The sequence below is a fragment of the Phyllobates terribilis genome, unplaced genomic scaffold (genome assembly GCF_046119375.1).
Source record: "Phyllobates terribilis strain yellow unplaced genomic scaffold, ASM4611937v1 Scaffold_12__6_contigs__length_324123572, whole genome shotgun sequence".
Taxonomy (NCBI): Eukaryota; Metazoa; Chordata; class Amphibia; order Anura; family Dendrobatidae; genus Phyllobates; species Phyllobates terribilis.
This window is the reverse complement of record NW_027362772.1, coordinates 138199528-138487885: the sequence shown is the minus strand read 5'-3', so window position 1 is coordinate 138487885 and position 288358 is coordinate 138199528. Positions and strand designations below refer to the sequence as shown.

General features: G+C 46.0%; 4 protein-coding genes across 7 annotated transcripts; 2 read left to right on the top strand and 2 right to left on the bottom strand.

The window, feature by feature from the left end:
* Positions 1 to 12655: 12655 nt before the first annotated feature.
* On the top strand, positions 12656 to 28066 carry KDELR1 (KDEL endoplasmic reticulum protein retention receptor 1). Its single transcript, XM_073656308.1, has 5 exons — positions 12656 to 12846; positions 21172 to 21272; positions 22395 to 22553; positions 23380 to 23632; positions 25079 to 28066. Exons 1-5 carry the CDS (start codon positions 12756 to 12758, stop codon positions 25111 to 25113), a joined length of 639 nt encoding a protein of 212 aa, XP_073512409.1. The 5' UTR covers positions 12656 to 12755; the 3' UTR covers positions 25114 to 28066.
* Positions 27568 to 79542, bottom strand: SYNGR4 (synaptogyrin 4). Of its 2 annotated transcripts, none has more exons than XM_073656307.1 (6): positions 79444 to 79542; positions 68494 to 68614; positions 47359 to 47596; positions 41196 to 41335; positions 33749 to 33959; positions 27568 to 28025 (listed from the first exon to the last, which is right to left on the bottom strand). In XM_073656307.1, exons 2-5 carry the CDS (start codon positions 68599 to 68601, stop codon positions 33783 to 33785), a joined length of 663 nt encoding a protein of 220 aa, XP_073512408.1. In that variant the 5' UTR covers positions 68602 to 68614; positions 79444 to 79542; the 3' UTR covers positions 27568 to 28025; positions 33749 to 33782. The 2 variants fall into 2 exon arrangements, with proteins under 2 accessions (XP_073512408.1, XP_073512406.1); XM_073656305.1 differs by lacking the exon at positions 79444 to 79542 and adding an exon at positions 71878 to 71976.
* Positions 79504 to 112079, top strand: TMEM143 (transmembrane protein 143). 2 transcript variants are annotated; one of them, XR_012252450.1, is made up of 9 exons: positions 79504 to 79612; positions 88917 to 89137; positions 90892 to 90999; positions 94493 to 94690; positions 97836 to 97972; positions 98192 to 98471; positions 99704 to 99893; positions 103400 to 103663; positions 111907 to 112079. XR_012252450.1 is itself a non-coding variant. In XM_073656304.1 (8 exons), the coding sequence occupies exons 2-8, from the start codon at positions 88937 to 88939 to the stop codon at positions 103570 to 103572; spliced, it is 1287 nt and encodes a 428-aa protein (XP_073512405.1). In that variant the 5' UTR covers positions 79504 to 79612; positions 88917 to 88936; the 3' UTR covers positions 103573 to 107582. The 2 variants fall into 2 exon arrangements, 1 of the variants encoding a protein (XP_073512405.1); XM_073656304.1 differs by lacking the exon at positions 111907 to 112079 and having other exon boundaries at positions 103400 to 107582.
* A 32405-nt stretch (positions 112080 to 144484) lies between these two features.
* EMP3 (epithelial membrane protein 3 (MAM blood group)) lies at positions 144485 to 272768 on the bottom strand. Of its 2 annotated transcripts, none has more exons than XM_073656303.1 (5): positions 272684 to 272768; positions 160450 to 160549; positions 157975 to 158077; positions 155709 to 155849; positions 144485 to 149048 (listed from the first exon to the last, which is right to left on the bottom strand). In XM_073656303.1, the coding sequence occupies exons 2-5, from the start codon at positions 160525 to 160527 to the stop codon at positions 148879 to 148881; spliced, it is 492 nt and encodes a 163-aa protein (XP_073512404.1). In that variant the 5' UTR covers positions 160528 to 160549; positions 272684 to 272768; the 3' UTR covers positions 144485 to 148878. The 2 variants fall into 2 exon arrangements, with proteins under 2 accessions (XP_073512404.1, XP_073512403.1); XM_073656302.1 differs by lacking the exon at positions 272684 to 272768 and adding an exon at positions 198239 to 198391.
* Between the last annotated feature and the right edge of the window lie 15590 nt (positions 272769 to 288358).

Genomic DNA, 288358 nt, shown 5'->3' with positions numbered 1-288358 from the left:
GTGTTCAAGGAATCAAGCGCAATGGCTACCCCTAAATCTGGCTATTACTGTAATAGCATGCCAAACGGATATCCTAAATAGAGATGAAAAAGGACCTCAGACACTACTGTATTCGCCATAGAGAAAAAAAGGGGTAAGGATTTAAATAAATACAATCAGTAGTTCCCCTTATACGCAGACAGATAGACAGATTTATGCAAGATTTATAAAAAAAAATTATAATATCCATCAAAAGCATATACAGTATATTTATGTATCTAGCTAATAGTTCATGCTGTCTGTCATTATCTTGTATTACACTCACAGTGCATGTATAGAGTGCACATGAAAAATGGGCTAGGTAACTGTCTATCTGTATATAGTAGTCAGCCAAAAAAGGAGTGGAATAAATAGATCCGTGCCCCTCCCCCCTTATTTTAATAATAAACCAATTTGAGAAACTTTATGTTACCTGATGCAGACAGGGCCCAGAAAGTATCAGGTGGCATGTCCACTCACCACGACGCACGTTTATGGGGGCGTGTCAGGGTGAGGAGTGGTTGTATAAATCCACCGATGAGAAAAAAGGATGTGGTAATCGTCCGTGAAGCGAATAACGCCATGGTGCATGACGCATCTTTGAGCCCCATCACAGTGAGCAAAGCACTTCCTGGATATGCGCGATGACACACAAGTGTGGGACACATGCGGTCAGTTTGCATTCCAGGAAGTTCATGAGATCAGAAAGCAGCGCGTGCGCACTATCATTCGGGGTGGACATATTTCACATCAGATGCCAGATTTAAAGTGCTAGTGCAAAAAAACAGCGCATACATATTATTCCGTAAAGATTTATAAGGTGCCAGTGCTGCAGCCAGAAGACAACAATAGCATGTCTCCAGACATATACTAAAGTTTAGATTCTACATTCATAACCTAAAATTTTTATTATAAACCTATTCAGGATGAGATTACACCGCACAATAAATATATTATATAGATTGAATAATAATAATATGGGACTAAAAGAAAGGGTACGGCTTTTATTTCCTGAAGTTGGTTACACTTGCTATTTTACATCATCTTTGTCGTTTGACATGTCTTCATCAGCCGGCAGAGCGGATACAGACCACAAACTCTCCATTTTGTATAAGGTACCATCTTATTCAGCTTCCTATGGCCTGCATTCCCATATAGACGGCTTAGGAGGGTTGAATCTGTCAGATTCCCTTTAATAACTTTCTTCAGGATAAAGTGGAACAAGGAGTCCTGGAAGTGATGATATGTCACCCACAGAGCCCCGATCTCATCATCAATGAGACCGTCTGAAATTATATGAGGAGACAGAAGGATTTGCACAAGCGACTTCCACAGAAGATCTGTGCTTGGTTCTCCAAGATGTTTGGGACAATGCTTTGCTGCTTTGAAGGCAAAGGGCGGTCACCAAATATTGAGACCAATTTCTCTTTTGTTCATTCACTTTGTTAATTGATAAACAAAAATTATTAACGAAGTTGTCCACTACTTTTACATTGATGCCCTATCCATAGGATAGGTCATCAATGTATGATCGACCGGGGTCCCGCACGCGGCACCTCTGCCGATCAGCTGTTATCGGTGCCGGCAGTCGGAAGTGCTTACCTGCGGGGCTCCGCCGTCAAGTGGTAGTGGCCACCGCGGTGTGCTGCACATCCGCCTCCTATTCAACAGTACACCGCGGCGGCCACTACCACTTGACGGCGGAGCCAAGCAGGTGAGCACTTCCAGCCGCCGGTACCGATAACAGCTGATCGGCGGAGATGCCGCATGCGGGACACCGGCCGATCATACATTGATGCCCCATCCTACGGATAGGGCATCAATGTAAACGTAGTGGACAACCCCTTTAAAACTTCTATTTTGGAAGCTTCTTACTATGCTGCATTTTCCACACCTGCCTATAACTTTTGTAAAGTACTGTATGGGTGTACTATTTAATGATATGGTTTCATCCTTCATGTCATTAGCAGAGCGATCCCTTTTATTTATGTACAGTTATATGAAAAAGTTTGGGCACCCCTATTAATCTTAAGCTTAATGTTTTATAAAAATTGGTGTTTTTGCAACAGCTATTTCAGTTTGATATATGTAATAACTGTTGGACACAGTAATGTTTCTGCCTTGAAATGAGGTTTATTGTACTAACAGAAAATGTGCAATCTGCATTCAAACAAAATTTGACAGGTGCATAAGTATGGGCACCTCACCAGAAAAGTGACATTAATATTTAGTAGATCCTCCTTTTGCAAAAATAACAGCCTCTAGTCGCTTCCTGTAGCTTTTAATGAGTTCCTGGATCCTGGATGAAGGTATTTTTGACCATTACTCTTTACAAAACAATTCCAGTTCAGTTAAGTTTGATGGTTGCCGAGCATGGACAGCCTTCTTCAAATGATCCCACAGATGTTCAATGATATTCAGGTCTGGGGACTGGGATGGCCATTCCAGAACATTGTAATTGTTCCTCTGCATGAATGCCTGAGTAGATTTGGAGCGGTGTTTTGGATCATTGTCTTGCTGAAAGATCCATCCCCTGCGTAACTTCAACTTTATCACTGATTCTTGAACATTATTGTCAAGAATCTGCTGATACTGAGTGGAATCCATGCGTCCCTCAACTTTAACAAGATTCCCGGTGCCGGCATTGGCCACACAGCCCCAAAGCATGATGGAACCTCCACCAAATTTTACTGTGGGTAGCAAGTGTTTTTCTTGGAATGCTGTGTTTTTTTGCCGCCATGCATAACACCTTTTTGTATGACCAAACAACTCAATATTGGTTTCATCAGTCCACAGGTCCTTCTTCCAAAAAGAAATTGGCTTCCCCAAATGTGCTTTTGCATACCTTTTGTGGCGTGCTTGCAGAAACGGCTTCTTTCGCATCACTCTCCCATACAGCTTCTCCTTGTGCAAAGTGCGTTGTATAGTTGACCGATGCACAGTGACACCATCTGCAGCAAGTTGATGCTGCAGCTCTCTGGAGGTGGTCTGAGGATTGTCCTTGACTGATCTCACCATTCTTCTTCTCTGCCTTTCTGATGTTTTTCTTGGCCTGCCACTTCTGGCCTTAACAAGAACTGTCCCTGTGTTCTTCCATTTCCTTACTATGTTCCTCTCAGTGGAAACTGACAGGTTAAATCTCTGAGACAGCTTTTTGTATCGTTCCCCTGAACAACTATGTTGAATAATCTTTGTTTTCAGATCATTTGACAGTTGTTTTGAGGAGCCCATGATGCCACTCTTCAAAGGAGATTCAAACAGGAGAACAACTTGCAAGTGGCCACTTGAAGTAGCTTTTCTCATGATTGCATACACCTGGCTATGAAGTTCAAAGCTCAATGAGGTTACAAAACCAAAAAAAGTGCTTTAGTAAGTCAGTAAAAAGTAGGTAGGAGTATTTAAAACAAGAAAATGATAAGGGTGCCCATACTTATGCACCTGTCAAATTTTGTTTGAATGCAGATTGCACATTTTCTGTTAGTACAATAAACCTCATTTCAAGGCAGAAACATTACTGTGTCCAACAGTTATTACATATATCAAACTGAAATAGCTGTTGCAAAAACACCAATTTTTATAAAACATTAAGCTTAAGATTAATAGGGGTGCCCAAACTTTTTCATATAACTGTATTTTAACACATGAAGCATAACCTGGGAGAGACACTGCTGGAATGTATTATATGTGTGTGTAATAACATTAAAAAGATTAAAAGATATTTGGTTTATTGTTCTAATTGGTGGTAATATTATTATAATTAAATTATGTCCTTGGTACCTCCAAAAATTTGTATTGATTGATAAGGATATGGGTCTTCATATACAATTTTTTATACTAACTGTTGGAATGGTGCAGGCACCAAAAGGTGAGTATAAGCGTTATTATTTTACATGGGGGGGGGACATAGGGATTGTCCGAGTAGTGGAAACCCCTTTAATATCATGACATAAGGCTACATTCCCACAATGAGCTTTTGACGCTGCCGAAGTTCTGCACCTAATATTTCAATTTGGTAACTTGCGGGGTTTTTCAATTTGGTAACTTGTGGGGTTTTTTTTACACGAGTTTTTGATGCTGAGGTTTTTGTCTCTTTTTGCTGTGCCGTGCTTTAAATAATCTGCTTTGTTTTTGATACTTCCCGATATTTGGCTTTGACAAAACTTTATTGATATACTTAGGAGCAGAAACACACAAACGTATGTGGAGGTTTTACCTGCCGATTTTCTGCATCTAATGCAAATCTATGAGAAAAATCTGCACATAAAACTCTGTACCCGCAAGAGAGATTGACATGTTGTGGCTATGAAACGCACCACAGGTCAGTTTACACCGAGTAAGGGTATGTGCACACATTAAGTATTTGGCAGCAAAACTGCAGCCGGTGCATTTTTTATTCATTTTTGAAGATTTTTCCCCACTCATTAGTATGTGTGAAATCTGCAGCAAAAACACTGAAAGAACTAACATGCATGCTGCAGCATTAACACTGCACCAAATCTGCAATCTGCATAGGCGGATTATAATGAGGGCAATCTGGGCTACAGCCCGGGGCTCCGGGGGGGGTCCATGGCCAGATTGCCCTCATTATAATATGTGCGGCGCCGCGGCACATACCGGCAGACAGTGGCGGGGGGGCCACTTCTTCGGCCGGGCCAGCACTGCACCTGTTAACTTCCCTGTTTGCTGGCCCGGCCGCGTCACAGCCAGGAGTCACGGCCCTGTGCGCGGCCGTGTCTGCTAGTGTGACGTCACGCAGTGTGCGTCCATCCTGCACTGCTGCACCGGAGAGAAACTGGACGACTGGCGGCGAGCCGCGGGATGGTGTGTGTGTGTGTGTGAGAGTGTGTGATTGAGTGAGTGTGGGTGTGTGCAGATATCATTGTGCGATGTCTGTTTAGATGTATTTTTGTGTTTCAAATGTGTTTATGCGTGTATGTACATGTCTGTATATGTTTGTGTGTGTGCGTGATCGCGTGCTGCCTCCCACTGTCTCTGGGGATGGCGCCGTGCGGCCTCCCGCTGTGTATAGATGGCGCCGTGTGGCCTCCAGCTGTGTATAGATGGCTACGTGCGGCCTCTTGCTGTGTATAGATGGCTACGTGCGGCCTCTTGCTGTGTATAGATGGCTACGTGCGGCCTCCCGCTGTGTATAGATGGCTACGTGCGGCCTCCCGCTGTGTATAGATGGCTACGTGCGGCCTCCCGCTGTGTATAGATGGCACCGTGCGGCCTCCTGCTGTGTATAGATGGCACCGTGCGGCCTCCTGCTGTGTACAGATGGCACCGTGCGGCCTCCTGCTGTGTATAGATGGCACCGTGCGGCCTCCTGCTGTGTATAGATGGCTACGTGCGGCCTCCCGCTGTGTATAGATGGCACCGTGCGACCTCCGGCTGTGTATAGATGGCACCGTGCGGCCTCCCGCTGTGTATAGATGGCACCGTGAGGCCTCCTGCTGTGTATAGATGGCACCGTGCGGCCTCCCGCTGTGTATAGATGGCACCGTGCGGCCTCCCGCTGTGTATAGATGGCACCGTGCGGCCTCCCGCTGTGTATAGATGGCGCCGTGCGGCCTCCCGCTGTGTATAGATGGCGCCGTGCGGCCTCCCGCTGTGTATAGATGGCGCCGTGCGGCCTCTCGCTGTGTATAGATGGCGCCGTGCGGCCTCCCGCTGTGTATAGATGGCGCCGTGCGGCCTCCTGCTGTGTATAGATGGCGCCGTGCGGCCTCCTGCTATGTATAGATGGCTACGTGCGGCCTCCCGCTGTGTATATGTGGCGCCCCTGAGGGTTCGGTCGCCACAGGGGTACTGCATCTCTTTAATGAGGTGTGGTGTCTCTCCTTCGAGGCAAGGATGGTGCAGCTGTCAGGACCTCACCTCTGCATTCAACACTACACCTCTCCTACCTGAGGGGGGCTCATATGCACCAGGGTGCTGCCCCAGTCGGGATAAGAGGGGATCGAGGGGAACCAAAAGTTAGGGGGAACCCTGTAGTGGGTGAGGGTGGAGGACGCACATTTAGGTTACACTTAATAATTCATATTTAATAAACAGCCATCTTGGGCTTAAGGTCTTTGATTGTGATCTTCATCACTGAACGTGGCTTTCTGTGTGAACCTGCAGTTGATGGGGACACGGTCCTCGTACTCTGGCCTTGAGTCTAGGAGCGGGCAAGAGTTAACGGCTTTCTCTACCCGGTCAAGGTCCCTACCTAAGAAGGCCTGGAGGGGAGCAGAGGAGACAAGCTCCACAGGCAAAAGGATCCCAGGGGGATGCAGACGGAGCGGCATACACCACCTGTCCTCACTATTCTGGCCTAGTCAGAGGGATTCCTGCTGCAAGAGGGGTACCGGCCCCCGATATCTGACTTTGTCACTTCGAGTCTTAGTCGGAGAAGCCCGGAGGCTCAGTGGATCCCCATTGGGTAACGGAGTGGAGTTGCCACCTGTACCCTTGTTCTGTGCATAGTCCAGAGGGAGACCCGGCCTTAGTACACGCACCACATACGGACAGGAGAGGACCTAGTGGGAACGTCTAGGAACACTCTGGTGCGGGGTCCTGGCCGAAGCACTTGAACTACCTGGAGGTTGTCGGACCCCCGGTTCTGGTGGCCGCAGCGCGCCGTAAGGAGCAGGGAGAAGCTTTGCAGCTGTGCATTCTACCGTGAGTAAAGCTTGGAAGACTACCCCTATGGCCTCCAGTTTCTTATTGCAACGCTGCACCGCACGACACCGCACCACGTCCCCCACTACAGTTCCCATCCTCCTGTTCTCTCTGCCCTGAGGCCCTGCTAAGCCTGTGGGGAGTGGTATCATCTCCTGCTGCCACTACATCCCGCCTCAGAGGACTGAACGCAGCGCTGGTGGGCGAATCACCAGACTCCACAGGTGGCGTAGTCAATATAACCACTCGATTAACACCAAAACCTGAAAGCCCATTACACCCTTTTAATGTGACGGCCCTGGGCACGGAACATCTGACCCGACTCCGAGTATCCCCCACTTCCCAGGGAGAGGGCTGTGAGCGTCACAACCTGGCGTAGTCGGCAGGATTGCGTGCCCGCAGCAACGGAGGGAGATTGCCCATTGCTACCGAGTGTTGTGCGCCTTTTACCTTAGACTGTCGTTTTCCACTTAAAATGGCGCCCGCCCAAGAAGAACGGACGCAATGATGTGCAGAAAGGACAGCTTCCTAGCACCTCCTATCGTGGGCCTGGCTCCCCCATGGCGCCAAAAGAGCAGACCGCCTATTCCATTAGAGACTGTCCGCGGAGGAGTTGGCTTGGGACAACCAGGGGGGGGACCTGATGGGCTTCCCCCAGGAGACCCGGGCTGAAGCGCAGAGGAGGAGCGAACTGTGTAGGCAGCAAATCCTCCAGCTTCACAAGGGAGCAACGGCAGAGGGAGATTCGCTGCGAGCACCTGGAGGTGCGCACCAAGGCCGCAAAATCCAGGGCCCGCCAGGAGGAGGCTGCCTGTCCAAGCCCCCGTGAGGAAGGGCAAGTTGTCCGCTTCCACCACGAGGTGGGATGGGGCTTCATTAGGAGTCCCCAGTTCGAGCAAGACGTCTTCGTCAGCCGGCGGGACGTCGAGCCACGACTCAAGAAGGGACACCCAGGCCGGAACCTCTTCCCGGGTGACCTTGTGTCGTACACCCGCCACCACGGGTGCGGGGGTGGTACGCCCTGGAGGTTCATAAAGTGTCCAAGAGTGACGCCCGCTCGCGCTCGACAGTGGAGGACCGACCAGCCTCCGTTGGGAGGAATGAACCTTTTCCCCTGTGGGGACATATGGAGTAAGTGGCCCCGGCGGCTGTAACCTTTTTGCAGTTTACTTGTTATTGTTTTATGTTAACCCCATGTTTTCCTCCCGGATTATAGAGACATTTGTCCCTGCGGACTAGCAGTAGACAGACTCTTCCATTGTATATAGTTATGCATCTATTTAGGTGCTCCCTATTGGTTTTATGTAAAACCACTCTATTACTACCTCAGACCTCAGAAGAAAAACCTGTCAGGCGTGGCTCTCCTGGAGGTCCAACTTGGGATCTTTATGCCCTGCAGCCACCCCAGGGCCTAGGTTGAGGGTTTGGGACAGGTCCCTCTTGCTTCGGAACTGACTCTTTTCTACTGCACTTTAATCGGTCTGTCTATATGCATAATGTCTCTGTGATGTTTTTATACTTTTATACTATTTAAAGTTTGTAACGTTTAAGAAAAAGTGCCTCCCATAATGGGAAGATTGTTATATTGTTATGCAAAAATTTCAAAAGTCTGTACCATGTTTTGCTCTCTTTGCAGCCCGCGGACGTGCAGTGTTTCACCAGGGGGGAATGTGGCGCCCCTGAGGGTTTGGTCGCCACAGGGGTACTGCATCTCTTTAATGACGTGTGGTGTCTCTCCTTCGAGGTAAGGATGGTGCACCTGCCAGGACCTCACCTCTGCATTCAACACTACACCTCTCCCACCTGCAGCTGTGCATTCTACCATGAGTAAAGCTTGGAAAACTACCCCTATGGCCTCCGGTTTCTTATTGCAACGCGGCACCGCACCAAATCCCACACTACAGTTCCCATCCTCCTGTTCTCTCTGCCCTGAGGCCCTGCTCTGCCTGTGGGGAGTAGTATCATCTCCTGCTGCCACTACATCCCGCCTCAGAGGACTGAACGCAGCGCTGGTGGGTGAATCACCAGACTCCACAGGTGGCATAGTCAATATAACCACTCGATTAACACCAAAACCTGAAAGCCCATTACACCCTTTTAATTTGACGGCCCTGGGCACGGAACAGGTCCAGGCCACGGCTACAACCCCCAACATCTGACCCGGCTCCGAGTACCCCCCACTTTCCAGGGTGAGGGCTGTGAGCGTCAAATATAGATGGCTTCGTGCTGCCTCCCACTGTATCTGGGGGGCGCTGTGCGGCCTCCCGCTGTGTATAGTTGGCTACGTGATGCCACTCGCACGGCCGCTGCTTCTTCTTTGGCCGGGCCAGCACTGCACCTGTTAACTTCCCTGTTTGCTGGCCCGGCCGCGTCACAGCTAGGAGACACGGTCCTGTGTGCGGCAGTGTCTACTAGTGTGACGTCACGCAGAAGCTGGACGACTGGAGCCGAGCCCAGGGATGGTGAGTGTGTGTGTGTGAATGAGTGAGTGTGTGTGTGCAGATATCATTGTGTGATGTCTGTTTAGATGTATTTTTGTGTTTCAAATGTGTTTATGCGTGCATGTATATGTCTGTATGTTTGTGTGACCGCGTGCGGCCTCCCACTGTCTCTGGGGGGGGCGCCGTGCGGCCTCCCGCTGTGTATAGATGGCGCCGTGCGGCCTCCCGCTGTGTATAGATGGCGCCGTGCGGCCTTTAGCTGTGTACTTTTGCTGTGTATAGATGGCTACGTGCGGCCTCCTGCTGTCTATAGATGGCACCGTGCGGCCTTCTGCTGTGTATAGATGGCTACGTGCGGCCTCCTGCTGTGTAGAGATGGCTACGTGCGGCCTCCTGCTGTGTAGAGATGGCACCGTGCGGCCCCCTGCTGTGTAGAGACCGCACCGTGCGGCCTCCTGCTGTGTACAAATGGCACCGTGCGGCCTCCCGCTGTGTACAGGTGGCACCGTGCGGCCTCCCGCTGTGTACAGGTGGCACCGTGCGGCCTCCCGCTGTGTACAGGTGGCACCGTGCGGCCTCCCGCTGTGTACAGATGGCACCGTGCGGCCTCCCGCTGTGTACAGATGGTACCGTGCAGCCTCCCGCTGTGTATACATGGCGCCGTGCGGCCTCCCGCTGTGTATACATGGCGCCGTGCGGCCTCCCGCTGTGTATACATGGCGCCGTGCGGCCTCCCGCTGTGTATACATGGCGCCGTGCAGCCTCCCGCTGTGTATACATGGCGCCGTGCGGCCTCCCGCTGTGTATAGATGGCACCGTGCGGCCTCCCGCTGTGTATAGATGGCACCGTGCGGCCTCCTGCTGTGTATAGATGGCACCGTGTGGCCTCCTGCTGTGTATAGATGGCACGTGCGGCCTCCTGCTGTGTATAAATAGCACCGTGCGGCCCCCTGCTGTGTATAGATGGCACCGTGCGGCCTCCTGCTGTGTAAAGATGGCTACGTTCGGCCTCCCGCTGTGTATAGATGGCTACGTGCGCTCAATATTAAGCCATACAATTAATGTAAGGCTATGTGCCCACGATGCGGAAATGCTCCGGATTTTTTTTGAGCGTTTCTGTTCTCCCTGGCAGAAAAAACGCATGCGGGTTGTCAAGCGCTTTCCAAGCGATTTTAGCATCACTTGGAAAGTGGTTGACAACTTGGTCACACTATATAAATCCATGCAACCAGCATGGATTTATATAGTGTGACCGTAAAAGAATGGTAAAAAAAATAAATATATACTTACCTTCTGATGGCCTGCCGAGGTCAGCAGTCGCGTGACCCGTCACGTGATTAAATGACGTCACCACAGGTCCTTTAGTCTACCGCGAGCTGCCGGCAAGCCAGGACGCATCGGATAAAGACACCGGGGGCCATCAGAAGGTGAGTATAATATTTTTTTTTAATTTTCTTTTTTTTTACAGGTTCTATGGTACACCGGTCTGGAGGAAAGTCTCCTCTTCTCCAGACCCGGGTACCATCCGCACATTGAAACGCATGGAATCCGCATGTGCACATGTAGTGATGCGGATTCCATGCGTTCCAATGCAAGTCAATGGCGGCGAAAACGCAGCGCTTCCGCAAAATAATTGGTAGTGCTGCATATTTTTCGGCATGTGCTGTGTACATGCTGCGGAAATTTCCGCTGCGGATTATCATTGGTAGACATGGCAGACCTTCTACCAAGCGTTTTTTAAGCGTTTGTGCAGCGGAATTGCCGCTGCGGAAACGCTTAAAAAAAAGCATAGTGGGCACACAGCCTAAAAATAATTATTATAATTAATATTGTGCCAAATTAATTTCACGAGAACTATCACATGATCTATCACAGGGGATCATGTGACATGTGATACATCAGGTGTGTGTGTGTGTGTTTGGAGGGGGGGGCACGCCTTCTAAACTGCCCGGGGCCCTTGCTACTCTTGATCCACCCCTGCGCACGCCACTAGGTTCAGATAGGGGCGAGACGAGTTACATGAATTCTTTGGAATCCTGGGGGAACCGTTACTCAGGGCGACCATAGACCATGTGCTGCAGCTTCTCACAGGCACACAGGGGTATTGACCCTCAGGCACAGACATGTAGGTTGTTTTACTTGCTGACCAGACACACTTGACAAGAGTCCTCATAAATGGTAGAACAGTAGTATTTAATAAGAAGCTGCACAGCCAGTGCAAGTTAATTCTTATGAGCAACAGGCTCCAGTGACAAACAGTACAGCTTCCTTAGCAGCACAGCAGTTCACAGTCTTCCCAGTAGTACAGGACAGCACAGTTCTAATGCAAAGACACATTAATGAACACAGCATTCTTTACAGCACAGTGAGATGGAGGAGGGGGGGGGGTGCTGATACCTGTGACACCATTTCTTACAGTCCTTATCTTTCTGCCTGACAATACTCTGCACTCTAGTGCAGGAACGTTACCTGACCTGTACTTAGCTTCACTACTGACTTGAATCCTTTTTACTTGCAGGTGCGCTTCTGTGAGATACAGAACACACACACCACCTTTCTCTTCAGCTCCTGCCAGACAGTAAACAACTTCCCCACAATCCCCCTGGGGCTCTGCTAAAACACTCCCCTTCTCCTGTGACTGTGTTAACCCCTCTAGTTGCTGGATACTTCTGGAGCAACAACACTTGCTGTCTTGTGCTTGTGTTACTTCTAATAGTTGCTGAATGCTTTTGAAGCAACAGCACTACTTCCGCATGTCACACTCCGCAACAGCACTACTTCTGCATGTCACACTCCGCAACAGCACTACTTCTGCATGTCACACTCCGCAACAGCACTACTTCTGCATGTCACACTCCGCAACAGCACTACTTCTGCATGTCACACTCCGCAACAGCACTAATTCTGCATGTCACACTCCGCAACAGCACTAATTCTACATGTCACACTCCGCAACAGCACTAATTCTACATGTCACACTCCGCAACAGCACTAATTCTGCATGTCACACTCCGCAACAGCACTAATTCTGCATGTCACACTCCGCAACAGCACTACTTCTGCATGTCACACTCCGCAACAGCACTACTTCTGCATGTTACACTCCGCAACAGCACTAATTCTGCATGTCACATGAGACAAAAAGAAGCGCAGTGGGCAGGAGATCTCTATAAATCCATCCACTTTGCTGGAAATGTAAGACGCTGCGTTTTTGACAAGGTAGAAATACACAGATTAAAAAATGCAGCAAAAGCTCAAGGTGGGAACGTAGGCTAAGGGGTCCGGCTATGTGCCCACACCAGCAGCAGCTACTGTACTCCAGGGTCCATGGCCGCCTCACTGTCACGTCCAGGATGTTAGTAGCAGGAACATCACAAGGAATAACGGGATTAGCGCTGGGACGTGTGTGTGTGTGTGTGTGTGTAGTGTGTGTAGTGTGTGTGTAGTGTGTGTAGTGTGTGTGTGTGTAGTGTGTGCACCGTGTCCGCGCTGTCCCCGGCCCCCGCACACAGTGACACACAGCGCACAGTTCCTGGCTCCCGCCTCCTCCTCCCTCCGGAATCCCGGCCTCCTCCCACTCCAGGCCTAGCACACACAGCCTCCTGCGGCCTCCAGTGCGCGGCCCCGGTCAGCATGAACATCTTCAGGTTCCTGGGGGACATCTCCCACCTGTCCGCCATCATCATCCTGCTGCTGAAGATCTGGAAGTCCCGCTCCTGTGCCGGTAAGAGCGCACACAGCCGGTGCCGGTACTGTGCAGTATGCACCAGATCACAGGACGGCGGGCTGGTGACGTGGAAGCTCCGCTACTGTATGGAGGCAGCGGGCACTGCACATCCCCCGGAGCGGCAATCACACCGCTGCACATCCCCCGGAGCGGCAATCACACCGCTGCACATCCCCCGGAGCGGCAATCACACCGCTGCACATCCCTGATGGCTGGCCTGATGATGGAGGGTGTATCTTTGTCAGGGAATGCTGGGAGTTGTAGTCTCAGTTGGAAATTGCTCATCTCTGGAATCAGTGTACAGTACTCTCTGCGTCCGGTGATGTGCCTTGTTATAGTGGGTGGGCACAGCCCTCCCCGATCTCACCCGCATCCCCCAGATATCTGTACACACAATTGTCTGACCTGGGTGTGGGGTCCATTCAGCTCCGCCATGGCCTCTGTTATAGTGTGGCCAGCTCCTCGGGGGGCGTCCATACGGCACGGGAACGGTGCGGATTACATTACCAGCCGCGTGGCGAAAATCTGCACAATTCTCCGTGTGCTGCCGAATTTTTCTGCACAGAAATTGACCTGCGTTTCAGATCTTTGACTGGACAGCGTGTCAGCTTCACCACTTCCTCGGGGCCAGGAGCACAGGCTGCGGTCAATCTCGCTGCACAGGCTGCTGCCGATCCCTCTGTCCTCCGCAGATGGCACATTTTTGGTGCCTATCAGAGATTAAAGGGGTTTCAGAAAAGTTGTGTTCCCAGGTGTATCGTATGTTGTAGAAAATCCAAACAAACTGTGCTGTACTCACCCTCCCTGGGTCTAGAGCAGAGTTTTCTCGCTGCTCCCAGTCTCTGTTGTTTGTCTGCAGCATTGAAGTCATGTAGTTAGCACTGCAAATCAGTGAGTTCATCAGCTTTGCCACCTCTGTGCTCAGTGATTGGCTCTAGCTTTGTCAAAGACCCCAGTGACCGGTGCATTGGCAGAGATGCAGTCCTTTACCAGGCAAGGGTGAGTAAAGCCCATTTTTTTTTGTTTTGACAAACTGCAGCCAGAGGACAGGGGATTTCTGAACTCCCCTTTTAGGGTATTCTGGTCCACAGAAATTATCACCTATCCACTGACTAGAAGATTGATTGGTGTGGGCCTGACCTTTGAGAACCCCGACTGATTGGCAGAATGGTGGCTAGTATTCCCCCCTGGCCTCGAGACCATGGCCTGACAGAGCACACACTCTCCCGCTCCTGTCTACGCCAATGGCGCTGGCATTGATAGCCGGGAGACTCGGAAGTGCTGCGCCCTTCCCACACCTCTGTACGGCTCTGTTCACACCCTGCGTCCTGAAGTTGAAATATTCGCCAATAATTCCGAGAGCCCCTTTAACTTTTAATGAGGTCAGACAAGGTTTACTTCGTCATAAGGAAAGACTAGTGCTGTAATGTCCCGGCCATCACAAGTGACTGAGACAGGACAACCGCGACGTGTGTGCAGACGGCCCAAGCAGGATTGTAGTCCTTTACCAGGGCATTTACACCCCTGATCTTACTGAGTTAAATGACTGCCGATCTGACAGCTTCTGATGTGCACCGAGCAATCGATTGGTAGTAGATCATCCGGCGCCATTCTTCTCGACAGTACAGGTCCTGTTTACACAAGACAGCGTGCAGCACAACGATCATTTCACCTGACGAACAAGAGTTTTCATTTGTCTGGTGAGCCGCTGCCTGTTTATACTGCACGATTAGCATTAAAACTGAGCACCACAGACGACTCATCTGATGTGCAGCCTGAGCTGGACTGGACCTGGCTTTTCCCATCACAAATGGTTTTAATTTATCATTTGGACGTTTCACAATTGTCCCTACAGTTCCAGAGCGCCGTCCCATAGAATACAGTGGGCAGCGACTGCCTGTGGGCCATGTCTTCTCCTGCCCCATAGAATACAATGGGCAGTGACTGCCTGTGTGCCATGTCTTCTGCTGCCTCATAGAACACTATGAGCAGTGACTGCCTGTGGGTCATGACTTCTCCTGCCCCATAGAACACAATGGGCAGTGACTGCCTGTGGGCCATGTCTTCTCCTGCCCCATAGAACACAATGGGCAGTGACTGCCCGTGGGCCATGTCTTCTCCTGCCCCATAGAACACAATGGGCAGTGACTGCCTGTGGGCCATGCCTTCTCCTGCCCCATAGAACACAATGGGCAGTGACTGCCTGTGGGCCATGTCTTCTCCTGCCCCATAGAACACAATGGGCAGTGACTGCCTGTGGGCCATGCCTTCTCCTGCCCCATAGAACACAATGGGCAGTGACTGCCTGTGGGCCATGCCTTCTCCTGCCCCATAGAACACAATGGGCAGTGACTGCCTGTGGGCCATGCCTTCTCCTGCCCCATAGAACACAATGGGCAGTGACTGCCTGTGGGCCATGTCTTCTCCTGCCCCATAGAATACAATGGGCAGTGACTGCCTGTGGGCCATATCTTCTCCTGCCCCATAGAATACAATGGCCAGTGACTGCCTGTGGGCCATATCTTCTCCTGCCCCATAGAATACAATGGCCAGTGACTGCCTGTGGGCCATATCTTCTCCTGCCCCATAGAATACAATGGGCAGCGACTGCCTGTGGGCCATGTCTTCTTCTGCCCCATAGAACACAATGGGCAGCGACTGCCTGTGGGCCAGGTCTTCTCCTGCCCCATAGAACACAATGGGCAGTGACTGCCCCTGGGCCATGCCTTCTCCTGCCCCCCCAGTACAGGAGCTAACGCCGCCCCCCGGATGATAAATATGTCAGTAGACATCCCCTTCAATAACGGCCCTTGTTGCTGTTGTGCCGTCAGCTGACAAATACTGGTAAGGAGCCGGAATGTAGAAATTAATGATTTCACACTTGATACGTTTTTTTTACAAGAAACAAACAAGTAAATTAATCCGGATAATTGTATTTCTTTGTAAGAAAACCAATTACTGAAACATTGAGTCCTGGAGTAATTAAAAGAGACGCGAGCACAATACTTGTCCGAGAGCCGGGAGGGAAACTCTGCAGTTTGGTGCCGGTGACGTCTGATTGTCACTGGCATTATACTCCTGAAACACCAAAAATCAGCCTATCTATGCTTTCCTCCTCCTCCCTGGGTCCAGCACTGAGTCTACACCGCTGCTCCTTGTGTGGCTGGATTCAGACAGGCGGACTGCAATGCCCAGACTGATCGCGGGTCTCCCAACCCTACAAGATCATTAGTGTCTATAAAGCAGTAACTTCAGATCAGTCTGGGCATCGCCGTCTGTTTGCACCCGTCTGGACCCGGCCTGTCTGTCATCGTCTGTAGCACCAACGTCATGTTGACAATGTTGCAGGCAATCAGTGAGCTCGAGTAGACCGAATGAGACACGGTTACTGAGGTTTACTGATTAGCTGCAGCGCTGTCAACTATCACTGCAGGCGATAACACAACAGCAGTGGCAGCATAGACACAGTGCTGGACCAGTGAAGGGTTAATAAGACACACTTTTTCTGAAGAAGTAAAACCCCTTTAATATGTTGAGCCAGCCCCGCAATCGTACACTCCAAATTTTAGAGCATAGAAAAGAACAAAAAAGTATTTCCAAAAAATGGCGAGCCGTCCCCAGCCAGCTTTTCCTAGTGCTGCTATAGGTGATTGATGGATGTCTCGCTATGGGAAAGTTTCAAAGAAAAACATACCTGGCTGCCAGCATGCCGTGGTTTGAGCAGTGTGAATTGAGGCACAGGTTCCCTTTAAGAGTCCTCTATAATCTGAAGTGAGTCACCTGATTGTGCCCTTTAGCATTTTTTTTACCATGAGTAGTCTATGCTGCAGATGTTGGGGGAGGAAAATCTTGCAGTAATTGCATTTTGGAAGAGATTTTAGGACATTTAACCCACACACTGTGTGGAAAATCACCAGTGTAATTGACCGCTGCTGCACTCCTGACTCCTGCAGCTCGTTCTCTTTATGAAATGTACAACATTTCCTTCTTTTTTTTTTACATTTGCATCTGTGGATAGGTCCTGTAGGAAAATACCTTTAAGGATCTGCTATAAAAGTTATGTCTTAAAGGGAATGTCACCAGGTGTTTCCTACCCCATCTGAAAGCAGCATGATGTAGAGGTTGATACCCTGATTCCAGTGATGTGTCACTTACTGAGCTGCTTGCTGTAGTTTTGATAAAATCACAGTTTTCTCTGCTGCAGATCTAGCAGTTCTCTAAATGCTGAGCTTCTGGCTGTGCACAGTGTACACAGAAAACAGCCAATCAGTTATGTGGGCGGGGTTATACAGAGCTCAGCATTCAGAGAACTGCTATATCTGCAGCAGGGAAAACAAAGATTGTATCAAAACTACAGCAAGCTGCCCAGTAAGTGACACATCACTGGAATCAGGATCTCTGCCTCTATGCTATGCAGCTTTCAGATTAGTTGGCGAAAACTTGTTGCCTAATACACTGTGAGCTCCTGGCCGCGCACTACCGGGACAGTGCGGCAGAGCCGGTTTCCTGGCAGTCCTGCCCTGTTAGTGAGGTGTGTACCTGTCCTCTAATGCTGCTTTGTGTTCCTCTGCAGCGTCTGTCTCTTAGAGATGCAATGTGGTGTAATATCCTACCAGCGCACAGCACTCACTGAAGGGGCTGTACTCTGCTGCTGTGAATCTTATGAGATTCCTCCCAGAAATGTTTCCTCTGGTGTCGTCTGCGCTAAGTCTTGAAGTCCTGTAATGTGACATTACTCACAGATGAAAGGCTTTAGTGGTGGCAGCTGATTGTATCGCTCTGATTTATAAACATAAGAACGGTAGGACGCGGACTCTTAGACCACACGTGATGTGTAATGTATTCTGTACCGGCTGCATTGTTCTCCAGCGAGTCCACAGGACCAGCAACTTGTTATTTTCCTTCAACCCATGACTGAGGTGTCATCACCCAGCTTTCCTCTGACCCTGAACGATCTATAATCCTTCATTGTAGAAGCATAGTAATAACATAGATAATGAATATAATAAACATTAGCATAGAGGTGCATGTGTATACCTTTCTGCAGTCGCCATCTATGCACTTGCCTGCTGCAGACAATCAAGGACCTCAGCAGGGATGCATTGCATATGGGACAGGAGACAGCTGAGGCCTGTGATTCCTGCAGCGGTCACTTACTTATCTGGCACATTAACGCAGCAGGGAAGCAGCCGCGCAGAAGCTTCAGGTGATTCATTTTTTTTATGCACTTAGCCAATTTTTTTTCCGATTTACGACATCCCCTTTAAATCCTTCCTGTAAAAGTTTTGAAAAGTCGCAAAATTTAAGCGCAACTTGGATTTGTGACTTTTGACGTTTACACGCCAGCTTCTCCCAGCTTTGCCAAAATGTGCGGAGCTGGCAGGGGCATGACGCCACAGCTGGTCTAATTCATGACCAACTGAATGAGCGAGTCAGGATTTCTGGCATCGCGCTCGGAGGTGCACGCTCCTCATTAGACGCTACAGATTTATGTGCGCACCTCTTCATGAATCAGGAGCGTCTGACTCCACCACTCCCCTTCATCAAGACCGGCGTTAGATCGCAGAGAAGTTGCGCAGATGGTTTTGGTTATGTCACCTGAGAATTGATGTACGAGAAATGTCGCAGTGTAGCTCCATGGTGACAGATTCTCCTTGAAGTACCACTCCAGCTGTGTTTTTTCTTAATTTCTCCACCTGTTAGCTACCAGTGACCTATGTCCAGTGTGTGCATTTCCTGCCGTTTCCAACGCTGCTCCGGTCCTCTCCTGCATCAAGTGACCTCCAGCTCACAAGGGGGTTTCTGTGTGGACCAGAAGTCACTTTGTCGATGTAAGTCTATGAGACTCAAAAAAAAAAAAAAAAAAAAAAAAAGCTGGAATCAACAGAACATTAAGAAAGGAACTAAAGGTGTGAGCTGGCAGAAAGAGCTGCAGGAGAGGACTGGAGCCGTGCTGAAAACGGCAGAAGACAGCACCCGGTAAATAATTTAATTCATTACTGAAAGCCAGCGGATGGGGAAATAAAGAAACAACAATGCTGGACTGGTACTTTTAAGGGCTAACTAAGCCTAGTGTAAAGGGTTAAAGAGCATCTGATGTATGAACTAATGTGGATTTTGCTGTACTGTAATGAATATTCAGTCAGTTTATTATCCCGCTGGTTTTTCTGCTCTGCAGACCTCAGCAGGTGATGCTATTACCCCTCTTTTTGTACTTGTTACACTATATTGATCACACCGATAAGCATTTACTAACATACATCCCGTCACACCCGGCTACACATGAAAGTTATGACATGCACGGAATAATGATATATACTCCAGGAGTCATTAACTGTGCAAGTCGTATTCAAGAGGTAGCGGTAAAGGAGGCTCCGGGGATATTAACACTAAAGCTGCTTTGATAAAGAGGATCAGGCCATCCCCAGCCGCACTGTAGAACCTATTCTCAAGAAGTCTTAATTGAAATTTATATTGACGAACAGGTTGTTGCATTTTATTTCCGATATTAAAGAAATGTTCCAGAACATGAAAGCGTCAGGAGCTTTTAATTTTTTTTTCCTTTTCCTTGAAAAACCACAAAGCAAAGAGAAATGTTATCCTGATAACATAGACTGCATAGGGCGAACAGACTAATGTGAGATCTGCGAGCAAGGGGGGAGGTTGTAGGACTAGCAGAGTCATATAGGAGGACAGGGAGACCCCATACACATGAGAGATCTGCGAGCAAGGAGGGAGGTTGTAGGACTAGCAGAGTCATATAGGAGGACAGGGAGACCCCATACACATGAGAGATCTGCAAAGAAGGGGGGAGGTTGAAAGCATCAGGAGCTTTTAATTTTGTTTTTTCCTTTTCCTTGAAAAACCACAAAGCAAAGAGAAATGTCATCCTGATCATAGACTGCATGGGGCGAACAGACTAATGTGAGATCTGCGAGCAAGGGGGGAGGTTGTAGGACTAGCAGAGCTGTATAGGAGGACAGGAAGACCCCATACACATGAGAGATCTGCGAGCAAGGAGGGAGGTTGTAGGACTAGCAGAGCTGTATAGGAGGACAGGAAGACCCCATACACATGAGAGATCTGCGAGCAAGGAGGGAGGTTGTAGGACTAGCAGAGCCATATAGGAGGACAGGAAGACCCCATACACATGAGAGATCTGCTAGCAAGGAGGGAGGTTGTAGAACTAGCAGAGCCGTATAGGATGACAGGGAGACCCCATACACATGAGAGATCTGCGACCAAGGGGGGAGGTTGTAGGACTAGCACAGCCGAGTAGGAGGACAGGGAGACCCCATACACATGAGAGATCTGCGAGCAAGGGGGGGGGATGTAGGACTAGCACAGCCGTATAGGAGGACAGGGAGATCCCATACACATAAGACATCTGCAAGCAAGGGGGAGGTTGTAGGACTAGCAGAGCCTTATAGGAGGATAAGGAAACCCCATACACATGAGAGATCTGCGAGCAAGGGGGGAGGTTGTAGGACTAGCAGAATCATATAGGAGGACAGGAAGACCCCATACACATGAGAGATCTGCGAGCAAGGAGGGAGGTTGTAGGACTAGCAGAGCCGTATAGGAGGACAGGGAGACCCCTTTCACATGAGAGATCTGCAAGCAAGGGGGAGGTTGTAGGACTAGCGAAGCCGTATAGGAGGATAAGGAAACCCCATACACATGAAAGATCTCAGAGGTAGGGGGGAGGTTGTAGGACTAGCAGAGCTGAGGAGGAGGACGGAGAGCCCATACACATGAGAGATCTGCGAGCAAGGGGGGAGGTTGTAGGACTAGCAGAGTCATATAGGAGGACAGGGAGACCCCATACACATGAGAGATCTGCGAGCAAGGAGGGAGGTTGTAGGACTAGCAGAGTCATATAGGAGGACAGGGAGACCCCATACACATGAGAGATCTGCAAAGAAGGGGGGAGGTTGAAAGCGTCAGGAGCTTTTAATTTTGTTTTTTCCTTTTCCTTGAAAAACCACAAAGCAAAGAGAAATGTCATCCTGATCATAGACTGCATGGGGCGAACAGACTAATGTGAGATCTGCGAGCAAGGAGGGAGGTTGTAGGACTAGCAGAGCTGTATAGGAGGACAGGAAGACCCCATACACATGAGAGATCTGCGAGCAAGGAGGGAGGTTGTAGGAGTAGCAGAGCCGTATAGGAGGACAGGGAGACCCCATACACATGAGAGATCTGCGAGCAAGGGGGGAGGTTGTAGGACTAGCAGAGCCATATAGGAGGACAGGGAGACCCCATTCACATGAAGACGGATGTGTTGTATAATTTTTATTATTCTTCGTTTCTCTATTTTAGGCATCTCTGGGAAGAGCCAGATCCTCTTTGCGATTGTATTCACCACTCGATACTTAGACCTGTTCACTAATTTTATCTCCCTCTACAACACCTCTATGAAGGTAATTCTTCACCACAATTTCTTATCTGTCTTGTGCATATCTACTAAATTCCCCAAAATGGATTCATAAAAGATATAAATTCATTTTCCCGTACATAAGCGTCAGGCTGTGTTAATAGATCTGAAGCAAAGGTTATTAACTTATCTAGGTAAGAAAGATAGAAACTCAAGGGTGAAGAATTTGAGACTGGGAAAAGTTTAACAATATGTGACTTTATTTAGACTTTGTGCTAGTGACTAAAACGTGCTAGTGCTATCGCTGCAAGATTATCAGATTATCACATCTTCCAAGTGGCAGTATAATGGGGTGGGTAACTTTTGCTGTGTATTACACGCGTCGTTTTACAATACCAGCAGATTCAATGACATTTCCCACGTTCCTACGCATTGTGAGCATTACTGCGCAGCAAGTCAATTCTTTCAGCGTTTTTCCAGCGCTTTTTTCCAAGTCATGCAAAAAGGTAAAAACAAGTAAAATGCTGCAAAAAAAGAAGCAGCAAATAACACGCAGGAGCAGGTAAAAGGAGCTGGGGGCATTACCTAGTTGGGTATTAGGCTATGTGCCCACGATGCAGAAATGCTCCGCATTTTTCCTGAGCGTTTCTGCATCTCCCTGACAGGAAAAAACGCATGCGGATTGTACATGCGGATTGTACATGCGTTTTCCTGCCAGGGACATGCGGATGTGAAGCGTTCCTCACTTGCATTTCCGCATGCGGGTTGTCAAGCACTTTCCAAGCGATTTTAACATCACTTGGAAAGTGCTTTTCAACTTGGTCACACTATATAAATCCATGCAACCAGCATGGATATAAATGCAACCAGCATGGATTTATATAGTGTGACCCGAGAGAATGTCAAAAAATAAAAAAATAAATCTAATACTTACCTTCCGATGGCCCGCGCTGTCTTGCTTCCCTCCGTCCTGGCTGCGTTTTCGACGCTGTGGAAATGCTTAAAAAAAACGCATCGTGGGCACACAGCCTTATGGTTCCATAGTTTTCACTTCGATGACCTAGTCCTAAGATAAGTTATGATATAAGGCACCTTCTTTATGGAAACCGAGGCTTTATCTTTACCTACCTCATATTTTATGTTCTAATAATAACATTTTTATTCCCAGCTTGTTTATGTCGGGAGCTCGTATGCCACAGTGTGGATGATCTACAACAAATTCAAAGCTACCTATGATGGAAACCATGACACCTTCCGCGTGGAGTTCCTTATTGTTCCCACAGCTATATTGGCTTTCCTTGTTAATCACGATTTCACTCCTCTAGAGGTAAAGACAAATGAGATAGATATTCCTTCATCATTTTAGCTGTTTAGTGGCATTTAGCACCATCTCGTCCTAGTGATAGTTTCCTTTTACCTTTAACTATTTTATACTACCATTTACTGATGTGATGTTCAATGTTATAAGAACTAGTCAAATTTAACCCTGCTTAAGGCCCCACTTACTTCTTCTCAATACAACAGTATCATATTAAAGCCCTATTAATACTCCTTTGCAATGAGGCATAAAGGTAGCCAATGATGAGATATGTCCTGGCTAATGCCTGGATCACAGCTAGAGCTGAAATCTAGGTCTTGTTTTAAAGCTCTGCTCTCAGCTTTATAACAAGACTAGGATCGCAGGTCTAGCTACAGTACAATCTAACTTGAGAAATCCTGGGTGAGAATATATAAGTTGCACGTGTGTCGGCCGCTCTCACTTCAGATATGGCTTTTGAGGGTGCTACCTCAGCCTAGATCTCCGCTAAAGCATGGACTCTTGGCTTTAAAATTAGTAAAGAGATTTTTCAATCCAGCAAAGTGAATGAAAAGCTAAAGTACTTAATTGTGACTTCATTAAAATAGTAGCATGGGCGCGTTTCGAGTCTAGCCGACTCGCACTGCTGAGAAGCATGGCGCCCTATACGCACTGAGCGATCTAACACAGAATGCTCAGTGAGCGCAGTTTACTGAGGTCTACCTGTGTTATCAGGTTATTAAACCATCGCCAGTCGATAAATGTTTATGGGTCTATGGTCGGAGCCTTAGAAACACAATGTAACCATTAAATCTTATCATTTATGTAAACTAAATATGTGTCATCTATTTCACAGATTTTGTGGACATTTTCCATCTACCTGGAGTCTGTTGCCATTCTGCCCCAACTGTTTATGGTCAGCAAGACTGGGGAAGCGGAGACCATTACCAGTCATTATCTCTTCGCTTTGGGAGTTTATCGCACCCTCTATCTTTTTAATTGGATTTGGCGTTATCAGTTTGAGGGATTCTTTGATCTGATTGCAATAGTTGCAGGAATTGTACAGACCATCTTGTATTGTGACTTCTTCTATCTATACATTACCAAAGGTGAGGTAGAATTGTGCGGAATACCTGAGAAGCGGCGTTCAGTGTCTCTGATGGCTGTTATAACCAGCAGGTGTACTCAGCATTGTGTCATATCCACAGGTTATGCTCTAAATGTATAGTACATGCGGATCCTACAAATGGACCCACATATATCTCGAGAAAGGGACACCGATGCCAGTGAATAGGTGGTGGGAATCCACATTCATTATTATCTGGTCAGATCTACTATACATTTATGGCATATCCCATGGATGCATCATAAATTTATGAGGTGGGAATACCCCTTTTAAAATAATGCTAAATCGAAAAATTAATTATCATAAACAGAAGAAAAACTTGACCTCCCTGTTAGTTTTGTGAATTATTTTTTTTTAAAGCAAATGTAATTTTTTTTTTCTTAATCCTTCTGCATTTTTTGCAGACAAAAGGCTAGAGATGGTGGGTTTATACAAAGGGGAAAGGCTTAAAGGGGTTGTCTACTTTGATAAAAATGTAAAAATTAATTAAACTGTGCAGCTGTGCTGTGAAAAGCATAATAAGTAGCTGTATCTCACCCCGCGCCATGCCAATACAAGACCCCGGCTGCCCATCTTTGTGCCGCGTTGCGATCTCCGTGACCATAAAATAAAGATGGCAGCACTTTTTAATACATTCCTTTTCATCATTTATACGTTTTCGCTAAATGTTTTCATACCTGTACTACATTTCCCCCCCTAGAGTGTTTTTATGTACACAATTACTTTTTTGGTCTTTTTTTTTTTTTAGATATTTTGTGCTAAAAAGTAAAAGGCAAAAATAAAGACCATTTTTTGACTAAGTGCAAAATTCATGAATCGGCGCTCCACTTTTAATAGTTTGGACCCCCCCCCCAAAAACTGCAACAAATATCACAAAGCAAAAAAGAAAAGTGATTAAATAAAAAAAAAATCCACAAATTATGAATCGGGCCCTTAGTCTTCATTTCTAAATTACGTTAAAGGGAATCTGTCACCAGGTTTTATCAATATAAAGCGGTGTGCGCAATGTGAGAATTTACAACATATACTGACTGCAGACTCGAGCCCCAAGCCTGTACAGCCCCTTTAATTAAAGGGAACCTGTCACCAGCTTTTTCCAATATAAAGTATGGCCACAACCTTTAAGGCCCCTTTTACTGCATTCTAGTCAGCTGTCTGTAAGTCCGTAATCCCCTCTACATAGCACAAAAAAATAGCTTTTATTATACCCCTGTATCATGGGGTCCGATGGATGTCGCTGGTCTTTATCCAGCGGCTCCTCTCACCACAGTCGCTGCCATCCTGCCCTGCTTCATGTGGATGACGCGTCTTACGTCATCATCACATGTCGGGCCAGTTTATCATCTATCATCGGAGGATTTTTATTGCTTTTGGGATGATTGTGGACAGCAGAATTAAAGCTCATCTTTTTTTTCCCTTCTGATTCTAGTCCTAAAGGGAAAGAAGCTCAGCTTACCAGCATAAGAAGATGAAGCATGCACTGTCCTCCCCAGAATCCGCTGTGAGGAGAGGAATTACTAAGGGAAAAAGATGTGTATCACTTCAAGTAGAAACTCCAGGGCGGAATGACACAAAACTGAACAGGAGCTGCTTTTCATTTCCACTACTCCTCAAGAAATACTAAAGAAAGGGTTCTTGAAGAAGAAAATGACTGTAAAGCTGACTTATACTTACACAAGAGACTGGACTTCAGGGTGTCAGCTATTTTGTAGTACCGGCCTTAAGAATCTTTCACATTAGAATCCCCTTTTTTTTTGTCCTTTTTCTAATTGTCTTTCATTTCCTATTTCACATCCCCGTCTTTTTGCTGGAGATGTAAGGATTTAGGGAAAAAAAAACAAAATGTTCCCAAAAGTTTTCTTTTTTTAAATGTTGATTAAAGCTTTGTTATCCAGTATTGCCGGGGACTTCTCTTTCTTCGAATCAAAAGAAAAGTTTTTTGCCTTTTCGCAAACTATAGGTGTTCAAATATAACAAAAAAATGGGTAAATTAAGTTTAAACTGTTATTCATTGGTCAGATATTGTGTATTTATCTTGGCGAGAACAACACCGAGAATGACTTTTTGACATATTTGACTGCAGTCTTTCTATGCAATGTTTTATATTCATTAAATGATGTTGAATTTCACTGCCCCTCTTTACTTTGTGCCGCTAGGTTAGATGGGACTTTACTTACAGCTTCAGGAATCCACCCATTTCTGATTTCTATAAAATATTCGAGTGTTTTACTTTTTGTTACAAAAAAAAATTCTTTAAAAAGTGATCGCATTTTTAGACAAAAAAACCTTGTAAAATAAAATGAAAGTTTAGTTTGCACTCGACAGTTTTACTTTGGATACGTAAACTTTTTTGAAGTCTTTATTTATTTTTTCCCTTGACCTCTACCTTTTAGGAAGGCTCCCGAGGAAGTTTTAAAATTAGAGCTCATCAACTTTCTAGGTCCGAAATCTTCACTTTCTCAATGCTAAGGATTTTCCTCAGATTTCTGAAAAACCACCTGAGTAATGTGAATGAAGGCCTGTCGACCCTACTGTAGCAGATTTCTGAGGGAAAAAGGCCACCACCATTGTCGCCCTCTTGACAATACATGTACATGCAGGTACACAGGGGGAAAATGCTAAAACCTGAGACAGAAACAAAGTGAACATATACCCTGCTGTAAGTAAAAGCAATAGTGCATATAAATACACTTAGGGTACTTGGTAAACACTATTTTTGATCAAAAAAAGCGTAAAAGCCACCCCACCAGCGACAAGGTGTACCACAATTCAGGATGGTACTAACATCTAGTTTTAAAACCTTACCATGCGTCATAGTGACTATACGTTAGTGACAAGATGTTAGTAAATGGGAAGCTATATAAATGTTATGTCCAGCTTAAAGAAAGGGCGGCTGCACCCTTACCTTCACTGAATGCAGAAACCTGAAGCTAAACCGAAAGAAATGAACTGGACTATGCGTTCCAAATAGGAGCCTGCTCACACTGGCCATTAAACAGACAAAACCTAAGACAGAAGCTTCCCATTTGCTGCGTGTCCATGTTTGGGACCCGGTCCTGTTCGGGTCACTTTGATACTAGAGGTTAGGACTATCCCGATTTGGGTACACCTTGACGCTGGTGGGATGGCTTTTACGCTTTTTTTTTTTTAATCAAAAACGGTGTTTATTAAGTGCCCTATTTATTTATATGCACTATTACTTTTACTTACAGCAGGGTATATGGTTATTTTGTTTCTGTCTTCGGTTCTGTCTGTTTAATGGCCAGTGTGAACATGCTCCTATTTTGCATGCATACCAACTTATACCCCAGTTAGTTTTTTCCGGTTTAGTTTCAGAGAGAAAAAGCTGTCCGATGATAAACTGTCTCTTTAAATGAACCTGTCACTTTTCCTGAATTGTGGAGCACTATTCTTTTAATTCTGCTCTGTGCCATTCCACTGTTATTCCTCCTAGAGGATTAAGGAATGAATTGACACCTGGGTGTTACCGGTTGGGGGCGTATCTGTACGGTCTGACGCTGTCCAATCACTGTTGACTGTGTAGGGACACAATCCTTTAACGAGGGATGGTAACATCCAATTGTCAAGTTATTCATACACTTCTAGGAGGAATAACAAAGGAGCTGCACAAGCTCAAGTTATAGAAAAAATAGCAGAAATCTTCCAAGAATTGACAAAAAAAAACACATGGGCGAAAAGACGCCTATTCGGTGCTGGAAAAAGCAACATGTCAATTTATGTAGTGCTTCTGCTTGCAAACAAAGCTCCAAATTTGGTCACTGATTTGGACGAATAAAATATTACACTGGATATAAAAAATGCATTGAAATTCGAGTAAGAAAAGAATCAAATAACACTTCAGGTTTATTCAGTATATTTGTTTCCATCTCAGGGAATCCTTTAAATACCATTAACTGCAATGAAATGATTTTGTAACACACCATAAAAACGTATAATCACAAGATAATTGAGACAAAACCCACAGGAGAAATGAAGCTAGAACAAATATGAAAGTTTTATAACTAAGCTGGTTTTTATAATACTGGAAGATGTTATACTTTCTTTATTATCTGATGCTCATATTCACCCTTTAGTTGAATTGTACTTGCTCTTTTATGAGACCCGGCAGCAGTTAAATACAGAGCACAGATTAGCGGAGGATACCTGACAGCTGCTTTATCTATGGCCTCCTCCATCATCCAAAGAGTGGTGCAAATGTAACATGAACCCAAGAGAAAAGCCCATACGAGCTCTCCATGTTCTTACCCAACTGTAACATTAAATGAGATAAAAATAACAAAAGTCTTATGAACGTCACAAATTAAAACAAGCGATGCCTCTTCTGAACGTTGGCCTTATGTTTATTGTGACTCAACCTGTAAAGAGAGAAAATAAAATCAGGGGAAGTGCTTCTTCATTCTGTAATATTATTTTGCCTCACATGTGCTTACATCTCGTGATAAAATGGACAAATTAAACAGTCATAATGTAAAGCAAGGGAAGCCATGTCTTTTAATCCTTTAGTTTTTTTATTATCCAAATATCCTATGTGCTTATTCACAGTGTACTCTCCTGCATATATAGCACTGGGGTTACTGTGTATGAATCCATAGCACGACTTATGTGTTACTCTAATGAGTTACTACCCTGCAATGTGGATCCTTCAGAAACCCAACCTCCCTAACATGAGGCAGATGCCAGTTTTCCTAATTTCAGAGAAAAAGACTGATTTGCTCCTGTAATCAGTGATCTGGGCCAGCGACCAGCACTTATGAGCCGAGTTCTCGCTGTTCTTTCCGAATTTTTTTTTTCCATATCAATGTAAAATGATAATGGTGAAACCTACTTTATATACTGAATAGACGATTCTATATATCTAGCTCCATTTAACCCCCTCATGATATGGTGATTCTCCATTTTTTCCTCCCCTTCTTCCAAGAAGCATAACATCTTTATTTTTCTTTTATAATAACCATATGAAGGCTTGTCTTTTTGCGGGACAAGTTGTACTTTTGAATGGCATGATTCATTTTACCATATAGTTTTCTGGAAAGTGGGAAAAAAAATCCAAGTGCATGGATATTGACAAAAAGTGCAATCCCACAATTGTTTTTGTTTTTATTTACCATATTCACTGTGAGGTAAAACTGACCTGCAATTATGATTCTCCCTATCAGTAAAAGTTTGCAGATAAAAAAAAAACAAAAAAAACCTGTTCATATTTGGTAAGTGAAAAAAAAATTGTAAATTTAAAAAAAAAAAAATAATAAGTTTGCTTTTGTTGCCATTTTCCGAGACCCTTAGCGTTTTAATTTTTTGTGATCTGTGCCTGGTTGAGGGCTTATTTTTTGCGCACCTGGATGGTGTTTTTATTGATACCCTTTTGGGGTAGATATGATGTTTTGATCGCCTCTTATTACATTTTACTGCAATGTTGCAGCGGCAAAAAAACTATTTTGACATTTAGATTTTTTTCTCATTACGCTGTTTACCGATCGGATTAATTTATTTTAGATTTTGATAGATCGGACATTTCTGAGCCCAGCGATACCAAATATGTGTATTTTTTTTTATTGTTTTATGTTCAATGGGCCAAAAGAAGGGGGGGGGGTGATTTGAACTTTTCTGTTTTTTTTTATTAAACCTTTTACTGTACTTAATAGTCCCCTTAGGGGACTTCAAGCTGCACTGTTATGTATAGCTAAACTCATGATCTCCTATGGATGGCAGCTAAAGGCTGGCTTTCACAGGAGTATCGTAATGACAGTGATCAGCAGACCCCCAGCTATCATGACAACCGATTGGCACCCTGCGATTAAGTCACAGCTGTGCTGATGGGCAAGTGACGTGCCTCACCTTCCTATCAACGCATGTTAAATGTCACTGTCAGACATTGACAGCAGCATTTAACAGGTTGACAGCCATAGGCTGTTAAAGGCACATGATGGCTGAATAAATCAACCATCATCTGCCAGGAAAGATGTGGGCTCGGTGTGTGAGCTCACATGAAAGGCAGGGACGAGGCATATGACATGACATATGCCTTCATTTCCATGCACAGATTGGCTATAACAACCGGCTTGAGGGCCATTGCTAAGAAAAACTGAACAGCAGGACTCCAGTGGTGTGAAAACTGGATGACTGAGCAATGGAAAAAATATAGATTTCTGTGCACATTGCTGATGAAAGGATCAGACTTTGGAGTAAGAAGCATAAATCTCCTGTCAAATCTCAACAGTCCAGGCATCTGTGTTTCGTCCTCCAAATACTGGCTGCGATGAACGGAACGGCTGCGAGTCTCCTGAACCAAATTCAACAGCTGATGAGTGGTGCTGGGGGGGCTCAGGTCAGGAGACCTGTGGCTGGACCATATCAGACTTTCTTGGATGTGGAGAATAAAAAAGCAAGTTTCTCCACCTTCGCCATTCAGTCTGGCCGTGAAAATTGGACTGCACTTGGATATGAGTGAGGTCCGATTTTTTCAACGGACTCATAGACTTGCATGGCCCATATCAGATGCAACTTGTGCATGCTGCAATTTTTTTCCTGTGGTCCGATGAAAAAATAAAGTATATGAAGAACTTGGCGCTCAAGTACAATGCAAAGAAGTAATTTTAATTTCAATCAACAATAAAATATATATGACGTTTCGGTGTATTATAGACCTTCTTCAGACAAACAGATTGCCCATAGATTAGGTGACACAAAAAGATGCTGAGAACTTGTAAGAAGTGCAGCGCGAGGTGATAGTGGAATCCCACTGCACTACGGGCAATCTGTCTGAAGAAGGTTTACGGGTTGGGCCCCTACTGGTGCACCTTCAATCAGAAGTACATTGTTCTACTATACAGGAGGAAAAAAATCACACATGTGCATGGTCACATCGAATAACCTGGGGGCGAGTGATGTCTGTCAAAAGAACGGTTAGAACTCATCCGATTTTTACAATCATCTCACTCAGAAAGCAGCTATGCTTTTAGAATAGTAATTAAAAATCTCATACTTGTTATATTTAGAGAAGGTACCCCTTTACTGCAAGTAGCTGACTTTTATGACCTGTTGATTTACTGCATAGCTTATACATAGAGAAAGAAGTATAGCTATAATTGTTTATTTTCCATAAATCAGCAGTCTGTATAGTAAATCTATTTCTGAAATCCTGAGTCTCATTATGGTCTGTCTTTTCATCTAGGACTGTATGTCTTGAAATGGAGGCTGACAAACATTACAAACATTGTCAGGGAAACTCTACTGCTTATAGCGTGACCCTGGTCAGTTTCTCGTGCACATCGATGCATATTGCAAGGAAACGTCTGTCTCAGAAAGAGCGCAGCAGGTAAGAGCAGAGCTCTATGAAAATATCATAGTTTAGCTTTTTACACCATGCTCGTTGCTACTTATAGAAGAGGAAAAGAGAAAAATATCATTGTATTTGCACGGTGAAAGGTTTTCCGTATGCCCTTAGGAAGCAGGACATTTTGAGCCTTGACCTTTTTGCCTTGGTTTTTAGTATCACCTTCCATGAGGTCTTCGTTTTGCCAAATAGATCCTGCCAAAAGCAGGGTCTAATAGTCTACTTATCAGTCAAACACTGGATAATGCACTGTATTACTTGTAAAAAAAGAACTAAATCCCAGTTTTAGTAATAAAAAATGGTTTGAGAAAAACCAAATCCCATCAAAAATGGCAAATATTTGGTATTGACCTGGTCTATAAAACTATAGTATTATTTATTCCGCATGGTGAATAGCGTTAAAAAGAAAATCTGAAAAACTATACCGCCAAGGCTGTTTTTGTTCTTCTTGCCCCCCAAAAACATTGATCAACAAGTCTTACGTATTCCAAAATGGTACAAATAAAAACTAGAGCTTATCATTCAAAAAGCAAGCCCTCACATAGCTCTGTATACAGAAAAATGGAAATGTTATGGCTCTGAGAATATAACGACCGAAAAAAAAAAGTTGTTTTTGTGCAAAAGAAGCAAATCATAGAAAAAAAATAAACTGGGTATCACCAAAATCGCATCAACCTGCAGTGTAACGTTAACATGTCAGTTATGAACTGCTCCGTCTTCTAGGCTAGATGCCAGGTAAACACTGGCAGATTAGATAATGCATAGTACTGCACAAGTAGTACAGTGCAATAATAACGTGATATGGGCCTTTTTATTTAGTGCTAATTTTTATGTTCTTTTACAAGGGGGTAATAAAGCAGAGTATAAGCTTAAATGGGTTTTCCCACAAACAAAAGTTTATTTTAATCAATAGATCTTGGAATAATAATAATAATAACTTTCACAATTGGATGTGTTTAAATAAAATGTTCCTGTGCTGAGATAATCTTATAAATGTGCCCCTGCTGTGTACTGTGTAATGGCTGTGTCTGACCGTACAGGAGCATGGTCTGATCATACCACATTACAGACATTACAGCACGGGATGGCAAATAATTCTTTCTTTGAGGTAAAAAAAAAATTAAAAACAGGCAGGGAAATGTTTTATCTCACAAAAAGAATCAGCTGTGGTCCCATACTGTAATGCCTGTATACATTTATAAGATTATCTCAGCACAGGAATATTTTTTTTTAAATACATCCAATTGTGGAAGTTATTATTCCAAGATCTATTGATCAAAAGGACTTTTCTTCATGGAAAACCCCTTTAAAGACACACCCAGAGAATACTGTAACGGCTTCTTGGTACAGACCATAAAAATTAGCAAGAGTACACTGACAGCATCCCTTAAATCATCCTGTAGTCAGGCGCAGCAGCTGACAGCTATACAGAGAGTATTTTTTTTCACTGTCCAGCAACAGGTTAACGAAGCCTTCCCATGTAATTTTTTTTCATTATATCTGTGTATATTTACATGTAGTAGAGTGTGAGTGTATTAATATGCTCACCTACCGCTGCCTTCTCGGGGCTCATCTTCTCAGTATCGTCACTGCTCTTCAGAGTAGCTGGCTCACTTTATGCGTCAGTCAGAAGTCTCTTTTACAATGTACTCCTATGCAGTCTTGTTGTGACTGGTAAAAGCCACTTCTGGGTCTGGCAGAGTACAGTGTTACTCGGAGAGTCTGAAGAGTGATGACGTCACTGAGAAGATGAGCAGAACGGTGCTGGATCCTTGTATATTAATACACTCACACTACACTACATATACATTGCAGCAAAGCCAGGTAGTCTAGGGTTAAATCCTAGCTTTACAGGCTCTGATTAGGTGCACCTGGCTAGCTCTGCATATTATTACCAGGCTAGATGTTCACCTTAGTCAGTCTGCTGGGGGAAGCTGAGCAGACTGGACTGTGTTGGAGATGAACAGAGAGACAAGCCAGAGTCTGTCTGAGAAGAGACTGCACAGGCCGTGTGCCCCAAACTGCAAGCATCACTGGCTGCTATGGATACCTGTTTTGTGGGACCGAACTGGGACTAGCTCAGGGGTGTCTGAAGTAGCCAGGATCTATATTGTTTAGTTAGCGCCTGGACAAGGCTAGGGATTAATGTTTATGGTTTTGCTTTTGGTGCTGTGCAACTAGTGCAAGAATCCGATGCCTGTATTTATTCTAATGCCTACCCGAGAGCGTGAATCCCTACAATATATACACAGATTTAATGAAAGAAACCCTCATGGGAGTGATTCTTTAAGGTGGATTTCTGAATACAGTACAGAAAAGTACCAATATTTTTGCTCACTAAATGATGCCACCATATGTCAGAAGTAAATATTTGTCTGTGCAGGATTGTTTTGATGCTACTAGGGCTTGCGGTGGATAGGATTACCAATGTAAAGGATTACAGTTTATATGAATCTCTCACATACATTGGCCCTATTTACAGATGCCTGTAAGTAGAGCCAATGTCTGTTAAAGCAGAGGTGAATGGAGCATTAGAGACAGTAATTAAAAAAGAGGCGTATGATTTGTTACCTCTGGTATTTCAGGGAGGGAAATAGTGGAGAATACATGTTCAGAGTACATGTCACACAAGCAGGATGTAACTCTTCTACGTCATTATTACTATAAGTGCTGTAAATAGTGAGTGCGTTTTGGATTTAATGATTAAATAATATATCTACTCTGATTTACCACATTGTAACTTACTTTTACGTCAATTTTGGAATAAACGGTTCATTTCCTAAGTGGGTGTCTCATAACGAGAAACAGTGCTACTGTTCTGTAACGGGTCACCCTGGCTGACGCTTAATAACGACAGGCTCCTAAAGACGGGAACAGCATCTTCCTTCAGAGAATGTTTATAATCTTCGGCAGGAGAAGAGCTAAAGCGTATAAATGCCAAGTATGACAACACCACCTAGTAAAAAAGAATGAGATATACAATTAAAATCGGCGCGGTTATCTTTACGGTAATTGCTTACTACGCCAGAACAATACTAGGTTTTAATATTATGTCTGTGACCAATGAGATTCAGTGAAGGTGATATCACATACAGAACAGACTAAAAGTTTGGACACACCATCTCATTTAAAGATTTTTCTGTATTTTCATGACTATGAAAATTGTACATTAACACTGAAGGCATCAAAACTATGAATTAACACATGTGGAATTATATACTTAACAAAAAAGTGTGAAACAACTGAAAATATGTCTCATATTCTAGGTTCTTCAAAGTAGCCACCTTTTGCTTTGATGACTGCTTTGCACACTCTTGGCATTCTCTTGATGAGCTTCAAGAGGTAGTCACCGGAAATGGTCTTCCAAAAATCTTGAAGGAGTTCCCAGAGATGCTTAGCACTTGTTGGCCCTTTTGCCTTCACTCTGCGGTCCAGCTCACCCCAAACCATCTCGATTGGGTTCAGGTCTGGTGACTGTGGAGGCCAGGTCATCTGGCGTAGCACCCCATCACTCTCCTTCTTGGTCAAATAGCCCTTACACAGCCTGGAGGTGTGTTTGGGGTCATTGTCCTGTTGAAAAATAAATGATGGTGCAACTAAACACAAACCGGATGGAATAGCATGCCGCTACAAGATGCTGTGGTAGCCATGCTGGTTCATTATGCCTTCAATTTTGAATAAATCCCCAACAGTGTCACCAGCAAAGCACCCCACACCATCACACCTCCTCCTCCATGCTTCACGGTGGGAACCAGGCATGTAGAGTCCATCCGTTCACCTTTTCTGCGTCGCACAAAGACAAGGTGGTTGGAACCAAAGATCTCAAATTTGGACTCATCAGACCAAAGCACAGATTTTCACTGGTCTAATGTCCATTCCTTGTGTTCTTTAGCCCAAACAAGTCTCTTCTGCTTGTTGCCTGTCCTTAGCAGTGGTTTCCTAGCAGCTATTTTACCATGAAGGCCTGCTGCACAAAGTCTCCTCTTAACAGTTGTTGTAGAGATGTGTCTGTGTTATGATCTGCTACAAGCACTAAGGAAAGACAGGAGATCTGTCCCTACAATAGAAATAAGCTAGATCCCTACAACGTAACGGGGAACCTGACCCTGCGATCAGACCTGCTAAAGTCCTCAGCTAGTCTGAAAGAAGACCTATAGATGTGAGGAAGGGATCCCTACAAGAACTAGGGACTGGGAGAAAGATGGACACCTCCTAGCAGAAATTGTAGCAGTAAAAAGACAAACAAACAACATAGAACATGGAGGTCAAAAGACCTAGCTAAACTGACTGAGTAAGGTAACAAAGCACCTGGCTAGCTTAAGAGTAGAAATTACAATGAAGTCCAGCAAGGCCAGAAGGGCGGAGCAGGATTAAATAGGCAAAAAAGGTCATGTGACCAGCAAAATAGAAAAAAACTAACAGGAGATTTCTAACAGTACCCCCTCTTCTATGAGGATCCTTTGGATCCCCTAGGCCCAGGCTTATCAGGAAACCTCTTGTGAAACGCTCTGACAAGTCTGGAAGCAGAAACATCATCTGCCCTCACCCATGAGTTATCCTCGGGACCGAAACCCTTCCAAGCGACGAGATACTGCAAACTCCCTCTATACAGTCTAGAATTAAGGATGCGGGAAATTTCATATTCCCCGTCCTCCACCACCGGAGGAACAGTGGCAGTGGCGTCTCTATCTGATACATAAGCTTTTTTTCAATAGAGAAACATGAAACACCGGATTAATCTTCCAGGAGGTAGGAACCTCCAACCTAACAGCAGATTGGTTAACTACCTGAAGCACCTTAAAGGGCCCTACAAACTTGGGACCCAATTTTTTAGAAGGAATCCTCAAACGCAGATTCTTAGAGGACAACCAAACCATGTCACCAACCGTAAACAAAACCTCTTGACGTTTCCTGTCAAAGTACCGCTTAGATTTTTTGTTAGCCTCCTGAAGATTACCACGCACATCCGTCCAAACTCTTTCCAAATCACCGGAAAAACTCTCCTTCTCAGGCACAGCCGATACCAATTTGGAGAATGACCCAAAAGACGGATGTCTCCCAGAACAACAAAAAAAAGGCGAACACCCAGCAGAAGAGGATGTATGGTTGTTAAGAGCAAATTCAGCAAGCGGCAGAAACTCAGACCACCCCTCTTGATTGTCTGCCACAAAACAACGCAAGAACTGCTCAACATCCTGGTTCTTCCTTTCTGTCTGGCCATTAGACTCGGGATTATATCCAGATGAAAATGACAAATGAACTCCCAACCTGTCACAAAAGGCACGCCAAAAACGAGCCACGAACTGAGGTCCCCTATCAGAAACAATGTCAGTAGGAACACCATGGAGTCTGACAATTTCCTTGACAAAGGCCTTAGCGAGTGTCTTAGCGCAGGGCAGTTTGATGAAGGGAACCAAGTGACACATCTTGCTAAAACAGTCCACGACCACCCAGATGACCGTGAAACCCTCAGAGGGGGGAAGGTTAGTAATAAAGTCCATAGCCAGATGTGTCCAAGGTGCACTAGGAACCTCCAGAGGGCAAAGCAACCCCGCAGCAGGAGTATGTGAAGACTTAGATCTAGCACACACAGTACATTGACGCACCCACTTAATGACTTCCTTCTGCCATCCAGGCCACCAAAAACTGCGACCCACAAGTCTCTTGGTCTCAGAAATTCCAGGATGACCTGCCAACCGAGACTCATGACACTCAACAAACAAATCTCTCCTAAAGGTCCTAGGCACAAACAACCTCCCATGGGGAGTGTTAGATGGGGCATTCTCCTGTGCTTTAAGAATCTCATCTTCCAAAACGGAGTCCAATGCAGCAATCACAACACCTTCTTGTAAAATGCTCTCCTCTTCCTCAGCACTGACCATGGGAGAAAAGCTGCGAGACAACGCATCAGCTTTAACATTCTTGGTACCCGGGATGTAAGTAACGGAAAAATTAAACCGCGAAAAAAAAAGTGCCCACCTAGCCTGACGGGCATTCAAGCGCTTGGCAGCATCAAGATAGATCAGATTTTTATGATCAGTGAAAACCTGAATGGGAAATTCAGCACCTTCTAAGAGATGACGCCAGTGTTCAAATGCGAGTTTAATAGCCAGCAATTCCCGATTACCAACATCGTAATTAAGTTCAGTCTCAGAAATTTTTTTTTTAAAAAAAGGCACAGGGATGTACTCCATCCTTGTTTTCCTGAGACAACACCGCACCGACCCCCACAGAAGAAGCATCAACCTCAACCAAAAATGGCTTAGTCACATCAGGCTGCATAAGGATGGGGGCAGAGCTGAACCTCTCCTTTAGAAACACAAAAGCTTCAATGGCCTCAGTAGTCCACTGAACCGTATTAGAACCTTTCCTGGTGAGATCGGTCAGTGGTTTAACAATAATAGAAACATTTTTAATGAATTTTCTGTAATAATTGGCGAAACCCAAAAACCTCTGTATCGATTTCAAACCAATAGGCCTAGGCCATTCCTGCACAGCTTGAACTTTCACCGGGTCCATCTCAAAGCCCTCGCTGGAGATAATGTAGCCCAAAAAACTAATTCTCTGCACAGCGAACTCACATTTCTCCAGCTTAGCAAAAAGCGAATTGTCAATCAATAACTGCAATACCTCACTTAGGCTCCGCCAATGAGACTCCAGGTCAGGCGAATAAATCAAAATGTCATCTAAATACACAACCACATTTTTGCCGATCAAAGGTCTAAGGATGTCATTAATAAGATTCTGAAAAAATGCTGGTGCATTGGTAAGACCAAAAGGCATAATCAAATTCTCAAATTGACCCACAGGAGTGTTAAAAGCAGTCTTCCATTCATCACCCTTCTTCATGCGCTACAAATTGTATGCCCCCCGGAGATCAATTTTAGAGAACCACTTGGCCCCCACTAACTGGTTAAACAAATCAGGAATCAATGGCAGTGGGTAGGGATTGCGTACAGTAATGTTATTAATCTCGCGAAAGTCCAAACAAGGACGTAAACCGCCTTTTTTTTTAACAAAAAAAAATCCAACAGCCACAGGTGACTTAGAGGGTCTGATATGACCGGCGGCCAAGCTCGTCTGTATGTATTCCTCCAAAGCCTTTCTCTCAGGAATAGTAAGATTAAATAGACGACTTTTAAGAAGAGTCGCTCCAGGGACAAATTCAATGGTACAATCGTAGTCTCTATGGGGTGGCAAAATTTGCGACTCCTCCTCAGAAAAAACTTTCCAAAAATCCTGAATAGGTACAGGTAATTCCCCTTTATCCACAGCAGCAATGCGCCCGTTACAACACTTGTCATAACACTTAGGGCTCCAGGACTTAATTTCATTGGTAGACCAATCCAGTACAGGATTGTGCAATTTTAACCAGGGTAACCCCAATATTACTGGAGAAGGCAAATTATTTAATACCACCAAATCCAAATTTTCTTGGTGAATACCATTAATAGTGAGGGGAAATTCATAAACCTTGTGAGTAACACATTTCAAGGGAGAGCCATCGACAGAAACCACGGCAATAGGGGATGACAAAGGTTTGGGTTTTAAATTAAGTTTTTCCAAGAATCCCCCATCAATCACATTCAGAGTAGAACCACAATCCACAAATACCCGAAATTCAATTAATTCTTCCTGAGCTGTGGTAGTAGCAGAAAGAAATACACCCTTAGTGTTTAAACAGGCTATATGGGCGTAACTGACCTTTTTTTTTTCTTTGTTCATACGAAGCACACAGTTCTTAATGAAATGGTCAGATTTTCCGCAATAAAAGCACAAACCTTCAGAAAACCTGCGGTCTTTTTCCTGAGAGCGGGGTGACATCGCCCCAATCTCCATCGGCTCTCCAGTGTCAGTACAGACCCTCTCAAGACTCGGAGCTGACATGGCAGAGGATTTACTCTCATTAACCCTTGCACGCAGTCTCCTGTCCACCCGTATAGCTAATTGCATTGCCTCCTGCAAGTTTCCAGGTGTAGGATAAGCAATCAGCAGATCCTTAACCCTTTCACCTAGCCCAGCAAGAAACAAACTTTTCAGAGCTGAATCGTTCCACCCCACCTGAGCAGACCACCGACGGAAGTGAGTACAATAATTTTCCACATTACCTAATCCCTGCCTCAAATGTCTTAATTCCGTCTCAGCTGATGAGACACGATCAGGATCATCATACAACAACCCCAAAGCAGAAAAAAACTATCCACTGATCTAAAGCACGGATCACTAGGTTGGAGAGAAAAGGCCCATCCCTGAGGTTCTTTGCGCAAAAGTGACATTATGAACCCTATGCGCTGTGATTCATCACCAGAGGATCTGGGTCTCAAACGAAAATACAATAAACAAGCATTTTTAAAGGAAAAAAAATCTTGTTGTTCACCAAAAAATAAAACAGGCAATCGTACCTTTGGCTCCACAAAATGCGCTCCAGAACAGCTACTCACGTGTTGTTGGAGATCGGCCACCTCCAGAGAGAGTCCCTGCAGGCGTTGAGCCAAATCCTGAACCGACACCATGATGGAAACTGGAGGTCTTTCCTTAGAGAAATTTTTTTTTGGGCTGGACTTACTGTTATGATCTGCTACAAGCACTAAGGAAAGACAGGAGATCTGTCCCTACAATAGAACTAAGCTAGATCCCTACGATGTAACGGGGAACCTGACCCTGCGATCAGACCCGCTAAAGTCCTCAGCTAGTCTGAAAGAAGACCTATAGATGTGAGGAAGGGATCCCTACAAGAACTAGGGACTGGGAGAAAGATGGACACCTCCTAGCAGAAATTGTAGCAGTAAAAAGACAAACAAACAACATAGAACATAGAGGTCAAAAGACCTAGCTAAACTGACTGAGTAAGGTAACAAAGCACCTGGCTAGCTTAAAAGTAAAAATTACAATGAAGTCCAGCAAGGCCAGAAGGGCGGAGCAGGATTAAATAGGCAAAACAGGTCATGTGACCAGCAAAATAGTTTTTTTCTAACAGGAGAGTTCTAACAGTCTGCTGCTAGAACTCTGTGTGGCATTGACCTGGTCTCTAATCTGAGCTGCTGTTAACCTGCGATTTCTGAGGCTGGTGACTCAGATAAACTTATCCTCAGGAGCAGAGGTGACTCTTGGTCTTCCTTTCCTGGGGCGGTCCTCATGTGAGCCAGTTTCTTTGTAGCGCTTGATTGGTTTTGCACCTGCACTTGGGGACACATTCAAAGTTTGCCCAATTTTTCGGACTGACTGACCTTCATTTTTTAAAGTAATGATGGCCACTCGTTTTTCTTTACTTAGTTGCTTTTTTCTTGCCATAATACAAATTCTAACAGTCTATTCAGTAGGACTATCAGCTGTGTATCCACCTGACTTCTGCACAACACAACTGATGGTCCCAACCCCATTTATAAGGCAAGAAATCCCACTTATTAAACCTGACAGGGCACACCAGTGAAGTGAAAACCATTTCCGGAGACTACCTCTTGAAGCTCATCAAGAGAATGCCAAGAGTGTGCAAAGCAGTCATCAAAGCAAAAGGTGGCTACTTTGAAGAACCTAGAATATAAGACATATTTTCAGTTGTTTCACACTTTTTTGTTAAGTATATAATTCCACATGTGTTAATTCATAGTTTTGATGCCTTCACTGTGAATGTACAATTTTCATAGTCATGAAAATACAGAAAAATCTTGAAATGAGAAGGTGCGTCCAAACTTTTGGTCTGTACTGTATGTTCAGTTCTATTGTACCCGGATGACAAAGCATTATCAGTGACAGCCAACTGGTCAATCACTGCTAAAATGCTGTTAAAATATGTGCACACATACTGGTGAAGATGTATCAATACTGTCTAATTCATAGACAGTGAAAACTTAGACTAGACTGTCTTAAAATGTAGCAGATTTATCACAGTGGTTCATGTTTTTTGATGAATCTGGCCTAATTTAAAACTGTCTAACTAAAGGTGAATTAATATTGATAACTTGGCTGTCTAAAGAGTTTGCAAAGCATTCACTAGCCAGGTAAAAAGATCTTTTGTGCTGCACAAAAGATCATCGTTCTCGGCAAAACATCGTCCTGTATAAACATAACTCGCACTGTCGAGAACAATGTCAGCCTGTGCGCACTGAGCGATGATAGTACTGATTTAGATACACTGAATATTGGCGTTTAATGGTAAGAAATTAGGACATGGCAACATGTAAAAGTAACTTACCCAGCAAGGAATAGAAAAAAAGGAGAAGACAATAGCAGTTTGGCCGCTGCCAGCTCCCAATGGATAGACATCAGGTATCGACATAGCCCACTGATGTGCCAGGAAGCAGAATAGAATAAACCAAAGGGCGGCACCGAGAACTAGTGATAGACGAATTACATTAACAATATAATATTTACACTTTACACAATATTCAAACAACATTTTTGGAATAATATAAAATGCAACCAAAGATTTATTTTTTTCTGCAAATATAGTTTGTATTTGCAGAATGAAAATTAAAAAATAGTTCATCTTCAGCAGTTTTTTTTTATATGTTGTAGGTACCATAATTTTCTGCAACATATAATAAAAAAAACAGCTTTGGCCACGTGCACATGTTGAGTATTTGGTGAGTTTTCTACATAAGTATTTGTAAGCCAAAACCAGGAGTGGGTGATAAATACAGAAGTGGTGATGTGTTTCTGTTATACTTTTCCTCTGATTGTCCCACTCACCAAATACTGAACGTGTGCACATGGCCTTAGGGTTTAGTTACTCTTTAGACAATTTTCCAAAACACTATGGCCTCAATTTATGAAGACCAGTGATTTTCACGCCAGTCTTGATGAGGGGGTATGCTGGAGTCAGATGAGTAGTGAACACCTCAGTGTGCGCCTCGCCATGAATCCTACTCCGGTCCCTGGTGAATTAAGATTTGAGGCCGCCGTTCATCATGCCTACACCCACTTTGTCGGCGTTGAGCAAAAATGGTGTGATAATACTAAAGTCGCAACATTTTAGCATAGTCTTAAGTTGCAACACAATTTTGTGACTTTCCAACGCTTTTTAAGCCGGAACACGACAACTAATTAATGAATCAGACACAGGCGTCATCATTTCAGCCAGGTTTGTTGTAATATGAAAAACTTGCGTGCTACAGTGAAAACATAACTAGAAGGGCTGGTCAGGAACTAAGCATCTAAGATGACTAGTCCAAGTCGTAGCCATGGCAGTTTTTCTCCACATATGTGCACATAGGGAGACACCTGTCAGTAAAGGGAGCGGAGAATCTACAGAGACACCTGTCAGTAAAGGGAGCGGGGAGCGGAAAAGCTACAGAGACACCTGTCAGTACAGGGAGCGGGGAGCGGAGAAGCTACAGAGACACCTGTCAGTAAAGGGAGCGGGGAGAGGAAAAGCTACAGAGACACATGTAAGTACAGGGAGCGGGGAGTGGAGAAGCTACAGAGACACCAGTCAGTAAAGGGAGCGAGGAGGGGAGGCGCTACAGAGACACCTGTCAGTAAAGGGAGCGAGGAGCGGAGAAGCTACAGAGACACCTGTCAGTAAAGGGAGAGGAGAAGCTACAGAGACACATGTAAGTACAGGGAGCGGGGAGCGGAGAAGCTACAGAGACACCTGTCAGTAAAGGGAGCGAAGAGGGGAGGCGCTACAGAGACACTTGTCAGTAAAGGGAGCGATGAGCGGAGAAGCTACAGAGACACCTGTCAGTAAAGGGAGAGGAGAAGCTACAGAGACACCTGTCAGTAAAGGGAGCAGGGAGGGGATAAGCTACAGAGACACCTGTTTGTTGTAATATGAAAAGCTGGCGTGCTACAGTGAAAACATAACTAGAAGGGCTGGTCAGGAACTAAGCATCTGAGATGACTAGTCCAAGTCGTAGCCATGGCAGTTTTTCCCCACATATGTGCGCATAGGGAGACACCTGTCAGTAAAGGGAGCGGAGAATCTACAGAGACACCTGTCAGTAAAGGGAGCGGGGAGCGGAAAAGCTACAGAGACACCTGTCAGTACAGGGAGCGAAGAGAGGAGAAGCTACAGAGACACCTGTCAGTAAAGGGAGCGAGGAGGGGAGTCGCTACAGAGACACCTGTCAATAAAGGAAGCGGAGAAGCTACAGAGACACCTGTCAGTAAAGGGAGCGGAGAAGCTGCAGAGACACCTGTCAGTAAAGGGAGTGAGGAGGGGAGAAGCTACAGAGACACCTGTCAGTAAAGGGAGCGAGGAGGGGAGAAGCTACAGAGACACCTGTCAGTAAAGGGAGCGAGGAGGAGAGGCGCTACAGAGACACCTGTCAGTAAAGAGAGCGCGGAGCGGAGAAGCTACAGAGACACCTGTCAGTAAAGGGAGCGGAGAAGCTACAGAGACACCTGTCAGTAAAGGGAGCGAGGAGGGGAGGCGCTACAGAGACACCTGTCAGTAAAGGGAGCGAGGAGCGGAGAAGCTACAGAGACACCTGTCAGTAAAGGGAGAGGAGAAGCTACAGAGACACATGTAAGTACAGGGAGCGGGGAGCGGAGAAGCTACAGAGACACCTGTCAGTAAAGGGAGCGAAGAGGGGAGGCGCTACAGAGACACTTGTCAGTAAAGGGAGCGATGAGCGGAGAAGCTACAGAGACACCTGTCAGTAAAGGGAGAGGAGAAGCTACAGAGACACCTGTCAGTAAAGGGAGCAGGGAGGGGATAAGCTACAGAGACACCTGTTTGTTGTAATATGAAAAGCTGGCGTGCTACAGTGAAAACATAACTAGAAGGGCTGGTCAGGAACTAAGCATCTGAGATGACTAGTCCAAGTCGTAGCCATGGCAGTTTTTCCCCACATATGTGCGCATAGGGAGACACCTGTCAGTAAAGGGAGCGGAGAATCTACAGAGACACCTGTCAGTAAAGGGAGCGGGGAGCGGAAAAGCTACAGAGACACCTGTCAGTACAGGGAGAGAAGAGAGGAGAAGCTACAGAGACACCTGTCAGTAAAGGGAGCGAGGAGGGGAGTCGCTACAGAGACACCTGTCAATAAAGGAAGCGGAGAAGCTACAGAGACACCTGTCAGTAAAGGGAGCGGAGAAGCTGCAGAGACACCTGTCAGTAAAGGGAGTGAGGAGGGGAGAAGCTACAGAGACACCTGTCAGTAAAGGGAGCGAGGAGGGGAGAAGCTACAGAGACACCTGTCAGTAAAGAGAGCGCGGAGCGGAGAAGCTACAGAGACACCTGTCAGTAAAGGGAGCGGAGAAGCTACAGAGACACCTGTCAGTAAAGGGAGCGGGGAGCAGAAAAGCTACAGAGACACCTGTCAGTACAGGGAGCGAAGAGCGGAGAAGCTACAGAGACACCTGTCAGTAAAGGGAGCGAGGAGGGGAGGCGCTACAGAGACACCTGTCAGTAAAGAGAGCGCGGAGCGGAGAAGCTACAGAGACACCTGTCAGTAAAGGGAGCGGAGAAGCTACAGAGACACCTGTCAGTAAAGGGAGCGGGGAGCAGAAAAGCTACAGAGACACCTGTCAGTACAGGGAGCGAAGAGCGGAGAAGCTACAGAGACACCTGTCAGTAAAGGGAGCGAGGAGGGGAGGCGCTACAGAGACACCTGTCAGTAAAGGGAGCGAGGAGGGGAGACGTTAAAGAGACACCTGTCAGTAAAGGGAGCGAGGAGGGGAGAAGCTACAGAGACACCTGTCAGTAAAGGGAGCAGGGAGGGGCGAAGCTACAGAGACACCTGTTTGTTGTAATATGAAAAGCTGGCGTGCTACAGTGAAAACATAACTAGAAGGGATGGTCAGGAACTAAGCATCTGAGATGACTAGTCCAAGTCGTAGCCATGGCAGTTTTTCTCCACATATGTGCACATAGGGAGACACCTGTCAGTAAAGGGAGCGGAGAATCTACAGAGACACCCGTCAGTAAAGGGAGCGGGGAGCGGAAAAGCTACAGAGACACCTGTCAGTACAGGGAGCGGGGAGCGGAGAAGCTACAGAGACACCTGTCAGTAAAGGGAGCGAGGAGGGGAGGCGCTACAGAGACACCTGTCAGCAAAGGGAGCGGGGAGCGGAGAAGCTAGAGACACCTGTCAGTAAAGGGAGCGGAGAAGCTACAGAGACACCTGTCAGTAAAGGGAGCGAGGAGGGGAGAAGCTACAGAGACACCTGTCAGTAAAGGGAGCGAGGAGGGGAGAAGCTACAGAGACACCTGTCAGTAAAGGGAGCGGGGAGGGGAGAAGCTACAGAGACACCTGTGAGTAAAGGGAGCGGGGAAGGGAGAAGCTACAGAGACACCTGTCAGTAAAGGGAGTGGGGAGCGGAGAAGCTACAGAGACACCTGTCAGTAAAGGGAGCGGAGAAGCTACAGAGACACCTGTCAGTAAAGGGAGCGAGGAGGGGAGAAGCTACAGAGACACCTGTCAGTAAAGGGAGCGAGGAGGGGAGAAGCTACAGAGACACCTCTCAGTAAAGGGAGCGGGGAGGGGAGAAGCTACAGAGACACCTGTCAGTAAAGGGAGCGGGGAAGGGAGAAGCTACAGAGACACCTGTCAGTAAAGGGAGTGGGGAGCGGAGAAGCTACAGAGACACCTGTCAGTAAAGGGAGCGAGGAGGGGAGAAGCTAGAGACACCTGTCAGTAAAGGGAGCGAGGAGGGGAGAAGCTACAGAGACACCTGTCAGTAAAGGGAGTGGGGAGCGGAGAAGCTACAGAGACACCTGTCAGTAAAGGGAGCGAGGAGGGGAGGCGCTACAGAGACACCTGTCAGTAAAGGGAGCGAGGAGGGGAGAAGTTAAAGAGACACCTGTCAGTAAAGGGAGTGAGGAGGGGAGAAGCTACAGAGACACCTGTCAGTAAAGGGAGCGAGGAGGGGAGAAGCTACAGAGACACCTGTCAGTAAAGGGAGCAGGGAGGGGAGAAGCTACAGAGACACCTGTTTGTTGTAATATGAAAAGCTGGCGTGCTACAGTGAAAACATAACTAGAAGGGCTGGTCAGGAACTAAGCATCGGAGATGACTAGTCCAAGTCCTAGCCATGGCCGTTTTTCTCCACATATGTGCACATAGGGAGACACCTGTCAGTAAAGGGAGCGGAGAATCTACAGAGACACCTGTCAGTAAAGGGAGCGGGGAGCGGAATAGCTACAGAGACACCTGTCAGTACAGGGAGCGGGGAGCGGAGAAGCTACAGAGACACCTGTCAGTAAAGGGAGCGAGGAGGGGAGGCGCTACAGAGACACCTGTCAGTAAAGGGAGCGGGGAGCGGAGAAGCTACAGAGACACCTGTCAGTAAAGGGAGCGGAGAAGCTACAGAGACACCTGTCAGTAAAGGGAGCGAGGAGGGGAGAAGCTACAGAGACACCTGTCAGTAAAGGGAGCGAGGAGGGGAGAAGCTACAGAGACACCTGTCAGTAAAGGGAGCGGGGAGGGGAGAAGCTACAGAGACACCTGTCAGTAAAGGGAGCGGGGAAGGGAGAAGCTACAGAGACACCTGTCAGTAAAGGGAGCGAGGAGGGGAGAAGTTAAAGAGACACCTGTCAGTAAAGGGAGCAAGGAGGGGAGAAGTTACAGAGACACCTGTCAATCAACCATTTTTTTCTGAAATGATGAGTGTTTCAGAGTAAAAGATACATGGCTGCAATAACTGTGCCAGTGTCTGATTCATGCTTTGAATGATAGAAAACATAAAAGGATTATAAATGACCTCACTGAATTTAAGAAAAAGAAGGTATACCTTTTTTTTTTTCAGAAGAAAGTCTCCCTTTCATATACGTATCCTCATCAGACTCCATACATTGTCTATAGGAACACCGGCAACAGCCAAGCAAAGTGCTCGGCTACTTCCGCCTGTCCTATGGACAGGAATCACATATGTCTAGGTGATAACTTGCTTTCTTAGTACAAACTTTTTAACTGTATTACTCCTGTGCTTAGCAGCAGGAAAGGGAAACTATAGGCTGAAGAAGGCAAGGAATTTGCCACTTCCCTAACAAAATATATAACAAAAGTTTAATATATTTACCTGTCTTACTGATTTATTCAATATAAATTAATAAGAATAAGTACAATTAATGATTTTAGATGACATGCATAATAATTTTATCCAAATTACCTTTGCTCACGCCGGGTCAAAAGAGGCTAGTTTTTGGTTTTATTTTACTCCCGCTGCTTCCCTGAGAATTCCATTTATTATGTTTCTTGGTAAGAACTATAAAAACTAGCACCAAATAATAAAGGCCCATATCTCTGGAACCATAGGGTAGATTTGAAAAAACAAACAAACAAACAAGTAAGACATAAAAAGAAACACAGGAAAGCAGCAAGAATAAAATAAGAGAAAAAACTGTCCACTTCTGGACAGGCAGAGGGTCCTCTTTATATAGAGAGAACAATTGAGTAACAGACACTTACCAGAGAAGACGAAGTCAGCAATGCAGATCATTTTATGTAACAAGGGACTGTAGATGTATGGACCAAAGCAATCAAGTAGCAAAAATAATAAACATAACAGTCCTGCTATAATGCCCAGACCAACTGCATATCCACAAGCTGCAGGGTTTTCATTAAAAATACAGTTTAGTTCAGAGGAGATGGGCACATTTTGGAATCCTCCTGATATAATGGATCCACAGACAATAAAAGAAAATATCTACAAAACACAAAATACAGCCATGGTTTAATGACAGCCGAATATAAAATTTCAAATAAAAAAGGTGTGGTTTTTTTTGCTTACAAAAAAGGGCACATTAATCACAAATCCACAGGATATCTCACATCTGGGACCCTCCTCTACTAGAAGAGGGGTCCTGTGATCCCCTCAACCCCAGCTTACTCCCCCAACGGTGGCTGTCTGGACATCCAGGTTAGGAATGGAGATGGCTATGACCGTGGCATTTGGGTGTATATGTTTCTGCAAACAATCCATCTTGAACAGAGGTGTTACCTGCACCTTTTTGACACTGATTGCAAATTTTATGAATATGACATAATTGTCTATAGTAGGAAAATGTTTACGCCTTTTTGGGAAATCTGCACCTTTTGGCGCAAAAAAAGTCTCAAAAACAGTTCAAGACTAGAAAAAAGACTATTTTTGACTTTGTGCCAAATTCACGAAGCATATGCGCCATTTTGAAGAATTTGGCGCCAAAAACAGCAGCTAATAACACAAGAGAAAAAAGGAAAAAAAAACTAAAAAATGATGAATCAGGGCCTTGGTTTCCAGGTCCTGATATTTTATTTTACGTTTGGCTATTTTATTACTTTCCACAGATGAGTGTTACTTATTCTACATCCATCCGATCCCCTTATTATGGACCCCCCCTAATTAGAATATACTGTATTATCCTGTATCACACCTTTCTCTGTTCAATTGTGCAGAATGTTTTGAAAAACAATGATTAACATCACAGACTTCTAAATACGCAACCTTTGTATGGGGCAAGCCAAACCTATGGTCTCTGTGCACATATTTCTTTTATCTCTTACCTTTATCAATCCCTTTTTAAATTGTCACTTATTCTAAATACCTTTATTGAGTCTGTACCCATCTTTCTATGGCATCCTGACCCCTCTCTGAGCACATGCTCACCCCAGAGCTGCGCTCCTGTCTCCTGAGTAGTGTTGAGCCACCCCCGTAGTGTTCGAGTTCGGTTCGGTTCGTCGAACACCCGTGTGTTCGCCGAACTGTTCGTCGAACACCTTCGAACACCGTTAAAACCAATGGCAGGCAAACAAAAACACATAGAAACACATAGAAAACACCTTCAAAGGTGTCCAAAAGCTGACAAACTGCTCTGAAGACACAACTAACACATGGAAAAGTGACAAGTACATATAGTCATGCGAAAAGAAAAGAGGTGGAGGAGTAAAAGGAGGGGGAGACACAGATATAGGCATGTCATGCCCTTCTAAAATCCAAAAAGTGAGAAGCCGACACGTTCAGTCCGCTCCTGCCCGTGCCACCTCCGTGTCGCCGGGTTTGTGCCAGAGCCGCGGTGAACCCTGACGGCCAGCCCCCCTCTCCCAATACTGGTGCCTGTCCGCTGGTGGGTCGAGCGAGCCCCCCTGTGGTGGAGGCAGATCTAAGCTTTTTAATTTAAATTGTCTCTCTAATTTGAATGAATACACTTTAAATCCATTTACAAGGATCTATTGAAGGGCAAGTCTCATGCCAGCAGCCGCGTAATTCCAGCTCCAGTAGCGTCCACTAAAGCTGCTGCAGTTAAAAAGCTTTTATAAGGATCGAGCTCGGCTGTCCACCGCAAGGCATCCTACTGCCAGTCCCAGCCCCTATGCCTTGGGGTGCCTCCTGATGCTCTTCACTGAGTATCCCGTGGTCCCGAAGCATTTCCTTTGAAAAAATTAAGTGTCAAAACTACAGGTGGTGTAGCTTGCTTAACAGCCGGGATAATCCGCTGACTAGCAGACACTGCTACTAGGCACAAAGTATTTCCTGGGCTAGATGCAGTTAAAAATTTGTAATTAGATACTCTCGTTGGATGCTGAGAAAGCATTCCATAGAGTCTCCTGGCACGCCATATATGATTCTCTTAAAAAGCTTGGGGTAGGGGTCTAGGGGACCCTTTTATAGCCAAAATCACGGCCCTGTATCGCAATACGTCACCTAGGCTGAAGATAAATGGAACTGTATTACCCTGAGGGCTCGGTTGCTACAGAGGTATTGCACCTCACCCAGAGGTGTGATATCTCACTCTCAGGTAAGGATGGAGTGTGGATCACGACCCGACACCTGCATGCATTACACCACATTGCCGTGGGGCAGGGCGACCAATATGCCCCTGAGATGGGCACGACAGTCCTTGTCCCTGGCTGGAGTGGGGGGAGGGAACACTGAGGAAGGGGAACCCTGTAGTGTAGGAGCAGGGAGGAAGCAGTTCCTGGGTGCATTGAGAAGGGAGTATAAAAGGTGGGCACCATCTTAGTTCAGTGCAGAGAAGTCTGAGCAGAAGTGGCAGGGAGCAGGGGCTCTGCATGAGCTCTGCTCCGGAGGCGGGCCTAGTAACAGAGGCCCAGGCCTGGAAGAGGGAGAAGGAAGGAAGAGGAGCGGAGAAGGCTCCAGGAACGAGGAATGAAGGGATCCCAGGGGTGCGGACGGGCGAGTCGCCACCGCACGCCCGAATCCACCTGCGTGGAGGGGTCAGGCCAAAGGGGGAGACCGGTCCCCGAAACTAGTGGAGGCAGGAAACGACCCTCAGCTAGAAACCGGAGGCTGTGACATTTTATGTGGCGCAGCCCCTCGCTACACCCGCTAGGAAGGCACCACATAGGGTCAGGGAAACTGGCGCCAAGTTTACCAAGAGGAGGCCCGAGGCAGCCGGACAGAAGGGTTGGTAAGAAAGACCAGACAAAGGACACACAAAGGGGGTCCTGTGAAGCGCTCCAAAGTTATCTGGGAGTTGTCTGAGCCCCTCAACTGGTGAGCACAGTACGACGTGGGCAGCCGTTACCTGCAGACGTGGTCTGGATAATAAGAACTGTGAGTAAAGGCCCTGGACTGCATCACTGACTCCGTGTCGTTACTGCTGCTGCCCTGCACCATCACCCCCATCCTCCGCATACACTGCCCTGAGGCTATACTCCTCCCGTGGGGAGTTATGCTACGCTCTGCTGCACCCACAACACCAGCCTCAGCGGTCTGCCCTGGAGCGGCGGTTCACTCAGACCGCAATCCACGGGTGGCGTAGTTGGACATTTAAACATCAAAACCACATAAATAGTTCCGCCACTGGTTTGACCGCCCTGAGCCACGGAACCGGGTCGCCGCCACGGAGACTACAACCACCAGCATCCACCAAAAAGGGTCCGGTTCAGGGTGTCCCAAGGCCCAGGGGGCGCGTCAGAACATTTTCATCACCTTTCACAATCACCAATGGGACAAGGCAGGGATGTTCTCTGTCCCCTCTCTTATACATCCTAGTGACGGAGCACCTGCTCTCATCAATTCGCCATAACCCCAATATTAGGTGGATTGAGGTGGGAGGCACCGAGTACAAGTGCTCTCTATTTGCTGATGATGTCCTAGTATATATCACTCAATCACATATATCCATCCATGCTGTTATGGCTGAAATAGATCACTTTGTTACATGGTCAAATTTTAAAATCAATGCAGCGAAGTCTGAGGCCCTCGATGTCTCCCTCCCCAAATCCATATAGGATTCCATCCAGTCCAACTTTCCCTTTGCCTGGCCCTCACAGGGTATCAAATACTTAGGAATTCCTATTCATAGAGACCTCTCCCATCTATGTTATCTTAATTTTGGGCCCTTTATTGAACAACTCTATACAGACCACGGTTGGCAAGTTAGAACTGTAAGATTCACTATGTGAACCACTGGTGTTTTGTGGAAAAGCACATGTACACTGTGTTCCAAATTATTATGCAAAAAGTGTTTAGGAGTGATAAGGGAAGAATTTGTTTGTTTGTCAGTTAAACTCATTGATGGTGATGTGTGTCAGGGCTCTTTATATCACTGTAAGCAATTGCAGACACCTGTGCTAATTAGTTTGGCAGGTGTGTCCAATGAAAGGCAAGACTACTTAAGAAGGTTCTCTCACATTATTAAGCAGCCTACATTTTCTGCCAAAATGGGAAAGAAAAAGGATGTGTCGGCTGCTGAGAAGCAACAAATTGTGGAGTGTTTAGGTCAAGGCATGACTACAATCAACATTGTGCGATGATCAGGATGAAGTGTCTTGGCAATCAAGAAGTATGTAGCTGATTCACAGTACACACGTGTGCGTGCTGATAAGGGCAAATTGAGGACTCTTTCCTACAAGCAATTACGTCAGGTTAAAAGAGCAGCGGCAAAAAAGCCTTGTCATAGCAGCAGACAAGTTTTTGAAGCTGCTGGTGCCTCCAACGTCCCGCGAACAACAAGATGCAGGGTCCTTCAGAGGTTTGCAGCTGTGTATACGCCATCCTGTCGACCTCCTCTATCCACTTCACACAAGCAGAAACGGCTCCAGTGGGCCAAACATTACATGAAGACTGATTTCAAAACTGTTTTGTTCACGGATGAGTTCCGTGCAGCGCTCGATGGTCCAGATGGATGGAGTGGAGGATGGCTGGTTGATGGACACCCCACGCAAACACGGCTACAGCGCCAACAAGGAGGAGGTGGAGTAATGTTTTGGGCTGGAATCATGGGGAGAGAGAGAGAGATTGTCGGCCCCTTTAGGATCCCTGAAGGCGCTAAAGATGAACTCCATAATGTATGTGGATTTTCTCAAACAGCACTTCCTGCCATGGTTCAAGAAGAACAACCGTGTATTTCACAGCAAGATCATTTTTTTGCATGATAATGCACCATCTCATGCTGCACATAAAACATCTGCATCTCTGGCTGATATGGGCATAAAAGGGGACAAACTTATGGTGTGACCCCCATGCTCCCCTGACCTCTACCCCATTCAGAACCTCTGGAGCATCATCAAAAGGAGTGTCTATGATGGCGGGAGGCAGTTCACATCTAAGCAACAGCTCTGGGAGGGTATTCTGTCCTCATGCAAAACAATTAAAGCAGAAACCATCCAAAACCTAACAAATTCAATGGACGAGAGAGTTCAGAAGCTCCTTTCGACCAAGGGGTCCTATGTGCAAATGTAACATCACCTAAAATAAAGTTTTGAGTTGAAAACTGTTTGATTTCAGTTTGTAATAACCAGCTAATGCTTATAATTTTAAAAATGACAATTTTTTTGTTCTTTATTAAAATGAAAAGGTTGAAAACTCTGCTGTGCATAATAATTTGGAACATGCATTTTGAGTGCAGTTTGAGTTTTTTATTTTTTAAAAAATATACTGTTATCATAGGCAGTTTGTACAAAAACCTTTCAATTGTACTCTAATAGTTATTTGACTGGAAAATTACAATGACTGCAATTCATATAGGTAATTTGGGAAAATCTGAGAAAATATTATTTGCATAATCATTTGGAACACAGTGTATATACAAATTGGCATTGTGAAATTAGTGTAACGTTCATAAACATTGATAACAACCTAATCTTATGACCTTTTTCTTGTACGATGCCTGTAAGAAATAAACAATTAACATAATTAATACAAATCAGCATCTCTTAAGATGGAGCTTTTCATACGTCTTCAACCAGCGCTCTCACTCTATGCTTTAACAGTTCTTTGTTTCTACAAAGTCATTTAAGGAAAATCAAAGCATGAAAATAAGTCTTTCCACCAGGCAACATCTTCCATACTGCCTCTCGGTGGTGAATACCACTCAAGTGGGCTTACCTGGTCCACAGGCAGAGATACCTGTTTCCAGCCGACAGTCCTTGGCACTTGACTCTGTTCACGAAGTGTCTCATACGTCAGTATCACAGGCCTCTTCACTTCTCGAGTCGACATCCTCCTGGTTGGTTGTTCCTCAAAGACCACGGGTTCTTCGGTCACAGAAGTTTCTTCTGCCGCACTCATTTCCCGTGCTTCCTCAGATGCTCTTGGAGCTGCCTCTAAGTTCCCGTACTTCTCCTGACTCGCTTGTTGCCGCACGGTCTGGTAATTCCGCTCCTCCTGAGTGCCGATCGGTCTCTTCAGGGGCCAGTGTTCGATCATCAGATCTGAATTGGACTTCATCTGTACTCCTTGGTATGAACTCTGGAGCCTCAGGACTTAGCTCACTCTCCTGAGAATGGTATATCCCTCTCCTTGCCGGTCTGAGAAATACAACGGTGTGTTCTTCTCTATCGGAACTTTCAAGGTCACTATCCACCTCTGGAGCTTCAGTCTGTGGTGGTCCCTTAGTCAATCTCGGACGATGTCGGTCTACTTCTGGGAAATCTTGTTGTGGTGGGAGATAATCACAGGGTAGCAGTAAATTCTGATGGACCATTCTGGTTTTCTTAGATCCCGTTTCCAAACGGATTTCATACACTGGGCTGTCATCAGCTTTCCTCCTTACGACCACATACACCTTGTCTTCCCAGTACGAACAAACTTTTCCTGGATCGCCTTTCTCACGTACGTTCTTGACTAGCACCCGGCTTCCCGGTGCCAATTCTGCTGAATAACATTTTCGATCATAGTACTCCTTACTCTTGCTCTGTCCTTGCGTAACCACTTTAGACGCTATGTTGTATGCCTCTGCCATTCATTCCTTCCATTTCCGAACGTACTCCGGATACAGTCTGTAAGTCTCTGACACCGGAGTATCGAACATGATGTCGATTGGCAGTCTTGGCGATAGTCCATACAATAGGAAAAAGTGTGCGTAACCCATTGCATCGCTCTCTGTACAGTTATAGGCATGTACCACCTTTGACAGAGAACATTACCAGTCTTTCTTATCATCAGCTGTTAAAGTGCGCAACATCGACAATAATGTCCGGTTAAAACGTTCCACTTGTCCATTACCCTCTGGGTGATAGGGTGTTGTGTGGGATCTCTGAATTCTACAGTACTTTCCTAGCTTGGCAAAGAGCTCTTCCTCGGTCGTGGTGTAACCTCGTAGGGAACCCAAACCTCAAAGCAAAGTCATTGAAGATCTTTTCTGCTGCTGTTCGACCGGATTTATTGATGGTGGCATATGCTTGAGCAAATCGAGTTAAATGGTCCATCACCACCAAGATGTGCAGTGGGGAAAAAAGTATTTAGTCAGCCACCAATTGTGCAAGTTCTTCCACTTAAAAAGATGAGACAGGCCTGTAATTGACATCATAGGTAGACCTCAACTATGAGAGACAAAATGAGAACAAATCCTGAAAATCACATTGTCTGATTTGGAAAGAATTGTTTTTCAAATTTTGGTTGCAAATAAGTATTTGGTCAATTACAAAGAAGCAAGATTTCTGGCTCTCACAGACCAGTAACTTCTTCTTTAAGTGGCTCCACTGTCCTCAACTCATTACCTGTAGTACTGGCACCTGTTTGAACTTGTTATCAGTATAAAAAGACACCTGTCCGCAATCTCCAACAGTCACACTTCAAACTCCACTATGGTGAAGACCAAAGAGCTGTCGAAGGACACCAGAAACAAAATTGTAGCCCTGCACCAGGCTGGAAAGACTGAATCTGCAATAGGCAAGCAGCTTGGTGTGAAGAAACCAACTGTGGGAGCAATAATTAGAAAATGGAAGACATACAAGACCACTGATAATCTCCCTCGATCTGGGGCTCCACACAAGATCTCACCCCGTGGGGTCAAAATGATCTCAAGAACGGTGAGCAAAAATCCCAGAACGACACGGGGGGACCTAGTGAATGACCTGCAGAGAGCTGGGACCAACGTTACACAGGCTACCATCAGTAACACACTACGCCGCCAGGGACTCAAATCGTGCAGTGCCAGACGTGTCCCCCTGTTTAAGCCATTACATGTCCGGGCCTGTCTGAAGTTTGCAAGAGAGCATTTGGATGATCCAGAAGAGTATTGGGAGAATGTCATATGGTCAGATGAAACCAAAGTAGTACTGTTTGGTAGAAACAAAACTCGCTGTATTTGGAGGAGAAAGAATGCTGAGTTGCATCCAAAGAACACCATACCCACTGTGAAGCATGGGGGTGGCAACATCATGGTTTGGGGCTGTTTCTCTACCAAGGGACCAGGACGACTGATCTGCGTACATGAAAGAATGAATGGGGCCATGTATCGTGGGATTTTGATTGCAAACCTCCTTCCATCAGCAAAGGCATTGAAGATGAAACGTGGCTGGGTCTTTCAGCATGATAATGATCCCAAGCACAGCACACCGCCAGTTCAACGAAGGAGTGGCTTCGTAAGAAGCAATTCAAGGTCCTGGAGTGGCCTAGCCAGTCTCCAGATCTAAACGCTATAGAAAACCTTTGGAGGGAGTTGAAAGTCCGCATTGCCCAGCAACAACCCCAAAACATCACTGCTCTAGAGGAGCAACAGAGCAACATACCAGCAACAGTGTGTGCCAACCTTGTGAAGACTTACAGAAAATGTTTGACCTCTGTCACTGCAAACAAAGGAAGTATAACAACGTATTGAGATGAACTTTTGTAATTGACCAAATACTTATTTTCCACAAAATTTGAAAAAAAATTCTTTTCAAATCAGACTGTGATTTTCAGGATTTGTTTTCTCATTTTGTCTCTCATAGTTGAGGTCTACCTATGATGTCAATTACAGGCCTCTCTCATCTTTTAAAGTGGGAGAACTTGAACAATTGATGGCTGACTAAATACTTTTTTTCCCCACTGTATTCGTAACCACCCTTGCATGTCTTGAGATGTAGAAAGTCTATTGAGACCATCTCAAATGGATACGTAGTTTAGATGTTGCCCATAGATGCCCGGGTTAATGTGTTGGGACGTTTATCTTTTAGACACCCACACTTCCTGGTCAAGTAACTCTCAATATCTCTCTGCATGTATGGCCAAATTTGTTGTCCTTTCCACTCCCAGGTGTCCCATGTTTTCATGGAGTTCTTTGAAGACCAACATACGGAATACTCAGGGTAGTACCAACTACTGGTTTTGTCCTCCTTTACGATACAGGATACCGTCTTCACTGAGGTAGAGCTTCGTTCATTCTTTAATTAAAACAGATACTGCTGGTGACTCATTGTCTCTCTACCGTTTACTTGTAAACCGATTTTGGTCCACATAAAGTAGTATTCTACCAATTATGTGATCTTCCCGTTGTGCTCTACGGATTTTCCCTTTTGGTAGTTGTTGAATAGACCGGGGGTGATCTGGTTCTCTCGCTTTTATGGTGGTTTCCACCGTCAATGGCCACCACAATTGTGTGTCTTCCTCTTGATAAGCTTATACTGCTTAGGTAGTGCTCTCAATTGCTTCCAGACTGACTTCCTCCGAGCATTCTTGCATGAACTCCTCAGGCTCTAGTGGCATTCTTGACAATCTGTCAGCATCCGCATTGCATTTTCCTGGCCTGTACTTGATGCTGAAATTGAAGTCAGCTAGTTCAGCGACCCATTTCTGACCCGTTGCATTCAGTTTGGCTGTAGTAAGGACATAGGTCAAAGGGTTGTTCTGAGTGTATACCTCAAACTCTTCGCTGTAGTAGGGATAATCTCTAAATCGTTCACAGATAGCCCATTTCAATGCCAGGAACTCCAATTTTCCGGAATGTGGATGGTAATTCTTCTTAGTGTCTGTCAACGTTCTAGAACCGTAATCGATGACTCTCATTTTTCCATCTTGATGCTGATACAGGTCAGCTCCCAGTCCAACTTGAGAAGAGTCACAATGAAGAACAAATGGTGAATTGAAATCAGGATATCCCAAGATGGGTGGTTTTACCAGGTAGTCTACTAGTTCTTCCAATACCTCCTGGTGGTCTGCGGTCCAGAGAATGGGCTGTTGGGACGAAACGGCGTTGTTTCTTTTAAGCCTGGTCCTACCCGCGTTTTTCTTTTTCTCCTTGGGTGTTGTTGCCTCTGTCGTCCCCCCTAGGAGGAGGTATAGTGGGGCGGCAATCCTGGAGAAGTTCCGAATGCAAGTATGATAGTAGGAGAGGAATCCTAATATCTGGCTCAATTCCCCGACGGTAGAGGGCCACTTGTCTTTTAAGGCCAGTACTGGAGCGATTTTGGGGCCAACTTAACTCTGTGTTGTTGTTACCATTGTAATACGGCCCTCACGTATTCAACATGCTCCCATAAGGTTTTGCTGTGTACCACATTGTCATCCAAGTACAGCTGGCAGATATCGTCCCTCAATCCTTCTAAACATGTCTCCATGCTCCTCTGGAATTCTGCTAGAGCTGAACTGAGTCCAAACGGTATGCAGATCCACTCATATAATCCCCACAGTGTGATGAATGCTGTCAAGGGTCTACTGGACTCTTCGACAAACCCTTGATGGTATGCCTTACCCTGATCGAGGACAGAGAACCAGGTGCTTCCTGATAGGCTATCCAACATATCTTGGATCTTTGGTATCGGATGTCGATCAGGTACTGACTTTTGGTTTGGTTCCCGGTAATCACAACAGAATCTCAACGTACCGTCCTTCTTCCTAACACAGACACTAGAAGAGGAATAAGACGACTTCGACTTTTGGACCCAACCTCTGTTGATGAGATCTTGTAAATATTTTTTCACTTCACGATGTAATGGTTTTGGCACAGACATGTAACTTCTGGTTACTGGGGTTGTGTCTTTCAAATTGATTTTCAAATGCAACGATGGGATACAGTCTATATCAGAGTCATCTTTGGAGAACGCATGACACTCTTCTCTCAGCATCTGTTTTACTACCGCTCGATCTTCATCACGCAAGTGTTCCAGGGGTACTGGGGGATCCCAGGACCCCGAGGTGGGTTGCGCAATTTCCTCCCCTGGGCAACTCCTGTTCCTTGGTGGGGAGACTGAATTCACTGTATACCCCTGGGCTGGTCTCACGCTGGCTGGATATACCGTTGTAACGGTTTCAATGTGACCTAACAGTCTTTGGATCCAGTCTAATTTCGTAGTATTCATCACCGGTACTGTCACTCGAGCAAACCCAACAGTAGGAATCGTAGCAAACCCACCAGTAGGCCTTCCGGAAGTTCTGAGGAGTCTTTTGGCACGAACAGTCTTTTCTGGACTTTTCTTCCCAGTTCTACCTGGACTCCACACCTCACCCCCACCATTTGGTTTGCAGGGATGATGGTTGGGCGCAAGCCTACCTGACTTCTTTTAGGTCCATTGTATTCTGTGCTTTCTTTACTCTATGAATCACGTTTTCCTCCACGGCATTGGGTATGGCGAATGATGTGGCGATTGCATCCACCACCAATGCCCCTGTCTTGTGTTTCGTGATGACCTCACTGATTACATTATAACCCAGGATACGATCCTCTGCCACGTTCTGATCACGAGAAAAGGTAACAAAAGCTTGATGGTGTTGCTGTTCTGTGTGACCCTGAGTTGGAAAGTCACTTCCACCCAGCCTATGAAAGGGATTTTGGTCTGGTTGACTGCTTTGGCGTGGAGTTCCACTGGTCCCAAGAGTTCTTTTAGTGACCGAAGGCAAGTGTGTGGCAAGTAGCGCCTTCTCTATTCTTCATTTAAAAGGCTCGCTTGGGCTCTTGTGTCCCACAGTGCTTTTACTAGGAGTCCATCTAGCTGGCACTGTATAAAGCACCTTTCACCGATTAGGCTGATGAGGCTATCTTTACTGACCGAGGAATCCTCCTCCCAGGAGTACATCATTTGGCCTGAGCACTGGGCATTAAATAACTGATGCCCCTGTCTCCCTTGCAGCTGTTGTAGATGGGAACACATTTGGGGATAGTACTGACACAGCCATTTTACCTCATGCGCCGTTCTGGGGTTTAGTGAGATTTGGATTTGCTTCTGGGGCCTACTCCGTGTCTCGGTTAACAGTCACCCCGCACTGGTAACCTCCTGTCTTTTAACCCAAACGACCGTGACCATTGCCATTCCTTGGCACAATGTCCTTTCTCACCACATCTTAGACAGTGGACACACACCGTACTCTGATTTGATGAACAGCAAGCTTCACAAGCTGGGTATCTTCTGTTTTGGAACCCAGTCCTGGGTCTGAGGGATACCAGTTCTGGCCTGGAACAAATCAACTTTTTCACCTCAATCAACTCAGATCGCAGTTCTCCTATTACTTCCTCCCAGTCAGTGCTGGCAGGCCTCTCTTTTGTTGGTGATTTAAGGTTCCCTCTCAGAGGTGGCACAGGAGGGTCTCTATGATGATCTTCGGACTGGTCACCGAGAGTCTCCAACTTCAGCTGACTTCTTTTGGTGATTTTAGGAGCAGAGCCTTTCTTTAACTTCTGTTCGCTCTCTGACTCCAAACTAGCGGCCTCATTCATTTTTTCAATTAGGACTTCGCCCAAAATGCCAGGATCTTCTAGGTACTGTTTCAGCTGCAACTTGATATCTTTGCTGATTAATCCCATTCCCAATGATCTCAAGAACTTCTTCTGAACTAGTCCAGCATCAAACTTCTCTTCCGCTTCTACATCTCTAGATGCAAACAACAGTCTATCCTTCAGTTCAATTGCTCTAAACAAGAAATTTTGGGGTGATTCATTATTTTTCTGTGAGAGGTTAATGAGTCGGTGGAACAATTCTGAAGTACTCTCTTCTTTATAGTGCCCTTTTAAAATCATCTTCAGCTGTTGCAAGGTCAGTTGATTCTTCATTTCTAGCATACTACAGAGTTTCAGTCCAGGGCTGATCGTTTCCAACACCCCCTCAACGATCTCATCTGTCTGGTAGCCTTTCTGTAAGCCTTCATCGATCTGGTGCAACAAGTTCCTATAAGACAGTCTCTCTTTCTGTTCACACTCTCCAATCTGTCCCAGGATCTTGAATTCTTTCCTTATGGTGATTTGTGGTGTTAGAGAGGTCTGTCTCCCTGATTTATCTAACCCGAGCAGGTTAAAGGTCCTGTCTGAGTCTATCACCCGTTCAGAGGTTTTGGTCGATTCCTGCAGGGCTGTTGTTAGGGCTTTGAATTGTTATTTCAATTCCTGTAGTTCAGTCTGTGGACGGAGATTCCCGCTTTTGGTAATTGGTGCCGCCCCTCCATCCTCCAACTTCAACCTGGTTAGAAACTGTGTTAGTTCTTGGAGGAATGTCCCCATGACGTCTTCAGCTTCTTTCTCCCCCAGCTCATCAATTTTTGCATTAATGGCAGCTAACAGTTGCCTGCGGTTGTGTGCTTTGGAAATCTGTTCTACTGACATCTTTATATGTTCTGCTACTGTTCTCAATTCTTCAGATGTTAACTGAAGAAGCAGCTCACTAATTCTGTCCATTTCTCTCCACATCCGTTGAAGGCTGGTCCCCTTTAACTGGTGTAGCAGAGTTGAGTTGAGGTGCTGTGCTGCTGTGTTTTTCCAGACACTTTCCTCTTCTCCCCCTACATGCTAATTCCCGCTCAGGATTCCCGCCACCAATATTACATGTACGCCGCTAAGTTCAGATAGGGGCGAGACACGTTACATGAATTGTTTGGAATCCTGGGGGAACCGTTACTCAGGGCAACCATAGACCATGTGCTGCAGTTTCTCTCAGGCACACAGGGGTATTGACCCTCAGGTACAGACACGTAGGTTGTTCAGGAACTCTACCTGACCTGTGCTTAGCTTCACTCCTGACTTGAATCCTTTTCACTTGCAGGGACGCTTCTGTGAGATACAGAACACACACACCACCTTTCTCTTGGCTCGAGCCAGACAGTAGACAACTTCCCCACAAACTTCCTGGGGCTCTGCTAAAACACTCCCCTTCTTCTGTGACTGTGTTAACCCCTCTAGTTGTTGGATGCTTCTGGAGCACAACACTTCCTGTCTCATGTGCTTGTGTTACTTCTAATAGTTTCTGAATGCCTTTAAAGCAACAGCACTACTTCTGCATGTCACAGTAAGTATAAATATAGCAGTAACATACTCACCGGTCACCGTCTTCTCCCAGTTTCAGCGACATCACCTGACTTCAATTGTGACCAGCCAAATTCATTTGTGACCTTTTTGAATTTTCCCAATACAACAAGTCTGTAAAACTCAGAATAAGGCTAGAGAGCCCCAATTTGCATCTCATAGGTTTACATTGACAAAGCAACCGCTTCTCCACACAGGGAGCTGGCAGCTTATAAATGTGTTGATGTGATGCCGGAACGGACCGGAGTACTGCTAAAACCAGGAAAAGACGATGACCAGATTACTGTAATCATTACACTTAAACACATGATACTTAAATGGTCATAGGAATCTGCCCCCTGCGCTCACACAGCATTGACATCTGGGTGAGATCGTTCTGCTTCATATGTGCGTGGTCAGAGCTGTGTGAGGGTGATTGCCGACAGACTTTTCCCGCGCTCATACAGCTCTGTCCGCATACATATGAAGCAGAACGATTGCCAATTATTTTTTTTAATTTTGCCATTGTTTTTTGCTTTTACAGTATTTATTGTGCTGTGATGTAAAATGTAAAATGACCTTAACATATGATTCTCCAGGTCAGTACAATTAACAAACGTTTATATATAATTTTTTACTATTATGTTAGAGGCTTAACTGCATCAGGATTGCCCAACAACGTACAACATCAGGGGTCCCACATATAACTCTGCAATGATGCTTTAAAACATCACTGCAGAATCAGCAGCTGCAGGGACATTGTGCAGGAGAGGAGAGCCGCTGTCAGAGATGGTGAGACGCCTTATAGAGACAGCAGACATGGTCTGTTACCATCTCTGCCTTACTAATCACTGTAAATACAGTGCTGAAAAAGAGATGTGTATACAGATTAGGAAGCACTGGCAGCATTGCCTCCTTTGGTCCCTACCATCATGTCAGGAAGGGAGCAGGAGCTGCTGGTTCCTGACAGACCCAGATCAAGCTCTGCAGTGCAGCCAAGAGGCTACATCGCCCTGTGTGGAGCGAGTTCTCCATCACCTGCTCCAGGCTGGATAGATATCACATGAAGCAAGGAGGGCAAAATGATAACACTATGACTAAAAGCTCTTATGTCCTGGAATGGAGCCAGTATGGTGGTGTACTAAGCATTACAGATTCCATGTACTGCAATGTAGTCTTGACTCCATGTGTATGCAGGCATAATACTCCCTGTAGAAACTAATAAGGCAGAGTCTATTGGAATGTACCACCATTTTTTTCTGATTCATACAGAATAGAAAAGAAGAAATCTATGTATAAAACGAGCATAGGATTATAATAGACAGCTCATACACTGCTATGCAAACCCTATCATGGCACCACACAATACCTACAGTTTTCTTTGTTAGCTGCATCCTTGCTATTAAATTCAGTTAATAATAATAATAATCATTTTATTTATATAGCGCCGACAAATTCCGCAGCACTTTACAATGAACCTGGGACAGGTACAGACAATAAAGACATTACAGAGTGACACATACAGTTATGGCTGAGAGTGTTGGCACCCTTGAAATTGTTCCAGAAAATGAAGTATTTCTCCCAGACAATTATTGCAATTAAACATGTTTTGTTATACACGTTTATTTCCTTTGTGTGTATGGGAACAACACAAAGAAACAGAGGAAAAAAAGGTAAATTAGACATAATTTCTCACTTAACCCCAAAAATGGGCCGGACAAAATTGTTGGCATCTTTCCAAAATTGTGGGTAAACAACTTTGTTTCAAACATGTGATGCTCATTCAAACTCACCTGTGACAAGTAACAAGTAAAGGTGTGGGCAATATGAAAATCACACCTGAAACCAGATAAAAAGGGGAGAAGTTGACTCAATCTTTGCATTGTGTCTGTGTGTGCCACACTAAGCATGGAGAACAGAAAGAGGAGAAGAGAACTGTCTGAGGACTTGAAAAACAAAATTGCTGAAAATATCAACAATCTGAATTACAAGTCCATCTCCAGAGATCTTGATGTTCGTTTGTCCACGATGTTTCAAACAATCAAAAAGTTTACAGCCCATCTCCCTGGATGTGGGCGGCAGAGAAAAATTGATGAAAGGTTGCAACGCAGGATGATCTGGATGATGGATAAACAGCCCCAATCAGGTTCCAAATAAATTCAAGCGGTCCTGCAGGCTCAGGGTGTATCAGTGTCAGCGAGAACTATTCGTCCACATTTAAATGAAATGAAACGCTATGGCAGGAAACCCAGGAGGACAACACTGATGACACAGACATAAAATAGCTAGATTTTAGTTTGCCAAAATGTACGCGAGTAAGCAAAAATCCTTCTGGGAAAGCATTTTGTGGCTAGATGAGACTTTTTGGTAAAGCACATCATTCTACTGTTTACCAAAAACATAATGAGGCTTACAAAAAACAACACAATACCTAAAGTTAAATATGGTGGAGGTTCAAAGATATTTAGGGGTTGTTTCGCTGCCTCTGGAACTGAGTGCCTTGACTGTGTACAAGGCATCAGGAAATCTTAAGATTACCAAAGGATTTTGGGTTGCAATGTAGTGCCCAGTGTCAGAAGGCTGGGTTTGTGTCCTAGGTCATGGGTCTTCCAGCAAGACAATGACCCCAAACACACTTCAAGAAGTACCCAGACATGGATAGAAACAAAGCACTGGGGATTTCTGAAGTGACCGGCAATTAATCTGGATCTAAATCCCATTGAATACCTGTGTACAGAGCATAAAATTGCTGTTGGGAGAAGGCGCCTTAAAATATGAGAGACATGGAGCAGTTTTCAACAGAAGAGTGGTCCAAAATTCCAGTAGAGAAGTGTAAGAAGCTTATTCCAAAGGGTGTGCAACCAAATATTAAGTGGAGGGTGCCAACAATTTTGTCCAGCCCATTATTGGGGTATTGTGTGAAATGATGTCCAATTTGCCTTTTTTTCTCTTTTTTTTATGTTGTTCCAAACACACAAAGGAAATAAACATGTGTATATGCAAAAATTTTCTGAGAGAAATACTTAATTTTCTGGAACAATTTCAAGGGTGCCAACACTCTCAGCCATGACTGTAGTTCAACAGTTACAGGAGGAGTGAGGATCCTATTCACAAGCTGTAATACAGTGGGAAAAATAAGTATTTCATAATCTGATGATTTTGCAAGTTTTCCCACCTACAAAGAATAGAGAGGTCTGTAATTTTTATTGTAGGTACATTTCAACTATGAGAGACAGAATCTAAAAAAAAATCCAGAAAATCACATTGTATGATTTTTACATAATTAAATAGCATTTTATTGCATGAAATAAGTATTTGATACAATAGAAAAACAGAACTTAATATTTGGAACAGAAACCTTTGTTTGCAATTACAGAGGTCAGATGTTTCCTGTAGTTCTTGTAGTTTGCACACACTGCAGGAGGGATTTTGGCCCACTCCTCCATACAGATCTTCTCCAGAACTATCAGGTTTCAGGGCTGTCGCTGGGCAACATTGATTTAAATCTAAAGATTTTCTATTGGGTTCAGGTCTGGAGACTGGCTAGGCCACTCCAGGACCGTGAAATGCTTCCTACGGAGCCACTCCTTAGCTGCCCTGGCTGTGTGGGTCATTGTCATGCTGGAAGCCATACCCCATCTTCAATGCTCTTACTGAGGGAAGGAGGTTGTTGGCCAAAATCTCACGATACATGACCCCATCCATCCTCCCTTCAATACGGTGCAGTTGTCCTGTCCCCTTTGCAGAAAAGCACCCCCAAAGTATGATGTTTCCTCCACCATGCTTCACAGTTGGGACGGTGTTCTTGGGGTTGTACTCATCCTTTTTCTTCCTCCAAACACGGCGAGTGGAGATGATACCAAAAAGTTCTATTTTAGTCTTATCTGACCACATGACCTTCTCCCATGCCTTCTCTGGATCATCCAGATGGTCATTGCATGCCCTGCAAGATTTTAATCCATGACGGCATAGTGTGTTACTAAGGGTAATGTTTGAGACTGTGGTCCCAGCTCTCTTCAGGTCATTGACCAGGTCCTCCTGTGTAGGTCTGGGCTGATTCCTGACTTTTCTCAGAATCCGCCTTACCCCACAAGGCGAGATATTGCATGGAGCCCCAGACAGATGAAGACTGACAGTCATCTTGTGTTTCTTCCATTTTCTAATAATTGTACCAACAGTTGTTGCCTTCTCAACAAGCTGCTTGCCTATGGTCCTGTAGCCCATCCCAGCTTTGTGCAAGTCTACAATTTTGTCCCTGGTGTCCTTAGACAGCTCTTTGGTCTTGGTCATGGTGGAGAGGTTGGAGTGTGATTGAGTGTGTGGACAGGTGTCTTTTATACAGATAATGAGTTCAAACAGATGCAATTAATACAGGTAATGAGTGCAGAGTAGGAGGGCTTCTTAAAGAAAAACTAACAGGTCTGCGAAAGGTAGAATTCTTGCTGGTTGGTAAATGATCAAATACTTATTTCATGCAATAAAATGCAATTTCATTATGTAAAAATCATACAATGTGACTTTCTGTTTTTTGGTTTTTTTAGATTCTGTCTCTCACAGGTGAAGTGTATCTACGATAAAAATTACAGACCTCTCCATTCTTTGTTGGCGGGAAAACTTGCAAAATTGGCAGTGTATAAAATACTTATTTTCCCCATTGTATATAAGTAACTAGGGGAACACAATAGGTAGAAAGTGGTTGTTATGTATGGTCCAGCCATCATTATAATAAATAAGGGTTTTCATATAAAGTTGCATTATTCAGTCATCAGCCAGTATCTGCCTAAGTGCAGTTACCATGTGCTATTGGGTGCATTGAGGATGTGGAGACAGATGAATAAGAGTGACCAGATTCTGAGGAAAATTTAGAAAGAGGGAACAGGGAAAAGTTAGATTAGTGAAGTGAGTTGATAGGCCTGTCTAAAGAGATTTGTTTTTAAAGTGTGCCTAAAATGTGGGGGCTTGGTACTCGTTGGATCTTCTGGGGTAGTGCATTCCAGAAAACTGGTGCAGCACAAGAGAAATCTTGAAGACGGAGGTGCAAGACTTGGATTATGGAGGATGTTAGTCTTAGATCAGTTGAAGAATGGAGAGTATGGATACAGTAAAAGCCAGAGATGAAGGAGTAGATATAGGATGGTGCAGAACTGTGGAGAGCTTTGTGGGTGAGAGAGATAAGTTTGTATTGTATTCTGTAGCAAATGGGTAACCAGTGCTGGACAGAAATTTAACCCTGGTTGCCACATTCAGGACGAACTGGAGAGGACAAAGTTTGGTAAGAGGGAAACCGATCAGTAGAGAGTTGCAGTAGTCCAGACGAGAATGAATCAATCAGAGTGACAATAACAGTTTTTCCTGATTCAAGGTGAGAAAAGGTTGGATTCTGGAGACATTTTTAAGATGCAAGTAACATGAGCGAGTGAGCGATTGCATATAGAGAATAAAGGAAGTTTTGACCTCTTCTTCTGCAATATGTTATATCTGGACTCCATTTGTCAAGTACCTGTAATGACTAGGACTACACAAGTTGGCAAGACATTGCCCTATATGTCCATCTGAAGGTGGTTTTCTTTACGATCATATAATTTCTGTCCTTATGCTTTAAAAATAAATGTTTAGTAAAATTCTGATTGTCCGTATAGTATTCTACTTTTTGGTATGCTGCTGCTGTACATCCCTTCCTTCTTTATATCTTTTTCACTTTGTGAATAGTACCCCTTAAAGTTCTGCCCATGTGCTTACATGCATAAGTACACAAAGATAATACACTAAGGAAGATACACTAATATGACAGATCACAAGAACCCATTTTGTTTAAGAGGGCACAAATATTTAAAGGGTATGATAAACATTTTAATTGAAAATAACATTTGAAATGTGTACACTAGACACAAGAAACGCTGGGTTACTATCTGGAAATAAAGTTGTATGGTTGGAGTCTTGTACTATGAGCCTCTTTGGACTTTTCACCTTGCCTCTGTCTAGACACACAGTTCATTTACTGGAGGAAAGTGTGAAGAGGAAGACTCGCCATGCACAGCGATACTCCTCACTGAGCACATCACTCGGCAAGTTACAAAATGGCTTAATCTGAGCTGCAGCTGTTGTGTCCTTAACAATTCCCTTCCTTTGTACTAGGGTCTAACAAATTCGAGCAAATCAGTTGTGGCATAGTTTTTGTATATATGTCTATATACTGGCTGCCGCATACATGCACTTATTTATGAATTTAATACTATAGGAGTGCTCACTTGTCCTAGATTTTTAGCATTGTGCATTGTGAGTTGCGGCCGCCCTCAGGGCCGTGTGCCCTTGTCCACCATCTTTCCCAGTCACCTTTTAATTCGAGCTAAGCTGGATCCTATATCTTTCCCAGTTCATTTAATGACTGGTGGAGCACATAGAGGGGTGAGTTTATATAGCTAGTGTCCATCCAGTAAGGTCACCCTGTCACTGGCAGATGGCTAATACACTTTTGATCAAAAATGTTATCTAACTTTGTCATATTTTTTTACGTGTGTAGTAGTAGTGGCATTCATGTATTCGTTAAAGGGATGTTCTCAAGTTTGAAACATATCCCCTATCCTCAGGACCCGGCTGTCTTGGCCCCAAGCAATCCTAAGATCTGGGGTTCTGAAGAGCCTTGTGCGAATAAAGCAATGGTCGATAAGTGTCGCTACATCCTCTCTTAATGGGAGCACTGGAGATTGCAGAGCACTGCGCTCCCCTGGTCTTCAAGCACTGCGCTCCCCTGGTCTTCAAGCACTGCGCTCCCCTGGTCTTCAAGCACTGCGCTCCCCTGGTCGTCGGCACTCCCATTGGAATGAATGGAGCGGCCGTGCACTTGATCGGCCACTGCACCACTCACAATGGCCTACTCAGTGCGCCGGTTCTCAGGATCGCTGGGGAGGACCAAGGCGGTTGGACCCACCAATGATTGGAAAGTTATCCACCATCGAATGTAGCTGGACTCATACTTGGTACTGAATAAATAGAGATGTTTTGAAAATGTTTTTTCCATCATTTGCATGTCATTAACATGTCTAGCCAACCTGTGATTTTCATAATTCCATGACTTTCCTACTTGGTGTAACAATTTCTATTTAGAGGAGTGTAAAATATAAATAAGCTTTCAATTAGAAGAAAGAAATTAGTTCTAGGGCATGAAAGTATATATAAAATCTAAATGTCTTACCCCACTGGCCATCCTTGCAATGGTCTGAGCACTAAACATAAACCTTATTAATGGTTTGTTCATGAACTGTCTAAGGTAACTGCGAACCTGCGTTATCGTTGCATCCATCTGGTACTAAATTCTGTAAAAATAAACAAATAAATTAATGAAATGTCTTAAGGAACAAATAATAAGGTGGTCCTTTACAATCCCCTATCCTATGCTACCTCAGATATAAGACCTGTCAGATCTGCTTTAAACTCTTAGGGTATTTTCACATTTCGCTTTTCTCCACGTTCATGGATCCCGTCATGATTGTGTTCGAATCCCCCTGCAAAACGGGATTTGGACGATTACACCATCGGGGCAGTCTACTACGTCTGTGTGTCCGTCTCCAATAGGCGTATACGCCCAAAAATGATGCACAACAGAGTGCACGTTCATTCTTCCGGCACCATTATAGTCTAAGGTCCCGTCGGCGCATAAGTCCGAATACAGTTTTGCGGCTGGGTTTCTACCCAAGCCCCAACAGGACCCACAAATGTGGAGACAAGCACAATGTGAAAGCGCCCTTAGCACAATATTCGCACAATTCTCAGTTCTCCTGACTAGTCTGTTACAAAACACTTTCTTGTGATTAAAGAGGTTGTCCACTACTTTAGCATTGATGACTTTTCAGTAGGACAGGTCATCAACGTCTGATCAGCCGGGGTCTGACACCCGACACCCCCGCTGATCAACTATTATCAGTACTGGCGGACGCCGGCTGGAAGAACTCCCATGCGGAGCTGCTCCGTCTTCTGTTAGTGGCCACTGCAGGGTACTACACATCCGCCTCCTATTCAAATCAATAGCAGGCAGATGTGTAGTACCTTGTGGCGGTCACTATCAGTAGGTGGCCAGCTCGGCAAGTGTATCTGACTCGCCCCCTGGGCCGTGGGGCACGCGGATCCGGGTGATAGGGAAACGATGGGGGTAGTAGTGGCGGCCCGGTCCCGCGGCTCAGGGTGGTCAGACCAATGGTAGTCTGCTAAGTGCTTCAGATAATGTCCGACTACGCCACCCGTGGATTGCGGTTATTAGGAACCGCCGCTGCAAGGCAGTCCGCTGGGGCTGATGATGAGTGCAGCTGAGGTGATGTGACTCCCCACGGGAAGAGTGCAGCCCCAGGGCAGTGTAGTGGATGGTGGGAGTGATGGTAGTGCGAGTCCCGGTGCTAATAGTGCTGGAGGCGCGAAGGAGCACACAGACAACAAGTTACAGTCCAGGGTCTTTACTCACAGTTCGTTTGTTCCAGGTCACTTCGGCCAGCAGTGACCGCCCGAGCCGTGCTGCGTCCACCAGGTGAGGGGCTCGGTCAACTCCCAGGCAGTTCAGGAGCATGGCACAGGACCCCCTTTTATCCTTTCTCTGGCCTGCCTCACCAGTGACCCACTTTTGTCCAGCTGCCGCGGACCTGTGCGGTTAAACGTGGGCCCCGTCCTCCGCTGTCCTATATGGTGCCTTCCTAGCAGGTTTGATGAGGTGTCGCACCAATATATGATCACGACGACCGGTCTTTGGCTGAGGGTTATTTCTCCTCCACCAACTTGGGATCCGGTACCCTTAATCTGCCTGACCCTGCACCCTGGATTCTCGTGGGTTCTTAGGGTCCCTTCCACCTTCTTGTTCCTGAGCCCTTCTGTTTCTCTGTCTCTCCTTCTTTGCAGTTCCTTTCTGTTTCTGTTCCTTTCTCTTGGAGCTGAGATGAGCCAAAATCTCAGCTCCCCCTTCACCTCCTCCTCGGCCTCTTCTCCAGGCCCACTTCTCCTTCTCCTCTCAGGCCCCGGCCTCTTCCCTAGGCCTGCCTCTGGAGCAGCACTCAGCCTGAGCTGCTGCTCCCTGTCTTCTCCTCTCCACAGAACGAACGAACCCAGATCTAAGATGGTGCCCACCTTTTATACCTCCCTCTAGCCATGAGCCCAAGTGACCAGCAACCAATGGGCTCCTTCCTACGCTCAGGAACCGCCCCCTATCTGCCCCTACAGCACTGGGTGTTCCACCCCTCCCTCCCCACTCCAGCAGGGACATGGTCGGTCGTGCCTGCACTTCTGTCTAGTGGGAGCACTGATGAGCTGTCCCTCGGAAATGGGGTGTGTGTGCTGCATGCAGCTAACTGAGCCCTGGTCCACACTCCATCCTTACCTGGGAGTGGAATATCACACCTCTGGTCTGAGGTACAATACCCCTGTAGCGGCCGAACCCTCGGGGCGCTACATATCCTTGCCAGGAGTCGGACCCCTACCAATCAGACATTAATGACCTATCCTAAGGAAAGGTCACGACAGGGCTACCTCTTTAAATACTAGGGGCTCCCAGGACTATTTGGATTATGTACCCTACTCCCCCTGTTCACACTTGATCCATTTGTTTGTTTATTTTGATGGAATATTCTTTTTTGGGTATGGTGTTTTTGATGATAACTAATAAACTTGATATTTTCAGGGGAAATTATTTTTAAACCTGAGCCTAATAACTGTAATGAAATCTATTGATCTGATAATTCTTCAGTATATCAGTATTATTTACTTGTGAGCCAGTATCATAGTAAAGTTTGCCTCTGTATGTGGTTACACAAAGCATTAACCACATTGTGATCAAAGAAAAAAGTCAGTGGCTTATTACTCAGTCCCCGGCAGCTCTTCTAGTGTACGTCTGAAGTCTGTGTGGTGCTGTTTGTGCCTTGTATTGCATAAATATCACTGAATTATTACATAACAAAATTATTTAGTTTAGACACAAACATTTAAAGTGCATTTTATACACTGCACATACAGATATAGCATTTCTTAAAAGGTGAGTCCAATACTTCTATATTTGGAACCTAAGATAGATCACTAATATAAGATGAAGGTCTGACTCTGACATTCCCACAAATCAGCAGCTATCACCCCCGGTAGTGGCCGGATGTAATAGATGTAACAGCTGCCAGGTACTGAATATCAGCTCCTATCGCAAAGAACAGAAGCTGATAAGCAATGCCCGGTGGCAGCCACCCTGCCTACATGCGTGTATAGGCAAAGACCTGTCAATCCAGTTCACCGGGGAAGGAGAAGCCACCCCAGATCCACATGTCCGACTAGTCTTGGTCCCTGGCTGCATGATTTCTCTGAAACACCGCAGCATTTCAAACTCAAACATACCTGAGTTGATACAACCAGGGCCTGATATATGCTGCCCATGGATTGGGAAGCAGGTATCAGCTGTCAGGTTCCCTTTAAGATAATACTCTGCTCTACTCAAGTACATAGCTGCAAAGTTATCAGCTATAATATTAAGAGAATCTATCACTAGGTTTATGTTCCCCAATCTGAGAACAGCAAAACGTAGGGGTAGAGACCCTGATTCTAACGCTGTGTCACTTACCAGGCCTCCTGGCTGCACTTTTGTCTGCTGCAACTCTGCTAGTAATCTTAGTGATGAAAGCAACAAATCTAAACCGGGCAAACGGGAAAGATTAGAACAGTAAAGAAAATAAGCAGAGGTTCAAGATTAAAATTACATGAAAATAATATATATACAGGGTGGGCCATTTATATGGATACACCTAAATTAAATGGGAATGGTCGGTGATATCAACTTCCTGTTTGTGGCACATTTGTATATGGCAGGGGGGAAACTTTTCATGTGACACATCAATCTTATTGAGAATTTCATAAGAAAAACAATGGTGTGCTTGGTTTTAATGTAACTTTATTCTTTCATGAGTTTTTTAGATGGTGCACCACCACATTATGGGTGTCAGGTCCAAGCATTCCTACATGAACAGTTTCCTGGAAAGTGGATTGGTCGTCGTGGGCCAGTTGAATGGCCACCAAGGTCTTCTGATCTAACCCCCTTAGACTTTTATCTTTGGGGTCATCTGAAGGCAATTGTCTATGCTGTGAAGATACGAGATGTGCAGCATCTGAAACAACGGATACTGGAAGCCTGTGCTAGCATTTCTTCTGCGGTGTTGCTATCAGTTTGTCAAGAGTGGAAGAAGAGGGTTGCATTGACAATCCAGCACAATGGGCAGCACTTTGAACACATTTTATAAGTGGTCATAAACCTGTAAAAAACTCATGAAAGAATAAAGATACACTAAAACCAAGCACACCATTGTTTTTCTTATGAAATTCTCAATAAGTTTGATGTGTCACATGACCCTCTTCCCATTGAAAAAAATAAAGTTGGATCCAAAATGACCGACTTCAAAATGACCGCCATGGTCACCACCCATCTGGAAAAGTTTTCCCCCTCCCATATACTAATGTGCCACAACAGGAAGTTAATATCACCAACCATTCCCATTTAATTTAGGTGTATCCATATAAATGGCCCACCCTGTATATAAAACACAAGTGTAAAGTCCCAATAATAATCTCAATGATGAACTCCTGCCATGTAGACCTCCATATTCATGATCTCTATATAACCCTGCCCCACCACTGATTGGCAGCTTTCTGCCTATGCACAGTGTACACAGAAAGCTGTTAATCAGTGGTGTGGGCGCAGCTATACAGAGCTCAGCTTTGCAGGACTACCATCTCTTTTGCATATAGAACAGTGATTTTATCAAAACTACAACAGGGAGTCCAAAAAGTGACACAGTCTATGTCCTTATTACATGCTGCCCTCAAATTGGGAAGCAGAAATCTGGTGACAACTTCCCTTTAAGGCCACTGAGAGTTAATAACATTGATTTTCTCATGACAACAGCACCTGTTGTGGGCTGGGATATTAGCAGCAGGTAAATAGTCGCTATTGACGTTAAAGGGGTTGTCCAACCCTAAAAAAATTGCACAGTTTGGCTTTTTACAGGCTCTTTGTTTCCTTCACATTTAACTTTGATGTGATCTGAGATCATAATTCAGTTGAGAAGAAGGTCAGTAAGATAGATAAACGAGTTAGAAACTTTATGTCAGACCATTATAGAGAGCTCACTGATGTATTCTCTGTTAACTCATTCTACAGGTAGCAATGGACTGGGCTACAGAGAGGCGATGAGCGAACGTGCTTGGATAATGTGTTATCCGAGTATTTTGGGTGTGCTCTGATAATTTGTTTGAGTTCCTGAATTTGTATGATTTACGGCTGTTAAACAGCCGCAACACATGTGGGGATTGCCTAACAAACAGGAAATCCTCGCATGTGTTGCAGCTGTCTAACAGCTGTAAACCATGCAGCCGTGGGGACTCGAACAAATTATCCGAGCACACCCAAGATGCTTGGATAACACGTTATCCAAGCACGTTCGCTCATCACTATACATAAGACAAACACTGCAATTTTTTTTTTAATAAAACCGTATTAGAAAAATTATTTTTAGCCCCCATTACATTCATTTAAGTAAAAATAAAGTTTCCCCCCAAAGGTTGGACAACCTATTTACTATGTTGGAACAACCAGAAAAATGGACATGTGTCAAAGCATAAAAAAAACTACCGGTTGTTTAGAGCAGTGGTCCCCAACCTTTTTTGCACCAGGGACTGGCTTGAAGCAAGATCATTTTTCCATGGCCCAGCAAGGAGGGGGTGGGGTGGGCGGGGCTTTGGTCATATGGGGGCGGGGTAATGGAGGGATTTGGAGTTTAGTGCATACTTATCATATAGTGTAGACCAGGTCCCCGCCAGGAGCTATGCCAGGAGCCCCACATAATGTGCTGTGCCAGGAGCCGCATCACTGAGGCCCCATCACGCCCTGCAGCAGGATAGGGCAGCTGTCCTGACAGCTGCTGTTCAGCTGCATTTACTTCATCCCAGGGGCGGACACAGACTGTAGTGGGCCCCTGTGCAAGAAATTTTTGGGGGCCCCCCCCGCCCTTCATAAGGCAACAAAGTTATGTAAACATAACCCCCCCATGTGCATCTCTCACCCCCCCATGTGCAGCTCACCACCGTGCATCTCTCATCCCCCTCCGTGCATCTCTCATCCCCCTCCGTGCATCTCTCATCCCCCTCCGTGCATCTCTCATCCACCCCCCGTGCATCTCTCATCCCCTCCGTGCATCTCTCATCCCCCCCGTGCATCTCTCACCCCCCCGTGCATCTCTCATCCACCCCCCGTGCATCTCTCATCCCCCCCGTGCATCTCTCATCCCCCCCCGTGCATCTCTCATCCCCCCGTGCATCTCTCATCCCCCCGTGCATCTCTCACCCCCCCGTGCATCTCTCATCCACCCCCCGTGCATCTCTCATCCCCCCCGTGCATCTCTCACCCCCCCGTGCATCTCTCATCCACCCCCCGTGCATCTTTCATCCCCCCCGTGCATCTCTCACCCCCCCGTGCATCTCTCATCTCTCCCCTCCCTCCCATGTGCATCTCTCATCTCTCCCCTCCCCCCATGTGCATCTCTCATCTCTCCCCTCCCCCCATGTGGATCTCTCATCTCTCCCCTCCCCCCCATGTGGATCTCTCATCTCTCCCCTCCCCCCCATGTGGATCTCTCATCTCTCCCCTCCCCCATGTGCATCTCTCATCTCTCCCCTCCCCCCATGTGCATCTCCCATTCCCCCCACTCCTAGTTAATTGTATTTAAAAAAAAATAAAACTTGTTATACTTACCCCCATGCGATCCCTGCAGAATCCTGGCGCTCGTCCAAATCGCTGACACCAGGTTCTCCTGACTTCCGGCCATGTGACGGCGCCGTCACATGACCGGAAGTCAGGGGAATCATGAAGGTGCTGCCGCAGCAGCGCAGCGCTAAGATGTCCCGGACCCGGCGCTTAGCATGCGGCCGGGGGCCCCATGAGGAGAGAGACGCACAAGAGGGGGGCTCCGAGGGGGCTCCTACCGGCCGGGCCCCATACTGGAGTCAGGGCAGTCATGCCCTGATGGCGGCCCTGCTGGAGGCTGGAGGGGCCCCCTCTCCCCGCGGACCGGCTGAAAAACCCCAACGGCCCGGTCCTGGTCCGCGGACCGGCGGTTGGGGACCTCTGGTTTAGAGTGTTCCCACATTGAACCTGTGTTCCAAGAAAGTTGAATAAAATGAAGATATCTTGATAAAAGCAATCCGATGTCTTATTCCAGAGACATCCACCATTTTTCTTAATATGTAAATGAGCTGTTAAGGTCTATGGGCCGGACATAGATCTCCCTGAGAATCAACCTTCAGAGCTTATATTAAATGAAAGGGGAAGATACCAGTGTGAGACATGTAATGGATGACAGTCTGTTCGCCTGATCTCACTGCAGAGCTGTGTGTGATTATAACTAACACAGTACAGTAGAGCCGAACTATGCCTCATTACAAACACATTTGCAGCAGCAATTGTCCTATAACTTCATTTAAAATAAGCTCTGAAGGTAGATTATCATGGAGATCTATGTCCGGCCCATTTACATATAAGTAAAACGTGGATTTCTTTGGAATAAGAAATCGGATCGCAGATATTAAGGTATCATCTTATTCAACTTTATGACCTGCATGCCCATATAGACGGCTTAGAAGCGGTGATGCTGCTTACAGATTATATTTAAATGTGCTGGGGTACCTGACAAATTACTTGTAACAACTACAAAAAGTGGTCCAAGGAAGGAGAACAGATGAACCTCCAAAAAGGTTGTGGGAGCCCTAAGTTTAAAGGGAATTGGTCACCTGATTCATGCTGCCCAGACTGCACAAATGCAGCCAGGTATATTTTCCTCTGAAACGCTGTGACAGAGAAAATATACTTTAAAGGAAACCTGTCAGGTCCCCTATGCCCTCCATCCCAGCAGCACTCACCTATGTATGAGTAAACTCCCTGTCTAACCAACCCTGTATAATGTAATTCAGTTAAATAAATGCTTTAAAAAGCATTTATAATGTCCTCGCTTCCTAAGCTAATGAGGGCTTTGACTAGTCCATGGGGCATTAGTTGCCCAGACTAGTCAGCCCTCCTTCCATGTTATCACGCCCTTGTAGACATAACATAATTTGCACGAGCTGGCCTCATTGCCAGCTCATGCAAACTTCTCGCACATGCGCGCCACTCATTTTTCTTTGAAAAGAGGGCTTAGTAGTTTGGGGCAACTAACGCCCAATCGACTAGTCAAAGATCTCATTAGCATAGCAATGTTGACAGGGCAGGACTGTGGACCTCATGCTGATTGACAGCCGGCTCCATGCTGCCTAACTGGGGGAGTCGGCTGTCAATCAGCATGACGTCGGCAGTGACGCCCCGTCAACAGAGCAGCCCAGAAGAGGAAGAGCTGCTCTGTTAACAAGAAGCAGCTGAATAGCCAGTAGGAGGAGTGAACTGTGACCTCTCTGTGCCAACAAGGAACGGTATCGAGCACAACTACCTGCATCTTATTGCTTCGGCTTATTATTATTATTTTTTTTTTACAAAGTCCCAGATATCCCCTTTAAAGATCCGGCCGGTAACCATAGTCAGAAATAAGATTTCTTTCCTTCTCCCAGCGCTAAAGCATTTCAGAGAAAGATATACCTGGCGGTGAGATGATTAGTCCGGGCAAAACAAGGACCCCAAGACTAGTCATCCGCTAAATAGTATATCACTAGCCCTGTATTAAAATTGACTTTATGGTGATTCAAAAATCTAGAAGGAATGAAAAAGGGCTTGTTAGGAAGTAGATAAAAGGCATCACTTTCTGTATTGTTATTCACATGTAGTGTACACTAATAGGTTCTGTAAAATGTATAATATTAGAGGGGTTGTCCGGCCTCAGGCTACAAGTCTGCAGTCACTCTATGAGTCTCTCTATGTGACTGCAGACTTGTGAATCCTCACATTGCACACATTCTCCTGTGCCAGAAATGGCAGGCGTGTGACTGAAAGTTTGAGATTTGCAGTCACATGTCGACTAGACGGGAGCTGCGTCACTCATGCAAGTGTATTGAGCGAGGCCGGACATGTCTAGTCAAACAGTGGCCGAAAATTTGCACAGCACATACTTGTGATCACCAGGCCGTCCGATCCTGACGGCAGCATCGGAGAATCCTCCCAGCATGCAGTGTGAGGATCCACAAGTCTGCAGTCACATAGAGAGACTGCCGACTTGTAGACTGAGGCCAGACAACTCCTTTAATATATAACTTTTATTATTACCATTAAACGGCCCCAGTTCCTAAATAATGGTATCACAATTTGGGAAGGGGGAAATTGGGATACCATTGGTCAGCAATAGGGACAGTTTAACATGTTAATGGTAATAATAAAAGTGATATATTAATATTATATCTTCACTTTCCTCTCCCCTTTATTAGTGTTAGGAAGTACTGTACATAAAGAGTACAATACAGACATGGTGGTGGTTTGGGGGCTGTGCAGTACAGCCATGGTGGCAGTTTGCGGGGGCTGTACAGTAACAGTAAAGCCATGGTGGCGGTTTGGGGGCTGTGTAATACAGACATGGTGACGGTTTGAGGGCCGTACAATACAGACATGGTGACGGTTTGGGGGCCGTACAATACACACATGGTAGTGGTTTGGGGGCCGTACAGTACAGACATGGTGGCGGTTTGGGGGCCATACACTACAGGCATGGTGGTGGTTTGGGGGCCGTACACTACAGGCATGGTGGCGGTTTGGGGGCCGTACACTACAGGCATGGTGGCGGTTTGGGGGCAGTACAGTACAGACATGGTGGCGGTTTGGGGGCCGTACAGTTCAGACATGGTGGCGGTTTGGGGGCCGTACAGTACAGACATGGTGGTGGTTTGGGGGCCGTACACTACAGGCATTATGGCGGTTTAGGGGCCGTACAGTACAGACATGGTGGCGGTTTGGGGGCCGTACAGTACAGACATGGTGGCTTTTTGGGGGCCGTACACTACAGGCATGGTAGCGGTTTGGGGGCCATACACTACAGGCATGGTGGCGGTTTGGGGGCCGTACAGTACAGACATGGTGGCGGTTTGGGAGCCATACACTACAGGCATGGTGGCGGTTTGGGGGCCGTACACTGCAGACATGGTGGCGGTTTGGGGGCCGTACACTACAGACATGGTGGCGGTTTGGGGGCCGTACACTACAGACATGGTGGCCCTACACTACAGGCATGGTGGCGGTTTGGGGGCCATACAGTACAGACATGGTGGCGGTTTGGGGGCCGTACAGTACAAACATGGTGGCAGTTTGGGGGCCGTACACTACAGGCATGGTGGCGGTTTGGGGGCCATACAGTAGAGACATGGTGGCGGTTTGGGGGCCGTACACTACAGACATGGTGGCGGTTTGGGGGCCGTACACTACAGACATGGTGGCGGTTTGGTGGCCCTACACTACAGGCATGGTGGCGGTTTGAGGGCCTGAAGAAGCTGACAGGTCCCTTTAGCTGTGACATGATGATATAGTGATAATACTCTGTACAAGTTTCACCAGCTTCAATAAACCCAGGACACATCACATTTTTTTACGGACCAGGGAATAAAGAGCCCTATTTTTACAAACCGTCCAGAAATGTCAGGACACTGGACACCCTGCTGCCTTCTCTGGGACGTCAGCAGAGGAACACATCATTGTGCATGACTGGCAGCAGCAGTGAAGCGTCTGTCACCTCTACCTGCACTGATTGGCTGCAGCGGTCATACACCATCTTAGAAGGGCAAGAGGTGATGGCAGATGAATGCGCCGCAGCAGGTGATTATATATACTCTTCATGTTAGACCATACTGGGGGATGAGACCACCCCATTTCCCAGCCCTCCTGCTCGGCCTTCGGGGGACACTGGGGACATTGCCTCCATTTTCATCCTCAGTTATCAAACATGTCTACAAGAAAGTCTTTGTTGCCCATAGCAACCAGAGCAGATACCAAAACTAGCGCAGTGATTGGTTGCTATGGGCAATGGTTTCAATAAACCACCAGCCACAGAGCTTATGTATTTTATTGTCCCGGTTTCAGCTCTCAGGCAGCAGTCCCTGAATCTCACACAAACACCTTTAATAACCGTTTCCAGCATACACATTCCTGTCACTGGACTGCCGCCATTATTATGCTCACCACAGAGATAAACAAACAGCGTCTTCGACTGAATAAGCGCGGGAAAGTCTGGGCATGCGCAGTTCTCTCCTTCGTACGTCGTGACGTCGAGGTTGGAAATGAGGCGGAAGTGTGAGAGGCGGTCACTGCGCATGTCCGGGATCTCAATGTCAGCTCTGCTCGCACAGAGGTTAGCGGCGCTCTTAGTATAACGCAGGCGGGGAGGGGGGCGGACGTCTCCATGACAACAGATAGCCGCCGCTAGAATGCCGGCTGTGTGTGTACGGGGAGCGCAGAGAGCGGGGCAGGGCCGGGCCCACCGCGGCTGGTACCTGTGCCATTAACGCTGCCGGGTCTCAGCAGTCTGCCAGCACTGGCCGAGAGTCCTAATAAACGCAGGAGCTGCTGCTGTGTCCAGGGGCCATGCCTCATAAAGGGAATGATCAGTGGAACTAGGTGACAGCTATGACTGTAATGTTCTAATAATGGAGGTGCGGCGCCCACCCTCCCGGGTGTCGTGGAGGAGCGGTGCCCACCCTCCCGAGTGTAGTGGAGGTACGGTGCCCACCCTCCCGAGTGTAGTGGAGGTGCGGTGCCCACCCTCCCGAGTGTAGTGGAGGTGCGCCCCCCCCCTCCCCGAGTGTAGTGGAGGTGCGGCCCCCCCCCCCGGGTGTCGTGGAGGAGCGGTGCCCACCCTCCCAGGTGTCGTGGAGGTGCGGTGCCCACCCTCCCGAGTGTAGTGGAGGTGCGGCCCCCCCCCCCCGGGTGTCGTGGAGGAGCGGTGCCCACCCTCCCAGGTGTCGTGGAGGTGCGGTGCCCACCCTCCCGAGTGTAGTGGAGGTGCGGCCCCCCCCCCCCCCCCGAGTGTAGTGGAGGTGCGGCCCCCCCCCCCCCCGAGTGTAGTGGAGGTGCGGCCCCCCCCCCCGGGTGTCGTGGAGGAGCGGTGCCCACCCTCCCAGGTGTCGTGGAGGTGCGGTGCCCACCCTCCCGAGTGTAGTGGAGGTGCGGCCCCCCCCCCCGAGTGTAGTGGAGGTGCGGCCCCCCCCCCCCGGGTGTCGTGGAGGAGCGGTGCCCACCCTCCCAGGTGTCGTGGAGGTGCGGTGCCCACCCTCCCGAGTGTAGTGGAGGTGCGGCCCCCCCCCCTTCCCCGAGTGTAGTGGAGGTGCGGCCCCCCCCCCCCGGGTGTCGTGGAGGAGCGGTGCCCACCCTCCCAGGTGTCGTGGAGGTGCGGTGCCCACCCTCCCGAGTGTAGTGGAGGTGCGGCCCCCCCCCCCCCCGAGTGTAGTGGAGGTGCGGCCCCCCCCCCCCCGGGTGTCGTGGAGGAGCGGTGCCCACCCTCCCAGGTGTCGTGGAGGTGCGGTGCCCACCCTCCCGAGTGTAGTGGAGGTGCGGCCCCCCCCCCCTCCCCGAGTGTAGTGGAGGTGCGGCCCCCCCCCCGGGTGTCGTGGAGGAGCGGTGCCCACCCTCCCAGGTGTCGTGGAGGTGCGGTGCCCACCCTCCCGAGTGTAGTGGAGGTGCGGCCCCCCCCCCCCCCGAGTGTATTGGAGGTGCGGCCCCCCCCCGGGTGTCGTGGAGGAGCGGTGCCCACCCTCCCAGGTGTCGTGGAGGTGCGGTGCCCACCCTCCCGAGTGTAGTGGAGGTGCGCCCCCCCCCCCCCCCCCGAGTGTAGTGGAGGTGCGGCCCCCCCCCCCCGGGTGTCGTGGAGGAGCGGTGCCCACCCTCCCAGGTGTCGTGGAGGTGCGGTGCCCACCCTCCCGAGTGTAGTGGAGGTGCGCCCCCCCCCCCCCGAGTGTATTGGAGGTGCGGCCCCCCCCCCGGGTGTCGTGGAGGTGCGGCCCCCCCCCCCGGGTGTCGTGGAGGAGCGGTGCCCACCCTCCCGAGTGTAGTGGAGGTGCGGTGCCCACCCTCCCGAGTGTAGTGGAGGTGCGGTGCCCACCCTCCCGAGTGTAGTGGAGGTGCGCCCCCCCCCTCCCCGAGTGTAGTGGAGGTGCGGCCCCCCCCCCGGGTGTCGTGGAGGAGCGGTGCCCACCCTCCCGAGTATAGTGGAGGTGCGGCCCCCCCCCCAGGTGTCGTGGAGGAGCGGTGCCCACCCTCCCGAGTGTAGTGGTGGTGCGGTGCGCCCCCCCCCGAGTGTAGTGGAGGTGTGGCCCCCCCCCCGAGTGTAGTGGAGGTGCGGCCCCCCCCCCCGGGTGTCGTGGAGGAGCGGTGCGGCACCCACCCTCCCGGGTGTAGTGGAGATGCAGTGCCCATCCCTCGGGGTGTAGTGGAGGTGCTGCGCCCACCCCTCGGGGTGTAGTGGAGGTGCGGTGCCCACCCCTCGGGGTGTAGTGGAGATGCAGTACCCACCCCTCGGGGTGTAGTGGAGGAGAGCGCCCACCACTCGGGGTGTAGTGGAGGTGCGGCGCCCACCCCCCCCGGGTGTAGTGGAGGTGCTGCGCCCACCCTCCTGGGTGTAGTTGAGGTGTGGCGCCCACCCCTCGGGGTGTAGTGGAGGTGCTGCGCCCACCCTCCCGAGTGTAGTGGAGGTGCTGCGCCCACCCTCCCGAGTGTAGTGGAGGTGCGGCACCCACCCTCCCGGGTGTAGTGGAGATGCAGTGCCCATCCCTCTGGGTGTAGTGGAGGTGCAGTGCCCACCTCCCGGGTGTAGTGGAGGTGCGGTGCCCACCTCCCGGGTGTAGTGGAGGTGCGGTGCCCACCTCCCGGGTGTAGTGGAGGTGCGGTGCCCACCCCTCGGGGTGTAGTGAAGATGCAGTGCCCACCCCTCGAGGTGTAGTGGAGGAGAGCGCTGTCTATATGCCGGATATTATTGAGTTGTTAATGGTTGTTCTGGTGATACACTAGCAGGTTGTATCTCTCTTCTCCTGGGGGCCGGGGGGCACCATAATATAGTATCACTGAGCTGGCTGTGATACACAGGGATAATTATGGGATTTCTGCCAGTAATTACGCTTTTTCACATTCTTCCATCCCTTGTGTTGTGCAGCTGATGTCCTCTGTTTTTGGAGGGGTCTTGTAAAGAAATGGGGTACTGTAAAGACAAAGTCATGTGACTCCTTTTATAAATATATCACATTAGTCACAGTCCTGTCATGAATAACCCCATCAATTAGAATATACAAATTAATTGTAAAGTTGCAAATACTTTTTAAGGGCTCGTTCAGACGAGCGTCAGTGTTGAAGGGGTTGTCCACTACTCCAATAATTTTCAATTACTGTAGTCTAAATAATAACAGTCGGTACTGCTCTCCTGGTAAATCGCTGGAACGATGGGGGGCTTGTCGTTTCTCCACGTGACCCCTGCAGCCAATCAGCGACCTTTTTTTCTCACTTCCTTCGGACGAAACTGATATCCAAGTGACTGCCTCCAGGTGTCCGCAGGAAGTGAGAGTTCAGCGGACGATGATTGGCTGCAGGGGTCACACGGCGTAACGGTGTCACTGGAGACCCAAGGTCGCTGGAACAGTACCAGACGTAAGTATGGGCTGTATTTATTTTACTTTGGGGAATATGGTAATTGAGAAGAGGTTTTCTGACTTGTGGACAACCCCTTTAAGCCCCCATACATGCCATGCACAATTACATATGTACAAAACCAAAGTACGGATGAAAATAGTTTTCTTAACCCCTTAGTGACGGAGCCAATTATGTCCTTAATGACCAGGCCAAATTTTACAATTCTGACCACTGTCACTTTATGAGGTAATTACTCTGGAACGCTTCAACGGATCCCCCTGATTCTGTTTTTTCGTGACATATTGTACTTCATGATTGTGGTAAAATTTCTTCGTTATGACTTGTGTTTATTTGTGAAAAAATTGTAAATTGCGAAAATTTTGCAATTTTCAAACTTTTATTTCTTATGTCCTTAAACCAGAGAGATATGTCACACAAAATAGATAATAAATAACATTTACCACATGTCTACTTCACATCAGCACAATTTTGGAAACATGATTTCTTTTATCAGGAAGCTATAAGGGTTAAAAGTTGACCAGCTATGTCTCATTTTTCCAACAAAATTGACAAAAACATTTTTTTAGGGACCATATCACATTTGAGGGGTCTTTATGACAGAAAATGCCCAAAAGTGACACCATTCTAAAAACTGCACCCCTCAAGGTGCTCAAAACCACATTAAGAAGTTTATTAACCCTTCAGGTGCTTCACAGGAACTAAAGCAACGTGGAAGGAAAAAATTAACATTCTACTTTTTTCACAAAAATTTTTCTTTAGCCCCAAATTTTTTATTTTCACAAGGGTAACAGGAGAAAATAAACCTCAAAAGTTGTGCAATTTCTCCTGAGCATACCGATACCCCACAGGTGGGGTAAGACTGCGTGCACACGATGCGTTTTTCATGCGCTTATGCTGCCTAATTTCTGCAGCGGAAGCGCATCAAAAACGCATGGTAATCCGCACCCCATGGTCCCCAATGGCATTCCGCAATGTCAATGCACATGCTGCGGATTTTTCCGCAGCGTTTCTGCGGTGCTCATAAATCCGCAGCATGTTCATTAATTTTGTGGAAGTGACGCGCCCCTGGGCCTGTGTCGCGCTGCGTTGCGCACGCGGGAGCTTACCCGGAGCCGGATCTCTTGAGGGTTGTAGTCTCGTGGCGGTGACCCGGTCCGTGCCCAGGGAGTCAAACTGAGCGGCAATGTAACAGCGGTAGATGCAGGACGACTGCGCCACCCGTTGAATGCAGCTATGGAGCTGCCGCTGCAGGACAGTCCGCTGAGGCCGGTGGATGGATGGTGCAGCGTAGATGGTATAACCCCCAACGGGAGGGGTATGGCCTCAGGGCAGCAGATGTGGATGATGGGGGTAGCAGGAACCACTCAGAGACGGTGCGGTGTAATTCAGGGTCTTTACTGGTAACAACGATAGACCCTCCCGGAGTACTTGCTAGTGAACGGGGCCTGGTCAGTCCTTGAGCAGATGGGATCTCCCCTGGCCAGGCGGAGTTGTAGGCCTCCCAAACTGACTGTACTCTTCTGGCTACCTTGCTAGAAGCGGATATAAGTAGCCCACGTCCCTGAGTGTACCGTGTGGTGCTCACCCGTATGGCCGGTGACTCGGGGCCTTCTAATGGCTTCCGCTCCACGATGGCGGTGCTGGTCCCACGCGTGTGACCGTGCCTTCGGGTTTCTGGGCCTGAGGACCTGAAATCCCCTGCCGGTCGGCTTCTGCTGCTGGGTAAGAGTTAGTCCCCACAGCCTCGGACGCCGGGTCCGGTAAGAAAGCTTCTCAGTCAGGGCGAGCTCTGCAGCTGCCAGCCCCTGACTCGTAGTAATATTGCTCCCACTGAGCTTCTGCTGTTTCTTCCTATGCTGCTTCTCTGTCTCTACTCTCCTTGACTGACTAACCCTGCCTCAGCCCAGGGTTTTTACAGGGGAAGTTCTTCCCCTCCCAAGACTGGGCAGGAGGTGTGGCATGCACAGGATCCCTGACCAAAGGACCTCCCACCTGCTCTCAGACATAACATTACATTACTGTGGAAAACCAGACCCCTGGGGTGCCACAGAAGCGCAGCGGAAGCGCCGCCATTGACTTGCATTGAGACGCATAGAATCCGTGTCTGTACATTTGTACAAGCGGATTTTATGCGTCTCTATGTGCGGATGGTACCCAGTTCTGGAGGAGAGGAGACTCTCATCCAGACCTGGGTACCATTGTATCTGTAAAAAAGAGAATAAAATAATAAATAAAGTTTATATTCACCTGTCCGGCGGCCCCTGCAGCGCTTCTCCTTCCAGGACCTGAGATGACGTCGCGGTCATGTGACCGCAGGCTGTCTCGCGATGTGCTGGCAACCCGGAAGAAGCCAGGACGAGCGCGACAGCACACGCGGCGGAGGATCGGGGGTAAGTATAGCTTTATTTTTTTATTTTTACGGTCACACTGTATAAATCCATGCCTTTTGCATGGATTTATATAGTGTGACCTAGTTCTCAAGCACTTTCCAAGTGATGCTATCGCCTGGAAAGTGCTTGTCAGTCCACATGTGGAAACACATGCGTTAACGCATGTGGGTACGCATGTGAATACGCATGTATTCCGCATGTATTCTGCAGGAAAAACGCATGCACAATCTGCATGCTTTTTTTCTGCCAGGGAGATGCAGAAATTTTCTGCTTCATTTCTGCATCGTGGGCACATAGCCTAAAACTACTGCTTGGGCGCACGACAGGGCTCGGAATGGAAGGAGCGCCTTTTGACTTGTTGAATGCAAAAATGGCTGGAATCGAGAGCGAATGCCATGTCACCTTTGGAGAGCCCCTGATGTGCCTAAACTGTGGAAACCCCCAACCTGTGATACCATTTTGGAAACTAGACCCCTTAACGAATGTATCTAGTTGTGTGGTCAGCACCTTGAACCCCCCCGGTGCTTCACAGAACATACAGCTTTGGGGAAAATACAGTGTTTGGGCGCACGGTAGAGCTCAGTAGGGAAGGAGCACTGTGTGACTTTTTGAACGCAAAATTGTCTGTAATCGAGAGTGGACGCCATGTCATGTTTGCAGAGCCCCTGATGAACCTACACAGTGGAAACCCCCCACAAGTGACCCCTTTTTGGAAACTAGACCCCTCAAGGATTTTATCAAGGGGTATAGTGAACATTTGAACCCAGAGGTACAACACAGAATTTGATGACATTAGGTCATTTGATGACATTGATAACATTAGGTCATCATATTGAATAAGTTGTCATTAGTCTTGAGCACAAGTGCTCGCTACTTGAGTTTGCATCAGGTACTCAGGTATGCACCAAGTATCGCAGGTGCTCGAGTGACATGCTCGAGTCCCCGCCTGCATGTTTCACAGCTGTTAGACACCCCCAAAAAAATGCGGGATCGCTCGTTAATGGCAGGCAATCCCTGATGTTTTTGTTGTTGTTGTTGTTGCTGTATAACAGCCGCAAAACATTTGGGGCAGGGACTCGAGCATGTCACTCCAGCACCCGCGATACTCAGTGCATACCTGAGCACCCGATGTAAACTTAAGTAGCGAGCACTTGCACTCAACACTAGTCCTCATATCGTCATCATTTTTTTTCTTTACTTTTGATAAAAATCCTAACCCCAACCCTTATACAACCCCAACCCTAGCACAACCCTAATCCTAAAGCTATGTTCATACTAGGCGTTTTTTCAGTGGTTTTTTTCTGCAGCAAAACCTAATCTCTTGCCAGGAAGGTTTGTTCAGGATTTTGCTGCGTTTTTTTTGCTTGTTTTTTTGCTGCGGTACCCTTGGTAGCTGAGACCCCGGAGAATTTCTAACTCTTGGGAGCGCTATAGCTTTTTTCCCCATCGCCGTTTTTAAACTACAATAAGGGAATAAGACCCCTTAACGGCCATCGCTTTAATGCTTATCAGCAGTCGTTAAGTGGATGATTTTGCATACGTTCGTTTGAAGCCGGCCTGCGGCTACTTTCACGTGAGACTATTAGGGTATGTGCCCACGATGCGCAAATGAAGTGGAAATTTGCGCTTCATTTCCGCATGTCCTTTTCCCGGAAAAATGCATGCGGAATTTGACATGCGTTTTTTTGCGCGGAATTTGTGCTTTTTGCACATGCGGAATTGCCTTGCGTTTTCTACTGCATTGTAGATGGCAATTCCGCATGCGTAAACACACAAAGAATTGACATGCTGCGGAATTTTCCGCACATCAAAAACGCTGCGGAAAATTCCGCAGCATGGGCATTACAATTGCGGAATGCCATAGGGGACCATGGGGGAAGGTTAACATGCGTATATCATGCGTTTACGCTGCGGAAATTTCCGCACAAAATACGCATGAATTACGCATCGTGGGCACATACCCTTATGGCTGCATTTTTGTCCTTATATAAGGGTTGAGTGTTCTGGCCTGAACATGAGTTTAAGGGTATTGTTCACACTGATGGCCTGATTCATGATTTTGAATTTTTTTATTTTAAGTTACCGTACTTTTCTTTCTTTTTTTGTGTTGGAGTACTTGTTAACATTTTTTGTGCCGGATTCTTCAAAATAGGGAACATTTTTCCTTATTTTTGTCTTTTTTTTGCAACTTCCTTTTAACTCACAAAGTCACATTTTCTGCTAAAGTTTTGAGAAACTTGCACAGAAATGTTAGAAGTATATTAAATCCCTCTGCGGTTGGGGGACTTGAGTAGATTTGTGAAAAAATGAGCAACTTTTTAAAAAGTAAAAAAAATGAAAAACAACACTGAAAACTAGACAAAAAAGCACAAGTTGCAACAGCGAATAATGCCCAGATTTTTACATGGATTTTGAAGCTATTTTGCTTAAAAAGCTACATAAAAAGCATCTTAATATACTGTTTGGTGTGGTTTTTGGAGCAGAGCTGCTGAAGAATTAAAAAAAAGAGTTAAAAAAAACTGTGTGTGTGAACCTAATCTTAGGGTATGTGCACACGTCGCCTTTAAACACAGGCATAGCAGGTCTGCCGTCTTATTGCAGCTTCACCACCAGTGTCTCCTACTCAACTTATGTGATGTATTGGGAAGTGGGGAAAAATTCCAAGTGCCGCTAAACGGAAAGAGCAATTCCACAATTTTTTTTTTTTTTTAGTTTTTTTTATATACTGTATTCATTATACAGTAAAAATGACCTGACAATATGATTCTCCAGGTCAGTACGATTACAGAGATATCAAATGTGCATCGTCTTTATTTTATTTAAGTGGTGAAAAACAATTTTTTTTTGCTTGTGTAACCATTTTCCGAGAGCGGTAACGTTTTAATTTTTGGGATATGGACCTGATTTTTGCACCCAGCATAGATGTTTTTATTGATATCACTTTTGGGTAGATACAATGTTTTGATCGTCTCATTATATTTTTTTTGTGTTGTTGCGGCAACCGAAAAAACACAATTCTAGCATTTAGATTTTTTTTTATCCTGTTACACCATTTACCGATCAGATCAATTTATTGTATATTTTGATAGATCGGACTTATCTGAAGGTGGAGATACAAAATGTGTTTTTTTTTTTTTTTTGTTGTTTTTTTTTTTAGTTTTTATTGGGGGAAAACTGATTTTTTTTTTTACTTTTAACTGTATATATTAGACCCCGTAGGAGACTTGAACCTGCGATCATCTGAGATGTATATAGCAGAAATCATGGTCTCCAATGAATGCCGGCCTTGGGCTGGTTTCATAGCTGTACAGCCATGACAGGCACAGGGCTAAACACCTTGGTTGGTTGGGGAGTGTCTGTATGAAAAATAAAATTGGGCCCAGGAATTGTTTTTGGCATCTGGGGTATTCTCTATTGTGTCAATGTGCACCTGAGATTGGAGCCAAGTGGGTTCAGGTCAGCGAGTTGTATCACTGTGTCTGATGAATGGTTAGGACTGATTCTCCTGAACGTTTGGATGGTGCTTTCCCCGACCTGTTACAGCCATTGCTATCATATATATTGCTTTCTATAGCTAGGATACCACGTGACCTTCACTAATCATCAGGACCTTCTTTCTTTCTTGTCTAGGGACACTTTTGGCCTGCAGCATGATGCATATAGCCTGGGGGGCTCTCCGAACGGGGATTGGGGTGAGGAATTCAGTAACCCGTACAATGGGCTCACTGACTGCTAAAATGGCAGAATACCGAAAAATGTGGAAACCAAGTGAACCCAAGGACTGGACTGTACAGTATCAAGAGAGATGTATCCCGCTCTCTACAGGTCAGCTGGTGAAGCATTTATCAGAGGTCAGTAAGTCAGTTGGAGCAGGCGTTCTGCTGTCTGCACCGATTCCTCATATCTGCTTAGTATAGTGACCGTTCCCCTGGCTATCGGGGAGTGGGGGGTGAAGTCTTACGCAAAAAAGGAAGCATTTTACAACAGAATTGTGTAGGACAGGGATGTCAGACACAAATACACAGAGGGCCAAAATTAAAAACTTTCACAAAGTTGCAGGTAAACTTTGATATTTATTTAAAAAAAATGTCTACAATTGAGGAAGTTTTTCCTTATCAAATATAGTGATGAACCTTTTCATATGGAAACAAACTTAAAGGAGTTGTCCCACAAACAAAGTACATTTTAAATTAATAAGTAATACAAATAATAAAGTATTATACCAACAAAAGTGCCCCCAAACACAGTATGATACCCCCAGAGTGAATTCCCCCCAACCCCCACAGCAAAGTATGGTGACCCCAACACAGTATGATGCCCCAACTGTGATCCCCACATAGTCCTCCATACAGTATATGGCCTCACATAGTCCTCCATACAGTATATGGCCCCACATAGTCCTCCATATTGTATAATGGCCCCCACATAGTCCTCCATATAGTATAATGGGCCCCACATAGTGCTCCATACAGTATAATGGCCCCCACATAGTCCTCCATACAGTATAATGGCCCCACATAGTCCTCCATACAGTATATGGCCCCCACATAGTCCTCCATACAGTATATGGCCCCACATAGTCCTCCATACAGTATATGACCCCACATAATCCTCCATATAGTATATGGCCCCACATAGTCCTCCATACAGTATAATGGGCCCCACATAGTCCTCCATACAGTATAATGGGCCCCACATAGTCCTCCATACAGTATAATGGCCCCCACATAGTCCTCCATACAGTATATGGCCCCACATAGTCCTCCATACAGTATATGGCCCCACATAGTCCTCCATACAGTATAATGGCCCCACATAGTCCTCCATACAGTATAATGGCCCCACATAGTCCTCCATACAGTATAATGGCCCCCACATAGTCCTCCATACAGTATAATGGGCCCCACATAGTCCTCCATATAGTATAATGGGCCCCACATAGTCCCCCATACAGTATAATATAAATATTATGACCCCAAAGGATCAGGGAGGCAAAAAATTATATAGTCAGCATGGCCTGCTGAGCTCAGCGATTAGCTGCAGCGCTGTCATTAAGATATCACTGCTGCAGCCTGTACAGAATCACTGGGGCAGCAGAAAGAGGCAGAGCGGGATCGGGAGAGGGTGACTAAAAGCTCAGCTTGTTTTGTTGCTTCTTCTCTCCAAGCCTCTGGAGTGATAATCTTTGAAAGTAGACAGCCCCTTTAAGTTTTTACCATGCAGTAAAAGCTGTTAAGGTTTATGCTAGGGCTGATTAAAAAGTGGTAAATTGTTATGTATCAGGATTTAGGTTGGGAATAAATTGAAGAATTTTATGAAGCCTGCAGGAAAGGGAGCCGAAAAAACCATTGTCAAAGGGCCAGCTCTGGATGTGAGATGTAATTTATCATCGGAGCGATCACTCATGTAACCCCACCGCCGTTCTCTTATGTAACCCCACCCCTGTTCTCTTATGTAACCCCACCGCCGTTCTCTTATGTAACCCCACCGCCATTCTCTTATGTAACCCCACCGCCGTTCTCTTATGTAACCCCACCACCGTTCTCTTATGTAACCCCACCGCCGTTCTCTTATGTAACCCCACCGCTGTTCTCTTACCTTCCAGGAGTTCCACTCATCAAATCAGATTGAGAAGCAGGACTTCCTTACTTTTGTAAAACACCTGGAAGTCTCCCTTCTTCAGCCTTACCACTCCGTCCTGCAGGAGCTTCAAGTGAGTGGTCTCCTCATACCTCCCAAAATGTAACCCACATCATCGTCCTCTGTTCTGTGGCCCGTGGGAGTTAGTAATGTGAGAAGACTATGTGTTAATTCCACACCAGGTGAACTGTTTATGAAAACTTTTTTCATGGGTAGATAACCCATTTGAAGGACTCATTATTGAACAGAGAGGACCCAAGTGGTGGGACATGCACCAATCGGAAGAGAAGCACTTGTATCCTTGATCAATGCAGTAGCAGTGCGCATGCTTTACCTATCAGACACGTATTTCGGGGTGTTGCCCTTCCTAAGTGCAAAGCTTGAAATCTGATTTGAGTTCAAGTCCTCTTCCTCTCTGCATGTTTAATTTCCCAGAGGAGCATGCATGGCCTATAAGTCTCCATACCCTGGCATGTCACTTTCCACAAGGAGAAACGTTTCCCCCTAGGCTATGTGCACAAATGGCCAGGATTTTGGGCTAAAGAAAGGACCCTGGTCCAGAATGAGAAAAACTCCCAAAGCATTTGAAACAATGGAATAGGAGCATAAATATCCTAAAGGTGATCTGAAATAAGTCAAATAACCTGTTTATCAAAAAATATAGGTCTAAGGGGTAGCATTTCTCCTTATGGAGAGTGACACACCAGCTCTGGCACGTCAAGGTAAGGAGGCTTATAGGTGGCGCTATAGAGTACAAGTCCTCTTTTTCTCTGAAGAGGCAATTTGCATATCAAAAAATATAGAAATTTTATTTGGGAAAATCTATAAAAGCAGGTTTATATAACAGCAATTCACAGAGTAAACAAATGGTGAACAACCAGGCTAGTGATGGTACAGCTGTGAAGACATCAGCACAGGGCATAATAGAATATAAATATAAGGTCAACTATTATCTATATACAGTGGGGGGAAATAAGTATTTGATCCCTTGCTGTTTTTGTAAGTTTGCCCACTGAAAAAGACATGAACAGTCTATAATTTTAAGGGTAGGTTAATTTTAACATTGAGAGATAAAATATCCCCAAAAAATCAAGAAAATCACATTGTATAAATTAGATAGATTTATTTGCATTTTGCAGTGAGAAATAAGTATTTAATCCCCTACAAACCATTATGAGTTCTGGCTCCTACAGACCAGTTATACGCTCCTAATCAACTCGTTACTTGCATTAAAGACAGCTGTCTTACATAGTCACCTGTATAAAAGACTCCTGTCCACAGACTCAATTAATCAGTCAGACTTTAACCTCTACAACATGGGCAAGACCAAAGTACTTTCTATGGATGTCAGGGACAAGATCATAGACCTGCACAAAGCTGGAATGGGCTACAAAACCATAAGTAAGACGCTGGGTGAGAAGGAGACAACTGTTGGTGCAATAGTAAGAAAAGGGAAGAGATACAAAATGACTGTCAATTGACATTGATCTGGAGCGCCATGCAAAATCTCACCTCGTGGGGTATCCTTGATCATGAGGAAGGGGAGAGATCAGCCTAAAACTACATGGGGGGAACTTGTTCATGATCTCAAGGCAGCTGGGACCACAGTCACCAAGAAAACCATTGGTAACACATTCCGCCTTAAAGGTTTAAAATTCTGCAGTGCCCGCAAGGTCCCCCTGCTCAAGAAGGCACATGTGCAGGCCCGTCTGAAGTTTGCTAATGAACACCTGGATGATTCTGTGAGTTATTGGGAGAAGGTGCTGTGGTCAGATGAGACAAAAATTGAGCTCTTTGGCATTAACTCTACTCGCCATGTTTGGAGGAAGAAGAAGGATGAGTACAACCGCAAGAAAAAACACTATACTTTGGGGGTGCTTTTCTGCAAAGGCACCATGACTACTGCACCGTACTGAAGTGAAGATGGCTGGGGTCATGTATCGTGAGATTTTGGCCAACAACTTCCTTCCCTCAGTAAGAGCTTTGAAGAGGGGTCATGGCTGGGTCTTCCAGCAAGACAATGACCAAAAACATACAGCCAAGGCAACAAAGGAGCGTCTTAAAAAGAAGCACAGTAAGGTCATGGAGTCTCCAGACCTTAATCCCATAGAAAATTTATGGAGGGAGTTGAAGCTCCGAGTTGCCAAGCGACAGCCTCAAAATCTTAACGATTTAGAGATGATCTGCAAAGAGGAGTGGACCAAAATTCCTCCTGACATGTGCGCAACCCTCATCATCCACTACAAAAAACGTCTGACTGTTGTGCTTGCCAACAAGGGTTTTGCCATCAAGTATTAAGTGTTGTTTGCCAGAGGGATCAAATACTTACTTCTCACTGTAAAATGCAAAACACTTTATCTAATTTATACAATGTGACTTTCTTGATTTTTTTTTTTTTTTTTGGATATTCTATCTTTCAATGTTAAAATGAACCTACCCTTAAAATTATAGACTGTTCATGTCTTTTTCAGTGGGCAAACTTACAAAAACAGCAAGGGATCAAATAATTATTCCACTGTGTATATATATGTATGTATGTGCATTATCATATTAAACGTGATGATCAATAGTTATGAACATGCCCAGGGAAAAGACACAGCATAAGGGTAAGGAACTAATAAAGAAAGTTAAAGCCGGTGATATTGAGAAGCACGACTAATGTGCAAGAATTGAAAAACAATAAATCCACATGAATCAGGGTTGGTAGGTATACCACACTGCGTGCCACCTGGACTCCATGGTAAATGAAAGGAGCACTGGTTAATATTATGATTTAAGAGAGAAGAAATGAAGCTGTTTCTTACCCATAAAGTGCAGGAGTGCCTGTGCGTGTCTAGCTAAAGCCCCAATGCGCATTTTGCTTTGGCTTCCTTGGGAGCTCCTAAGCTATGTGCCCACGATCAGGAAGAGCAGCACTTTGGACGCAGCGTCCAAAACGCTGCATTCTACGTTACAAGCACAGTGGATGGTATTTATAGAAATCCCATGCCCACTGTGCTTCTATTTAAGACTACATAAACTCACCCGCGGCGCAGGTTTACGAACCATAGCATGTCAATTTGCGGATTTTGACCAATTGAATGTCATTACATGCGGTGGATCCGCATGTACTGACAAACAAGTGCAGCAATTTGGACGCAGAGAAACACTGCGTCCAATGCGCTGCTATTCCTGATCGAGGGGACTTAGCCTTAGACCCCAGTCTAAGGCCTCTCATGCAGCCAAACCAGATCTCATGCTTTGCACTGAGGAGAGGCAGCAACCAGAAACACGTGTCTGCAAATTCAAATTTCAGATTCTGGTTTGGCTTTTATCCTAAGTCATGTGGCAAGGCTCGTTAAAGGGTCAATAATTATTTTAGGATTGCCACTTCCAGTAGGTGGCACTAGAGATCTAGTTCTCTTCCCCTCTGAAGAGGCAATTTGCATATACTTTCTGATCATGTTAACTAGTTTTCCTTTTCAATATGTAGATACAAATACTTAAAAGCAGACATAAAAGCTTAGTTGAAAATGTCCTGGTAGTAAAGTTTCTACATAGATGATTGTAGCACTTTTGTCTCTTAGGTCCTATATGATCCTATTAACCCTGATCGTGATGCCGTGCTGGAAACTGCTGGGCTTTCTGACTCCGAGAAACTATCCAGGGAGAAGGAAGTGCTGGAACATTTACAGCCTATTCTGGATCAGGGAAATTTTAACATCTTGTCAGAGGATGCCCTGGCGTACGCTTTAATAGTGCATCACCCCCAGGATGGAGTGCAGGTTAGGGACTTGATGTTGTCTTTTTCTGTGGATTGAACCTATATTCATGAAAACATGGCCAATTATTTTATTCTGAATCGCTTTCTCATGAACATCTCATGTGCCTCAGGGGTGTTTGTGGTTAAGGGGGTGTGCTGATTCCAGAAAAGCTCTGTCCCCCCAGCTGCAGTTTGTTTTTAAAAAAACAAACATCTGTGCTTTAGTCTACCTCCCAGGGTCCAGATCTAAGTGTCCGGCCCTGCAGATGTCACATCTACAGCGTTGCAGCTGTAGATGTGCAGACCTTCGGCTTTCAGCAGCTTGTGCTGTCTACTTCGGTCATCCTCACTAAGCTCACTGGCTGTAGTGCTATCTGGTGACTGTGACAATCACAGACACCAGAAGCAGCATTGGAGACTCGTCAGTGGACCTGTTGAGGATCACTAACGCATAGTTTTTTTATTTTTAAACAAATTGCAACCGAGAAACAGGGGTCTTCCAAAACCAGAAAATCCCTTTAAAGGGAATCTGTCACCAGGTTTTTGCTATCCCATCTGACCCCTTGATATAGGGGTAGAGACTTTGCTTCCAGCAATATATCACTTGCTGGGCTGCTTGCTGTCATTTTGATACAATTATCTTTTGCAGATCTAGCCATTATCTGAATGCTTGCTAAGCTCTGTGTAACCCCGCTCACATCACCGATTGGTAGCTTTCTACCTATGCACAGTGCACACAGCTGCCAATCAATGGTGGGGGCAGGGTCATACTGAGCTCATGAATATGTGTGTCTACCTGGAAGCAGGTTTACTAGTCCTGTGATGATAATCTCCTGGTAATAAAACAATGATTTTATCAAAATGACAGCAAGCAGCTCAGTGAGTGACACATCACTGGAATCAGGGTCTCTACATCATGCTGCTCTGAGATTAGATGGCAAAATCCTGCTGACAGTTTCCCTTTAAGACAATGTTAGTAGCTAAGCATGTAATTTAATAAAAGTTTTGGTCATATATTTAGCATTTCTTTTTTGTAATACATATTTTGATACATGCAATACTGCAATATGTTTTTGCATATTATCGGTTTTCTAAAAAGAACATCCATTAGATCTCGAGTATGGGGGTCCCCTGAATCTTGAATGGAGTGCTAGTGGCGACAGCTCCATGCACTGTCTAGGGGCCAGACAGACGTACAGCGCTCTATCATCAGCAGTCCCATAGACGGTGAATAGAGCTGTGATGATTCATGCAAACATCCATCCCATCTACACTGCGGAATCACTATTCTCTGGATCAGCGGGGACTCCAGACTTACCAACCGGAGATATACCACACCTCCATTGGATTGGTGATACGTTATGTTTATGGAAAATCCCTGTAAGGTCACAATTACAGTGGGGGAAAATAAGTATTTGATATACTGCCGATTTTGCAAGTTTTCCCACCTAAATTAATGGAGAGGTCTGTCATTTTTATCTTAGGTACACTTCACCTGTGAGAGACAGAATCTTAATAAAATTACAGAAAATCACATTAAATAATTAAACTGTATTTTATTGCATAAAATAAATATTAGTTCATCTACCAACCAGCAAGAATTCTCGTTCTCGCAGACCTGTTAGTTTTTCTTTAAGAAGCGCTCCTACTCTGCACTCATTACCTGTATTAATTGCATCTGTTTGAACTCGTTACCTGTATAAAAGACACCTGTCCACACACTCAGTCAATCTCACTTCAACCTCTCCACCATGGCCAAGACCAAAGAACAAGGACACCATGGACAAAATTGTAGACCCGCACAAGGCTGGGATGAGCTACAGGACAATAGACAAGCAGGTTGGTGAGAAGGCAGCAACTGTTGGCACAATTAATAGAAAATTGAATAAACACAAGATGACTGTCAAGCTTCCTGGGGCTCCATGCAGGATCTCACCTCGTGGGGTGAGGATGATTTTGAGAAAGGTGAGGAAGCAGCCCAAAACTACGCAGGAGGACCTGTTCAATGACCTGAAGAGAGTTGGGACCACAGTCTCAAACATTACCATTAGTAACACACTACGCTGTCATGGATTAAAATCCTGCCGGGCACGCAAGGTCCCTTTGCTCACGCCAGCACATGTCCAGACCCGTTTGAAGTTTGCCAATGACCATCTGGATGATCTAGAAGAGGCATGGGAGAAGGTCATGTGGTCAGATGAGACCAAAATAGAACTTTTTGGTGTCAACTCCTTTCGCCATGTTTGGAGGAAGAAAAAGGATGAGTACAACCCCAAGAACACCGTCCCAACCGTGAAGCATGGTGGGGAAAACATCCTACTTTGGGGGTGCTTTTCTGCAAAGGAGACAGGACGAATGCACCGTATTGAAGGGAGGATGGATGGGGTCATGTATCGCGACATTTTGACCAACAACCTTCTTCCCTCAGTAAGAGCATTGAAGATGGGTCATGGTTGGGTCTTCCAGCATGACAATGACCCAAAACATACAGCCAGGACAACTAAGGAGTGGCTCCGTAAGAAGCATTTCAAGGTCCTGGAGTGGCCTAGCCTGTCTCCAGACCTGAACCCAATAGAAAATCTTTGGAGGGAGCTGAAACTCAATGTTGGACAAGGACAGCCCAGAAAGATGAAAGATCTGGAGAAGATCTGTATGGAGGAGTGGGCCAAAATCCCTGCTGCAGTGTGTGCAAACTTGGTCAAGAACTACAGGAAACGTCTGACCTCTGTAATTGCAAACAAAGGTTTCTGTACCAAATATTAAGTTCTGTTTTTCTATTGTATCAAACACTTATTTCCTGCAATAAAATGCAAATTAATTATGTAAAAATCATACAATGTGATTTTCTGGTTGTTATTTTTAGATTCTGTCTCTCACAGGTGAAGTGTACCTGTGATAAAAATTACAGACCTCTCCATTCTTTGTAGGTGGGAAAACTTGCAAAATTAGCAGAGTATCAAATACTTATTTTCCCCACTGTAGGCATAATCTTTCTTACTACAAGGCTCTGACCTCATCTACATTCAGAGCCTCAATCAGGTTCACCGGGGTCCATCTGTCGAAGCTCGGATTTGGACAGCAGAGCCGTCTCACCGTCATGGTTGATGCTACGTCATGACTTGGTTCCTGGTTACAAATATTATCATTTACCATCATTTATTTTTCAGGTGCATGTTAATCTCGACAGATATGAATACATCCGTTACTGGGCTCTTGGCCAGAGATTAGGACCACTTGCTTTGCTAATGAGCCCCAAGCCTCAAGATTCTTGGTTCTCCAGATCTCCTCGCACCCCACCAGAAAGGCAAGACATGTTTCTGGGTGCTCGTCATGTACAATGTAAATATAGAAGTATATACAGTAGAGTACATGTAATGTCGGATGTCTGTTTTTTTGGAGCACACCATGATAATAATTGGCTACTTAATTAACCCTTCAATTAGACTGTTTAGTTGATTTTAATGCTTTATTTCCACAGACATTGATTATATGCAGTATAACATGTGATTTTCTTGTTTGGCAGGCGATACTTTAAGAGAGTCATAATGGCAGCCCGCCCTAAAAATTCTCATATGGTCTTAAAGTGTTTCAAGGACATACCTCTTGAGGGCCTAGAACAACTTCTTCCCGTAGTAAAGGTTCGGACGTCAAGTTTTGACCGCACATTAATTAACACCATGCTGCTAGTGAGCGGAGGAATAGTATTTGTGAATGTCGGGATGGTGGTCCTCACAGACCTGAAGATTGGAACTTCTGTCCTGCTTTTCTTATTTGCTGGGTTTATGACATTTCGAACTTGGAAGGTAAGAAGAGAAAAATGATCATATTTGTTCCAATCCACAAAAGCTGCTATAAAGTGGTCGTCCGTATCTGTACTGGATGTTTGCTACATTTGGTGGTGTTAAGCAATTGCAGAAAAGTTCAGAAAACTTTTTGTACTCCCCCTTTTTAGTTCCGATGTTATTTCAAGCTTGGGTCGTACATTGCGTCTTAAGCTTTTAGAAGCAGGGCTGTGGAGTTGGTAAGCCAAACCTCCGACTCCAACTCCTCAATTTCCATGACTCCGACTCCCTCATACATGGCTCATGTTTAAGTGATGAATTTACTGCAGCACAGATTCATCTCAGCTAAAAGTCTAGACCCTTAGATCAGGAATAGGACAGACATTTATAGGACATTCATAACTTTCCCAGATTCTTATGAAAAAAATATTCCCCACAAACTGCATTGAACTACTGTACCCAATTTATTATATATTTTAGGAGTAGGAGTTGGTCCATTTTATATAGACTCCGATTCCGACTCAACCAAAATAGACACCGACTTCGACTCCACAGTCCTGTTTAGGAGGTGTTATTCTTAAGGTTATACATCCGCCAAGATGCTTTACTTTTGTAGGTTTTTTTTTTCACTAACCAAGGTTCTTTGGCACAATGTGTATTTGGTTTTAATTAGTACTTTCTGTAATGCGTTAGTCTTTAGTCACCTTAAGAATTTTTTATGCCTGTCATAATGGGATTTATGGATGTGCATTGAAGAGAAACTTCAGTGTCTAAAAATTATCACCTATCCACTGAATAAGTGATAATTTTTGGATCGCGGTGGATCTCAGCGCTAGGACCCCATCTTTGGTTCTTCACTGGTGACATCTAATGTTTACAGCCAACATGAACGAGAACCTATGTGTCTGAACTCTGCCAGGCAGTGAGTGCTCGGCTGTAATCGTATACATGTGTTATAAATTGTAGCCACCGTTTAGATGCAGTTGTAGCTGCTGAAGGTTTATGTCTATTTGTGGCCCTCAGGCCAAGTTCACTTATCGCAGATTTCTTGTGGAGATTCCGCGTCGTGGAGGCCATACTGATATTTTCACCTATACAGGACATTGTTTTTTATACATAAACATTTTCTTTTCAGAAATAACTAATATTTTCTTTGATGCAATCGCTCACACCATGGTAGTTTTGAAGGCTCAGTGACAATGGACCCCACAGGATGCTTGGAGTTGTAGTGATTATTTTTTTGTCTTTCACAGACGTTTGCTCAGAGAAGGAAAGCGCATTCACTAGAACTGGCTCACATGCTGTATTACCGAAGCACCTCCAATAACTCTGAGCTCCTCGGGGCCCTTATTCTACGAGCTCAAGAAGAACATGCAAAAGAAGTCATCTTGGCACACAGCTTTATGAAACAACTTGACATACCATGCGATGGAGATAAGATAGGTGAGGCCTCACTAAATGTAACATGGAGCATAAGGCTATGTTCACACGTTGCATTTTTGCTGCGTTTTTTTAATGCAAATTTTAAGCTGCGTTTTACAGTACCAGCAAAGACTATGAGATTTCAGAAGTCTCATGCACACACTTTTTTTTTTCCTGCATACTGTACCTCTGCTTTTGTTATGGATTGTCCATTTTGAGGACAATTTCTTTTTGTCTTAACTGCATGTATTCAGTGATAAAAAATCATTTTTGCAATTGGGTGCCTTAACATTTTTGCACCATTTGGCTCTTAGACTTCTTATTTCACGGTACATTCAACTTTGATGTAGTCTGTGGTAATAAATCAGCTAAGAGGAGCTCCAAAAAAGACAGATAAAAGAGATACAAACTCTCCTGTTAGACCATCAGAACAAGCTCACTGACAGATTTTCGGTTGACCCACTCCAGCTAGTAATAGTACAACACAGAGGCTATAGAAGGCAGACGGTGGAACATTTAAAAAAAAGAATGCAAAAGTGATTTTTAGTTCCAAACACATGCATTTAATAATTAAAAAAGGTGGACAACCCCTTTAAGTGAGAATAATATCATTACAGTCTGGTTCTTTTCATCTCTGTTGTTTAGTTGATTTCTACACTTCCATAATTCATGTTTCAAACATAGCTTAACAGACTCTATTGAAGGATGTCTCATCCATCAGGATTCACTAATATCTATTAGAATATGGATCTGTTATAAACATACAGGGGCTTGTGAAAGTATTCACCCCCTGGACATTTTTTGTGTTTTGCCACCTCACCACCAGCAATTTCAGTTTTTTAAGGGTTTGCATCAGTTCATCCAAAGAACATGCCTACAACTGTGAACATTTTGTTTTCTTTTTATTGTGAAGCAAACAACAAATAGAACAAATTTACTGAAAACTTCAGTGTGCATAACTATTCACCCCCCTAAAGTCAGTACTTTGTAGAGCCTCCTTTTGCGGCAATTACAGCTATAAGTCGCTTTGGATAAGTCTCTATGAGCTTTCCACATCTTGCCACTGGGATTTATGCCCATTCCTCAAGGCAAAAATGTTCCAGGTCCTTCAAGTTAGATGGTTTCCTCTGGTGAACAGTGATCTTCAAGTCTGACCACAGATTCTCAGCTGGATTAAGGTCTGGGCTTTGACTAGGCCACTCCAAAACATTTACACATTTCCCCTTAATCCACTCGAGTGTTGCTTTTGCAGTATGCTTTGGGTCGTTGTCTTGTTGGAAGGTGAACCTCCGTCCAGTCTCAGATCACTGACAGACTGAAACAGGTTTTGATCAAGAATATCCCTGTATTTCCCGCCATCCATCTTCCCCTCAACTCGGACCATTTTCCCTGTCCCTGCTGCTGAAAACATCCCCACAGCCTGATGCTGCTACCATCATGTTTCACTGTAGGGATAGTGTTCTTGGGGCGATGAGTCGTGTTGGTTTGGTGTGATATATAATGTTTACTGGTGTCCAAAAAGTTCAATTTTGGTCTCATCTGATCATAGCCCCTTTCTCCATACATTTGGGGAGTCTCCCACATGTCTTTTAGCAAACTGAAAACGAGCTTTACAATTTTTGTGCCTCAGGCTATGTGCCCACGATGCAGAAATTGAAGCAGAAAATTTCTGCAGCGTTTCTGCATGGTCTTGGCAGTCAAAAACGCTTGCGGATTTTACACGCGTTTTTACGTGCGGATTTCACTTGCGTTTTTCAAGTCCATTGGGACCTCAAATCCGCATGCAGAAACGCACAAATAATGGACATGCTGCGGATTTTTCCGCAAGAAAAAATCCGCAGCATGGGCACAGCACATGCAGATTTTCATTGGGGATCATGGGGCACGGATTACCAAGCGTTTTGCTAGCGTTTCTGCTGCGGAAATTCCGCATCAAAAACGCTTGAAAAACGCATGGTGGGCATACAGCCTCAGGCTGTTTTTTTCTGCTTCATTTCTGCATCGTGGGCACATAGCCAAAGTAAAGTTTTTTTTCTGCCCACTCTTCCATAAAGGCCACCACTATGGATTGTGCGGCTTACTGTCATCATATGGACAGATACTCCAGTCTCTGCTTGGGAACTCAGCAGCTCCTTCAGGGTTACCTTTGGTCTCTGTGCTTCCTCTCTGATTAATGCCCTTATTGTGAGGGCTGAGAGTTTTGGTGGGCGCCCTCTCTTGCAGGTTTGTTGTGGTACCATGTTCTTTCCATTTGTTGATAATGGATGTGATGGTGCTCCGGGGATCATCAGAGATTGGGACATTTTTTTATGACCCAACCCTGACTTGTACTTCTCAACAACTTTGTCCCTGACTTGTTTGGAGATCTCCTTGGTCTTCATGGTGTTGTTTGGAGATCTCCTTGGTCTTCATGGTGTTTGGTTAGTGGTGCCTCTTGTTAATGGTGTTTCAGCCTCTGTGGCCTTTCAGAAAAGGTAAAGTGTATATACTGACAGACCATGTGACACTTAGGTTGCACACAGGTGGACGTCCTGTCACTAAGACTTGTGAAGGGAATTGTTTTCACCAGAAATATTTAGGGGCTTCATAGGAAAAGAGGTGAATACATATGCACATGACAATTTTTATTTATTTGATCCCATAAATTCAATTTATACCTATATTTTTCTCACTTCACTTCACCAACTGAGACTATTTATTGCTGATGCATCAGCACGGCCATTCTCTAAGGACTGTGTACTGTCTGCAGGAGCACCAATTTTCTAAGTAAAAATATTTCTTCAGGAGCTACAATTCTGTGTGGTCTGTATTGAAGCGCTGTAAAGACTACAGATGGCACATATTAGATTGAACACCTGTTATTTGCGTATGGGGGAAATGTGGATCTATGAACAAGGAGCCATCCATACCACAGCGCTGGTGTGTCAGACTAAACCACTTCCACTCATGATGCTGTAGCGCTACCAGAGAGCTCTCACACCGGCATTCTCACGGCTTCACTTGCCCGTCACATGACAGATTTAGGAAGAAGACTCAGGAGGAGCGCCCGGGGGCAGCGAAAAGGCAGAAACCATGGTCGCAGAGAACGGTTTCTGCTATTCCTACTTCATTTTAATATACAGTCAATGCCTAAAATAAAAAAATAACTGTCAGATGGGAGTACCCTTTTAAGTGTCTGCTCTTTCTTCCGCTCTATCTACCATCCATCTTTCTGTTTTTCTGAAGAAACTAGAACAAATGTGAAATGTTTACAGTGATTAACAGCAAAAGGAAACCTGTGAGGAAGCGGATTTCATTGCTCTCCAAAGCAGTTCAGGACCACAAAGCTCAGATTTACTGAATAAAGTGGTCACGTCTTGCTGTCACATTGGGAAACCAGCCATGTATGCTTCCTATTGTGTTAATAATGGATAGTTCATATTCGCTGCACAAATACGATTTTTTTTATATCTACACTAATGCTTATTGTATCCGTAACGTGAAGTCATAAAAACCCAAGTCTTTATTTTCTTTTTTTTTCTGACAAGACCCTGAAATAACACTAAAGATCAAAAAGGAAGTAGAATCCTGGCTGCAATCAAAAGCTGGATTACAGATTACATTCTCCGCGGAACGAGCACTTGAGAATCTGAAGAATTTGAATAGAAAAGAAGAAAGTACGAGCTCTTCTAAAGAACATGTTGTACTAATGCACAACTGAAGGCACGGGTATTAGGAGGATGTGCATTTAGTCCTGTGATCCAAAACAAGTTACACTCCGCTCGTGTGATGTATTTGTGACGGTATTGAATGTGAGTTGCTCTGGTGGAAATTACTACTGTATATTGGTTATGGAAGGGGTGATCTCACTAAAGACATTTATTTATGACATATCCATAAATGTCTGTTAGATGCAGGTCCAACCTTTGGAACACATACCTAATTCCAGAATGAAGGTCCCTCGTTCTGGATGGTGTCGGACCACCATTAATTGGAGAGGTGCCCATGCATGTGCTGAATTCATTTCTATGGGAGTTCTAAATACAGAGCGTATTTTCTCAGCTATATTAGGGGTTCCTTTAGCAATGAATAGAGAGAGCCAACACCTTTTCAATCAATGGTGGTCAATAGTCACCCAGACTGTGGGATAGGGGACCTTTGTTCTGAAAATCTGTGTGGTTCCAGAAGTTAGACCTCCTAGTTAATCTATTCTATGAATATACAGTGGTGTGAAAAAGTGTTTGCCCCCTTCCTGATTTCTTATTCTTTTGCATGTTTGTCACACTTAAATGTTTCAGATCACAAAACAAATATAAATATTAGACAAAGATAACACAAGTAAGCACAAAATGCAGTTTTTAACTGAAGGTCTTTATTATTAAGGGAAAAAGAAATCCAAACCTACAAGGCCCTGTGTGAAAAAGTAATTCCCCACCCCCTAAAACATAAATTAACCGTAGTTTATCACATCTTTGGAAAGCTGAGTTCAATTTCCCTAGCCACACACAGGCCTGATTACTGCCACACCTATTCCCAATCAAGAAATCACTTAAGTAGGACTTGCCTGACAAAGTGAAATAGACCAAAAGATCCTCAAAAGCTAGACATCATGCTGCAATCCAAAGAAATTCAGGAACAAATGAGAAACGAAGTAATTGCGATCTATCAGTCTGGAAAAGGCTATAAAGCCATTTCTAAAGCTTTGGGACTCCGGCGAACCACAGTGAGAGCCATTATCCACAAATGGCGAAAACATGGAACAGTGGTGAACCTTCCCAGGAGTGGCCGGCCGACCAAAATTACCCCAATAGCGCAGCGACGACTCATCCAAGAGGTCACAAAAGACCCCACAACAACATCCAAGGAACTGCAGGCCTCGCTTGCTTCAGTTAAGCTCAGTGTTCATGACTCCACCTTAAGAAAGAGACTGGGCAAAAATGGCATGCATGGCAGAGTTCCAAGATGAAAACCACTGCTTAGCAAAAAGAACATAAAGGCTCGTGTCAGTTTTGCCAGAAAACATCTTGATGACCGCCAAGACTTTTGGGAGAATGGTCTGTCGACTGACCAGATAAAAGTTGAACTGTTTGGAAGGTGTATGTCCCATCACATCTGGCGTAGAAGTAACACAGAATTTCCGAAAATGAACATCATACCAGCAGTAAAATATGGTGGTGGTAGTGTGATGGTCGGGGGCTGTTTTGCTGCTTCAGTACCTGGAAGACTTGCTGTGGTAAATGGAACCATGAATTCTGCTGTCTAACAAAAAATCCTGAAGAAGAATGTGCAGCCATCTGTTCATGACCTCAAGCTGAAGCGCCCTTGGGTTATGCAGCAGGACAATGATCTAAAACACACCAGCAAGTCCACCTCTGAATGGCTTAAGAAAAACAAAATTAAGACTTTGGAGTGGCCTAGTCAAAGTCCTGACCTTAGTCCTATTGAGATGCTGTGGTATGACCTTAAAAAGGCGGCTCATGCTTGGAAACCCTCCAATGTGGCTGAATTACTACAATTTTGCAAAGATGAGTGGCCAAAATTCCTCTCGAGCGTTGTAAAAGACTCATTGCCAGTTATCGCAAACTCTTGATTGCTGTTGTTGCTGCTAAGGGTGGCTCAACCAGTTATTAGGTTTAGGGGGCAATCACTTTTTCACACACGGTCATGTAGGGTTGGATTTCTTTTTCCCTTAATAATAAAGACCTTCATTTAAAAACTGCATTTTGTGTTTACTTGTGTTATCTTTGTCTAATATTTTACATTTGTTTTGTTATCTGAAACATTTAAGTGTGACAGACATGGAAAAGAATAAGAAATCAGGAAGGGGGCAAACACTTTTTCACATCAAGGTGTGTCATAAATGTCTCTGGTGAGACAACCCTTTTAAATGTCTATGTATGTATCCAGCATGTTTTATATGTATTTGGGAAGCTTTGTTTAGGTCTCCCAACTAAGCTGCTTCATTTATTTATCCATTTGTGTTGGAAAAAGAATATTTTATCATTTTATTAGTAATATTTATTCTGACAAGTTGTTGAAAAACCACCCACGCTCCAAAGATGTAGATTGTGAGCCCCAGTCGGGAGAGTGAGTGACAGCAGTGTCTGTGAAGCCTTGGGGAATATATTGGTGCTATACAAGCAACAGGCTGAAATAACAGAAAGGTTCTGAATAATTTTGTAAAATATTTTTGTAGCGGGTGTAGCCTTTCAAATGTAACTTTATGTCTACACAGGATATTCAGTAATCTCCAGCCAATATAAGACCTATTAAGTAATCAGCCAAAACCATGTTGGACATAAAAACGATGTCATGATAAAAGTTGAACATTCACTTTGGGTTTGTTGGCGTTCATTACTTCCAATTTGCACTTTTATGTTGTAGAAATCAAAGGCATTCTCATGCAGATTACGAACAAGCACATAAAAAGGAACCGAATGATTTAACAACAGAGCAGAAAACATCAATAGATGGGAAGATTTCCATTAGGTTTTGAAGAATGGGGGAATCTGCTGTGACATTTATTAGGAAGAATTTGAAATATTAAACTTTGAAATAACTTTTATCAAGGAGATATTTGTCAGGCATCTCTATTATGTGAGCACAAACTCTTCTACCTTTACCAATATGTATCATTTGGTAGGGTTAAGGTATTACAATCATAAAAACTATCTAAAAGTACTTGGTCAGCTTGTCTATATGCTTAGAGAGTTATATCCACAGGAAATGCTATACTTGTCTGACCATCTGCACCATCATCCCACGTCTGTCTGTATTCTCTTATGGCCGTGATCAAGGTCATATGACAGAAACGCTGGCCCATTCTCCACAGACTTACCTGCTGATGTTGAAATAAATGCCCAAGTTTTATTCTGAATTTGGAGTGTTTTGGTTTTCTCTTAATACCAAGTTGTGGGACCTGTCATTGCAAAAAAAAAAAAAAAGTACATCCGGTCTTTTATTATTTTCACTGCTTTGCTTCTGTAATGTGCATTTTCTCCCACTAACTGTGCTGTGTAGGTGGGATCTCACTGGTGAGGGGCTGGAGAGGTGAGCTGCATGCTCTGACCAATGAGCTGTCTCCTCCTGTACTGCTCCGCCTCCTCTCTCACAGCATGAGTCACACATACATTGTGATGCAGAGACACTGTGACATCAATTTCCAAACACGTGTTTTGGGGTATTGCCCCTCCTCAGTGCAAAGCATGAGATCTGATTTGGCTGTATGAGAGACCGCTGACTGGCGTCTAAGGGGTTATGTGTCTCCTTGTGGAGAGTGACATGCCAGGGTAAGGAGACTTTTAAGCCATATTTTCACACAAAAAAGCCATGCACAACATTCGTGCATGTAGGAAGATATAGTATATAGCATACATAGAATCAGAACATTTTCATTTTTAGTTGCTTTTTAAAAAAGGCAATTTCTTCCTACAGCCCTTTGTTCTTATACTCCGATCATTGCACCTGGTTGACTTCCGATTTGAATGGATTTATTTACAAGTTCCAATATCCATTGTACCATAGAGAAGAAATATCTGCATACTTCCTGCTTTATTATTAACATCTATTTTTTTGTATACCACCATGATTGCTGTTCACTGTACAATTAAAATCACTGGGAGAAAGGTGAAGTTATATTGGATATCTATAGAATATAGTATTTCCAAAATGTTCACATAATGCAGATAAAGATGTACAGTATAGTGCTGATATAATAAAAGCATAAAATTAGTCTTAATGTCTTATCTATATATACCTTGTCAGAAGTAGTCACACCAGATATAATTTCTACTGGCTGCATCTCCACTTTTTTATTAGGCCTTTTCACTGTGGCTTGTATGTGCAGTAGGGAACTGCCCTCCTTCATATGTAGGAAGATGTGCTTCTTTAATAATACTGGAAATACCAGGGCTGCTGAGGTAAAAAGATTCTGCTCACACTGCTGTCCATCCTGCCTATCTGTTCTAATACTGTAGCTACCAGGGTGCTGAGGTAAGAAGAGGCTGCTCACACTGCTGTCCACTAGTGATGATCGAGCATGCTCGTTGCTCGAGATTTACGAGCATGCTCGGGCGAGCACCTATTATCTTCAGCGTGCTCGGGCTTTAAGTTTTCATCGCTCCGTGAACATGATTTGCGACTGTTTGACAGCTTTAATACATGTGAGGAATGCCTGTTTTTCCAGCATTCCTCACATGTATTAAAGCTGTCAAACAGTCGCAAATCATGTTCACGGAGCGACGAGAATTTAACGCCCGAGCACGCCGAAGATAATAGGTGCTCGCCCGAGCATGCTCGTAAATCTCGAGCACTGAGCATGCTCGATCAAAACTACTGTCCGCTCTGTCTGATCTAATACTGGAGATACCAGGGGGCTGAGGTAAGAAGAGACTGCTCACACTATTATCTTACCTACAGTACAGACCAAAAGTTTGGACACACCTTCTCATTTAAAGATTTTTCTGTATTTTCATGACTATGAAAATTGTACATTCACACTGAAGGCATCAAAACTATGAATTAACACATGTGGAATTATATACTTTACAAAAAAGTGTGAAAATATGTCTTATATTCTAGCTTCTTCAAAGTAGCCACCTTTTGCTTTGATTGCTTTGCACACTCTTGGCATTCTCTTGATGAGCTTCAAGAGGTAGTCACCAGAAATGGTCTTCCAACAATCTTGAAGGAGTTCCCAGAGATGCTTAGCACTTGCTGGCCCTTTTGCCTTCACTCTGTGGTCCAGCTCACCCCAAACCATCTCGATTGGATTCAGGTCTGGTGACTTTGGAGGCCAGGTCATCTGGCGTAGCACCCTTCAATTCAGTATGCCTTCATTTTTGAATAAATCCCCAACAGTGTCACCAGCAAAGCTCCCCCACACCATCACACCTCCTCCTTGATGCTTCACAGTGGGAACCAGGCATGTAGAGTCCATCCGTTCACCTTTTCTGCGTCGCACAAAGACACGGTGGTTGGAACCAAAGATCTCAAATTTGGACTCATCAGACCAAAGCACAGATTTCCACTGGTCTAATGTCCATTCCTTGTGTTCTTTAGCCCAAACTAGTCTCTTCTGCTTGTTGCCTGTCCTTAGCAGTGGTTTCCTAGCAGATATTTTACCATGAAGTCCTGCTGCACAAAGTCTCCTCTTAACAGTTGTTGTAGAGATGTGTCTGCTGTAGAACTCTGTGTGGCATTGACCTGGTCTCTAATCTGAGCTGCTGTTAACTTGCGATTTCTGAGGCTGGTGACTCGGATAAACTTATCCACAGAAGCAGAGGTGACTCTTGGTATTCCTTTCCTGGGGCGGTCCTCATGTGAGCCAGTTTCTTTGTAGCGCTTGATGGTTTTTGCAACTGCACTTGGGGACACTTTCAAAGTTTTCCCAATTTTTTGGACTGACTGACCATTTTTTAAATAATGATGGCCACTCGTTTTTCTTTACTTAGCTGCTTTTTTCTTGCCATAATACAAATTCTAACAGTATATTCAGTAGGACTATCAGCTGTGTATCCACCCGACTTCTGCACAACACAACTGATGGTCCCAACCCCATTTATAAGGCAAGAAATCCCACTTATTAAACCTGACAGGGCACACCTGTGAAGTGAAAACCATTTCCGGTGACTACCTCTTGAAGCTCATCAAGAGAATGCCAAGAGTGTGCAAAGGAGTCATCAAAGCAAAAGGTGGCTACTTTGAAGAACCTAGAATATAAGACATATTTTCAGTTGTTTCACACTTTTTTGTTAAGTATATAATTCCACATGTGTTAATTCATAGTTTTGATGCCTTCAGTGTGAATGTACAATTTTCATAGTCATGAAAATACAGAAAAATCTTTAAATGAGAAGGTGTGTCCAAACTTTTGGTCTGTACTGTATCTGATGTAATACTAGAAGTACCATAGGTGCTGAGGTAAGAAGAGGCTGCTCGCACTTCTGTCCACACTGTCTATCCGATATAATACTGGAGATACCAGAGATGCTGAGGTTACTCATTTGGCAAGCTGTTTCAAACTGGTATGAAAAGCATTATACTGCAGTTTTGTGGAGTAAAATCTTGGATGAAGTGGTCCTTTTTTGTATATCAAGCTTTAGCATCCATACCAGCTGTAGGGAGGGGATTTACGCCACATGGGCGACTTTTTCTGACTACAAGGGTCTAACTGTGGTAGACCTCAGGATTAGAGATGAGCGGATTGATTTGAGGAAATCCGGTCCAGGTCAGTGGTACCTGGCAGCTAGATGGGAGGCCTGCGAATGTCTTATCTTCCGGCATCTCTGGTGCTACATTTGATCAGTCAAGGCTGGTCAGCATCATCTGCGCGACGTGACAAACAGATGACTCCAGCCCTGGATAAACAAATGCCTCGCCTGGGAAGTTGGAAGGTAAAAGATTGGTGGCCTCCCATCCAGCCTCCAGGTACCCCTGACCTGGATGCGAAACGGGAGTCCCGTAAATTGATCTGCTCATCTCTACTCGAGAAGCTTTCAGTAATTCTGGTCTTTTGTTCCAAAATCCAATTTGGGTGGTTTCCAGTCTACATGAATATTGTCTTAGGCCATGGCCCCACTATCAGTATTTGGTCAGTATTCAGTCAGTATTTTTTCTCAGGAGTGGGAGCCAAAACCAAGAGTGGGTGGTAAATACAGAATTGGTGACTTGTTTCTATTCTACCTTTTCTCTGATTGTTCCTCACCTGGTTTTGGCTCCCACTCCTGAGAAAAAATACTGACTGAATACTGACCAGATACTGATAGTGGGGCCGTGGCTTTACAAGGATTATCTTATTGTTTTGTCTAAAGCTTAAAAGGCAAAACATTACCCCTATATTTTGGTATATTTTTACCTCATTCACTTTTTTTTTTAGATCCTATTTTATGGATTAGGCAAAGTCTATTTTCTAGTTTACTAACAAGCCGAGATTTTGTGATAAACACATGGATCATCCCGGAGTTATTTGTTGTGGTTTCTGTAGTCCCTCTTTGTATCCTCAAAGAGGTTGTCCGATAGGTATAAACTGTGTGCCTAGTTAACTATCTATAAAGACTAAGCATTTTTCTAATTGACACTTGTTTAAAATTCCGGACCATTCCCTTACTAGCCTCACTTATGGTTAGTTTTTCAGTTCACTTTCCCTATGCATGGTGGGAGTATAAAATGAAACATCGAAAGCGAAAAAAAATAAATCAGAAGTGTGGGAAGTAGGGAATTTTAAGCTAGCATCAATAAAAAATGCATATGGCCTGATTCCTGATGGTGTTTTTGCCAATTTTCTTGCATAACATGCTTTCAAATGTTGGAAATTCTTTGCATAATTCAAAGTTGTAAAAAAACTTTTAGAATTTTGGCTTGTTTGGGGGGCAGAGCTTGGATGGTGCAAGGCGAAACACAGTGTGGACAGATAGATATTTGATGCTTGAGGCTTAGCAGTCAATACCGGGGTTAACATAGATGAAGTAGCCTCTCTGCTCCACATTACAGAGGCAGCAGTGCCCTCCAGACTCCTGAAAGTTACAGCATCTGTCTGGGAATCAGGGCGTTTCACTTATAATCTTTATTACGCACTTTTTGCATGAGGTAAGGATTAGAAGTGATCTTTTGTGACGGGATAGATTCTTTCGCCCTGTTCTAGCTTGGCTGAGTGGCATCTTTGAACATTACAGAGCAGTGAGCTTGTCAGTAGAGCGGGATGTGCTCTAGGTAGATGAGCAAACTGTAAGCAACACCCGCAGATCTGATCATCAGCCGGTGCTTGTCACTGTATTAACCCGGTAACACTGCCTCTATCTCCTGTGATTTTGAGACTTCTCGGGCACCTCTACTCCGTTGACCTCACTGCTGCCGCTTAGCTTCTGCTTTGATATTCGGCCCACCCACAGGGGCAGAGCTGAAAGCAAATTCACAATTTTGATAAAAATCAGAATCATGCACCATAGAATCGGTGAATTATTCAAATTGATTATATTAGTAGCTCAGCAATAGTTGTCAGATGGCAAGATCTGTGTAAAATCTGATGGAACCAATAAAGTCTCACTTTATACTTCAGGCCCCAATTCATCAGCTGGGATGCTGGAAACCACAGGAGGCAGGAGACGTCCAGGAGACCGCGGACAGGCCCGTGGAATGCTAGAAACTGCAGGCAAGCAGGGGACGTCCAGTAGACCGCGGACAGGCACGTGGGATGCTAGAAACTTCAGGCAGGAGACCACGGACAGGTATGTGGCATGCTAGAAAATGCAGACAGGCAGGAGACGTCCAGAAGACCGCAGACAGGCAGGTAGGATGCTAGGAATTGCAGGCAGGAGACCTCGTATAGGCACGTGGGATGCTAGAAACTGCAGGCAAGCAGGATACGTCCAGGAGACCGCAGACAGGCACGTGGGATGCTAGAAACTTCAGGCAGGAGAAGTCCAGGAGACCGCAGACAGGCACGTGGGATGCTAGAAACTGCAGGCAGGAGACGTCCAGGAGACCGCAGACAGGCACATGGGATGCTAGAAACTGCAGGCAGGGGACCGCGTACAGGCACGTGGGATGCTAGAAACTTCAGGCAGGAGACGTCCAGGAGACCGCAGACAGGCACGTGGGATGCTAGAAACTGGAGGCCAGCAGGAGACGTCCAGGAGACCACGGACAGGCACATGGGATGCTAGAAATTGCAGGCAGGAAACCGTGGACAGGCACGTGGGATGCTAGAAACTTCAGGCAGGAGAAGTCCAGGAGACCGTGGACAGGCACATTGGATGCTAGAAATTGCAGGCAGGAGACCGCAGACAGGCACGTGGGATGCTAGAAACTGCAGGCCAGCAGGAGACCATGGACAGGCACGTGGGATGCTAGAAACTGCAGGCAGGAGACCATGGACAGGCACGTGGGATGATAGAAACTACAGGCAGGAGACATCCAGGAGACCGCCGACAGGCACATGGGATGCTAGAAACTGCAGGCAAGCAGGAGATGTCCAGGAGACCGTGAACAGGCACGCGGGATGCTAGAAACTGCAGGCCAGCAGGAGACGTCCAGGAGACCACGGACAGGCACATGGGATGCTAGAAATTGCAGGCAGGAAACCGCGGACAGACACGTGGGATGCTAGAAACTTCAGGCAGGAGACGTCCAGTAGACCGCGGACAGGCACATGGGATGCTAGAAATTGCAGGCAGGAGACCGCAGACAGGCACGTGGGATGCTAGAAACTGCAGGCAGGAGACCGCGGACAGGCAAGTGGGATGCTAGAAAATACAGGCAGGAGACATCCAGGAGACCTCGGACAGGCACATGGGATGCTAGAAACTGCAGGCAAGCAGGAGACGTCCAGGAGACCATGGACAGGCACGTGGGTTGCTAGAAACTGCAGGCAGGAGATGTCCAGGAGACCACGGACAGGTATGAGGCATGCTAGAAAATGCAGACAGGCAGGAGAATTTCAGGAGACCGCGGACAGGCACGTGGGATGCTAGAAACTTCAGGCAGGAGAAGTCCAGGAGACCGCAGACAGGCACGTGGGATGCTAGAAACTGCAGGCAGGAGACCGCGGACAGGCATGTGGGATGCTAGAAACTTCAGGCAGGAGACGTCCAGGAGACCGCAGACAGGCACGTGGGATGCTAGACACTGCAGGCCAGCAGGAGACGTCAGGAGACCGCAGACAGGCACGAGGAATGCTAGAAACTGCAGGCAGGAGACCGCGAACGGGCACGTGGGATGCTAAAACCTGCAGGCAAGCAGGAATTGTCTAGGAGATTGCGGACAGGCACGTGGGATGCTAGAAACTGCAGGCAGGAGACGTCCAGGAGACCGTGGACAGGCACGTGGGATGCTAGAAACTGCAGGCAGGAGACATCCAGGAGACCGCGGACAGGCACGTGGGTTGCTAGAAACTGCAGGCAAGCAGGAGACGTCCAGGAGACCATGGACTGGCACGTGGGATGCTAGAAACTACAGGCAGATGTCCAGGAAACCGCGGACAGGCACGTGTGATGCTAGAAACTGCAGGCAGGAGACGTCCAGGAGACCGCGGACAGGCACGTGTGATGTTAGACACTGCAGGCAGGAGACGTCCAGGAGACCGCAGACAGGCACGTGGGATGCTAGAAACTGCAGGCAAGCCGGAGACCTCCAGGAGACTGTGAACAGGCACGTGGGATGCTAGAAACTGCAGGCGGGAGACGTCCCGGAGACTCCAGACAGGTACGTGTGATGCTAGAAACTGCAGGCAAAGACCTTGGACAGGCAAGTGGGATGCTAGAAACTTCAGTCAGGTAGGAAACTGCAGACAGGCACGTGGAATGCTAGAAATTGCAGGCTTGCAGGCATTCAGAAGACCGCGGACAGGCACATGGAATGCTAGAAACTACAGACAGGCAGGAGACCGCGGACAGGCATGTGGGCTGCTAGAAACTGCAGGCAGGTAGGAGACGTCCAGAAGATCATGAACAGGCAAGTGGAATACTGGAAACTGCAGGCAGGAGACACTGCGAGAATGATCTCCTTCACCACAATATAAACAGGGTCCTTGTGAAAGTTGGCGGGATATTTAAGCCAGTGACAATCTCTTACGACCATTTTGCATAGATTCCAGTGCGGCCGGTCTGGGAGGAGATTTAGAAGAGACACAAGAGTACAGAGTCTTTTCTCTATAACGTTCTTTAAAACGTAAGTCCACACGAGTAGCGAAGGAAGTTAGATGATCAAGTGAAGAGGGCAAATCTCTACCCCCAAGTTCATCCTTGACACTGCTGGACAGACTGGCATAAAAGACTGTCAGGAGTGCGTCATTGTCACATGTTAATTATGCGGACAGGGTACGGCGACTGGATGGCATATTGTCCTACAGAGATAGTCCCTTATCTAAACCGCAGTATGGAATTGTCAACTGAGTGAACGTGATCTGGTTCATCAAACATTCGACAGAATGCAGACAGAAAGGAGGGTAGAGAATGCATTATGGGGTTATTACTGTCAGGAACGACAGCGGCAGGATCACATAATATCCCACCGCTGCCGCCAATTTATCAGGACGACACCGGCAGGATCACACAGTATCCCACCGCTGCCACCAATTTGTCAGGGATTCCACCCCACACACAGTCAGGAACGGCACCGGGGAGATCACGCAATATCTCACCGTGCCGTCACGCTGTCAGTATTTCGTCCGGAGTCGCGAGCACACGATCCAGACTACTCTCTACGTAGGTATCGGTAAGCGACCAATGAGCGTATGGCGTAACACCCTGGGTTCCACAGATTGGAATCCGTGTTTAACCCCCTCCGTACGGTCACTATCAGCTTCAGGATAGCCCAATTATTAATACTCTCTGACACCCCTGGCCGAGTTTGAAATATAATACAGGCCTGGCCGGACGCCTGCGTTTTGGTAGCGTATATGGCTTCGGGGGAGGGAACGATTACAGAACAAAAGAAACTGAACTATTAAATTTTATATTTAACCCAAAAGGGAGGCAGTGTTTAGGAAAAATATATACAAGGATGTTACAAAGGGGGCATTAAAATACATAGGCAGTTACATAAAATAAACAGGGTAAAAAGAAAGAAACTTACACTATATGATCGTGGAAACGATTCAATATAGGTGGAGGAGGGGCTCTCCAGATGAAATATGCTGTTATTGAACAGGACCCATTGCTTATAATTCTTATTCCCCCCTGACAATGAGTGCTCCTGTCTTCTCCATGGGTTCTCTTATACCTAAGGGGAGATCTGGCCACACGCCCCTTGTGGTGACATCATGTGGGCCGGTCTCCAGCCTGTACATTTTTATTAAAAACGCTGACTTCTGCGACAACTCATCGCTCGTTGATCGCAGAAGCTTGCAAACTACTCCATTTTTTCCCTTATGATTTTATCTTTAATTAGATATCACACATCACATAGCTGCAGTCTGCCATTCTGGTGTTTTTGCGCTGCAGCTCCCTGATTTTGGTTACAGCCCTGGAAAACTACCTACACATTCCTGGGCTGATTTGGTCACTACACATATGGGTCCCGTTACTGTCGGACCTCTGGAACTCACAAGATTTCATATTTCATATCGGAGACACGATGCTTGCTTCCTAACGAAGTTATAACACTCCTTGGCTGGCCTCTTTTGCATAAACTATTTACCAGGCGTGTGTTAATTGGGGCTTTTGTGCTGAGGAAAATGGGACAGCTCAGTGCTGACAAGTGGTGATAATTTGCATTAGACACTGTATGATTGTCATCTCTGGACAAACACTACAGCAGAGGGCATGGGAGAAGGGCTAATATTCTGTTAATCTCTCCCTGACATTAATATTTTATAATATTCCTGACAATTACATTCCCACAATGTTGCAGCCCATGCAAAAGCATTACCAGATAATTACGAAAAAATGTATGCCTCCTTACACAGATCAGAAGAAAAATCCTGGGGGCATAATTCAAAGGGTGCGATTGATTGACAAAACCGTGGCAGGCTTTACGATCACCATTAAATCATGCAGGCGTAAGTAAGTGTGGAGCTATTTCCCAAGCAGAATGTTGGTGATTAGGGTGTGGCAGGTCTTGTAGAGCTGTTGGAGAGACTATAGGAGTCTGAGGCAGAGCGTCCATATGGGCTGTAAGGTTTTGTGCAGCCTGGACAATTTCATGTTGGCTGACAGCCAGTTTCACCATAAATCCTGGGAGTTCATCCATATCCCATGGCAATGGTCTTGTTACTGCATCTTTGGGATACATGATCTTGGTATTCTGTTAGGCTCACTAGGTAAGCTTAAGGTCTGGGTGGGTATACGAGACATGGGCGTCTGTACAGCAGGACACGGATAGCTGGGAAACTGGAAATGGGAGACGGAAAATGGGAGACGTCCAAGAGACCACAGACAGGCAGCTGGGATGCTGGAAACCGCGGGCAAGAGACATCCAGGAGACCCTAGGCAGGCATCTGGGAGACTGAAAAGTGCATGCAAGCAGGAGACATTCAGGAGACCTTGCACAGGTAGCTGGGATGCTGGAAATCGCAGGCAGGAGATGCCCTGGAGATCGTGGACAAGACAACTGGGATGCTGAAAACCGCAGATAGGCAGGAGATGTCCAGGAGGCCATGGACAGTTAGCAGAGCAGGTCAAGGTGTATCGAGAAACTCAGAGTCTTAATGGCACTAAAGTCTTAATACCAAAACACAGATGCAGATGCTCACATGGGATCACTTCGGGCCATCTGCAAAGCCCGACATGGAGCACAACAGAGTTTAGCTGACCGGGGTGAGGAAAGCAGAGAACGGACCCAGGACAGGTGCTATTAAGATTACAGTGGACGGGAGAAGGTTTGAAGTTTAATTATTTATTCATACGTGAAACACACTGATGACACAATGATCAAACACTTATTACACACTGACCAAACAAAATGACACACGGATGACACACTGACCAAACACTGATGATACACAGACCTAAGACAATGACAAAATGGCCAAACACTAATGACAAACGGACCAAATACTGATGACACACTGATCCAAACACTGATGACACACAGACCAAACAATATGACACACGGATAACACACTGACCAAACACTGATGATACACAGACCAAAGACAATGACAAACTGGCCAAACACTAATGACGAACGGACCAAATACTGATGACACACTGATCCAAACACTGATGACACACAGACCAAACAATATGACACACAGATGACACACTGACCAAACACTGATGACATACAGATCAAAGACAATGACAAACTGGCCAAACACTAATGACAAACGGACCAAATACTGATGACACACTGATCCAAACACTGATGACTCATGGACCAAATTAAATGACTCACTGTCCAAACACTGATGACACTCGGATCCAAAATACTGATGACACCCGGACCAAAGAAAATGACACACAGACCAAAGAAAATGACACACTGGCCAAACACTGATGACAAATTGATCCAAACACTGATGACACACAGACTAAAGAAAATGACACACAGACCAAAGAAAATGACACACTGGCCAAACACTGATGATATACGGACCAAACAAAATAACACACTGGCCAAACAGTGATGACACACTGGTCCAAACACTGATTACATACTGATCCAAACACTGATTACACATGAACCAAACACTGATGACAAGCGAACCAAACAAAATGACAGACAGACAAAAAAAAAGACACACTAGCCAAACACTGATGTCAAACTAATCCAAACACTGATGATACACAGACCAAAGACAATGACAAACTGGCCAAACACTACTGACGAACAGACAAAATACTGATGACACACTGATCCAAACACTGATGACACACAGACCAAACAATATGACACACGGATGACACACTGACCAAACACTGATGACACACAGATCAAAGACAATGACAAACTGGCCAAACACTAATGACAAACGGACCAAATACTGATGACACACTGATCCAAACACTGATGACACATGGACCAAATTAAATGACTCACTGTCCAAACACTGATGACACTCGGATCCAAAATACTGATGACACCCGGACCAAACAAAATGACACACAGACCAAAGAAAATGACACACTGGCCAAACACTGATGATATAGGGACCAAACAAAATAACACACTGGCCAAACAGTGATGACACACTGATCCAAACACTGATTACATACTGATCCAAACACTGATTACACATGAACCAAACACTGATGACAAGCGAACCAAACAAAATGACAGACAGACAAAAAAAAAAGACACACTAGCCAAACACTGATGTCAAACTAATCCAAACACTGATGACACACTGACCAAACACTGATTATACATGGACCAAACAAAATGACACACAGGCCAAACACTGATGACACGCTGACCAAACTGTGACGACACTCAGATCCAAAACACTGATGACACTGGTACCATTTTTTAGCATACGTGAAAAACACTGAAATCTGAATGAAGCCCATATCAGGCTGCTCAAACACCTGTTCTACCATCAATAGCACAGATAAAACATAAAGGGGCAGAGTTTGGGGTACCTTATATAATGTTCAGATGTCAATTCATATTTCGACCTGTCCTTTCAGCTTGATATCATATCCAAAGTTTAGTTACTCTTTAACCTCTTCAGGACTATCCATAGACTTTAATTGCCTTCGCAGTCCGCCTCCTGTTCTGCAGTGATGTTATAAAGCATCACTGCATAGTAGCACAGCTACACACAATCGTGTAGCTGAGGGAGCAGGGATCTAACTGTCAGAGACAGCTGGAGTCTCATAGAATAGGCAGAGATGGTTTATTACCGTCTGTGCATTCTCCATCTCTGTATACACAGTCACTTCCTTCTCTATACACAGCGGTCACGGAGACCCAGACAGCGCTGCTATGCAAACAAGAGGCTCAAAATCCCCTGTAACTGGGGCTAATATACCAGCCCCAGTTGCAAGGGAAATAAAATGAAAATAAAAATATTTCAATATTGAAATGCCCCCAAAGGTCTTTTATGACCTTATGGGGGGCACAGTGTGTAATATAAATGAAAACTAAAATGAATAAATAAAAAATTGCAGGTAAAAAATAAATAACATGAACTAACAAGCAGAGAAAGAACGTGCAAATAAGCAGTGATCACCAAAATAATAGATGAGAAAAAGAGATGTATATATTTTAAAGTCCATTAATTAATTTTATTTGAACATCATCAGACACAAGTAAAGGACATACCAACAATTTAAAACACCATTAAAAAGTGGAGTGAACCACTATATGAGGAGCCAGCTACACAAGAAACCTTTCCATGGTATTAAAGAATAGAGTGCAAATAATGCACATAATCAAACCAGCCGCACAGGCTGTATTAAATATCTGTAGTGGTCAATATTTGCACAAGCCCTATATTGCACACACCCAAAACAAGAAGTGGTAAATTACACACTATGTTTACATGATCAAAATAAGTAAAAGTTTTCAATCAATTGGTAAATGCCTATTCCCCGTGTGCCCGGGTGCCAGGCCAAAGGTGTAATACACGTTCAGTTAGAATAATCAAAGTGCAGATAATGATTGTTCAATAAGCAAACAATATACCAATAATAAATATCCACAAAAAAATTAGTTAGTCACCATGACTATAAGGGCAGGAAAAGTAACTCGCCACACAATATGGCAATCTAGACCCGCAACATGACCCTAAATGCATATACTTAATCTAAGACAGCATGTGCTCTGGAAAGTGAAGCTGGCACCTCAGTGCCCAACGCGTTTCGCCCCGCAGGGTGGCTTCATCAGGGGCATGTATGATCCCATACCTTGTGTCAATATATATAAAGCCTAAGTAATCAGTAATTTGTAATTTACCCAGAGAACAGCTGTATCTCAAGAGACGCCGGAGCCCCGGACATCGCGGAACGGAAGTGTGTATGTCTGAACCGGAAGTACTCACACCGGCATAGACATGTCAAATGCGGCCAGTATAGTATGCGTCCTGAGTTGCTAAGGAGACCCACGCGCACAGACCAAACAGTCCCCGTACATTGGCACATGCGCGGCTTCATAAGAAGCGTCCACAATGTTGGCCACAGAGAAAATACTGGCCCGATCAAATGGGGGATTCTAAAACAAGAACTCTCCACCTAAACCCAACAAATTGAGCATGGGTACAGTAATAAAATTCGACTCAGTCAGAGTGAGACTATGACATGACAATAGCAGCATGTCAAAGATAATAATAATAATAAGACACATAAGAGCGTGTACAAAGGTCAAACCCCTATGTGTCCTCTGAAAGATAGACATTTGTACTTATAAGAAGAAAGTTGTTAATTTAGATCAGGGTCCCTCAAAATTCAATCATGTCCAATTAATATTGAATATTCTGTTACTAGAAAAAGAGGAAGCATAGGAAAAATATATACATGCTACTTTCAATGAGATTTATAAATGACCTCACTAAGCGTCTGATATTGCATGATAAACGCGACTCCGCCATTGGAGCACTTGTGGCACTATCAAACTGCAAAATAATGCAACTCAATTCATATCATACATGGGCGCAGTTATAAGTATTGATTCTTCCTTAGATAACCTTGTTGGGTAATAGAAAATATTCACCCACTAAAGCCCACCTCGGTGAATAATTTGGGAATCTGTACTCCCACTTCACAAAGAGTGTATCTAAGGAAGAATCTGCACCACAGGCCAGGCTTACCCTGGAGTGGCATAACTAAGTGACTACCTGGTCTTCACTAGAGACTCTGATGGTGAGGATAGGCATGTGCCATTAGGGTAGTCACCAGGTTCCACTCCAGGGCACTCCTGTCCAGGTACTGCCCTGGAGTAGCACCTGGTGACAACCCTAAAGGCACAAGCCTGTCCTCACCGCTGCAGCAGCTGACCTATGGGTCAAAGGCACAAAACAAAGCACAAAGGGCGAATACGGAGATGTGGTTAGTAACTCCGAGGTCGGGGCGGGCAGCACAGAATCAGAATACGAAGCTAGGGTCAGAAGCAGTGAGATCAGACAGAATGAGTAAACAAGCCAGTAAGTAATAAAAGAGTCAAACGATAATGCACCTTGGCAGAAAACTAGAAACAGACTGTAGCTAGAACCTAAGTTCAGGCATGGTATGGAGGGAGGAGCTGCCTAATATATTCACTGCTGGAAGGGGATAGGCCAGTGAAGCAAAACTCTGTAGGACACAGTGGTTTTAAATTCCTGCAGAGTCTGTCTGCGCCTCTCTATAGCCAGGTAGAGACTCTCTAGCAAAAGGAGAATGTAGCAGTGTTTGCATAAGGCAGCTCAGTGAGATGGTCTGACACTGGGAGGAGCAGAGCGGTGCACACAGTGAGTAGGATAGCACTTACAAACCGTGTGAGTCACCGGCGTAACAGTCAGGAACTGGTTAATAATATCACTTAAGACAATTCAGAACTAGAGATGTTTAGGATACGTTTCTGTTTTCATGGGATGTTTATAACACAGATCTGTATTTTTGCTATTCACACCTCTGTGCTATACTTATATTTAATACATTCCGCACTCGCTGACTTTGCAGATGGATGCACCCCTGAACATTCTCAGGTTGAAGAAGGTGAACATTATATATCGCATATCCACAAATTCCTGGTATTTGTTCCGGAAAGCATTTACCACTGGGTTTGACTATATGCTAGATATTTATGCCAGCAATGTTCTAGACCTTTATAAATCTGCAATCTTCAGTCACTCCATCTGCCTCCGATTTCATGGTCCGACTAGTGTTGCTAAACGCTGCAGCAAGAAACACTTCAGCGAGTCTTCTTTTCTCTTTCAAGCTTTGCAGAACAAATTTCTAACCTATTACACTACAGAAGAAAAAAAATATTTATTTTGAAACGATGAACCTATCAATCAAGCCGGAGGCAAGTTTGTGATGGTGACTGAACACTACATGCGGCACAGTGGATATTGTGAGGTATTTTCATTCACGCTTCAAAGATGGGGAGAGTCATGCATGTAATTTACGGTGACTAAAAGAAATTAACTCTGGTCTTATTGTAGAAGTTTATTCTTTTTATTTATTTTCTGGTATATATTGGAGAACAACACACCTGTTATTGTATTTATCACAATTAAAACTATTTCTGCATTATTTAACTATGTCAAAACTAATGACGATGTAACACTGTGATTCATCTTCATTGTAGGGCTAATTCAGTAAAGGGGCTGGCTCATCGATCCTAAGAAAGGGGCTCTGGAAGCAATGGTGTGGCATGCACACCGCCATGCTGTGCCTCAGGGACTGATAGAGAAAGCCAAGTGCTGAGCTCTGTCATTCCCAAAAACAATTAATGAAGCGCTGGTGCGCGTGCGAGACCACCACTCCATTCAAATTCGAGACTTCAAAGCCCCTTTCTGGGGATCGGTGGTCACACTTCCAGCAATCAGCAAATCATTACCTATCCTGAGGGTAGATGGTACATTTCTATGATGGGCCAACTACTTGTACCCCTTGATAACTTATGATGTAAAATTCAGATTCAAATTGATCACAGTTTGCGTGCGATGTATATGGAGCGGGTCCAAAAAACTGAAACCCCTCAATATCGGGCAGAAGACAGCTGTGATACACAGCTGACTGCTGCCTGTAACAGAAGTGAACGGAGTTAGCTCCGATTGCTGCTGTTTAACTATTTAAAATTCACTGACTGCGGCATTTAAATGAGCTTTTGTGCCAGTTCGCATTGGCTTCCCCCAGGACGCAATCATGGGGAATTGATGCGTTACCATGTTCGCCGGGGGCCCGATAGAGGGCTGTCATTTGAGGGTATGTGCACAATGGACAATGGCCCTGATTCATCTAGACTTTTAAGCCAGAAATCTGACGTAAAAAACTTTTCTCAACGCGTGGCTGCACAAAAATGTTGCCACTTATGGTGTTTTGATGCCATTTTTTGACCCAGCTCCAACAAAGTGAGTGGTACGGGGGCATAACAGGGCATGACGTGTCTTACCCCATAAATCTTAGTCCAGACGCCACATGGCGCCTCACCTAATTCATTAATAGCCATGCGCCTCTTATCCCCTTCACGGCATCCACCTGTACATGTATGAAACATGCAGGAAGTTGGTGTATGGAGCGGCCTGCCCCATACCCGGCAGGTGATGGCTGTGTATTACAGCCAGGACCTGCCGCTAACAATCGTGGGTGGAGTGGTGCTCTGCCCATGATTGTTAACCTATTAAATGCTGATGGTCAGTCAGTGCGAAAAATTGGGAAAACTTTGAAAGTGTCCCCAAGTGCAGTGGCAAAAACCATCAAGAACTACAAAGAAACTGGCTCACATGAGGACCGCCCCAGGAAAGGAAGACCAAGAGTCACCTCTGCTCCTGAGGATAAGTTTATCCGAGTCACCAGCCTCAGAAATCGCAGGTTAACAGCAGCTCAGATTAGAGACCAGGTCAATGCCACACAGAGTTCTAGCAGCAGACACATCTCTTCAACAACTGTTAAGAGGAGACTTTGTGCAGCAGGCCTTCATGGTAAAATAGCTGCTAGGAAACCACTGCTAAGGACAGGCAACAAGCAGAAGAGACTTGTTTGGGCTAAAGAACACAAGGAATGGACATTAGACCAGTGGAAATCTGAGATTTTCTGATGAGTCCAAATTTGAGATCTTTGGTTACAACCACCGTGTCTTTGTGCGATGCAGAAAAGGTGAACGGATGGACTCTACATGCCTGGTTCCCACATTGAAGCATGGAGGAGGAGGTGTGATGGTGTGGGGGTGCTTTGCTGGTGACACTGTTGGGGATTTATTCAAAATTGAAGGCATACTGAACCAGCATGGCTACCACAGCATCTTGCAGCGGCATGCTATTCCATCCGGTTTGCGTTTAGTTGGACCATCATTTATTTTTCAACAGGACAATGACCCCAAACACACCTCCAGGCTGTGCAAGGGCTATTTGACCAAGAAGGAGAGTGATGGGGTGCTACGCCAGATGACCTGGCCTCCACAGTCACCAGACCTGAACCCAATCAAGATGGTTTGGGGTGAGCTGGACCGCAGAGTGAAGGCAAAAGGGACATCAAGTGCTAAGCATCTCTGGGAACTCCTTGAAGATTGTTGGAAGACCATTTCCGGTGACTACCTCTTGAAGCTCATCAAGAGAATGCCAAGAATGTGCAAAGCAGTCATCAAAGCAAAAGGTGGCTACTTTGAAGAACCTAGAATATAAGACATATTTTCAGTTGTTTCACACTTTTTTGTTAAGTATATAATTCCACATGTGTTAATTCATAGTTTTGATGCCTTCAGTGTGTATGTACAATTTTCATAGTCATGAAATTACAGAAAAATCTTAAAATGAGAAGGTGTGTCCAAACTTTTGGTCTGTACTGTATATGTGATCCATTTGACGGAGAAAACACAGTTTTAAATAGCTGGATAGCAGTGAGATGCTCGGGCGAGCACCGAGCAGTAGCGAGCATGCTCACTCATCACTACTGAAGACACATTTACAGTGTGTCTTCAGCCAAATGGCGCCGGACAGCGCAGTGCTCCGGCGACGCACTCCTCCCCCAGCCTCCGGCAGAACAGGGTGCAGCAGCACTGGAGCACAGAGAAGAAAGGTGAGTATAAGTGTTTATTTTTTTGTATGTGTGTACAGTGTGAAAGGGATGAGGGGGCCACACATACCAGGATTGGGGGGTGAGGGGGCCACACATACCAGGATTGGGGGGTGAGGTGGCCACACATACCAGGATTGGGGGGAGAGGGGGCCACAAATACCAGGATTGTGGGGTGAGGAGATCATGCATACCAGTATGAGGGGTACCACAAATACCAGGATTGGGGGGTGAGGGGACCATGCATACCAGGATTGCGGGGTGAGGGGACCATGCATACCAGGACTGGGGGGTGAGGGGTACCACACATACAGTACCAGGATTGGGGGGTGAGGGGACCATGCATATCAGGATTGGGGGGTGAGGGGTACCACGCATACCAAGATTGGGGGGTGAGGGGTACCACACATACCAGGATTGAGGGGTGAGGGGACCAAGCGTACCAGGATTGGGGGGTGAGGGGTACCACACATACTAGGATTGGTGGGTGAGGGGACTATGCATATAAGGATTGGGGGGTGAGGGGTACCACACATACCAGGATTGGGGGGTGAGGAGACCATGAATACCAGGATTGAGGGGTGAGGGGACCATGCATACCAGGATTGGGGGGGGTGAGGAGACCATGCATACCAGGATTGGGATGAGGGGTACCATACATATCAGGATAGGAATGTGAGGTACCATGCATACCAAGATGAGGGATGAGGGGTGCCATGCATACCAGGATGAGGGGTACCATACATACCAGAATATGGATGAGGGGTACCATACATACCAGGATTGGGGATGAGGGGCCCATGCATACCAGGACAGGGATGAGGAGTGCCATGCATACCAGGATGGAGGTGAGGGAGCCATTCATACCAGGATTGGAGATGAGGGGTGCCATGCATATCAGGATTTGGGATGAGGGGGCCATGCATACCAGGATTGGGGATGAGGGGTATCATGCATACCAGGATTGGGGATGAGGGAGCCATGCATACCAGGATTGGGGATGAGGGAGCCATGCATACCAGGATTGGGGATTATGTTGCCATGCATACTAGGATTGGGGATGAGGGGTGCCATGCATACCAGGATTGGGGATGAGGTGTGCCATGTATACCAGGATTGGGGATGAGGGGTTCCATGCATACCAGGATTGGGGATGAGGGGTGCCATGCATACCAGGATTGGGGATGAGGGAGCCATGCATACCAGGATTGGGGATGAGGGGTGCCACGCATACCAGGATTGGGGATGAGGGGTGCCATGCATACCAGGATGAGGGGTACCATACATACCAGAATAGGGATGAGGGGTACCATACATACCAGGATAGGGATGAGGGGTGCCATGTATGGCAGGATAGGGATGAGGGGTACCATGTATACCAGGATTGGGGATGAGGGGCCCATGCATACCAGGATAGGGATGAGGAGTGCCATGCATACCAGGATGGGGGTGAGGGAGCCATGCATACCAGGATTGGGGATGAGGGATGCCATGCATACCAGGATGGGGATGAGGGGTGCCGTGCATACCAGGATTGGGGATGAGGGATGCCATGCATACCAGAATTGGGGATGAGGGGTACCATGCATACCGGGATTGGGGATGAGGGAGCCATGCATACCAGGATTGTGGATGAGGGGTGCCATGCATACCAGGATTGGGGATGAGGGAGCCATGCATACCAGGATTGGGGATGAGGGGTGCCATACATACCAGGATTGGGGATGAGGGGTGCCATGCATACCGGGATTGGGGATGAGGGGTGCCATGCATACCGGGATTGGGGATGAGGGGTGCCATGCATACCAGGATTGAGGATGAGGGGTGCCATGCATGCCAGGATTGGGGGATGAGGAGTACCATGCATACCAGGATAGGGATGAGGGGTGCCATGCATACCAGGATGGGGATGAGGGGTGCCATGCATACCAGGATTGGGGATGAGGGGTGCCATGAATACCAGGATTGGGGATGAGGGGTGCCATGCATACCAGGATTGGGGATGAGGGGTGCCATTCATACCAGGATTGGAGATGAGGGGTGCCATGCATACCGGGATTGGGGATGAGGGGTACCATGCATACCAGGACAGGGATGAGGGGTGCCATGCATACCAGGATTGGGGGATGAGGAGTACCATGCATACCAGGATAGGGATGAGGGGTGCCATGAATACCAGGATGGGGATGAGGGGTGCCATGCATACCAGGATAGGATGGTGGGGACAGGATGGGGGCAGCACAAATACCAAGAGGGGGGGGCAGCACATACCAGCATAGGAGACCATATACCAATAAAAATGCTTGCCACCCGGGCATAGAACGGGTTCAATAGCTAGTCAGTTTATAAGCTGGAATGGTGGCGGGTTTTATGCCGATTTGACAATCGAACATACAGCCCAATACGCTCATCTCCTCTGCCATTTTACAGCCTCATTGCGTGGTGCCGTTTAGGTCACTGTACTGCCCAGACACCCATGATGATATCTTGTCACATGTGACCAATGCATGAGGCTGAAATTTGGCCTCATAAATAGAAAATATTGTAATAAATATTTTAATATCCAGACACAACGTTCTAGACATTTTTTATTGTCCCAATGCATGTAAACTAATATATGAAGCACCTTTGCAAATTCTTGATAAAAAATCTCTTATTATTTTATGTCTATAGATTGTAAGCAGTCGTATACGTCTCCATGGTTACAGACTACAAACTGTGTAGTCTGTTTGTAGTCTGTAACCATGGTGACCCCTCTTGTCCACAGGTTATATCTTGTATTGCAGCTCACTTTCACTGAAGTGAACAGAGCTAAGCTGCAATACCACACACAACTTGAGGACCAGTGAAGCACTATCTGTGGGAGAGGCAGATCATATTTAACTTAACCCATTCATGACCTGCAATTTTTCATTTCTGTGCTTTCGTTTTTTCCTCCCCTTCTTTCAAGAACCATAACTTTTTACATTTTCCATTGACATAGATGTATAAGGGCTTGTTTTTCTTGGTGGGAAGATTTGTAGTTTTGAGTTATACCATTAATTTTACCATTTAATGTACTGAAAAATGGGGGTACAAAAATCTAATGAAGGTTAATTCGTGATGAACTATGCAATGTTTTGAGCATTTTTGTCAGCTTCTGCTTTTGAGAAATGCCTGGTAGGACAAAAGATATGCGCCTGTAACTTCTTTGAAGTGGTTTCTGATGGAATACACTCCTCCAAATTAGGCACTGATAAATCAAAAGGCCGCAAAACAATATGGGAAAAAAAACTCTTCCAAATTGCTTAAAAAACTGTTTCAGAAACCGAAAAACTCCTTCAAAAACTCCCCAAAGAAGGAAAGTTTTCCTGAGACAGTTTCCACTAAAAAAAAATAATTCATCAAGACCATCTTTTTTCATGAGGGGGTCTGGGGTCAGGTGTGAATTGCCTGATTCATTAACCACTTTACGCCGCAGCCAATTTCCGCTGTTGCATTTCTGTTTTTTCCTCCCCTTCTTCCCAGTGCCATAACTCTTTTATTTTTCTGTCCACATAGATATATGATGGCTTGTTTTTTTCAGGACGAATTGTACTTTTCAATGACATCATTCATTTTACCACATAATGTACTGGAAAATAGGAACAAAATTCCAAGTGTAGTGAAATTGCAAAAAAACAATACAGGCACTGTTTTTTGGGAATTGTTTTTACAGTGTATATTTTGTTGTAAAAATGACCTTGCAATATGATTCTCTTCATCAATACAATTACGGCGGTACCCAACATGTCCAGTTTTTTTTATTATTTTAGTGGTGAAAAAACAATCAGAAGTTTGCAAAAAAAATGTTTTGGGTTGCGTCACTATTTTCCGAGACCCGTAACATTTTGATTTTCTGACTGATGGAGCTATGTGATGGCTTTTTGTTTGTGGGGCGAGCTGATGTTTTTAATAATATCATTTTGGGATACATGTGAGTTTTTGATACAGCCTTTTTTGTGGAATTGTGGCGAGCAAAAAAAGTAGTTTTGGCATTCTTGAATTTTTTTTAGTTTACAGTGTTTACCGATTGGGTAATTGTTTATATATTTTGATACATCTGAGTTTTCCGAACCTGGCGATAAAACATGTATATATTTTTTTTATATCTTTATTTTCAATGGGGGAAAAGAGGAGTGATTTGAACTTTTATTTATTTATTTCCATATTTTTTAAAACATTTTTTTACTTTTCACTGTTATTGTTAGTCCCCTTAGGGGACTTGAGGATGCGATTGTCTGATCTCTGCATATAGCAGAAATCACAATATCATTTGAAGCCCAGCTACAGATTTCCACTGGTCTAATGTCCATTCCTTGTGTTCTTTAGCCCAAACAAGTCTCTTCTGCTTGTTGCCTGTCCTTAGCAGTGGTTTCCTAGCAGCTATTTTACCATGAAGGCCTGCTGCACAAAGTCTCCTCTTAACAGTTGTTGAAGAGATGTGTCTGCTGCTAGAACTCTGTGTGGCATTGACCTGGTCTCTAATCTGAGCTGCTGTTAACCTGCGATTTCTGAGGCTGGTGACTCGGATAAACTTATCCTCAGGAGCAGAGGTGACTCTTGGTCTTCCTTTCCTGGGGCGGTCCTCATGTGAGCCAGTTTCTTTGTAGTTCTTGATGGTTTTTGCCACTGCACTTGGGGACACTTTCAAAGTTTTCCCAATTTTTCGCACTGACTGACCATCATTTCTTAAAATAATGATGGCCACTCGTTTTTATTTACTTAGAATTTGTATTATGGCAAGAAAAAAGCAGCTAACAGTCTATTCAGTAGGACTATCAGCTGTGTATCCACCAGACTTCTGCACAACACAACTGATGGTCCCACCCCATTTATAAGGCAAGAAATCCCACTTATTAAACCTGACAGGGCACACCTGTAAAGTGGAAACCATTTCCGGTGACTACCACTTGAAGCTCATCAAGAGAATGCCAAGAGTGTGCAAAGCAGTCATCAAAGCAAAAGGTGGCTACTTTGAAGAACCTAGAATATAAGACATATTTTCAGTTGTTTCACACTTTTTTGTTAAGTATATAATTCCACATGTGTTAATTCATAGTTTTGATGCCTTCAGTGTGAATGTACAATTTTCATAGTCATGAAAATACAGAAAAATCTTAAAATGAGAAGGTGTGTCCAAACTCTTGGTCTGTACTGTACGTTGTCAGAAAATACTGCCATTTCTGGCCTCCAGTAAAAATTTCCTTTAGTGTGTCAGTGAAGCAATTCACAGCAGTTTGCTGTTCAAACTAGTTACTTACAGGCCAGGAATTTAAAACTCTGTTTTCTCCATCACACGGATCACATATAAGTTCGCTCCAAACTCAGTCATTTGTAGTGAGCGTGGAAGATACTGTCCTCCATTTAAAATGGACAAGGCACGTGGCAAGGGATGGGGAACTGGACGTGATGGTAATGGTGCATTCAGAGGCCGAGGACAAGGCCGTGGGCAAGCCGAAATTGTGCCATAACAAACACCCACATCTTCTCGCCTGACCTTCCTGTCCCAATTTCTAGGGGACCGCAGCACACCACTATTGAACCCAGAGCAATGTCAAAATGTTGTTGGTTGGATAGCGGATAATGCTTCCAGTCACTTAGCCACCACCACCCTGTCTTCCACACGGTCAAGTCTCAGTAGCAGTGAGTCTGGACCGCATATTCCTCACCCTGATCCTCCTTTCTCCCACCATGCCGAGTACGCAGAGACAACTGATCCCACACTTGGACACTCTGAAGAGCTGTTCACGTTTCCATTTATAGATTCGGGCCTCTCGCCTGGTCCACTTGAAGCAGGGCAAGAGGAGATCGCGTGTAGCGATGCCCAAATATTTGAGCAGCCACGGTCACATGAAGGCGACGGTGGGAAAGTGTCACAAGAGGTGGACGATGATGAGACACAATTGCCAGAAAGTCAGGAGGAAGACCAGAGTGCGGAAGTGGAAGACGAGGTGGTGGATGATATAGTAATTGACCCAACTTGGCAGGAGGACATGCAGAGCGAGGACAGCAGCACACAAGGGGAGGGAGGCAGAGCACCCCAACAGGCAGGAAGAAGTAGTGTGGTAGCCACAGACAGAAGGCAGGCAACCGTTCCCTGTAACACCAACATGAAGGAAGTTGCCAGTACAACTGTTAGGTCTTCCCGAGTCTGGTTGTTTTTTAAAGACTCTGCCGATAACCCCAAAAAGGCCATTTGCACGACCTGCCAGGCCAGCATCAGCAGGGGTATCAAAACGACCAGCCTGACCACCACCAACATGATCAGGCACATAGCAGCAAAGCAACCGACTTTGTGGGCCGAACCCCAGGGTCCAGGAACAGTGTCTGCAGGTGGCACCATTGCTTCTTCCGCTGTTGTGCATGCAAGCCAATCCCCTGTCCATGGTGCATGCGAAAATGCCTCCTGCCCTGCACCTGTCGTTGCACACTCTCAGCACGTCCATGTCCTTGTCCCAGCACAGCGTTCAGTTGTCCACACCCCAGTCCTTGGAACGCAAGCGCAAATATGCAGCCAACGCCCCACAGGCCACACTACTAAATTCTCACATTTCACGACTGCTTGCGCTCGAAATGTTGCCTTTTAGACTTGTGGAGACTGAAGCATTCCGCAACCTGATGGCGGCGGCCGTCCCTCGGTACTCAGTCCCCAGCCGCCACTATTTCTCCCGGTGTGCTGTCCCCGCATTACACAAGCACTTGCCCCAAAACATTAGCCGTGCTCTCAACAACGCAGTTACCGGTAAAGTCCACCTAACCACGGACATATGGACAAGTGCTTGTTGGCAGGGACGGTACATCTCGCTGACGGCACACTGGGTTAACATAGTGGAGGCCGGGACCCAGTCGGACCTTAGGACGGAACACGTCCTCCCGACGCCAAGGATTGCGGGCCCTAGGTCAATCAGGGTTGCCCCCACGGTCTACAGCTCCTGCACCTCATCCTACTCAGCCTCCTCCTCCTCTTCAGCCTCCATCTCCGAAATGACCACATCAGTCAAAAGCTGGAAGCACTGCAGCACTGCCTCGGCCAAGCGGCAACAGGCTGTGCTGAAGCTAATATGCTTAGGTGAAAAACCGCACAATGCTGAAGAGTTGTGGACAGCTCTGAAAGAGCAGGCAGATCTGTGGCTCACACCGCTGAACCTACGGCCAGGCATGGTCGTGTGTGACAATGGCCGGAACCTGCTGGCGGCTCTGAGCCGAGGCGAGCTCACACACGTACCACGCCTGGCCCATGTGCTTAACCTCGTGGTTCAGCAGTTTCTCAAATCCTACCCTGAGCTGCTAGATCTGCTTGTTAAAGTACGCCGCCTGTGTGCCCATTTTCGAAAGTCACCTACAGCTTCCGCCGCCCTTCCAGTGTTTCAGCAGCGTTTGCAGCTTCCAGCTCACAGACTGGTGTGTGATGTCCGCACGCATTTGAACTCTACACTGCAGATGTTGGGAAGGATTTGTGAGCAGAAGAGGGCAGTTGTTGAGTACCAGCATCAACAAGGCCGTCGGTATTCAGTTCAGACTCCACACATAAGACCTCAGGAGTGGACATGGATGTCAAACATATGTACCATCCTCCAAAACTTTGAGGACTCCACCAAGATGGTGAGTGGTGAGCGGCGATGACGCCATAATTAGCGTCACCATCCTGCTTCTCTGTCTTCTGAAACGCTCTCTGCTCACAATCAAAGAGGATGCATTGCAGGCGGAGCACGATGAGATGGAGCAAGGAACCATACAGGGTGATTACACACAGCCAAGCCTCATCTCATCCCAACGTGGATTGGGTGACAATGAGGAAGAGGAGAAGGAGGAGGAAGGACAGGAGCTAGTTTCATGCACTATAGATGGTACTACCTGCACAGCTGTCATACCTTCTTTTCAGCGTGGACGGCCAGAGGATAGAGAGGAGGAGGAGGAGGAGAGCATGGTCAGTCATCCTCGTGGTGAGGACACGGAAGTCTTGCCTGTTATTAGTGTGGCACACATGGCTGAGTTTATGTTACGCTGCCTTTCCCATGACCCTCTCGTTCTCAAAATTTTGGGTGACAGTCTTTACTGGTTGGTGACACTTCTAGACCCACGCTACAAGATGAACTTTATATCTCTTATTCCTGAGGCGGGCAGGTCTACAAAAATGGGGCAGTACCAGAAGGCCCTTGTTGCGGAACTTTAAAAAAAATTCCCATCTGAAAACACTGGCGGCAGAGGGCACTCTACGTTGGACAACCAAGGAGTACAGGCGAGAGAGACACAACTTCAATCCAGCAGAGGCAGGGGAACACTGTCAAAGTTCTGGGAGAGTTTTCTCAGACCCTCCCATCGCACAGGTCCTGAGGCGTGGGGTACTCTCACAAGGAGTGCAAAGTTTGGGAAGATGCTGAGGGAATACCTTGCCGACCGTACCAACGTCCTCCGTGATTCCTCTGTGCCTTATAATTATTGGATATCCAAGCTGGATGCGTGGAATGAACTGGCTCTCTATGCCTTGGAGGTCCTGGCCTGCCCTGCCGCCAGCGTTTTATCAGAGCGGGTTTTTAGTGCCGCTGTTGGAATTATAACTGATAAGGTCATCCGCCTATCAACTGAAAATGCTGACAGGCTGACTTTTATAAAAATGAACAAGGGCTGGATTGGTCCAGACTTCTAAACCCCACCGAATGATAGCAGCGTAACATAAACTCCAATCCAGTGTCTTTTCTTGGGAGGTGTATTCCCATGCACCTTTTCACACCCACACATGGGTATACTCTTCCTGATTTTGGCTATTTGCTCTTGTCCTCCTCCTTCTCCTCATCCTCCACCACCATATCACCATGGTGACCGTGGTCCGTGATGCAACTCCCACATAATTTTTTTAAAGGGTGTTTATGATGCCCGTAAAAAATTTTTATACAGTATGTTCATGTATACCCCGCAGGGGTAAATGTTTGTCAGCCCATAAACTTAGCGCATGGGCATTACAAGTATAGGAGGGCTGCTCCTTCCTAATGGGAACATTTTTTTATGAGGCCCTCCTCCACGTCTCTTCCAAGGGTCATTGAAGTGCTTCCAAATTTTTGGCAGCCCTTGCATTCACTACATAGGCCAACACTATGGGAAACTCTCTCCTTTCTAATGGGAATTCCTTGTTTCTGTGGCCCTGCTCTATGTGTCTTTAAATTCTTAGTGGGGTTTTTCCTAAAATTGGTCAGCCGTTGGACTCACTGCATACCCTATAACTGTATAGCAGACTCTCTCCTTTCTAATGGGAACATGTCGTACCTTGTTACTGTGGCCCTGCTCTATGTGTCTTTAAATTCTTAGTGGGGTTTTCCCCAAATTTTGGCAGCCCTTGCCGTCACAGTATGGGCATTACCACTATAGGAGACCCGCTCCTTTATAATGTGAACATTTTTTTACTGAGACCCTCCTCTTTGTCTCTTCAAAGCGGTATTGAGTTGCGTCCACATTTTTGGCAGCCTTTGCAGTCACTGGATACGCAATAACACTATAGGAGACCCACTTGTTAAGAATGGGAACAACAAACATAGCCGGCTGATGGCTCTCTAACAATAGCTAGGGCCGACTGCTGGCCTATTAAGAATAGTAAGGGTCGTCTAATGTCCCTATAAAAATAAGCTTTATGACTTTCAGAGTCCCTCCATCATAAATAAAACAGGATGTGTCTGATGATCTGTCATACACCACATTGCCAGATAAGGTTGTAAAATGTTAAAATGACATTTCCTGGTGAATGCATTTGTCTTAAAAAATAACGTAAAAAAACAAAACAATAGGATCTTTCTTTAGTATAAAAAACAGCGTCACCAATTTAACCTCAATGTAATCACATTGTTCAGCTCATGCACCTCCTCCTCCATCTCCAAAAGGACCAAATCAATCACAAGCTGACAGCACTGCAGCACTGCCTTGGCCAAGCGGCAACAGGCTGTGCTGAAGATAACATGCTTAATGCTTAATTGACAAACCGCTCAGCGCTGCAGAGTTGATGAAAAGCTGTAACACAGCAGCCTGATGTGTGGCTCTCACCGCTAAACATACAGCCAGGCATGGTCGTGTGTGACAATGGGCGGAACCTGGTGACGGAGAAATGACAGCCGGGTAGATACGGTGTCCCTCTATGCCAGTCCTTTCACCGAGCTAAAGAATATGGCTATGGTGAAATACAACTCCCACTGAGAAGCTGTTTCAGATTGAAAAACATTGTGCCCACCAGAGGATTTAATTCTGAGGGCTAACCTTTCTCCCCCGCTCAAGAGCCCCATAGCAGCTGCAAAGTTAGCGCTATCATGAACTCTCCTGAGGTAGAGGCCAAGGCACACCAGAGGATTCTCTGGTGGGACCGTCCAACCCTGCCGAGAAGCAGTCCTGGCTAAGAAAAGTGTGTGGGAAGGTTCCCGGACACTCTATGGCTGCTTTTTTACTGAGGAGGAAACACACGCAAACACGGGGAGAACATACAAAGTCCTTGCAGATGTTGTCCTTGCTGGGATTTGAACCCAGGATCCCAGCGCTGCAAGGCTTCAGTGCTAACCACTGATCCAATGTGCTGCCGTTCACCCTCTAATATCTAACAGGCTGGAGAAACTTGCACCTACTGCCACTCTATCTTCAGCTCCTTTGTGAGAAAATGTATTTGTGCACCCACTCAGTCTACCAAATAAAATTCCTGAGAAGGAAATTGGGGATGGCTTCGCTACTGGTACTGAGGGCAGTGCTATTACCATGGCGTCGTACCATAGTTTGCTGGAAATATTCCAGGCTGGTAGGAGGCAAGCAATTCCCACAGAAAAGTACCAGCAGCAATGTTCAGGCCACATTTCAAGTGCAAGCAGCTTTAGAGGACTTCCTGGGAGAAATGACACGCAGGGTAGATACGGTTTCCCTCTATGCCAGTCCTTTCACCGAGCTAAATACAACTCTTAGCAAAAAAAGTTGTGGACTGGCTCCGTACCATCCCTGGCCACATTCACCTGTCCACGTGTTTGTGGTTAGGCGGTCCTTCCCAGTAAGTGCACTGGGGAGAGCACGGGTAATGTTGTGGGACCCGTGCTTGTGGAAGGGGGAGGCGATACTGGGAAATATAGTGGCGGCTGGGGACTGAGTATGAATACCCGGTCGCTGCCGGCATGAGGTTGTGAAAAGCTTCCGCCTCCACGAGCTTAAAAGGCCACATTTCAAGTGCAAGCAGCTGTCAAAAATTTGGCAGTATAGTATTGCAGCCTGTGGGTGGGTGGGTGACTACCTGCATACTTGCGCTTGCATTCCAAGGAATGGGGTAGGGACAACTGAATGCTGCAGTGTGACTAGGACGTGGACGGTGATTGTTGCAAGTCTGCAACTACAGGTGCATGGCGGGAGGCATCTTCGCATGCGTCAAGGATCACTTATGATGGGCACACTTTTAGGCAGTGACCTGGGAGTCAGAGATGCTTCCAGAGGTCTTCCCCATTCTGTTCCCATGTCTTTTCAGCAACTTATGCATGTGTTTGATGATGTGTCACACACCACATGGCCAGATAAGGTTGTAAAATGTTAAAATGATATTTCCCAGTGAATGCATTTGTCTTGGTTGAAAGCAATGCAAAAGTGCAAAAACGCATCAAAAACGCTACATGTGAACATAGCCCAAGGTGTGGAGGAGTATTTTTGTTTTTGGGTATTTATTTTGCCTTATATACAAGTCATTACCCTGGAAAGGATGTTCCTTAACATATTTCCCAGCAAAATCCATTTTGGTTTCGTTTTTGTATGCTTTATTGTGAGTCTGTAAAAGTGGCGTAATACTCTGACCACGTTGTTGACAGCAGTGATCTGGGAGTCAGAGATGCTTCCAGGGGTCTTCCCCATGCTGTTCCCAAGTCATTTGAGCACTGTTCCCATCGATTTGGGTAATTTTTAGGCCCTCTACAGACCGTCGGGGGGAGCCGCCTGAAAAATGCTCGAGTTTCCCATAGACTTACATTGGGCTCGTTGCTCGGGTCGAGCACCCAAGTATTCCAATTTGCTCGACCCGAGGAACGAGTACCCGAGCATTTTAGTGCTCGCTCATCACTAGTCTTCAGTAAAATGGCGCCGGATAGCACTATTCCGATCCGACACCTAACTCCTGCCCCGGTCTCCGGCGAAGAGAGGCGCCGCGACAATGCTCCTCCCGTCAGGTAAGTTTGTAAGTATGGCGCTGGAGATCGCGGTATGCGTTCAGTGCCAGCGCATACCGCGATCTCCGACGCCATACACCTCCTCTTACCTGTAACGGCTGGATGCATGCTTCTCTCTGGAGCCAGACTGCGCGACGCACATGCGCAGTCTATCGAGGCTTCAGACAGAGACTCGCATCCCCGGTTATATTATAGATATGCGGGGGATGTAAAATCCATAGCACATTTAGTTTAAATAATCTGTCGTCAGGATTTCACCTTCAAATTATCTATATGTACATTTAGCTATTTCAAAGACAAGGCCAGCAGTACCTTTACATGGCCAGTGTGTTCCTTCATTACTGAGAAATCAGCTTTGAATTGATATGCAAATGCAGCTGAAGGGCTATGGTAGATCTAAAGCTTCTGTCACTCCAGCTCTATTCCCTGCCCAGCATCGCCTCCTTTAGTTTGACTGACAGCCTCTATGCTGTGTGACTTCAGGCAAATGAGTCGCCAGTCAAGCAGGAGGCGGCGGCACTGTGTAGGGAATAGAGCTGGAGTGACATAGATTGCAGATCTACAAACAGCTCTTCAGCCTCATTTGCATATCAATTCAAAGACTGATTTCTCAGAGGAACGGACTGACCATGTGAAGGTATTCCTGGACTTGTCTTTGAAAGCGCTATAATCCCATATAAATTGTTTGGGGAGTAAAATTATACAGACAGTTTCCCTTTAAACATAGATATTTTCTTTGCAGCATGTGATATTACATTGGTACAGTTATACGCTGATAATACGTTGCAAAGTCTGAGGCTTCTCCATGATGAGTAAACATAGCCCAATGTTCTGTTCTGCTAGTCAAGAAATAACGTCTTTGGTTGCTTACATGGCTCTACTTTTCAAAGTGTAGACTTCACACAGAATGTGAAAATTGGCTGCATCAAGATCTCCGCATGCAGCATTTCTGCTATAAACAAGTACTAATAATTTTATGGAGTTGTGAGGTCCTGTTTACAGCTGAATATAAAGTTCTCCACACTAGAATTTACCTAAAGGGTAGATGATTTAATGACGCATAATGATTTTACCTTATTAAAAGAATCATGGCAGTTACTGTCCCTCAGGTTACATCTGGTATTTCACATCTCGGTGTTTGCATCATAGGGCAGCATAGCAGCTTTCCTCTTGCACTATACTTAGTATCACAGTTCCAGCAAGAAAAGGTTATTTACTGTTTAATAAAGCTGTACAATTTTCCAATAAACTTTCTTAAATAATTCCTCAAGTATTTCAAGATCTCTGCTTGCAGTCTATTGATCGGAACTTTCATGGTTTACTTCTACATGTGAAATTTCTGTTGTGGTTATGTGATGGATGCATGGCTTGACACACCAATAAAAGTATATAGTATTTAGTATAAATCATAGTAAAACCATAATGAATTGAAACAAAAAGTATACTGGCAAGACCTGTGAAACATGCAGCTGAAGGGCTGATGTAAAACAACATTTTCAGAAAATGTAACAAAACAACTCATATTGCAATAGATAGATTAAAATCAAATTGCTTTAGTTAGTTATACAGCATGAAAATAAGCAAGTTTACAATTGCCTTACTTTTTCTATGCGCTATCATTCTCCTGATATGATAGCTTTTATCTTACATGGTGTAAAGCTTGATTTCAAAGAGTTCGGCCACGAGAGCTTGGCCAAGTATGTGCAGCAGTTACATTCCAGGAGAGGAGTTAACTCCTAACATCCCAGTCAGCTTTCCCAAGCACATTGATTTCTGTAGCACAGTTGCAGTGAATATAATATATTATTATATATAAAATCTACACACCCCTGTTTGTGTCATGTATAAAAAATCATACCAAGAAAGATCATTTCAGACCTTTTTCCACCATTAATGTAATCAATAATCTATACTAATCCATTGAAACACAAACTGAAATAATTTTGAGGGAGGAAATAAAAATAATGTGGTTGCATTAGTGTGAACACCAACTTATAATTGGGAATGTGGTTGTGTTCAAATTAGCCAATCACATTTAAACTCATGCTAAATAGTAGTCAGTTCACAGCTACCATCATTTACAGTGATTCTGATTAGCCCCATATAAAGATTAGCTATTTTAGTAGGATTTTTCTAAAATGTTATTAATTGCATTTTACAGAAAAAGCCTTAGTCCTTAAACAGCTTACAACACAGCAAAATAAACTCATTTTTGAAAATTATCATTCAGGGGCAAGGTAAAATAACATTTTAAAAGTCCCTCAAAAATTGATGAAATGACAAGAAGAAAATTGGTGTGAGAGGCTTACAAGAGGCCCATAGCAAAATTAAAGGAGCTGCAGAAATTTCTAGCAAGTACTAGTCATGTACTGCATGTGATAACAATCTCCTGTATTCTTCATATGTCTAGCCTGTGGGGGTAGGGTGGCAACATGGAAGCCTTTTCTTGCAAAGAAAAATATTCAAGCCCCGCTATGTTTAGCCAAACCTAAATTAAGTCTACCAAAAGCATGTGGAGAAATGTGTTAGGGTCTAATGAGCCCCATAATTCCAAAAAGTGTGTGTGCTGCAAAGCCAACATTCCTTTACCAAAAGAACACCATACTCACAGTCAAGCATGGTGAAGGCAACATTATGCTTTAGGGCTGTTTTTGGCAGCTGGAACTAGGGCTACATTCTAGGTGGAGGAAATTATGAACAGTTCCAAATATCAGTCAATTTTGCAACATAACCTTCAGGCCTCTGTTAAACAGCTGAAAATGAAGAGGAATTTCAACTTTTTGCACGACAACGACCCTAAGCATAGCTTCAAATGAACAAAAGAATGGCTTTGTCAGAAGAAGATTAACGTTTTGGAATGGCCCAGCCAGAGCCCAGACCTGAATCCAATTGAAAAATCAGTGGGTGACATGAAGAAGGAGCTGTACACAGGAGATGCTCTTGACATCTGGCAGATTTGAAGTGCTCCTGCAAGGAAGAGTGGACAAAGATTGCCAATTCTGGTTTTGCCATGCTGATAGACCTTTACCAAAAAAGACTGAATTCTATCATAAATTCAAAGGGTACATCAACAAACTATTAGTTTAAGGGCATGCATATTTATGCAACCACTTATAGTTATTTATTTTTTCCACCTGAAAAGATTTTAGTTTATTTTTTAATTTAAATATACAGATTATGGGTGACATTAAAGATGGAAATAGATCTGAAATTATTCTAATTGGTATGTTTTTTTTATGACAAAAAACTGGAGTTTTAACAGGGGTGTGTAGATTTTTTTATATCCATTGTCGCTACTAACCTTCCTCCTCCTCCATCTCAGCTCCTGACCAAGGTGCTGTTATCTGTTCTGTAGAATTACAATACCCCTGCCCCCATCAGCAGCAGCTTCCAGTGCAGTTCTCCTAATCACTGGTCTGGATCTTATTTCCTAAGCTGTCTATTGTTCAAAGGTCCTGTTATCTTTACATAAAAATATAGTGATAACAGTGTGGATAATCACTGCCATACCATTAATTTGTTATTGCAGGATGAAGATCCTGACCAGAACTGTCACTCAAAAAGGAGTGCCCACCCCCAAGTAACCAAGAAGTAAAGAGACTGCAGAGCTTTAAAGTGCTCAAGAAACAATTTGAGAATACCCCTTTAAATCTGATGTTAACAGGATATTATGAATATCGTATGACTGAATATGCAAGTTTTTCAAAGTTAGAAGTTCCAAAAAATCATCACTTTTTTCAATCACTAAAGAGTCATTGGTCGGAAAAATCCTAACTTGTATTTTGCTCATTATATAATTGGATCAATCTGAAAAACAAACCAAAAAGAAACAAAACACCAACACATACTGTACGTCCAAGGCATGATGTGTACATTTACTTAGAAATTGAGTAGGTACAGAAATAACGTTGTATGCCAGGTATCTTAGCAAAACAGAGAAGGAAGCACAAGACTTGCCTGTACCTGCCTTACTTTACCAAGGTAATAATATTCCCCCCCAAGAAAGGAAGCTTTCAACAGACATCTTAGCTTCTGTACAATGTTGTACGCTTTAAAAGGTGCTCTTTAAAGGAAATTATAGGATAATAAAGATTTTTCTTCTATGGTTTACATCCCCGAGCAAATTGTGTAGTGAATAACTATGATGACTTGCTAAGTACAAATATGGTGTCAAAGATATGAACTTGAAGGGTATTCAGTAAAGGTTTGAAACTCCCAATAGAATAAAATAAATTACATTGTTACTCATATTAATGAAATAATTAAAGGTTGATTTGACTATGTTCCAATCTGCTTTGAAGACATAAAAAATGATTGATTACAAACAACTTTTATTATTGATTATTAAAATGTATCCCTAAAATATGATAAGACACTGTATGAAGAATAAGCCACAATAGGTAATAGAACTGGATGGTAGTGAATATGCTAAGGATAACCCTAGAAATCCCTAAGTAAATTCCCTACCTAACCTTAGAGGTTGGCCCACTACATGAGATGAACGAGATATGACGCCCCTGCTTCTCAGCATCTTTCTCTAATGATCCTATGTTCCTTTATCAGTTGTTCCAAAATAAGAAAATATGAAAAAAAAAAAGAAAAGAAAAGCCAATGGAAAAATAATAGCTCTGCTGAAGTAAGGCAGGAGTGCAAGATATATTTAAATACTTTTATTTGGACATAAAAAAAATATACAGGGCAAAAGGTTTCAGCATTGCTCTAAGGGCCAGCATTATGGGGCTAAACTGGACAAGTGCCCAGGACTCCCAGTGTTTAATGCATTCACTGAATCCTTCTTCAGGACCTGTGGTAACATCACAATCATGTGACCAGTCATGTGACTGTGATGTCACCACAGGTCCTCTACCCTGCAGGAGTTTTGAATAACTGAAGAAGAGGAGACAGACTGGTAAGTATTCTACAGTTTGCGCCTGTCTGTTTATCTATCTGTCTCTCTATCGATCTTTCCTATCTATCTATTATCTATCTATGGTACTGGCCGAAAGTGTTGGCAACCCTGAAATTGTTTCAGAAAATGAAATATTTCTCCCAGAAAATTATTGCAATTACACATGTTTTGTTATACACATGTTTATTTCCTTTGTGTGTATTGGAACAACACAAAAAAAAGAAAAAGGGCAAGTTGGACATAATTTCACACAAAACCCCAAAAATTGGCCTGGACAAAATTGTTTCCAAAACTGTGGGTAAACAACTTTTTTTCAAGCATGTGATGCTCGTTCAAACTCACCCGTGGCAAGTAACATGTGTAGGTAATATGAAAATCACACCTGAAAGCAGAAAAAAGGGGAGACGTTGACTAAATCTTTGCATTGTGTGTCTGTGTGTGCCACACTAAACATGGAGAAGTTACAAGTCCATCTCCAGAGATCTTGATGTTCCTTTGTCCACGGTGGGCAACATAATCAAGAAGTTTACAATCCATGGCACTGTAGCTAATATCCCTGGACGTAGACGGTAGAGAAAAATTTATGAAAGATTGCAATGCAGAATAGTCCAGATGGTGGATAAGCAGCCCCAATTTCCAAAGAAATTCAAGCTGTCCTGCAGGGTCAGGATTGATTAGTGTCAGCGTGAACTTTCCATTCACATTTGAATGAAATGAAACGCTATAGCAGGAGACCCAGGAGGACCCCACTGATTACAGAGACATAAAAAAGCTAGACTGCAGTTTGCCAAAATGTATGTGAGTAAGCCAAAATCCTTCTGGGAAAGCGTCTTGTGGACAGATGAAAGACCTTTTTGGTAAAACACATCATTCTACTGTTTACCAAAAACAGAATGAGGCCTACAAAGAAAAAAACACAATACTTACAGTCAAATATGGAGGAGGTTCAAAGATGTTTTGGGGCTGTTTTACTGCTTCTGGCACTGGGTGCCATGACTGTGTGCAAGGCATCATGAAATATGAAGATTACTAAAGGATTTTGGATTGCAACGTAGTACCCAGTGTCCAAAAGCTGAGTTTATGTCCTAGGTCATGGGTCTTCCAGCATGACAATGACCTCAAACATAATTCAAGAAGCCCCCAGAAATGGATGGAAATAAAGTTCTGGAGAGTTCTGAAGTGGCCAGCAATGAGTCCGGATCTAAATCCTTTTGAACACCTGTGGAGAGATCTTAAAATTTCTGTTGGCAGAAGGTGCCCTGCAAATATGAGAGACCTGGAGCAGTTTGCAAAAGAAGAGTTGTCCAAAATTCCAGTTGAGAGGTGTAAGAAGCTTATTGATAGTTATAGGAAGCGATTGATTGCAGTTATTTATTCCAAAGGGTGTGCAACCAAATATTAAGTTGAGGGTGCCAACAACTTTGTCCGGCCCATTTTGGGAGTTTTGTGTGAAATTATGTCCAATTTGCCTTTTTATCTGTTTGTTTGTATTGTTCCAATACACACAAAGGAAATTAACATGTGTATAACAAAACATGTGTAATTGCAATAATTTTCTGGGAGAAATACTTAATTTTTCAGAACAATTTCAATGGCCATGACTGTATGTGACCTTCATAGTTTTTACGGGGTTTCTGAACTCTATTTCACAAAACATAGCTGGTTTGTGCACTTCAATACACAGTCAATCAAGCAAAGGTGAAGCAGCTTTGGGATATGGTGGAATTGCTTAGGTATTTGCAGCATGAAAGTTACACTCCCTGAAAAAGCTGCTGTGAAACGCGCGTTGGTGTGCGTAGCAGAGGAATAATCCTTACTGTGCAATGTAGTCTGTATCACACATCCCTTATACTTGTCTTTTTTCCTTTTTCTTTGTACAATTTTTTTACATTAAATCAGATTTCACAATTCTTATTATATTTATCATATTGACAAAATTGTTTTTTTGCAATATTTTGATCGAAATAATATTAGTGTTGTACATTCTAGATCATGATTTCGATTAATTCATTCTTCTACTAATCATATATTCTATTTATACACCATAATTAATTCTTGCAGGCCCCTTTTTTCATTATTTAGTATATCATGTATAATGTTCAGATCAATTATTCCTCCTACACTTTGGCTTTTTTGTGTGGTTTTATTATACCCTTTGGCTCAATAAAGTAATTTCTATTTTTTCAATCAATATTTTTCATTGTTTCTAATTTGCCTTGCTGGGATACTTTTGGGGATTTATATTTTGTTGGTATTCCTTGACTTTCACATTTTTATGATTTATTGGTATTTCCTTCTAAAATGAGATATGAAAGTTACATAGACCAGAGCCCACTCCGAAATGTTTTTTTTCTCCTTCACCAGCTTTCTAAAAGCTAGCAATGACCCTGAAGATGGGAGGGCATATAGTGATTATACCATAGAAAACTCATTAACCATTCATTGTAAAGGTCAGATTAAAGAAAAATATATTTAATTATAAGGTTTGTCAAGGTAAAGATTCTTCGAAAAATCAATAAGCAACAAACATACAAAAGCAGTTGTACACTTCTAATGGGCCTAAAGCAGGAGAATGCACAATAATATCACAAAAAGTAGTCTGTGCTGAACTTACACAACGATAATGGACTAGGTAGGATGACACAGGTCACACTGTGACAGGACAGAATAGAGCTTCGTTCAGACATCTGAGTATTTATGGACTAGCCGTGGGTCTCCAGATAGGAATTTGACTGTCATTTAGGCCTCATTTAGAAGACAGGTTATTTTGACCAGACTTTGATCCAAGCATGGTCCAAGTGTCATCAGTTTTTCTCGTGCATGGAAAAAAAAAAGTATCTCTACCTTTTCCTACTTAAGAATCTTTGAAAATCGGACCACACTCGAATGTCTTCCAAGTGCTGTCTGATTATTCCATGGACTCACAGACTTGCATTACCTATTTTGATCAAAATGGGACATGTCTCCATGATGTTCTGCAGATTGCTCTGTCTGCAAAAAATTACGGACATGCTAATGGCCCAATAGACTATCACAGGTAAGGGTTGCAATCCGTGAAAAACATGTACAGCTCTCGTACGCAAAAACAGATGCCTGAATTAGGCCTTAGGCACATGGGAGGCTGAGTCCTGATCAGGAGACCAGCGGCCGGTATGTGCATCACGATCTGTTCTCAAAACGTGTTTAATACACATGTGAATGAGGTTTAAAGGGAATCTGTCACCACATTTTTGCTACCCCATCTGAGAGCAGCATTACCCTGATCCCAGTGATGTGTCACTTACTGGGCTGCTTGCTGCAGTTTTGATAAAATTTATGTTTTCTTTGCTGCAGATATAACAGTTCTCTGAATGTTCTGTATAACCCCGCCCACACCACTGATTGGCTGTTTTCTACATACTGTGCGTAGGCAGAAAGCTGTCAATCAGTGGTGGTGGCGGGGTTATGCAAAGCTCATGAATATGGAGGACTACATGACAGCAGGTTTACTTAGTCCTCTAGTGATAATGTCCTGCTGATAAAACTGTGATTTTATTAAAACTAAAGCTAGCACCCCAGTAAGTGACACATTGCTAGAATCAGGGTTTCTGTCTCTACATTATGCTGCTCTTAGATTAGGTGGTAAAAACCCGCTGACAGATTCCCTTTAAAATATTTAGTGAATTAAATGGAGCATTCCGGCATTTTTTTTATTCCCGTTAACAACCAGTAATTTGTTTGTAATTAGTGCATTACCGGTCACTGTGTTCTGCCATTTCCTGCACTGCTACGGTCCTTCTCCTGCATCATGTGCCTGCTGCTCTTTCTATGCAGATCCCACTGAAGACCATTAGTTCCTCTCTTACGCCTCGTTCACACGTTCAGTATTTGGTCAGTATTTTAGATCAGTATTTGTAAACCAAAACCAGGAGTGGGACAATCAGAGGTAAAGCATTTTTGACCCACTCCTGGTTTTGACTTACAAATACTGATGCAAAATACTGATCAAATACTGAATGTGTGAACGTGGCCTTAATGTGAATCTATTATAGGCTTGTTCTGAGCCTCATAGACTTACATTGAGAAAGTGACCTCTGGTCCACACAGAAGACGTGAGAGCCAGCTGATCACAACTACAATCACATGATGAAGGAGAGGGAATGCAGCAGCTGGAAACTGTAAGAGATGGCAACCGGTAAGTATTTAACTACTTATTGGTAAAAAAGGGGGCAATGAAAAAAACGCCATTAATAAAAGTAACAAGTAGTGTCTCTATTTAGGACTGTGCTGAACTAATAAAACTAATAAACTAATAAAAGACATTTATAGATCCTAAAAGTATCAGATTACAACAACAGTTATTTAAAAATAAGAGGTTATCTAAGGTGAATTATTATTATACTGGATTGTGTTGACTTCTTGTTTTGGGTGCACTGTGGAGTTCATCATCACTTCTGAACCTCTGATGCCCATTGACATTTTTTTGGACATTCCAGGATTTCCCTTCAAACTGGAACTCAAACTACTAAGAATGTTGTACGTCTGTGATCAATACTCTTCACATATAGCCAACTATGTTTTCTTTTTACTTACTTTTATCACTTAGTAATTTTGTAAGGATTGTTTCATTGTTTTTGTTTAAGGTAGTCTGCCAATGAGGGGTCAAAACTGCTGACAGACTCCTTGTTAAAGGGGTTGTTGGTCCTAACACATTGTTCATTACCTACAGTATGCATGAGATCATGAATATCAGATTGGTGGGGGTTCGACACTTGACACCTCTGTAATTAGCTGCTATCTACCTCGGTAATGGCGGGATGTTAATAATGTTTGGAACGAGAACATTATGGTTCTATACATTATTTTGTGGTATTGCAATATATATCTTATTCAAATGAATGGCAGCTAAGGTGCAGACCAACTGGCCACTGCAGGAGCAAAGGATAGCTGATAGTTGGGCGAGCTCGGTGTTGGACCCCAATTCATCTAATATTGATGACCTATCTTTAACGGGAACCTGTCACCAGGTTTGTCCCATTTGAAGTACGACCAGCACCTATAAGCCCTCTGTTACAGAATACTAGAATGCTGTGTATATGTCCTCAATCCACTCTGCAAGACACAAAAAAGAACTTTTATTAAAATTACTATCGACATGTTCCGGTCCGATGGGCATCACTGGTCTTGATCCGATGCCTCCTTTCTTGTTGCAAGCGCCGTCTTCCTTCTTGCGTCATGTTGACGCGTTCTACGTCATCGACACAGTGTCCTCCATCGCGCTCTGGCGCAGGCACACTTCTCTGCCGTTCTGAGGACAGAGCAAAGTATTGTAGTGAGCATGCTCTTTGACCTTTCCTTGTGCATGCCCATCACAGTACTTTGCTCTGCCCTCGGCAGGGCAGAGAAGTACGCCTGCGCAGGAGCGCCATGGAGGACACTGTGTGGATGACAGAGGACATGTCACCCACACGAAGCAGGGAAGGAGGACGGCGATCTCAGTAAAAGAGGAGACGCCAGATCAAGGCAAAAGACGCCCAATTGGAATGGACTGCACCGTCTGTAAGTAAAATAAAAGCTATTTCTTGTGCCTTGCAGAGCAGATTGGGGACATATATACAGCATTCTAGAATTCCATCACGTAGGGCTTACAGGTTCAAGCCCTACTTTATATGAGGAAAACCTGGTGACAGGTCCCTTTTAAGATAGGAAATCGATGTGCTAGTCCTGGACAACCCCTTTAATGCCAGCTGGCCCAGTGATCAGAAGATTTCTATGGGACTTTAGAAACCCCCCTTTACCAGCTGAGGAATTTCCACTTGGTCATACATTTTCCCTACAGAGGTTGCAGCAAGTAGTATTACATGATAACCAGTCCAATGGACCAGGTTTGCCAAAGCAAAATCTATGCTTTCGTGGTGCCTCTCTTGGGTTTGGACTAATGGATTTCACAGGCAGGAAACCTCTGTCCCTTTGGTGATGTTAAAATTTACTGAAAGGGATTTTATTAATTCAACAACCCTTTCAGTATTATGATATAATGTTATTATAGGAGTGGCTCCCTCTATAAGGGTGAGCTTCCTTATGGTAAGCCTCACGGCATGGGATTCAGGTTCCATGACACAGGCAAGCAGAACGTGGCCACCACATACTGTATTCTGAGAATCCCCCATCCAGTTGGGACATAATATAGATGGTGACGGTATTCTGCTGACAACAGACAGAAATGTAATCTCCTTGCCACCCCATAATGGCATTAGTCCAGGTGGTGAAGGAAGCCATTTTCATAATCACATTAAATCATGATATATATCTAATAAAATATCTAAAACAGATTTATAATCTGCAGGTAATTGCCACTTTTATATTCTCAATCTGAATGTACTAAAAATATATATATAATATTATAGTATTTACAATGGCAGGAAAACCAGAAGGTCATATCTAAAGCGGCTTCTGCCTGCCGTTTTGCCTTCTAATGCTTTGTGATAACACTTCTATGGTATCTCGAAAAAAATATTGGCATCTATGATGTATTCCTTGTAGGATGAGTTTTTCAATCTTAAATGCTAAAAAAGAAAAATAAATCTTATAAAGCGCTATAGGTCTCCTATCAGAGATTATTCTACGGAACAGCATTTATTTTCGAGCAGATGGGTGGAAATGTGAGATCTTCTCGTCTTGTAATATCGGATGATTATTTCTCGGAATGTGGTGATCCATGACGTGGGGGAAATATAGAATATTGTTAATACTCCAAAGGGTCACATGTTCACAGGACAAATCCAACAGGTCGCGCTATCCCTGAATCTGTCCAATGCTTCTCGCTTATATCTCTGCATTTGCGGTAAGGAAAATGTCTCTTTTGGTTACTCCCGTTTTCTTAGGTGGATGTACATGATGCCACTCAACATGCTGAGTGGAAAAGCCACCCAAGCCAGAACAAAGCAATGGCCGAAGGATCCTCCTTCACCCTTATCTTTATGAAACTCTGTCACATGGGTGGCATAGATCACAGCTCCCGAAAACACAGCCAGACCTGCACAAAGGATACAAGTAGTCAGTTATTCGGGATACTATCTAATGGAGTTCAATACAAATGCTAAGATTAATAAAACCCAGAAGAGATTACCACATCATCACACTCCTAGAATAATTTAAAAAAATCAAGAATGGGGAGAAGACTTTAACTTCTTCAGGACTACTCACTACCTTGAATGTCCCGCTCATACTCTTCTCAAAGTCACTGCATAGTAGCACAGTTACACATGACCATGTAGCTGTGGGCATGGGAATCCAGGTATTAGAGGCAGCACAATTCACCATAGAGAAGACACTCTATATGTAATTAACAAATTAAAGCTGCACTCTGAAATGCTATAGTATGTAAACATTGAACATATGAAATTGGAACTGCATTACTGCTATAGAAAATAAGTTAAAAATGGAGATACTTGGTACATAAATTGGCCAATTCATGTGAGCTCAAAAGCCAACGATAAGGCAACCTCCTTTGCTCGGACCCTAACCTAACATGACACTTCTCCAGGGCTGAAAGCCTACAATTATATAGGTAGTGTGAGAGATCAGCTCGGTGGAAGATGCAGTTTCGCACACAAGGATGCAGTTCGTCGGTGAAAACAAACTGGCGGTTTATTAAATGTCCATAAACTGGTCAGGATAACAAATTAAACAAATTATTCCAGGTACAAAAAGGTATAACAGAACAAAATTGAAAAACGACCAGTCCATAAAGCACGGCCTCAGCCGTTTAAATGCAAGTGCTTTCCTCTGACTCCAGCAGGTCTGAGCAGCACATGCAAGGCCTCCTCACCTTGCAAAACACACAGAGTGAGACAACATCAGTTGCCTTAAATAAGACTTTAAGACCTGGACTGGAGGTAAGTGAGCAGCTGATCCCACCCAGCTCTTTCAGTTGCTCGTAAAACCTGGACCCATAATCTGGGCCCATTAACATACCTCTCAGCGGTATGTGTGCTGGAGCCTACTTCTCCAGGTCCTACATCACCGAAGCTTGGCACCTTAGGGACACATATCTCCCGTCCACAACCTGTCCAGCTGCAACCTTACATACCCCCCCTCTGCCCAAAGCCGGGAGTGCTTGGCACCTTCTGAAAACATACAATAGACCCTTGATAGGGTATCTGCATTCCCATGTTGTTTCCCAGGCCTATGCTCCATCTGAAAGCTAAAATCCTGTAGGGCTAGGAACCACTTAGTTACTCGGGCATTATTTCCCTTCTTCTCTTGCATCCACCTCAGTGGGGCATGGTCCAACACTAACCTGAACCTTCTACCTAACAAGTAATACCTCAAAGTGTCCAACGCCCACTTGATGGCCAAACATTATTTTTTTCACTATGGAATAGGTCTTTTCACATGTGGACAGCTTCCAACTGAGGTACATTACAGGGCGTTACTCTCTGTTAATCTGCTGGGACAAGACTGCGCCCAGCACAACATCCAATGCGTCGGTCTGGACCACAAACTCTTTGAAGAAGTTGGGTGCCACCAAGACTGGCAGTTTACAGAGGGACAGTTTTAGTTCCTGGAAGGCCGTCTCAGCATCTGGGGACCACTTAGCCATAGTCGACTTCGTCCTTTTCAGAAGATCCGTCAGTGGGGCTGCTATCAGGGAAAAGTTAGGGACAAATCTTCAATAGTACCCAGCGATGCCTAGAAATGCCCCGACCTGCTTCTTCGTGAGGGGCTGTGGCCAGCTCTGGATCGCCTCCACCTTATTTATTTGTGGTTTTATTTCACCTCTACTGACCACGTAGCCCAGATACTTGGCTTCCTCCATCCCCATAGCACATATCTTTGGGTTGATGGTAAAGCCTGCCTTCCTTAGCGTGTCAAGTATGGCCTGAACTTTGCCAAGATGACTTCCCCAGTCCTGGCTAAATATGATGGTGTCTTCTAGGTAGGTCACTGCATACTTTTTGTGCGGTGCCAAGATCCTGTCCATGGCTTTCTGAAAAGAGGCCGGTGCTTCCTGCAACCCAAACGGCATCCTGACATGCTGATAACATGATCCGTATGGTGTCGAGAATGCCATCTTCTCCTTGGCCTCTTTGGATTGGGGACTTTGCCAGTATCTTTTCATGAGGTCCAGGGTGGTGATATACCGAGCTGGTCTTAGCCTCATAAGCTCATTTACCGCATAAGCTCATCTACCCTAGGCATTGGGTAGGTGTCAATCTTCGAGACCTCATTGAGATTCCTGTAGTCATTACAGAACTGCCACTCCCCATTTGGTTTTGGTACCAACACTATGGGACTGGACCAGCCACTCTTGGATTCTTCATTGATTCCTAGATTCATCATCAGCTTCACCTCTTTCGAGTTCACCTCTTGGCGTTTCTCTGGAATCCGATACGGTTTTAGATTGATGCAAACATGAGGCTCTGTGAGTACCTCATGCTCTACTACCTGAGTGAGGCCTGGCAACTCAGAAAACAGGTCTTTATTCCGCTGCAATAGCTCCTGACATTGCTGTTTCTGTGAGCTGGACAAGTTGTCTGCAACCTTCACATCTTCTGTGCTGACTTCGGACTTGGCTACCAGACAAGGAGCTTCCACGGGTTCTCTGTGCTGCCATGGTTTAATCAAGTTAACAGGGTAAACCTGGTAGGGCTTCCTCTTCCCTGGTTGGTGGATTTTATACTGTAGTTAACTTCACCAACTTTCTCTACCACCCCATAGGAGCTCTGCCACTTGGCTAGGGACTTGCTCTCCACTGTGGGCACTAGTACAAGTACTCGATCCCCTGGGTTGAACCATATCACTCTGGCTGACCTACTATACACCCTGGACTGTGCCTCCTGTGCCTTGAGGAGATGCTCCTTCACATTGGGCATCACGTTGGCAATCCTCTCTCATATCGCCCATATGCTCCACTATGCTTCTATAGGGTGTGGTCTCAGCTTCCCAGGACTATTTTGCCACATCCGGAAGTACTCTCTGATGGAGAATAACATATAGAGAAGCAGACAGTCCCAGACTCGGCCGACCTTCTCCAATACTTTCCTCAACATAGCTTTCAAGGTTTTGTTGAACCTCTCCACCAGTCCGTCCGTCTGGGGATGGTACACTGAGGTTCTGAGTTGTGAAATCTTCAGTGTCTTGCACAATTTCTTCATGACCTTCCACATGAAGGGGGTCCCTTGATCCTTCGGTAAACTGGTTCGAGAGAAGATATGGAGCAGCTCCCGTGAGATACACTTTGCAGAGGAATTTCTTAAGGGTACCAGGTAGCTTAATACAGGACCACCAATATATATTGATGTCCTCTTGCAGACTTCACCAGGGGCCCCACTAAATGCTTTGCTATGCGTTCAAAAGGAAGTTTGATGATGGACAATGGTACTAGGGGACTGCGGAAGTTGGACACCGGTGAGGTTAGCTGGCATGTGGTGCAGGAACGACAATAGCATATTATTATTCTGTATCACCCAATCCAGTAGAATCTCTGGAGGATCTGTTCCTGGGTCTTATCTGCCCCCAGGTGATCACCCAACACATGGGAATAAGCCATGTCTAGCACCCTGCGTCTATAGGGCCTTAGCACCAGTAACTGCTCTATTACCTCTCCCCTTGGCTTGGTTACTCTATAAAGCAAATCCCCATTCATAGCAAAATGAGGGAACCGACTGTCAGCCTCTGGCTCCTGAAGCACCCTGTTTACCACTGTCACATTTTTGAATGCACCTTTAAGAGTTGAGTCCCTTATTTGGGCAGTTCTAAAGTTTCCCTCGGACACCTCCAGCTCAGGGATGTTGGCCTCAGTAAATGCTACCTCATCCTTATCACCAAGAAGCACACACATGGGAAACTCGTCCCCTACAGTCTGCGGCGAGGTTTCTTTAGGGGTGGTCTGGCTGTTGTCCAAGCAACCAGGCGTCCCCGTTTTCCCCCACATGTCCAGAATAATGCAAAGTCCCGTCCGATTATTATGGGGAGCAGCAAGTCCTTGACGACCCCCACTTCATGAGACACGATGCCACAGTCAGTGTTTACATCCACCAGGGCCACAGAATATTTGTTGGCGTCCCCATGGATACACCGGACACCTACCACCTTCCCAGGGATTAGACGATGTGGAAGTGTGGCCCTTATCAGGGACACCAAACTTCCTGAGTCAAAAAGTCCAGTCACTCGTACCCCGTTTACAGACACTGAACATGCCCGAGGGCCCTCACCAAGTTGAGGAACGGCGCTGCAGGCGGGGTCGGCAAAATAGGAGCAATGCCGGCCTATGTTGCAGTTCTTTGGCTCAGAGTTCATGGGAAACAAGGCGGCTATATGGCCAAGGACATGACACTTCCAACAGAGGATGGAATGGGACTGATTACCCAGCTGTGACTCAGATGCCACCTGGGACTTTGGGTACCCCCTCTGTGTGGATTTTGTCCCCTTCTTTTGGGAGCCATCACCCCTTTGGAAACCCAGAAAGGTAACCTAACCTCTGCTTAACTACCCAGGGAACTCTCTAATGCCTGGTACCTCTCCACTAGGCCTACCAGGTCGTCTGCATTTTGGGGATCTCCCTGGGCAACCCAGGACTGAATCAGCTTAAGCTGTGAGTGGATAAACCGATCCATGAGCACTCTCTCAACCATCTGGGCTGGGGAACAAGTCTCTGGCAGCAGCCACTTCTGCACCAGGTGCAGAAGGTCGAACATTTGTGACCGGGGAGGTTTGTCCCTGTGAAAGTCCCAGAGGTCGGTCTGTTGTGCCCTGACTGCCAGAGTTACGTCCAGCCGAACTAAGATACCAGCTTTAAGTTAGTCATACTCTTTGGCGTATTGCAGGGCCAAATCAAAGCACGCCTTCTGTGGCTCCCCGGTCAGATATGGTGCTAGAACCTCCGTCCACTGCTCTGGTGGCAGTCTCTTACGGTCTGCTACCCTCTCAAACACGGCTAGGAACGCCTCGATGTCATCCCCTGGAATCATCTTTTGCAACTGAGTCTCGTCACTTCGGCTTAGAGGTGGTGAGGCTTCTCTGACGCGGAGAGCCTCTGTCAGGAGCGTCATATGTTCTAGCTGCTGTTGTTGATGCTGCCACATTAGCTGCTGCTGTAACTGGAATTGCTGCATCAACAGATAATTTGTCTCCTGCTGAGCATGTTGCAGATGCATATTCGCCTGTACCAGTTGTTTTATCCGCTCCTCCATGGTTGCGGACCGCTCTTGTACTGCTACAGCTGCCTTGACACAGGACATGCAGTTTCCAGACAGCAATCACCTGTCCTCTGGGATTTCTGCCAGCATTCAAAGCACCAACTTGTGAGGGATCGGCTCTGTGGTAGACGCAGGTTCACACACAGGGATGCAGTTCGTTGGTGCGAAAAAACAGGCGGTTTATTAAATGTCCATAAACCAGTCAGGATAACAAATTAAATAGCCTCTTCTAGGTAGAAAAAGGTATAACAGAACAAAATTGAAAAATAACTGGTCCATGAAGCACGGCCTCAGCCATTTAAATGCAAGTGCTTTTCCTCTGACTGCAGCAGGTCTGAGCAGCACATGCAAGGCCTCCTCACCTTGCAAAACACACAGACAGAGTGAGACAGCATCAGCTGTCTTAAATCAGACCTTTCAAGACCTGGACTGGAGGTAAGGGAGCAGCTGATCCCACCCAGCTCTTTCAGTTGCTGGTAAAACCTGGACCCATAATCCGGGCCCATTAACATACCACTCAGCAGTATGTGTGCTGGAGCCTACTTCTCCAGGTCCTACATCACCGAGGCTTGGCACCTCGGGGACACATACCTCCCGTCCATGACCTGTCCAGCTGCAACCTTACAGTAGGTAGAATTAAGCTCTGTTTAAAACCACCATAGGCTCATGGGTGGAGTGCTCGATCAGAAGACGTGTATTGCAAATATCAAAAGGACTTGATCGTCACTTCCAAACAGAAAGACAAATGTGAACAGGTGCAAGCTAATAGAGCCACTTAGGTTAGGGTCCCAGCAGAGGAGGTTGCCTTATTGCTGGCTGTTGGAGTCACATGAATTGGCCAATCTATGTGCTAAATATTTTCATTTTTAACTTATTTTCTATAGCAGTAATGTAGTTCCAATTTCATATATTCAATGGTTAGATACTGTAGCGTTTCAAAGTGCAGCTTTAATTTGTTTGTTACATATAAAGTGGGCAAAACAGGCAGGTAATCAGCAACTACCTGTCTGTTAGATATTAGGACCATAATAAAAAAATTAAATAGTCTTTGACAACCCCCTTAATGGAGAACCCTTGCTTTAAAGCTTTTTTTTGCCAAGACGTTGGGAAATAAGTCTTATCGTGGAAACAATGGTCCTTGCAGAAGAATCCAGAGATGTCATTCATATTTCATGAGTTTCTTTATATGTAAAACTTTGACAAATTCTCTATATAAGTAGCACATTAATTAAATTCCCTTTGAATCTGTAAAAGCTAACACTTCTAATGTAGTGTGAACTAATCAGTCATCATCTCCTGCAATCTCTCTGATTTATCATCAAGACAAAGACTCTTGAAAATCATTTGTAACTATGAGGATCTCATCCAAACTTTGCTCAGACAATGCTAAGTACAATCACTATAAGTAATGCAGGAGTGGATTTCGAGATAGAAAAAAAACATGAAATATATCCACTTTGAAATTAAGTAGAAATTGAGGACGTAATACTTACTAGCCAGAATTTGAAAGACACCTGTTGCATAAAAGAGTCCCCCTTTGTCCATAGTATAGAGCTGGCACATGAACAGCATGAAGGAGAAGCTGGAAAACAGGACTGAGAGCACGACCAGAGCCTGAACCGCGTGGAACCACTCTGAGGAAGACAGAGCACAAACTCTTCATGCGGAATATTCCTGTATATGGAGCTCAATGTAATCACTAATTGTTGTCTTTGACACTCACGGACATTTTTATTGAAACAATCTGGTTTGCACTTTTTATGGGGTCATTGGTATGGGGCGATCTGGCTATAATAATTGATATTTAAGGTGAATCTTAAGAGTTTTTCTAAATCGTTTGGCAAATATGGCCGGATTCCATCATGAATCCTAAATTCAAACCACTGAAAACATAATTTGATGAAAATTCATTGATAGGAAAATGTTTCCTTTTTTTCCCTGTAATTGAATACATCTGTTTCAAGATTGTTAGTTCTCATTAGAAGTCACAAGTCACGTCTAACCAGCACGTTGGGTTTCTATGAGGAGATAGGTCCAAATCTGCATGTTGGTCATGCTGCTGTTGTGATATATCTGGATTTTATAAAGGCATTTTATAATGGACCACACAATGGCCTCGTACTGAACCTCCAGAAGCATTGATTAGGGGATACTATGTACAAATGGGTAAAAACTAGTTACGGGAGAGGAAACAAAAAGTCATTGTAAATTGGGCATTTTCAAAACGGGATAATGTCAGCAGTGGGGGTCACAAGCATCAAGGATTTGTGCCTGGACCAATTCTTTTCAACCTCTTTATTAATGACCTTGTGGATGGGATAAAGAATATAATTTTAGTCTTTGCTGATGACACAAAACTTTGTAGGAGAATAAAAACTGAGCTTGACCGTATAATATTAGAGAACGATCTGATGTTTGCATGGGAAAAAACATGGCAGATGAAGCTCAATCTTGATAAATGTAGAGCAATGCACCACAGCCGAAAAAATCGTATTGCCGCAAATACATTGAATGGGAGTATACTCGGGACTACAGAACAGGAAAACGATTTGGGTATTCTAGTTACAAGTGAGCTTAGCAGCAGTACTCAATGTCAAGCAGCAGCACAAGATTAAAGGATGTATAAAAAGAGAGATGAAATCCCATGATCGCAATGTATTATTACCCCTCTATAAATCACTTCTAAAGCCACACTTGGCACAGAGTCAGTGTCTGATTCATGCTGCCTGTGGTTGGGACAGCATCAATCATTTGTCAGGTTCCCTTCACAGACTGCTGAATAAAGCAGCAGTGGAAACAAACAGAAGAGGGCCCCTGTGCAAGATGAATATATGGGTTCCCTATTGTCCAATAGGTCATCATAATGCACAATTCTACCTGCTTTGGAGGTAGTAGTGGCACCCCTTACCTATTGGGCTCCAGTGTGGCTGCACAGGTTGCACCCATGCAGTGTCCGTTCTTGGATTAAAGGGGTTTCCACTACAATATTTTTTAAAAATTAGAACTCAAGCATAACTGATACTGCTTCCCTCATCCAAGTGTGTTCTCTCTCGTGAACTCACTCTTGTAAAATTGGGCTAGAAGGGAAAACCCTTTAATGCTAATAACAAAATAAAGTGAATTATTGACTTAAACTGGTATTCCCAAAATCAAAAGTTATCCCTTATTGGCCAGACTGGGGATAACTTACTGATCACTGGAGGTCTGACTGCTGCAGCCTCTAGTGAAGCCGAGAACATGTCTTGGGCTCCTGAGATCCCGGCTCTGCAGAGTTCTTTCTTGAATGGAGCAGAGGTGCGCATGCTTGGTCCCTGCTCCATTTATTAGTTATGGGACTGCTGGAAATAGCAAACCACTGTATTCGGATTTCTCTGGCAGCCCCCTGACAATGAATGGAGCAGATGCAAAGAATGAGTACCTCTCTGCCATAGAAGATGAGTATCGGCAGAGCCCAGTCTTTGGATCTAGGAGACCTATTCTCGGAATGGCTAGGGGTCCTAGTAGTTGCACCCCCAATGATCAATAAGTTATGAGAATTCCCCTTTAATCGGAGTTTTACTGTTATGTAATTTCATAATACACAGAGGTTTCGTTTCTTTATAGCTAAATGGTCTTTCACCATTGTCAGTGACAGGAAAAAACGTAAAAATGAAAAATGAGGTACTCTTTGCCTCTGTATTTGATGCCAGCAGTTTCTGGTGCCAACAAGACAAGATTACAAATAAATATATCATGATGTTTAATGGGACTAAAACTTACCATTTGTAGACACTGAAGTGCACATCCAGCTTTCCGAGCTGTTGTTATAAATGCAGTCGTGCCATAGGTTCAGAGTCTCGTCTTGTGAGAGCACCCACCAAGACTGGAGGTATAATAAACACAGGTAGGTTAGGCGGCACGTTCATTTTCACCCATTAAATACTTAGCACTCGCCTGCATTACACGTAATTTTTCTTAATTTTTTTGTAATGGCAGCCAATGAGAGAGGCGTTCTAACATCGGCTTCAGTCTTCCTAAAAGCGTAGAATCACATTAATCGTTTGTGGCCTATGACGGGAATGTCATCACCACGGTCCAGATCTCTGTGACTTCCAATGATCAGTAGAATAAATTACACAACAATGTTGAAAAAAGTGCAGGACATGGGCGCTGCTGATAATAACCGACCAAAGAATAGTAGATGTAGTCAAGGTTCCTTTATTGGCAAAGTATTCAGGTTACTCGTTTCAATGCCGAATTGGTATCTTCATCAGGCTCAGTACAGTAAAAGTGCAGATTCATGTGGTATATATACTGAAAAAGGCTACAAATTTGGTGCTTTGTCCGTGCCAGTCCCAGCAGCTCCATTTCTGCATACAGCTCGACACAAGCGAGAGCTGACTATTTAAGCACATAATTGATGATGTGTATGAAGGAATGACTGATTGGCTCATTTCATTAGTTAAAGGGGATATCCGGGACTTTGTTTATTTTTCTCTATAGGGCTAAGTAAGAAGTTACTTACCACCCACCTGTTCTGACCGGCACCAATCTCTGCCAACTCAGAGTAGTCACGGACCGCTTCTGATGGCGATTCTGCTACTTCATTTGACCTCACATCAGCAGAGTAGCTCTTGCTCTTTCGGTGTGGGCATGCTAATTGACATTCGGCTGTCCTCTGCCTTACTGCGTCAGCAGTGACGCCCCGTTGATAGAGCAGACCGGAAGAGAAGATTGTGCTCTGCTGACATGAAGTCAAATGAAGCAGCAGAATTGCCAGCAAGAGCGGTCCGTGACTACTCTGAGCCGGCAGAGATGGCACCAAACACAACAAGTTCTTGGCCCCATAGAGAAAAATAGGCAAACTCCCAGATAACCCCTGTAAGTCACAGGGAAGAGAGCTGGTTTACCTACTGAAATGGGTCTGACACAAGAAGCGCTTTTCTGCATTGAACTCAACACAGAAATGGAGCTGCCAAAACCCGGGACCAATGTTCAGCAGAACCGCGGGACATGGATAGAACTTTGATGATGAAAGTCTATTGTGTATTTAAATTTTTAACACATCTTCAGAAGTGAAAATCTCCATATCTAGACCACCTATTTGTGGTTTTCCTTGTTTGATCCACATTCACCTTTATGGAACTGAATGTACTCTAATTGTCTTACATCCTTCTCTTTTTAGCTTTTCTTGGATTAACCACTTGAAGTCCACTCAGAGACTTTATACTTGTTCCATCATATGATGCATCCATGTGGCACCACATTGTACAATAGAACGCCTTATGCATTTGCCTATATAATATTATCACGTGCCTATATCCTTAGACTTTTCTGCCTTCTTGATGACTATATCACATCAGACAGTGAGCATACAAATGAGGGCTAAAGAATGTAAAATATTTTGAATATTTTTCTTTTAACTACTTAAGTGGACCACATTTTTGAAGATAACTGTGAATGGAGGGCAACTCGAAATGCAAGAATACCCTAAAAGTGTAAAGATACCTGACTCCTAGTAACTGTATTGTAAGCAATAATTAACACTATGATGGTGCATACTCCAGATGTTTTACATAAATGTTTTAACAAATTCTTTAAAGTAACACTATTATGTGTGGTATGAAATGGGTATAAGTACTATATTAAATAAGGAATGCAAGACAGCAGCTAAGGAATAAGATTCCTCGTGCCACATGAATCTCTTCATTGACGTTTTGCTAAGAACCATAAAATATGAAGTGTCATGTAACCAGTGTCGTATGATTCAAAAATAAAGCAAATCATAAGAACATTTTGTTGCCTGTTTGTGCCAGCACTGGTGAAGACCCCAAATGTGGTAGAAACGTGTTGTATAATTCAACGAATAAAAGAATCCTGATCTGTTGTTATCACTCCCTGGAGAATCTTCCTTCACCCGGGGTCTGTGAGAAGCTCCATCTGATTGATTCATCGTAATGAAGGATTTAATGGAAGACCATGTCAGAGATAACACTAATTTTAGCTAGGAAGTATCAGATGAAATAACTAATCTTTTCCACGATTAAAATTAATGGGAAAAATGTTTTTTGTCACACTATACATCCTTTTTTTAGTTATCTGCTCCATGACAGCATTGGTGACAAATCAGTGCCCCTAGGTTTAGCTTACTATATTGTTCTCCGTTATTGGTATGATATCGTTTAGATTTCTAAACAGAATTATACCAATATCAGCATAACATAAAACTTTAGATTGATTGACATATTTACTTACACTGTCAAGGGTGGCAACGAAGAGAATGATCAAGATGATGATGTGTAGGGCAGTTATACCAAAGAGCAGAAGACTCATTTTCCAATTCTTTATAAGAAACCTGCAGAAAAACAATGATCAGTAACCTCTTATTACATAATGTAAAAATAATGAGAAAAATGTGTACACATAAAAACAGACACTATCACATTTTGCAGATTCAGAAGATTTTAGCCCCACATATAAATAGAAATTATTATTATTATATGACTTTATGTCATGTAGTCATCTGATTCATGACGTCTTTTATTCTTTCCTAATTGCTAAAGATTGAAATATTAAAACTATTATTTATAAATACATTGCAACACAATTTGAAGCAAAGTTTCCCACTTTTAGTGAACTGTCCTACTTAATATTATTGAATTTATGATTATTCTCTTATATTAAAATTGCTCCCTTTGAAGAATCTATGTAATACAACAGGTAGGGAAATGGGGAAATCCAATTGTGTGTACAGTATCAGAGCATCATGTGGTCATCCCATGTGCAGGCGTAATTAATGTATAAGCCTCAAAGGTGCATGAGAAGACACCCCCATTTGGAGCTGAGTCAGTCACTTTCCACTAAGGTTTATTTCTAATCGACTGATTCTCAAATAACCAATTTAACCTGATTGATGATATGTTCTGTTCGTGCAATGGTGCAACAGTTTAGTTAAAGGATACTTTTCACTGGATTTTTTAATTTTGACCTGTGTATCTCCTCCAATTGGTACTGCTCCACTGAGTCTGGAAAAATTTGTATTTTCCTTCTGTGCCCCTCTGTTCCAAAGTTATACCCCTCGAAAATAATGATACATATTTTCCCGTCAACCAACTGGGCATATACTACAGAACCTCTCCGTTGGCGTGGCTGTGTTTTGATTGGCCAGCATCAGAAGAGAAAACATAAAAACCTACTGAGAAGTTCTGTGGTATACGCCCAATTGGTTGAAGGGAACATTTTGCACCATTATTTTAGGGGGCACATAACTTTGGAACAGAAGGACTCAGAAGAAAAAGAAAAAATGTTCCAGAATCAGCAGAGCAGGAGGACTTGGAGGAGATACTTAATTTTAAAAGAACCAAATCTCCTTTAATAAACATCCCTGTCCATTCAGTGGGGAAAATAAGTATTTGATACACTGCAAATTTTGCAAGTTTCCCCACCTACAAAGAATGGAGAGATCTGTAATTTTATTGTAGTAACTACTAGTTACACTTCAACTGTGAGAGCCAGAATCTAAAAAAAAAAAACAGAAAATCACATTGTATGATTTTTAAATAATTAAATTGCATTTTATTGCATAAAATAAGTATTTGATCATCTACCAACCAGCAAGAATTCTGGCTCTCACAGATGTGTTACTTTTTATTTAAGAAGCCCTCCTACTCTGCACTCATTACCTGTATTAATTGCACCTGTTTTAGCTTGTTAACTGTATAAAAGTCACACTGTTGGTGACATTATTATAAAATGGAAGAAACACAAGATGACTGTCAATCTTCCTTGGTCTGGGTCTCCATGTGGGGTCTCGCCTCATGGGGTAACGATGATTCTGATAATGGTCAGGAATCAGCCCAGAACTACACGGGAGGACCTGGTCAATTACCTGATGAGAGATGGGACCACAGTCTCAAACATTACAGTTAGTAACATACTATGCCGTCATGGATTAAAATCCTGCAGGGCACGCAAGGCCCCCTTGCTCACGGCAGCATATGTCCAGGACCGTTTGAAGCTTGCCAGTGACCATCTGGATGATCCAGAGGAGGCATGGGAGAAAGTCATGTCGTAAGATGAGACCAAACTAGAACTTTTTGGTATCAACTCCACTCGCCATGTTTGGAGGAAGAAGAAGGATGAGTACAACCCCAAGAACACCGTCCCAACCATGAAGCATGGTGGGAGAAACATCATACTTTGGGGGTGATTTTCTGCAAAGGGGACAGGGCGATTGCACCATATTGAAGAGAGGATGGATTGTGGTCATGTATGTAGATTGTGGCCAACAACGTCCTTTTCTCAGTAAGAGCAATGAAGATGAGACGTGGCTGCGTCTTCTAGTATGACAATGACCCGAAACACACAGCCAGGGCAACTAGGGTGTGGCTCCGTAAGAAGCATTTCAAGGTCCTGGAGTGGCCTAGCCAGTTTCCAGACCTGAACCCAAAAGAAAATCTTTGGAGGGAGCTGAAACTCAATGTCGCCCAGCGACAGCCTCAAAATCTGAAAGATCTGGAGAAGATCTGTATGGAGGAGTGGGCCAAAATCCCTGCTGCAGTGTGTACAAACTTGGTCAAGAACTACAGGAAACGTCTGACCTCAGTAATTGCAAACAAAGGTTTCTGTACCGAATATTAAGTTCTGTTTTTCTATTGTATCAAATACTTATTTCATGCAATAAAATGCAATTTAATTATGTAAAAATCATACAATGTGATTTTTTTTTTTTTAATTCTGCCTCTCACAGTTGAAGTGTGCCTACGATAAAAATTACAGACCTTTCCATTCTTTGTAGGTGGGAAAGTTTGTGAAATCTTCAGTGTATCAAATACTTATTTTCTCCACACTGTATGTACTCTATGGGGAAATACTGACATCAAGGAGGGATTCCCTTAACAGGACTTCCCCCTATGAGCTGGAGACATACCGACTATCCCACCTAGTCCATAAATTACATGATAAGCTATCCATGGCATGCAAGGCATTAATATGAATGCCCAGTGTAGTCGACTGACAGCTCCTTTTCCTGAAGTCACACAGCATAGAGGCTGTCAATCAAGCAGGAGGAAGCAGTGCTGGGCGGGGATTAGAGCTGGAGTGACAGAGACTTTAGATCTATAAAATGCTGTAAGTCAAGCAGCAGTAGGAGGTGGTGCTGGGCAGGGAATAGAGCTGGAGTGACAGAGGCTTCAGGTCTACAAATAGTCCTTCCGTCTCATTTGCATGTCTATTGAAACGCTGAGTTCTCAGTAATGGAGGAACGTACAGGCCATGTAAAGGTATTACTGAACTAGTCTTTGAAAGAGCTATATACACGTATAAATAATTTGGGGTATCAAATCCTGCTGACAGATTCCCTTTAGGAGTTGTAAGCTTGCATGTTTTGTATAGATGGTGGGATGGCCTTCAGAGTCCTTTTTTCTGGTGGATCCAGACTTACACTGAAAACATCATTTCTCCTAGTTAGATGAATCTTTCATGTATCGCAAGATTAGTAAAATACTAATCACTTAATAATGTAATCTCCTATATAACTTTCTAAACCGCCTGGTGTTAATCTATGGAGATTTAACACAGTCAGACTCGCAAATGTCACTTTCTATTAGACAGCAAAAATCCAAGTTTTACCCGGTAGCTGGCTACAAAACCATAACATCCAATTAAAGTTGTGGAGTTTATAAACAAAATAAATATACTGTATGAACATGGATCTAGGTCTCCATCCTACAGGGACATTCATGGTATTACATTCAGTGCAGTGGTCACAGCTTGAACTAAGGATCCTCCATCCATACGTCATTTCTGGCCAAAATAACCTAATTTGCTATAAATGATGCTATTTTACCTTGGCCAGTGGGGCACAGCTGACCCCATACAAAGATATAAATGGGATTTTATGATATTGGAATATGACAGGTCTGCAGGGACGGTGGTGGGTTACTCTCTATGACTACATGCACATCACTATCTATAGCAGTGTACCCTCATATCTGGACTAGGAAGTTCTGAGGGTTATTGTCACCACATTCTTCCTCCGCCTCCTCTGTGTATCCTCTCCTCCTCCATGGTTCTCCTCTTTGGTCCTGTTTATCCCTCTGGAAATGTGTTTTCCTTTCTCTATGTTCCATGCCAATGTTACACCCCTCTGCCCACAACTTCAGACACAGGATGAGATCACCACAGTCTGAAATAACTTATGATAAATGATGACTAAACTACTCCAGAGTGTCACTGAGAAGTGTAAGAAGACCATGTTCACACATATTTACTGCAGAGTTTTGGAGTAAATTTTGCACATTCATTCTGCGAAACAAAAAGTTATGATGTATGTGAATGGGGTTTAGGAAAAATATATGCAAAATTTAGATCATATTGTGAATTTTAATATTACCTATACTTTTGTAAAAGATGTTTTTCACCATTAGAAGTGGTGTCTAAGGGAACATTTCTACATTTGGGAAGTGCCAAGCAGGCGTAAGGAGACTTATAGGCTTGCAATGCTCCACTGAGAATTTAAATATGCAAATCGCCTCCTCAGAGAGGAAGAGGACAGAACCTCTAGTGCCACCTATTGGGGGTAGCAATACTAAAAATTAATATAAACCCTTTGCCACATGATTCAGGATAAGAATCCAGATCAGACATTCCATTCGCAGACATGTCTTTAGGGGTTTTTGCCCCTCATCAGTGCAAAGAAAGAGGTCTGATTTAGCTGGGTCAAAGGCCTCAAACAGAAGATTTAAGGGGGAATATTTCTCATTGTGGAGAGTGCCAAGCTAGGGTAAGGAGACTTATAGGCCATGCAATGCTTCTCTGGGAATTTAAAGGGAACCTGTAATGTAAACGAACACTATTAACCTGCAGATATGGGGTTAATCTGCAGGTTAATAGCGTCTGACACCGTGCGGCCACCACATTGAGAGCCACACTGCCGGAAGGAAATTAACTTTATTCCCCCTGGCAGGCTCGGTCTTTCAGTAATAAAGGTGGTGCTAGCTTGGTTTCAGTCACTGCTCTGTGTATAGGGAGCGGTGCTGTCACCATGCCCCCGACATTAACTTACAGCAGGCTCATCAGGCCAGCTATCAGTCAGTGCAAGGGGCATGGTTATAGCCTCTGATCTCTATACACAGAGCAGTGACTGAAACCGTGCCGGCGCCAACTTTGTGACTGAAACCCGATAGGTCATCAATGTCTGATTAGTAGTTCATAGTGCCAGGAGCGGCCGGAACTGCTCAGTTATGGAGCTGCACAACTCAACGGAATAGTGGCTGCGGCTGGGTACTGCACATCCGCCCCTAAAGATTTGAATAAGGGGCGGATGTGCAGTACCCAGCCGCGGTCACTATACAGTCAACTGAACAGTTCTGTGCAGCTTCGTAACTGAGCAGTTCCAGCCACTGTCGCACTCCCACCAGTCAGACATTGATGACCTATCCTAAGGATAGGCCATCAATGTTAAAGTTCTGGACAACCCCTTTAAGGAATGTCTGGCTTTGCTTAGCCTAAATAAATTTGTATCCTTACAGTATCTGTAATAAAAGCATTAAATGTAAATTATATACGGTGAATGATCGCATTTTGTAAGAAGAGCTTATGTTTTTTGTCAATGATGGATATAACTGTGAACCCTGAAGATTCTAGGAAACGTCTCTGCCTTGGGCACATTTGGCTTCATCTGGCTCGATATCAGGGAGGCATTCCTTCTTCATTCCAGTAAACAGTGGAGCAATTGACAAATAGTTATACTTTCCTCGCATGAAAACTGTTAAGTTTAGAAACTCCCCTGTTCCTCTACACAGCTACCATTCACTGAACTGTACATGTATGCCAATCATATATGGGTTGTGAAGGTGCAGAAAAATATAAAATAGTGTCCAGTTATGCTACAGATACATGGCATCTACTTGGAGTTAAGACATTAGTATTTTGTAAGTAAATGCGGAATAACGTACCCCTAAATATGTATTTGGATGTCTCCAAGGGGTTCTGTGGTCATATAAAGATTTGACGTTTCTGAAGGCTTCTGATATTCTTAATCAAGTATTTGATTGGGTACATTATAGTATATAACACAAGTTCCTGCTTCAGTGCCTTTTTAAGACAAGGATGTGGCATCGGTCACTATAAATGTCCTTAGTTTGACATTTAAAATGGATCTGTCACCAGGTTAAAAATGAATATTTTTTCTCTTATTTTTATTCCTGTTGCTCCTCTGTGTATTCTTTTTTTTTTTTTAATCCACTATACGGTTCCAGAGATGTGGGACTTTTTATTTAATGCTGATTTTTATGATCTTTACAAGAAGGCGTGGCTCACAGGATCCTCTGGGGCGTGTCATTAGACTTCTCTGCATAATTACCCTGTAAGCCACACCCCCTTAGAAAAGACAATAAAATCACAGCAAAAGAAGAAGGTGCAAATCTCTTCAACCGAATGGCAGATCAAAAAAAGTAAAAAAACCTGAAAAGTCAGGGATGCAAAAGGAATAAAATAAGAGCAAATTCTGGTCACTCGTAATGGCATATCCCTAGAATATGTAATTTCATTATCAGTGGGAGTCTGACCTCTACGTCCTAAGCTGCCCAAATCAGAGAAGTCCTCTTGGCTTCTTATAGTATAGCAACACTCCAACTGGCCTGATTTAGGCCAAACTGGCCAACACAACTCCCACCCTCTCCCCTGTCACTAAAAAGTGAGTATACGTTTTTCATGTATAGCCACCCTACCTAGGGTACTCTGTTTGCCTCCCACTGCGTCCTCTTCCCAATTTCAAGACCAATATTCCAGTCTTTCAGCATCCAAGGTGCCCACCAGAGATACATGTGGAGCGCAGTGGTAAGTCTAAACCATAGCTCCGCAGCACAGGAAAGGCAGGGTTTGATATATTTTAGATTTACCAATGTGTTCCTCATGTTAATGAGTCGGTCATATTGGATTAAGGAGGATAACTATGCCGGTCTTGGTGGAGGAGGCAGCAGAAAGCAAACAGAGGGAACCAGGTAAGATGAACATAATTGTCAAATGAAGGGTGGCTTTAACTAGTGTGTAAACCTTTCCAGCCTTGATGTGTGTAAGGGTGGTGGACTGTGCTTTCGTGTTCTCACCCCTGAAGAGACCAATTGTGGTTTGTTATAGTGTAATGTGCATTATGTCAAGAGTCTTGGTAAATATTGTGATATGGTTATGTACAGTTTATAGTAGTGTTATAAGTAATGTGAAGTATAATATGTATAATGAAAGATGTGATAATGTTAGTAGTGTACAGTGTAAGGCATAATGTGTTAGACAGGTAGTGTAGGGATGTAGATAGTTGACTGAAGTTTAGGTAGTGACATTAGGGTAAGATAGAGTTAATGTTTGGGACTAGGGGTAACCCTATGGGTTAGTGCTAGGGAAAGTGACAGAGTTCCTGTTAGTCAGATAGGGTTTGGAGAGTAAAGAGAGCAGAGCTGCATGGAAGGGTGACCTCAAGTGAGAGGAGACTAAGGACGAGAGATAGTGCGATCCTGAAGAGAAGTGATTGATGGGACAGAGTGGCCTCCCGCAGAGGTGTCCTTGGATACCAACATCAGAGCTTGTAACAAAGAAGGTAACAGACCTAAGCAGAACTGAGTATGACGGACTAGTGGGAGTCCCAAGTGTGCAAGTTCCAGGGCGCCAGTAGTGGAAGAAATAGGACGCGAAACGGAAGAGGAAGTAAGGAGACCTGCTGATCAGGACTGTAGCATTAAAGATGGGTTGTAGTGGAGTAGGACGAAAGAGTGTGCTTCACAAGCCCTAGATTAAATTAGACAGTAGAGACAATGGAATGGTGCCATATAGTAAATTATAAATAAGTAAACTATAGGTTAAGAAATGTGCCACTTCTGGAGGGAAAACCCCAAAATGTTGCAAATTATGGCATAAATTTAATTGCAACTTTTTATGTCAGAAAACTAGCATAGCCACAATAACAACCCAGCTCTATGTTCTAAGCCTTAACAGAGTTGGAGACTGAAATGGCTGAAACTTACTCAAGACCCAATTTACAAGCCCTTACAAGTTCCTTGCCGTTGGACCCACTGATCAGGACGTGTTGGCATATCCTAATGGTATATCATCACTTCTAATAGTGATATGCAAATAGTCACTTCAGAGGAAGAGGATAGGAACTCTAGTGCCACTTGATGGGGTAGCAATCTTAAAAAAGCCGGTGGACGAACAAAAGCACAGAAATTGTGATAAATTTCAAGTACTGATTAGGCAAGATGTCATCAGTCAGGATTTGGCCCAGAAACCGATATCAGGCTGCCAGGGCAAATAGCAGAAGCTTAAAGAATAAGGGTCAACACTGAGTTCTTGCATAAAATTGATATATTTGCCAATTACCGTAAACGTTAAAAACTTATAAAATGCTGATATAATTGTACTTCAGTAACCAAAGAAACATCGGACGAAAAGATCTAAAACCACTGAAGCAGTAAGCTTTGTGAAGACCAAAAATTTGTGTCAGTCTCATAACTTTTGGCCAGGACTGTTTGGGGTACAGTGAATGGTGTCTTTGAAAACGATAGTTCGTTTCGCAATAAACAAACCCTCATAAAGCTATGTCTACAGGAAAAAAAAAATTATAGCTCTCGAAAGACGGAGATTTAAAAATTAAGAGTGCAAAAACGAACATTGATCCACCTGGTGAGAGTGAAACAATAGGTGGTTTTCAGAAAAGCTTTGCCTACAGACCCTATAAGGCCACGGCCCCACTATCAGTATTCGGTCAGTATTTTTTCTCAGCAGTGGGAGCCAAAACCAGGTGAGGAACAATCAGAGAAAAGGTATAATAGAAACAATCACCAATTCTGCATTTATCACCCACTCCTGGTTTTGGCTCCCACTTCTGAGAAAAAATACTGACCGTATACTGACCGAATACTGATAGTGGGGCCGTGGCTTAACAGACAAGATTCTGATCTGTTGAAATAATAAGCAAGTGCACTCATGTACTGAACATACTGCCTGGCATTACTGCGGTGCACCTGCTTCCTATCACCACACATAGGGACACTTAAAAAAAGGTGATGTTTTATTAGACCATCTGCCCCCAAAGGGATGTGTTACTTAAAGGGGTTCTCCGGTCCAAACCGATAAGTGTGACTGCAGACTTACGAATCCCCCCAGCGCATGCACTGTGCGCTGCAGGGATTCGCTGGTTTCTGAGCGGGGACCGGATGCTATGTATGCGTTATACATACCCCCGGCCAGTTGGCGCAGCCTCGCTCCATACACTTGTACTGAGCAGCGGTCGCACCATGTCAAGTGACGTAGCCGTCTGATGAGCGTTGCAGACTAGAGGGCATGGACAAGTGTATGGAAGAGCGGCCGGGAGTATGTATAACTCATACATATCCTCCAGTCCCTGCTCTGAAACTGGCGAATCCTTACAGTGGCCAGTTTGCGCTGAGGGGGATTCATTAGTCTGCAGTCACACAGAGTGACTGCAGACTTATTGGTTTGGACCGGAAAACCCCTTTAATTTTGACCTCCGACTGGGTTACTATTAGTGCATACCTGACACCCTGATTAGTTGGTTCACTGATGTGTAAATGCATTCAGGTCCTATGAATATTTCCGGACTGCTCACCTAAACACTGCAACCATGATTTTTCCACAATTTGTCTTTCCACTGCAGACTATTCTGGAAACTTAATTAGTAAATGTGAAACATTGTTAATCATTCCTGCTAAAATCGAATGGAAATAAACATTTTCTAGTGCCATGGTTATACTATACACAATACCCCTCCCCCCAATCATCCACGGAGGGGGGCTCTAACCGTGCAGTTGTCCTGCTATATGCTGTCCCCCCTCTCCACAAGCTGTCAGGAATGTGTACAATGTCATTAGGGTATCCTAAGAGGTGCTGAAGAATTCTGCACTGCAGTCAGAGGCCATCCAAAAGCAAAAAGGGAACAAGATTTATTTTGGTAATTTGAAAGCTCAGATGAATGAACATACATAAACCCACACCCATGTGGAGAAAGAGATAGAGAGAAAAAATATCATTTAACTTCCTGCGACTTACACAAAAATGTCCCTGTGTTCAGCTAAAATGAGAAGCAGATGTGAGTCATCTGACCACAGGCCGGGACCCTTCCCATACCACGTGCTTCACGCACTGAGAATTCGATTTGTACCTTATCTTAATATCATGCTCATGCTACCATGCAATGTGTACACACCCTGGTATGAATCCTGGGTTTATTCAGCACTAAGATACAGTAGGGCCCCATGGAAGACTATAGGTATTGTAATAATGCTCTATATAACAGTTCTGCCATAGATTTGAGTGCATGAGTTCTTTCCAGAATCACATTGAAGTTTAGAAGTTGCACCTTTAAAATTCGGATTTGGATGAGCATACGTAAAAGAAAAAACCTTACGATTTTTCATCTACTATATTATCATCAGTATGCAATCTGTATGGCCGGTTTTTACATCCATATACCTGATTGTCACGCAAGGTGTGGGAAAGAATAAGTGCAACACAAAGGGAAGAGGGGAAGGGAGCCCAGACACTAGGGAAAGAGGGAATGGAGGCCTCCTAGGCTGATCTGATATCACCGTCTCCCCTATCGTCCCTATATTGGTTCCTCACCAATCGCACAGGAACCTAAACCCTGTATTTCCCTAGAGCTTGGCCCTGGATAGGGAAGGGGGGATGAGTACTAGTCAGTCCCCACTAGCAACTAAAGACAACAAGGGAGACAAACACAGGGGAAAGTAACTTAGCTTGAACAGACTTCAGAGAGATTACACCACACGTCCTCCTAGCACCTGAGAGGAAGTAAGCAGACAGCAATATCTCCAAGCCTTCACAAGGGAACATGTGAATATCACCGGCACCTCCCTGTTGCAAACAGAAAGTATTTAAACGCCCAGGCCAGGGTGTCAATTAGCAGGAGGGAGGTAGCCACTGGGTCCTAGTGTGAGACAAATCTAAGAAGGTGTCTGTAATGCCAAACAAAGAGATCTTCTGCAACCAACTGCAGGGCGACTGCCTGTCACATCTGACCAGGGCCGGCGTCAGCACCCGGTGCACCCGGGCAAATGCCAGGGCCCTGAGCAGGCAGAGGGGCCCACTGGCGGTCGCGCACCCCGCTGGGCTATGGGCAGAGGAGAGCGGTGTCAGCGCCTGCCCTTCTCCGCCGCTTGCTCAGGGCCCCGGCAGCTGGATACTTATCTCTCCCCGTGCCTCCGCAGATCAGCTGTCTTCCTGCTCTGCGCTCCCTGTGACGTCTCAGGTCAGAGGGCGCGGTGACGTCTTTACACCGCGCCCTCCCCTGAGCCGTCACAGGGAGCGCTGAGCGGGAAGACGCCGGCGACGCTGGAGTTCGGACCCGAGGAGTGGGCAGCAGGTTACAGAAGGGAGGTGAGTATTTGATTTTTTTTTTTAATGTATGGAAGCATGGGGCAGTATAAAGAGAAGGGGGGGGGGGGCATCCTGCATGGGGCATTATAAAGAGAGGGGGGAACATCCTGCATGGGGCATTATAAAGAGGGGGGGGCATCCTGCATGGGGCATTATAAAGAGGGAGGGGTGACATCCTGCATGGGGCATTATAAGGTCGGGAACAGCCTGCATGGGGCATTATAAGGGGGGGCAGCCTGTATGGGGCATTATGTGGGGGGTAACAGCCTACATGGAGCATTAAAAGGGGGGGGCTGTATGGGGCATTATGTGGGGGGTAACAGCCTGCATGGAGCATTAAAAGGGGGGGGGCTGTATGGGGCATTATGTGGGGGGTAACAGCCTGCATGGAGCATTATAGGGGGGGGACAGCCTGTATGGGGCATTATGTGGGGGGTAACAGCCTGCATGCAGCATTATATGGGGGCCAGTATCCTGTATGGAGCGTTATAAGGGGACCGGTATCCTGTATGGAGCGTTATAAGGGGACCGGTATCCTGTATGGAGCGTTATATGGGGGCCAGTATCCTGTATGGAGTTTTATAAGGGGACCAGCATCCTGTATGGAGCGTTATATGGGGGCCAGTATCCTGTATGGAGCTTTATAAGGGGACCAGTATCCTGTATGGAGCGTTATATGGGGGCCAGTATTCTGTATGGAGCCTTATATGGGGGCCAGTATTCCGTATGGAGCCTTATATGGAGGCCAGTATTCCGTATGGAGCCTTATATGGGGGCCAGTATTCCGTATGGGGCCTTATATGGGGGCCAGTATTCCGTATGGAGCCTTATATGGGGGCCAGTATTCCGTATGGAGCCTTATATGGGGGCCAGTATTCCGTATGGAGCCTTATATGGGGGCCAGTATTCCGTATGGAGCCTTATATGGGGGCCAGTATTCCATATGGAGCCTTATATGGGGGCCAGTATTCCGTATGGGGCCTTATATGGGGGCCAGTATTCCGTATGGAGCCTTATATGGGGGCCAGTATTCCGTATGGAGCCTTATATGGGGGCCAGTATTCTGTATGGAGCCTTATATGGGGGCCAGTATTCCGCATGGAGCCTTATATGGAGGTCAGTATTCCGCATGGGGCCTTATATGGGGGCCAGTATTCCGTATGGGGCCTTATATGGGGGCCAGTATTCCTTATGGGGCCTTATATGGGGGCCAGTATCCTGTATGGAGCGTTATAAGGGGACCGGTATCCTGTATGGAGCGTTATAAGGGGACCGGTATCCTGTATGGAGCGTTATATGGGGGCCAGTATCCTGTATGGAGTTTTATAAGGGGACCAGTATCCTGTATGGAGCGTTATATGGGGGCCAGTATCCTGTATGGAGCTTTATAAGGGGACCAGTATCCTGTATGGAGCGTTATATGGGGGCCAGTATTCTGTATGGAGCCTTATATGGGGGCCAGTATTCCGTATGGAGCCTTATATGGAGGCCAGTATTCCGTATGGAGCCTTATATGGGGGCCAGTATTCCGTACAGGGCCTTATATGGGGGCCAGTATTCCGTATGGAGCCTTATATGGGGGCCAGTATTCCGTATGGAGCCTTATATGGGGGCCAGTATTCCGTATGGAGCCTTATATGGGGGCCAGTATTCCGTATGGAGCCTTATATGGGGGCCAGTATTCCATATGGAGCCTTATGGGGGCCAGTATTCCGTATGGGGCCTTATATGGGGGCCAGTATTCCGTATGGAGCCTTATATGGGGGCCAGTATTCCGTACGGGGCCTTATATGGGGGCCAGTATTCCGTATGGAGCCTTATATGGGGGCCAGTATTCCGTATGGAGCCTTATATGGGGGCCAGTATTCCGTATGGAGCCTATATATATATATATATATTTCTCCGCCGTATCTCTGCCTCATGAATCGTGGTATGTGTTAAAGGGGCCCACTGAGACTCTTTCGCCCGGGGCCCAGAAAAACCTGGAGCCGGCCCTGCATCTGACACACCCGTGACACTGGCGGACACAGATGGAAGGGGGTCCCTGTGCAAGAACAGTTTATGGGCCCCTCTATGTGTCTGTGACAGGACCTACTTGATGATTTGAAGGTGCTAGTGGGCCCCCTTTCTAGGGAAGACTGAACCCGAACTTAAAAGTTAGGGGTTCGTACCAGACCGTTAGTGTCCGGTGCTAAATGCAGAACACAGACGTCTCCCAGAAGTCCGCTGCAATGTTCGAAGTCTCAGGGGAAGTCCGTGAGAGAGAGATTTTCTAGCTCAAAAATTCACGTCCTCATTGTTTTCAATGGGGTTCGGGTTTTGGTTCAAGTTTGGGTACAGTTCTGGTACCTGAACCAAACTTTGGAATAAAGTTTGGGTCATGGAGCAGAACCCAAACTTCCATGGGTCCGATATCCCTACCCCTTACGTCTTAGGTGATTGCACATGTTGCACTAATGATAAGTCCACCCCTGTGTGTGCCATCCATAAGTCAGTTTTTTGCATCCATTTGGAATCCAGTTTTTAAATCAACAAATTAATAAATAATAAAATGCAAAATACAGTTTCCTATGTCAGTACTATAATTGCAATGGATCCATAAAAAGCAGATGCTATGTGGATGGAAAACTGTATAGAATTGTTCTTTTTGCACATCTATTGCACGTCTGATCCAAATTACAGATCCAAGTAGCACATGCTGCGACTCTTTGCACGCGGCCATCCCATTTATTTGTATTGGTCAGTGTGATGTCCGCATGCTACCAGCTTTGCATAAGGACAGATTATACGCTCGTCGTAACGAGTCCCAAATGCGAAGGCGAGTCACAGTCATAGCGCCATCTTATCCTTTAAAAACTCTTATCACAAACTATCAAGTCTGATCAATAAAGCAATAAGATTCCCCTCTTTAGGGTAAGTGCACGTGGCGACACATAGACACCGGCGCAGCCGCCGAGTTTTCCCAGGTGAAGCCGCTTCAGGAAACCTCTGGCGATCGTTTTCCTTAGGTGGCCCCGCAGGCGGCTTTGCCATCGCTCGTGTGACGTCTTTCTCCGAACAGAAGTCGCTGAACAATGAGCATGTCACTTCTTTTAACCACTTCTGAGTTTCTGAACTCTGGAGAGGTTGAAAGAAGTGACATAATAATAAGTCGTCTTGACATTGTGCACTGTGTTGACTTTATGGGTCGCTTTTGTGGTGTGACGTCGGGTGCACATATCCTAATTTCCTATAGATGAAAAACGGTCATGTATATCTCAGCTCCGAGCAATTTCCAGTGTTATGCCAGCTGGCAACCTGCGTCTACGCCTTCTCTGAATAATTGAATTTGTTCATGGTATCTACAGCTAAAGGTAAAGACCATATGATACAGTGAGTTGTAATAAGCGGAATATTAATAGCACAGAGATGGATTATTTTGAGGACTATCACTAGGTAATCACAATCGCTACTGATTACCCATGAGTAGGTCATCTTCATGCTGATTGCAGTATTATAAAATTACAGATATATACATTATGTCTATAGGTCCCTGTAATTATGAGTAAAATGTGGCTGCAACTCTTCTTTTTCGAAGCCTTGGTGGTGTGTCTTATAATTTGCAGTTGCATGTACTAGGTGTCCAGAGGAGGAATTGGGGAGAGGGTTAGAGCTGTTCATGCAGGTAACATGGATGAATCGTTTGCTGTGATTAGAAACCAGTGGGCGCCGTACCTGCCGGTATTGCAACTCACAGAGAAAAAACGAAGGTAGTCCAGAGGAGCTATGTGCATGAAGGACATACTTAGAAGAGTGCTCAACTCCAAATTGTACCAAAAATTAGGCTTCAGTTTTTGCAATAATATACAGGGGTTGAGAAAAGCTCACAGGGTCCACCGTGGTCATACAAGAAGACACATGTAAATATCTTTTAAGGGGGTTTCTTAGATGTTGCATGAATGGTGGCAGAGACTCTTATGGCCAAAGTATTTTCCCTTTATTGTTTATCCAGGAACAACGACATCCATAATCAGATTTCTTATAGGTCTGTGGTGTAAGAAGAAACAAGCAGGGTTATCCGTAGATGCTGTCACTACAAATAAAACCAAGTCCAAGTTCCTTCTCCAATAACTTTAAAATATACATTGCAACAAAAACATAGAATAAATAGTTTAATGATACTAGAGAAGGAACTGGACTTGGCTTTATTTATAGTGGCAGCAGCACCTATTGATAACCCTGTTTGTTTCTTGGTGCCTTGGAGATGCATTTGAAATCTGTTTTGAACAAGCACATATACATTAAGGGTCTGTCAATGTTTGTTCTGAGTCTATACTGTTATCATTATATTTACACTTGTAACAGGGACTTTCAACAAGCACACAGCTCAGGAAAATGAGAGCCATGATTAGGAGAACTGCTCTGGAAAATGTCAATGCAGGGGTCGGGGATTGTGATTCGACAGGACTCATAACAACTCAGGAGCAGAGCAGCTAACTGCTGTAGAGAATTTTATGGGCTAGAGCAAGCTGTCTGGGATTTTAGGCATTAACTCCTTAGCCTAACCCTCGATCTCTTTGGAAACAAGCTTTATAATATGTAAGATAAAAGCTCTCACAGCAGGAGAATGACAGCAGATAGAAAAAGTAAGTTAATTGCAAACTTGCTTATTTTCATGCTGCCTAACTAACTAAATCAATTTAGTAATATGTTCATACGCCTTTATATGACAATTTTTGCGTTGAAATGTTGGCATAAATGACTATGAGGATCACAGGATCACCTGCATATACAGTAGATACATGCAGAAAAGATCAACTGGTATCTTGCCCTGCACTTTACTTTCCTCCCAATTATAAAGTATCATGACGGAATAGCCTTGTGCCACTTCTATACGGCTTCTCCCGTTTGGAGTTGAGCTGTTTCACATCTTATTTCCATATGTAAGCTACGCTGCATCGACTTTCTCAAACCTCAAAACTATGGCTTCTTGCCGATTTTGGTGAAAGGTGAGTAAGAAGTTGGCGTACTTAAATGGGTTATCCCACCAACAACATTTAACACCGATCCATAGGATAGGTAATAAATATATGGTCACAAGCATGGGGGTCCTGTGTCCCCAATGTAAATAGAATGGTAATACCCATGTATGACAGCTTCATTCACAGTCTACCGGAGCGGTACTCACACTTGCATTTTCGCACCCACAGAAGTGAATAGAACGGGGATCACACATGCCACGAGAGATACATGACCCCTATCCTAGTGGCCATTGGTTCATCACCTATTAAGTAGATAGGTGATTAATGGTATTTATGGGATAATCTGTTTAGGCAAGAAAAATATTAATGTGGGGTTAATAATGTAGTAACCTTATTTATTACTTAAAATTATTGCTTTTCAGGTATTTGCCTAAAAGAACATTTCTTCTTTTATCTCTGACATACTGTTAGGCTGTGTATACACAATGTGATTTTTAAGCTTTTCCGCGGTGGTATTCCACCGCGGAAGCGCTTAAAAACCGCTTGGTACGAGGTCTGTCATGGTTCCCAATGATAATCTGTATGTGCTGTGCACATGCTGCGGACATTTCCACTGGGGATTATCATTGCGGAAAAATCCGCAGCACAATCATTTCTTGTGCGATATCGTGGCAAATTTTCTGTTCAAAAACGCTTTCAAAATGCTTCAAAAAACGCATGTAAAATCCGCATGAAAAAATATGTAAAAAACGCATGCGTTTTTTATGTCAGGGAGTTGCCGAAATGCTCAGGAAATTTTCTGCTTCAAATCTGCATCGTGAGCACATAGCCTTAGCCTGATTGGTAGTATGGAGGCGGACAGAAGTATACACTGGAACCAGGATGAATTTTCGAAAATGAAAAGAAGGAAAAAGTGAAAGCCAGTGACACTTTCATCGCCTGCTTATACCATTCTGGAAGTTTGATGAATTAATCATTTCATCATTACGAAAGGGATTTCCACAGTGAGTAATCTGCTCACTTACACACGGCGTCCCACGCGTTTTACCACAACATGACTTCTCCTAATTCAGACTTCCCTTGTAGTTTCCAGCATTAGTCAGTGTTGTACTTGTTGTCTATGGAGACAACACAAGCGGAGCTCTGAAGAACGGTGCAGACGTGGAAGCAGTAAAGACTGGCTATTGTCTCCATAGGAAAGCAAAGTACACAAAGTCTAGATTTGTGAAACACCAAAAGAACAAAAAAAGTAATAGAAGAAATAGAAGTAACTGCAACCAGATTACTGCTTCTCTGTACGAGGACAGCCAGGCACAAATGATGGGGTCTGGTGAAGCCAAAAATAGGGTAAAGGTAACTTCTCATGTCAAACATGCTTTCCAATATGCCGACAGCTGAGGGTGAGGAGAGGAGATTAATATATAGTTTTTTGGGAGAATATTCAGGATGACCTACAATTTACCGATTTAAAGTGAATCTGTCTCCAGGTTTTTGTCATCTAATCAGCATAATATAGGGGCAGAGACCCTGATTCCAGTGATGTGTCACTTACTGGGCTGCTTGCTGTAGTTTTGATAAAATCACAGTTTTATCAGCAAGAGATTATCACTAGAGGACTAGTAGACCTGCTGCCAGGTAGTCCTCCATATTCATGAGCTCTGTATAACCACACCTCCCACCACTGATTGGCAGACTTCTGCCTATGCACAGTGTACACAAAAAGCGGCCAATCAGTGGTGAGAGTTGGGTTATACAGAGCTCAACATTCAGAGAACTTCTACATCTGCAGCAGAGAAAGCTGTGATTTTATAAAAACTGCAGAAAGCAGCCCAGTAAGTGACACATTGCTGAGATCAGGGTCTCTGCCCCTACATTATTCTGCTCTCAGATGGGGGAGCAAATAACTAGTGACTGATTCCCTTTAAACGAGTTATGAATAAATAATTGCAAATGTTAAAAAATAGAAAAATACTGCTCAACTCTTATATCCCTCAACAATCCAATGCAATTGCTGCAAAAGTCTACAGAGTGTGTGTGTGTGTTTGCAAAGTGTGTGTGCAGAGTGAATGTGTGTGCAAAGTGTGTGTGCAGAGTGTGTGTGTAGAGTGTGTGTGTGCATGCAGAGTGTGTGTGTGTAGAGTGTGTGTGCAGAATGTGTGCAAAGTGTGTGTGCCAAGTGCTTTTGTGCGGAGTGTATGTGCAGAGTGTGTGTGTGTAGAGTGTGTGGAGTGTGTGCAGAGTGTGTGTGTGTGCAGAGTGTGTGTGCAGAGTATGTGTGTAGAATGTGTGTGTGCAGAGTGTGTGTGCAAAGTGTGTGCAGAGTTTGTGTGCAAAGTGTGTGCAGAGTGTGTGTGCAGAGTATGTGTGAAGAGTGTGTGTGAAGAGCGTGTGCAGAGTGTGTGTGCAGAGTGTGCGTGTTTGTGTGTGTGCAGAGTGTGTGTGCAAAGTGTGTGCAGAGTGTTTGTGCAAAGTGTTTGCAGTGTGTGTGCAGAGTGTGTGTGTGTGCGTGCGCAGAGTGTGTGTGCAGAGTGTGTGTATAGAGTGTGTGCAGTGTGTGTGTGTGTGCAGAGTGTGTGTGTAGAGTGTGTGTGCAGTGTGTGCAGAGTGTGTGTGTGCAGAGTGTGTGTGTAGAGTGTGTGCACAGTGTGTGCACAGTGTGTGTGCACAGTGTGTGAAGAGTGTGTATGTGTGTGCAGTGTGTGAAGAGTGTGTGTGCAGTGTGTGTGTGCAGAGTGTGTGCAATGTGTGCGCAGAGTGTGTACGTGTGTGCAGATTGTGTGTGTGCAGAGTGTGTGTGTGTGCAGAGTGTGTTCAGAGTGTGTGTGTGCAGAGTGTGTGTGTGTTCAGAGTGTGTGTGTGCAGAGTATGTGTGTGCAGAGTGTATGTGTGCAGAGTGTATGAGTGCAGAGTGTGTGTGTGCAGAGTGTGTGTGTGCAGAGTGTGTGTGCAGTGTGTGTGTGTGCAGAGTGTATGTGTGCATAGTGTGTGTGTGCAGAGTGTGTATGTGCAGTGTGTCTGTGTGTGTGTGCAGAGTGTGTGTGTGTGCAGAGTGTGTTTGTGTGTGTGCAGAGTGTGTGTGCATAGTGTGTGCAGTGTATGTAGAGTGTGTGTGCAGAGTGTGTGCAATGTGTGTGCAGAGTGTGTGTGCAGAGTGTGTGTAGAGTGTGTGCAGAGTGTGTGTACAGAGTGTGTGTGCAGAGTGTGTGTGCAGAGTGTGCGAAGAGTGTGTGTGTATGTGCAGTGTGTGAAGAGTGTGCAGAGTGTGTGTGTGCAGAGTGTGAGCAGAGTGTGTGCGCAGAGTGTGTGCATGTGTAAAGAGTGTGTGTGCAGAGTGTGTGTGTGTGAAGAGTGTGTGCAGTGTGTGCAAAGTGTGTGTGTGCAGAGTGTGTGCGTGTGTGCAGAATGTGTGTGCAGAGTGTGTGTGTGCAGAGTGTGTTCAGTGTGTGCAGAGTGTGTGTGTTTGTGCAGAGTGTGTGTGTGTGCAGAGTGTGTGCATGTGCAGAATGTGTGTGCAGAGTGTGTGTGTGTGTAGAGTGTGTGCAGAGTGTGTGTGTTTGTGCAGAGTGTGTGTGTGAAGAGTGTGTGTGTAGAGTGTGTGCAGAGTGTCTGTGTGCAGAGTGTGTGTAGAGTGTGTGCAGAGTGTGTGCGTGCATAGTGTGTGCAGTGTGTGTAGAGTGTGTGTGCAGTGTGTGCAATGTGTGTGCAGAGTGTGTGTGCAGAGTGTGTGTAGAGTGTGTGCAGAGTGTGTGTGCAGAGTGTGTGAAGAGTGTGTGTGTATGTGCCGTGTGTGAAGAGTGTGCAGAGTGTGTGTGTGTGCAGTGTGTGTGCAGTGTGTGTGTGCAGAGTGTGAGCAGAGTGTGTGCAGAGTGTATGTGTGCGCAGAGTGTGTGCATGTGTAAAGAGTGTGTGTGCAGAGTGTGTGTAGTGTGTGCAGAGTGTCTGTGTGCAGAGTGTGTGTGCAGAGTGTGTGAAGAGTGTGTGTGTATGTGCAGTGTGTGAAGAGTGTGCAGAGTGAGTGTGTGCAGTGTGTGTGCAGTGTGTGTGTGCAGAGTGTGAGCAGAGTGTGTGCAGAGTGTGTGTGTGCGCAGAGTGTGTGCATGTGTAAAGAGTGTGTGTGCAGAGTGTGTGTGTGTGTGTGAAGAGTGTGTGCAGTGTGTGCAAAGTGTGTGTGCAGAGTGTGTGCGTGTGTGCAGAATGTGTGTGCAGAGTGTGTGTGCAAAGTGTGTGCAGTGTGTGTGTTTGTGCAGAGTGTGTGTGTGCAGAGTGTGTGTGCAGAGTGTGTGTGCAGAGTGTATGTGTGCAGAGTGTGTGTGTGCAGAGTGTGTGCAGAGTGTGTGTGTGCAGAGTGTGTGTGTGCAGAGTGTGTGTGCAGAGTGTGTGTGTGCAGAGTGTGTGCAGTGTGTGTGCGTGCAGAGTGTGTGCGTGCAGAGTGTGTGTGTGTGCAGAGTGTGTGTTTGTGTGTGTGCAGAGTGTGTGTGTGAGTGTACAGAGTGTATGTGCAAAGTGTGAGTTTGTGTGCAGAGTGTGTGTGTGCAGTGTGTGTGCAAAGTGTGTGCAGAGTGATGGTGCTAAGTGTGTGCAGAGTGTGTGCAGAGTGTGTGTGTGCAGAGTATGTGTGCAGAGTGTGTGTGTGTGCAGTGTGTGTGCAGAGTGTGTGCGCGCAGAGTGTGTGTGCGCAGAGTGTGTGTGCAGAGTGTGTGTATAGCGTGTGTGCAGTGTGTGTGTGTGCAGAGTGTGTGTGTGTAGAGTGTGTGTGCAGTGTGTGCAATGTGTGTGCAGAGTGTGTGTGTGCAGACTGTGTGCAGAGTGTGTGCAGAGTGTGTGTGTGCAGAGTGTGTGTGCACAGAGTGTGTGTGCAGAGTGTGTGAAGAGTGTGTGTGTGTGCAGTGTGTGAAGAGTGTGTGTGCAGAGTGTGTGTGCAGTGTGTGTGCAGAGTGTGAGCAGAGTGTGTGCAGTGTGTGTGCGCAGAGTGTGTGTGTGCAGAGTGTGTGTGCAGAGTGTGTGCAGAGTGTCTGCAGAGAGTGTGTGTGTGTGAAGAGTGTGTGCAGAGTGTGTTCAGGGTGTGTGTGTGCAGAGTGTGTGTGTGCAGAGTGTATGTGTGCAGAGTGTGTGCAGAGTGTGTGCAGAGTGTGTGTGCAGAGTGTGTGTGTTTGTGCAGAGTGTGTGTGTGTGCAGAGTGTATGTGTGCAGAGTGTGTGTGTGTGTGCAGAATGTGTGCCGAGTGTGTGTGTGCAGTGTGTGTGTGCAGAGTGTGTGTGCAGAGTGTGTGTGTTTGTGCAGAGTGTGTGTGTGTGCAGAGTGGGTGTGTGCAGAGTGTGTGTGCAGAGTGTGTGTGTGTGCAGAGTGTGTGCAGAGTGTGTGTGTGCAGAGTGTGTGTTTGCAGAGTGTGTGTGTGCAGAGTGTGTGTGCAGAGTGTGTGTGTGTGTGTGCAGAGTGTGTGTGCAGAGTGTGTGTGTGCAGAGTGTGTGTGCAGAGTGTGTGTGCAGAGTGTGTGTGTGTAGAGTGTGTGCAGAGTGTGTGTGTGCATAGTGTGTGCAGTGTGTGTAGAGTGTGTGTGCAGAGTGTGTACAATGTGTGTGCAGAGTGTGTGTAGAGTGTGTGCAGAGTGTGTGCAGAGTGTCTGTGTGCAGTGTGTGCAGAGTGTGTGTGCAGAGTGTGTGTATGTGCAGTGTGTGAAGAGTGTGTGCAGAGAGTGTGTGTGTGCAGTGTGTGTGCGCAGAGTGTGTGTGCAGAGTGTGTGTGTGTGTGCAGAGTGTGTGTGTGCAGTGTGTGTGCAGAGTGTGTGTGCAGAGTGTGTGCAGTGTATGTGCGTGCAGAGTGTGTGTGTGCAGAGTGTGTGTTTGTGTGTGTGCAGAGTGTGTGTGTGTGTGCAGAGTGTATGTGCAAAGTGTGTGTTTGTGTGCAGAGTGTGTGTGTGTGTGCAGTGTGTGTGCAAAGTGTGTGCAGAGTGTTTGTGCTAAGTGTGTGCAGAGTGTGTGCAGAGTGTGTGTGTGTGCAGAGTATGTGTGCAGAGTGTGTGTGTGTGCAGAGTGTGTGTGCAGAGTGTGTGTGCGCAGAGTGTGTGTGCAGAGTGTGTGTATAGCGTGTGTGCAGTGTGTGTGTGCAGTGTGTGTGTGCAGAGTGTGTGTATAGCGTGTGTGCAGTGTGTGTGTGCAGTGTGTGTGTGTAGAGTGTGTGTGCAGTGTGTGCAATGTGTGTGCAGAGTGTGTGTGTGCAGAGTTTGTGTAAAGTGTGTGCAGAGTGTGTGTGTGCAGAGTGTGTGTGCACAGAGTGTGTGTGCAGAGTGTGTGAAGAGTGTGTGTGCAGTGTGTGAAGAGTGTGTGTGCAGAGTGTGTGTGCAGTGTGTGTGCAGTGTGTGTGCAGAGTGTGTGCAGTGTGTGTGCACAGAGTGTGTGTGTGTGCAGAGTGTGTGTGTGTGCAGAGTGTCTGCAGAGAGTGAGTGCGTGTGTGTGTGAAGAGTGTGTTCAGAGTGTGTGTGTGCAGAGTGTGTGTGTGCAGAGTGTATGTGTGCAGAGTGTGTGTGTGCAGAGTGTGTGCAGAGTGTGTGTGCAGAGTGTGTGTGTTTGTGCAGAGTGTGTGTGTGTGCAGAGTGTGTGTGTGCAGAGTGTGCAGAGTGTGTGTGTGTGCAGTGTGTATGTGTGCAGAGTGTGTGTGTGCAGAATGTGTGCAGAGTGTGTGTGTGCAGAGTGTGTGCAGAGTGTGTGCAGTGTGTGTGTGCAGAGTGTGTGTGCAGAGTGTGTGTGTTTGTGCAGAGTGTGTGTGTGTGTGCAGAGTGTGTGTGTGCAGAGTGTGTGTGTGTGCAGAGTGTGTGTGTGTGTGCAGAGTGTGTGTGTGTGTAGAGTGTGTGCAGAGTGTGTGTGCAGAGTGTGTGTGTATAGAGTGTGTGAAGAGTGTGTGTGTGCATAGTGTGTGCAGTGTGTGTAGAGTGTGTGTGCAGAGTGTGTACAATGTGTGTGCAGAGTGTGTGTAGAGTGTGTGCAGAGTGTGTGTGCAGAGTGTCTGTGTGCAGTGTGTGCAGAGTGTGTGTGCAGAGTGTGTGTGCAGAGTGTGTGTGTATGTGCAGTGTGTGTGCAGAGAGTGTGTGTGTGCAGTGTGTGTGCAGTGTGTGTGTGCAGAGTGTGAGCAGAGTGTGTGCAGAGTGTGTGTGTGCGCAGAGTGTGTGCATGTGTAAAGAGTGTGGGTGCAGAATGTGTGTGTGTGCAGAGTGTGTGCAGAGTGTGTATGTTTGAAGAGGGTGTGCAGTGAGTGCAAAGTGTGTGTGCGCAGTGTGTGTGTGCAGAGTGTGTGTATAGCGTGTGTGCAGTGTGTGTGTGTGCAGAGTGTGTGTGTGTAGAGTGTGTGTGCAGTGTGTGCAATGTGTGTGCAGAGTGTGTGTGTGCAGAGTGTGTGTGCAGAGTGTGTGTAGAGTGTGTGCAGAGTGTGTGTGTGCAGAGTGTGTGTGCACAGAGTGTGTGTGCAGAGTGTGTGAAGAGTGTGTGTGCAGTGTGTGAAGAGTGTGTGTGCAGAGTGTGTGTGCAGTGTGTGTGCAGAGTGTGAGCAGAGTGTGTGCAGTGTGTGTGCGCAGAGTGTGTGTGTGTGTGCAGAGTGTGTGTGTGTGTGCAGAGTGTCTGCAGAGAGTGTGTGTGTGTGTGAAGAGTGTGTGCAGAGTGTGTTCAGAATGTGTGTGTGCAGAGTGTGTGTGTGCAGAGTGTATGTGTGCAGAGTGTGTGCAGAGTGTGTGTGCAGAGTGTGTGTGCAGTGTGTGTGCAGAGTGTGTGCAGTGTGTGTGCACAGAGTGTGTGTGTGCAGAGTGTGTGTGTGTGCAGAGTGTGTGTGTGTAGAGTGTGTGTGCAGTGTGTGCAATGTGTGTGCAGAGTGTGTGTGTGCAGAGTGTGTGTGCAGAGTGTGTGTAGAGTGTGTGCAGAGTGTGTGTGTGCAGAGTGTGTGTGCACAGAGTGTGTGTGCAGAGTGTGTGAAGAGTGTGTGTGAAGAGTGTGTGTGCAGAGTGTGTGTGCAGTGTGTGTGCAGTGTGTGTGCAGAGTGTGTGCAGTGTGTGTGCACAGAGTGTGTGTGTGTGCAGAGTGTGTGTGTGTGCAGAGTGTCTGCAGAGAGTGTGTGCGTGTGTGTGTGAAGAGTGTGTTCAGAGTGTGTGTGTGCAGAGTGTGTGTGTGCAGAGTGTATGTGTGCAGAGTGTGTGTGTGCAGAGTGTGTGCAGAGTGTGTGTGCAGAGTGTGTGTGTTTGTGCAGAGTGTGTGTGTGTGCAGAGTGTGTGTGTGCAGAGTGTGCAGAGTGTGTGTGTGTGCAGTGTGTATGTGTGCAGAGTGTGTGTGTGCAGAATGTGTTCAGAGTGTGTGTGTGCAGAGTGTGTGCAGAGTGTGTGCAGAGTGTGTGTGCAGAGTGTGTGTGTTTGTGCAGAGTATGTGTGTGTGCAGAGTGTGTGTGTGCAGAGTGTGTGTGTGCAGAGTGTGTGTGTGTGTGTGCAGAGTGTGTGTGTGTAGAGTGTGTGCAGAGTGTGTGTGTATAGAGTGTGTGAAGAGTGTGTGTGTGCATAGTGTGTGCAGTGTGTGTAGAGAGTGTGTGCAGAGTGTGTACAATGTGTGTGCAGAGTGTGTGTAGAGTGTGTGCAGAGTGTGTGTGCAGAGTGTCTGTGTGCAGTGTGTGCAGAGTGTGTGTGCAGAGTGTGTGTGCAGAGTGTGTGTGCAGAGTGTGTGTGTATGTGCAGTGTGTGTGCAGAGAGTGTGTGTGTGCAGTGTGTGTGCAGTGTGTGTGTGCAGAGTGTGAGCAGAGTGTGTGCAGAGTGTGTGTGTGCGCAGAGTGTGTGCATGTGTAAAGAGTGTGGGTGCAGAATGTGTGTGTGCAGAGTGTGTGCAGAGTGTGTATGTGTGAAGAGTGTGTGCAGTGAGTGCAAAGTGTGTGTGCGCAGTGTGTGTGTGCAGAGTGTGTGTATAGCGTGTGTGCAGTGTGTGTGTGTGCAGAGTGTGTGTGTGTAGAGTGTGTGTGCAGTGTGTGCAATGTGTGTGCAGAGTGTGTGTGTGCAGAGTGTGTGTGCAGAGTGTGTGTAGAGTGTGTGCAGAGTGTGTGTGTGCAGAGTGTGTGTGCACAGAGTGTGTGTGCAGAGTGTGTGAAGAGTGTGTGTGCAGTGTGTGAAGAGTGTGTGTGCAGAGTGTGTGTGCAGTGTGTGTGCAGAGTGTGAGCAGAGTGTGTGCAGTGTGTGTGCGCAGAGTGTGTGTGTGTGCAGAGTGTGTGTGTGTGCAGAGTGTCTGCAGAGAGTGTGTGTGTGTGTGAAGAGTGTGTGCAGAGTGTGTTCAGAGTGTGTGTGTGCAGAGTGTGTGTGTGCAGAGTGTATGTGTGCAGAGTGTGTGCAGAGTGTGTGTGCAGAGTGTGTGTGTTTGTGCAGAGTGTGTGTGTGCAGAGTGTGTGTGTGCAGAGTGTGTGTGTGTGAGCAAAGTGTATGTGTGCAGAGTGTGTGTGTGCAGAATGTGTGCAGAGTGTGTGTGTGCAGAGTGTGTGCAGTGTGTGTGTGCAGAGTGTGTGTGTTTGTGCAGAGTGTGTGTGTGTGCAGAGTGGGTCTGTGCAGAGTGTGTGTGTGCAGAGTGTGTGTGTGCAGAGTGTGTGTGTGCAGAGTGTGTGTGCAGAGTGTGTGTGTGTGCAGAGTGTATGTGTGCAGAGTGTGTGTGTGTGTGCAGAATGTGTGCCGAGTGTGTGTGTGCAGAGTGTGTGTGCAGAGTGTGTGTGTTTGTGCAGAGTGTGTGTATAGCGTGTGTGCAGTGTGTGTGTGTGCAGAGTGTGTGTGTGTAGAGTGTGTGTGCAGTGTGTGCAATGTGTGTGCAGAGTGTGTGTGTGCAGAGTGTGTGTGCAGAGTGTGTGTAGAGTGTGTGCAGAGTGTGTGTGTGCAGAGTGTGTGTGCACAGAGTGTGTGTGCAGAGTGTGTGAAGAGTGTGTGTGAAGAGTGTGTGTGCAGAGTGTGTGTGCAGTGTGTGTGCAGTGTGTGTGCAGAGTGTGTGCAGTGTGTGTGCACAGAGTGTGTGTGTGTGCAGAGTGTGTGTGTGTGCAGAGTGTCTGCAGAGAGTGTGTGCGTGTGTGTGTGAAGAGTGTGTTCAGAGTGTGTGTGTGCAGAGTGTGTGTGTGCAGAGTGTATGTGTGCAGAGTGTGTGTGTGCAGAGTGTGTGCAGAGTGTGTGTGCAGAGTGTGTGTGTTTGTGCAGAGTGTGTGTGTGTGCAGAGTGTGTGTGTGCAGAGTGTGTGTGTGTGCAGTGTGTATGTGTGCAGAGTGTGTGTGTGCAGAATGTGTGCAGAGTGTGTGTGTGCAGAGTGTGTGCAGAGTGTGTGCAGAGTGTGTGTGCAGAGTGTGTGTGTTTGTGCAGAGTATGTGTGTGTGCAGAGTGTGTGTGTGCAGAGTGTGTGTGTGTGTGTGTGTGCAGAGTGTGTGTGTGTAGAGTGTGTGCAGAGTGTGTGTATAGAGTGTGTGAAGAGTGTGTGTGTGCATAGTGTGTGCAGTGTGTGTAGAGAGTGTGTGCAGAGTGTGTACAATGTGTGTGCAGAGTGTGTGTAGAGTGTGTGCAGAGTGTGTGTGCAGAGTGTCTGTGTGCAGTGTGTGCAGAGTGTGTGTGCAGAGTGTGTGTGCAGAGTGTGTGTGCAGAGTGTGTGTGTATGTGCAGTGTGTGTGCAGAGAGTGTGTGTGTGCAGTGTGTGTGCAGTGTGTGTGTGCAGAGTGTGAGCAGAGTGTGTGCAGAGTGTGTGTGTGCGCAGAGTGTGTGCATGTGTAAAGAGTGTGGGTGCAGAATGTGTGTGTGCAGAGTGTGTGCAGAGTGTGTATGTGTGAAGAGTGTGTGCAGTGAGTGCAAAGTGTGTGTGCGCAGTGTGTGTGTGCAGAGTGTGTGTATAGCGTGTGTGCAGTGTGTGTGTGTGCAGAGTGTGTGTGTGTAGAGTGTGTGTGCAGTGTGTGCAATGTGTGTGCAGAGTGTGTGTGTGCAGAGTGTGTGTGCAGAGTGTGTGTAGAGTGTGTGCAGAGTGTGTGTGTGCAGAGTGTGTGTGCACAGAGTGTGTGTGCAGAGTGTGTGAAGAGTGTGTGTGCAGTGTGTGAAGAGTGTGTGTGCAGAGTGTGTGTGCAGTGTGTGTGCAGAGTGTGAGCAGAGTGTGTGCAGTGTGTGTGCGCAGAGTGTGTGTGTGTGCAGAGTGTGTGTGTGTGTGCAGAGTGTCTGCAGAGAGTGTGTGTGTGTGTGAAGAGTGTGTGCAGAGTGTGTTCAGAGTGTGTGTGTGCAGAGTGTGTGTGTGCAGAGTGTATGTGTGCAGAGTGTGTGCAGAGTGTGTGTGCAGAGTGTGTGTGTTTGTGCAGAGTGTGTGTGTGCAGAGTGTGTGTGTGCAGAGTGTGTGTGTGTGAGCAAAGTGTATGTGTGCAGAGTGTGTGTGTGCAGAATGTGTGCAGAGTGTGTGTGTGCAGAGTGTGTGCAGTGTGTGTGTGCAGAGTGTGTGTGTTTGTGCAGAGTGTGTGTGTGTGCAGAGTGGGTCTGTGCAGAGTGTGTGTGTGCAGAGTGTGTGTGTGCAGAGTGTGTGTGTGCAGAGTGTGTGTGCAGAGTGTGTGTGTGTGCAGAGTGTATGTGTGCAGAGTGTGTGTGTGTGTGCAGAATGTGTGCCGAGTGTGTGTGTGCAGAGTGTGTGTGCAGAGTGTGTGTGTTTGTGCAGAGTGTGTGTATAGCGTGTGTGCAGTGTGTGTGTGTGCAGAGTGTGTGTGTGTAGAGTGTGTGTGCAGTGTGTGCAATGTGTGTGCAGAGTGTGTGTGTGCAGAGTGTGTGTGCAGAGTGTGTGTAGAGTGTGTGCAGAGTGTGTGTGTGCAGAGTGTGTGTGCACAGTGTGTGTGCAGAGTGTGTGAAGAGTGTGTGTGCAGTGTGTGAAGAGTGTGTGCAGAGTGTGTGTGCAGTGTGTGTGCAGAGTGTGAGCAGAGTGTGTGCAGTGTGTGTGCGCAGAGTGTGTGTGTGTGCAGAGTGTGTGTGTGTGTTTGCAGAGTGTCTGCAGAGAGTGTGTGTGTGTGTGTGAAGAGTGTGTGCAGAGTGTGTTCAGTGTGTGTGTGTGCAGAGTGTATGTGTGCAGAGTGTGTGCAGAGTGTGTGTGCAGAGTGTGTGTGTGTGTGCAGAGTGTGCAGAGTGTGTGTGTGTGAGCAGAGTTTATGTGTGCAGAGTGTGTGTGTGCAGAATGTGTGCAGAGTGTGTGTGTGCAGAGTGTGTGCAGTGTGTGTGTGCAGAGTGGGTGTGTGCAGAGTGTGTGTGTGCAGAGTGTGTGTGTGCAGAGTGTGTGTGTGTGCAGAGTGTGTGTGCAGAGTGTGTGTGCAGAGTGTGTGTGTGTAGAGTGTGTGCAGCGTGTGTGTGTGCATTGTGTGTGCAGTGTGTGTAGAGTGTGTGTGCAGAGTGTGTACAATGTGTGTGCAGAGTGTGTGTGCAGAGTGTGTGTAGAGTGTGTGCAGAGTGTGTGTGCAGAGTGTCTGTGTGCAGTGTGTGCAAAGTGTGTGTGCAGAGTGTGTGTGTATGTGCAGTGTGTGAAGAGTGTGTGTGCAGAGAGTGTGTGTGTGCAGTGTGTGTGCAGTGTGTGTGCAGAGTGTGAGCAGAGTGTGTGCAGAGTGTGTGTGTGCGCAGAGTGTGTGCATGTGTAAAGAGTGTGGGTGCAGAATGTGTGTGTGTACAGAGTGTGTGCAGAGTGTGTGTGTGAAGAGTGTGTGCAGTGAGTGCAAAGTGTGTGTGTGCAGAGTGTGTGCAGAGTATGTGTGTGCAGAGTGTGTGCAGTGTGTGCAGAGTGTTTGCAGAGTGCGTGTGTTTGTGCAGAGTGTGTGTGTGCAGCGTGTGTGTGCAGAGTGTGTGTGCAGTGTGAGTGTGTGTGCAGAGAATATGTGTGTAGAGTGTGTGTGTGCAGAGTGTGTGTGTGCAGAGTGTGTGTACAGAGTGTGTGTGCAGAGTGTGTGCAGAGTGTGTGTGCAGAGTGTGTGCAGTGTGTGTGTGTGCAGAGTGTGTGTGTGTGCAGAGTGTGTGCAGAGTGTGTGTGTGTATAGTGTGCAGTGTGTACAGAGTGTGTGTGCAGAGTGTGTGTGTGCAGAGTGAGTGCGCAGAGTGTGTGGGCTGAGTGTGTTTGCAGAGTGTGTGTGTGCAGAGTGTGTGCAGTGTGTGTGTGCAGAGTGTGTGCAGTGTGTGTGTGCAGAGTGTGTGCAGTGTGTGTGTGTGCAGAGTGTGTGTGTGTGCAGAGTGTGTGCAGAGTGTGTGTGTGTATAGTGTGCAGTGTGTACAGAGTGTGTGTGCAGAGTGTGTGTGTGCAGAGTGAGTGCGCAGAGTGTGTGGGCTGAGTGTGTGTGCAGAGTGTGTGCAGTGTGTGTGCAGAGTGTGTGCAGTGTGTGTGTGCAGAGTGTGTGTGCAGAGTGTGTGTGTGTGCAGAGTGTGTGTGTGCAGAGTGTGTGTGTGTGTGTGTGTTCAGAGTGTGTGTGTGCAGAGTGTGTGTGTGCAGAGTGTATGTGTGCAGTGTGTGTGCAGAGTGTGTGTGTGTGCAGTGTGTGTGCAGCATTTTAACACTATTTACCTGCAGTTTAACCCTATATCTGAAGGTAAATAGCGTTTTTGCACACGATGGGTTCCCCTTAAGTCATTTATGTTCACTGTTCACAGTTATTGCTGTCGGTGAGAGAGACAGCAACACTAATGATATGAACATCAATTGCTAGATCCTTTATCAAAAAAGAATCACAACCTATTGGACGGTGTCTTGAGGCTGTGTGCCCACGTAGCGTTTTTCAAGCGTTTTTGATGCGGAATTTCCGCAGCGGAAACGCTTGTAAAACGCTTGGTAACCCGCACCCTATGGTCCCCAATGGGATTCCGCAAGTTCTATGCACATGCTGCGGATTTTTCCGCAGCGTTTATGCTGCGTTCAAAAATCCGCAGCATGTCAATTAATTTTGCGTTTACGCAAGCAGAATTGCCTTTGTCCAATGCATAAAAAACGCAAGGCAATTCCGCATGTGGAAAACGCGTGATAAACGCGCGGAAAATGCGTGATAAACGCGTGCGGAATTCCGGGAGAGGACTTGCAGAAATGAAGCAGAAATTTTCTGCTTCATTTATGCAACGTGGGCACATAGCCAAACACTCAGTAAATGTGTTGCAGAAATGTCTACAGCTTTGTTTTGTTGGCCAGCATACAGTGAGGTCAGAGATTGGCAGTGTGTTTCTTACTGTAGTTTTGGTAAAACCCCATTTTCTGTTTTGCAGCCCTGCTAGTTTTCTCAGTCATAAGCTCCTACTATGAAGGCCTTGATATTTATGAGCTCCGGCTATCCCCGCTCCTTACCACTGATTGTCAATTTTCTGCCTATGCACAGTCTAGGAAAAAAATCTGTCATTCAATTGTGCGGCAAAGTAAAGCCCCACCCCCCCATACACTTAGGAAAACTAAGTCACCTAACTCTCCTATATCCAGGAGCGCTCACTCAGCTGAGTGCTCCTGTGTTCTCTATGACAGAGCCGCTGCCAGACATCTCTCTCTCCTTCGCTGCTCATCATCTCCCCCCAACGATCATCTGTCAGAGGTCCCCATATACCTTAGACTGTTGGAGGAACCTGTCGATATTGGACGACATTGGTCTAATGTGTATTGGGGGCGTCTTTAGACTTAGATTATTGCTGAGAGGACTAGCAGATAAAACAGTGACATTAACAAAGCATCAAGGAGCTCAGTAAGTGACACATTGCTGGAACCAGGGTCTCTAACCCTATTTTATGCTTTACTCTGATTGAATGATAGATTCAATTTAATATACCCTTGCAAGGTACGGGTATACTCAATTTCAAGACACTAAATTTCTGGTTTGGAAAACCCACTTGAAACCCCCTGCTTTGAAATGCAAATTTAAAGGAGGGGAGCAAAATCCCCGTTCAAGACCTACAGAGAGTCCATTGATTCCAATACCTGCGGTGATACACAGGAGAATTGAACACTGGCAGCTAGATGAATGCTGGCAATTTACCTAGTAGGACATCCTGTAATCAACGTATTGCTGAGGACCCTCCTATCAACAACATAATTTTACGAATCGGACAGCCCTCTTAACCATTTATAATACTTAGTTTATTGCACTTTATTATGCATATAGAATCAAAGCTAGCAGAGGAACCATGTCAGGTTCACTCACAAGGAATCAAAGCTAGCAGAGGAACCATGTCAGGTTCACTCACAAGGAACGGCCTATTAGAAAATGGGCAAGCTGGTGAATCCTCTGAGCTCTGTGTCTCCCCTGACAAGCAGTGTGGGGCATTTGTCCCCAGCTGTCGATACTTCTTTATATTCACTCTCATCTTTGTCGCCTTGTTACTATGCTTTCGAAGTGACCAAGATAACAACAGTCGCAATAAAGAAGTGTTGAGCGTTCTGCTCATCAGGTGAAGGACTTGAGTCTTGTCCAGCTTCAATGTTCAGGATTGGTTCCTGCCTCCTCAATGTTACAGTTCAGAGCAGCCTACTATGTTTTAGCTACTCACCGATAAAGATGTGTTGCAGCGGTGCTCATCATACTCATAATGTACTTATCCGTTTCGAGTCACGCATGCTTTCTTAAGGCCTTTAGAAAGCATGAGTGATGCAAAATGTCGATGGCCAGGTGGGAGCACCGGGCTTCTAGTGTTACCTGCTTATGCGGAATTGAGTAAATCATTGGGAAGTACGATGAGCGCCGCTAAAACATATCTTTATCAGTGAAAAGTTATTGGTCTCTTCATTTTTAGAGTTGAGCACGAATATTATTTTGACCGATTTCCAACGATAACCGTGAGCAGATCATTGTGGAAAATTTATACTGACGCGCCAAGCAAGGATTGTGATACTGCAGTGTCAGAGAGTTTTTTTTCTTTTTTCGGTGGATATTTTCTTTTAGCTTCTTCCTGCCTGACACTGTAAGATCTTCGCCGGATGGTGCAGGACACACATACCCAATTCACTGTTACAATGCAATATCACCAATAGCTTTTATAGGGATCCGGAGAAGGATACAGATGAACTATATAGAGGCTTGTCCTTGGCAAATAGGTTTAAAGGTTATTCACCCCTTTTTTAATTTCACAAATAGACCCACCATAGTTTGAAAATATATATTCACCTACCGATCCTCTCCCTCACTTTTGTACTGCTGCCCGTGTCCCTCTATTGTCTTCTTACTGCCTCCTCTGGCTGCAACAGTGCTTGACTGCTGCAGCCAAACAGTGACCAAATGGTCTTTGCTCATAGAAGCTGGCAGGACTTAACCCTGATGAGCAGCGCTCTCAACACTTCTTAATACTCATCTTTGTTATCATGGTTGCTACATAAGTACTAGTAATGCAGTGACACAGACGACAATAACTATAAAGTAGTATTGAGTGTTGCCAAAGTAGCTCAGAGGATCCACCAGCTTGCTGATTTTTATTGTCCCCCTCCATGTGAGTAGACCATCCATGTCCTTGATAAAAAAAATTAAGTCTTGGCCAATCTTTATTTATTCTTCAAGCAGACCCACAATAATCTGAAAAGAAATAAAAAATAGACACCTCTACTGATCCCCTACATCCTACTTTAAACCATTGCCCGATCCTTCGTTGTGGGGATCCTTCCTTCTTCATCCATTGGGGATGGTGTATGACTACTGCAGCCAACGGTGCCTATAGGGTTGGCCAACGTTCTCTGCATTGTAATGTTTAAAGGGAACAGCTGTCTCATGCCACCTAAAGTGCATGTAGCATGAATCAGATCCTGGCTGCACGATTCAGCCAGGGATATTATTTTCTGAAAGATCGGAGCATTCCATGAGCCTCACAATGCTCTGGTTGATTGTCAGATCTCTCCTGTATGTACATATGGAAGAGATACCTGTCAATCACCTGGAGCGGCGCAGGAAAAACCTGTCCGAGGTCTCTTCAATCTATAATTTCTCTAGAACTACAAATTATTTCAAGAGAAAAATATGCGCGGTGGCCATTGTACAGTCAGCATCTGATGTGGTTTGAGCAGCATGAATCAGCTGACAGGTTCCCTTTAATACATTTAACATATCAGTATGAGCTTTTGATGTCTGCCCTTTGACTACCATGACTATATGCCTCTCCTCCCATTCATCTCGTTCACTTTTTATGTTCTCCATGTGACTGCCATGATGCACTGTACACATTGCCCACATGCCAAGGCTCACATGGTCAACCAATGACGATTTCTCCAACAATCAACAATTGAGAGCACCCGGCATCTTCATGTTTATCTTCATGTCATTGATGAAATGTGATTATTGCACATCTCTTTAGTCATTATTCAGCTTTCCTCTGTAGTCACAGAATATCGGTGACCACTTGAAACAAAATTCTTTTAATCTTACAACTAACATTTCCTAGAAACATAGAGCTACAAAATCACTCTCAATCTCAGCAGAAAACAACCAAGAGATAGAACAGATAGCCGGCTAGTAGGACCTTATCTACGAAGACAGGGGGAACGCAAAATAGATCATGAGTTGCTTGGAACAATCCCATCTCTGCATTCATTATTCTACCTTAAAGGGATTACTCAGTGAAAACAAGTTATCAACCATCTGCTGGGACCTGCACCGATCGGCAGAACAGGGAACTTTTATCTTATTACAAAATGGAACGGCAGGAAGGACACTTGACCGCCAACTCCGTTTATTTTCTATTGGGCAACCAAAAAAGCCAAGCACTCAGCAGCCCCAAAGAGGCTTGGACACTGCTGCTCCAGTCTAATGGGACTTTGTTCTGCCAATCGGTGCAGGTCCGAGCAGTCGGACCACCAATGATTGACAAGTTATCACCTATCTTGTGGATAAGTGACAACCCTGTTAAAAAGGAAAAATAAGTTGTTTAACCTAATATGAGCATCATGGAGGCTCATTGGTAAACACTGGTGTTTTGGGTTGGAATCAAACCATGGGTGTTTGTATATTTGTGTGGGTCTCCTCTGGGATCTATGGTTTCTTCCACATGTAAGGGGCACTGGGATAACTGGGGGTTACTCACAGCCTTTTCCGGGTGTGGTGGTAGCTCTGGAAGGATGACAGAGATGCAACATCAGTGTGTAGCTCTTTAGCCGTTCAATGACAAGTTCAGCCATCGTGATTCCATTGCTGAAAGGAGCCATAGACTATGTATGGGGCAATAAAGAGCATATCCCAGGGCAGCACTTCATTTAGCTTTCCATTCTGCCTCAGACATGGACCCCTAACCCGAGCATCAACTTCCAGCTGGGTAAGGAATAGGAAGATGTGTGGCGCCCCTGAGGGTTCGGCTGCCACAGGAATGCTGCACTTCTTTAATGGAGTGTGGTGTTCCTCCTCTAAGGTAAGGCCGGTGTGATGGTAGTTACCTAGCCTCTTGCATCCAACACCACATCTCCACCAGAGGGAGCTAGTATGCACTAGGTGCTGCTCCCCTGGTTACAGGGAGCCTGGGGAACACAAAGTGGTAGAAACCAGTTAGTGGGTGTGGGTGGAGGAACAGTTAGGTGTGACACTTCTAATTTCATATTTAATAGAATGCCATCTTTGATCTTGGTCTTTCTGCTGGTTCAAACCTGGTCCTGTGTGGACCTGTTCTTCGTGGGTCTTTTTGGTTGCTGTAAAACTACTGTGTGTAATGTGACTTCCCTCCGGGAGCGCAGATCCTGTGTGGGCCTGCACCGGCAAGGGACACAGCCCTCGTACCCTGGCCTTGGGACGAGAGGTAGGTTGCAGACGAGGAATGTCTCAACCCGGCCAAGGACCAGGATCAAGAAGGCCCGGGAGCTTTAGTGTGTGGCTCCCTAGCAAATGGGTCCCGGGGAGGATGCAGACGGAGCGGAGTACGCCACCTGTCCTCGCCTACCTGATCTATTCAGAGGGATTCCGGCTGCAAGAGGGGTACCGGCCCCCGACACCCGACCTCGTACTCTATGTCCAGGATGGGAAAGCCCGGTTAGGCCCTGAGGATCCCGCTGGGCTTTGGATGGAGAGGAATTGCCACCCGAGCCATTCACCTGAGAGGAGCTCAGAGGGAGACCCGGCCTATCTACACACGCACAGACGGGAAAGGGTAAAGTCTGTAGTGCAGGAACACTCTGGTGTAGGGATGCTACCTCACACTGGACTTCCTCGGAGGTAGTCGGACCCCCGTCCCTGGTGGCCGCAGGACTCCGCGAGGAGCAGGGAGAAGCCTTGCGCTGCTTTTGAGAACTGTGAGTAAAGCCTTGGAAATTCATCCCTATGGCCTCCGGACTGTTCATTACGCGCCATACCACGCGACGCGGTGCCCGCACTCCCCGCGCTACTACTACTACCCCCTTCATCCTGCCTTGCCTGCCCTGAGGCCGCGCTCCGCCTGTGGGGAGCAGCGAGAACTTTAGCCGCCATGACATCAGGCCTCAGCGGACTGTAGCGGCGCTGGTGGCGCATCACCAGACACCACAGATGTCGTAGTCGACAATTACCACTCAACCCGGAAAGCCCTAACATCATTTTCAATGTGACGGCCCTGGGCACGGAACGGGTCCAGGCCACGACTGCACCCCTTCAACATCCGACCCGGCTCCGAGTACCCCCATCTTCCCAGGGCAGGGCTGAGAGCGTCACAGATGTGCCTTCCACCATGACCAAATTCTCCTGATACCATGATAAACAAGAGCGCTGTTAATCATTACAGAAAACAATACCTCACACAATGATAGGCTATGACCAATTTCCCGAAGACCAACACGTTGGCCATCCATGATAGCCCTAAAGCTACTTTCTTCACTGCAAAAACTGGAGTGTCGTGGTTATCGGTACAACGTTATTGGGATTTCCATCCTACCATTGACCTCCGCTATTTTTGAAGGGTGCCGACCAGAATTCCTGCGTGGTATACAAGTCGTCACAACTACATCCACATAGCATCACACTGACCTGCTTATTACAGCAGATTCCAAATAATCTAAACACGTGTTCACAAAAAAGCAAGCAGTGTATTATCCAAATAATAAGTCATGCGATAACTCCATCATCATTATTACAAAAAAAGATGAATGTGAAAAAAATATGTAACTGTCCAAGGGAAAAGGCAATGGCCGACTGTACTTCTTACACACTCTAAAAGCATAATGATGATAACTGGTTAGGTAAGTTACTGACTATCTATAAAATAGACCTTAGGATATATTCACATCTTCCCTGACATGTTTAAAGAGCCCCATGCACTCAACAGATGTAAAAAAGAGGTCATATTAGCCAATCCTGGGCCAGCATGAGTCGGCGTACCTTTTCTTTTCACTGTATTTTCAGGTATGCTTGAAGAATCCACCCCACCAATGATCCAGGCCTACACCAATGCCCCAAACTATCCATCCCATAGGTGCCTATAGTAAAGCCAGCTGCACCTTACTCACTAGGGATCCACATTACAGGAGAATTCCTCTTGTTTAGAATTGCAGAGAGAGTTTTATCACTCTGCTCCAGCACCTTTCTGTAGGGATGTATATCACTTTTGGGGTGCATTTTGATGAACCTGATTGGCTGACCCCTTTTTGGTAAGATCTGCTAACTTTTTGAAAAGTTGCTGAAGTTGAGATAATAACATACAGTTGCAAAATCTTTTTTGAAACTATGACTTGCGGAAATTTTTTACAGAATTTCAAGCAGTTTTCTGCCAGAAAACTTTTATAAACTACTTGATGAATCGAGTTCTAAATTTACTTTCACTAAAATTAAAGGGGTATTCTCCTCTTATCTAATCACCTGCAGGTATGCCGTGAATGTCTGAGTGAGGCAGGCCTTAGTGAATCTGACTAAGCATAGACTTCCATTCTGCGCCTAGTAACATGGGGCACCAGTTTTCATTTTTGCCAATGCTATGTCTGTATCTTGAATATGGGGCTCCAACTGTCGCTCCACATTCGTGGCTCTCTCTATTCAACTCTTGGGGGTTCTGAAATAGCTGAGCAAGTGTACCTTTAACTGGAGGCTATGCCACCATTCTTAATTTGTGTGCTGTTGGTCTACAGAGAGCTCCTCTGATCCCTGAATAAAGGGTCACGGATTTGTTTGTTCCGGTGATTCTGATGTTCACTCAGACCCCTCTGTTAATAATATTATAGCTGAAATGCCCATGACATTTTAAGATTGAAATTCCCCTTTAAGAAATGAGTTTTGAGCATAACCATATGTGGCTGTTCACAGCACCTTCTGCAGAAGCATCCTTTTATCTGACAGACGGAAAATACTTCTTCGTCCTGTAAGGCGCATATCATTTTTTTGTAGTCATTTGAATGCACAAATAGTTTTGCCCTGGAAAGAATGTCCACATGGACCGTGATGGTCCACAGGCAAAATGAATGAGTGCTTTTACTTCTGTAAAAGATAGAAACCACATGTTCATTCTATTACAAGGCTGGAGTTGATTTCACTTCTCCCTCCACATCTCAGGGCCCCACAAGCAAACCTCCTCTAACATCTGTATCTACCAGAGCTAAGTCTACAGCGGCAGAAGAAAAAGTCGCCTTTTGGGTTTTTTTCTCTATGTATTTCTCTTTACATTAATCTTTCCTTTGGATTATTCTGCCTAAATACATAAAACCTATTTTGCTTTGAAATAACAGGAAACTAAAGCAAACAAATAGTGAAAAGCGAGAGACTAAGCCGGGTGTAAGGAATTGTCACTGTAAATAATACGGTAAATATCTTACCACTAAGATGGATGGGCTCAATAAGTAACTTCTTCCAAGGAGATGGTCTTCTGCCTTTCTCGTTAGCACTGTAGCCCTCTGTGCACATAGAAGTGATGCCTGAAGTGGGAGTTTACATGAAGTGTTTGCACTACAGCACTCCTCCCTTCTGCTAAAAGTTGATGGAAGCCTATACCTCCCACCCCACACCCACCCAAACCACACGTAGAAGAGAACTTAGCTAGGCATATTAATCACAGCCCCCACCACCACCCTTCCCTTTCTAAGACTGGGCATCTCTCCAGCACTCACATTCTGCAACTGTCTCTACAGGCAGATGTTTTAACTTAAGTTGGGATCATAAGCAGTTGTACTGGTATAAAGGAGCGAGTATCCAAGCCTTCTGGGGCACAAAAATGTATCTTCAGTGAACTAACATTTAATGCAAATGTTCAATGTTTGGAGCAAGAAGGTGTCATTACATAATAGGGTCGCTTCTAGCACATGATGCCGACAATATTTAGTGCAGGAAAAAGCATGGAGGATGTACAGTATTCTTTTACCTCTTGTGGTCAGCATTCCACAATCTCACTGCTCGAACTGTAAAGAACCCTTTCCTATATAGCTGCCGGTATTGCCTTTCCTCCACATGTAATGAATATCACCTGGTTCTTTGTCACCTGAGCCAGCTTTTCCAACCTCACAGAGGCCTTTCGTCCCTTGTAATAATCTAGTTGCCCATCTTTGAACTGGCTCTAACTTCTGAATATCCTTTTTAAAATGTGGAGCCCAAAACTGGATCCTATATTTCAGATGTGGTCTCACCAGTGATTTATAAAGGGGTAACAATACATTGGGATCACAGGATTTTATCTCTCTTTTTATACACCCTGTAGGTAAGAAGGTGGCAAAGTCCTGGATAACAGGTTTGTGTCACCAAGATGCCTGGCCTTGGTGATGTAGATCCTGGAATAAGTGCTCCAGTAACAACAGGTTACTGAGAGGACTTTCTAATGGACCGGATTTGGGTCTGGGATTTAGAAGCAACCAAAAGAGCTTAGATGGGAAAGGTCACTCATACATTACAGTCCAGGTCTTGTATAAAAGGCAGCTGGGTTGGCTCAGGTGTGTCTGACGTGTTGGAGTTGGAGAGTGACCATGATTTCTGACCAAAACTGAGCTGAAGCAGTGACTGTGTTGCTGTATGTATGAGATAGTATTGTATTGTTGCCTACCCAGAGGAACGACTGTTTTTTTTTTTGTTATTAGTTTATGCTGTGGGGGGAGAGGGGTAATGGCTGTTTTGTTTCATTTGAGTGCTGTAAAAAGTTTATGATGGATAATAAATAGTGTTGAGCGAGCACTAAAATGCTCGGGTGCTCGAAGCTCGGGCCGAGCTCGCCGTGATACCCGGGTGCACGACCCGAGCAACGAGCCCAATGTTAGTCTATGGGAGACCCGGGCATTTTTGCGGCGGCACCCCCGGCAGTCTGTAGAAAGCCTAAAAAGTGCCCAAAACGATAGTGAAAGTGCTCAAAAGACATGGGGGCAGCATGGGCATCGCCCCAGGAAGCATTTCTTACCCCCAGGTCACTGCTGTCAACAACGTGGTCAGAGGTATTAAGCCACTTTTACGGGCTCACAATAAAACGTTCAAAAACTAAACTGAAACGGTTTTCCTGTGAAATATGTTAAGGAAGTTCCTTTCCAAGGTAAAGACTTGTATATAAGGTAAAATAAATAACCAAAAACAAAAATACTCCTCCACACCTTGGGCTATGTTCACAAGTAGCATTTTTTATGCGTTTTTGCACTTTTGTATTGCTTTCAACCGTGACAAATGCATTCACCGGGAAATGTCATTTTAACATTTTACAATCTTATCTGGCCATGTGCTGTGTGACACATGCATACAGTGCTGAAAAGACATGGGAACAGCATGGGGAAGACCCCTGGAAGCATCTCTGACACCCAGGTCACTGCCTAAAAGTGTGCCCATCAGAAGTGATCCTTGCCGCATCAGAAGATGCAGACTTGCAACTATCCCGTGCAAGTCCTTGTCCCAGGGCAGTGTTCAATTGTACCTCCCCCATTCCTTGCAGTGCAAGCGCAAGTATGCAGCCTGCCACACACCCACCCCCAGGGCAGCATTGGACGAGCCCACCAGAGAACCAGAATCCTCCGGTGGGCCCTGGCTTCTCCATCAGGGGAGTTGAGAGTGCCAAGGTGAGGAGCATGATGATGATAGAAGTTAGCATCTGCTTTGTTTTCTTGGAATGCAAGCGTAAGTGTGCGACCTGCCACCCACCCACCCCCAGGCTGCAATACCATACTGCTAGCTTGCTTGCACTTGAAATTGGGCCTTTTAGGCATGTGGAGGCGGAATCTGGCCACCACGTCATGTCTGAGTTGGCGGCCTGGTATCCATACTCAGTCCCCAGCCGCTCGGCGGCTGGGTGTCCACGCTTGGTCCCCAGCCGCCAGGGGGTGGCCGGGTGTCCATACTCGGTCCCCAGCCGCCCCGCGGCCGGGTGTCCACACACAGTCCCCAGCCGCCTGGGGGCGGCCCGGGTGTCCATAAACGGTCCCCAGCCGCCCCTATTTGAAGGACAGCCTAACCACAAACACGTGGACAAGTGAATGTGGCCAGGGATGGTCCTTCTCACGCCTTCACACTGGGTTAATATTGTGGAAGCCGGGACACAGTTGGACACTGGGATGCAACACGTCCTCCAGACACAGAGGATGGCGGGTCCTGGGTCAATCAGGCTTCAACACAAAGTTCAAAAGGTAGACAGCAGCAGTGGTCGACCTCCTACACAACGAGTAAATTATTCATGATCATGAGGCCATCCATCTCCTTAGCTTTCTGTTCCTTGGAATGCAAGCACATGTATGTAGTAGCGGCTAGGCCTGAGGTGGTCAGCGTTTTGGCGCATATCCTACCTCCTCCGAGGATTGCTGGATGTTTTCCTGCTACTATCACAGTTCTATGACTCCCGTTAAAACAAAGCTTCAGGTGATGAATGATGGATGAGGTGGTGGCAAAGGAGAAAGAGCAGGAGGAACAGGGACCTTTCACATCAATATCAGGCCAGTCAACCACACATGTCTTGTAGGATATGTTTCTGTACCAAAAGGAGCAGTTCGGCTACACAGTTATAGGGCATACAGTGAGTGCAATGCCTACCAAAAATTTCGAGGCACTCCAATGCCCCTTGGAAGTGACATGGAGGTCAGAAGGCCTTAACTAAACCATTTTTTCCATTTATAGCAACTGGGTCTACTGTGCACTGTTGGCCTAAGCAGTGAATGGAAGGCTTTCCAAAAATTATGAGGAACTTCAATGGCCCTTGAAACAGACGTGGATTACAGCATACTAGAAACCTTCTACCCATTATTGGGGAGTGAGTCTCCCTTAGTGTTCACCTATGCATTGAAAAGCAAAAGCTGACTAAAATTAGGAGGAAATGCAATGCCTGTTGGAAGAGTCATGGAGGTTAGAGTTAATTAAAAACAAAATTTCAATGCCCCTTGGAAGAGCTGTGGAGTTCAGAATGGTTTAACAAGACGGATTTAATGCCCCTTGGAAGAGACGTGGAGGTCACAGTAGCTTAACAAGACGGTTTTAATGCCCCTTGGAAGAAACGTGGAGGTAGCAGTAGCTTAACAAGACGGTTTTAATGCCCCTTGGAAGAGATGTGGAGGTCGCAGTAGCTTAACAAGACGGTTTTAATGCCCCTTGGAAGAGACGTGGAGGTCGCAGTAGCTTAACAAAACGGTTTTAATGCCCCTTGGAAGAGACATGGAGGTCGCAGTAGCTTAACAAGACTGTTTTAATGCCCCTTGGAAGAAACGTGGAGGTCGCAGTAGCTTAGCAAGACAGTTTTAATGCCCCTTGGAAGAGACGTGGAGGTCGCAGTAGCTTAACAAGATGGTTTTAATGCCCCTTGGAAAAGTGGTGGAGGTCGCAGTAGCTTAACAAGACGGTTTTAATGCCCCTTGGAAAAGTGGTGGAGGTCGCAGTAGCTTAGCAAGACGATTTTAATGCACCTTGGAAGAGACGTGGAGGTTGCAGTAGCTTAACAAGACGGTTTTAATACCCCTTGGAAGAGACGTGGAGGTCGCAGTAGCTTAACAAGACGGTTTTAATGCCCCTTGGAAGAGACGTGGAGGTCGGAGTAGCTTAACAAGACCGTTTTAATGCCCCTTGGAAAAGAGGTGGAGGTCACAGTAGCTTAACAAGACGGTTTTAATGCCCCTTGAAAGAATGGTGGAGGTCGCAGTAGCTTAAAAAGACGGTTTAAATGCCCCTTGGAACAGACATGGAGGTCGCAGTAGCGTAAAAGACGGTTTTAATGCCCCTGGGAAAAGTGGTGGAGGACGCAGTAGCTTAACAAGACTGTTTTAATGCCCCTTGGAGAAGTGGTGGAGGTCGCGTTAGCTTAACAAGACGGTTTTAATGCCCCTTGGCAGAATGGTGGAGGTCGCAGTAGCTTAACAAGACGGTTTTAATGCCCTTTGGAAGAGCGGTGGAGGTCGCGTTAGCTTAAAAAGACGGTTTTAATGTCCCTTGGAAGAGACGTGGAGGTCACAGTGGAATAAAAAGACAATATCAATGCCCCTGGGAAAAGTGGTTGAGGTCGCAGTAGCTTAACAAGACGGTTTTAATGCCACTGGGAAAGGTGGTGGAGGTCGCAGTAGCTTAACAAGACGGTTTTAATGCCACTGGGAAAGGTGGTGGAGGTCGCAGTAGCTTAACAAAATAGTTTTAATGCCACTTGGAAGAATGGTGGAGGTCGCAGTAGCTTAACAAGACGGTTTTAATGCCCCTTGAAAGAGCGGTGGAGGTCGCAGAAGCTTAAAAAGACGGTTTTAATGCACCTTGCAAGAGACGTGGAGGTCACAGTGGAATAAAAAGACAATATCAATGCCCTTTGAAAATGTGGTGGAGGTCGCAGTAGCTTAACAAGACGGTTTTAATGCCACTGGGAAAAGTGGTGGAGGTCGCAGTAGCTTAACAAGACGGTTTTAATGCCCCTTGGAAGAGTGGTGGAGGTCACAATAGCTTAACAAGATGGTTTTAATGCCCCTTGGAAGAATGGTGGAGGTTGCAGTAGTTTAACAAGACGGTTTTAATGCCCCTTGGAAAAGCCATGCAGTACAGCATCTTAAAAACATGATTCCCATTATTGGGGAGTGGGTCTCCCATAGTCTTTGCCTTTGCCTTCCAAGCAAATGCTGCCAAAAATTAGGAGGGAGGAACTTGCAATGCTGGCAACACGGGCCAAGGTCACCCTGGTGGTATAGTGGTGGTAGAGGCTGAGGATAAGGAGAAGAGCAAAATACAGCCGAAATGAGGAAGCGTATACCCATGTGTGGGTGTGAAGCAGTGCATAGGAATACTCCTCCCAAAATAACACAGTGGATTTGACTTTATGTTACTCTGCTGTCATTTGGTGGTGATGAGAAGTCTGGCCCAATTCAGCCCTTGTTCATTGTGATAAGGGTCAGCTTGTCAGCATTGTCAGTTGACAGGCGAGTGCGCTTATCAGTTATAATTCCCCCAGCGGCAGTAAAAACACGCTCCGATAACACGCTAGCGGCAGGGCAGGCCAGGACCTCCAAGGCGTACAGAGCGAGTTCATTCCAAGTGTCCCGCTTGGATACCCAATAATTAAAAGGCACAGAGGAATCACGGAGGACGCTGGTACGGTCCGCAAGGTACTCCCTCACCATCTTTTGAAACGTTCCACTCCTTGTGAGAGTACCCCGTGCCTCAGGGCCTGTAAGCTGGGCGGGTCTCAGAAAACTGTCCCAGAATGTTGACAGTGTTCCCCTGCCTCTGCTGGATTGGAGTTGCGTCTCTCTCGCCTGTACGCCTTGGTTGGTCAACAAACTGTGACCTCTGCCGCTAGCGTGTTCAGATGGGAATTTTTTAACAGTTCTGCAGCAAGGGCCTTCTGGTACTGCCTCATTTTTGTAGACCTCTCCACCTCAGGAATAAGAGAGTGAAAGTTCTCCTTGTATCGGGGGTCTAAAAGTGTCACCAGCAAGTAATGACTGTCACCCAACATTTTTACAACGCGAGGATCACGGTTAAGGCAGCGTAACATAAAGTTAGCCATGCGTGCCAGACTGGTAACGGTCAAGACTTCCGTGTCCTCACCAAGATGACAACTAACCATGCTCTCCTCCTCCTCCCCCTCCTCCTCCCTGTCCTCTGGCCACCCACACTGAACCGACGGTATGACAGTTGTACAGGTACTACCGTCTACAGCGTATGACACCAGCTCCTGTTCTTCCTCCTCCTCCTCTCCCTCATTGTCCCCCAATGCACGTTGGGATGAGATGAGGCTGGGCTGTGTGTAATCGCCCGCTATGGCTTCTTGATCCATCTCATCATACTCTGGCTGCAATGCCTCCTCTTTAATTCTCTGCAGAGAACGTTGCAAATGACAGACAAGTGGGATGCTGACGCTAATGATGGTGTCATCGCCACTCACCATCTTGGTGGACTCCTCAAAGTTTGTCAGGATGGTACATATGTCAGACATCCAGGTCCACTCCTGAGGTCTTATGTGTGGAGTCTGACCTGAATATCGACGGCCTTGTTGCAGCTGGTACTCCACAACTGCTCTCTTCTGCTCACAAATCCTTTGCAACATGTGGAGGGTAGAGTTCCAATGTGTGGGGACATCACACACCAGTCGGTGTGCCAGAAGCTGCAAACGCTGCTGCAACACAGCAAGGGCGGCGGAAGCTGTAGCCGACTTGCGAAAATGAGCTGACAGGCGGCGTACTTTGACGAGCAGATCTGGCAACTCGGGGTACGATTTAAGAAACCGCTAAACCACGAGGTTAAGCACATGAGCCAGGCATGGTACGTGTGTGATCTCGCCTCGCCTCAGAGCCGCCACCAGGTTATGGCCATTGTCACACAAGACCATGCCTGGATGTAGGTTCAGCGGTCTCAGCCACAGATCTGCCTGCTCTTTCACAGCTGTCCACAACTCACAAGCAGTGTGAGGTTTATCACCTAAGCTTATGAGTTTCAGCACAGCCTGTTGCCGGTTGGCTGAGGCAGTACTGCAGTGCTTCCAGCTTGTAACTGATGTGGTGATATCTGAGATGGAGGCTGAACATGAGGAGTAGGAGGAGGAGGATGAGGTGCAGGAGCTGTACACTGTGGGGGCAACTCTGACTGACATAGGGCCCGCAATCCTCGGTGTGGGGAGGATGTGTTCCGTCCCAAGGTCCGACTGGGTCCCGGCTTCCACTATGTTTACCCAGTGTGCCGTCAGGGAGATGTACCGTCCCTGGCCACAAGCACTTGTCCATGTGTCCGTTGTCAGGTGAACTCTCCCAGTAACTGCGTTGTTGAGGGCACGGCAGATGTTTTGGGACACGTGCTTTTGTAGTGCGGGGATGGCACACCGGGCAAAATAGTGTCGGCTGGGGACCGAGTACCGAGGGACGGCCACCGCCATAAGTTTGAGGAAGGATTCCGTCTCCACCAGCCTAAAAGGCAGCATTTCCAACGCAAGCAGTCGTGAAATGTGCGAATTTAGGACTGTGGCCTGTGGGGCGTTGGCTGCGAATTTGCGCTTTCGTTCAAAGGTCTGGGATATGGACAATTGAACGCTGCGGTGGGACGTGGATGTGGACGTTGATGCTGTTTCTTGAGAAACTGCCATAACAAGTGAATACTGAGAGGACGGGCCATCTTTGCATGCAGTATGGACAGGAGATTGCCTTGCACGCACAACAGTGGGTTCTATTACACGCACAACTGCGGAAGTAGCAGTGGTTACACCTGCTGACACTGGTCATGGACCCTGGGGTTCACCCCACAAAGTCGGGTGCTTTGCTGCCATGTGCCTGATCATGCTGGTGGTGGTCAGGCTGGTAGTTTTGTCACCCCTGCAGATGCTGGTGTGGCACCCCAGAGGGTCTGGTTGCCACAGTGGTAGTATACCATGTCTGGGAGAAAAACAGGATTTTCCTGGCCAGGGACACATGACATGCAACACCTCCTGCTCCAGACCAGAGAGGGGAGGATCCTGCCCTATATAACTGGATCTGGAGGCGGGCTTAGTGAGTCTAGCCAGAGTTCAGTCAGTGTCAGGAGTCTGATAGGACCAAGGAGCAAGGAGCTGAGGACTGGAGCTGTGCAGAGCTCGTCCTAGCCGGAGTAGATACAGAGGACCGGACACCGGAGTCCGAGGCTGTGGGACCCTTCAAGCCCAGCAGCAGATACCACAAGGCAGGAGATTGTAGGTCTCCTGGCCAACAGAAGCCCAGAGGCTCAGCCACACAAAAGGACCAGTACCCCACAGAGGAGCGAGGAATACATGGGATCCGAGTCGCCAGCCATACGGGTGAGCAGCACGTTACACTCAGGGACATGGGCTACAACACGACTATAAGCGGGATAGCCAAAAGAGTACAGTCAGAACGGCAGGCCTACAACTCTACCTGGCCAAGGGACTTCTAGGATTGCTCCCAGACTGACCAGGCCCTCATCCCTAGCAAGTACTCCCGTCGGGGCCTATATACTTGTCACCAGTAAAGACCCCAGGACTGCACTGCAAAGACTCCGTGTCATTATTACTGATCCAGGCACTATCACCACCATCATCCATACATGCTGCCCTGAAGCTACACTCCACCTGTGGGGAGTTACATCACCCTGCTGCGCACACCACCAGCTTCAGCGGACTGCCCCGCAGCGGCGGTTACCAATAAACGCAATCCACAGGTGGCGTAGTCGGACTATCTATAACTGAGACACATAGACTACCCTGGTTTGACCGCCCTGGGTCACGGACCGGGTCACTGCCACGGTGACTACAACCCCCAGCATTTGCAAGGCCCGGCTCCGGGTATCCCCACTGCCCAGGTGGCGCATCACTGACATGGCAGGTGGTACAAATGGCCTTTTTTGGGTTATCAGCAGAGTCTTTAAAAAAATTCCAGACTCTGGAAGACCTACCGATTGTACTGGCAATGTCCCTCGTGTTGGTGTTACGGGTAACTGTTGCTCGCCTTCTGTGTGCGGCCACCACATTGCTTCTTCCTGCCTGTTGGGGTACTCGGCCTCCCTCCCCCTGTGTGCTGCTGGCCTCGCTCTGCGTGTCCTCCTACCACGTTTGGTCAGTTACTAGATCATCCACCACCTCCTCCTCTTCCACTTGCGCACCACGATCTTCCTCCTCACTTCGTGGCAATTGTGTCTCGTCATCGTCCACCTCTTGTGACAAATTGCCAGCGTCGACTTCCTCTGGCCGTGGCTGTTCAAATATTTGGGCATCGCTACATGGGATCTCCTCTTCCACCACTTCAAGCGGAGCAGGCGAGGGGCACAAATCTGGAAATGGACCAATGAACAGCTCTTCAGAGTGTCCAAGTGTGGGATCAGTTGCCGTCTGACGACACTCGGCATGGTGGGAGGAAGGAGCATTAGGGTGAGAAGGAGTATGCGGTCGAGACTCACAGCTACTAAGAGTTGACCGTGTGGAAGACAGACCGGAGGTGGTGGTGCCCAGGTAACTGGAAGTATTATCTGCTATCCAATTAATAACCTGTTCACACTGATCAGTTCGCAATACTGGTGTTGTAGTGTGGTTCCCTAGTAATTCGGTCAAGAAGTGGGAGCGAGAAGATGTGGCTGTTGGTTGTGGCACATTTTCACCTTGGCCACGGCCCGTCTTCTACACGAACCATCACCAGAATGTCCAGTTCCACGTCCCTTGCCACGCGCCTTGCCCATTGTAAATGAAGTAAAATAGCTTACACTCGCACTATCAATGGAAAAAGGGTAATAAAAAGGAGATTAGAACCGTGGAAGAGGAAAATCACAGTTCTATTTCTCTGGCCTACACCAGAATCTTTTAAACAGATATATTTGTGACTGAACAGACCGGGAGCCACTATTTTTTTTTTTTTTTACGTAAAACAGGCAAAAAGCTGGATAATACAGAGATTTGAACTGTGGAACTGCAAAACCACAGTTATATTTTTTTGGCATACACCAGAATCTTTCAAACAGATATATTTGTGTCTGAACAATCAAGGAGACACTATTACTGTTTTTCTTTGCGGAAAAAATACCAAAAACAGGATAATACAGAGATTTGACCCGTGGAACTGCAAAACCACAGTTATATTTTTCTGGCCTACACCAGACTCTTTTAAACAGATATATTTGTGTCTGACCAGTCAGGGAGACACTATTACAGTTTTTTTTTTGCGGCAAAAAATGCCAAAAACAGGATAATACAGAGATTTGACCCGCGGAACTGCAAAACCACAGATATATTTTTCTGGCCTACACCAGAATCTTTCAAACAGATATACAGTGGTGGCCAAAAGTATTGGCACCCCTGCAATTCTGTCAGATAATACTCAGTTTCTTCCTGAAAATGATTGCAATCACAAATTCTTTGGTATTATTTTCTTCATTTAATTTGCTTGCAAGGAAAAAACACAAAAGAGAATGAAGCAAAAATCAAATCATTGATCATTTCACACAAAACTCCAAAAATGGGCCAGACAAAAGTATTGGCACCCTCAGCCTAATACTTGGTTGCACAACCTTTAGCCAAAATAACTGCGAACAACCGCTTCCGGTAACCATCAATGAGTTTCTTACAATGCTCTGCTGGAATTGTAGACCATTCTTCTTTGGCAAACTGCTCCAGGTCCCTGATATTTGAAGGATGCCTTCTCCAAACTGCCATTTAGAGATCTCTCCACAGGTGTTCTATGGGATTCAGGTCTGGACTCATTGCTGACCACCTTAGAAGTCTCCAGTGCTTTCTCTCAAACCATTTTATAGTGCTTTTGGAAGTGTGTTTTGGGTCATTGTCCTGCTGGAAGACCCATGATCTCTAAGGGAGACCCAGCTTTCTCACACTGGATCCTACATTATGCTGCAAAATTTGTTGGTAGTCTTCAGACTTCATAATGCCATGCACACGGTCAAGCAGTTCAGTGCCAGAGGCAGCAAAGCAACCCCAAAACATCAGGGAACCTCCGCCATGTTTGACTGTAGGGACCGTGTTCTTTTCTTTGAATGCCTCTTTTTTTTTCCTGTACACTCTATGTTGGTGCTTTTTCCCAAAAAGCTCTACTTTTGTCTCATCTGACCAGAAAACATTCTTCCAAAACGTTTTAGGCTTTCTCAGGTAAGTTTTGGCAAACTCCAGCCTGGCTTTTTTATGTCTCGGGGTAAGAAGTGGGGTCTTCCTGGGTATCCTACCACACAGTCCCTTTTCATTCAGACGCCGACGGATAGTACGGGTTGACACTGTTGTACCCTCGGACTGCAGGGCAGCTTGAACTTGTTTGGATGTTAGTCGAGGTTCTTTATCCACTATCCGCACAATCTTGCGTTGAAATCTCTCGTCAATTTTTCTTTTCCGTCCACATCTAGGGAGGTTAGCCACAGTGCCATGGGCTTTAAACTTCTTGATGACACTGCGCACGGAAGACACAGGAACATTCAGGTCTTTGGAGATGGACTTGTAGCCTTGAGATTGCTCATGCTTCCTCACAATTTGGTTTCTCAAGTCCTCAGACAGTTCTTTGGTCTTCTTTCTTTTCTCCATGCTCAATGTGATACACACAAGGACACAGGACAGAGGTTGAGTCAACTTTAATCTTTAACTGGCTGCAAGTGTGATTTAGTTATTGCCAACCCCTGTCATGATAACACCAAGGTGTGCCTCATAAGTAAGGACGGAGGTGAGACAACAGCAACAGTTTCCAGAGACCACCTGAAGAAATGTCCCAAGCAGCTACAGCATGCTGAAGAAGGCCAAGATATCCCTCAACCCGCAGAGGAAGCGGAAGAAATGGTCAGCACAGTACTCAGAGAATTTCCCCGGTCATGGACACAAGTAAATAATGCAATAGTTGTGCCGGTCCTTACTTTTCTCCAACCAGCCCCTCAGGAAGCTGTAGAAGTCCCAGTAGAGTTGGAAGAACTATTGGCCTCGGAGACAGAAGACTCCTCATCAGCAGCCCAGGAGAATCTACCCTCTGCTAGTAGCGAGCCTGTCGTACCCACGGTAAGCCAAAGGATCTGTAGGAAGCTGCCCAACCTACCAGTGACACCTCAAAATACCAGTAGTGTAGATCACACAGTGCCCACTACACCAGGGGTAGGGAAATGGGAGCAGAGCGGAACACAGACAGACAGTGTGTTACGCAGGTCTACCAGAAGCACCAGATGTCAAATTCCTGCTCGTTGGAGAATTTAAGTGTAATGTATAACTGTAATGTTGAAATGTTTTATGTGTGCATTTAACCTGTTTTTCCAGTTACCCGACAGGTTTCAGAGACTTTTTCGGTTATGGACAATGGATAACCAAAAACTTTACCTTGTAAATAGTTGCACCTGTAAAGTGCCCCTTTTGTGCCAGACCACAGAACAAAATCCCGTGGAGGTGGCTGAAGACGTGGTCCAACATCTGGATCATCAATGCCCTGTAGCCACCCCAGGGCCTCCATGGAGGGTTTGGGACGGGTCCCTCAAACTACATCTTCAGTGAAATGGACACCTGGTTACGGATGATACCGTGACCTATAAAGACTGTAGTGTCTGTAAATATTCTAATGTACATTGTATTTGTATTGTATATTGTTACCTGTTATATTTTTGCAAAATATGTTCAGTCCCAGAGTACTGAAATTCACTAGGGGGGAATGTGGCACCCCAGAGGGTCTGGTTGCCACAGTGGTAGTAATACCATATTTGGGAGCAAAACAGGAGTTTCCTGGCCAGGGACACATGACATGCAACACCTCCTGCTCCAGACCAGAGAGGGGAGGATCCTGCCCTATATAACTGGATCTGGAGGCGGGGTTAGTGAGTCTAGCCAGAGTTCAGTCAGTGTCAGGAGTCTGTTAGGACCAAGGAGCAAGGAGCTGAGGACTGGAGCTGTGCAGAGCTCATCCTAGCCGGAGTAGATACAGAGGACCGGACACCGGAGTCTGAGGCTGTGGGACCCTTCAAGCCCAGCAGCAGATACCGCAAGGCAGGAGATTGTAGGTCTCCTGGCCAACAGAAGCCCAGAGGCTCAGCCACACAAAAGGACCAGTACCGACACAGAGGAGCGAGGAATACATGGGATCCGAGTCGCCAGCCATACGGGTGAGCAGCACGTTACACTCAGGGACATGGGCTACAACACGACTATAAGCGGGCTAGCCAAAAGAGTACAGTCAGAACGGCAGGCCTACAGCTCTACCTGGCCAAGGGACTTCTAGGATTGCTCCCAGACTGACCAGGCCCTCATCCCTAGCAAGTACTCCCATCAGGGCCTATATACTTGTCACCAGTAAAGACCCCAGGACTGCATTGCAAAGACTCCGTGTCATTATTACTGATCCAGGCACTATCACCACCATCATCCATACACGCTGCCCTGAAGCTACACTCCACCTGTGGGGAGTTACATCACCCTGCTGCGCACACCACCAGCTTCAGCGGACTGCCCCGCAGCGGCGGTTACCAATAACCGCAATCCACAGGTGGCGTAGTCTGACTATCTATAACTGAGACACATAGACTACCATGGTTTGACCGCCATGGGTCACGGACCGGGTCACTGCCACGGTGACTACAACCCCCAGCATTTGCAAGGCCCGGCTCCGGGTATCCCCACTGCCCAGGGGGCGCATCACTGGCATGGCAGGTGGTACAAATGGCCTTTTTTGGGTTATCAGCAGAGTCTTTAAAAAAATTCCAGACTCTGGAAGACCTACCGGTTGTACTGGCAATGTCCCTCGTGTTGGTGTTACGGGGAACTGTTGCTCGCCTTCTGTGTGCGGCCAACACATTGCTTCTTCCTGCCTGTTGGGGTACTCTGCCTCCCTCCCCCTGTGTGCTGCTGGCCTCGCTCTGCGTGTCCTCCTGCCACGTTTGGTCAGTTACTAGATCATCCACCACCTCCTCCTCTTCCGCACCACGATCCTCCTCCTCACTTCGTGGCAATTGTGTCTCGTCATTGTCCACCTCTTGTGACAAATTGCCAGTGTCAACTTCCTCTGGCCGTGGCTGTTCAAATATTTGGGCATCGCTACACGGGATCTCCTCTTCCACCATTTCAAGCGGTGCAGGCGAGGGGCACAAATCTGGAAATGGACCAGTGAACAGCTCTTCAGAGTGTCCAAGTGTGGGATCAGTTGCTGTCTGACGACACTCGGCATGGTGGGAGGAAGGAGCATCAGGGTGAGGAGGAGTATGCAGTCGAGACTCTCGGCTGCTAAGAGTTGACCGTGTGGAAGACAGACCGGAGGTGGTGGTGCCCAGGTAACTGGAAGTATTATCTGCTATCCAATTAATAACCTGTTCACACTGATCAGTTCGCAATACTGGTGTTGTAGTGTGGTTCTGTGGCACCCCAGGGGTCTGGTCTCCACAGTAATAGCAATGTTATGTCTGTGAGCAGGTGGGAGGTCTCTTGGTCAGGAATCCTATTCATGCCACACCTCCTGCCCGGTCCTGGGAGGGGAAGGACTTCCCCTATATAAAACTGGGGCTGAGGCAGGGTTAGAGAGAAGAAGAGGAGCAGCTTAGGAAAGAAAGATCAGGAGCTCAGTGGGAGCAGTGCTAAAAGGAATCAGGGGCTGGCAGCTGAAGAGCTCGCCCTGATTGAAGAGTTACCACCGGACCCGGAGTCCGAGCCTGTGGGGATTAACCCTGACCCAGCAGCAGAAACCGACCGGCAGGGGATTTCAGGTCCTCTGGCCAAGAAACCCGAAGGCACGGTCACACGCGTGGGACCAGCACCGCCGTCGTGGAGCGGAAGCCACTAGAAGGCCCCGAGTCACCGGCCATACGGGTGAGCACCACACGGTACACTCAGGGACGTGGGCTACCTTTACCCGCCTCTAGCAAGGAAGCCAGAAGAGTACAATAAGTTGGGGAGGCCTACAACTCCGCCTGGCCAAGGGGGATCCCATCTGCTCAAGGACTGACCAGGCCCCGACCGCTAGCCAGTACTCCGGGAGGGTCTATCTTTGTCACCAGTAAAGACCCTGAACTACACCGCATCGTCTCTGAGTGGTTCCTGCTACCCCCATCATCCACGTCGGCTGCCCTGAGGCCATACCCCTCCCGTTGGGGGTTACACCATCCACGCTGCACCATTCTTCCACCGGCCTCAGCGGTCTGCCCTGCAGTGGCAGCTCCATAGCTGCATTCAACGGGTGGCGTAGTCGTCCTACATCTACTGCCAATATACCGCCACTTAGTCTGACTCCCTGGGCACGGACCGGGTCATCGCCACGAGACTACTACCCCTATCCGATCCGGCTCCGGGTAGGCTCCCGCGTGCGCAACGCTGCGCGACTCAGGCCCAGGGGCGCGTCAGCTTTTGGCGTAGTCGGCAGGATACCGTGCCCGCAACCACCGGGTACTGCGTGCCTGAAAAAAGAGACTTTTAAACTTACCTGTGGCGAAGATTCCCGCCATCCGGCGCCATCTTCAGCCTTCTTCCCGCCATCGGTGAAGATTCCCGCCATCCGGCGCCATTTTCAGCCTTCTTCCCGCCTTCCGTGGAGTTTTCCCGCCGTTGGACGCCATCTTGAAGCCGCCGCGCGGGAAGAAGAGGGGCGTGGACTCCAAAAGCGCGCGAGTACTGAAGCCCCGCCTCACGTCCAGACGTCGCGTAAGGTCCTGGAAGGAGCCCAGCAGACGCTGACGTCACAGGAGCGCGACGGAAGGTCCTCAACCCTGACGATCCACTGCGGAGCCGCGGCCTACAGAAGAGGATCATCGCTAGCTAGGCCATGGTCCACTAGGGGGGAGGAAGATGTCGGATACGGAGGAGAGCTTCACTGCCTCAACCCCCGCCAGCGCCATCGCTGCTGCAGTCATGCCTTTTACCATGCCCTATATCCCGGGAGCAGCCTGGCTACCCCAATACTCAGGGGAGTCACATACCCTGAATGACTTTAGAGAACAGCTGGATAGCCTCTTCCAGGTGTACCCCCTCACAGAAGAGCAAAAAGTGAGCATCCTGGTGGCCCAACTAACCGGGGCAGCCCAAAGGGAGGTAAAGTCCTGGCCACCTGGGAGGAGGACTGTCGCGGGGATACTAACCCGGCTGAGGGACACCTTTGATACCCGCACCTCAGCCGAGATTAAGCTTACATTCTATGGGTGCAAGCAGCGAGCACATGAGAGTATAAGGGACTATGCACTAAACCTACAAGAGGCCCTGAGAGCCATTAAGCAGACCGACCCCGACAGCATGGGAAACGAGGACAGGCTGTTGACCGAACAATTTATAGAGGGACTATATTGCAATGTCCACCGAACCCAGTTGCGGGCCATAGCCTTACAGGATCCTCATCTGGACTTTGCACAGTTCAAGGACAGAGCCATCCGGGTGCTCCGAGAACTTGCACCGGGTGGCGTTGTGACCCACAGGTGCCCAGCTATCACTTACCACCAGGAGGCGGCGCCCTTGTCGGCAGGGCCTGTGGGGGCTGATGCGCAGGCTTTGAACAATGACCCAGCTCCAGACCTGCACCATCAGGTCCAAGAGCTAGCTAAAAGCGTTGCTGCGCTAACCCGAACTGTGCAGTCTTTACAGGTTTCCACTCCAGGGAAGATCCAGCTGGCATCCGGACCGGAGGACATCCCGTGGCGTCGACCAAGGAGGACCCCACCGGCCAGAGGAAGACCCAGCGACCGATACAACGAGGACGGACAACCCATCTGCCGCCGCTGCAATCAACCCGGACATATGGCAAGGTACTGTCCTTTAAACTGGCACAACCTGGGGTAGAGGGCCAACCCCCAGGAAAAAGATCACCAGGCCCATCGAGCTGGCGCGACAAATATGTGGGAGGACGTCCAGTCTTGCCTGTGGTACTGGATGGCATTCCTATGAGTGCCCTACTGGACACCGGGTCACAGGTCACCACCATCCCGTACGTGCTCTTCAAGCAGTACTGGAATGACTCGGATATAACCCGCTACCCTGACGACGACTTGAGTATCATTGCCAGCAATGGTCAACCCGTGCCGCAGATCGGATTTAAAGAGATGACCATTAAAATCGGTAGAGTCGAACTGGCAGCACAGGGACTGATCATTGTGGACATTGACAAGCGCGAGAGTCACCCAAAGATAACTCTAGGAACTAATGTGATTGAAAATTGTCTTGCAGAGGTGATTTTCATTTTACAGCAGGTTGCCAAGAACGCCAGCTCCGGCCAGCAGCGAGTGCTCCAGAAAGAGATCCGGGCACTGATCCGACGGCAACAAGTGGAACTCTCCGGCGGTGAGATTGGTAACGTAAGAATGTGTGACCCTTTCCCTATTGCCATACCCCCGAAAAGTGAAATGATGATTTGGTGCCGGGCAGCTATTGGTCTGAGAGGTAGAGATTACCAGGCCATGGTAGAACCAGTCTACTCAGACAGTAGGCCCACCATTTTGACAGCCCGGGGGGTAGTTGATGTACGCCATGGGAGGGTACCCGTTCGCATAATAAATATTGGGAAAAGGGAAGTATACCTGCCCCGGTATGCTACGCTAGCCAAATTATATACTATCAACCAAAATTCTATACAGTCTGTGGAACCCTTGCCTCCATCTCATCCGTAGGAAGGTAACGGCTCTGAGAAAATAATGGAGGATTGGTGTCAGCAACTACATTTGGGTACTGACTCCACTCCCTCCCACCAGAAACAGGGAGTCTACCGGGTGGTTCAAGAGTACGAGAGAGTGTTTAGTAAACACCCGTTAGACTTCGGGCGAGTCAAGGGGGTAGAACACCACATCCCCACGGGAGACCATCCTCCCATAAAAGAGAGGTATCGGCCCGTACCCCCTGCACACTACCAACACGCCAAGGGGATGCTTAGAGACATGAAGGAGGCTGGGGTAATCAGGGATAGCTGTAGCCCCTGGGCAGCTCCACTAGTCTTGGTCAGAAAGAAAGACAACACCATGAGAATGTGTGTAGATTACCGGAAAATTAACCGTATCACACACAAAGATGCGTACCCCTTACCAAGAATAGAGGAGTCTTTGGCAGCTTTAAAATCTGCTAACTTCTTCTCCACCTTGGATCTCACTAGCGGGTACTGGCAGGTTCCTGTAGCAGAGGCGGATCGGGAGAAGACCGCATTCACCACCCCGGTGGGACTTAGCGAGTTTACCTGCATGCCGTTTGGACTCTGCAACGCACCAGGAACCTTCCAGCGATTGATGGAGTGCTGTCTGGGACACCGGAACTTTGAGACGGTCCTGTTATACCTGGACGATGTCATCGTCTACTCCAAGACCTACGAGGACCACCTGAAGCACCTGGCGGAAGTGTTTGAAGCTCTGGCAAGTTACGGCCTAAAGGTGAAACCTTCCAAGTGTCACCTCCTGAAGCCAAAGGTGCAGTACCTGGGACACGTGGTGAGTGCTGACGGAGTGGCTCCCGACCCTGATAAGATCACCGCAATTAAGGAATGGCCAAGCCCCTCCAGCGTAAAGGAATTGAGGCAGTTCCTCGGGTTGGTAGGCTACTACCGAAGGTTCATTCCCGGTTTCACCAAAAAGGCAGCTCCTATGCAGGACCTCCTGATAGGCCAGTCCAGGAAGGCCAAGAACCAGAAGCCGCCCTTCAGATGGGAGAAGTTGGAAGAAGAGTCCTTCCGCCAGCTGAAGATGGCCCTCACGGGGGATGAAATCCTGGTGTACCCTGATTATAGCCAGCCCTTTATCCTCTACACCGACGCCAGTAACATCGGGCTAGGAGCCGTACTATCCCAGATCCAGCAGGGGAAAGAACGGGTAATTGCTTACGCCAGCCGAAAACTGCGACCCACCGAAAGAAACCCTGAGAATTACAGCTCATTTAAGCTAGAGTTCCTGGCAGTGGTGTGGGCAGTCACCGAACGCTTTAAGAACTACCTCGCTTCTTCCCGGTTCACCGTGTACACGGATAACAACCCGTTGACACACCTGGACACTGCAAGACTCGGTGCCCTAGAGCAGAGATGGATGGCCCGCTTGTCCAACTATGAGTTTACAATCAAATACCGGGCAGGATGCTCCAATACCAACGCAGACGCCCTGTCCAGGATGCCAAACCTACCGGACGTAGGGGAAGATTCAGAGGAACTGGAAGAAGTTGAGCTCCCCGCGTTCCACCGTCATGGGACTATCCAGTATTCCCACCGTGTAAGAAGTAAGCAAACCGCTACGTTCAACCCCTTACCTCATTACAACTGGGTGGAGACGCAAGACAGTGACCCTGCCGTCCGTCTGGTAAAGGAGATGCTGACTCGGCCAGATGCACGCCTTGACCCAGACGCTCCGGAGGAAGCCAAGCAACTGTGGGCTGAGAAGAGTCGACTGTTCCTTTACAAGGGAAAGTTGTGCCGCAGAATGGTTAACTCCCGGACGCATGAACTAATCTGGCAAGTAGTGGTGCCAAGAAGAGACGCAGCTATGGTGATGGAGGCATACCACGACGGAGCTGGGCATTTCGGATGGAAGAAGCTGGAGTTTCTGCTGCGCGGGCGGTTCCATTGGGTAGGCATGAGAGGAACCATCGAGAGGTGGTGCAGAGACTGTGGCCCATGCAACTTAAGAAGGAGGGACCGTGCCAGCCAGAAGACTCCCCTGCGGTCCATCATCACCAGACAGCCGTTGGAACTGGTAGCCTTGGATCATGTAAAACTGACCCCAAGCAGAAGTGGCTACGTCTACGCGTTAACCATCGTGGATCACTACTCCCGGTTCTTGGTTGTCGTCCCCGTCAAGGACTTAACGGCTCACACAGCAGCTAGAGCCTTCCAGCAGCACTTCTGCCGTCCGCATGGATACCCGGAGCAGGTGCTGACGGACCAGGGGCCTGCCTTTGAAGCGGAGGTCTTCCAGGAGTTCTGCACCCTGTATGGATGCCGGAAGATAAGAACAACACCCTATCACCCGCAAACTAATGGACTTTGTGAGAAAATGAACCAGGTGGTGATAGATCTCCTGAAAACATTGCCCCTGGAGGAACGCAGTCTGTGGCCTGAGAAGCTGCCCGACCTGCTGGACCTATACAACCACATCCCTGTAGGCTCCACCAACTGTACCCCGGCTTACCTAATGAGGGCAAGACCTGGTAAGCTTCCTGTTGATCTGGAGATGGGAGTCCTGACACCCGAGGACACTTCACCAGAAGCCAACTGGGACACAGAGAGGCAGCAGCAATACCGAAAAGTACAGGAGAGCGTGGAGCGTAGTCTCTGTCAAGCTAGGGAAAGACAAGAGAAAACTTACAACCAGTATGCTCCCGCTGTTCCCCTGGTGCCCGGAGAGCAGGTCTTGAAGAGGAAAAGACGGCTCCACAAGTTGGACGACCAATGGGAGAAGGACCCGTACACCGTACTGCCCTCAAGCCACGACAACCCAAAGATCTGTACAATCAGTAAAGACGGAGGGGAAACCACAGCCATTGTATCCCGGGATCACCTAAAGAAGTGTCCCGAACAGCTACGGAACCCTGAAGAGGAACAAGAGGACCCTCGACCCGTAGAGGAAAGGGAAGATATGGTTAGTACTGTGCTCGGAGACTTCCCTCGGTCTTGGACTCAAGTCAATGGTGCTGTTGTGGTACCCGTCCTCACGTTCCTCCAACCAGCATCCCAAGTGCCTACGGAGACACAGGTAGAACTGGAAGAACAGCCGGTCCAGGAGGCAGAAGGCCCCACACAAGCAGACCAGGAAAATCAACCCTCTGCTTATAGTGAGACTGCCATACCCCTAGTGAGCCAAAGAGTCCGTAGACGGCTGCCCAGTTTACCCTTGACAGCTCCTATACCCTGTAGCTCAGGACCAATCAACCAGCTCCGTAGGTCCACTAGGGTCACTAGAGGCCAGCTGCCCATACGGTGGAGGATCTAAATGTTCAAGCTATTTTATTAATGTTTACCTGTTTATTGTTGCTTGTGTATAATTATGTGTTTCTAGTTATTTATAGGAGTCTTTGGTGGATTTACCGGGAATCTTTTGTGCATATAGTTGGAGCGTAACCCAGGACGGACTGAAAGACTGTTAAGGACTCGGGGCAGGACAGACCCCTACCTGGTTACGTCTCCCTGTGTTGGTGAAATGGACACCCTTGTTTTCCTCAAAAGTTACACCCGGTTGCGGACACGCCGTGACCACCTTATGTGTTGTCTCTATTAGAATGTTATTGTTTGCACCTTGTTATGTTTACAAAAGTATGTTTAGTCCCGTAGTACTAACTTTCACTAGGGGGGAATGTGGCACCCCAGGGGTCTGGTCTCCACAGTAATAGCAATGTTATGTCTGAGAGCAGGTGGGAGGTCTCTTGGTCAGGAATCCTATTCATGCCACACCTCCTGCCCGGTCCTGGGAGGGGAAGGACTTCCCCTATATAAAACTGGGGCTGAGGCAGGGTTAGAGAGAAGAAGAGGAGCAGCTTAGGAAAGAAAGATCAGGAGTTCAGTGGGAGCAGTGCTAAAAGTAATCAGGGGCTGGCAGCTGAAGAGCTCGCCCTGATTGAAGAGTTACCACCGGACCCGGAGTCCGAGGCTGTGGGGATTAACCCTGACCCAGCAGCAGAAACCGACCGGCAGGGGATTTCAGGTCCTCTGGCCAAGAAACCCGAAGGCACGGTCACACGCGTGGGACCAGCACCGCCGTCGTGGAGCGGAAGCCACTAGAAGGCCCCGAGTCACCGGCCATACGGGTGAGCACCACACGGTACACTCAGGGACGTGGGCTACCTTTACCCGCCTCTAGCAAGGAAGCCAGAAGAGTACAATTAGTTGGGGAGGCCTACAACTCCGCCTGGCCAAGGGGGATCCCATCTGCTCAAGGACTGACCAGGCCCCGACCGCTAGCCAGTACTCCGGGAGGGTCTATCTTTGTCACCAGTAAAGACCCTGAACTACACCGCATAGTCTCTGAGTGGTTCCTGCTACCCCCATCATCCACGTCGGCTGCCCTGAGGCCATACCCCTCCCGTTGGGGGTTACACCATCCACGCTGCACCATCCTTCCACCGGCCTCAGCGGTCTGCCCTGCAGTGGCAGCTCCATAGCTGCATTCAACGGGTGGCGTAGTCGTCCTACATCTACTGCCAATATACCGCCACTTAGTCTGACTCCCTGGGCACGGACCGGGTCATCGCCACGAGACTACTACCCCTATCCGATCCGGCTCCGGGTAGGCTCCCGCGTGCGCAACACTGCGCGACTCAGTCCCAGGGGCGCGTCAGTTCCCTAGTAATTCAGTCAAGAAGTGGGAGCGAGAAGATGTGGCTGTTGGTTGTGGCACATTTTCACCTTGGCCACGGCCCCTTCCTCTACACGCACCATCACCAGAACGTCCAGTTCCACGTCCCTTGCCACGCGCCTTGCCCATTGTAAATGAAGTAAAATAGCTTACACTCGCACTATCAATGGAAAAAGCGTAATAAAAAGGAGATTAGAATCGTGGAAGAGGAAAATCACAGTTCTATTTCTCTGGCCTACACCAGAATCTTTCAAACTGATATATTTGTGTCTGAACAATCAGGGAGACACTATTACTGTTTTTCTTTACGGAAAAAATACCAAAAGCTGGACAATACAGAGATTTGAACCGTGGGACTGCAAAACTACCGTTATATTTTTCTGGCCTACACCAGAATCTTTCAAACAGATATATTTGTGTCTGAACAATCAGGGAGACACTATTACTTTTTTTCTTTACAGAAAAAATACCAAAAGCTGGATAATACAGAGATTTGAACCGTGGAACTGCAAAACCACAGTTATATTTTTCTGGCCTACACCAGAATCTTTCAAACAGATATATTTGTGTCTGAACAATCAGGGAGACACTATTACTGTTTTTCTTTACGGAAAAATACCAAAAGCTGGATAATACAGAGATTTGAACCATGGAACTGCAAAACCACAGTTATATTTTTCTGGCGTACACCAGACTCTTTTAAACAGATATATTGGTGTCTAACCAGTCAGGGAGACACTATTACGTTTTTTTTTACGGCAAAAATACCAAAAGCAGGATAATACAAAGATTTGAAACGTGGAACTGCAAAACCACAGTTATATTTTTCTGGCCTACACCAGAATCTTTCAAACAGATATATTTGTGTCTGACCAGTCAGGGAGACACTATTACAGTTTTTCTTTGCGGAAAAAATACCAAAAGCTGGATAATACAGAGATTTGAACCGTGAAACTGCAAAACCACAGTTAATTTTTTCTGGCCTACACCAGACTCTTTTAAACAGATATATTGGTGTCTGACCAGTCAGGGAGACACTATTACGTTTTTTTTTACGGCAAAAAATGCCAAAACAGGATAATACAGAGATTTGACCCGTGGAACTGCAAAACCACAGTCACAGACACACTAAATTTTTTTTTTTGGGGGGGGGATACCAAAAGGTTAATAAGATGCGTATTTGGACTGTCTGACTGTGGAAAAAAAAAGATACAGGATTTAGATGAAAAAAAAAATTTTTTTCCTGGCCCCTGAGACCGGGGTGATAAGTCTAGCAATTTGACCAACAGGAGCACACAGGACTGTAATGCAGCGTTTACTGGTATAACCACTGCGCCTCCTATACAGCCTGCCTGCCTGCCTGATATCTGGGATGGATATTAGTCCTGAGAAGGACTGTTTGTTTGATTTGGCAGGCTTTAGAGACCCTACACTAACTATTTCGGAGTATAAATCACTCCCTAGCTCAGCAGCACTGACCCTACACTGTCTGATCCAGAGTGAATGTGTCCAAGATGGCGGCGCCCGGTTTTAAATACTCAAGGTGACGCTGTGCGGCCAGCCAATCACTGTAATGCCCACAAACAACATGGCTGCGGCATTACAGTGACTGGCTGGCAATCCCTGCATGTTCATTGGCTCTGTAAAGAGCGCCAAACTTGCAGGGCGGAGACCCGAGCTCCCCACCGAGTAACCCGGAAATGCTTGGTGCTCGCCGAACATCCCGAGTAGTGAGATGCTCGGGCGAGTACCGAGCAGTATCGAGCATGCTCGCTCAACACTAATAATAAACCTAAGGCTGTTTTACACAAGAATCAAGTGCCTGTTTGTAAAAAAAACTGGGTGTAGCACAGATCCTTGTGGTCCCCACTGCACCAGTTGCAGATCCTTGTGGTTCCCACTGCTTTAGTTACAGATCCTTGTGGTCCCCACTGCTCCAGTTACAGATCCTTGTGGTCCCCACTGCTCCAGTTTCAGATCCTTATGGTCCCCACTGCTCCAATTACACATCCTTGTGTTCCTGACTGCTCCAGTTACAGATCCTTGTGTTCCCCACTGCTGACTTTATCCATTTAGAGAATGTACCATCTACAACTTTTTTTCCTACCTTTTAACCAGTTTTATACCCATCTGCATATAGTTTCCCCTAGTCTGCTTCTGGAGCTTCAGTATAAGGGCTCTTTCAGACATCTGTGTTTCGAGTACGTGTGGTGTCCATTTCCACACTTCCTGGAGACGCTGACACACGTAGACCCATTCAAATGAATGGGTCTGTGCACATGTAAGTGAGTTTCCACGGATCATGTGTCCGTGGGCAAAAAACGCTGACGTGTCTGTTTTTTACCTGCAGCACAGGCTGCAAAACGTCCCATACACGTGCACTCTGATGACACACGGATGATGTCCATGTGTCATCAGTGTGACACGTACCAGTGCCTGAGAATCAGTATACAGTTAGCACAATTCCCAAGTGCCGGGTGCTGCAGGCATTTGTCATCATTGTCCCCTGCCGGCGCTGCAATCGGCACCAGCAGGGGACAATGTTGAGAGTAGTATTCTGCTCTTGTTGTGTCCAAAACTTGCAAAAATAAAAATAAATAAAAAATCCTTATACTCTGTCCAAATTGTCCCCCGCTGTAATTCATCTCATCGCTGATGCCGAGGAGCCGGGGAGAATGACTCGCTCCAGCGAGCAGGCCTCTGCTCTGTGCTGAGTTCACTGAGCGGTGTCCTGTCACTCAGTGAGCTCAGCGAAGGACAGGGGCCCGCTCGCTGCAGCGAGTCATTCTCTTCAGCTCTACAGCTTGTGTGGTCAGATGGATTACCGTGTGGGACACTTAGGACAGGTGAGTATAAGGATTTTTTATTTTATTCTTTCATTTACAGGTTTTGGACACAGCGGGAGCATAATGCTGCTCTCAATATTGTCCCTTGCTAGTGCCGACACAGCGCCGGCAGTGGACAATGATGAGGGCAGCGTTCAGCACCCGGCACTTAGGAACAGCACTAACTTTACTGCTGATATCCAGGCGCTAGAACGTGTGACCCTGATGTGGCACACAGGCAGCACACGGTTGTCACACGTATGCCACACTGGCACGGATATCTCCGGTACTGGTTTTTCCAGTACCGGAAATATCCAGACGTGTGAAAGAGGCCTAAGGTACAGTATCAAATGCCTTTGCAAGTCCAGATAAATCACATCAGCCGCATTACCAACATCCAGATTTGCACTTACCTCCTCATAGAGACCCAGCATGTTGGTTAGACACGACCTATTTTTCATTAATCCGTTCTGATTATCATTTATTTTATTATTCTCTGCGATATAACTCTGCAGGTCATCTCTTGTATCGCTTGCCCTCAAAAACTTTGCACACTACTGATGTCAGACTTACCTGGGCCCACCTTCTTTCCTTTCTTAAATATCGGTACCACATCGGCTATCCTCCAATCCTGTGGCACTACCCCTGTTATCAGAGAGTCTAAGAATATGAGATACAGCGGTCTGTAAATTACTGAGCTCAATTCCCTCAGTATCCGTGGATGAACTTTATTCCAAGGTATGAAAGCATTAGGGGAGGAACATATAGAGTATTTTTCAGGGCAGCATATTGGCGCAGTGGTTAGCACTGTAGCCATGCAGCGCTGAGGTTCTGAGTTCAAATCCCACCAAGGACAACATCTGCAAGGAGTTTGTATGTTTTCCCCATGTTTGTGAGGTTTCCTCCGGGTTCTCCGGTTTCCTCCCACACTCCAAAGACATATTGATAGGGAATGTAGATTGTGAGCCCCAATGGGGACAGCGACGATAGTGTCTGTAAATTGTCTGAATTGTAACACGCTGCGGAATATGTTGCCGCTATATAAATAAAAAGATTATTATTATCATTCAGTGGAGAAATTCTACGACAAACCATTGACCATTCTATGACATAATTGATACGATGCAAATGTGAAATCCGTATCGCATGTCAATTTACGCATGTATATTTTTATTCAGCAGATGGATGAGATTTTGTAAAATGCTTCTAAAGTAATCTGCTGTGGATTTTCTGTGTGCAAGTCTGAATGGAAAATTGGCAGCATTTTTTTTGCTATGTATGAATGTAGCTTTAGTCACTACTTTATTCGTATGCAAAACACATCCTTTTGAGAGTCCTAATAAATGTTCTGTGCAAAGTATCTTGGGTGGGAGTATTAAAAAAGATCTTAGCCAGCAAGTAATATCATTATGTGCAGCATAATTGTATATAATTCACATTTTATGTTTATACTTTGATAAAACAAAATGTATCGTCTGATGTGTAGAATAGAGGTGCTGGCTGACAAATTGGGTCATAATCTCAAATGTTCTGATTTCAAGCATCGTGTAGTAAGATTCTGTAATGGAAGCTCTTACAATAGAAACCTTATGCTTAGGGAATTTGTCACAATAAACGTTCAGTCCAGTATGTGGTTAGAATAAAAAAAATAGGGGGAGATAAATGGATTAATATCTACAGTAGATATATGGCAAAATTGAATTGATAATTTATTGAATTAAATCCAGACTTAATCTGTATTTAGGAGTCCAGTAGGTGGTCCTGCTCACTGACTGACAGCAGAGTTCGACCACCCACTGGACCCAAAATGATCAGGGACATTAATTTATACTTAATCTATACGACAAAACTATAGTCCCAATTCATCTAAGTATTTACCCCAGAATACTGGCATAAAACAATTTGAAAAATCTCAAAATTTTTGCACAATGTGAAGTTGTGGGAAAAAAAATGTGACTTTTGTAATTTTCATGCCACTTTCAGTCAGCCTCACCAAAGTGGGCGAAACCGGGGAGGAGCAAAGCCCATTTGACGAAGTCATGAAAGTATGGCAAGGCACACACCACTGATACATGCGCCAAATTCATTAAGTGGCGCATTTTATTACTCAACATCTCTCAGTAAGACTGGCCTAAAAAATACCAGCCTTAAGGAATCAGGGCCTATATCTGCTCAGACATCAGCTACAACAATAAAGGTTGCAATAGATTAATAAAACTGGTCACATACATTAAAACAGTTCAGCTACCCGATGATATATAGTTTTGCATCTTGGAACCCAATGGGAATTATTATGATAGGATGGGTTTTATGTACTGTAGATAGGAGCAAAACCTTTGCCTGGTGTCCACACCTTTACCCCATGGTGGTCGGACCAGGGCAGTGCAAACTTCCGTGGCCTCCACTCCAATGCTGGACTCGTAGATGCTTCTAGACCCCCATGACATTATGAACAGACCTCATGTGATGTCAAGATGTTGCAGGACCTGATAATTGCAAGAAAAGCCTAGGATGCCAGCATTGGAGTGCCGGACGAGGAATTTTACACTGCCCTGGTCCAGTTGTCATAGAGTACCAAAGAGCATGTAAGACCAGTTTAGTAGGAATCTATCTTTTTGCTCATCTCTAATTTTATGCCTTATTTATACAGGAGTATCGGGGCCATGTACTAACTGGGAGTTGTACACAACCATAGTACATCGCCCATAGACCTCCATGGGGCCTTACTGTAGCTTTGTATTTCTCAATTTTGATATGTAGTACACAGTTGTGCCGCCTGGCCAGGCCGCTGTCGTCACGGTACTGGTGCACGGCGGTCCGCGTGCTGGTATGGTCCGACCGGGGACGGGCGCCAGTCTTTATCAATCGTGGAGGTTAATAATAAAAAAGGTTTGTGACGCCAGTTGGGATGTTCAGCCTGGTGAGGGCCCCTGGGAGTTAGGTGGTGATGAGCAGTGTCAGATGATTAACCCTTCCCAACCAGGGCAGGCTCCCAGGGGAGTTGGAGCAGGAATGGCGCAGCAGGGAATAATCAGCTTGAGACATGGTAATAACCATTTTGTACCTTTTACTGAAGTTCTGCAAACTGTTCCAGAAGCTTCTATACAGTTCACATACAGGGTTTTGGACAGACCTTCACGGTGAGGGTTCAGATTCTCTGCTGTCAGGTTGTGTAGCGTTCCTGCTGCTAAGTATACCTCTGCTAGACGATTCCTTGGATCCTTAGGGGTCCAAGGTAAACAGTTACTGGATTTGTGATCCCTTCCAGCGAGCAGGCAGCTTGAATCCTGTGGAAAACACCTACATTCTTTTGTAGTAGTGTTCCTGATTCTATGCACCGCTGAGCCCCTAGGAAAAAGCACTTTTCTGCCAGTCATAAAGACTGAGCAGTCTTTCAGTTTAGCACAGACCCTGGAAGTCTCTGTGCTCTCGTGACTGAGACACGGCCTTGTGCAGCTTGTCCTTGCAGAGAGAGCACACTTCTCTCCCTTGCACCAGGACCCTCCATGATGCTACATCTTTCTTCCTAATACTACAACTACTAAAGAACCTCCTGCCCTCTCTGAGGGATCGTGTACAACTTCCTGGTTTGGACAAAAGTCCACAATCCTCCAGTAAGGGATCGGGTATGTGTGTATGTAATGATAACAGCAGAGAACTTATCCCTTACCATAACTGCCAATACATATGAACCACATTACACATGCAGGCATTTTATGGCGCTACAGACAAGGGCGCCACACAGTTATAGCACTATAAGATGCCATATTTTGAAGCTATTGCTAACTACACGCCTTGCACTGTGTGGCGAGTTGTAGTGGTTGGGAGGTAAAGTACCGAGCCTCTGACCCCTCTGATCTTGGGACCTCAGACACTGCCTGGATGCCCGAAAAGTCAACCCTCTCCTGGGAGTATGTGAACATGGTCTTCATTTTCTTCACATTAGACTTCTGTCAGGTATTTCCATGTATCAGACATATCCCAGTACGACATTTATTAATTTCTCTGTGTTTTATAGACATATTTCTCAAAAAGATTAATTTGCAGAAACTACGCTTTATGTGAGCACCTACAAAAGTGCAAATTGATAAAAATTATCCTTTCAATGTCATGAAAGATGTTCCGTATATTATTCAACTGGCCTCGCTAAATTGCTCTGGAGTATATTCATTAATTAATTTTTTTTTGAAGTTTCTCTTTAACTACATTCTGTATCAAATTGCCTACATCAATCAATCATGACTTTAATTACTATGCATCCATAATTCTCATTCTCTTAAAGCGAGACACCCTCTTCACCGAGTGAATATGTTATTGCCTTTACCTCTCCTATACTTTTAACATCTAATTTTGATTAATGGGTTTCACCAGACAGAACAAGTCCATTGTAATAAGTTCTGCTTGTTGGTATTACCACCACGTTGTAATGATACTATATGTTCTGAGCTAATGCGACACCATTGCATTACCTTACCACTGTAAAGTTCAGTATTGTCATTTGAATTTAATACATTAATCATTTTTACTTTTGGACAGTCTTTATGAATAAGGCCTAAATACAATGCAAAAATATTGTGCCACCTAAACATTACAGCTACAGGAGCTTTGTGACCTTTCATTCTAACACATTAATTAATATTAACATTAATATACAGTTTGTCTCCACTTTGCAACTAAAACAGCTTCCACTCTTCTGAGAAAGCTTCCTACAAGGTTTTTGGGGTGTCTGTTGAACCTTTTGCCCATTCATCTAAAAAAGCATTTCTGAGCTCAGACACTGATGTAGGATGAGGAACCGGGCTCATAATCTCCACTCTAGTTCATCCCAAAGGTGTTCGATGTGGACCAGTCAGTTTTCCCTATGCCAATTTCCCTATTTTGAAGGATTGAAAATAAGCCTTCACATAGAATGAGTTTTCAGATTATCAAAGGTGGGACAGACGGGATGAAGGTGGTGTGGGTAGTACCGTCTGTAGAGCAGGCAACAAGCTTCTGTTCCTCCTCCTCATTATCACTCAATCCGCATTGAGAAAATGAGATGAGGCTGGGCTGTGTAGCATCACCCTATATAGTTTTTTGCTCCATCTCATCGTGCTCCGCCTGCAAAGCCTCCTTTTTAAATGTGAGCAGAGAGCGTTTCAGTAGACAGAGAAGCAGGATGGTTACGCTGATTATGGCGTCATCGCCGCTCACCATCTTGGTCGAGTCCTCAAAGTTTTGGAGAATGGCACAGAAGTTAGACATCCATGCCCACTCGTCAGCTTTTATGGTCAGAGGCTGACCGGAATACCGATGGGCATGTTGCAGCTGGTATTCAACTACTGTCCTCTGCTGCTCATAAAGCCTTGCCAACATATGTAAAGTTGAGTTTCAATGCATGATGGCATCGCACACCAGTTGGATAGCTGGAAGTTGCAAATGCTGCTGAAGCACTGCCAGGGCGGCGGAAGCTGTAGCTGACATGTGGAAATGGGCACACTCGCGGCGTACTTTCACAAGCACTTCATGCAGATCTCGGAAGGGTTTAAGAAATCATTGAACCACTAAGTTGAGCACGTGCGCCAGACATGGTACATGTGCGAGGTTGCCTAGCTTGAGAGCTGCCACAAGGTTACGGTCATTGTCACACACAACCATGCCAGGCTGTAGGTTCAGGGGCAAGAGCCACTGATCAGTCTGGTCTGTTAAACTTTTCAACAACTATGTGGCGGTGTTCAGCTTGTCACCTAAGCAGATTAGCTTCAGCACAGCCTTTTGCCGCTTGGCCGAGGCAGTGCAGCAGTGCTTCCAGCTTGCGACTGATGTTGACGTTCCAGAGATGTAGGGGGAGGGGGAGGAGGTGCAGGAACTGCTGTAGAAGGAGGGGGAAGCCCTGATTGATTTGTGTATAATATACAGCCATAACCAATTTAACTAAGGGACTGGGTTAGGCATTCCCAAATTCTATTAATCTCAACACTCTACGCAACCAGGAATACTTGTAGGTACTGTCTGAATACTTTCTAGATGGGTACCTTATATGTATCTGTAGATGCATGAGAATTATATATTTTATTGTATCAATTGTAATAGTTTTTCCAAAAAACATTACATTTTATATATTCACACCTTTCTTTTCTTCTCCCTTCCCTACAATTTGCCATAGTTTTTCGGTGGTGTACTTCTGTGAACATCTGCGAATATAGGTCTGATGAGGTTTGACTCATGGTTTAGGTTGATCCAGGGCCCACAATCCTCAGTGTCGGTAGCACGTGTTCCATCCCAGGCTTCAACTGGGTCCCGGCTTCCACAATATTCACCAGTGTGTTGTCATGGAAATGTAACATCCCTGGCCACAAGCACTTGTCCATGTGTCCGTGGTTAAGTGGACCTTCCCAGTAACAGCGCTGTTCAGGGCATGGCTGATGTTATGAAACACGTGCTTGTGTGGCACACTGGGAGAAATAGTGTTGGCTAAGGACCGAGTACTGAGTGATGGCCACCGCCATGAGATTGTGGAAAGCTTCCATCTCTACAAGCCTAAACTGCAATATTTCCAGTGCAAGCAGTCGTCTGGAAATGTCGCTGGTTAGTATTGTGGCCTGTCCAATCACCATAAAAAACTGCGTTGCATAAACCAGATTTTTTGAAAAGAGGATGTGAAACAAATAATATTTAAAAATTATTTATTTTTTATTACATCAATTTAAAATTTTCAATAAAAAGCATAGCAGAGCAGTGACCTATCGATCCCATGCAAAAAGTCTTCCAATTGATAGATCATAGTAATCATATATTGTATTATTGCACAACAAGGAGGGGGGGAAAGTTGATGTAAACATAAGACCAATAAATATATTATATATCACAATTCATGTAAATATTTGTATAAATATATATATCACCTAAAGGAAAATTGTTTTTCCCAACCATATTCTATCAATTGGATGAATCTAGTATTAATAGCAAGTGTAGAAGTAGCCTTCCATTCAACAATGTATCATCATTTACATAGCTCTCCAAGAATTTATAATGGTGTGACCGGTGGAAGTAAAAAATCTATTAATTACAAGTGTAATGATAAGCTACCATCAGTCTCCCCATTCTAGTTATCATGACAATATCCTGGAATGATCATGATCATACAAAATAGCCAATCTAAAGGAGGTCCAAAAAGTACACTTATCATGACAATATCCCGGAATGATCATGATCATACAAAATAGCCAATCTAAAGGAGGTCCAAAAAATACACTTACTGAGTGTTTCTAAGACATGGAGACAATCTCACAGGGATCCGCCCGACGACGCCGTTTCGCTTGTGTGCTTCTTCGATGGGGCGTGCAGTATGTGTGTGTGTCATACCTATTAATAGGCTGACTGTCAGCTGTTTGGAATTCCCGTAATTAATGGAGAGTGCTTGGCGCATGCGCACGCTACATGACTCCGTGTGTAGAAAGATGACTTCCGGAATGTAGCGGCTGGCACGCATGCGGTGGAACGCATGCAGTGCCTAATGCGCAAAACCGGAAGTCCACGGGTCTGTATGCGTACATGCGCACTTCTCCAATGTAGAATCCCCATATATCTGAGGTGTAGTTCAAAAGAGGCGTGACAAAAGGCCAAAAATGGGACAATATGAGGGCGGACCCCTACCGAAGAGCCTTAGATTTCTACAGGCACATACACATTATGAAATCCTCATATGTTAATAGCGGGACTCCGGAGAAAAATTTAGATGTCATAAAAAGAATGGTAACAAGACTAATATAATAATATGTGATAAAAAAATGGTGGTGAGTGAATGTCAAAACAGTGTTAAGGATGTGAAGGGGAAAATGAAAATGAAATAAGAAGTGAAAGTCAGGCAAAGAAATATAGTATTAGAAAAGAAAAGAGAAGTAAAAAGATAAAAAGGAAATTGGAATGGAATGAAAAAGGTAAAATAAAGTGTAAAAAAGTGAAGTGATAAGAAACTTAAACACATGGTATAAAAAATGATAGGGAGGATATTGGGGTGAATGTAGTGTGGTAAAGGAATAAGACATGAGCAATACCAGAAAGGTATGAATAAAAAAGTGCACGGTGTGTATAGTGTAAATATATATGCTTAGTAATAGATAAAAATAGTGTAAAAAGTAGCATAAATGGTGACAATATTGTAAAATATTTCAAAATATACGTGTAATCCCATATACATAGCTCATAAATTGGGGCGATAAAAAGGTCCTTTAATCAGCAAATGCTGATTTTTTTCTTTTTTACTCTCTTTTTCTTTTTTTTCTTCTCTCTCCCCTTTTCTTTTTTCCTTCTTCATCCAAAGTGAAGTAGGGATAAATGACTCCTCGTCCCAAAAAAAACCGCCTCGGAGGAAGACCAAAAACCAGCGTCCAGAGATCGCCAAAGAACAGCCAAAAGTAAGTGCTATGTAAGAGAAAAACTAATTAAAATCATTAAAAAACAACAAACATACTTAAAAAGGTGACTCAAAAGGATCAAAAGGTATACCAGAGAGTCTAAGCAATTTCTGAAAATACATAGGTATCAGAGAAATACCCAAAGGTTGAGGAAACAATTTATAAGAAAGCAGAGAAACCGAACTATAGGTATCAGAGAAATACCCAGAAGTTGGTGAAACAATTTATAAGAAAGCAGAGAACCCGAACTGTTCATTTAGACCTTGGGGCGATATAGTGCCCAGTCTAAATATCCACCTACTCTCCAGTCTTGCCAGTGCCTGACTCAAATCACCACCTCTAGGGCCCAAGTCAATTTGATCAATACCTCTTATTTTAAGGCCACTTGAATCACTATTGTGGTGGAGCTTAAAATGTCTTGGAAGGGTTCTCAATTTGGTTATTTCTTCCATAGACATTGTTTTCTCAATGTCCAGCACATGTTCTCTAGTTCTTGTTTTCAATTCCCGAGTAGTAAGACCTATATAAATTTTTTTACAAGGGCATTGAGCATAATAGATAACTCCCTTAGAATTGCAGGATAGGGCCTTTCTGATCTCATATGTTCTACTATTGTCATAATTACTGAATTCTTTACTATTAATCATATTTTTACATGCTTTACATTTTCCGCATGTATAGAATCCAAGTTTACTTCCGTCAATTAAACATGAGGTGGGATTTTTTTCATAATGGCTGTGTACCAACGAATCTCTTAAATTTTTGGATCGTCTAGAATTGGTTTTTGTGGTAGAGTTTTTCGTAATATCGGGTCTGTCAATAGTACGTCCCAATGCCTTCTCAAAATCTCACCGAGTTCCGGCCATTGTACATTGTAATCAGAGATGAATCTAATAGGATTAGATATGTCTTCATTCATAGTTCTCTTACCATACAGCAGTTGTTGTCTGTTGGTTTTTCGTGCCCTTTTGTATCCAGCTTTAATTGTTCTATTGCTGTACCCACGATCCTTGAAGCGCCTTATAAGGTCAAGTGATTGATGTTGGAATAGCTCATTATCAGTGCATATTCTTCTTAATCGCAGGAATTGGCCTACTGGAATACCCTTGATGGTGGCCGGCGGATGCGAGGAGGAGCTGTGGAGTATGCTATTGGTGGCAGTATCCTTCCTATACACATCAGTCATTAGATATCCATTCGAGATGGCCCAAATATGCAAATCCAGAAAATTGACTTCTCTGCCATACTGGAATGTCAACTTGATATTCAAGCAATTCTGATTAAGACATTCAAAGAACTTTTCAAGTTGCATAGTGGAGCCCTCCCAAATGAACCAGATGTCGTCGTTGTACTTCATCCACCCCTGTACGTGGTGGATGCCATCGACGCCATCATGGAAAAGTTGCCTTTCCCATGCTCCCAAGAACAAATTGGCATACGAGGGGGCACAAGAGGCCCCCATCGCAGTTCCCTGTTTCTGCAAATAAATCTTCTTATTAAAAATAAAGATATTATGTTCAAGGATGAATTGGAGAAGGATGATAATAAGCTCACACATGGGTTTATCAATATTACTTTGACAACAACTGCTGTATGGTAAGAGAACTATGAATGAAGACATATCTAATCCTATTAGATTCATCTCTGATTACAATGTACAATGGCCGGAACTCGGTCAGATTTTGAGAAGGCATTGGGACATACTATTGACAGACCCGATATTACGAAAAACTCTACCACAAAAACCAATTCTAGTCGCCAGACGATCCAAAAATTTAAGAGATTCGTTGGTACACAGCCATTATGAAAAAAATCCCACCTCATGTTTAATTGACGGAAGTAAACTTGGATTCTATACATGCGGAAAATGTAAAGCATGTAAAAATATGATTAATAGTAAAGAATTCAGTAATTATGACAATAGTAGAACATATGAGATCAGAAAGGCCCTATCTTGCAATTCTAAGGGAGTTATCTATTATGCTCAATGCCCTTGTAAAAAAATTTATATAGGTCTTACTACTCGGGAATTGAAAACAAGAACTAGAGAACATGTGCTGGACATTGAGAAAACAATGTCTATGGAAGAAATAACCAAATTGAGAACCCTTCCAAGACATTTTAAGCTCCACCACAATAGTGATTCAAGTGGCCTTAAAATAAGAGGTATTGATCAAATTGACTTGGGCCCTAGAGGTGGTGATTTGAGTCAGGCACTGGCAAGACTGGAGAGTAGGTGGATATTTAGACTGGGCACTATATCGCCCCAAGGTCTAAATGAACAGTTCGGGTTCTCTGCTTTCTTATAAATTGTTTCACCAACTTCTGGGTATTTCTCTGATACCTATAGTTCGGTTTCTCTGCTTTCTTATAAATTGTTTCCTCAACCTTTGGGTATTTCTCTGATACCTATGTATTTTCAGAAATTGCTTAGACTCTCTGGTATACCTTTTGATCCTTTTGAGTCACCTTTTTAAGTATGTTTGTTGTTTTTTAATGATTTTAATTAGTTTTTCTCTTACATAGCACTTACCTTTGGCTGTTCTTTGGCGATCTCTGGACGCTGGTTTTTGGTCTTCCTCCGAGGCGTTTTTTTTTGGGACGAGGAGTCATTTATCCCTACTTCACTTTGGATGAAGAAGGAAAAAAGAAAAGGGGAGAGAGAAGAAAAAAAAGAAAAAGAGAGTAAAAAAGAAAAAAATCAGCATTTGCTGATTAAAGGACCTTTTTATCGCCCCAATTTATGAGCTATGTATATGGGATTACACGTATATTTTGAAATATTTTACAATATTGTCACCATTTATGCTACTTTTTACACTATTTTTATCTATTACTAAGCATATATATTTACACTATACACACCGTGCACTTTTTTATTCATACCTTTCTGGTATTGCTCATGTCTTATTCCTTTACCACACTACATTCACCCCAATATCCTCCCTATCATTTTTTATACCATGTGTTTAAGTTTCTTATCACTTCACTTTTTTACACTTTATTTTACCTTTTTCATTCCATTCCAATTTCCTTTTTATCTTTTTACTTCTCTTTTCTTTTCTAATACTATATTTCTTTGCCTGACTTTCACTTCTTATTTCATTTTCCTTTTCCCCTTCACATCCTTAACACTGTTTTGACATTCACTCACCACCATTTTTTTATCACATATTATTATATTAGTCTTGTTACCATTCTTTTTATGACATCTAAATTTTTCTCCGGAGTCCCGCTATTAACATATGAGGATTTCATAATGTGTATGTGCCTGTAGAAATCTAAGGCTCTTCGGTAGGGGTCCGCCCTCATATTGTCCCATTTTTGGCCTTTTGTCACGCCTCTTTTGAACTACACCTCAGATATATGGGGATTCTACATTGGAGAAGTGCGCATGTACGCATACAGACCCGTGGACTTCCGGTTTTGCGCATTAGGCACTGCATGCGTTCCACCGCATGCGTGCCAGCCGCTACATTCCGGAAGTCATCTTTCTACACACGGAGTCATGTAGCGTGCGCATGCGCCAAGCACTCTCCATTAATTACGGGAATTCCAAATAGCTGACAGTCAGCCTATTAATAGGTATGACACACACACATACTGCACGCCCCATCGAAGAAGCACACAAGCGAAACGGCGGCGTCGGGCGGATCCCTGTGAGATTGTCTCCATGTCTTAGAAACACTCAGTAAGTGTATTTTTTGGACCTCCTTTAGATTGGCTATTTTGTATGATCATGATCATTCCGGGATATTGTCATGATAAGTGTACTTTTTGGACCTCCTTTAGATTGGCTATTTTGTATGATCATGATCATTCCAGGATATTGTCATGATAACTAGAATGGGGAGACTGATGGTAGCTTATCATTACACTTGTAATTAATAGATTTTTTACTTCCACCGGTCACACCATTATAAATTCTTGGAGAGCTATGTAAATGATGATACATTGTTGAATGGAAGGCTACTTCTACACTTGCTATTAATACTAGATTCATCCAATTGATAGAATATGGTTGGGAAAAACAATTTTCCTTTAGGTGATATATATATTTATACAAATATTTACATGAATTGTGATATATAATATATTTATTGGTCTTATGTTTACATCAACTTTCCCCCCCTCCTTGTTGTGCAATAATACAATATATGATTACTATGATCTATCAATTGGAAGACTTTTTGCATGGGATCGATAGGTCACTGCTCTGCTATGCTTTTTATTGAAAATTTTAAATTGATGTAATAAAAAATAAATAATTTTTAAATATTATTTGTTTCACATCCTCTTTTCAAAAAATCTGGTTTATGCAACGCAGTTTTTTATGGTGATTGGACATCCTTATTGAGGTAGTTAAAGTTTATGACCTTTTTTTGGAAACTAGTATTGTGGCCTGTGGGTTGGTGGCTGCCTATGTACATTTGCATTCCAAGGACTGGGGTAGGCACAACCGAACACTGCTCTGGGACAAGGATGTGGACTTGGTTGCTGACAATGATTGCAGGTGTGCAACGACAGGTGCAGGGTGAGAGGCATCTTTGCCTATGTCATTGACTGGAACACGTGCACATAGAACAGGGGAAGAGGCAGTGGTGTCAGCAGACACTGTTTCTGGACCCTGGCATTCGCCAACCAAACGAGTGCTTTTCTACCATGTGCCTGAGCATGCTGGGGGTGGTCAGACTAGTAGTTTTTCTGCCCCTGCTGATGCTGGCATGACAGATGTTGCAAATGGCCTTTTATGAGTTAACTGGACAGTCTTTAATAAAGTGCCAGACTAGGGAAGAACAAACCTTTGGTATGGCAACTTCTGTCATGTTGGTGTTCTGGGGAACAGTTGCCCACCTTGTGTCTCTGGCCATCCCACTGCCTCTTCTTGCCTGTTGTGGTGCTATGGATCCCCCCCTCTCTGCTGTGCTGTCCTCTAGCAACGAGCCCAATGAAAGTCTATGGGAAACTCGAGCATTTTTCAGGCGGCTCCCCCCAGCGCTCTGCAGAGGGCCTAAAAATTGTCCAAATCAATGGGAACAGTGCTCAAATAACATGGGAACAGCATGGGGAAGACCCCTGGAAGCATCTCTGACTCCCAGATCACTGCTGTCAACAACGTTATCAGAGTATTACGCCACTTTTACGGACTCACAATAAAACATACAAAAACGAAACCAAAATGCATTTTCCTGGGAAATATGTTAAGGAGCATCCTTTCCAGGGTAATGACTTGTATAAAAGGCAAAATAATTAACCAAAAACAAAGATACTCCTCCACACCTTGGGCTATGTTCACATGTAGCGTTTTTGATGCGTTTTTGCACTTTTGCATTGCTTTCAACAAAGACTAATGCATTCACCAGGAAATGTCATTTTAACATTTTACAACCTTATCTGGCCATGTGGTGTGTGACACATCATCAGTAGTGTTGAGCATTCCGATACTGAAATATCGGGTATCGGCCGATATTCGCGGTATCGGAATTCCGATACTTAATTCCGATACTTTTGCAATATCGTATACCGAAATCGGAAGTTCCCATAATGCAATGAGCCATTTTCATTTTATTCAGCCAATGAGGATCCTAAGAAGTGTGGGCACATCCTGTTAGGTATGTAGGCATCTTAACTAATGGCATGGCTGTGATTGGCTGCTGAAATGATGTCATGATGCACTATAAAAGCCGCCGCCGTCATTTTGAGCTCACTCTGCTGTGAATTCAGTTAGGGATAGGACGCTGTTGTTCTGAGGGACAGTTTTTGCTACCTATTTGGTCTATTCTGCTTTACCCAAGCTACTTTATAAATCACTGTGCCTTGCAGCGCTAGTGCACAGTTCTCTGTGCTGTTCACCGCTTTCTGCAAGGTCTGTGTGTGTGAGTGCAGCTCACCCTGTAGTGTGTACTTCAGCCACGTCTTGTTGTAGTGCACTCAGTGTGTGTCACTGCCTCATACATTGTCCTTTTTTGCCAATTCATAATTTTTCCTGATATCTCCTATTAGTGTGGTGGTTCCATCCGTATTCAGCTAAATTGGTTCCAAACACACTATATAGGAGTAGATAGAGAAATTTTTTTGGTCTTGCAGCGCTAGTGCACAGTGCTCTGCATCTGCACTGTTCACCGCTGTCTGCAAGGTCTGTGTGTGTGAGTCTAGTCCACACTTTATAAAATTAGTGTTTCTTATACCTGTTAGCAGCTGTTCAGGAATAAGCACACTAAGCCCTTAGTACTTTTCTGCCTATCTTTATCAGTCTACCAAGATGAAGAAGGCAGGGAGTAAGGCATGTGGTTGTGGGCGTGGGCGTGGAGTTTATGCAGGGAGAGGACGTGAGAATTCTGTGCCTGCAGGGAGAGGACATGGGGATTCTGTGCCTGCTGCGGGCACCAGTGACTCAACATCCCCCAGTTTTACCAGGGAACAGTCCTTTATGCGCTGCTTTGAAGGAGCTAGCCGTACCCCACTGCTGTGGGAGGACCAAATTGAAGCCGTTGTCGGATGGATGGCAGCTAACGCATCGACTTCAATTAGTTCCAGATCCTCTCAGGTCTTGAGCACTGAAGAGCACCCATCTGTCTCTTCACCACCTGCCAAATTGCCCAGGCTGTCAGAGAGCCCTGAACAGGAGCCATCTCTACTTCTGTTCTCTGAATCTCTTGGCTTGGAAAGAGGGCGCCAGCCAAGCAGAATTCGAGAATTTGAAGAAGAGGTAGTATGCAGTGATGCGCAACCGTTTAGTCTCTCTGAATCTGAAGAGGCAGGTGGGCCAGTGCCTATGGTCAGCAGCACACATCTGATGATGAGACTCAGGTGCAGGGGACACTTTGTGAGGAGGATGAGGAGGAGTCAATGGATGAGGAAGACATCTGTCCAGAGGAGGGAGGTACACAATGCTCTAGTAGTCAGTATCTAGAGCGAGGGTGGGGTGATGCAGAGCAGGCAGAGATCACGCCTCAAGCAGGGGACAGCGTTTCTTGGCCAGTTGGCAGTCTGTAGCACATGGATGATTTCATGCTGCAGTGCCTTAGAAACCACCGCCGCATCGCCCACATTCTCAACACGGCTGATTATTGGGTGTCCACCCTCCTAGAACCTCGCTACCGGGACAACTTACAAAGCCTCATAACACCGCTGAACCGGGAGCGTAAAATGCAGGAGTACCAAGACGCACTGGTGCATTCCATCATGTTCTCCATTCCAACCGAGAGCAGTGCTGCTAGTGCTTTACAAAGCAGCTCAGTGCGTCGAGGCAGTGGAGGAAGCTCTGCACAAAGAGGGAGCAGAAGCAGCGCCTCAGTACAAGGCAAGACCAGTATGGCCAAAATGTGGCAAAGTTTTGTGTCCCCGTCGCCACAAATGTCTACACCATCACAGATGGCTCCAGTCAGCAGGAGGCAACGTTTCCGTCAGATAGTGACAGACTACATGTCTTGCCCTCTTAGTGTACTCCCAGACGGCTCTTCTCCCTTCAAGTTTTGAGTCTGTAAGCTGGATACATGGCCAGAGCTTAGTCAGTATGCATTGGTAACGTTCACCGGCTTACTTTTCTCAAAATGAACAAGGCCTGGATCTCTCATGAATTTGCCAGTCCTCTTCCAGAATAAATAATTGGTTGGCAACAGTATCCAGGTCTCCTGTTGTGTTCATGTTTCTACCACCTGAACTGTAATCCCTGAGCTCCAACACCGCCAGTTGGCGCTCGGAAGTGCCGTCTGCACAGTCAACACTTGCTGCCGTGCTATTGGGGTTCAGTAACGTCAGCTGTTCCCCTGCTGTGCGGACGGCAATTTCTCCTGCTCTGTCCACATTCTCACTACTACAGATTTTAAAGTTGCTCCAATTACACCTCTGGCTCCTCTGTTTTCAGTATTATCCCTGAGCTCCAACACCGCCAGTTGGCGCTCGGAAGTGCCGTCTGCACAGTCAACACTTGATGCCGTGTTATTGGGGTTCAGTAACGTCAGCTGTTCCCCAGCTGTGTGTCCGGCAAATTCTCCTGCTTTGTCCACATCCACTGTACTACTGATTTAAAACTTGCTCCAATTACACCTCTGGTTCCTCTGTTTTTAGTATTTACCCTGGGCTCCAATACCGCTAGTTGCTGCTCAGAAGTGCCGTCTGCACAGTCAATGCTTGCTCCAGTGTTATTGGGATTCAGTAACGTCAGCTGTTCCCCAGCTGTGTGTCCGGCAAATTCTCGTGCTTTGTCCACATCCACTGTACTACTGATTTAAAACTTGCTCCAATTACACCTCTGGTTCCTCTGTTTTTAGTATTTACCCTGGGCTCCAATACCGCTAGTTGCTGCTCAGAAGTGCCGTCTGCACAGTCAACGCTTGCTCCAGTGTTATTGGGGTTCAGTAACGTCAGCTGTTCCCCAGCTGTGTGTCCGGCAAATTCTCCTGCTTTGTCCACATCCACTGTACTACTGATTTAAAACTTGCTCCAATTAAACCTCTGGTTCCTCTGTTTTTAGTATTTACCCTGGGCTCCAATACTGCTAGTTGCTGCTCAGAAGTGCCGTCTGCACAGTCAACGCTTGCTCCAGTGTTATTGGGGTTCAGTAACGTCAGCTGTTCCCCAGCTGTGTGTCCGGCAAATTCTCCTGCTTTGTTCACATCCACTGTACTACTGATTTAAAACTTGCTCCAATTACAACTCTCGTTCCTCTGTTTTTAGTATTTACCCTGGGCTCCAATACCGCTAGTTACTGCTCAGAAGTGCCGTCTGCACAGTCAACGCTTGCTCCAGTGTTATTGCGGTTCAGTAACGTCAGCTGTTCCCCAGCTGTGTGTTTGGCAAATTCTCCTGCTCTGTCCACATTCACACTACTACAGATTTTAAAGTTGCTCCAATTACGCCTCTGGCTCCACTCTGTTTTTAGTATTTACCCTGGGTTCCAGCACCGCCAGCTGTTTCCTAGCAGTGTCTTTGGCACGGGTACTCCCTCCTCCCCAGCCAGGTTCCAGCACGCCAGCTGTTTCCGGGTAGTGTCAACGTCACTTTGCCTCCAATGCGTTGTCCTGTCGTGTTGCGGTCGGGTTAGCCGACTCTATGGTGCCTGCAGTTTAGGTGACTCCTATGTGGGCTGCGGGATCTGGCAATGAAGGCTGGTTCCATAGTGCCAATAGGACAAGCACCCCCTGTAGGACTGTGGGTTTTGGTAACTGCGGCTGGCTCGCGGCCTTGAAACTTTTTTTTTCATGGGTACCTTCTGCTACCCATCCGGGTTCCAGTACCGTCAGCTGGTTCTCGGTAGTTCCATTTGCTCTTATACCTTCTACTACCCATCCGGGTTCCAGTACCGTCAGCTGGTTCTCGTCAGTGCCTTTGGATTAGGTGCCTCTTTCTCGGTATCCAAGTTCCACCAACGTCTGCTGGTCCTTGGTAGTGCTTTCTGGCACAGGTACCTCCTGCTTAGTAACCGAGTTCCAGTACCGTCAGCTGGTCTTCGGCAGTTCCATTGGCTCTTGTATCTTCTGCTACCCATCTGGGTTCCAGTACCGTCAGCTGGTCCTCGGTAGTTTCATTTGCTCTTGTACCTTCTACTACTCATCCGGGTTCCAGTACCGTCAGCTGGTTCTCGGCAGTGTCTTTGGCACGGGTACTCTCTCCTGCCCAGCCTGGTTCCAGCATGCCAGCTGTTTCCGGGTAGTGTCAACGTCACTTTGCCTCCAATGCGTTGTCCTGTCGTGTTGCGGTCGGGTTAGCCGACTCTATGGTGCCTGCAGTTTAGGTGACTCCTATGTGGGCTGCGGGATCTGGCAATGAAGGCTGGTTCCATAGTGCCAATAGGACAAGCACCCCCTGTAGGACTGTGGGTTTTGGTAACTGCGGCCGGCTCGCGGCCTTGTAACTTTTTTTTACATGGGTACCTTCTGCTACCCATCCGGGTTCCAGTACCGTCAGCTGGTTCTCGGTAGTTCCATTTGCTCTTATACCTTCTACTACCCATCCGGGTTCCAGTACCGTCTGCTGGTTCTCGGCAGTGCCTTTGGATTAGCTGCCTCCTTCTCGGTATCCAAGTTCCACCAACGTCTGCTGGTCTTTGGTAGTGCTTTCTGGCACAGGTACCTCCTGCTTAATAACCGAGTTCCAGTACCATCAGCTGGTCCTCGGTAGTTCCATTGGCTCTTGTACCTTCTGCTACCCATCCGGGTTCCAGTACCGTCAGCTGGTTCTCGGCAGTGCCTTTGGATTAGGTGCCTCCTTCTCGGTATCCAAGTTCCACCAGCATCTGCTGGTCCTTGGTAGTGCTTTCTGGCACAGGTACCTCCTGCTTAGTAACCGAGTTCCAGTACCATCAGCTGGTCCTCGGTAGTTCCATTGGCTCTTGTACCTTCTGCTACCCATCCGGGTTCCAGTACTGTCAGCTGGTTCTCGGTAGTTCCTCAGCCTTCTTGTACCTTCTGCTACATTTCCAAGTTCAAGCTTTTTGAAATGGTTCTTGGTAATCTCTCTGGATCTCCCTGATGAGGACCCTGAAGACGAGGACCCTGAAGACCAACCCGAAGAAGACGAGGACCCCGAAGATGATGACCCTGAAGACGAGGACCCTGAAGACCACCCCGAAGAAGACGAGGACCCTGAAGACCACCCCGAAGAAGACGAGGACCCTGATGACCACCCCGAAGAAGACGAGGACCCCGAAGACGAGGACCCAGAAGACCAACCCGAAGAAGACGAGGACCCCGAAGACGAGGACCCCCGAAGACGACGACCCTGAAGACCACCCCGAAGAAGACCAAGAAGATGACCCTGAAGAAGTTGACCAAGAGGACAAAGAAGAGAAGACAAGCACCAAGATACAGAAGAACAAGAGACAGAAAATCAAGAAGCAGAAATACAAGAAGCTGCAGAACAAAAAGCGGAAGAACATTAAGCATAAGACTAAAAATCAGAGCAAAAGATAATATCTAAATTATAAGCAGAAGATGACTAAGCAGTGTATGGGGGTGAGTCCGTTCCTCCTTGTGGTGCCCCTGGAAAAGACCTGCTGCTGCAGGCCAAACTGAACGCGGACAAATCCTGTTGTAAATCTTTTGTGACGAGCAGAACGAAAGGTGTAATGTCCCACCTTTTATAGAAAACAACTACAGGAATGCCTGTCACAAATAAGAATATGATGAAGAAGAAGAATATGAAGAAGATGAAGAAGTAGAATACGAAGAATGTAAAAAAAAGAATAATGCGAAGAAGGTGAAGAAGAAGAAGATGAAGAAGGTGAAGAAGAAGTGGATGAAAAAGATGCTGAGGATGATGAAGGAGAAAGTGTGGAAGTAAAAAAGAAGGTGAAGAGCATGGAAGTAGTGAAACATAAATATCTGACAAAATATAAAAATACTTAACATAGTCAATATTTCCGTAACGCAGAACGCCTTAAAAAAAATTAATTCCTGCTATTCCATTTGATTGGGCTAAACCTCTATGCCTTTATTGTCTCCCCCACCTCCCCCAATACATTCTACATTATTCTTAGTTGTTTTCCTTCATGTAGAATTAACCTACAAGGAAAGAAAGGGTTTATTTTCATTCCGATATTTCTGTCCCATTGACTTGCATTGGTTTCCGGTATCGGAATCGGCGATATCCGATACTTTTTCGGTATCGGTCCGATCCAATCCGATCCGATATTTCCCGATATCAGAAGGTATCGCTCAACACTAATCATCAGACATGCATACAGTGCTGAAATGACATGGGAACAGCATGGGGAAGACCTCTGGAAGCATCTCTGGCTCCCAGGTCACTGCCTAAAAGTGTGCCCATCATAAGTGATCCTTGGCACATGCGAAGATGCCTCTCGCCATGCACCTGTTCACAATCTTATGGCAGCGGCGACCGGGTATCCATACTCGGTCCCCAGCCGCCACTATTTGTCCCGGTGTCGTCTCCGCCTTCCACAAGCACGGGTCCCACAACAATACCCGTGCCCTCCCCAGTGCACTTACTGGGAAGGACTGCCTAACCACAAACACGTGGACAGGTGAATGTGGCAAGGGACGGTACGGAGACAGTCCACAGCTTTTTTTGCTGAGTTGTATTTCACCACAGCCATATTCTTTAGCTTGCTGAAAGGACTTGGGAAACCATATCTACCCAGCTGTCATTTCTCCCAGGAAGTCCTTTAAAGCTGTTTTCACTTGAAATGTGGCCTTTTAGGCTCGTGGAGGCGGAAGCTTTTCATAACCTCATGCCGGCGGCAGCCGGGTGTCCATACTCGGTCCCCAGCCGCCACTGTTTTTCCCGGTGTCATCTCCGCCTTCCACAAGCACGGGTCCCACAACGTTACCCATGCACTTACTGAGAAGGACCGCCTAACCACAAACATGTGGACAGGTGAATGCGGCCACGGATGGTACGGAGCCAGTCCACAGCTTTTTTTGCTGAGAGTTGTATTTCACCACAGCCATATTCTTTAGCTCGGTGAAAGGACTGGCATAGATGGAAACCGCATCTACTCTGGGTGTCATTTCTCCCAGGAAGTACTCTAAAGCAGCTTTTCCTGAAGCAATGGCAGCCCATCCAAAATCAACTCGCACTTCTCGGTGGGCTTTGACACACAAACATCTTTCTTTGTGCATTTAATTTCATGACTACAGAGTTGGGCAATGGCCTGATCTGCAATCTGGTTTGAGAAATAACATGTATAAGCATGTCCGATCCACATTAAAAAAACCAGCCATAGACAGTCCGGGAACCTTCCCCCACACTTTTCTTAGGCAGGGCTGCATCTCAGCAGGGTTGGACGGACCCACCAGAAAACCGGAGACTCCTCCGGTGGGCCCTGGCTTCTCCTTCAGGAGAGTTCATAGTGCCGAGGTGAGGCCATGATGATGATAGAGGCCACCATCTGCTTTGTTTTCTGTTACTTGGAATGCAAGCGCAAGTATGCAGCCAGCCACCCACCCACAGGCTGAAATACTAAACTGCCAGATTTCTGGGCAGCTGCTTGCACTTGAAATGTGTCCTTTTAGGCTCGTGGAGGTGGAAGCTTTTCACAACCTCATGCTTCGTGTCCATACTCAGTCCCCAGCCGTCACTATTTCTCCTGGTGTTGTCTCCGCCTTCTACAAGCGCGGGTCCCTGAACATTACTGCTGGTACTTTTCTGTGGGAATTTGCTTGCCTCCTACCAGCCTGGAATATTTCCAGTAAACTATGGTATGACGTCATGGTATTAGCACTTTCCCAGTAACAGTAGCGAAGCCATCCCCAATTTCCTTCTCAGTAATTTTATTTGGTAGACTGAGTGGCTGCCCAAATACATTAGTTTCTCACAAAGGAGCTGAAGATAGAGTGGCAGTAGGTGCAAGTTTCTCCAGCCTGTTAGATATTAGAGGGTGAACGACAGCACATTGGATCAGTGGTTAGCACTGAAGCCTTGCAGCGCTGGGATCCTGGGTTCAAATCCCAGCAAGGACAACATCTGCAAGGACTTTGTATGTTCTCCCCATGTTTGCGTGGGTTTCCGACTCAGTAAAAAAGCAGCCATAGAGTGTCCGGGAACCTTCCCCAAACTTTTCTTAGCCAGGACTGCTTCACGGCAGGGTTGGACAGTCCCACCAGAGAATCCTCTCGTGTGCCCTGGCTTCTACATCAGGAGAGTTCATGATAGCGCTAACTTTGCAGCTGCTATGGGGCTCTTGAGTGGGGGAGAAAGGTTAGCCCTCAGAATCAAATCCTCTGGTGGGCACAATGTTTTTCAATCGGAAACAGCTTCTCAGTGGGAGTTGTGTTTCACCACAGCCATATTCTTTAGCTCGGTGAAAGGACTGGCATAGAGGGAAACCGTATCTACTCCGGCTGTCATTTCTCCGTCACCAGGTTCCACCCATTGTCACACATGACCATGCCTGGCTGTATGTTCAGCAGTGAGAGCCACAGATCAAGCTGCTGTGTTACAGCTTTCAACAACTCTGCAGCGCTGGGCGGTTTGTCAATTAAGCTTTAAGCATGTTATCTTTAGCAGAGCCTGTTGCCGCTTGGCCAAGGCAGTGCTGCAGTGCTTTCAGCTTATGACTGATGTTGTCATTTCAGAGATGGAGAAGGAGGTGCAGGAGCTAAACAATGTGATTACATTGAGATTACATTGGCGACTCTGTTTTTTATACTAAAGAAAGATCCTATTGTTTTGTTTTTTTTACGTTATTTTTTAAGGCAAATGCATTCACCGGGAAATGTCATTTTAACATTTTACAACCTTATCTGGCAATGTGGTGTGTGAAACATCATCAGACACATCCTGTTTCATTGATGATGGAGGGACTCTGACAGACACATAGAGCAGGGCCACAGTAACGATTACGACATGCTCCCATTAGAAAGGAGAGAGTCTGCTATACAGTTATAGGGTATGCAGTGAGTCCAACGGCAGATCAAATTTAGGGAAAAACCCCACTAAGAATTTAAAGACACATAGAGCAGGGCCACAGTAATGAGTACTACATGTTCCCATTAGAAAGGAGAAGGTCTGCTATACAGTTATAGGGTATGCAGTGAGTCCAACGGCTGACCAAATTTAGGAAAAACCCCACTAAGAAATTAAAGACACATAGAGCAGGGTCACAGTACTGACAAATTCCCATTAGAAAGGAGAGAGTCTGCTATACAGTTACAGAGTATGCAGTGAGTCCAACGGCTGACAAAATTTAGGAAAAACCCCGCTAAGAAATTAAAGATACATAGAGCAGGGCCACAGTAACGACAAATTCCCATTAGAAAGGAGAGAGTCTGCTATACAGTTATAGGGTATGCAGTGAGTCCAACGTCTGACCAAATTTAGGAAAAACCCCACTAAGAATTTAAAGACACATAGAGCAGGGCCACAGTAACAAGTGCGACATGTTCCCATTAGAAAGGAGAGGGTCTGCTATACAGTTATAGGGTATGCAGTGAGTCCAACGGCTGACCAAATTTAGGAAAAACCCCACTAAGAAATTAAAGATACATAGAGCAGGGCCACAGTAATGACAATTTCCCATTAGAAAGGAGAGAGTCTGCTATACAGTTACAGAGTATGCAGTGAGTCCAACGGCTGACCAAATTTAGGAAAAACCCCACTAAGAATTTAAAGACACATAGAGCAGGGTCATAGTAACAAGTGCGACATGTTCCCATTAGAAAGGAGAGGGTCTGCTATACAGTTATAGGGTATGCAGTGAGTCCAACGGCTGACCAAATTTAGGAAAAACCCCACTAAGAAATTAAAGACACATAGAGCAGGGCCACAGTAACGACAAATTCCCATTAGAAAGGAGAGAGTCTGCTATACAGTTACAGAGTATGCAGTGAGTCCAACGGCTGACCAAATTAAGGAAAAACCCCACTAAGAAATTAAAGACACATAGAGCAGGGTCACTGTAACGACAAATTCCCATTAGAAAGGAGAGAGTCTCCCATAGTGTTGGCCTATGCAGTGAATGCAAGGGCTGCCAAAAATTTGGAGGCACTTCAATGCCTCTTGGAAGATATATGGACTTCAGAGGGCCTCCTCAAAACAATGTTCCCATTATTAGGAAGTGGGTCTCCCATAGTGTTGGCCTATGCAGTGAATGCAAGGGTTGCCAAAAATTTGGAGGCACTCCAATGCCCCTTGGAAGAGACGTGGAGGAGGCCTCATAAAAAAAGTTCCCATTAGAAAGGAGCGGGCTTCCTATACTTGTAATGTCCATGCACTAAGTGTATGGGCTGACAAACATTTACCCCTGGGGGGTATACATGAACATACTGTATACATTTATTTTTTTTACGGGCATCATAAACACCCTTTAAAAAAATTATCTGGGTGTTGCATCACGGACCACGGTCACCCTGGTGATATGGTGGTGGAGGATGAGTAGAAAGAGGAGGACAAGAGCAAATAGCCAAAATCAGGAAGAGTATACCCATGTCTGAGTGTGAAAAGGTGCATGGGAATACACCTCCCAAGAAAAGACACTGGATTTGAGTTTATGTGACGCTGCTATTATTCGGTGGTGATGAGTAGAGATGAGCGTTGTTCGACTCGAACTGTTCGCCAATCTCAAATTCGAGCTGTTTTGGGCGGTGTTCGAGCCGTTCGGCGAACATGAACGATTTGAAAAAACTTCGGCTGTTCGAGGTTATGTTCGATAACTGTTCGTGCACCAAAATCATAACTGGATTTTTTCTCAGTAATGATGAAAATTAATGTTAATACGCAGTTTGAGTGTACAGCGGGGCGGGGGGAGGGGCTGGGGCTGGATCTCTGCAGGAATAATGAAGATCTCCATTTTTTTTTTCTCTTTCCCGCATTTACAGTGGGGAGGTGCAATCTGTCAGCCTATCAGCAGCGCACACACGTGCTTTTTTTCACACAAGCAAGGGCATGTGTCATTGGCAGTGTATGTCACATGTCCTTGCCCTATAAGACCAAGCCATTTTCCCCGTCTCCAATATTTTCTCACTGCTGCAGCTGCGTGTTAGACAGCACCACTGTTGCTGTGCGCGCTATACCTTGTTAATTTCAAGCCAATTTTCGCACAAATCTACAGATAGCTTGGGAGTAGGGAATAGTTGTGATTGCAGTCCTTTTAAGGACTAGGTTACAGCATTTCCTACGACTTTTATCAGGCAGGTCTGTGCTCTTAAATAGATAGGTTGTGGGAGTAAAGACTAATTGTAATTGCAGTCCTTTTCAGGACTAAGTTACATCAGTTCCTATCAGTTTTTGCCAGGCAGATCTGTGCCAGTGCTGTGCAAGTTTTTTTCACAGCATTTGGCTAAATCTAGCAAAGCTAGTCCTTTTTGGCCTATTGCAGAATGTGTTAGTCAGTGGAGTAGCCTATCTGTGTTGCAAGCTACACCACCTGTGTATAGAATACCAATTTTTTTTACTGCACCTAGTGAAGTAAAACCTTTTGGGCATAGCATCATTCTATTAGTCCATCTATACTGACCTCCATCAGGTTGCAAATTGAATATAATTTTTTTCTGCATCTAGCTCTGAAAAAATATTTGGGCTTCTAGCTGTGTGTGGGACTTGTTCTATTAGTCCATCTATACTGACCTCCATCAGGTTGTAAACTGAATATAATTTTTTTTTGCATCTACCTCTGAAAAAATATTTGGGCTTCTAGCAGTGTGTGGGACTTGTTCTATTAGTCCATCTATACTGACCTCCATCAGGTTGCAAATTGAATATAATTTTTTTCTGCATCTGGTTCTGAAAAAATATTTGGCCTTCTAGCAGTGTGTGGGACTTGTTCTATTAGTTCATCTATACTGACCTCCATCAGGTTGCAAATTCAAAATAATTTTTTGTCTGCATCTAGCTCTGAAAAAATATTTCGCCTTCTAGCAGTGTGTGGGACTTGTTCTATTAGTCCATCTATACTGACCTCCATCAGGTTGCAAATTAAAAATAATTTTTATCTGCATCTAGCTCTGAAAAAATATTTGGCCTTCTAGCAGTGTGTGGGACTTGTTCTATTAGTCCATCTATACTGACCTCCATCAGGTTGCAAACTGAATATAATTTTTTTCTGCATCTACCTCTGAAAAAATATTTGGCCTTCTAGCAGTGTGTGGGACTCATTGTATTAGGCCATCTATACCAAGCTCCACCAGCTTTTAAATTAATAATAATTTTTAGCTGCATCTAGCCCTGAAAATAATTTTTCTTCCCAATAGTGGTAGCAATAGAAATATGGGGCGCGCTCCTGACTTACAAAAATATACGCTTCATAGCAAAAAACACCAGCCTAGCGCACTGCATTAGTAAGATGGCATCGTCGTCTCTCCCAGTGCTAGGCCTACTACCCAGGCTAGCATTCCTGTGCCTAAAACACAATGTATGGGTCCGCGCTAGCCACGATGCTGAGGGGTCTAAAGCTGCTGCTAACGCTTTATAACAATTCAATTGGCAGATTTTCACAGAGCTCTTCCACAATGCCCACCCATCGGGCAGCAGTTGCCCACCTTCCCTATGGGATCTAGTGGCGAATAGTTGATGCCATTAATCAGAGCGTCAGTTGCCCCGTCGACGTGGCAAGCATACGGTAAAGCATGTTAAGAGTGGACACGACTAGTAGCAGGCAGACGGGTTGACCAATGTGAACAAGCCAGATCACAAGTCACCATAGAATTTCTCCACCAGCTAATGATGAGGGGCATATCAGGGGCGTCAGCGCAGCGGTGTCTGACCGGAGTAGCATTTCACTTCCAACTACTGAATTGGAGAGATGTGACAAAGATTCATCATCAGACAATCCATAAAAGGGTGGAAAAGGGGTCAGCCAAGACAGGAGTGTAGACGTCCCGTCCCATGTCACTAAAACTGATTTCTCACATCATATCCCTAACACCATTAACATGACACTCACAATTTGAAGCAACACTACTGTCTGCTGCATTTGTGATCACCTTCTTCGGGGCGCTATGCATAAGTGAATTAGTCCCTCAATCCAAAATTACCACCAGTGGAGGCTTATTACACCAGGACGTAGTCATAGCCAATAATGCAATACGTCTACGCATACACAAATCGAAAACGGTTCCAGCGGGCAGGGGCACTTAGGTACTTCTACAACCCACAAACGGTACACTGAGTCGGGTAACAATAGTAAAAACATATCTAACCATCAGATCACAAAGTAATTTCTTCCTATCACACATTGATGGAACGCCATTATCAAGATACCAGTTCCAAGCTATATTTAATAAATGCATAACATCGGCAGGGAACCATCCCAAAGATTACGGGACACACTCATTCCGCATAGGCGCGGCCACGGAAGCAGCAAGAGCAGGACTGTCAGAAACGGAAGTTCAGAGGATAGGGAGATGGCGATCCACGTGTTTGGCAAGATACATAAGACCGGACTTGTTATCCTAACGTGGTTTGTTTTTTTACAGGTGACGCTAAGCCAACAGTGTGGGTGATAGGCCACTCGTATATATATTGGGCAGAAAAAAGGGCGAAAGTCCGCCCAGGTGGGAGGAAATTAGAGTTTCATAACACGTATTTCAACTGGAGAGGTATTAGAGGCCTGCTATGGCCACAGGTACTAATGGAGGTAATCAAGGTAGGGAGAGAGGCAAGATGTCCGGTCATCTTAGTTATACAGGCCGGGGGAAACAACCTAGGTCATCACAAGAGCGCATAACTAATGGCAATAATGAAACTAGACACTGAGTGATTCAGAGAATTTTTCACAAAACTAGCTATAGTATGGTCAGAGATTGTGCCGATAGCGGTATGGCAAGGTGCGCGAGACATCACGGCCATCGAACGGACAAGGCGGGTAATAAATATTCGGATGGCAAAATTTAGAAGAGACAGAGGTGGTGTAGTGGTGCGACACCGACAACTGGAAGGAGATAAAGCAGGCCTCATACGGCCCGACGGTGTTCACTTAATGGATATTGGACTGGACATATTCCTGTCAGGACTCCAGGACGGAGGGGAACAAGCGTTAAGAGTGATGGGTGGGGGTCAGAGTCCTGCATACGAGTACGCAGGATCCTCCGTGGCCTGGAAATAGAAAGGACATGTTGGAGAGTTACACTTGTTGGCCAAGTTGCCGGAGTGGAGACCCAGGGCATGCTGCAACAAGCTGAATTATTTTAGAAATAAAATGCCTTTCTAATGGAATGCGTATAAAGAGTTAATAAAGCTGTGACCGATCCTGGGTTTGGTTGGGGGTCCCCACAGTCTGCCTAGGCTAGATGCATTTAAAAATTCTTATTAGATACACAGGCGGTGCAGCTTGCTTCGCAGCTGGGCTACTACGCCCAAAGTATTGCCTAGGCTAGATGCAGTTAAAAATTCTACGCTGACTAGCAGACACTGAAGATTTGGAGCAGACCTCTGAGTAAACAGCTCTTCAGACTCAACCATCTGTGTTACCCCAAGCCATAGTGTATGTAGTTTCTTACAGTTAAAAGGGGGGGAGGCAACCCAACCCACCTGGAATTGACGATGCCAACGTCACGTAAGACACAGCAAGGGGACTCCAAAAAGAGTCTCCATTTTTTCCCAAAATTGTGGCACAGACACCACTTAACCCTAGAACGCATACCTGGGGCCTCGCAGTCCCGCCCTGTTAATTGTTTTCTATTTTCTGCAAGATTATTTTAGTTAGAATTTTGAAACTCTAGGTATTCTTCATGTATATAGTTGTTTGTCATTTGAGTTTGAGTTATTCCATGTTATTTGCACACGGGCCTAAAAGGCCCCAGGTATATGAAAGTGTAGATTTTTATGGTTATGCGTTCTAGGGTTAAGTGGCATCAATTGCCCCACAGTTGCTTAAAACGGTTGGTGAGGTGATATTACCAAATCCTCAAGCTTTTAGTCTCCCAAGGATAACACAGGGTTAGAAAAGTCCTTGTGAATCCGTGATTTGTTCATCTTTATGAACGTGAGTCTGTCTACATTCTCAGTGGACAGCCGTGTGCGCTTATCTGTCAGCACACCATCAGCAGCGCTGAACACACGTTCAGAGAGAACACTGGCTGCAGGGCATGACAAGATCTCCAAGGCGTGAGTGGCGAGCTCCGGCCATTTTTCCAGATTGGAATACCAAAATGAGCAAGGGTCCAGTGACACAGTCATGGCTTCGATGTTCACTTGGAGATACTCCTGCACCATCCTCTCTAGGCATTGACTATGTGTCAGACTTCTTGTCTCCTGTGGCCTTGCAAAGGATGGTCTAAAAAAGTGGTGAAACGATTCCACAAAATTGCTGTCACCAGCAGATACTGTGTTACTGTTACGGTTTGCGTGATGAAGACTCGACAGTCCCACGGTTGGCAAGTTAGAACTGTGAGATTCGCTTCGTGCACCGCTGGTGTTTTGTGGAAAAGCACATGTAAGATTCTGCAACAGCGTCTGCAGATACTCCTGCATGCGTCAATCCCTTTTTATGGCAGGAATTATTTAGGCAAATTTACTTTTGTACCGGGGATCTAAGAGTGTGGCAACCCAGTAGTCGGGATTACTTCGAATTCTGCAATCTGAGGGTCAGGTTGCAGGTAGTGCAGCAAGAAGGCACTCATGTGTCTTGCGCATCCAGGAGGACCAAGTCCTTGTTGTGTTGGTAGCGAGGTAAGAATCATGCTTCCTTCCTCTGCCCTCTCCCCCCAACCTCGCACAACAGAAATGTGATCAAGGTCTCCCTCATCTGATGAGTCTTCCATGCCCATCGCCAGTTCATCCTCCACTTCTTCCTCGGCTCCTGCACCTTCCTCAACAGTTTGGCTGCTACCATGCGCCCTGGTTAATCCCTCTCCCCCACCCTCCCATGCCTGCCGCCTTGGTGCTGCCAACCGTCTGGACCTTGGAGATGTTATCCCTTCTGCATACGACTCCTCCTCTACTTCCTCCACCTCCTCTTGTCCCACCACCTGACTCTGAATTCTGTTTAATGTGTGCTCCAGCATGTAAATCACCGGAATAGTCATGCTGATAATGGCATCGTCGTCAGCACTAAACATCTTCGTCGCCATGTCAAAACTGTGCAGAAGGGTGTGTGGCGCCCCTGAGGGTTCAGTCGCCACAGAGTTACTGCATCTCACCCAGAGGTGTGGTATCTCACCCTCAGGTAAGGAAGGCGTATGGCTCGGGACCCTAACACCTGCATCCAACACATACCCGCAGTGGGGGTAGGGCGAGATTGCTCCTAAGGGAGAGCACAGTCCCAGGTCCCTAGCTGGTGGGAGAGTCCTATGTAGTGGGTGCTTAGGGGGGAAGCTTAGGGGAGCACATGACACGGAGAGTATAAATAGGAAGCCATCTTAGAAAGAGCAAGCCAGTCAGAGGAGGAAAAGTGACAGGAGCAGAGGCTCGGCATGAGCTCTCCTCCGGAGGCGGGCCTAGCCTGGGAGGCCCAGGACTGAAGGAGAGAAGAGAAGAGAGGAGTGGGAGCAGGAAGGCTCCAGGAACCGAAGGGACCCTAGGGCTACGGGCCGTGCAGAAGGCCACCCGTACTACCAGGAGGTAGAGGGGTCAGGCCAGATAAGGGGAACTGGTCCCTCAACTAGCGGAGAAACAGCAAGGCTCAACTAGAAACCAGAGGCTGCAGCATTTCATGTACTGCAGGTAAAAGTCCACACCAGTCTCACTAAGAAGGTAGCCACATAGGACCCAGGGGACGGACCACAAGTCGCCCGCCAAGGCCCGAGGATACCGGATAGAAGTGTCACTGGGTGTGAGGTGCAGGGAGAAGGCCAGAGAAAGGACACACAGAAGGGGGTCCTGCTAAGTACTCCGGAGCTATCTGGGGGTGGACTGAGCCCCTCACTGAGTACGCACAGCACGACGGGTGAGATTGCTCTGGTACCTGTAATCTGGACTGCAACAACTGTGAGTAAAGATCTTGGGACTGCATCACATGGACTCTGTGTTCATTACTGACTCCCTGCACTACAACCACCATCATCCACCCACACTGCCCTGAAGCTACACTCTTCCTGTGGTGAGTAATAATACCATTGCTGCAAAACCACCAGCTTCAGAGGACTGTTCCGCAGCGGCGGCCCCTTTGGACGCACTCCACAGGTGGCGTAGTCGGACATTATAAAATCCATATATACAAATTACCGTTGGATTGACCGCCCTGGGTCACGGACCGGGTCACCGCCACAGTGACTACAACCCCCAGCGTCTACCGGCCCGGCTCAGGGTTCCCCACGGCCCAGGGGGCGCGTCAACTTCATAGATCCCTGACCTGAGACCACTCCTGCAGCGTGATTTGCCCCACCTCTGGATCTCTTTGGCCCAGGCTATACGTCAGAACGTATTGCACCAGGGCTTGTCGGTGCTGCCACAGTCGCTGCAACATGGTCAGAGTTGAATTCCACCGTGTCGGCACATCGCATTTCAGCCGGTGAACTGGCAGGCCCAACGACTTCTGTAGAGATGTAAGTCGTTGAGCTGCGGGATGCGAACGGCGGAAGTGAGCACACAGCAACCGTGCCCTCTGCAGAAGGACATCTAGTCCGGGATAGTGGGCTAAAAATTTATGGACAACCAGGTTCAACACGTGAGCCATACAAGGCACGTGTGTGACATTGCCCCGGCGAAGGGCCGCACCCAGGTTTGCAGCATTGTCGCACACGGCCTTCCCTGGTTGCAGGTCCAGTGGAGACAACCATTCATGAAACTGGGTCTCCAGAGCTGACCACAAGTCCTCAGCTGTGTGACTCACATTTCCCAGACATTTCAAAGTAAACACTGATGCCGCTGAGCCCTGCTGCCAGCATAGTAAGGAGGTGTACAGGATTCCTTCTGCGCAGTTAGAAAGCAGGTGGCATTACCAGACAGGCTTTGGGTGCAGATGGAGGACCGAGAGGAGGTTGAGGAGGCAGAAGCAGTGGAGGAACTTCGAGATAAAGAGGATTGACGCAAAACTCGTGGGGACGGTAAGACTTGGACAGCAGCCCCTTGTCCTGCTGTCACCATAGTTACCCAGTGCCCAGTCAGCGACATGTAACGCCCCTGTCCATGCCTACTCGTCCAAGTGTCTGTGGTGAAATGCACCCTGTCACACACAGAGTTTCTCAAAGAAGCAGTGATGTTGTGTGCGACATGCTGGTGGAGCGCAGGCACACCTTTCTTTGAGAAGTAGTGCCGACTGGGCATCTGGTACTGGGGCACTGCGACTGACATAAGGTCTCGAAAATCCACTGTGTCCTCCAGGCGGAAAGGCAGCATTTCTGTAGCCAACAGCTTGCAGATGGTGAAATTCAACCTCTTAGCTTTCTTATGGCTAGGAGGAAATGGTCTTTTACTTTTCCACATCTGAGGGACCGAGGGCTGGCTGTTGTGCTTTGACGGGGTTGAGTAGGGTGTCCCCGGCAAATTGCCGGTCTGTGAGGAAGATGCAGGCGGACATGTTAGGTTGCCTTGATCCAAAGGTGGTGCTCTCGATGTCAGAGAGCGCTCAACACCAGCAGGTGTTTCCACTTCCCAATGAACTGACGACCTGCCAATCACACTGGCTGTTGCAGGTAAAGAGGTGGCAGGTCTGCGTCCAAAAACATGTGTGACTGCTGTCCCCCCAGTCACAGAGGATGAAGAGGCCGCGGATGCACAAGATGGGGCAGACGGTGGTTGGCCCAGCCTGCTAGGCCGCATTGTAGCACAATGAGCTTCCCACTGCAACTTATGCTTCATATCCATGTGACGGTACATGCATGAAATACTCAAACTATGGATTTTTTGGCCTCTACTTAGCTTTTGGTGACAAATATTACAGATAACACGAGTTGGGTCATCCTTATCGATCTGAATAAATGCCCAGGCTATGCAAGGCTTAGAGCCCATGTGACCTGAAGAGCCACTACGACTTGTGGTCAGAGGCAGAGTTGTGGTTGAGGATGCAGTTGTTGACGTGCTTCCAGTACTACGTCTTTGTCCAGAAAGGCGCAACCTAACCTTGTTGTCAATAGCATCTGTGACGCCCCGCTGCGCTTGGTATCACAGATCCTAGAAGAGTGTATTGATGGAATCCTCCACAAGAGGCCCCCATAAACATTCACACATCTCCACCTTCCACCTCAGACCAGCAGAAGGAGCCCGTTAGGGATATAAATAGGTAAGGTGGAGCTAGGCAGTTCAGTTCCTCTGAAGAGTTCCTGCAGTAGAGAAGCCTAAGAGAGTTCAGTCTGCTGTGGAGCTCAGTCTAGTCTAGAGAACTCATTTAATAGTTCAGCAGTGGAGCACGAGGCTCCTGCTAGCTAGATTCAGGGAGCCCAGATAGAGCTTAAGGTGTGCCGGCGCCATAAGATCGGTGAAGCGCGGCAAGCTGCCATTAGTGTGTATAGCCTAGTGAGGGACCGAGTAGGCTGAAGGAGAGTGGCGAGTTAGTACATAAAGGGCAGAGGAGCTTAACCAGCTCACCCCGAAGCATTTACCGGACACCGGATCCGAGCTTACCGGTGTTATAGCAGAAGATGGAGTCCCTCAAGTTTAAAGGCCCCATCTATGCTATATAAGTCTGACAGTTATTTTAGGTAGAAAATAACAGCAAGCTGAAATGTTCCTTTTTGTATCAATAGCGTGTCCTTGCTAAGAAGATAACGTGTTCTCCCTGGCCAGATGTTTCTTCTTGTAGCAATAATGTGTTCTTGCAAGAAGATAACATGGCCTTGCTAACCAGATACGTCTAATTAAATATTTTAAAGCATGCAGAAACTAGCTTTTTCGCTTGTTCAGCTAAACTGTATAATCGAACCATATATGGTAAATCCGTTTCCTGCCTTCAGGGTGTGTATTAGCCCTGTGTTTTGTAATAAAGTTTAGAGTATGTTTAGACACAAACATGCTGTCCTGTGTCTTCTTCTCTCCGATATCGTAATCCAAAGGATAGAAGACCCAGAATGCAGTGACGACAGCTGGCGCCCGAACAGGGACCTTGAGTTAATCTACCCACGGGTGCTCGACCGGTCCGAGACGTGGGACGAGTGAAGCTCTCTGTTGGTGATATATACAGCGCTGAGGTAAGAATAACTGTTATATTCTACCTAATTATATCACTGCATAGAAGAGACTCCCTCACCCCCGAGCGGTCGGCTCCCCAGGTAATTCACAGATTGTTGTCTGGCTCAGGTCCCTTTGAACCAGTAGAATCTCCCTCAGATAAATTGACAGTCCTGCCTTCTATCCTTTGGAGAACTTAAGAATGAAAGTATGGATCCGATGATTGTGTTGTGGGTGTGCCTCGGAATTGGTGTTTTTGGTCTGTTTTTCTGGCTGGCGTATAAGTCCTGGAAGGCTAGTAGTGGAATGGTTCAGAAACCTTTGTGGCCCATTGTCTAAGTGACCATTGTCTAAGTGACTGAGGAGTCTCTTCTAGGTGAGGAGAACCGAAAAAATGGGGAACCAAAATGCCAAGGAAGGCATTATAGCCAAAGACTTAGTAGTACGCAGAGAAGGGAAACAGGCACTGATTGGAATTGACAAAATATTGTGTAAAGCGGGAATGAATGAGAATGGAGAGATGAATGGAGAGAAATAGAAATCCTTCTTTAACTCCTATCATGGATGGCTGAAAGATAAGGGTCTGTTAGGGACAGTAGATGTATGGATGAATGCATGCGCTCATTTTGAAGGAAAGATTGAAGAACTAGGAGACGGACGTTACAGACTGACAAAAACCGGAATGACAGATTTTCCTCCCTGTCCGCTACCGACGTCACCCAGCTCACCCCCACCCCAGTACCAGAATTCTCAGGAACCTAAATGTTGGGTTTGCCCCAGATGTGGACAGCAGAATCCCTTGACAGTAGACATCTGTGTGGCATGTGGAGGACCGAGACCCCACCCAGCTAGTCTATTCCCAATGAGGACGGTAGTTGTGCCAGGAGCACCGGGAGCAGCAGCAGCCGCAGCGGGGGGGGAGGCAGTGGTTCCAGGTCAGGAAGCTCGTACAATGTTAATGTATAGACCATGGAGTCCTTCAGAGCAGTTGGCGTTGATCTCCCAGCTGCCAGATCCGTCCCAGTCCCCTATGGGTTTTGCCAGAATGATAAGAACCATACAGGATACGTACAATGCAACTAGAATAGATCTGCAAGGGGTAATTAAGGGGAAATTGGCAGATGAAGCTTGGTATGACAGACTGACGGACGAAACTTATAAACAATATGACAGTAGAACGGGCCCTGATGTAGCGGAGGCTAATGATGCAGCAGCCGGGGTTCTGTACGCAAAAGCGTTGGTAAAAGCATGTCAAGACAGGCAAGCAGAAAAGCAAGTTACACTAGAAGATAGAGTGCAGGGGAAGGAGGAAGATCCTAAGGCTTATTTCTATGCACTAAAGAAAACCTGGTCAGAAATGGGGTTCAACCCCGGGAATAAGACTAGTGAGAGGGTATTAGCAAGTGCTTTCATGAATGGACTAAAGAAAGAGATTGCAGAGAAGGTAAAAGCAAGTAGACCGGACTAGAGATCAGTGAAGGCAAAAGATTTAGCTAGAATAGCTCAGGGGGCACAGCATGACATAGCGCAGGCAAAAAGAGCTGCCAAAATACACATAGTAGAGACGACCCCCAGAAACAACAGAGGCAGAGGACGGACAGAAGGAGGAGGACAGAAACTGTGTTACGGATGTAAAAAGCCAGGACATTTTAGAAAGGACTTTAGGACCAACCCGTATCCAAATGCTGAGAGTACGGGTCCTCCAGCTGACCAAACAACGCCCCCATAGGATGAGGGTAGCTTGCACATGAACCCCCTCATCTCCTTACCCCCAACTCCCAGTTGTATAGTGCAGGTGAACCTACCAAGGGGACATGAAATCGATTTCCAAGTAGATACGGGGGCCGACAATTCAGTAATTACGCGAGGTGATTGGCCATACACTGACACTGATTTTTCACATCATGTCATTGCCACCCCTTTCAATTCACCGTCTGTGCTGCTTCCTGTCACCAAGAGAATTCCCCTGCAAATTCAAGGAGCTACTGTACATAGCCAGCTCATGGTATCGCCCCGAGGCCAATGTAATCTATTGGGAAATGATGTGTTGTCCCAATTACAAGCACATATTGAATATCATCCCGATGGCACTGTCACTATGACCCCAGGTTTAAAACCAAGTACCCTTTGCAAAATTATGTCACTAGATATTGCCAGCATAGAAGAGACAAATGAGTTTCCCCCGATATTAGAGCAGGCTGTGCCACATGATTTTTGGGCCTCAGACAAAACAGATGTTGGTAGGTTAAGAGTTCAACCAGTAATAGTAAAATTAAAACCAGGAGCCATCTTGCCTCAACAGAAGCAGTATCCCCTTAGCTCGGCTCAGGAGAATGCCATAGCCCAGCAAGTCCAAAAATTACTACAGAGAGGAGTCCTAGTCAAAACCCAGTCCCCTTGCAACACTCCCCTGTTCCCAGTACAGAAAAAGAGTGTGCCAGGACAACCAGCCGCATATAGAATGGTCCATGACCTCCGGTTGGTTAACAAAGCCACAGAACTTCTAACACCAGTTGTGCCCAACCCGCATACTCTTCTGTCACAGATACCTTCTAACTCTCTTTGTTTTTCAGTAGTCGATTTGGCAAATGTATTTTTCAGTGTACCATTACATCCTGACTGCCAGTACCTGTTTGCTTTCACATTCCAGGGTAGTCAATATACATGGACAGTGTTGCCACAGGGTGCCCAGAATTCACCCACAATGTACACTGCAAGTCTGCAGGAAATACTGGAGGGATGGTCTGAACCACATATCGTTGCTTTGCAATATGTCGATGACCTGCTCATTTGTGCCCCCTCCAGGAAACAATGTCATAGTGCAACTATATCACTTATGTTGTTTCTCTATCTCGCTGGCTGCAAGGCGTCAAAAGATAAGCTTCAGCTTTGTAAATCTTCAGTCACCTTTTTGGGACATTGCATTACACCAGGAGCCCGTCATTTGACAAATGCACGTAAACAAGCAGTACAGGCATTCACCATCCCCATTAATGTTGCAGCCCTCAGAACTTTTCTTGGACTAGTCTCCTATTGCAGACAGTGGATTCATACCGTCTCTGTTTTAATGCAGCCCCTCTATGACTGTCTTACTCCAACACCTTTTGTACTAACACCAGAGGCAATAGACTGTTTTTATTTTCTCAAAAACCGTATTTTGGCCACTCCAGCTTTGGGTACCCCTAATTATGAGCTCCCATTTACTCTGTACCTTCATGAACAAGCTGGACATGCAGCAGGAGTTTTAACTCAAACACACGGTGATAATCAGAGACCTGTTGCCTATTTTAGTGGCAGATTAGATACGGTAGCCAGAGGTGCACCATCCTGTGTACGTGCTCTGCATGCTGTTGGACTATTACTCCATAAATCCGCAGACATTGTTCTTGACCACCCGCTCACCGTTCTAACACCTCATGATGTCTACACTGTATTGAACCAAGTGCAACCCGCTCACCTCTCAGCAGCACTTCATCTCAGGTTACAATGTGCACTGTTAATGCCTCCCAATGTTTCTTTACAGAGGTGCACTACTCTGAATCCAGCAACTTTGTCACCTCTCTCGGATCTAAAGGAGGGGTCAGGTACTGTGCTTTATAAGGAAGATCCAAGAGAGCAAGTTCCTCATGACTGTGTACAAATAATGGCACAACAAACGGCAGGTTTACCTACTGTATTTGAACATGAATTAGAAAATGCAGATTTTGAATTTTTTGTAGATGGATCCCGTCATCAGGACAATTCAGGTACCTTCCATACTGGATATGCAGTTGTCTCCCTCAATGCAGTAATCAAGGCAGAACCAATGCTCCCACACCAATCGGCTCAAGAGGCCGAACTTAGGGCCCTAACCGAGGCCTGTAAACTAGCAGAAGGTAGTATTGTTAACATTTGCACTGATTCTTCTAGGTACGCATTCGGTATAGCGCATGATTTTGGTCCCATATGGAAGTCAAGAGGTTTCCTGACGGCAGCAGGACACCCCATAAAGAATGCTGATGCGGTCCAGCAGTTAATTGATGCACTACAACTACCCAAAAAAGTAGCTGTCATAAAGGTAAGAGCACATACCAGACGCACCGACCAGGTAAGCAGAGGTAACGCGATGGCAGATGCAGCGGCAAAAACAGCAGCCTGTAAGCCGCAACAAGGGTCAACAGTACGTCAGTTAAGTGCCCCTAAAAACCCCTTTGTGTCGGAGGACATCTTATCCCAAATGCAGGCTCAGGCTCAAAAGGAGGAGGTTGATAAGTGGTTAAAGGAAGTTGCATGCCTGAATGAAGCAAATGGGGTATGGGGGAAAGGGACACGACGATGCCTTCCAAGGGCACTGTACCCAGCAGCTGCCCAGATACTACATGGGCCGACACACCAATCTAAAACCGGTGTGATGAGTGTGATGCAGAAACATTGGGTGGCACCAGGATTCTCCACCTGTATTGAAAGCCTGATACAAGGGTGCATGATATGTGCTACACATAATCAGGGTAGAGTAGTTAAAACACCACTCAAATACCCCCCCCGGCCCCTCTATCCATTCCAGAGACTGCAAATTGATTATATTCAGCTGCCAAAGTCAGGATCATGGGAAAATGTGTTGGTCTGTATTGATTTGTTCTCAGGATGGCCAGAGGCTTTCCCGATTGCCAAAGCCACGGCTGCGGCAACGACAAAGAAACTGCTTGCGGAGGTGGTCTGCAGGTATGGGGTATCAGAGGTAATTGAGAGTGACAGAGGTACACACTTCACAGGTGAAATAATGAATGAAGTCATGTCAGCTCTAGGAATTCAACAAGCATTCCACACCCCATATCACCTGCAAAGTAGTGGTAAAGTGGAAAGACTGAATGGGACATTGAAATTAAAAATTCAGAAAGCCATGGCTGAGACAGGAAAACCATGGCCGGACTGTTTACCGCTTGCTCTGTTTTCAGTAAGATACACGCCTAATAAAAAGACTGGACTCTCTCCATATGAGATATTGTTTGGCAACGTACCCAGCCTAGGGTGTTTCTATCCGCAAGCATTAGAAATGAATAACCATGTGCTAAGTTCCTACGTGAGGGCTTTACACAAAAAGATTAAGCAAGTACATGATAATGTCTTCAGTTCTCTTCCAGATCCAGATCAAGACTCTAGCAGCCATACGCTGCAACCTGGAGACTGGGTGGTTATAAATAGACACGTGAGGAAAAGCCTAGATCCACGGTTTGACGGACCCTTTCAAGTTCTGCTGACCACAAGCACAGCCGTTAAGCTAGAGGGAAAAGAGACAAAATCCACGCGTCCCATTGCAAAAAGATACTAGGAGAACCAGCGGACAAAGAATGATGACATTGTTTATACTTACCTGCATCCTTGCGACCACAGGCGCCTGGACTAGGTTGAGCATCACAGATGGAGACGACAATAGATTCATTAAACACCATCTTGCTCTAATCAATGGACTAAAGGAGCAAAACCAGACCATTGCTAACTGTTGGATATGTACACATGCCCCTGTGACTTCCACTAGCATACCCTTTCTTGCTGTCCCAGTCTCATGGGAAGAGATAAACTTTTGGGTGAACTGTTCAGATACTTTGGCCAGTAATTCCACACAGAGATTTTCTTTTCTAAATCCCGCAAATTGGTTTAAAGGTATCGGTGGGTGGCTGGCTGGTATAGTGCAAGCTATTTTACAGGTTTTGCTAATGTGCTTTGCGGTTTATTTGGTTTTTAAGCTTTTTCTAATGTGCATTCAGCGTTGTACTAAAAGAAAACATAGAGATTCGTATTGATAAATGAAGGAGCAAAAGGATGGAATGTTATAGCAGAAGATGGAGTCCCTCAAGTTTAAAGGCCCCATCTATGCTATATAAGTCTGACAGTTATTTTAGGTAGAAAATAACAGCAAGCTGAAATGTTCCTTCTTGTATCAATAGCGTGTCCTTGCTAAGAAGATAACGTGTCCTCCCTGGCCAGATGTTTCTTCTTGTAGCAATAATGTGTTCTTGCAAGAAGATAACATGGCCTTGCTAACCAGATACGTCTAATTAAATATTTTAAAGCATACAGAAACTAGCTTTTTCGCTTGTTCAGCTAAACTGTATAATCGAACCATATATGGTAAATCCGTTTCCTGCCTTCAGGGTGTGTATTAGCCCTGTGTTTTGTAATAAAGTTTAGAGCATGTTTAAGACACAAACATCCTGTCCTGTGTCTCATTCTCTACGATATCGTAATCCAAAGGATAGAAGACCCAAAATGCAGTGACGACACCGGGATCTCTATGACCCAGTAAGGCATAACCGGAATCCCTGGAGAACTACAAGTCCCAGGATCGCTAAGGTGCTGATACGTAACAGAGCCAGGAGACGCTTAGGCCCCGCATACTGAGAGCTTGAACTCCAAGAGAAGGCCCTACCACAAGGTCAGCCAGTGCAGGACAGAGACAAAGTTAGGCCTAGCTCCAGGCAGGTCAGAAACTTACTACACAGAGGCAAGAAACAGGAGGCCCTACACCCGCTCATTGGGGAGGATCCTGATATGTACCTTTCACCCTACAGTGCTCCGGGATGTGCCTGAATTTCCTCCAGTAAAAGGTACTGAAGTGACTAACGTGTCCGTTCCCGTTCTTGCTCTGACCCAGCTGGGTCTCGCCTGTCCTGCATTCCCCCTGCATACGCTGCCCTGAGACCTAGCTCCACCTGTGGGGAGCTATACCATCGAGCTGCCTTATCACGGGCCTCAGTGGACTGCTGCAGCGCTGGTGCTTCTCACCAGATACCACAGGTGGCGTCACGAACTCTTATAAAATTAACAATTATCCACCCTTTTAAAGAGTGACCCCAGGGTACGGGCCAGGGAGCCGACCACCGCGACATCCCCAAGGCCAGGCAAAAGCCCGGGTGACCTCATCGACTGGCTGACTGTGGGTTGACAGTAAGGGGGATCTCCAACCTTGTCATCATCACCCTGTGTGTTATCACACCCGTCATCCTCAAAGCCAACCTCTTCCTGCCCTGACCGAAAAGTCAAGTTGTCGCTCCAATCAGGTATTTGAGTCTCATCATCGTCTTCATCATTGTCTCCACCAAGAGGAGTTACAGTTTGGGAACGAGGGTCTACATTATGCTCAGAACCTTCTTCATCTGGTCCTGGATCCGACTTATAAAGATTCTGGGCATCAGTGCAGATCATTTCCTCATCTGGATTAACAGAAGCTCTGGAGCAGACCTCCGTTTCCCAGGCTATAGTATGAGTAAACAGCTCTGCAGACTAAACCATCTGTGTTACCCCATACTCAGACGGGCAGCTGGAGACTTGGGAGCTGTGAGGAAGCAAGTGCGATTGGGGTGACACCTCTGGGGACTGGAGTATTTGTGATGTTGAAATTGAGGTGGAGGAGAGCCCAATTGAAGGAGCACTTGATATCCGCTGAAGCACCTGCTGTTTTTGTGCCTCATCTGGAATTTGTAGCGATGGGCGTGTCCGTAACAAAGGGATCGTATCACATTGTACACGAAAAGAAGTCGACATGTTAGTTTGGCTGGAAGATGGTCTTTCTTATGCAGATGTTACTCCCCCCCACCGCGGGGGGGCTCGACCCACCAGCGGACAGGCACCAGTATTGGGAGAGGGGGGCTGGCCGTCAGGGTCCACCGCGGCTCTGGCACAAACCCGGCGACACGGAGGTGGCACGGGCAGGAACGGACTGGCCGTGCCGGCTTCTCACTTTTTGGATTTTAGAAGGGCATGACATGCCTATATCTGTGTCTCCCCCTCCTTTTACTCCTCCACCTCTTTTCTTTTTGCATGACTATATGTACTTGTCACTTTTCCATGTGTTAGTTATGTCTTCTGAGGAGTTTGTCTGCTTTTGGACACCTTTGAAGGTGTTTTCTATGTGTTTCTATGTGTTTTTGTTTGCCTGCCATTGGTTTTAACGGTGTTCGAAGGTGTTCGACGAACAGTTAGACGAACAGTTCGGCGAACACAAGGGTGTCCGACGAACCGAACCGAACTCGAACACTACGGGGGTGGCTCAACACTAGTGATGAGAAGTCTGGCCCAATCCAGCCCTTTTTCATTTTTATAAGAGTCAGCCTGTCAGCATTTTCAGTTGACTGGCGGATGCGCTTATCAGTTATAATTCCACCAGCGGCACTAAAAACCCGCTGTGATAAAACGCTGGCGGCAGGGCAGGCCAGGACCTCCAAGGCATAGAGAGACAGTTCATTCCACGTATCAAGCTTGGGTACCCAATAATTATAAGGCACAGAGGAATCACGGGGGACGTTGGTGCAGTCGGCAAGGTACTACCTCAGCATCTTCCCAAACTTTTCACTCCTTGTGAGAGTACCCCGCGCCTCAGGGCCTGTGCGATGGGAGGGGCTGAGAAACCCTCCCAGAACTTTGACAGTGTTCCCCTGCCTCTGCTGGATTGAAGTTGTCCTTCTTGCCTGTACTCCTTGGTTGTCCAACAAAGTGTGCCCTCTGCCGCCAGCGTTTTCAGATGGGAATTTTTAAAATAGATCTGCAACAAGGGCCTTCTGGTACAGCCCCATTTTTGTAGACCTGTCTGCCTCAGGAATAAGAGATATAAAGTTCTCCTTGTAGCGTGGGTCTAGAAGTGTCACCAACCAGTAATGACTGTCACCCAAAATTTTGAGAACGCGAGGGTCATGGGAAAGGCAGCGTAACATGAACTCAGCCATGCGTGCCAGACTACTAACAGGCAAGACTTCCGTGTCCTCACCAAGAGGATGACTGACCATGCTCTCCTCCTCTTCCTCCTCCTCCTCCACCACTCTGTCCTCTGGCCATCCACGCTGAACAGATGGTATGACAGCTGTGCAGGTAGTACCGTCTATAGCGCATGAAAATAGCTCCTGTCCCTCCTCCTCCTCTTCCTCATTGTCACCCAATCCACATTGGGATGAGATGAGGCTGGGCTCTGTGTAATCACCCTGTATGGTTCCTTGCTCCTTCTCATCGTGCTCTGCCTGCAATGCATCCTCTTTCATTGTGAGCCGAGAGCATTTCAGAAGACAGAGAAGCGGGATGGTGACGCTAATTATGGCGTCATCGCCTCTCACCATCTTGCTGGAGTCCTCAAAGTTTTGGAGGATGGTACATATGTCTGACGTCCAAGTCCACTCCTGAGGTCTTATGTGTGGAGTCTGAACTGAATACCGACGGCCTTGTTGATGCTGGTGCTCAACAACTGCCCTCTTCTGCTCACAAATCCTTCCCAACATCTGCAGTGTAGAGTTCCAACGCGTGGGGACATCACACACCAGTCTGTGAGCCAGAAGCTGAAGACGCTGCTGAAACATGACAAAGGCGGCGGAAGCTGTAGCTGACTTCATAAAATGGGCACACAGGCGGCGTACTTTAACAAGCAGATCCGGCAGCTCCGGGTAGGATTTGAGAAACTGCTGAACCACAAGGTTAAGCACATGGGCCAGGCATGGTACGTGTGTGAGCTCGCCTCTCCTCAGAGCCGCCACCAGGTTCCGGCCATTGTCACACACGACCATGCCTGGCTGTAGGTTCAGCGGTGTGAGCCACAGATCTGCCTGCTCTTTCAGAGCTGTCCACAACTCTTCAGCATTGTGCGGTTTGTCACATAAGCATATTAGCTCCAGCACAGCCTGTTGCCGCTTGGCTGAGGCAGTGCTGCAGTGCTTCCAGCTTGTGACTGATGTGATAATTTCGGAGATGAAGGCTGAAGAGGAGGAGGAGGCTGAGGAGGATGATGTGCAGGAGCTGTAGACTGTGGGGGCAACCCTGATTGACCTAGGGCCCGCAATCCTTGGCGTCGGGAGGACGTGTTCCGTCCCCAGGTCCGACTGGGTCCCGGCTTCCACTATGTTAACCCAGTGTGCCGTCAGCGAGATGTACCGTCCCTGCCCACAAGCACTTGTCCACGTGTCCATGGTTAGGTGGACTTTCCCTGTAACTGCATTGTTGAGGGCACGGCTAATGTTTTGGAACACATGCTTGTGTAATACGGAGACAGCACACCAGGAGAAATAGTGGCGGCTGGGGACCGAGTACCGAGGGACGGCCACCGCCATCAGGTTGCGGAATGCTTCCGTCTCCATGAGCCTAAAAGGCAACATTTCGAGCTCAAGCAGTCGTGAAATGTGAGAATTTAGTAGTGTGGCGTGTGGGGTGTTGGCTGCATATTTGCGCTTGCGTTCCAAGGACTGGAGTATGGACAACTGAACGCTGCGCTGGGACAAGGACATGGACGTGCTTCCAGATGCTGCTACTTGAGAGTGCACAACAACAGGTGTAGGGCAGGAGGCATCTTCGCATGCACCATGGACAGGGGATTGGCTTGCATGCACAACAGCGGAAGTAGCAATGGTGCCACCTGCAGACACTGTTCCTGGACCCTGGGGTTCGGCCCACAAAGTCGGGTGCTTTGCTGCCATGTGCCTGATCATGCTGGTGGTGGTCAGGCTGGTCGTTTTGCCACCCCTGCTGATGCTGGCCTGGCAAGTGGTGCAAATGGCCTTTTTGGGTTTATCGGCAGAGTCTTTAAAAAACAACCAGACTCGGGAAGACCTAACAGTTGTACTGGCAACTTCCTTTGTGTTGGTGTTACGGAGAACGGTTGCCTGCCTTCTGTCTGCGGCCACCACACTGCTTCTTCCTGCCTGTTGGGGTGTTCTGCCTCCCTCCCCCTGTGTGCTGCTGTCCTCGCTCTGCATGTCCTCCTGCTAGGTTGGGTCAGTTACTATATCATCCACCACCTCATCTTCCACTTCCGCACCCTGGTCCTCCTCCTGACTTTCTGGCAATTGTGTCTCATCATCGTCCACCTCTTGTGACACTTTCCCACCGTTGCCTTCGTGTGACCGTGGCTGCTCAAATATTTGGGCATCGCTACGCGCGATCTCCTCTTGCCCCGCTTCAAGTGGACTGGGCGAGAGGCCCGAATATATAAATGGAACAGTCAGCAGCTCTTCAGAGTGTCCAAGTGTGGGATCAGTTGTCTCTGGGCACTCGGCATGGTGGAAGGAAGGAGGATCAGGGTGAGGAATATGCATTCCAGACTCACGGCTACTGAGTCTTGACCTTGTGGAAGACAGGGTGGTGGTGGTGGTGGTGGCTATGTGACTGGAAACATTATCCGCTATCCAACCAACAACCTTTTGACACTGCTCTGGGTTCAATAGTGATGTACTGCGATCCCCTATGAATTGGGACAGGAAGGTCGGACGAGAAGATGTGGGTATCTGTTGTGGCACAATTTCAGCTTGCCCACGGCCTTGTCCTCGGTCTCTGCATGCACCATCACCATCACATCCAGTTCCCCGTCCCTTGCCATGTGCCTTGCCAATTTTAAATGGAGGACAGTATCTTCCACGCTCACTACAAATGACTGAGCTTGGAGCGAACTTATATGTGATCCGTGTGATAGAGAAAACTGAGTTTTAAATACCTGGCCTGTAGGTAACTAGTTTGAACAGCAAACTGGTGTAAATTGCTTCACTGACAAACTGAAAGAAATTTTTAATGGAGGCCAGAAATGGCAGTATTTTCTGACAACGTATATGTGACGGAGAAATCAGAGTTTTAAATACCTGACCTGTAGGTAACTAGTCTGAACAGCAAACCAGTGTCAAAAACTTCGCTGACACAGTGAAAAAAAAATTGGAATGGAGGCCAAAAAGGCAGTATTTTCTGAAAACGTGTATGTGATCCGTGCGACAGAGAAAACACAGTTTTAGATAGCTGGATTTCTAGCACTGTAATATGGAAAGGACCTGGCTGTATTCTGCAGTGCCAACAAGCAAATGGCACAGAAAAACGGTAACGGTGTTCTCTGGATTGCTTTTTAAGCAAATAATGAGGTTTAAGATAAAAAAATCAGTATTCCTGGCCCCTGAGACCTGGGCCTTTGTTTAGAAATATCTAACAGCAGCAGAAGGCAGAATTGGAATGGAGCCTCTTGGGCTATATGCACTGCAGTCAGCTATATACCCTGCCTGCCTGCCTATATACCCTGCCTGCCTGAAATCTCTGCAGATGGATTAGTTAGTCCTCAAAAGGACTGTTTGTTAAGATGGATTTGTGTAATGTACGGTTTTTCTCCCTACACTACCTAATACACAAGCAAATCTCTCCCTGACGCAGCAGCACCTCTCCCTATTCTGCCTGATTCCGGAGTGACTGTGACGAGCATGGCGGCGCCAGGTCTGATATAGACCTGATGATGCGGTGCGGCCGGCCAATCACTGTAATGCCACAACCACCATGGCTGCGGCATTACAATGAGTGGCAGGAAATCCCTGCATGTTGATTGGTGCTCTAAAGAGCGCCAAACATGCAGTGAGGGGACCCGAGCTCCCGCCGAGCAACCCCGGAAATACTCGGCGAGCGCCGAGCATCTCAAGCAGTGAGATGCTCGGGCGAGCACCGAGCAGTAGCGAGCATACTCGCTCATCACTAGTCAGCATCTATAAATGGAATAAATGGAAATGTGAACAGCTCTTCGCAGTGTCCAAGTGTGGGATCAGTTGTCTCCGGGTACTCGGCATAGTGGTAGGAGGGAGGATCAGGGTGAGGATTATGTGGTTCAGACTCACGGCTACTGAGACTGGACCATGTGGAAGACAGGATGATGCTGGCAATTTGACTGGAAGCATTATCTGCTATCCAACCAACAACCTTTTCACACTGGTCTGGCTACAAGTATGACAGGAAGCTAGGTCTACATGATGTGTGTGTTTGTTGTGTTCCCACAGCAGGCACAGTTTCACCTTGAAAAAAGAGGAAAGTAGATTCAGCTCACCTGATTGCTGTAGGCTTTGGAAGGAAGCACGGGTACGTGTGGCCTCACGTGTTGGCATGAAAAAAAGTTGAAGAAACCAGCTTCCAAAAGTGCAAATATTTATTGAAGCAAAAAATTTCCAAATTACATCGGGGAATCTCACAGTTTCACCTTGCCCATGGCTTCTGCCTTTGCGCTCACCATCAGCATCACGTCCACTTCCACTTCCCCGTTCAGTACTTGTTACAGTGCAAAAGCAATATAGTGTTGCTAATGGCTACCATCCAATTCTGGATTTACGCAGGGGCATACATATGAATCATGGGGCCCTATAACAGAAGTTCTAATTGGCCCCCCTCAAAAAAAAAAAAAAAAGTAAATAATAGTCGGGGTCACAGAAGAGCAGATCTAACAACTTTCCAGCCTTTACATAGTAATTTTCCTCCTGCTGAAGTCTCAGATCCCTCTTTCTTTGTCCCCATAAGGTATGAAGCCAACGAAAGTGCCCCCCAAACACAGTGATAACCCCATGTTAAATTCCTCCACATGCACATGACTCGCTTCCAGGGACGTGGGGCACTCGGCAGCCGGGCCTTCTGGTTGCCGGGGGAGATCACGGTGGCTGGCCCGGTCAGTGACCCAGGGCGGTCAGTGAAAAGGGGGGAATACTTTATTATATGGGGCTTTTGGGATTATTCGTGACGCCACCTGTGGAATGCGGCTAAGGGGTACCACCGCTGCGGAGCAGTCCTCTGAGGCAGATGGTAGGGCAGCTTGTGATGAGGTGGAGCGGGCCTCAGGGCAGCATGGGGGATGTACTGGATGGTGGTGCAGGGGAGAGACGGCAGGACGGTCCCGGAGGAAGGATGGACACTCACACAGGGGTAAGCTTCAGTACCTTTACTGGTGATGCTGCAGGCACGGTCCAGAGTACTCCAGGTGAAGGGCGCACTTCCAGACTCTCCCCAGTGAGCGGGCATAGGGCCTCCTGATCCGTTGCTTTACTATCTAGGCTTCTGGCCTGCCTGGAGCTGGGCCTAGCTTGGTTACTGTCTCTCTCTGCACCTGCTGACCTGGTGGTAGGGCCATCTCTTTGGAGATCACTCTCCCTGGACGCTGGGACCTCTGTGACTGCTAGCCCTGGTACTGCAATCAGCATTAGGTGGACCTGGGACCTGTAGTTCTCCAGGGGTTCCGGTGGTTCCTACTGGGTGTAGAGAGTCCCTGTAGGCGCGGACCCGGTGTCCGGTATATATATCGGGGTGAGCTTACTATGCTCCTCTGCCCCCTGAGTTCCACTCTCTTTTTCCTCTCGCCGTCGACCACACTCGGGGCCCTCACTACTTGGCAGCTGGCGTGCTGCGTCTTCACCGCTCTCTGAGCATTGGCACGCTCTCAGCTCACATGCTCCCTTCTGTCTGAGCTAACAACTAACTTCTCACTAAAACTCAGCTGCCTAGCTCCTCCTTCCCTATATATATATCCCTAACGGGCTCCCTCTGCTGGTCTGAGGTGGAAGGTGGAGGTGTATGAATGTAGTGAGGGCCTCTTGTGGAGAAGTCCATCCATGTACCCTTCTGGGTTCTGTGGCACCAATGCGCAGCAGGGGTGCCACACACAGTATAATGACCCTACTGTACCCCACCTCAACTCCCAAGGCAAAGTATTGTGACCCCAACACAGTATGATCCCCCAACTGTGCCCCCCAAACAGCCATCCCTGCAGTATAATGGCCCCCACACAAACCTTCACACTCCACAGAGTATAGTACGCTCCCCATGGTCCTCCACACAGTATAATGCACTCGCCATGGTCTTCCATTCAGTATAATACGCTCCCCATGGTCCTATACTCAGTATAATGCACTCACCATGGTCCTCCACTCAGTATAATGCACTTCCCATCGTCCTCCACTCAGTATAATGCACTCGCCATGGTCCTCCACTCAGTATAATGCACTCACCGTGGTCCTCCACATAGTATAATGCACTCGCCATGGTCCTCTACGCAGTATAATGCACTCGCCATGGTCCTCCATGCAGTATAATTCGCTCGCCATGGTCCTCCACTCAGTATATTGCACTCACCATGGTCCTCCACGCAGTATAATGCACTCGCCATGGTCCTCTACGCAGTATAATGCACTCGCCATGGTCCTCCACATAGTATAATGCACTCGCCATGGTCCTCCATGCAGTATAATTCACTTGCCATGGTCCTCCACGCAGTATAATGCACACCCCATGGTCCTCCACGCAGTATAATGCAGCCTCACCAATAGTGTAAAAGTGTGCCCCTCACCAACAGGGTAAAAGTGTGCCCCTCACCAATAGGGTAAAAGTGTAAAAGTGCACCCCATCCCCAAATGGGGTAAAATGACACCCACACCATAGGGTAAAAGTGCGCCCCCCCAATGGGGTAAAATGCAGCCCCTGGGTAAAATGTAGCCCCTGGGTAAAATGCACCCACCCCCCCTACAATAGGGAAAAATTAAGCCCCTGGGTAAAATGCAGCCACCCCCCATAGAGTAAAATACAGCCCCTCTCCCATAGGGTAAAATGCAGCCCCTGGGTGAAATTCAGCCGCCCCCCCATAGGGTAAAATGCAGCCCCTGGGTAAAATGCAGCCCCCCTATAGGGTAAAATGCAGCCCCCCCATGGGGTAAAATGCAGCCGCCCCCCCAAAGGGTAAAATGCAGCCCCAGTATTAGCAGTACACACTGATTAAAAAATAAATAAATAAATACACACTTACCGCTCCTTGTTCCCCCACTACTTCAGTCTCTGCAGTGCGTCTCCTCTCAGCTGCCAGCTCCACTGTTTGACACAGCGTGGTGTGTAATCACGCCGCTGCGTCAGACGCTGAGGGGAAATGCTGGGAGAGGGAGTGTCACATGACGCTCCCTCATCCATCATTGCTTTCAAGTGTATTGGCGCCTGCCGATACAGTTGAATGCGGAGCGGGGGGGGCGGCGCTGGTTGGTGTGACATGCAGAAGTAGTGCTGTTGCAGAGAGTGACATGCAGAAGTAGTGCTGTTGCTTTAAAGCATTCAGCAACTATTAGAAGTAACACAAGCACATGAGACTGGAAGTGTTGTGCTCCAGAAGCATCCAGCAACTAGAGGGGTTAATACAGTCACAGGAGAAGGGGAGTGTTTTAGCAGAGCCCCAGGGGGATTGTGGGGAAGTTGTTTACTGTCTGACTGGAGCCAAAAAGAAAGGTGGTGTGTGTATGATCTCTTTATCACAGAAGGCAAGGGAACAGAATTCAGGTCAGTCAAGCTAAACAAAGGTCAGTTAGACTCCCTGAGCTAACACTGTGGAGTATTATAGACCAGATAGATAAGGACTGGAAGGAATCCTGTCATAGGGACCATCTCCGTCATCAAACCCTCCCCCTGTCACTGGTGTGTCGCCACGAAGATCGTCGCGATTACACAGCCTGACTTCTCGCAGCTGAGTTTTTGGTGCTTGGTGTTTTTCGGCAGGGAGGGAGTTAATTCTCTCTCTCTGTGCTAGACGAGGCCCAGCCTCGCCCAGCTGCAGTTAATTCTGCAGTATTGGGACTCCTTCAAATACCTGCCGTTCTGATAGGGTGGTTGTCAGTGAAAGCTTTTCATGCAGACTATCGGAGTGATACGTGGTATTGTGAAGTAGGAGCGAAGTGTACTCGGTGTGGTTTTTTCCCTTCCTCGCTTTATTCTTTATCCCCTTACCCGTTGGTGTTCCCTCCGTTGTAGTGGTGTAAGTTTTTTGTATGCAAGGTGGTTTTTGGTTTGCCCCTTGTACTGTCTCGTTCGTCTTGTACTGTGTTTGGCATATACAGTCCTGTCCCCAATTGTTGTGATCGGGGTCCTTCTCAGGACTAGATTACTGAGGTTCAGGGATTCTCAGGAGGTAGGTTTACGCTGGCGGCCTGGACCTCTGTACCATCAACAGTACCTCCAGGTAGAGGGATTAGGCAGGGCCTCAGTGTAGGGTCAGCATAGGCTCCTGACCTCCTGAACGCCGAGACAGCGTGACATTTTCACCGACCCACTAAAAGATTCTCTCCAGCCACCATGGATCCAGTAGCCAATATAGCTCGGCAGTTGCAGAGTTTGTCCTTGGAGCTGGCGGACGTTAAGTCCAAGGTTTTGTATCACCTGGAGAAAGCCGGATCAGAACCCAAAGTAGCTCTCCCTGACAGGTTCACGGGGGGGCGGGACAAGTTTTTTGTTTTCCGGGAGGCATGTAAGTTGTACTTTCGGCTGCGGCCTCGGTCATCGGGGAGTGAAGAACAAAGGGTGGGAATAGTCATCTCGCTCCTTCAAGTGGACCCCCAATCTTGGGCGTTCTCTCTTCCCCCGGGCTCTCCGGCTCTCCGGACAGTGGATGAGTTTTTCTCTGCTCTGGGTCTAGTATATGATGACCCAGATCGGATCTCCCTTGCTGAATCTAAGTTACGTAGGATCCAGCAGGGAGATCGTCCAGCGGAGGAATTCTGTTCAGAGTTCCGTAGGTGGGCCACGGACACCCAGTGGAATGACCTGCCTCCTTGGAGCCAGTTTTGTCAAGGTTTATCTGACAAATTAAAGGATATGTTGGCACAGTATGACTCTCCCGCGTCGCTGGAAGCCGCTATGGCCCTTGCTATTCGCATTGACAGACGGCTTCGGGAGAGGTGCGGGATAACTCCACCCCCTGTGATGACTCCACCTTCTACAAGGGTCCCTTATATGGAGGTTCCCCTGGTCAGTCCAGAGGAGCCTATGCAGTTAGGAGGGACATCCTTTCGGGGGAGGGGACCGGCGGTGCGCCACAATACAGGAAGGTATTTCTTCTGCGGGAGAAAGGGACATTTTATTGGGGGGTGTCCTTCCCGTCCTTCGCAGAGCAAAGAGTCGTCGGAAAACTATTGATCCCAGGTTGTGTGGTGGACGGCAATCTGGGAGTAGGTATTTCGTCCCTAGGTTCGTCTCAGTTTCTTGTACCGGCGGAGGTGGTGGTGGGTACGAGAACTGAGAGGTTATCTGTTCTTCTGGATAGTGGGGCCGGGGCTAATCTGGTGGACGCTCGATTTGCTCGGGTTCAAGGTATGCGATTGAGTGTGTTGGCTAAACCCATCCCCATATTCTCGATCGACGCCAGGCCTCTCGGTCAGGGAAGTTTTTCGCAAGTGGTGCATAACATAAATCTTCAGGTGGGGGCGATACATAAAGAACTGTTGTCTTGTTACGTATTGGAGGGTCTTCCCACTCCTATTGTGTTGGGCCTTCCTTGGTTAACTAAGCATAACCCGGTTATTAATTGGCAATCTAGAGAGATAAGCCAATGGAGTGAATTCTGTAAAAAAAACTGCATGAATACGGTCATCGGTGCGGTCGCTCCTAGGGTCTTACCCACATTTCTGGCTGACTTTGAGGATGTATTCTCGGAAAGAGGGTGTCAGGAACTACCTCCTCATCGCGTGTATGACTGTTCGGTAAAACTGCTTCCTGGGGTCAAGTTACCTAAATCTAGGTTGTATAATTTGTCTGGTCCGGAGAGGCAGGCCATGAAGGATTATATTTCAGAGAGTCTGGCTAAGGGGCATATTAGACCTTCATCTTCCCTGGTGGCTGCGGGGTTCTTCTTTGTGAAGAAGAAAGATGGTGGCCTACGCCCTTGCCTGGATTTCCGTGAACTTAATTGGATTACGGTCCGAGATCCGTATCCGCTCCCACTTATCCCCGATCTCTTCAATCAGATCGTGGGCGCCAAATGGTTCTCTAAATTGGATCTCAGGGGGGCGTACAATCTGATTAGGATGAAGGAGGGGGATGAGTGGAAGACGGCTTTTAACACTCCGGAGGGACATTATGAGAACCTTGTCATGCCATTTGGTCTGACTAATGCCCCGGCGGTGTTCCAACACTTTGTTAATGACATTTTTCGCTGCCTGGTGGGTCAGTTTGTTGTTATTTATCTGGATGACATCTTAATTTACTCGCCTGATCTTGTGTCTCATCAGGAGCATGTTAGGCAGGTGTTACAGATCTTGCGGGTTAATAAACTGTACGCCAAGTGGGAAAAGTGTGTGTTCGCCGTTCAGGAACTCCAGTTTCTAGGCTTCCTGGTGTCAGCGTCTGGTTTTCGTATGGACCCTGGGAAAGTGCGGGCAGTTCTTGAGTGGGATCTGCCAGAGAATCTTAAGGCACTACAACGTTTTCTGAGGTTTGCTAATTATTACCGGAAATTCATTCGTAATTTCTCGTCCATGGTTAAACCTCTCACAGACATGACAAAAAAAGGGACGGATTTTTCTAGGTGGTCTGACAAGGCTTGTCAAGCTTTCTCCTCCTTGAAAAAATGTTTTGCCTCGGCACCCATACTCATTCAACCTGATGCGTCACAGCCATTCACTGTAGAGGTAGACGCTTCTGAGGTAGGGGTAGGGGCAGTATTATCACAAAGTTCGTCTCCTGGTAAATGGCGTCCGTGCGCTTTTTTCTCTAAAAAATTGTCGTCCGCTGAGAGGAATTACGATGTCGGCAATAGGGAACTCTTGGCCATTAAGTTAGCTTTTGAGGAGTGGCGCCATTTTTTGGAGGGGGCTATCCATCCGGTCACCGTCATCACCAATCGCAAGAACCTGCTATATCTGGAGTCCGCAAAACGTCTGAATCCCAGACAAGCTAGGTGGTCATTGTTTTTTACCAGGTTTAATTTTGTCGTCACATATCGTCCTGGATCAAAAAATGTAAAGGCGGATGCCTTATCTCGTAGTTTCCCTGGGGCCGGGAATACGGATGACCCAGTTCCTATCCTTCAGGTGGTGTCGGCAGTATTCTCTGAGCTTGAGGAGGAAGTATTGGAGGCTCAGGGGGACGCCCCTGTTGGACCTCCTGGGAGACTGTTTGTTCCAGATCAGTTGCGACAAAAGGTGATCGAGGCACACGATAACTCAGCTTTGGCAGGACACCCAGGGAGTAAAGCAACTGTGGATCTCCTTTCGCGTCGGTTTTGGTGGCCTAATTTACATAGGGAGGTGGGAACTTTTGTTGCGTCCTGTGGGGTTTGTGCGCGCTCTAAGACCCCATGTACCCGTCCGTCTGGGGCTCTCTTACCTTTGAAGATCCCGGAGCGTCCTTGGACTCATCTGTCTATGGACTTTATTATGGATCTCCCGCCATCTTCGAGTAAAACGGTCATACTCGTTGCAGTGGACAGGTTCAGCAAGATGGCACATTTTATCGCTCTTCCTGCTCTTCCTAATGCTAAAACTCTTGCGCAGGTGTTCATTGGGGAGATTGTAAGGCTTCACGGTGTACCCTCTGATGTGGTGTCTGATCGGGGGTCTCAGTTTGTGTCCAAATTCTGGAGGTCATTTTGTACACGGCAGGGGATGCATTTATCGTTTTCTTCGGCTTTTCATCCTCAGACCAATGGTCAGACGGAACGTCTGAACCAGAGTTTGGAGACATATCTCCGGTGTTTTGTGTCGGAGAACCAGGAGGACTGGGCTTCTTTCTTACCTCTGGCGGAGTTTGCTCTTAATAATAGGCGGAGTGAGTCCACTGGTAAGTCCCCGTTTTTTGGGGCATATGGTTCTCACCCCCAGTTTTGTACTTTCAGTAGGGGGGCTCTTCGGGGGTTCCTGAGGAGGAACGATTTTCGTCATCACTTGCTTCGATATGGAAAGGGTTGCTGTATAATTTAAGTTCTATGGGGAACCGATACAAACGTATGGCTGATAGGAAGAGAGTGTCTGGTCCGGACCTAAGTGTGAACGATCGGGTATGGTTGTCTACCAAGAATATAAAACTTAAGGTTCCCTCCTGGAAACTGGGTCCCAGGTTCATCGGGCCGTATAGGATCTGCTCTATAATTAATCCGGTGGCATTTCGTCTTGACCTCCCCTCTACTTTTAAAATTCACAACGTGTTCCACAGATCTTTGCTTAAAAGGTATGTGGCGCCGGTGATAGCGTCACCTTTACCTCCTCCTCCTGTGGTGGTCAATGGTAACTTGGAGTTTCAGGTATCGAAGGTCATCGATTCACGTTTTAATCGCCGGTCCCTTCAGTACCTGGTTCATTGGAAGGGGTATGGTCCTGAGGAGAGGATGTGGGTTCCTGCGTCGGATATTAACGCAGACCGATTAATTCGGGCCTTCCACACGACTCACCCGGATAAACCTGGCCCTGAGGGTCCGGAGGCCCCTCGTAGAAGGGGGGGTACTGTCACGGGTGTGTCGCCACGAAGATCGTCGCGATTACACAGCCTGACTTCTCGCAGCTGAGTTTTTGGTGCTTGGTGTTTTTCGGCAGGGAGGGAGTTAATTCTCTCTCTCTGTGCTAGACGAGGCCCAGCCTCGCCTAGCTGCAGTTAATTCTGCAGTATTGGGACTCCTTCAAATACCTGCCGTTATGATAGGGTGGTTGTCGGTGAAAGCTTTTCATGCAGACTATCGGAGTGATACGTGGTATTGTGAAGTAGGAGCGAAGTGTACTCGGTGTGGTTTTTTCCCTTCCTCGCTTTATTCTTTATCCCCTTACCCTTTGGTGTTCCCTCCATTGTAGTGGTGTAAGTTTTTTGTATGCAAGGTGGTTTTTGGTTTGCCCCTTGTACTGTCTCGTTCGTCTTGTACTGTGTTTGGCATATACGGTCCTGTCCCCAATTGTTGTGATCGGGGTCCTTCTCAGGACTAGATTACTGAGGTTCAGGGATTCTCAGGAGGTAGGTTTACGCTGGCGGCCTGGACCTCTGTACCATCAACAGTACCTCCAGGTAGAGGGATTAGGCAGGGCCTCATTGTAGGGTCAGCATAGGCTCCTGACCTCCTGAACACTGAGACAGCGTGACACCCCCCCCCTCCATCTCCATGCAGGATAAAGAAGGCTGTGCACAATTGAGTCCTTGTGAAGGAAAAGCCTGTGGTTGTGTATGCATTAAAACTGTGCTGTACTGTGCTACAGGATAATAGACTGTGTACTGCTGTGCTGCAAAGGAGACTGTACTGTTATTACTGGAGCCTGTTGCTCAAAGAGACATTTGCATTGCAATAGCCGTGCCTCATTAAATGTTACTGTTCTACTGTTTACGGAGACTCTTGTCAGATGTATCTGGTCAGCATCTGAATCTATCGTGTACCTGAGAGAAGCTGCAGCATATGGTTTATGGTCGCCCTGAGTAATGGTTCCCCCAGGATTCTAACGAATTCATGTAACCGGTCTCGCCCCTATCTGAAATTAGGTGGCGTGCGTGTAACATTGGTCAGAGGAGGGGGCCCGATGCAGAGGCGACGGTGTCCCGATGACGGGGGCCCAACACAAGTGCTGCGGTTGCGGTTCAGAGCGACAGCTCTGACAGGGGACCTCATCGGGACCTGATTGGATCAGGTCCCAATGATGTTAACCCTTTGCTATCTTCTATAAGCCGCGATCTATAATGATCGCGGCATTTAGAAGATAGTGAGAGGTGAGGGGGTCGTCCACTTACCTCTCCGACGGCCCCCTGATGTCTTACAGGACCTGCCGTTGTCATGGCAGCCGGACGTCACATGACTGCCTCCGGATCTGCCATATATGGTGTCCTGCTAGGCTCAGCCGGCAGCTGAAGTCTAGCAGGAGACAGTGTAAAACTGTCAGCAGAGCTCTCATGCAATGCAATACATGTCTACTGCATTGCATGAGAGCAGTGATTAGGAAAATAAAAATTAATGTCCCATACAGGACTAAGTAAAAATGTAAAAAAAAGTCTAAAAAATGTTTTCAAACTAAAAAAAATCACAAAATAAATAAAAATAAATAAATAAAATATTAAACCATATATTTATACAAAACCAAAAAAAGTACACATATTTGGTATCGCCGCGTCCGAAACAACCCGTTCTATAAAACTGTCACACTAATTAACTCCTTCTGTGCACACCGTAATAAAAATAAATAAAAAACGGAGCAAAAAACGATGCTTTTTCATCATATCGCCAAACAAAAAGTGGAAAAAAATGCGATCAAAAAGCAAAGTGGAAATAAAAATGGTACCGCTGAAAACGTCATCTTGTTCTGCAAAAAAAAGCTGCCATACAGCTCCATCAGCCGAAAAATAAAAAAGTTATAGCTCTCAGAATAAAGCGATGTAAAAAAAATATTTTTTCTATAAAATTGTTTTATTGTGTAAAAGTGGCAAAACATAAAAAAAGTATACAGTAAGTGTAGTATCGCTGTAAACGTACTGACCCGAAGAATAATGCTGCCTTATCACTTTTACCACACGCAGAACGGCATAAAAAAAAAACTCAAAAAACAATTCCTGAATTGTTGGTTTTTGTTAATTTTACCTCCCAAAAAACGGAATAGAAAGCGATCAAAAAATGTCATGTACCCAAAAATGGTACCAATAAAAATGTCAACTCGTCCAGCAAAAAACAAGCTGTCACATGACTCTGTCGGCCGAAATATGGAAAAATTATAGCTCTCAAAATATGGCGATGCAAAAACTAGATTTTGCAAAAAAAAGCATCTTTTAGTGTGTGACAGCTGTCAGTCATAAAAACCCGATATAAATCTGGTATCGCTGTAATCGCACCGACCTGAAAAATAAAGTAATCTCATCACTTATACTGCACGATGAATGGCGTAAAAAATAAATAAAACCAATTCTTCACCTGCTACTGATTTGTTTATTATGTCTCCCAAAGATCGCAGAAAGGCTCTGCTCACATTTATCCTGTGCTCTGCGCTGAGCACTTACACCAGAGTTTCCGTGTAAATCTCTGAAATACGTGATTCAGATGGAACCCATGACGGAAGATTCCCTGTAATGAGGCAGATATAGGCCACTGTGGATGCCGTCTGGCCTGTGATCCCACGGTGTCAGTTTTTTTAGGCGTGCATAAAAGTGCGGTTGGCCACAGTTTTGTGCACTTCTGAAAAAAAGGACACCGCTTAACAGAGGCCAGATGGAGTCCAGAGTAACTCTGCTGCCTCATTATAGTGAATGGATCCTGCAGGGGTTTCATCTGAATTACATCACTTGGAAATTTAGATGGAAACCCCGATGTAAGTGCTCAGTCTAGAGCGCCGGATAAATGTTATGTAAAATGTTCCCAATAAAAGCTTCAACTCAGTCCTCAAAAAAAGCTAGTCCCCACTCAGGTCTGTCATCTGTTAAAAATATAAGGGACTTCCAAGTTACTGGTAGCAGAAAGGCTCTTGAAAAGCGAAATGGCCCTTGCCCCCCAAAAGAAATTCAGAAAATTTTGTGCTCCCAAATCCAAATGCCTATTCTACAATAATTTGTTCTCCAATTGTCAAATAGCGCTCCGTCCCTCCCAGATCTCGCCATATGGCTAAGCGGTACGATACAGCCACATATGGGGTATTGCCACTTTTAGAAGAAATTGTGTGACACATTTCGGCACCATTTTTACCCATTGCCCTGTGTGAAAATGTAAAATCTGAGGGTAAAACATTTTTTGTGGTAAAAATATAATTATGTTTCCTTCACTGCCCAATAGTATAACTTAAAAAATTAAAAAATACACACTACTTCCCTAGATGAATTCCTTGAGAGGTGTAGTTTACAAAATGGGGTCACTTGTGGGGGTTTCTGCTGTTTCGGCATGTCAGCGACTCTTCAAATGTGACATGGTGTCTGCAACTAGTGTTGAGCCACCCCCGTAGTGTTCGAGTTCGGTTCGGTTCGTCGAACACCCGTGTGTTCGTCGAACTGTTCGTCGAACTGTTCGTCGAACACCTTCGAACACCGTTAAAACCAATGGCAGGCAAACAAAAACACATAGAAACACATAGAAAACACCTTCAAAGGTGTCCAAAAGCTGACAAACTGCTCAGAAGACATAACTAACACATGGAAAAGTGACAAGTACATATAGTCATGCGAAAATAAAAGAGGTGGAGGAGTAAAAGGAGGGGGAGACACAGATATAGGCATGTCATGCCCTTCTAAAATCCAAAAAGTGAGAAGCCGACACGGCCAGTCCGCTCCTGCCCGTGCCACCTCCGTGTCGCCGGGTTTGTGCCAGAGCCGCGGTGAACCCTGACGGCCTGACGGCCAGCCCCCCTCTCCCAATACTGGTGCCTGTCCGCTGGTGGGTCAAGCGAGCCCCCCTGTGGTGGAGGCAGCTCTAAGCTTTTTAATTTAAATTGTCTCTCTAATTTGAATGAATACACTTTAAATCCATTTACAAGGATCTATTGGAGGGCAAGTCTCATGCCAGCAGCCGCGGTAATTCCAGCTCCAGTAGCGTCCACTAAAGCTGATGCAGTTAAAAAGCTTTTATAAGGATCGAGCTCGGCTGTCCACCGCAAGGCATCCTACTGCCAGTCCCAGCCCCTATGCCTTGGGGTGCCTCCTGATGCTCTTCACTAAGTATCCCATGGTCCCGAAGCATTTCCTTTGAAAAAATTAAGTGTCTAAACTACAGGTGGTGTAGCTTGCTTAACAGCCGGGATAATCCGCTGACTAGCAGACACTGCTACTAGGCACAAAGTATTTCCTGGGCTAGATGCAGTTAAAAATTAGATACTCTCGTTGGATGCTGAGAAAGCATTCCATAGAGTCTCCTGGCACGCCATATATGATTCTCTTAAAAAGCTTGGGGTAGGGGTCAAGGGGACCCTTTTATAGCCAAAATCACGGCCCTGTATCGCAATACGTCACCTAGGCTGAAGATAAATGGAACTGTAGCACCCTGAGGGCTCGGTTGCTACAGACGTATTGCACCTCACCCAGAGGTGTGATATCTCACTCTCAGGTAAGGATGGAGTGTGGATCAGGACCCGACACCTGCATGCATTACACCACATTGCCGTGGGGCAGGGCGACCAATATGCCCCTGAGATGGGCACGACAGTCCCTGTCCCTGGCTGGAGTGGGGGGAGGGAACACTGAGGAAGGGGAACCCTGTAGTGCAGGAGCAGGGAGGAAGCAGTTCCTGGGTGCATTGAGAAGGGAGTATAAAAGGTGGGCACCATCTTAGTTCAGGGCAGAGAAGTCTGAGCAGAAGTGGCAGGGAGCAGGGGCTCTGCATGAGCTCTGCTCCGGAGGCGGGCCTAGTAACAGAGGCCCAGGCCTGGAAGAGGGAGAAGGAAGGAAGAGGAGCGGAGAAGGCTCCAGGAACGAGGAATGAAGGGATCCCAGTGGTGCGGATGGGCGAGTCGCCACCGCACGCCCGAATCCACCTGCGTGGAGGGGTCAGGCCAAAGGGGGAGACCGGTCCCCGAACTAGTGGAGGCAGGAAATGACCCTCAGCTAGAAACCGGAGGCTCTGACATTTTATGTGGCGCAGCCCCTCGCTACACCCGCTAGGAAGGCACCACATAGGGTCAGGGAAACTGGCGCCAAGTTTACCAAGAGGAGGCCCGAGGCAGCCGGACAGAAGTGTTGGTAAGAAAGGCCAGACAAAGGACACACAAAGGGGGTCCTGTGAAGTGCTCCAAAGTTATCTGGGAGTTGTCTGAGCCACTCACCTGGTGAGCACAGTACGACGTGGGCAGCCGTTACCTGCAGACGTGGTCTGGATAATAAGAACTGTGAGTAAAGGCCCTGGACTGCATCACTGACTCCGTGTCGTTACTGCTGCTGCCCTGCACCATCACCCCCATCCTCCGCATACACTGCCCTGAGGCTATACTCCTCCCGTGGGGAGTTATGCTACGCTCTGCTGCACCCACAACACCAGCCTCAGCGGTCTGCCCTGTAGCGGCGGTTCACTCTGACCGCAATCCACGGGTGGCGTAGTCGGACATTTAAACATCAAAACCACATAAATAGTTCCGCCACTGGTTTGACCGCCCTGAGCCACGGAACCGGGTCGCCGCCACGAAGACTACAACCACCAGCATCCACCAAAAAGGGTCCGGCTCCGGGTGTCCCAAGGCCCAGGGGGTGCGTCAGAACATTTTCATCACCTTTCACAATCACCAATGGGACAAGGCAGGGATGTCCTCTGTCCCCTCTCTTATACATCCTAGTGACGGAGCACCTGCTCTCATCAATTCGCCATAACCCCAATATTAGGTGGATTGAGGTGGGAGGCACCGAGTACAAGTGCTCTCTATTTGCTGATGATGTCCTAGTATATATCACTCAATCACATATATCCATCCCTGCTGTTATGGCTGAAATAGATCACTTTGTTACATGGTAAAATTTTAAAATCAATGCAGCGAAGTCTGAGGCCCTCGATGTCTCCCTCCCCAAATCCATATAGGATTCCATCCAGTCCAACTTTCCCTTTGCCTGGCCCTCACAGGGTATCAAATACTTAGGAATTCCTATTCATAGAGACCTCTCCCATCTATGTTATCTTAATTTTGGGCCCTTTATTGAACAATTCCATACAGACCACGGTTGGCAAGTTAGAACTGTAAGATTCACTACGTGAACCACTGGTGTTTTGTGGAAAAGCACATGTACACTGCGTTCCAAATTATTATGCAAAAAGTGTTTAGGAGTGATAAGGGAAGAATTTGTTTGTTTGTCAGTTAAACTCATTGATGGTGATGTGTGTCAGGGCTCTTTATATCACTGTAAGCAATTGCAGACACCTGTGCTAATTAGTTTGGCAGGTGTGTCCAATGAAAGGCAAGACTACTTAAGAAGGCTCTCTCACATTATTAAGCAGCCTACATTTTCTGCCAAAATGGGAAAGAAAAAGGATGTGTCGGCTGCTGAGAAGCAACAAATTGTGGAGTGTTTAGGTCAAGGCATGACTACAATCAACATTGTGCGATGATCAGGATGAAGTGTCTTGGCAATCAAGAAGTATGTAGCGGATACACAGTACACACGTGTGCGTGCTGATAAGGGCAAATTGAGGACTCTTTCCTACAGGCAATTACGTCAGGTTAAAAGAGCAGCGGCAAGAAAGCCTTGTCATAGCAGCAGACAAGTTTTTGAAGCTGCTGGTGCCTCCAACGTCCCGCGAACAACAAGATGCAGGGTCCTTCAGAGGTTTGCAGCTGTGCATACGCCATCCTGTCGACCTCCTCTATCCACTTCACACAAGCAGAAACGGCTCCAGTGGGCCAAACATTACATGAAGACTGATTTCAAAACTGTTTTGTTCACGGATGAGTGCCGTGCAGCGCTCGATGGTCCAGATGGATGGAGTGGAGGATGGCTGGTTGATGGACACCCCACGCAAACACGGCTACAGCGCCAACAAGGAGGAGGTGGAGTAATGTTTTGGGCTGGAATCATGGGGAGAGAGATTGTCGGCCCCTTTAGGATCCCTGAAGGCGCTAAAGATGAACTCCATAATGTATGTGGATTTTCTCAAACAGCACTTCCTGCCATGGTTCAAGAAGAAGAACCGTGTATTTCACAGCAAGATCATTTTTCTGCATGATAATGCACCATCTCATGCTGCACATAAAACATCTGCATCTCTGGCTGATATGGGCATAAAAGGGGACAAACTTATGGTGTGACCCCCATGCTCCCCTGACCTCTACCCCATTCAGAACCTTTGGAGCATCATTAAAAGGAGTGTCTATGATGGCGGGAGGCAGTTCACATCTAAGCAACAGCTCTGGGAGGGTATTCTGTCCTCATGCAAAACAATTGAAGCAGAAACCATCCAAAACCTGACAAATTCAATGGACGAGAGAGTTCAGAAGCTCCTTTCGAACAAGAGGTCCTATGTGAAAATGTAACATCACCTACAATAAAGTTTTGAGTTGAAAACTGTTTGATTTCAGTTTCTAACAACCTGCTAATGCTTATAATTTCAAAAATGACCATTTTTTTGGTCTTTATTAAAATGAAAAGGTTGATCGAAAAGTTTGGGGGATCTAAGAGTGTGGCAACCCAGTAGTCATGATTACTTCGAATTCTGACAATATGAGGGTCATGCTGCAAGTAGTGCAGCAAGAAGGCACTTATGTGTCTTGCGCATCTCGGAGCCCCAAAATTATTTTCCGGGCTAGATGCAGCTAAAAATTATTTTTAATTTTAAATCTGGTGGAGCTTATTATAGATGGCCTAATAGGATCAGTGCTGCACACTGCTACAAAGCCCAAATTATTTTCCAGTCAAGATACAGATAAACATGATTAGTAATTTGAAAGCTTAAAACGGTTGGTAGGGTGATTTTAACCAATCATCAAGCTTTTACTCTCCCCAGGATGACACAGGGGTAGAAAAGTCGTTTCGGATCCATGATTTGTTCATCTTTATGAACGTGAGTCTGTCTACATTATCAGTGGAGAGCCGCGTGCGCTTATCTGTCAGCACACCACCAGCAGCGCTGAACACACGTTCAGACAGAACGCTGGCTGCGGGGCATGACAAGATCTCCAAGGCGTAAGTGGCTAGCTCCGGCCATTTATCCAGATTGGAAGCCCAAAAAGAGCAAGGGTCCAGTGACACAGTCGTGGCTTCAATGTTTACTTGGAGATACTCCTGTACCATCGTCTCTAGGCGTTGACTATGTGTCAGACTTCTTGTCTCCTGTGGCCTTGCAAAGGATGGGCTAAAAAAGTGGTGAAATGATTCCGCAAAATTGATGTTACCAGCAGATACTGTGGTTCTGTTACGGTTTGAGTGCTGAACACTTGACGGTCCCACGGTTGGCAAGTTGGAACTGTGAGATTCACTACGTGCACCACTGGTATTTTGTGGAAAAGCACATGTAAGATTCTGCAACAGTCTCTGCTGATACTCCTGCATGCGTGCATCCCTTTCTATGGCAGGAATAATTTCTGCAAATTTACTTTTGTACCGGGGATCTAACAGTGTGGCAACCCAGTAGTCAGGATTATTTCTAATTCTCACAATTCGAGGGTCATGTTGCAGGTAGTGCAGCAAGAAGGCACTCATGTGTGTTGCGCATCCAGGAGCACCAAGTCCCTGTTGTGTTGGTGGCGAGGTAACAATCATGCTTCCTTCCTCTGTCCTCTCCCCCCAACCTCGCACAACAGAAATGTGATCAAGGTCTCCCTCATCTGATGAGTCTTCCATCAGTTCATCCTCCACTTCTTCCTGGGCTCCTGCACCTTCCTCACTAGTTTGGCTGCTACCATGCGCCCTGGTAAAACCATCTCCCCCACCCTCACATGCCTGCCGCCTTGGTGCTGCCGACCGTCTGGACCTTGCAGATGTTAGCCCTTCCGCATACAACTCCTCCTCCTCTACTTCCTCCACCTCCTCTTGTGCCACCACCTGACTCCGAATTCTGTTTAACATGTGCTCCAGCATGTAAATCACCGGAATAGTCATGCTGATAATTGCATCGTCAGCACTAAACATCTTCGTCGCCATTTCAAATCTGTGCAGAAGGGTGCATAGGTCCCTGATCTGAGACCACTCCTCCAGCGTGATTTGCCCCACCTCTGAATCTCGTTGGCCCAGGCTATACGTCAGAACGTATTGCACCAGGGCTTGTCGGTGCTGCCACAGTCGCTGCAACATGTGCAGAGTTGAATTCCACCGGGTAGGCACATCGCATTTTAGCCGGTGAAGTGGCAGGCCCAACGACTTCTGTAGAGATGTAAGTCGCTAAGCTGCGGGATGCGAATGGCGGAAGTGAGCACACAGCGACCGTGCCCTCTGCAGAAGGCCATCTAGTCTGGGATAGTGGGCTAAAAATTGCTGGACAACCAGGTTCAACACGTGAGCCATACAAGGCACGTGTGTGACATTGCCCCGGCGAAGGGCCGCACCCAGGTTTTCAGCATTGTCGCACACGGCCTTCCCTGGTTTCAGGTCCAGTGGAGACAACCATTCATGAAATTGGTTCTCCAGAGCTGACCACAACTCCTCAGCTGTGTGACTCACATTTCCCAGACATTTCAAAGTAAAAACCGCCTGATGACGTTGAGCCCTACTGCCAGCATAGTAAGGAGGTGTGCAGGATCCCTTCTGCGCAGTTAGAAAGCTTGTGGCATGACCAGACAGGCTTTGGGTGCAGGTGGAAGACCGAGAGGAGGTTGAGGAGGCAGAAGCAGTGGAGGAACTTTGACATATAGAGGATTGACGCACAACTCGTGGGGACGGCAAGACTTGGACAGCAGCCCCTTGTCCTGCTGTCACCATAGTTACCCAGTGCCCAGTCAGCGACATGTAACGCCCCTGTCCATGCCTACTCGTCCAAGTGTCTGTGGTGAAATGCACCCTGTCACACACAGAGTTTCTCAAAGAAGCGGTGATGTTGTGTGCGACATGCTGGTGGAGCGCAGGCACACCTTTCTTTGAGAAGTAGTGCCGACTGGGCATCTGGTACTGGGGCACTGCGACGGACATAAGGTCTCGAAAATCCTCTGTGTCCACCAGGCGGAAAGGCAGCATTTCTGTAGCCAAGAGCTTGCAGATGGTGAAATTCAACCTCTTAGCTTTCTCATGGCTAGGAGGAAATGGTCTTTTACTTGTCCACATCTGAGGGACCGAGGGCTGGCTATTGTGCTTAGACGGGGTTGATAAGGGTGTCCCCGGCAAACTG

Excerpts from the sequence above, each read along its gene's own strand:
- KDELR1 (XM_073656308.1), top strand. The coding sequence starts at position 12,756 with ATGAACATCTTCAGGTTCCTGGGGGACATCTCCCACCTGTCCGCCATC. Across the intron at positions 21,273-22,394 it reads TCTACAACACCTCTATGAAG|CTTGTTTATGTCGGGAGCTC; the intron begins GTAATTCTTCAC and ends TTTTATTCCCAG. Across the intron at positions 23,633-25,078 it reads CTATCTATACATTACCAAAG|TCCTAAAGGGAAAGAAGCTC; the intron begins GTGAGGTAGAAT and ends TTCTGATTCTAG.
- SYNGR4 (XM_073656307.1), bottom strand. The coding sequence starts at position 68,601 with ATGGATGCAACGATAACGCAGGTTCGCAGTTACCTTAGACAGTTCATG. Across the intron at positions 47,597-68,493 it reads TTGCAAGGATGGCCAGTGGG|ATATTTTCTTTTATTGTCTG; the intron begins GTAAGACATTTA and ends TGTGTTTTGTAG. Across the intron at positions 41,336-47,358 it reads TGCTGACTTCGTCTTCTCTG|TTCTCGGTGCCGCCCTTTGG; the intron begins GTAAGTGTCTGT and ends GTCTATCACTAG.
- TMEM143 (XM_073656304.1), top strand. The coding sequence starts at position 88,937 with ATGATGCATATAGCCTGGGGGGCTCTCCGAACGGGGATTGGGGTGAGG. Across the intron at positions 94,691-97,835 it reads ACCCCCAGGATGGAGTGCAG|GTGCATGTTAATCTCGACAG; the intron begins GTTAGGGACTTG and ends TTTATTTTTCAG. Across the intron at positions 99,894-103,399 it reads ATGCGATGGAGATAAGATAG|ACCCTGAAATAACACTAAAG; the intron begins GTGAGGCCTCAC and ends TTTTCTGACAAG.
- EMP3 (XM_073656303.1), bottom strand. The coding sequence starts at position 160,527 with ATGAGTCTTCTGCTCTTTGGTATAACTGCCCTACACATCATCATCTTG. Across the intron at positions 158,078-160,449 it reads TCGTTGCCACCCTTGACAGT|TCTTGGTGGGTGCTCTCACA; the intron begins GTAAGTAAATAT and ends TTATACCTCCAG. Across the intron at positions 149,049-155,708 it reads TGTCTTTCAAATTCTGGCTA|GTCTGGCTGTGTTTTCGGGA; the intron begins GTAAGTATTACG and ends TCCTTTGTGCAG.